This window comes from Liolophura sinensis, chromosome 6 (assembly GCF_032854445.1).
Source record: "Liolophura sinensis isolate JHLJ2023 chromosome 6, CUHK_Ljap_v2, whole genome shotgun sequence".
Lineage (NCBI taxonomy): Eukaryota > Metazoa > Mollusca > Polyplacophora > Chitonida > Chitonidae > Liolophura > Liolophura sinensis.
In genome coordinates, this window is record NC_088300.1 from 1,193,768 (window position 1) to 1,482,125 (window position 288,358).

The window sequence follows — 288,358 nt, forward strand, 5'->3', positions numbered from 1 at the left end:
AGTTAGGCTTTAACAAAGACAACCTAGTTCGCAGCGTTCGCTTCAGAAACAACTCTGGCGTAATACCAGTCGTAGTGTGAGGAGTATTTCTGTAACATGACAGAACATGGGCTATTCTACTTTGAATACTCTCAGACTTTTCACACTTTTTGAACATTCTCTTAAAGCTCTGAACATTTTTTTCAGCTAACCCATTACTTGCAGGATGGTAAGGGGGACACAAAGTATGATCAATATCATTACATTTCAAAAAATCAGAAAACAAATCAGCAATGAACTGGGGTCCATTGTCTGAAACAATTTGTTGCGGTAAACCATACCTTGCGAACAAAGACCGAAGAACAGTAATAGTAGCACTTGATGTGGTACTTGACATTGGAAAACGTTCTAACCACTTAGAATAACTGTCGACTACAATAAAAAATTGCTGACCATCGATTTCAGCAAAATCAACATGAATTCTCTGCCATGGCTCTGTAGCCCAAGGCCACAATAACAAAGGTACAGACTTAGGCACTTTTTGTGATTCTACACAACTCGGACATGTTCTGACTAAGTCTTCTATATCTTGATCTAATCCAGGCCACCAGACGAAAGATCTAGCCAAAGCTTTCATCCTACACATGCCGGGATGACCATCATGTAATTCATTTAACAACATTTCTTGAAGTTTAGTTGGTACAGCTACTCTCCTACCCCATAATATACAACCATCATCAATTGACAATTCATCTCGTTTTGACCAATAGGGTTGCAAAGTCATATCAGTACAATAATTTGGCCAACCTGAAGATGTAAAATCTAACACTTTACATAATGTAGCATCTTTACATGAAAAATCAGCTATCTGTTTAGCTGTCACAGGTAGATTGCTTAATACTGTACTACAAATATACATTTCATCAGGATCTGCAGTGTGAGAATCATCCACTGGTAATCTACTTAACATATCTGCATTTGCGTTATTTTCTGAAGATCTGTAGACAATATCATACGAATATCCACTAAGCAACAATGCCCAGCGCTGCATTCTAGCTGCTGCTAATGCAGGAATACCAGATTTGGAACCAAAAATTCTTGTTAGGGGTTGATGATCAGTTACAAGAGTAAATTTCCTACCAAACAAGTACAAATGAAATTTCTTAATTCCATACACAATTGCCAATGCTTCTTTCTCTATTTGTGCATAGTTCTTCTCTGCACAACTTAATGTACGTGATACATAAGCTACAGGTCTTTCTGAACCATCATTCAACTTATGGCTTAACACAGCTCCTAATCCATAAGGACTTGCATCTACACTTAATACTAAACGCATCTCAGGATTATAGTGCATAAGCACGCTATCACCTGTTAAAACAGTCTTAGCATATTGAAAAGAAGTTTCACACTCTTTAGTCCATTTCCACATTACTGACTTGTTAAGTAACGAATACAAAGCATGTAAATTTGATGACAGATTTGGTACAAATTTACCGTAGTAATTCAACATTCCAAGAAATGACTTAAGTTCTGACACATTCTGTGGTCTAGGTGCATTTCTAATTGCATCTGTCTTGCTTTGCAATGGTTTTATACCCTCAGCACACAGCTTATGACCCAAAAATGTCACACTTTCCTTGAAAAATTCACATTTTTCTCCATTTAACTTGACATTGTGTTTTCTCAATCTAGAAAATACTTTCTCTAACACAACAAAATGCTCTTTCTCAGTTTCAGTTGCTACAAATATATCATCCATGTAACATAGCACGTGATCAATATTTGACAATATTTTATCCATAGTAGCCTGAAAAATGGAAGGCGCTGTTTTGACACCAAAACATAACCATTTAGTTGCTAACAATCCTTTGTGAGTATTTAACACAAGCAACTTAGCAGATTCATCATCTAAATAAAGCTGATTAAATGCACTAGTCAAATCTAGTTTTGAAAACACTTTTGGCTGTGAACCATACTGGGATATCTTAGCAAACAGATCTTGAGTATTTGGTAATTTATATCCATCATCTTTAATCAATTCATTAACTGCTTTATAATCACCACACACTCTAATAGACTTATTAGGTTTCACAACATGGACTGTCGGTGAAGCCCATTCACAACTGTCAACTGGATACAAAATCTCTGATTCAATCAATCGGTCATATTCTTTTTCAACATCTCCAAACAAAGAATATGGTACAGGTCTAGCCTTCTGATATACTGGTTTAACATTATCTTTCAATGCCAATGATGCTTTAAAACCTTTAATACCATTACCTTCATACGTAAACAGTACACTGTTCTGTCGTAACAGCTCATTGAAACAATCAGAAAAATCATCAGACCGCGGTACATGTTTAGGTAACTTCTTTGTTAGACCAACTTCATTTACAGTGAAAATACTTTGCCAATCCAATTTGATATGTTTTAACCAATCTCTACCCAATAAACATGGTTTCTGACCTTTTACAACAATCAAGTCAAGTTCTACAAGTGGGTTTTCCTCGTACTTTACAGGCACTCTAATTTCTCCCAAAATAGGTACAGGTTCATTTGTATAACTACGCAATGTGATGTTTACATTTCTGAGCGGGAACATTGTTAAACAATTTTTATACAATGTTTCAGATACAGTCGAGCGTAAGGCTCCTGTATCAAGCACCATTTGTATGTTAGAATTTACTACAGTAATATCTACTTTAATAGGTTTCATGCTTTGAGTTTGATTTACATTATAATTACCGTAGAGTCCAAATTCATCATGATCAAATTCAGAATTACTGTCTCTTGACTCTTCAGCATCATTTGAAATGTCCACGTATTTCGCTGGATTTCTTGATTTGAACTTACTTTGCGAATGTCCACGACCGCCTCTTGTACCTCTGCTGCCGGTATTTCCACCACTGTTAGAATCACTTTTCGGACACATGGCCTTGATATGTCCTCGCTGTCTACACCCATAACACTCAGCGTCTCTCAGTCAACATTCTCCAGTACTATGGTTTCTCCCACCACAGCATTTGCAGCCATCGCCGGATGTACTACGGTGTGCTTGGTCACGACCGCGTCCTCTGCCTCGACGTCCGCCTCTCCTCCCGGGGAACAGTCGGTTCATCTCCGCTGTGCCGTCGTTCATGCTCTCTCGATTAGCGGCATTCGCTAATTCGTCCGCTAGGCATTTCCTTCTTGCTTCGTCAAATGTAAGATTTCGCACAGATAGTAGATGTGTCTGAGTACGTGACATCTTCTGATTCAGTCCCGAAACTAGCTTGTCTCGTAAGGCATCGCCTAGAAAATTGCCGTAATCACAAGTAGAAGCCAATTTCTTCAGACGGACAATAAAATCTGCCACTGATTCCTTGTCACCTTGTTTCGACACTCTGTCAAACCGAAATCTTTCTGCCATTACATTTGGAGTGGGCGCATAATGTTCTTTCAAGAGGTCCTTCAGTTCCTGATACGTTTTCGTTCTAGGGGCGTCTGGACTACACAAGTTTTTGAGAAGTTTGTATGCTTCTGGACCGATGAGCGATAGGAATAAATTTGCCTTCCTCTCGTTTTCGATGGCGTTCGCTGCCATAAAAGCGTCGCATCTGTCCGTGTAATCTTCAAAAAGTTCAACACTCTCATCAAAAACTCCTAGATTCCCGAAAACTGCCATTTTCCCTTATACGTAGGTACGTTTCGTCTCGTCGCCAGTTTTGTATATTGATCTACCGTACTAGAAAGACTTCACGCCATTCTATAGTCTAGCACAGTAATACACCAGAGAAAGATAAGACAACACGTCTTCATCGTTGAAGGCCCCAAGCCGCACTGCTTTATTCAGAGAAGACCGCGTGGCATGTACATCAGTATGCAAAGTGATACGTCACTGATACGTCACAAGACGTGATATATTACAATTATGTGTAGGTTTACCTTTCACGCCGGTATAGGCTACATGGACTGCTATCCAGAAACACATTGCCAAGATGATAAGCTGAATATAATGAAACGAAGGCCCAAATGTACGTGATATTAACTTGGCACTTGGAATAAATTATGCTTTCAGTACACATTCTTGGTTGGCATGGCGGCAATGATTTTTAATTGGCACCGTACCAGTATTTAATACTTTTATCACTAATTAATACGTTATCATAATATTGTTCAAGATATTCGAACACTTTTAAAGCGTCAGCGTCTTTTTAAACAATGATGCAGTGAAATCAGCCAGTCAGAGGCCTAAATAAGATGACAAGGGACAAGGCTGGTCAATGTTTCATGGATATTATATGCGTTTCTGATTGGTATCAACACTACCTGGCAAAAATATTTTGCTGCAACAGGGATAGAAACGAATCCTATGGCCTGAAAAGGCAGTGTTACAATAAGTTAACTTACCTACATAATGGATAGACAACAGCAGATTTATTGCCGTTTCTCGTAGGCTGAGTCGTACCTCTCTCAGCACAGAATTCACCAGTAGAATAGACGAGCTGAGGTTGTTCATAAGGGAGTAACTTAATCTCCCAATATCCTGTAGAAGTCCGCTGTCGACTTCAGGGCTCGATCCTCTCACCAAGTCATAAATATAACACACCGCGGTCTCCAAATAGCCATTATCTGGAGGTCTGTGGATTAAAATCATTGCATGTGAAAATATCCACATTAAAAGTGTATAAGCTGAGAACTATTATTTTCATCTCATTCAGGGGAGAGTTTAGTGCAGGGGTATATATGTGTCATGAAAACTGCCATACTGTTTCCAGGTTCAACAGATTAGTGTATTGTCATTAATTTGAAAGGGAAACCTGTATCTCTTCATTTGAAAGTGTAACATAGGTTATAAATGTTCATTTATTGCAGGTGTGAGGTAATTGATTTATTCATTTAAAAAAAAAACAACCAAAAACAAGAAAAAAAAAACAACAACAATAACAACAGAAATAACCATAAAAAAACATTATTTCTCGACGCTGACAGCAGTGACTTTATTTTCAAAATATGCCATGTAAAACATGCAGGCTTAATTCTAAGTGAATGATCCAACAACCACATCAGCCTTAGTTTATACCAAAACCGCCGTTTGCTTTACATCTGTGATATTATTCATTCGTCAAGCAATTAATTTACCTTGGACTTGTAAAGATATAATCCCATAGAGTCCTTCTTCTTGGGTTGCACACGTTTTCATCGAAGCCAATAAGCTGTAAAACGAAATCCCAGTCGGGTCTTTGTGGCTGTGTGAAAAACCACGTAAAAATGCTGGCTATGATGGTGACATCCGCCCTGAAAAGAACGCCATTCTGTGTTAAGGGGGCGGGGGTATGTGAAGTAAACTACACATCCACGGCAAATTTCACAAACCCCAGTGGTAACGTTTACGTTGGTTTATACTGGGCTGTAGTTTATTTTGGTGCGGAAATCAGCCACCTATACAGTTTCTTTGTATGAAGGTATTTTTACGAAAGTCTCCATAAGCTTGGGATAACTCTATACAGGTCTACATGTAAGGCACTTGTTTGTAGATTGGTTGTTGGGAAAGACAACTCCTAAGAACAACCACTTTTCTACACGTGACAGTTTACTGCCACTAAAACTGTTCATTATATATGAAGAGTTTGCTTACCCCACCTCTAGCAGCCCCAGGACAGTGGCCACTATCCCCAGGGCAAGCTTTGCAACGCTCGATCTTCTCATAGTCATATTGTTACGCTATGCTCACAGAAAGAGTCGATTGACAATGTTTCCACCAGGTGGAGACGTCACCATGGAGATGACGCAACAGTCACGTAAAGAAACGCGTGAAAGGTTACTCGCGCATGAGCTGGAACAAGGCACTGCTTTAATATTGTCGGTATTCACAAAACGTCAAAAGGCTGATTAGGCGTTTCTTAGCAAATAGAAGTACACGATATAGACCTTTCCGAACTGTCAATCAAGAACACGCATTTGATCAATCATAATCAAAACTGTTGCAAGCAGGTCATCCGGATGTCCCACAGATTGCTTACAAATGTTCTGTGACGTCATGACGTCACAATGTATTTCACTGGGATTGAAATGAAAATTAAACGTTGTCACATGAAGGGGTGGTCATTTTGGGACCAAACGTTCGTTTCAAGCTTATTACAATGACGTCACAGTAAAGACAGCACGACGTTACAATCATTGCAGACGTTGGACTACAAGCAAAAGCTGACGTCACAATGACTCCAGGTCCTATCTCACACTAGCGCCATGTCACGGATAACATCCACCTCCCTATTGTCATTCAGAGAGAGCGTCACAGAGGCCACGGATGTGATTAACGTTCCAAACGTTAGCCAGCGCGACTTTTAGAAGGTCATCTCCATGGTGACGTGTCCACCTGTTGGAAACATTGTCAGATCGACTCTTTCTGTGAGCATGGCATAACATGACTATGAGAAGATCGAGCGCTGCAAGACTTGCACTGGGTATAGCGGCCACTATCCTGGGGCTGCTGGAAGTGGGGTAAGTAACACTTCTTACCTTATCTAGAGAAATTATCTAGAGGAAAGAAGGCATAAAATGAAGAGAAGTGTAAAGATCACCAAAACCATATCTAGAATACCTTTACTCACTAACATTTTTTTAGATTCTATCTTACTGAATTAAACGTTATGTTCTGAATAAAGAAAACAAATAAAGGTGCTTTGAGAAACAGCTTCAAACGTCTGACCACGCTTACCTCATTTTTATGACTTGCTTTCCTTTAAATATACACCAGCTAAGCATAAACAATGCAGTGCTAACGACCAAAGGCTTGGCACTGTTGGTGACGATGAAACGTTATCACTGGAGACAATTATTTAGTTTGTCAAATCCACCATGGACGTATGACTTTCTCCCACATGACCATGTAGTCAGCGCCCAATCCTTTTTTTTTTCAGGACGGATGTCCCCATTATGACCAGTGTTTTTACATGGCTTGTCACACAGCCACAAAGATCCGACTGGGATTTCGTTTTCCAGCTCATGGGATTCGGCGAAAACGTGTGCAACCCAAGAAGAAGGACTATATGGGATTATATCTTTAGAAATCCAAGGTAAACCAACCAGTCAAAGAATGAGTGAATGATACTACAGAACCAAACTATACATCGTTTATGTAAAATATTCGTGCATTCTTGGCTTTAAACAACAATCGATTAATAAATATATACATCAATCTAATGTTTCGTTACGAACTACCGTGTGCCTTTGTTGGGCCTTTCGTTCAGAAATATGCTTTGTCTATACGGTTTCGTTTCATACAGAATATTTGGAAAGCACATTTAACCTGCTGTTGTTGTTGGCAACTTAGCGCAGATGGTGTATACTTTGTGATGAAATAAAATTATATATAAATTCAATGTTTTTAATCCACAGACCTCCAGATAATGGCTATTTGGAGACCGCGGTGTGTTATATTTATGACTTGGTGAGAGGATCGAGCCCTGAAGTCGACAGCGGACTTCTACAGGATATTGGGAGTTTGAGTTACTCCCTTATGAACAACCTCAGCTCGTCTATTCTACTGGTGAATTCTGTGCTGAGAGAGGTACGACTCAGCCTGCGAGAAACGGCAATAAATCTGCTGTTGTCTATCCACTATGTAGGTAAGTTAACTTATGGTGATTTTGTTGGTTGATTTTGTGTTTCTTTTTGGTAGTCACATTAAAATGATGTTTTACCGGTGCATGATGACGAATCTTTTACATACATGGTTTTCAGTAACCTAGTAGTAGTTACAAAGTGTAAAGAAGTATTACTGATTAACATTTACCAAGTGTCCCTTATACCTGTACACAGTTATGTGAATGTATAAAATATAAATGATTTCTGTGTTGCTTCAAACGTATGCCTACATTTAACTTTTAAAACGATTTGCGTTTACAAGGCAAACCTGGTATCATAACTAATGCATTACACACTTTAGGTCAATGATTTGCTTGTGAGGAGCACGCACGAATGCAACACTTCCTGTGTTTTGCTTGTAGATATCATAGAAGCCCTCAGCATCGGTCTTTGCTTGTGGATATTGACCCGATGGGTCATCTTCTGTCACACAAAAGGTATGTGCTATATATAGTTCCCTTTAGACAAATTGTGCTCGCCAATCTATCTTGTGTTCATTTTCGTTCAAACACTCACCCACAGGAAACATTTATTCGACACATGTTGTATTTCAGGAATTGTGAAAACGATCCCCAAAGCTTCAAGGTCTTTTCTGACCACGGTGGCTTCAGACTACTTGCCACTGAAGATGATTCATACAAACACCAACTTGTACTACTTCCGCGCAAAGTTCAAGAAGACCGACAGAGACGTCTTCGTCAAGTGCCTTCGTAAAGGCTGCAGCAAGTCTACCAAGAAAAAACTGGACAAGGAATACCTCGTGGTCAGTGGCATTAGCCACCCAGGTATTATAAATGTGGTAGATTGGATTCAAACAGACAATACCTATGGCCTGGGGCTAGAGTTTGCTCCCTTTGGTAATTTGAGAGAGGCCATGTTTACCCAGTTCTCCCAAATTCGTGGAATGTCCAAGTTCATCATGTTCAGGCAAATAGTCTCAGCTGTTGAGTTCCTGCACAACGCCGGCATGGCCCATCTCAACATTCGGCCTGGAAGTGTTATGGTCTTCAAGAAATGGTGTCTTGTCAAACTGTCCGGCTTTGATCACGTGGTGAAGGTGAATCCCAAACGGCTTTGCCGCTTATTTGACCTCCATGCAATCTCCACTCCACCTGAAGTATTCAAGAAGAAGCCATACCATCCCCAGAAAGCGGACATCTGGGCGCTTGGGTCCCTGTTTTTCTACATCCTGACCGGTGATTACCTGCAGAAAGATACCGGCTTTTCACTGGACCGTCTGGTCTTCCCCTGCCTTAAAGGTTGTGACTGGGACGACAAACGGGGCGCTCTGGAAATTCTCAACTGCGCATTATTTCCTGTAGCACATCGCCGCCCTGAAGCCTCCCAGCTTATGAGGCGATTTAAATTCTTCGGATTGTAAGATTTAAAACGTATTTAAAAAAATAATAACAACCAAAAAAAAAAAACAAAAAAAAAAAAAAAACAAAAAAACAAAAGGAAAATAAAAAAAAATACCTCAAAAATTATTATAAACAAAATGACAACAAAAAATACATAGAAATAAAATGCAAAAAATAAAAATAATAGTTTTCATTTCAGAGGTAGATATATGTTTTTTCGAATTATTATTTGCAGATGTTAGGGAGTGACAGCGTCGAGGTCCTCAGTGAGGCCATCTACTGTAATATTTATTTTACCATACATTCTCTTCACCTTCAAAACTTTCACACGAATATTTTTTAAAAGCAAATTGACGTGTAACGCCAGAATTTTCTTTCTTCACATATGTAAAATACAACAAATGACTGGAGTGAAGGTGTTCAGGACCTCAACAAGACTATAACCACGAGCAGTTATTCTCAGCTATAGAAACATTTCATCACATGGAATACCGTTTGCCCTTGAAATAAAATGTAATGCAAAGAGAAATGCTTTTTGTTTGTTTCTTTTTTTTCTTCGTGTGAGTACGTTATAACGTAACTAACTAAACTGATGATCTGACTGTATTTCTAAGGTTTTCCTAAGCAGGTAGCAGATTCAAATCTAGCTGGTAAAATCGCAAGGTATTCAGATACTTTGTGAAGGGTACAGGTCTTTGGTTTCTTCCAAGTATAAACCTAATATCTGCTGTCTAAGTGAAAATGGAACGGCCTTTGACCGGGTGATTAAAGTACTTATCTGTTAATCACTAGGTTGGTTCTATATCAGCCTCTGCCAGAAAATATTCGCTATTCGCTCGCCTCACTGTTCTCCGGACCTTGGTGACAAAACAGGGCTTTAATGACAAAACAGGGCTTTGGTGACAAAACAGGGCTTTGGTGACAAAACAAGTCCTTTTTGACAAAACAGGGCCTGGGTGACAAAACAGGGCCTTGGTGACAAAAAGGGGCCTTAGTGACAAAACAGGGCCTTGGCGACAAAACGGGGCCTTGGTGACAAAACAGGGCTTTGGTGACAAAAAAGGCTTTGGTGACAAAAAGGGGCCTTGGTGACAAAACAGGGCCTTGGTGACAAAACAGGGCTTTGGTGACAAAACAAGGCCCTGGTGACAAAAAAGGGGCTTTGGTGACAAAAGAGGGCCTTGGTGACAAAACAGGGCCTTGGTGACAAAAGAGGGCCTTGGTGACAAAAAGAGCTTTGGTGACAAAACGGGGCCTTGGTGACAAAAAGAGCTTTGGTGACAAAACGGGGCCTTGGTGACAAAACGGGGCCTTGGTGACAAAACAGGGCTTTGGTGACAAAACAAGTCCTTTGTGACAAAACAGGGCCTTAGTGACAAAAAGGGGCTTTGGTGACAAAACGGGGCCTTGGTGACAAAACAGAGCTGCCTCTAATACGTTGTGTTACATGACATTTGTTGGAGATGGCGGGTTTTCCACCATGAGCTTTTTCAGGTGTGAATACGTGTACATCACATGTGGGAAAGTTCCTTTGTTACTTGTTAAAGAAGGCTGGTTTACTCCGGGCACCCAAGCCATAAAACTGACAGACGTCGTAAAAGTGAAAGCTTATATATTTAGTCTATATCATGTTTTTCGAAAATCGTCAGTGGTGAAAAAATAGGTTTTGAATCATAAAATATATCCGCAGAGAGACAGGTGGCTGGCAAAAGTGGAACAACATGATATACATTCCTCTCAACATTTGTCAAAAGCTAACCAGAGGATCCGTATGTGCTCTATGCTTTATTATATTTTAAATAGGGCACAGTCCACATGACAGGTATTTTATGTAGTATGCAACTTTCCTTGTCCACCTGACAGGTATTTTATGTAGTATACAACTTTCCTTGTCCTCATGACAGGTATTTTATGTAGTATACAACGTTCCTTGTCCACCTGACTGGTATTTTATGTAGTATACAACTTTCCTTGTCCACCTGACAGGTATTTTATGTAGTATACAACTTTCCTTGTCCTCGTGACAAGTATTTTATGTAGTATACAACTTTCCTTGTCCACCTGACTGGTATTTTATGTAGTATACAACTTTCCTTGTCCTCGTGACAGGTATTTTATGTAGTATACAACTTTCCTTGTCCACCTGACAGGTATTTTATGTAGTATCCAACTTTCCTTGTCCACATGACTGGTATTTTATGTAGTATACAACTTTCCTTGTCCTCGTTACAGGTATTTTATGTAGTATACAACGTTCCTTGTCCACCTGACTGGTATTTTATGTAGTATACAACTTTCCTTGTCCTCGTGACAGGTATTTTATGTAGTATACAACTTTCCTTGTCCACCTGACTGGTATTTTATGTAGTATACAACTTTCCTTGTCCACCTGACTGGTATTTTATGTAGTATACAACGTTCCTTGTCCACGTGACAGGTATTTTATGTAGTATACAACTTTCTTGTCCACCTGACAGGTATTTTATGTAGTATACAACTTTCCTTGTCCTCGTGACAGGTATTTTATGTAGTAAACAACTTTCCTTGTCCATGTGACAGGTATTTTATGTAATATCCAACTTTCCTTGTCCACGTGACAGGTATTTTATGTAATATCCAACTTTCCTTGTCCACCTGACAGGTATTTTATGTAGTATACAACTTTCCTTGTCCACCTGACTGGTATTTTATGTAGTATACAACGTTCCTTGTCCACCTGACTGGTATTTTATGTAGTATACAACTTTCCTTGTCCACCTGACAGGTATTTTATGTAGTATACAACTTTCCTTGTCCTCGTGACAGGTATTTTATGTAGTATACAACTTTCCTTGTCCACCTGACTGGTATTTTATGTAGCATACAACTTTCCTTGTCCTCGTGACAGGTATTTTATGTAGTATACAACGTTCCTTGTCCACCTGACTGGTATTTTATGTAGTATCCAATTTTCCTTGTCCATCTGACTGGTATTTTATGTAGTATACAACTTTCCTTGTCCTCGTGACAGGTATTTTATGTAGTATACAACGTTCCTTGTCCACCTGACTGGTATTTTATGTAGTATACAACTTTCCTTGTCCTCGTGACAGGTATTTTATGTAGTATACAACTTTCCTTGTCCACCTGACTGGTATTTTATGTAGTATACAACTTTCCTCGTCCTCGTGACAGGTATTTTATGTAGTATACAACTTTCCTTGTCCACCTGACTGGTATTTTATGTAGTATACAACTTTCCTTGTCCACCTGACTGGTATTTTATGTAGTATACAACGTTCCTTGTCCACGTGACTGGTATTTTATGTAGTATACAACTTTCCTTGTCCACGTGACAGGTATTTTATGTAATATCCAACTTTCCTTGTCCACCTGACTGGTATTTTATGTAGTATACAACTTTCCTTGTCCTCGTGACAGGTATTTTATGTAGTATCCAACTTTCCTTGTCCACCTGACAAGTATTTTATGTAGTATACAACGTTCCTTGTCCACCTGACAAGTATTTTATGTAGTATACAACTTTCTTGTCCTTCTGACAGGTATTTTATGTAGTGTACAACTTTCCTTGTCCTCGTGACAGGTATTTTATGTAGTATACAACGTTCCTTGTCCACCTGACTGGTATTTTATGTAGTATACAACTTTCCTTGTCCTCGTGACAGGTATTTTATGTAGTATACAACTTTTCTTGTCCACCTGACTGGTATTTTATGTAGTATCCAACTTTCCTTGTCCACCTGACAGGTATTTTATGTAGTATACAACTTTCCTTGTCCACCTGACAGGTGTTTTATGTAGTATACAACTTTCCTTGTCCACCTGACAGGTATTTTATGTAGTATACAACTTTCCTTGTCCATGTGACAGGTATTTTATGTAATATCCAACTTTCCTTGTCCACGTGACAGGTATTTTATGTAATATCCAACTTTCCTTGTCCACCTGACAGGTATTTTATGTAGTATAAAACTTTCCTTCGTCCACCTGACTGGTAGTTTATGTAGTATACAACGTTCCTTGTCCACCTGACTGGTATTTTATGTGGTATACAACTTTCCTTGTCCACTTGACAGGTATTTTATGTAGTATACAACTTTCCTTGTCCATCTGACTGGTATTTTATGTAGTATACAACTTTCTTGTCCACGCGACAGGTATTTTATATAGTATACAACTTTCCTTGTACACGTGACAGGTGTTTTATGCAGTATACTAACGTTTAAAGACGGACGTGAATTCAAAATCCCCACAATGGACCAAGGTGAGACAGTACTGCTGGGGGAAAATTCCCACAATGCCTCAGGGTAAGAGAGCACGGCTGTGGTACAATCCACACACTGGACCAAGGTAAGAGAGCACAGCCGGGGTAAAACCCCACACTGCGTCAAGGTAAGGAAGCATAGTTGGGGTAAAATCCCCACACTGCCTTCAAGGTAAGAGGCCACAGCTGGGGTAAAATCCCCACACTGCGTCAAGGTAAGAGGGCACAGCTGGAATAAAATCCCCACAATGCGTCAAGGTAAGAGACCACAGCTCGGGTAAAATCCCCACACTACGTCAAGGTAGAGACCACAGCTGGGGTAAAATCTCCACAATGCGTCAAGGTAAGAGACCAGAGCTGGGGTGAAATCCTCAAACTGCGTCAAGGTAAGAGACCACAGCTGGGGTAAAATCCCCACACTGCGTCAAGGTAAGAGAACATAGCTGGGGTAAAATCCCCACATTGCGTCAAGGTAAGAGAGCACAGATGGGGCAAAATCCCCACATTACGTAAGAGAACAGAGTTGTAAAGGAAAATCCCCACAATGGGCCAAGGTATGAGAGCACAGTTGTAATGGAAAATGCCCAAATTGGGCCAAGGTATGAGAGCATAGTCGTAACGGAAAATCACCAAATTGGGCCAAGGTGAGACAGCAGACTTGTAAAGGAAAGTTCCTACATTGGGTCAAGGTAAGAAAACATAGCTGTACAAGAAAATCCCCACACTGAGTCAAGGTAAAAGAACATAGGTGTACAGGAAATTCCCTTCACTGCGTCAAGGTAAGAGAGTATAGTTGTATAGGAAAATCCCCACATTGCGTCAAGGTAAGAACGTATGTCCACGTGACTGGTATTTTATGTAATATCCAACTTTCCTTGTCCACATGACTGGTATTTTATGTAGTATACAACTTTCCTTGTCCTCGTGACAGGTATTTTATGTAGTATACAACGTTCCTTATCCATCTGACTGGTATTTTATGTAGTATACAACTTTCCTTGTCCTCGTGACAGGTATTTTATGTAGTATACAACTTTCCTTGTCCACGTGACTGGTATTTTATGTAGTATACAACTTTCCTTGTCCACGTGACTGGTATTTTATGTAGTATACAACTTTCCTTGTCAACGTGACTGGTATTTCATGTAGTATTTAAGTTCCCTTGCACACGTGACAGGTGTTTTATGCAGTATATTAACGTTTAAAGACGGACGTGAATTCAAAATCCCCACAATGGACAAAGGTGAGACAGTACTGCTGGGGTAAAATTCCCACAATGCCTCAGGGTAAGAGAGCACAGCTGGGGTAAAATCCCCACACTGAGTCAAGGTAAGAGACCACAACTGGGGTAAAATCCGCACATTGCTTCAAGGTAAGAGACCTCAGCTCGGGTAAAATCCCCACACTGCCTTCAAGGTAAGAGGCCACAGCTGGGGTAAAATCCCCACACTGCGTCAAGGTAAGAGGGCACAGCTGAAATAAAATCCCCACAATGCGTCAAGGTAAGAGACCACAGCTGGGGTAAAATCCCCACACTGCGTTAAGGTAAGGGACCACAGCTGGGGTAAAATCCCCACATTGCGTCAAGGTAAGAGACCACAGCTGGGGTAAAATCCCCACACTGCGTCAAGGTAAGAGAGCACAGATTGGGTAAAATCCCCACATTACGTAAGAGAACATAGTTGTAAAGGGAAATCCCCACATTCAGCCAAAGTAAGAGAGCATAGTTGTAATGGAAAATCCCCACATTGCGTCAAGGTAAGAAAACATAGCTGTATATGAAAATGCCCAAATTGGGCCAAGGTATGAGAGCATAGTCGTAACGGAAAATCACCAAATTGGGCCAAGGTGAGACAGCAGAGTTGTAAAGGAAAGTTCCTACATTGGGTCAAGGTAAGAAAAACATAGCTGTACAAGAAAGTCCCCACACTGAGTCAAGGTAAAAGAACATAGGTGTAAAGGAAATTCCCTTCACTTCGTCAAGGTAAGAGAGTATAGTTGTATAGGAAAATCCCCACATTGCGTCAAGGTAAGAACGTATAGTTGTACAGGAAAGTCCCCACATTACGTCAAGGTAAAAGAACATAGTTGTACAAGAAAATCTCCACATTGCGTCAAGGTAAGTGAGTAAAGTTAGACTGCGGTTCGCAGTTAGCAGTTAGGTATTCAACGGGGACAAATCCTTATTTCTATAAATTGTATATTCGGCTAGATCTCAATATATCTTGTATATTCGGCTATATAAATACTGGATCTACGGACATCATACTTGGTACATTTATAATACCCATGATTCCCGATTCTGACACCTGGGGGTGCTTCTGTGAATAGCAGTCTAAATAGCAGTTTGGCCCATATCTCCATAAATACTGCACATACAGACATAACATGTGGTACAATATTGACACTAAATGCAGGCTACCACGTGATGCCAATGATTCCCATTTCTGACACAAGGGGCACGCTTCTATGAGTAGCACTCTGGCCCATATCTCCATAAATACTGCACCTACAGACACCATGCTCTCTTACCTTGGCCCAATGTGGGGATTTTCATGTACAACTATGCTCTCTTACGTTGACGCAATTTGGGGATTTTCCTTTACAACAGTGCTCTCTTACCTTGACGCAATGTGGGGACTTTCCTGTACAACTATGCTCTCTTACCTTGACGCAATGTGGGGAATTTCTTTTACAACTATGCTCTCTTACCTTGACGCAATGTGGAGATTTCCCTGTACAAGTATGTTCTCTTACCTTGACGCAATGTGGGGATTTTCCTGTACAACTATGCTCTGTTACCTTGGCCCAATGTGGGGATTTCCCTGTACAACTATATTTTCTTAACTTGACTCAATGTGGAGACTTCCCTGTACAACTATGTTCTCTTACCTTGGCCCAATGTGGGGATTTTCCTGTACAACTATGCTCTGTTACCTTAGCCCGATGTGGGGATTTCCCTGTACAACTATATTTTCTTAACTTGACGCAATGTGGGGACTTCCCTGTACAACTGTGTTTTGTTACCTTGGCCCGATGTGGCGATTTTTCTGTACAACTATGTTCTCTTACCTTGACGCAATATGGGGACTTTCCTGTACAACTATAAGAAAACATAGCTGTGCAGGAAAATCCCACATTCTGCCAAGGTAAGAGAGCATAATTGTACACGAAAATCCCCACATTCTGCCAAGGTAAGAGAGCATAGTTGTACAGGGAATCGCCTCACTGGGCATAGTTGTACAACAATCCTCACACTGGGTCAAGATAAGAGAGCATGGTTGCATAGGAAAATCACCACATCGCGCAAGCTAGAGGTAATTCATCACCTTGTGTCAAGGTAAAGAGAACATAATTGTACAGGAAATTCACCACATCGCGTCAGCTGGACGTAAATCACCACATCGCGTCAGCTGGACGTAAATCACCACATCGCGTCAGCTGGACGTAAATCACCACATCACGTCAGCTGGATGTAAATCACCACATCGCGTCAGCTGGACGTAAATCACCACATCGCGCCACCTAAGGTGAATCATCAAATTGCGCCAAGTATCTGTGTTAACATGCGTAAATCCTACTCTGCGGCCAAATCAACAATGACTGAAGAATCTAAATATGTTTTAAAGATAAGCTGCCACTGTAGTTTAGGGAAATTTCTGAGAAGCAGCTTCCTGAAAGTGGAATATGGGAAATGTCTTAGAAAAACTCCATTAAGCAAATATGCGCTGGTTAGGAGTACACGACATGGCTCTGTTTGCTGAGACATCCACAAAATTTGTTTATACTTGGAATGCTAGAGAAATATTCCTGAGTACGGAAAGGTAGTCTCGAAAACACCAATCAAACAAATCAATAAATAGTTTCTATGCTTAGTCACCAACGCAAACTGCAGGAGACCACTCATTTATGACATGATGAAGAGAAAGGCCAGTCTACATCATATATCTTCACCACGTTTTTCATGTTTTAGATGTTTTTGTCACTGGAGTAAATGCAATGAAATGCATGAATGGTGTGTTTTTATTTTTAAGCACAATGATGTCACATCCACTTTATAGTCTTACATATTCACCTTGGCTAGAACTGTGTAAGCAGGCATTAAAAAATCTATTCCGGGTTTTAATTTTTTTACCTTTAAAGTAAAAGAAGTCTAAAATACAAGGTAAGGTTCATCATAAAGACAACTGAAAACTATGCTTTAAAACGCTTTCATTTATTTTTGTCAGATATTTTCAGTGTGTTGAAAGGCATTAACATATTTGAAAACCATGGTGGGTTTATGAACCATACTGGCGGTAGCGAGGAGGTCTGACAGGAAGGAATTTTTGAGAACATTCTTTCAGTAATCTTTTACTCATGGGTAAATGAGTTATTCCAACATTCTGTGTCGTGATTAGAGTTGGATAAACTTCCTGTGACCTCAGAGTTCCTAACCTCTGATAGTATAGTCCATAAAACCCTTAAGAGAAGTCAAAAGTTTGAGCGCTTTTAACTCTCTTCCAAAAATCTAATAAAAATAATGAAAGTATATTTATGCATAGCTTTAAGTGTTCTACTTAGTGACGCCTACTTTGATTTTTAGGGCCTTTTCCTTTAATACTGACGGCTAGTATTCAATTTACATGTTTACAGCATTTCAGATGTGACTATTACACGCTGAGTATAGGCCTTTGTTGGACAATTCCAGCAAATACACACATGTAGGCCTATAGTCAGTTCAGGAAAATGTTCCAGGTGCAATTAGTTAGAAAAAAGCTTTAATCGTTCTGAGAGTTTACATTACATTTGGTATGTGAGCGATACTGCGCCAAAATCAGATCAAAACAGAAAGTGAAAGAACGATACCACTATCAGACTATTATACACCCTTTCGTGTTGTTCTCATAAAGCGTGAGTATGTCAAACCCTGGACAGATAATGTAACAGGTATATGCCGTATGGACACTGTTAGGAGATCTTTACTTATACCTTTGTGTCAACAATCCGTCATTTAGAATTCAAATTCAAATTCAAATTTGCAAATCAAACAACGCTGATCAGGCAAATCTGCATTTCATGGAGAGTAAACGGTTACGGTTATCAGGACTGTATCTGTGGAATGCGTTACCTGAAGAAGGACACCATGCCTTTGTAGCTATCAGCAGAGAATATGCTTGTTTAACTGGTTCCACTTTTGCCCGAATTACAGCTTAAATTGAAATGATGGCGTCTGAAACATGATAAAACGGTTATTTTTTGGCTTCGCCTCCATTCGCAATTATATAACCCACCCATTCATACTGCACGACGGGGGTGGGGGGGGGGAGGGGCAAAGAAATACCTGCCACACTGGTTGATGTATAGCACTGTAATTTTAGGCTATAAATGTAGGACCCGATGTGGACGAAATGGCATTTCGATCAGAATTCAAGAAACTGGTGCATGAAGAGCGTCCTCAAAACATCTTATTTTTCCAACTTCCATTTTTTCATTTGTTCAAATGTTGCTATGGTTGAAGTTACATGCAGACGGACTGAAAACCAAAGTTCTCAGTTCTTCATTCCTATAGACTTGCGCATTCGGCTCTTTGCTATATTCCTGGTTCTCCAAGATTCATGGTTTCATCTCATGTTGACACATCTAGTATACTCGCGGGATCATTGCTTTATCTTACCACACTACGCCTGGCCATCCAAGATTCATGGTTTCATCTCATGTTGACAGATCTGGTATTATCGCGGGATCATTGCTTTATCTTACCACACTACGCCTGGCCATCCAAGATTCATGGCTTCATCTCATGTTGACACATCTAGTATACTCGCGGGATCATTGCTTTATCTTACCACACTACGCCTGGCCATCCAAGATTCGTGGTTTCATCTCATGTTGACACATCTAGTATACTCGCGGGATCATTGCTTTATCTTACCACACTACGCCTGGCCATCCAAGATTCGTGGCTTCATCTCATGTTGACAGATCTGGTATTATCGCGGGATCATTGCTTTATCTTACCACACTACGCCTGGCCATCCAAGATTCATGGTTTCATCTCATGTTGACACATCTAGTATACTCGCGGGATCATTGCTTTAGCTTACCACACTACGCCTGGCCATCCAAGATTCATGGTTTCATCTCATGTTGACACATCTAGTATACTCGCGGGATCATTGCTTTATCTTACCACACTACGCCTGGCCATCCAAGATTCGTGGCTTCATCTCATGTTGACAGATCTGGTATTATCGCGGGATCATTGCTTTATCTTACCACACTATGCCTGGCCATACAAGATTCGTGGCTTCATCTCATGTTGACAGATCTGGTATTATCGCGGGATCATTGCTTTATCTTACCACACTATGCCTGGCCGTCCAAGAATCGTGGCTTCATCTCAACTTAAAGTGAACATAGTTTGCCACTATATATACATAGAAAAAATAATATAGGACACAGTTATCACAGGAAAATATGTAAAAAATTGTATAAATTTTTGAAAGCCGAGAAGATGAAATTCAGAATTGGGGATATAGCACTGACGGACAATTCACTCGGAGTCGCCATGTTGTAGAAGGCCTTATGAACTTGGCCAATCACCAGAGTTGAAAGCGCCACGTGATAATTGGCTGTCATCTCAAAAAACATATTACCTCTCGATTGCCAGTGTGGTTTCTTATAGTGGATAGACAGATATCGATGCAATAAATTGGATTTTGCGCTTTGTTTAAGTGTTAAGCTGATGCATTTTGAACCACACATTTATGAACAAAGCTGAGAGCGGCTGTCTGTGTCACAATGCCTACAGGATACTGCAGTAATTTGTCAGGGTGAGCTGGCAAAAAAAAAACGCCTCGGTAGAGTCATTGCTTGAAGAAAAACACTACGACTTCGCATTAGTTTTTCCTTAGCAAAGTCAGATTTATAACGAAAATATTCTCCCAAAACCTAAATGAAAGAGTTTGTTATCAATCAGAAAGTCCTCCTATGTTCGGTAAATTCCCTGAAGTCGGCACAGCTAGCTGGGCCAAATGCTTACACCCATGCAGGACGAGGACGAGCAGGACGGCTAAAACATGACGCTTGTGTCCACGAATATCGCCATGACCGAGCGTCAAACTAAAAGAAACACGGAACAGAGCCTGATAATCTTTGGCTGGGTATCGGGCGTTTTTGTCTGTATTTTCTCATTGTCACATTCCTTAATACCGAGGGTACGGAAGAACCCCTAGGTTTTGTAACGTCACTCTAGATAGATGGCAAAATGGCGTCACCAAATGAGTGGTTAGGTTCTGACGATTGTTTGCTATTTATTTCGTTCATAAGCGGTGTAGGATTTTTCAAATATTTAACATTTCTGGAATACTACTTTATTAATTAATTCAGCTTGAGCGGCTGGCTTTATGTTCACTTTAATAAATCTGGTATACTCGCAGGATCGTTTGCTGTATCTTTTCACACTATGTCTGGCCATCTAAGATTCGTTGTTTTCGTCTCATGATGAAAAGCCCATTACTCACGAGATCGTGGCTTCATCTTATGGCGGTAAGCATGACCACCCAGTCTGGTGACTGCACCTCGGTTTCTCGTGGGTCTTTTCATTTCAATTTATCCTCCATCCTGACATGACTATTATCGGGGCTGAGAAATTCGTCACACACCACCTCAAGTCGTCATCCGCTACAGACATACATCTGAGGTGGGTAGTCGTGGCTCCACCGTATAGAATCCGTGGGAAGGAAGACTTGGGGGTACTCGCTGAGCTGGTGCAGGTCACGCTCCACCCCCTGGATGAACAGCCGGACATTAGGACAGTGGCCGATGTTGAGGGCCAACAGGTCTGGGCAGTCCAGGTCCAGGCTATGTACGTCTTTACAGCCAAACATATTCAGGTATTTCAGGGGTGGGGCCTGGATACTAACGTTACTCAGATCTCGGCACTTCTCGAGGTTCAGGTGCGAGATATTCGGACATCCGGTTAGCGCCATCTGGAGGACGTAATCCGACATCTGACAGCGATAAAGCACCACGGTCCGTGCCAGAGGAGTGCTCACAGACAGGAGGTTAACTTTACAATCGAAAAGCCGAAGGAAGCCTATAGAGCCCATTGCGTGGATGACCACACGATTCCAGTATCAACTGGTCATCACTGCAGAGGTTAAGCTCGATGGAGTCGACACTGACGCACTGTATAGTCATTGTCTTAAGAGCAGGGACGCCGACCAACGCCACTTTGCATAGATGATTAGCTGTGATGTATACATGATTTAGAGTGATTATGTCATTCTCTGCCTCTGTGTGTAATAACCTTAGGCTAGGGCTTCGTATATGCAGTGTTTCACACGAGAAGTCCCCCAGCAAACATAGCTCCTGAAGAGATGGCACGATGTACTCGTCCAACGTCAGACTGTCTTGGGATATACAACCTAATCGTAGACATGCTATAGAAGGGTTCAGTTTTAGTGTCTGACGGAAGGAACGCATCTCTATTTCATCACAGTTACATAGCTCTAACACGGCGAGCTTACTGCTTTGATAGTCAGTGTCCGTAACACACTGCTTGCCATCCACACTGACTCTCCGCAACCTGGGCGCATCCAGTTCCAGGTGCTCCATGGACTCGAGGCCTTGGTCAATGGTTATCATGCGGAGGTTCGTGGCTGTTATACTCACAAACAGGACGCCCCACAGATTGAACAGGTAAATTTTCTGAATGGACTCTGACACCAGCCGTATACCATGGAGATGCTGTAACAGATAAAATATACGCATTAAGAATAAACTGAGGAAAACACATCCGTGTATATTTTTGAAAAAATAATATCAAATGTTAACAAAACAACCTGGTTAAAATCACTTGCATTGTTTATGATCATAAAAATATATCTTTCTTCGTTTTGGCTTTACAATTCCATTAGAACAGCCAGAATGTTCCATTTGCTCAGTAGGTTTTCATATGTGTAGTTTAATGGTTTTCTGTCTTTCCTTAAGGTACTTGGGCACCAACGTCTTAACATGTAGCTTAGACAGGTCTCTCTAGTATTACCTACAGTGATTTGATCAATGGTCAAAGAACAGCACAGTTATTCCAATAACAGCCGAATGGTACACAAACATCACACACCACCAAAGCGTTAATATAATCACTAACGGCTAGGCTGAAGCATACCACGAAAGACGATGTCCATATATGGCAATAAGCTATCGAACACTTGTTTCCAGTAAAAGATCTCTTAAATAAATCCCATTTCCATGACAACATTGATTGACCCATAAGAAACAGATGTCGCAAACCTTGGTGAATACAATATGTGACCCTATTCTCACGTTACAACCCATATATTTGCACATACAGGTTCATTCACAAAATCCTAGAACCCACCCACGAGAAACCCGGTTGCCCAATGACCATTGAGTTTAAGCGCGGACTATATACCCTATGTACTCTATGTGAACCTACTATGGATGATTCCACAAAGCAATTTTCGACTCCAGTCAAAATTTTAACTCAATATAATGCCCAAAACGCTCAATTGATGTAAGTTTGTTTTAACATAACATTAGTGAAAAATTCAGAATTTTAACAAGAATCTCAATATAGGCTTTTAAATCAAATTTTAAAACTGTCTTAGAAGATTTGGCCCCAGTTCCGGGTTGAAATCCCCTTCAGCAGGTTTGGTGCTGCTGTCGCAGGTTTAGGAGTTAATAGTTTGTCTAATCAAATTCATCTTGCAGGTGTTCAAAAGAGAATCAACATGTTTAACACGTAAGCCATTATAAACATTCAGTTTCATGATGAAGGCTAATTAGTTCACTCGTGTGTACAATTAAGATGTTATCATCGGCGTGTTTCCATCATCAGCTGCTGTCACGATGACCACCCATAGGCTAACTTAACCAGCTCAAGTGTTTCAGTTAATGATTGACACTGTCAGGCTTCTCAACGACAGGGTAAAACACATCGTTCTATGCATAGCGTTGATACGCTTGTTTATTAAGTAACTGTTGTAACAGCTCTCATACACCCGAAAAATGTGACATACATGAACTGCAGGAAAGAAGAGAAGAGGCTGTGTTTTAGCAACCCAGTGATCGATATCCCTGATTGTTTTACGGGGGTAATCACAATCCATTGTACGCGGAGTTAACTAGCAGTCCATGAAAATACGTATAACCAAAAACTAATCTTATACACAGTTCGATTTTTCCTGGAGGTACGAAAACGTGCCACAAACTACAATCTGTGTTATTTGTGGTCTGTGACAACAATGTTAATGCATTATTAGTAAGTTGGTATTTTTCAAAACCACATGTTACAGAAGTTGAGTGATATTGTTTGGTAGGCAACGTGGTAAAACAACATGAAAGAATACAAACGAAATCTAATCATACACAAACACACTATACAGTGGATTTTTGTTTTTACAACAGTAAATAAACTGCCATGTATAAACAAACGCAACAGGTGTTGAACTATTTCTCAGTCACTTGAGTTACGGAGACAAAGAAGGGCTGATGAAATCATCGATTCACGCTTCCACGCTTCCGCCAATAGTTTACCTCGTCACACCGCTCAGATAAGCTATCACGCTACAAACACGATCATATGCCAGTCCACAGTCTCGAGGAATGTTGGTGACGTCAATGTGACGTGTGTACATTCGATCTGTCAATTTACCTTCTAACTGAATTTTTAAAATATAGGTATAAGGCAGATAAACGATAACTGCTTGAACATCTGGAACTGCGCGCTGAGATGACGTCACGTCCTTGAACATTAGTAGGCATATGTATCTTTTTTGCAGTAATTAAATCCACAAATTGAACAAAGTATATTAAGTATTATTTAAAGTTATAAATAGTTGAATTCTCCATCAAAGGTAAATTACCATCTCTGCTTTTGTTAAAAGCACAAGATTTTGTGATACTATTAAAACATGTCGTATATATCCTTGACACAGCTGCTCCACCTCTGTCAAAGTTATCTATGGCATATGTACACAACTCGCTGGCCGGTCTGTGGTTAATGGATGTGGCTCCAGATCTCTGTACTATCGTATTGTCCGAGACGCTCAATTGATGTAAGTTTGTTTTAACATAACATTAGTGAAGTATTCAGAATTTTAACAAGAATCTCAATATAAGCCTTTAAATCAAATTTTAAAACTGGCTTAGAAGATCTGGCCCCAGTTCCGGTTTGAAATCCCCTTCAGAAGGTTTGGTCTTGCTGTCGCACGTTTAGGAGTTAATAGTTTGTTTGGATGTGGCTCCAGGAGCCTGACCTCCACAACAGGTGACAAAGATCTCTGTACGATAGGCTATATGGATGTGGCTCCAGGAGATTGTGTAATGTATACCTGAACAACACCTGTTTGTGTACTGTATACCTGAACAACACCTGCTGCTGAGTAAGGAATGTCCAACATACCCTTTGTACTAGCATAGAATTTCACTGTAAAAATAGGAACGGCTCAACAAGACTACCGTACAAGAATTGATTATAAAGGTGTAATAAAGAACATGTTATCTATATGACAGTGGTGACATTCATGGGAGGAGGAAAGCGGAATGGCCAGAGTAAACCACCCACCTTTGGTAAATAACTAACGGACCTACGCACATGTGATTCTCTTTGAGCGAGATTATTGGAAATGCCACATCGCTGGAACGGACCTTTCAGCGGTTATTGACGCCAAGGCCCGGAAGACACTCAGATCATGGAATATCGAAAATACTCTGCCTGATTGACAGACAAGCATACAATAACCGCGGGGCCATGACCCTATCTCACTCTAGTTCTACAATGAATCCACCTTCCCTCCGTTGATTGTATACGGCTACATCCACATATTGGAGCTAATTGGAGTCACTGTAGGACTAACACATCCCATCGGCTCATCCAGAATCTCAAGCTTCAGGTACGTGAAAAGAAATGCAGGAATACGATGTGCAAGTTGAATGAACGTGGAAAGGGAAATCAAAAAAAAAAAAATAATGTGATAATCCCCAAAAGTTCCAAAATCATTCTCCTCTACAGGATACATGCCTAATCACGATTGCTATGAACAAGGGTATACCATAATGAATGTAGAAGTCTTCTTGATTGGTGTAGGATATACGCTGGTCAAGACAAAGCAGAGCTATCATCCGTCATCAAAGAGAGGGCAGGTATTTAAAAAAAAACCCAGAAAATAAAAGAAATTAATTAATCAGCAATTCGGTTAAGACTGTGAGCTTAAAGGTAAATGCAAATGGTAAGGGAAACACCCCACAAAATGGCAAGAAAGAAAGTAACAGAAATGGAACCAATGGCAAGTATAACATAGGCGTGTGCGACTGACGGCTGGTGAATGTAGCCTGTCACTACCACCAGCTGTCCTATACCCTCATCCACATATCGTATGCCTACCTCACAATTGCTGATACTAAGTTTACGAAGCCTGGGCAGGTTGTTAATGATGTCCCACAGCTCGTCCATTTCGATCGGGACGAAGTGTAAACAGAGTACAGTAACAAGTTTGGCGAAGCGGGACTCGGCCATCCCTTGGATCACCCGAAACCCTTCCAGCATGGATCGCTCACTACGTACATCATTCAGTGGAAGGCCCGAGTTTATCTTCAGTTTCACGGACTCCAATTCTTGTAAGGAGGTGAACAGTTTAGACACGCCGACAGAGGTGACGAACCAACAGGCGTTCAAAGAGATCTCTCTCAGTCTAGGGAAATGTTTAGCTATAAGTTCCATGTCGTCGTCGGATAGCGCATATCCGCCGTTTATCTGGACCTCTTCTAGCTGGCGTAGCGGGGCCAGGCTCTCCACCACGGCACGTGTCCATAGTACGGGCAACCGTAAACACTTCAGGCCACACAGCCTCGGAATCTGAGAAAACACGCTCTCGTACACCGGTGAGTTCTCTCGCCAGGTGAGTTTCTGTATATGACAGCCGTACACACGGAATATCGTACAGAGCATACTGAAGTGCCAGTGTTTGAACGTTGTGGGGTCCACATGGACGGAGCGCCAGAGTGAGCTGGTGCACTGGAGAACGGACTGCCACTTACGACAAACCATCGAAATAGTGGGCAACTCATCCTCAATCGGATGAAAGTATCCAAATATACGCGCCAACAACTCGTTCGGAAGGTCATTCACATTGGTCACTGGTCTCCAGGCCGTGTCATCGCTCCACGGTGCCGACAAGTCCACCCAACCGGCGGATTTCGGACGAGCCATTTGGGATGCGGAATGCCCGATCAATGCCAACCTCACTGAATTCACCCAGACCAGCGTACAACCCCTCGCCGTGTGACAACTTTACACTTTCATTCATAAAGTTTACGCCCACACAATTGCCTGATTATATGCTCGTCCTGTGAAGAGAGCCATATGCATACTGAAGGCGGATAGCCTGATGTACCATGTGATCAATGACGTGGCTCACGCGCCTCGTGGTCGCCATGAATGAAAGCGGATCGATATTCACATGGCCTGTTGCAGATACACGCCAAGTCAGGATGACTGTATTCCGCTATGTCACAGCACGTTCAATATTTGACTTGCTTGCATACATTCCGACTTTAACACACACACACCAAACAGCTGTTGGCGTCGATATCAGTATTGGGACTGATCCGAGTCGTGGTGGCCTCGTCTCGACTGTCCTATCACATAATTACCACATACCATACACGTACGCCAGCACCAGGAATGCCACTCGCACAGGCTGCTTGTTGACATTTTCGTTCTTCTGATACATATGTATTATAAACAACTCATAAACAGACATGAGACTGGCTAATTATTGCCTAAATGGTCCACACTTGAGCAAAGCACAACTAGGTCAATCATGACGAGTAATGGACGTATCTGACGTCATCGTGCAATACGGGAGCATCTACGGGTGGACATGTTCTCGAGGATTCTCTGAACTACATGCATTTGACAATCTGGGCGCTGAGTACACTGTATAACAATTTGCATGTAATTCACTTTTGATTCCCTCGTTTCTCGTCATTAGTTATGCTAACTGGATGGATGTGAAAGACTGTGTCCATCTGCCACAACATCATCAAGGCAATCTGTAAACCATACAATCTAGTTGATCAAAAGTACCGAGTCTAAAACGTGGAATTGTGACAGAATCCCTATATAAAGTTAACCATAATGGTAACAGTAATATAATAATACCTGGGAAGACATACATGCACTATAAGAGCTCTTTAAGACCATTCGAATCTATTGGCGCCCAAGCAGACAGTTTGTTGCAAAAGCCATAGTTGACGTTTCGGGTCACTAATAGCGTGACCAATTTCTCAAACACCGTTCAAAACAAACATATAAAATAAGAAATTAAGACGGACTCCTACAAAGAGAATGAGCACGGAAAGATGCAACGAATAGTGCAGGTGAATGTGGCAAACCAGTATTCAACTAGTGTACCATGATCGTTCATATGAAATTGCTTATAATGAAAATTAGTCTCTCAGTCGAGCTTTGATTGCATGACGGCGATCTTATTCAACACGATGAAGATACAGCCGCTAAGCGTGGGTTAAGCGGAAGTACTTGCAGACACACTTGCCAGAGATTCCGGACAATACATTCATATTTACTTAGAACTAAGCTCATTGTAAAATTTAAGACAACGAACCTCGGGTATATTGTTATCCTAGTAATCCAAATGTTATTTATTTATTTATTTGATTTGTGTTTTACGCCGTACTCAAGAATATTTCACTTATACGACGGCGGCCAGCATTATGGTGGGTGGAAACCTGGCAGAGCCCGGGGGAAACCCGCGACCATCCGCAGGTTGGTGGCAGACCTTCCCACATACGGCCGGATAGGAAGCCAGCATGAGCTGGACTTGAACTCACAGCGACTGCATTGGTGAGAGACTCCTGGGTCATTACGCCACGGAGGCCCCCGGTAATCCAAATGACCGTTATATAACGCTATACTCAATATGCCCCCAATATTCATCTAGATGATACATGCTATTTGCTACGTATTCCTTTTAGCACTAGGTGTTGCAATTTTTCGACTTGTCCCTTCATGGTCCAAGACGGGAGTGGTACATTCACTGTAAGAGCTCTTTAAGACACTACTGCCACTATCGGGATTGACAGTCATGTCTCCTACCCTCAGCTTCTATAACTTTTCAGTGTGGTTAATGAATGGTCCAAAATGTTACCGTCATATAACATTGCATTCCTACCTAGAAAAGTTCAGAAAAATGCTAAATACGCCGTATATAGTATTTATTTATTTATTTGATTGGTGTTTAACGCTGTAGTCAAGCATATTATACGACGGTGGCCAGCATTATGGTGGGAGGAAACCGAGCAGAACCCGGGTAAAACCTACGACCATCCACAAGTTGATGGTAGACGGAGGCGAACCAAATGTTAATTACGACGTAGTAGTCAAAGGCTAGTGAACTACAACAATATATCTAAAACAAAAAGACAATGGAGCTTTGTGGAACAGTGAACTGCTGAGACTTTTAACTTGCCGAAATGTGGACAGCGACTAGAACCACCGTCAAGAATGGATAGATTATTGAGAATGTGAATGCGTTGCCAGGGTCACCATGGGAAGGTGTTCAACAGAGATAGGGAACCCACAAAAACAGATGTACAAGGGCAATCCCTCTAGTACAAACACTTGTTATCAAGAAGCAGATTGTCTTAAACTGTTTGTCTGTGATTCATCAAAAAAAAAAAAAGCTGATTAAAGCGTAGCCTACTCTGAAGATAGCGTGGGTTGAAACTACCGTTCCACAGTCCATCAACAGCCAATTCATATCCCTTCCATAAATTCTAGAAATGGAATTTTCCTATGCCACGCTATAAGTCTACATATACTGTTGAACATGTCAGTGTGCAAAATGTGAATCAGCCGTCTTGACTCTCATGTGCTACCAGACATGGTAAAGACTTAAAAATTGAAAATTCCATGTAAACTACGCACAATCCTAGGACATCGAGTCACAGTTATATATGGTGCTTGTGGTGACGGATGGTGCTTGTGGTGACGGGTGATGCTTGTGGTGACGGGTGATGCTTGTGGTGACAGACGATGATGGTTGTGGTGATGGATGATGATGCTTGTGGTGACAAGTGATGATGCTTGTGACAGATGGTGCTTGTGGTGACAGATGATGATGCTTGTGATGACAGATGATGGTGCTTGTGGTGACAGATGATGATGCTTGTGGTGACAGATGGTGGTGCTTGTGGTGACAGATGATGATGCTTGTGGTGACGGATGATGATGCTTGTGGTGACAGATGATGATGCTTGTTGTGACGGATGATGCTTGTGGTGACAAATGATGATGCTTGTAGTGACAGATGATGATGCTTGTGGTGACGGATGGTGCTTGTGGTGACAGATGATGATCCTTGTGGTGACGGATGATGCTTGTGGTGAAGGATGGTGCTTGTGGTGACGGATGGTGCTTGTGGTGACGGATGGTGCTTGTGGTGACGAAATTATCATTTCTCTTATTAGGCATACTAATGTTTGGTCTTTTTTTGCGAACAGGTTTTTGCGAACGACTAATAATACGTGATGGAAGCCAAGAGATGGATGACACATGAAGTAATATGCGTCCAAGACATAATCTAGGTACAAAAATTCATACGCATTCAAAGAAGCGCCACGAAATAGCACAAACTACCATAAAAATATCTACGATGCCTTTTTTCTAAGAGATCTTCACTTACATAGGCTAATGCAATGATTTTCTTATCTTTCTTCAATGTGTCTTGTGTCGTAATATCCTGGCATAGAGCCCTCACATGCTCACTCGTCAATAGCCCTGTCCTGTTGCAAAGAACAGGTCGTTGACCATCAAGGTCGGGTGTGTCAAGGTTGAGTGTGTCAAGGTTGGGTGTGTCAAAGTCGAGTGTGTCAATGTCGGGTGTGTCAAGGTCGGGTGCTCCTACGCCAGGAGGTTTTTCAACAACACAGCAATCTAACTTTTGTGTCCGTCTCACTGCGGCCTACCGGTCCTGAGCCATATGTTTGGTTTCCTCTACACAATACTTTCTCTACTCAAAGCTCGGTTATCTCCATCAATATCTTGAACCACAATATACGTTCGTTATCCATTACTTATCTCACATATCTCATCTCATAACATAGTTACCTTCATCCAAATCTTTGATTCCATCCCCAAAATAGCTTCGTTACTTCCACCAATACAGCTTGGTTGATTCCACACATAACTTGATTTCCCCCACCAATACAGCTTGCTTGATTCCATCCATGGCTTGATTTCCGTCACCAATACAGCTTGATTTTCTCCACCTATACAGCTTGATTTCCTCCACCAATACAGCTTGGCTGATTCCATTCATAGCTTGATTTCCCCCACCAATACAGCTTGATTTCCTCCACCAATACAGCTTGGCTGATTTCATTCATAGCTTGATTTCCCCCACTAATACAGCTTGGTTAATTCCACCCATAGCTTGATTTCCCTCACCAATACAGCTTGATTTCCTCCACCAATAGAGCTTGCTTGATTCTATCCATGGCTTGATTTCTTCCACCAATACAGCTTTGCTGATTCCATCCATGACTTGATTTCTTCCACAAATACAGCTTGGTTGATGCCATCCATAGCTTGATTTCCCTCACCAATACAGCCTGATTTTCTCCACCAATACAGCTTGGCTGATTCCATCCATAGCTTGATTTTCCCAACCATTACTGCTTGGTTGATTCCATCCGTGGCTTGATTTCCCAACCATTGCAGCTTGCTTAATTCCATCAATAGCTTGATTCCCCTCACCAATACAGCCTGATTTTCTCCACCAATACAGCTTGGCTGATTCCATCCATATCTTGAATATCCCAACCATTACAGCGTTGGTTGATTCCATCCATAGCTTGATTTTCCCAACCATTACTGCTTGGTTGATTCCATCCGTGGCTTGATTTCCCAACCATTACAGCTTGGTTAATTCCATCCATAGGTTGTTTTCTCTCACCAATACAGCCTGATTTTCTCCACCAATACAGCTTGGCTGATTCCATCCATAGCTTGAATTTCCCAACTATTACAGCATTGGTTGATTCCATCCATAGCTTGATTTCCCAACCATTACTGCTTGGTTGATTCCATCCGTGGCTTGATTTCCCAACCATTACAGCTTAGCTAATTCCATCCATAGCTTGATTTCCCTCAGCAATACAGCTTGGTAACCTCTACCCATAGTTTGGGTCCCCCCGCCCCCCACCACCACCACCACCACCTTTTCTTTCTCTCCCATATGGTCTTTTTCAGCTACCCATAGCTTGGCTTCCTTCACCCATAGTTTGGTTTCTTCCACTAACAGGATAAGTTTAATCCACTCCATCCCCCCCCCCCCCCCCCCCCACACACACACAAAAAACCAGTAACAATATAAGGTCTCACATAACGATATAAAGTAACAAAATCATTCCCGAGTATTGATTAAAGCCCGAGTTAAATATTCCCACAAAGAGGTATGTCATTACTGATGGCATACAAATATTGTTCCCAGAGATACTAAAGTGTCAATGCTGATGTAAAAGACACCATGCCTCCAGAGGTAAAGAAGGGGCTCTGTTGATGATGCTGACATACTGCTGATGAATTGATCCCACAGAAGTATCTTTGCAGATGATACAGAAACACTGCCCGAGGTACAGAAGTAGTAGAGGTACAAACACTGGAACATTGTCCGAGAGATATAGAAGTCGCTCTGCTGACAATACAAAAGCATTGCCCTCTGCAACACAAAAGTAGCTCTGCTGATGTCATCGGCATGTTGGCCCATGCAATACAAAGGTATCTTTGTTGATGATACAGGGCATTGCTCCAGAGATACAGAAGCTGCTCTACTGATGATTCAGAAACATTGTTCCCTGTTATGCAGAAGCAGATCTGATGATGATGCAGAAACATTGCTCTCTGCTATGCAGAAGAAGATCTGATGATGATGCAGAAACATTGCTCCCTGCTATGCAGAAGCAGATCTGCTGGTGATACAGAAACATTGTTACCTGTTATGCAGAAGCAGATCTGATGATGATACAGAAACACTGTTCCCTGCTATGCAGAAGCAGATCTGCTGATGATACAGAAACATTGCTCTTTGCTATGCAGAAGAGGCTCTGCCGATGATACAGAAACATTGCTCTCCGCTATGCAGAAGATCTGCCGATGATACAGAAACATTGCTCCCTGCTATGCAGAAATCGATCTGCTAATGATACAGAAACATCGCTCTCTGCTATGCAGAAGAAGACCTGATGATGATGCAGAAACATTGCTCCCTGCTATGCAGAAGCAGATCTGCTGATGATACAGAAACATTTCTACCTGCTATGCAGAAGCACATCTGCTGATGATACAGAAATATTGCTACCCATTATGCAGAAACAGATCTGCTAATGATACAGGCACACTGCTACCTGTTATGCAGAAGCAGATCTGCTGATGATACAGAAACAATGCTCTCTGCTATGCCAAAGCAGATCTGATGATGATACAGAAACATTGCTACCTGTTATAAAGAAACCGATCTGCTGATGATACAGAAACATTGCTCCCTGTTATGTAGAAGCAGATCTGCTAATGATACAGAAACATTGCTACCTGTTATGCAGAAGCACATCTGCTGATGATACAGAAACATTGCTCTCTGCTATGCAGAAGAAGATCTGCTGATGATGCAGAAACATTGCTCTCTGCTATGCAGAGGCAGATCTGCTGATGATACAAAAACATTGCTCTCTGCTATGCAGAAGAAGATCTGCTGATGATGCAGAAACATTGCTCTCTGCTATGCAGAAGAAGATCTGATGATGATGCAGAAACATTGCTCTCTGCTATGCAGAAGAAGATCTGCTGATGATACAGAAGCATTGCTCCCTGCTATGCAGAAGCAGATCTGCTGATGATACAGAAACATTGCTACCTGCTATGCAGAAGAAGATCTGCTGATGATACAGAAACATTGCTCTCTGCTATGCAGAAGAAGATCTGCTGATGATACAGAAACATTGCTACCTGCTATCCAGAAGCAGATCTGCTGATGATACAGAAACATTGCTCTCTGCTATGCAGAAGAAGATCAGCTGATGATACAAAAGCATTGCTCCCTGCTATGCAGAAGAAGATCTGATGATGATGCAGAAACATTGCTCTCTGCTATGCAGAAGAAGATCTGATGATGATGCAGAAATATTGCTCTCTGCTATGCAGAAGAAGATCTGATGATGATACAGAAACATTGCTCTCTGCTATGCAGAAGAAGATCTGCCGATGATACAGAAACATTGCTCTCTGCTACGCAGAAGCAGATCTGCCGATGATACAGAAACATTGCTCTCTGCTATGCAGAAGAAGACCTGCTGATGATACAGAAACATTGCTACCTGCTATGCAGAAGCAGATCTGCTGATGATACAGAAACATTGCTACCTGTTATGGAAAAGCACATCTGCCGATGATACAGAAACATTGCTACCTGTTATGCAGAAGCTGGTCTGCTGATGATACAGAAACATTGCTACCTGTTATGGAAAAGCACATCTGCCGATGATACAGAAACATTGCTTCCTGTTATGCAGAAGCAGATCTGCTTATGATACAGAAACATTCCTACCTGTTATGCAGAAGCAGATCTGCCGATGATACAGAAACATTGCTCCCTGTTATGCAGAAGCAGATCTGCTGATGATACAGAAACATTGCTCTCTGCTATGCAGAAGCAGATCTGCTGATGATACAGAAACATTGCTCTCCGTTATGCAGAGGCAGATCTGCTGATGATACAAAAACATTGCTCTCTGCTATGCAGAAGAAGATCTGCTAATGATACAGAAACATTGCTACCTGCTATCCAGAAGCAGATCTGCTGATGATACAGAAACATTGCTCTCTGCTATGCAGAAGAAGATCTGCTGATGATACAGAAGCATTGCTCCCTGCTATGCAGAAGCAGATCTGCTGATGATACAGAAACATTGCTACCTGCTATGCAGAAGAAGATCTGCTGATGATACAGAAACATTGCTCTCTGCTATGCAGAAGAAGATCTGCTGATGATACAAAAACATTGCTACCTGCTATCCAGAAGCAGATCTGCTGATGATACAGAAACATTGCTCTCTGCTATGCAGAAGATCAGCTGATGATACAAAAGCATTGCTCCCTGCTATGCAGAAGCAGATCTGCTGATGATACAGAAACATTGCTACCTGCTATGCAGAAGAAGATCAGATGATGATGCAGAAACTTTGCTCTCTGCTATGCAGAAGCAGATCTGCTGATGATGCAGAAACAATGCTCTCTGCTATGCCAAAGCAGATCTGATGATGATACAGAAACATTGCTACCTGCTATGCAGAAACCGATCTGCTGATGATACAGAAACATTGCTCCCTGATATGCAGAAGCGGATCTGCCGATGATACAGAAACATTGCTCCCTGCTATGCAGAAGCAGATCTCCTGATGATACAGAAACATTGCTCTCTACTATGCAGAAGAAGATCTGCTGATGATACAGAAACATTGCTCTCTGCTATGCAGAAGAAGATCTGATGATGATGCAGAAACATTGCTCCCTGCTATGCAGAAGCAGATCTGCTGATGATACAGAAACATTGCTCTCTACTATGCAGAAGCAGATCTGCTGATGATACAGAAGCATTGTTACCTGTTATGCAGAGGCAGATCTGCTGATGATACAGAAACATTGCTCTCTGCTATGCAGAAGAAGATCTGATGATGATGCAGAAACATTGCTCTCTGCTATGCAGAAGAAGATCTGATGATGATACAGAAACACTGCTCTCTGCTATGCAGAAGAAGATCTGCCGATGATACAGAAACATTGCTCTCTGCTACGCAGAAGCAGATCTGCCGATGATACAGAAACATTGCTCTCTGCTATGCAGAAGAAGACCTGCTGATGATACAGAAACATTGCTACCTGCTATGCAGAAGCAGATCTGCTGATGATACAGAAACATTGCTACCTGCTATGCAGAAGCACATCTGCTGATGATACAGAAACATTGCTACCTGTTATGCAGAAGCAGATCTGCTGATGATACAGAAACAATGCTCTCTGCTATGCCAAAGCAGATCTGATGATGATACAGAAACATTGCTACCTGTTATGCAGAAGCTGATCTGCTGATGATACAGAAACATTGCTCCCTGTTATGTAGAAGCAGATCTGCTAATGGTACAGAAACATTGCTCTCTGCTATGCAGAAGAAGATCTGCTGATGATACAGAAACATTGCTCCCTGTTATGGAAAAGCACATCTGCTGATGATACAGAAACATTGCTTCCTGTTATGCAGAAGCAGATCTGCTGATGATACAGAAACATTGCTCCCTGTTATGCAGAAGAAGATCTGCTGATGATACAGAAACATTGCTACCTGTGATGGAAAAGCACATCTGCCGATGATACAGAAACATTGCTTCCTTTTATGCAGAAGCAGATCTGATGATGATACAGAAGCATTGCTCCCTGTTATGCAGAAGAAGATCTGCTGATGATACAGAAACATTGCTCCCTGTTATGGAAAAGCACATCTGCCAATGATACAGAAACATTGCTACCTGTTATGGAAAAGCACATCTGCCGATAATACAGAAACATTGCTACCTGTTATGGAAAAGCACATCTGCCGATGATACAGAAACATTGCTACCTGTTATGCAGAAGCAGATCTGCTGATGATACAGAAACATTGCTACCTGTTATGGAAAAGCACATCTGCCGATGATACAGAAACATTGCTTCCTGTTATGCAGAAGCAGATCTGCTTATGATACAGAAACATTCCTACCTGTTATGCAGAAGCAGATCTGCCGATGATACAGAAACATTGCTCCCTGTTATGCAGAAGCAGATCTGCTGATGATACAGAAACATTGCTCTCTGCTATGCAGAAGCAGATCTGCTGATGATACAGAAACATTGCTCTCTGTTATGCAGAGGCAGATCTGCTGATGATACAAAAACATTGCTCTCTGCTATGCAGAAGAAGATCTGATGATGATGCAGAAACATTGCTACCTGCTATCCAGAAGCAGATCTGCTGATGATACAGAAACATTGCTACCTGTTATGCAGAGGCAGATCTGCTGGTGATACAGAAACATTGCTCTCTGCTATGCAGAAGAAGATCTGATGATGATACAGAAGCATTGCTCCCTGCTATGCAGAAGAAGATCTGCTGATGATACAGAAACATCGCTCTCTGCTATGCAGAAGAAGATCTGATGATGATACAGAAACACTGTTCCCTGCTATGCAGAAGCAGATCTGCTGATGATACAGAAATAATGCTCTCTGCTATGCCAAAGCAGATCTGATGATGATACAGAAACATTGCTACCTGCTATGCAGAAACCGATCTGCTGATGATACAGAAACATTGCTCCCTGTTATGCAGAAGCAGATCTGCTAATGATACAAAAACATTGCTACCTGTTATGCAGAAGAAGATCTGCTGATGATACAGAAACATTGCTCCCTGTTATGGAAAAGCACATCTGCTGATGATACAGAAACATTGCTCCCTGTTATGCAGAAGCAGATCTGCTAATGATACAAAAACATTGCTACCTGTTATGCAGAAGAAGATCTGCTGATGATACAGAAACATTGCTCCCTGTTATGGAAAAGCACATCTGCTGATGATACAGAAACATTGCTACCTGTTATGCAGAAGCACATCTGCCGATGATACAGAAACATTGCTTCCTTTTATGCAGAAGCAGATCTGCTAATGATACAGAAACATTGCTCCCTGTTATGCAGAAGCAGATCTGCCGATGATACAGAAACATTGCTACCTGTTATGGAAAAGCACATCTGCCGATGATACAGAAACATTGCTCCCTGTTATGCAGAAGCCGATCTGCTGATGATACAGAAACATTGCTCCCTGTTATGGAAAAGCACACCTGCCAATGATACAGAAACATTGCTACCTGTTAGGGAAAAGCACATCTGCCGATAATACAGAAACATTGCTACCTGTTATGGAAAAGCACATCTGCCGATGATACAGAAACATTGCTCTCTGCTATGCAGAAGCAGATCTGCTGATGATACAGAAACATTGGTACCTGTTATGCAGAAGCAGATACGCTGATGATGCAGAAACATTGCTCCCTGCTATCCAGAAGCAGATCTGCTGATGATACAGAAACATTGTTACCTGTTATGCAGAGGCTGATCTGCTGATACAGAAACATTGCTCTCTGCTATGCAGAAGAAGATCTGATGATGATGCAGAAACATTGCTCCCTGCTATCCAGAAGCAGATCTGCTGATGATACAGAAACATTGCTCTCTGCTATGCGGAAGAAGATCTGATGATGATGCAGAAACATTGCTCCCTGCTATCCAGAAGCAGATCTGCTCATGATACAGAAACATTGCTCTCTGCTATGCAGAAGAAGATCTGCTGATGATACAGAAACATTGCTCTCTGCTATGCAAAAGAAGATCTGATGATGATGCAGAAACATTGCTCCCTGCTATCCAGAAGCAGATCTGCTGATGATACAGAAACATTGTTACCTGTTATGCAGAAGAAGATCTGCTGATGATACAGAAACATTGCTCTCTGCTATGCAGAAGCAGATCTGCTGATGATACAGAAACATTGCTCCCTGTTATGCAGAAGCAGATCTGCTAATGATACAAAAACATTGCTACCTGTTATGCAGAAGCAGATCTGCTGATGATACAGAAACATTGCTCCCTGTTATGGAAAAGCACATCTGCCAATGATACAGAAACATTGCTACCTGTTATGGAAAAGCACATCTGCCGATAATACAGAAACATTGCTACCTGTTATGGAAAAGCAAATCTGCCGATGATACAGAAACATTGCTCCCTGCTATGCAGAAGCAGATCTGCTGATGATACAGAAACATTGCTCTCTGCTATGCAGAAGAAGATCTGGTGATGATACAGAAACATTGCTCTCTGCTATGCACAAGCAGATTTGATGATGATACAGAAACATTGCTCCCTGCTATGCAGAAACCAATCTGCCGATGATACAGAAGCCATAGGGACAATGCCTTCCTCACATATACCGACTGGTTGAAATGAAAATTAGCTAAAATACTATTAAATTTACTGTGACAGCATACAAATCTGACTAGTGTGCAATGGTGCATATGGATATATTTACTTTTGACATTGTTACACTGTCCCACACAATTTCCACAAGAATATGGTTGTTGGCTCAATTCAGCATTGCATGTATTCATAGATGTGCCTCAATGGAATGATGATCTGTTGACACCATACACAATCACTGCACACAGGACACCAAGCATGATGTCCCACCTGCTCAGACTGAGTTTATGGAAACTGGGTTACACTGTTAAAGACTTCTTCAGAGCTTCATCTGTCCCCTTCTGTCCCAAAACAGACAATAATTACAATGTACATGTATAATTTGTGTGGAAATGAACCCAGCTCTCCGGTTTGTCCCAATACCTCTGTCTGTTGTCAAAACACCTGATGTACTCATACTACCAAAGAGACAGCCTAAACTGCATGTTCTATGCATTCAAGGCTGACACATACTGCCTGGCAGTTGCAGAAGTCTGCCAAAATACATCACAGAACACTAATTATAATGGTGAAATGTATTTGCAACGTGTTATATACACATATTTGTGCAGAAACTTTGTACATATATACACACATAGAAGGATTTCATTCAAACAACTCTTATGTACATGTATGTTTTATTCTAAAATTTTATTTTACAGCTGATAATATACGCTTCTGTAATTTTATAAAGTGTTCCACACGGACTGAGTTTTCTGTTCATAAAAAATAAATGTTTTTGTGTATTCAGAAATGAAAATCACCTTAAATCGCTAAAACCAAACAAAACAAATATCTTCGTCTCAAGTTGACCTCATGAGGATTTTAGCTCTGCTTGAATCTGTGAATATTTCTCCACTTGTTCTTCTAAAGATTGACAAACATTGCTGAGATCTTCTCCTAGGTCAGTTTGCTGCTGCTCCTGCTGGAGTAAACAGAAAAGACATTAGTCAACTTCTACAGCTAAAAAAATTATATGTCTACATTTCCTTAGCACAGCAAAAGTAAGAATTCATTAAACCTCCAATAGCAAGATGTAGGCCTGTTACTGTGAGTGCCAAGCAAAATGCTTAATAAACATACAGCCCCGTTACTGTGAGTGCCAAGCAAATGCTTAATACACATGTAGGCCTGTTACTGTGAGTGCCAAGCAAAATGCTAAATACACATTTACGCCTGTTACTGTTAGTGCCAAGCAAAATGCTTAATACACATGTAGGTCTTTTACTGTGTGTGTCATGCAAGACGCTTAATACAGATGGAGGCCTGTTACTGAGAGTGCCAAGCAAGATGCTTAATACAGATCAAGGACTGTTACTGTGAGTGGCAAGCAAGATGCTTAAAACAGATCGAGTCCTGTTACTGAGAGTGCCCAGCAAGATGCTTAATACAGATCGAGGCCTGTTACTGAGAGTGCCCAGCAAGATGCTTAATACAGATCGAAGCCTGTTACTGAGAGTACCAAGCAAGATGCTTACAACAGGTCGAGGCCTGTTACTGAGAGTGCCAAGCAAGACGCTTACAACAGATCGAGGCCTGTTACTGAGAGTGCCCAGCAAGACGCTTACTACAGATCGAGGACTGTTACTGAGAGTGCCAAGCAAGATGCTTACTACAGATCGAGGGACTGTTACTGAGAGTGCCAAGTAAGAGGCTTACTACAGATCGAGGAGTGTTACTGAGAGTGCCAAGCAAAATGCTTACTACAGATCGAGGCCTGTTACTGAGAGTGCCCAGCAAGACGCTTACTACAGATCGAGGACTGTTACTGAGAGTGCCAAGCAAGATGCTTACTACAGATCGAGGACTGTTACTGAGAGTGCCAAGTAAGAGGCTTACTACAGATCGAGGGACTGTTACTGAGAGTGCCAAGCAAGATGCTTACTACAGATCGAGGACTGTTACTGAGAGTGCCAAGCAAGATGCTTACTACAGATCGAGGAGTGTTACTGAGAGTACCAAGCAAGATGCTTAATACAGATCGAGGCCTGTTACTGCGAGTGCCAAGTAAGAGGCTTACTACAGATCGAGGACTGTTACTGAGAGTGCCCAGCAAGATGCTTAATACAGATCGAGGAGTGTTACTGAGAGTGCCAAGCAAGATGCTTACTACAGATCAAGGAGTGTTACTGAGAGTGCCAAGCAGATGCTTAATACAGATCGAGGAGTGTTACTGAGAGTGCCCAGCAAGATGCTTAATACAGATCGAGGAGTGTTACTGTGAGTGGCAAGCAAGACGCTTACTACAGATCGAGGACTGTTACTGAGAGTGCCAAGTAAGATGCTTACCACAGATCGAGGGCCTGTTACTGTGAGTGCCTAACAAGATGCTTACTACAGATCAAGGCCTGTTACTGTGAGTGCCTAGCAAGATGCTTACTACGGATAAAGGAGTGTTAATGAGAGTGCCAAGCAAGATGGTTAATGCAGTCAACAACCTTTCTAGATCAGATCTGACAGCTGTTTAAAGGAGTCCTGTGGTAGATGGTAGCAATATGATTGCCTTACACTCACCTTTATCTTTGTGGCACAACTTTTCAGCAAAAGTTTACAGGAAGAAGCCAGAGGTAACGCTTGAGCCGGGGAAGATGACTGGATACACTTGGAATAGGCTGCGCAAACAAAGACCTAAGATTAACGATGCCCCACTGTTTTTCTCAGATAAGGCCACACCAATCTGAGTTGTTGTTTAACGGGTGGAGTGAATGTTTTTTAATGTTGATGGAGGACATAAAAATAAACTAGAAAATCATCATGGTGGAAAATGTGGACTCTTTCAGTAATTTTTTCTGTTGAAGATATACTACATATTGAGGAAACCTTGAAAAACAAGAAAATCACAAAACTACAAAAGGTGGCTCATATTTTTAACTTTTGGCTCATCTGTAAAACACAAACCAAAAGTTTAACCTAAACAAAATTGTTGTGGTTTTTACCATTGCTGAAAACTGAGACCCTTAATAACAACATAACCAGTAATGATGTATCATAATGATCTAACTATAGAAGTCCACATCAGGTTCTGAAATAGGCACCGAGACGTGTAAGAATGGCTGACGACAGGGCGCCATTCTGTCCTACAAGTTGTGGTTTTTACCACTGCTGAAAACTGAGACCCTTAATAACAACATAACCAGTAATGATGTAGCACAATGATCTAACTATAGAAGTCCACATCAGGTTCTGAAATAGGCACCGAGACGTGTAAGAATGGCTGACGACAGGGCGCCATTCTGTCCTACAAGTTGTGGTTTTTACCACTGCTGAAAACTGAGACCCTTAATAACAACATAACCAGTAATGATGTAGCACAATGATCTAACTATAGAAGTCCACATCAGGTTCTGAAATAGGCACCGAGACGTGTGAGAATGGCTGACGACAGGGCGCCATTCTGTCCTACAAGTTGTTCCCAGAAATTTTACCAAATTTCACTGACAATACAGCATGACAAGGCATTCAGAGAACACCAGTAGCTCATCTGATTGAGCAGTTCACAAACTTGCATACGACTGCAGAGAAGTGACTTCATGACTTATGACTATGGCTTATGGGTCATAGAGCTGTAAATCGTTGCAGTGGTAAAAGGTGTCATTGTAGGCAATGTTCTTTGATATGCAAATTGTGAACTGCATTTGCCAATCTGTATACTGGGGTGGCGATTGCAACCCTGTGACTGGCTGACCAAATGTTGGGCTATGGTAGTAAAAACTTCCCTGTGGGGGAGCCTGAGCACCAACTCACTGGAGTGGTCTTTGATATGCAAATTGCTACCCATGGCTTGCTATCAGTGCACTACATATGTGTATGACCAATGCAATCCTCTGATTGGCTGAGCGAATCACTGTCAAAGTGGATGGTTTAATCATTCCAAAGAAGTCTAGAAAAGACACATGCATTGACCAGTGCCATAGGCTCCTAGTACTAATACAGATGTGGATTACCTGAAGTTTCTTCAGATAATGGGCATACTACAGAAAATGAAGTCCAAAAGGTATGTAAACTTTGACACTCCATACATCTAATAAAATAGCCAGAGGGACAATAAGCTTCTCTAAATATGTGTTTGTAAAAGAAACTATATTTCTTCATGAAATACTAGTAGAAATCTATGTTTAAAGGAGGACAGTGAAAGTTTGCAAAACAGAAAAATGACAAATCTGGTAAAATCACCAGGAGACCCTGATTATCCTACATGTAGGTGGTCTTGTGCACCAGGAGGACCTGGTCATCCTACATGTAGGCGGTCTTGTGCACCAGGGGGACCTGGTCATCTTCCATGAAGGCGGACTTGTGCACCAGGGGGACCTGGTCATCCTACAAGTAGGCGGACTTGTGCACCAGGGGGACCTGGTCATTCTACATGTAGGCGGTCTTGTGCACCAGGGGGACCTGGTCATCCTACATGTAGGTGGTCTTGTGCACCAGGGGGACCTGGTTATCCTACAAGTAGGCGGTCTTGTGCACCAGGGGGACCTGGTTATCCTACATGTAGGCGGTCTTGTGCACCAGGGGGACCTGGTCATCCTACAAGTAGGCGGTCTTGTGCACCAGGGGGACCTGGTCATCCTACAGGTAGGCGGTCTTGTGCACCAGGGGGACCTGGTCATCCTACAAGTAGGCGGTCTTGTGCACCAGGGGGACATGGTTATCCTACATGTAGGCAGTCTTGTGCACCAGGGGGACCTGGTTATCCTACAAGTAGGCGGTCTTGTGCACCAGGGGGACCTGGTCATCCTACATGAAGGCGGACTTGTGCACCAGGGGGACCTGGTCATCCTACATGAAGGCGGACTTGTGCACCAGGAGGACCTGGTCATCCTACATGAAGGCGGTCTTGTGCACCAGGGGGACCTGGTCATCCTACATGAAGGCGGACTTGTGCACCAGGGGGACCTGGTCATCCTCCATGAAGGCGGACTTGTGCACCAGGGGGACCTGGTCATCCTACATGTAGGTGGTCTTGTGCACCAGGGGAACCTGGTCATCCTACATGTAGGCGGTCTTGTGCACCAGGGGGACCTGGTTATCCTACATGTAGGCCGTTTCGTGCAGCAGGGGGACCTGGTCATCATACATGTAGGCGGTCTTGTGCACCAGGGGGACATGGTTATCCTACATGAAGGCGGTCTTGTGCACCAGGGGGACCTGGTCATCCTACATGAAGGCGGACTTGTGCACCAGGGGGACATGGTTATCCTACATGTAGGCAGTCTTGTGCACCAGGGGGACCTGGTTATCCTTCATGTAGGCGGTCTTGTGTACCAGGGGGACCTGGTTATCCTTCATGTAGGCGGACTTGTGCACCAGGAGGCCCTGATTATCCTACATGTAGGCGGTCTTGTGCACCAGGGGGACCTGGTCATCCTACATGTAGGCGGTCTTGTGCACCAGGGGGACCTGGTCATCTTACATGTAGGCGGTCTTGTGCACCAGGGGGACCTGGTTATCCTACATGTAGGCGGTCTTGTGCACCAGGGGGACCTGGTCATCCTCCATGAAGGCGGACTTGTGCACCAGGGGGACCTGGTCATCCTACATGTAGGCGGTCTTGTGCACCAGGGGGACCTGGTTATCCTACATGTAGGCGGTCTTGTGCACCAGGGGGACCTGGTCATCCTACATGTAGGTGGACTTGTGCACCAGGGGGGCCTGGTTATCCTACATGTAGGTGGTCTTGTGCACCAGGAGGACATGGTTATCCTACATGTAGGTGGTCTTGTGCACCAGGGGAACCTGGTTATCCTACATGAAGGCAGACTTGTGCACCAGGGGACCTGGTTATCCTACATGTAGGCGGTCTTGTGCACAAGGGGGACCTGGTTATCCTACATGTAGGCGGTCTTGTGCACAAGGGGGACCTGGTTATCCTACATGTAGGCGGTCTTGTGCACCAGGGGGACCTGGTCATCCTACATGTAGGCGGTCTTGTGCACCAGGGGGACATGGTTATCCTACATGTAGGCGGACTTGTGCACCAGGGGGACCTGGCCATCCTACATGTAGGTGGTCTTGTGCACCAGGGGGACCTGGTTATCCTACATGTAGGCGGTCTTGTGCACCAGGGGGACCTGGTTATCCTACATGTTAGCAGTCTTGTGCACCAGGGGGACATGGTTATCCTACATGTAGGCGGTCTTGTGCACCAGGGGGACCTGGTTATCCTACATGTAGGCGGTCTTGAGCACCAGGGGGACCTGGTTATCCTACATGTAGGTGGTCTTGTGCACCAGGGGGACCTGGTTATCCTACATGTAGGCGGTCTTGTGCACCAGGGGGACCTGGCCATCCTACATGTAGGCGGTCTTGTGCACAAGGGGGACCTGGTCATCCTACATATAGGCAGTCTATGTATCCATGTATGACAGCCCATTATACAGGAGCTGAGAAAAACAAAGCTTAACTGGACACCAACACCGCCAATGACACTTTCCCCCCTCTCACAATACCTCGCCTTACTTTGTACAAGAGAGCTAAAACACCTGAGTAACATGAACAGACTACGGTTACTGAAGCAAATACACTCATATATGGTCAAATTTTTAGATGAATTTCTTTGAACTACAAAAATGTACAAAATTTACCTTCTGCTAGTTTCAAAGATAGCTTCCCAACTTTCATACATTTCTTCGCATCTTTTTCCCAGTTATTCTCTTGAACTGCATACTGATGAGCCTTCTTCAAATACTGAAGACACTGCAACGAAACACATACACAACATAATCAACAAAACAGGCAAGCAATACTTCAGAGTACATTGTTAAATGTCCAAATATTCAGCCAAACCATGACAATACATGTACATGTTGTACAGACCGCCACAAAATAGCTTCATTAAGCATAATCAACAATAGTATAACTGAGTGTCATAAATACTTTAATACAATTCAGGCATACATTGTACATGTACCTATAAATTGTGGAATTAACTGCCATTTGTTGACATCATTTTCTGACCTTCGTCGCCGGGCTCAAGAGTCAGCCGCGCGTGAATGTTGACTGAAAGTACAGTCTATAGTTTTACCTTGTCCTGGAATCCTTCCTCATCAGTGTCACAGAGTAAAGCATACGCTTCCCATGCGTCTGCACTGGTTATACCCTGAAAGGCAGAAACCCCAAGTAAGGATCAGCACATATCCAAGTACATCTAAACCCACCCCTGCACAGAACTGGACAGGACAATTAAGGCTGTACGAACCCAACTAATTTTACAGGTGTGATCCTCCCACCATAATGCCCGCTGCCGTCCTACAAGTACATCTAAACCCACCCCTGCACAGAACTGGACAGGACAATTAAGGCTGTACGAACCCAACTAATTTTACAGGTGTGATCCTCCCACCATAATGCCCGCTGCCGTCCTACAAGTACATCTAAACCCACCCCTGCACAGAACTGGACAGTACAATTAAGGCTGTACGAACCCAACTAATTTTACAGGTGTGATCCTCCCACCATAATGCCCGCTGCCGTCCTACAAGTAAAATATTTTTGAGTGCGGCATAAAAACACCAATCAAATAAATAAATCTCATCTTTGAGAAATCATCACTAACCACAATACTTACTCATCTCTCGATACATCTCAATTTTTATTTCGTTGTTGTTTTTTTACTATCCTGGCTAAATCATGAATGATAATTAGCTAACCTCCTGTGTTGCAGTATACTACTGTTTACCTTTGATGCAATTCTCCCAAAGAGCTCCAAGGCTTTTGGTCTTAGTTGACCACAAGGCTGACCTTTTGCATCAGGAATGTTTCCAGCTATGGCCATGCAGAGTATCTTCAACACCTACAGAGATCACAAGTAAAACAAGCTGAGAAAATTCACAAAACCATGCATGATACACTGACCACCAATATGTACTTGTGCTTTCATTAGCTAAACATTCTTGTCACAAAATGTTAGTCATACTTTTTGAAACAGCACTGACCTCCACATCCATGTATTTGTCCTTGAGATCTAATAACCGGTGATAAGCCTGGATGACCTCTGTGAACTCTCTGCAGTCTGTGCCTATCTGAAACACAAATGAAAAAATGATTACTAAGTACAAGGTATTTTCCAGTAAATCACGCAGCACATTACATGGATAAGTCAAATTTCTGTGTATTACTTTCAGCCTCTGAGTGTTACCACAACGTAATTTACTACAACCAGTCTACATTCATTGCAAAATGTGTGTGATAAAATAAGCATTCTGAGAAAACAACAACAATTATTCATAAAAATTAGACTCTAAAGACATTACCACCAAAGCATTCTCCCAAAGTCTCCAACTGGTGTAGCAACATTTGATAGCATCCTGGAGTATGGAAAAAGCTCTTGGTCTAAAATATAAAACAATACCAAACTCTAAAGCATTCGAAACATTTCATAATAGCAATAAAAAGTTACATTCCAATCCATTGTTTGGATCTTAAGATATCCTGAGTTGATTGAGATCTGAAAAGATCATTAATGTTACGCTGTAAAGTAATTGTGCTGATTTAGGTCAATGTGTATACCCTATTTGTAGAAGGCAGGTGATTTCCAACAAATTTGGCCGTGGGTTTCTCTCTGGCTCTGTTCGGTTTTTTTCCACCGTAATGCAAACCACCATTGTATAACACTAATATTCTTATACTAGTATGGCATAAAACACCAATCAAATACAAATAAGTAACCTTAATCCTGCACTGGTTTAACATGACACATCAGCTTGTTCTTGCAGATACTTACTTCTGATTTAATCTCACGTACGCTGTAGAAAGATTTGCCCAAGCTTCAAAATTCTGAAAAGATAAATAAATGTACTCTCACCAGACAAAAATGTGTAAAATAACCATAATTAATCTCAGTCTTTAACCATAATTTCCAGGCTTCACATGGCCGCCAAAATTTTCATGTGAACTTTTCTGAAGTTTTTAGAGACTTTGTACAAAGCCTTTGTAAAGGACATGGTCTACAACTCACATCATAATCCAGTGTGACACAACGGTGGAAGGCCTGGGCTGCTGTCTCATAGCGCTTGGCCCCTAATGCAGCGCAGCCATAGGTAAACCATACAGGGATCTGCCAAATGGGAAATGAGTACTCCATACAGACATTACATATAAGTACAGTTAGGTAGGTACACGTCCAAGATTCAGGGAGATCAGATGTAACAGAGGAATCTCAGTTCTCACAGAAATAGGACATTAGGTAGGTACACGTCCAAGATTCAGGGAGATCAGATGTAACAGAGGAATCTCAGTTCTCACAGAAACAGGACATTAGGTAGGTACATGTCCAAGATTCAGGGAGATCAGATGTAACAGAGGAATCTCAGTTCTTACAGAAATAGGACATTAGGTAGGTACATGTCCAAGATTCAGGGAGACCAGATGTAACAGAGGAATCTCAGTTCTCACAGAAATAGGACATTAGGTAGGTACACGTCCAAGATTCAGGGAGATCAGATGTAACAGAGGAATCTCAGTTCTCACAGAAACAGGACATTAGGTAGGTACACGTCCAAGATTCAGGGAGACCAGATGTAACAGAAGAATCTCAGTTCTCACAGAAACAGGACATTAGGTAGGTACATGTCCAAGATTCAGGGAGATCAGATGTAACAGAGGAATCTCAGTTCTTACAGAAATAGGACATTAGGTAGGTACACGTCCAAGATTCAGGGAGACCAGATGTAACAGAGGAATCTCAGTTCTCACAGAAACAGGACATTAGGTAGGTACATGTCCAAGATTCAGGGAGACCAGATGTAACAGAGGAATCTCAGTTCTCACAGAAATAGGACATTAGGTAGGTACACGTCCAAGATTCAGGGAGATCAGATGTAACAGAGGAATCTCAGTTCTCACAGAAATAGGACATTAGGTAGGTACACGTCCAAGATTCAGGGAGACCAGATGTAACAGAGGAATCTCAGTTCTCACAGAAATAGGACATTAGGTAGGTACACGTCCAAGATTCAGGGAGACCAGATGTAACAGAGGAATCTCAGTTCTCACAGAAACAGGACATTAGGTAGGTACACGTCCAAGATTCAGGGAGACCAGATGTAACAGAGGAATCTCAGTTCTCACAGAAACAGGACATTAGGTAGGTACATGTCCAAGATTCAGGGAGATCAGATGTAACAGAGGAATCTCAGTTCTTAGAGAAATGAGGAAAAAATGAAACAACAAACAGAAAACTGGTTTCTTTGGTGCCAGAAAATGTGATACAACAGGCACTGATAACAGCTTTACTGTAATTCTTCAACCTTTCTGGAAGTTCGCAAGACTTCTATTTTCTATTCAGGCATATTTTGAGGGCATTCTGTGTAAATTATACTTTCCCTGAGGCCCTGAAAACCCAACCAATGTAGTTTTGTCTCCAAAATCAAATTAAAAACATGTGCAAATCACACAGAAAGTTACTCTCCCAGGGGAAAAGGTTGAGGAATTAGGGTAGTTCAGGCAGTTCAAGAATTATCAGGCAAGTGAGTTTTAATTCAATCTCGTTTCTAATCAGTTTATAGCTCATCCTGATCAAAATACCTCATACTGCATAAAAACCCAGTGTCTGGTATATGTGTATCATTAGTGCTTCAAGGTTTTCTACACTGTACATGAACCCAGTGTCAGGTTTTATACATAGTACATGTATGTTTTCAGAATACAGTTTATTTGTTATTAGCCACTAATCTGAGATAATCCACGTACAGACGCTGGTATTGCACTCATGTTACTTTATAACACGTTTATAAAAAATTTTCTTGTACCACATAATACTAACCTGTAGGGAGTTGATTTTAAGAGATTTCTCAAAGCATTCCAAACTCTTCTCAAACTGCAACACAGTTTTGTACAAAAGTACTTAGTATTTACTCACCATTTACCAATTTTTACAGATCTTTTATAGTTCAGTAGTAACAACCACAATTATGGTTTAGCCCAAATTCTGAACAAAGTATGAAAAGTGAAACAAATGCAAGGATATAAACAGGTCATGAGTGTTGTACACTGAATACATGTGAGATGAGTGGAGGAACCAGGAAACCACTGAATATCCCACCTGGGACACCAGCAGGTATAAACCTACAGCTGTTTGGACAAAGCAGCCTCACAGGTCAACCTGCACATATAAAACTATAGCTGATTGGACAAAGTCGCCTCACAGGTCCACATGCACACACAAACCTACAGATGATTGGACAAAGCAGCATCATAGGTAAACCTGCTGACAGAACCTACAGATGATTGGACAAAATGGTCTCACGGGTGAACTTGCAGATATAAACCTACAGCTGATTGGACAAAGTAGCCTCACAGGTCCACATGCACACACAAACCTACAGATGATTGGACAAAGCAGCATCATAGGTAAACCTGCTGACAGAACCTACAGATGATTGGACAAAATGGTCTCACGGGTGAACTTGCAGATATCAGCCTACAGCTGATTGGATAAAGCAGCCTCACAGATATAAACCTACAGCTGATTGGATAAAGCAGCCTCACGGATATAAACCTACAGCTGATTGGATAAAGCAGCCTCACGGATATAAACCTACAGCTGATTGGATAAAGCAGCCTCACGGATATAAACCTACAGCTGATTGGATAAAGCAGCCTCACAAGTCAACCTGCAGATATAAACCTACATGTATTTGGACACATCAGCGAAGATCAACCTACAGATAAAAAACTACTGCTAATTAACAAAGCAGCTTCACAAGTCAACCTGCAGATGTAACCTACAGCTGATTGGACAAAGCAGCCTCACAGGTCAAAGTAGCCTCACAGGTCAACCTGCACATATAAAACTACAGCTGATTGGACAAAGCAGCCTCACAGGTCCACCTGTAGATACAAACCTACAGCTGATTGGACAAAGTAGCCTCACAGGTCCACCTGCATATATATACCTACAGCCGATTGGACAAAGTAGCTTCATTGGTGAACCTGCAGATACAAACCTACAGCTGACTGGACAAAGCAGATTTATGGGTGAACCTGCGGATATAAACCTACAGCCTATTGGACAAAGTAGCCTCACAGGTCTACCTGTAAATACAAATTTACAGCCAGTTGGACATAGTAGCCTCACAGGTCAACCTGCAGATACAAAACTACAGCTGACTGGACAAAGCAGCCTTACACGTCAACCTGTAGATACAAATCTACAGCTGTTTGGACAAAACAGCTTCACAGGTCAATCTACAGATGTAAAGCTACATCTGATTGGACAAAGCAGCACCACAGGTCAACCTGTTCATATAAACCTACAGCCCATTGGTCAAAGCAGCCTCACAGGTCCACCCGCAGACATAAACCTCCAGCTCACTGGATATATCAGCCTCACAGGTCAAAATATTCCATGCCCTAATTTTCAAGGGGTTCTTGCTATTTAATTCCTTTAAGACCATCATGAGATTTATGTAATAAAATTAAAACTTTGGATTAGAGAACAATCACAGATAAATATTTATTCGCAAACAAGTTTTTTATTTGGTTGTTATCTAATTCTTTATGGAAATAAAAACCCTGACTAAATATGAATCTTTGATTTCTTGACTGGTGTTAACTTCATACTTTATTTATTTATTTGATTGGTGTTTAACGCCATACTCAAGAATATTTCACTTATCAACTGATAAGTGCTAACCAACTGAGCCACGGAGGCCCCTTCACTCATAAAACAGTGTTCATGTACAGGTGGAAGAAACCAGAATGTCTGGGGTAAACTATTGCCCGTCACCTTGTACATGTACCTCCTGACCTACATCTTCTGACCCAAAGCTAAACTAGAGATAGCTGGGTTTGAACATCCACTCTTAACAGTCAAAGGACTGAGAGTGGCAGAGAGCCAGAGAGGGTCTGACAAATCACACCATTCAGGTATTGTATAAAGTCTGATATTACATGAGATGACATAACTTCTCGCTCACCATTTGCTTGCCCATGTACAAATATGCTATACCCCTCTGAGCTCTGGCACTCCGATGATTGGACAGTTCCCACGCCTTCTCATAATATTCTATATCCCTCGTCACATCACCAAGGAAACAGTATAAATTAGGTGTTTCTTTGATGGAAAGCTGTTCTCTGATTAGAGTTTCTGCCTGAAAAACATCCAGATTACCAGCATAATCAACTCAACATACCTGTACATATGTGGTTGTATTTTGTGTTGACATTGACATTTAGTTTTTTTTTGGACATATATATTGTTTCCTCTGCTTTTAATATTTTGTATCACTTCATAAACTGCAGCATTTACTTATTTATCTTACTGGTGATTCACACCAGATAAACTCCAGTAAAAGTATGGATGCAGTTAAGCTTGGAAGAGCAGATATACAATGGCCCATATAAATACAAATTTATAGAATTATTTGATGAACTTGAAAGCTTTTTTCCTACTTTTTCAGTCTTTCCAATTTTGTGGTAGCAGGATATGACATCTTCCCACTTGTGTAACCTTTCAAACACCTCACAGGCAGACCCAAACGCTCCCAAACTCATCAATATGTCCGCTAGTTCAGTCTGCATTGTGGTCAGGGATGGTGTCTTTACGGTGTGGAAATATGGCAAACGCTGCGAGGCTTCTGGGTGAAGCTTGTCAGCCAGCCTTACAAGCTCCTGGTAAGGAGAATTATTCACATGTATCCAACTGTTGTTTAACACAAGACTCAAGAATTTTGGTAAGCATATAGTGACAAACAGAAATAATAGCTCACAAAGCAACAGACTAGTGTCAATAATTTGAGTGCTTACACTGGCACATGTGCAGTACAAATTAAAGTTCCATCTGAGGCAGACTGTTAGGTATTTGATGGATTTAATAGTTTATGTACTGTGCTTTTAGACAAGGTCATTTCACAGTTCTGTCTAGTTTTCTTTCATGTAAATCAAAATAACAAAAAACATGACATAATCTGCAAAGAAACAACCATCACAGTTACAGGCTCAACTGATTTATCCTTTCTCACCTCTATTTGCCTCATGGAGCGGTCCACGCGCCGACTACTGGACTTCTGAAGTTTGGAGCGCAAGTAAAGCACCGCCAGTTGCACAGACCACACGCGGGGCTGGGAGGTTACTGCCTGTGAACATGTACGGCATAATGACAACAATTTGTGAGGCAGTTGGGGAATCACGGCCTTGTAAACAGACATGTCACTACAAGCTTAATATGCTGATAATCAACTTCTCTAAACCAGCCAAAATAATTTCCCAAGACTTCATAGCAGATCAGTTTTTCACAACCTTTCTCAAATATGTTGGCATTAAAATTTGCACAAAATCTCCTTGAAATGAAGTATCAAGAATATCTATTTCCAAAGTTTTAGGAAAGTGGTCCTGCAAAAAGCCAGCATGTAAAAGTTCACTTATTGGGATTTATTTGAAAATTTAACCAGACTTACGCTGATCCAGGCCTCCAATTCCTCGTTTAAGGTGTCATGTGATGCTGCCGTCCTTCGATGGTCTTCTCTGTGATAACACAAATAGAAAACAACTAGGATCCGGTACAACAAACCACAGGAATACAGTGTGGGGTAAGTGTTCATTCATAGACCACTTTGGTGGCTGGTTAGAGCGACTGCCTCAATGTCAGAAACCCAGGTCAGATCATATACAAAGACTGTCAAAATGGTGCTTGTTGCTGCCTCGCTTGGCAATCAGCACTGAGAGGTTAGAGCAAGGAAACGGGACTTCTTGGCTTGTTGTCAGTATAATGTCACTGATGGGTGGGCTATCATATCTGGTGTCTTCGGCACAACACTTTGTTGGCATAGACTCACCATACACTGGTTACTCAGCGATAGGATATGGAAATATATAGGTTAATCTTCATACTGAGCTTGGCATCAATACGAGGACTACTGACATCATATACATGTATTTCCATATTCTATCACGGATTTATTTATTTATTTGACTGGTGTTTTATGCCATACTCAATACTATGAGCAGCTTTCCAGTCCTAGCAGTAGGTAGTGGGAATTTCCCTTTAGTTCAGTTGGTAGAGCGCTGGACTTTGGCTGCTGAGACCAGAGTTTGAATCCTGGTGTGACCCACGCAGTGAAATCCTTCACACACACACACGCAACACGCAGGGACATGCACATGCGCACACGCAACACGCAGGGACATGCACATGCGCACACACACACACACGCAACACGCACGGATACACACATGCGTACACACGCACACGACCCACTCACAGTAATCCTATCATTAGTACTGCCTCCAGGTCAGAGAAAGTTACAGTGGACACTTCTGAGGGGTTAGTAAAGTTGATCTGCTCCAACACGGTCTCATCATTCAAAGCCAGGTCCTTTGAAAAGAAAAAAAATGATGTATATCTGTTAAATCTAGTGTGTACAGACTGCTATAAGTGTGGACATACTGCTATAAGTGTGGACAGATTGTTATAAGTGTGGACAGACTGCTATAAGTTTATACAGAATGCTATAAGTGTGTACAGACTGCTATAAGTGTGGACAGACTGCTATAAGTGTGTACAGAATGCTATAAGTGTGTACAGAATGCTATAAGTGTGTACAGACTGCTATAAGTGTGTACAGAATGCTATAAGTGGTCTTCAATGGAATAATTATCACTGCTGCTGATAACTATGGTTCGACTGGGATGTGACAAACAAAAAACATAAACACATAAAGTAGAACTCACACGTACTGCAAAAAAACAAAACTTGTGTTGTTTCATCTGCAGCTTTAGGTCAGTGCTTTACCCCGAGCTCTGAAGTAAAGCAGTTTGTCAGATGGTTTAGGCCAGAGCTTTACCCCGGGCACTTAAGTAAGGCAGTTTGTCAGACAGTTTAGGCCAGTGCTTTACTCCGGGCACTTATGTAAAGCAGTTTGTCAGACAGTTTAGGCCAGTGCTTTACTTCGGGCACTTAAGTAAGGCAGTTTGTCAGACAGTTTAGGCCAGTGCTTTACTCCAGGCACTTATGTAAGGCAGTTTGTCAGACAGTTTAGGCCAGTGCTTTACTCCAGGCACTTATGTAAAGCAGTTTGTCAGACAGTTTAGGCCAGAGCTTTACCCCGGGCACTTATGTAAGGCAGTTTGTCAGACAGTTTAGGCCAGTGCTTTACTCCAGGCACTTATGTCAAGCAGTTTGTCAGACAGTTTATGCCAGAGCTTTACCCCGGGCACTTAAGTAAGGCAGTTTGTCAGACAGTTTAGGCCAGAGCTTTACCCCGGGCACTTATGTAAAGCAGTTTGTCAGACAGTTTAGGCCAGTGCTTTACTCCGGGCACTTAAGTAAAGAGGTTTGTCAGACAGTTTAGGCCAGAGCTTTACTCCGGGCACTTAAGCCTTCTCCACCCACAAACCTTTCCGCCAATATACTTGAAACCATGCTCATCTGAGCACTTCGCCTGCACAAGGCAGTAACAAGCAGAAAATTAGGAGAAAGATAACATGGGGAGGTATAGGGAAATTGAACCATATTCTGAGAACTACATCTGATAATAACCAGAAATTTTTAATTGTTAAATCAGTACGTCACACTTAAATTATGAATGTTAAGAAAGCCTGTGGACCTGTGAGGCTGTGACATAAAGTTTTGTATTAACTCCCATATTATTGACAATGTTTTCACCACCATGTCTGCGCAATGTTTTCACCACCATGTCTGCACTATGTTTTCACCACCATGTCTGCGCTATGTTTTCACAACGATGATGACGCAATGTTTTCACCATGCTGTTGGCCCCATGTTTTTACCCCACTGTCGGCCCGATGATTTCACAACGATGTTGACGCAATGTTTTCACCATGCTGTTGGCCCAATGTTTTCACCACGATGTCAGTATGATGTTTTCTCCATGATGTCAGCCTGATGTTTTCACCACAATGTCAGCGCGATGTTTTCACCATGATGTCGGCGCAATGTTTTCACCACCATGTCTGCGCAATGTTTTCACCACCGTGTCTGTGCAATGATGTTGGCACGATGTTTTCACCACGTTGTCGGCATGATGTTTCACCACAATGTTTTCTCCATGATGTCAGCGTGATGTTTACACCACGGTGTAGGCACGATGTTTTCACCACAATGTGGGTGTGATGTTTTCACCACAATGTTGGCGCAATGTTTTCACAGTGATGTCAGCGTGATGTTTTCACCACGATGTTGGCGGAAGTAAAGCGTGTTTGCTCAAGCACATGTAAAATGGCAAATGTCTGCAAATCTTCAATAAGTGAAATTCCAAATCAGATATAAATAAAACTTGAAATAAAACAGTCTAAAATTTGCCACAGTTTCAATTAAAAAAAAGGAAAATAAATACAATAAGTATGAAAGACCAAACACATAAGGCTTTATACTGGATATTACCTTACCTTTGGTAACTGCAAAGATTCATCACAGTTGGTCACTGTTTTGATGGTATTCGTCTCAGTTGTCTCCCCTGTTTGTCTGCTCACCACAACAGCTAGTTGTGCTTTGTGCTCCACTTGGAACTTTGTCCTTTTGCCCAATGCACCTGATGAAAAATAAATTAACAGTCACAAACTCAGCAATAGGTGCAAAGTGAATTTCCCATTTACACCTGGCATTCCAATCCCTCACCTTTGCTACCATAAAGAATGTGCCAATGTTTAGTGTGTCAAGAATAAGCAATCCCCTGAATGTGTTGATGTTTAGTGTGTCAAGAATAAGCAATCCCCTGAATGTGTTGATGTTGACAAAGATAAAAGCCAGCTTATTTATTTATTATTTGTTTATTTTATTTATTTGATTGGTGTTTTACGCCGTACTCAAGAATATTTTACTCATACGACGGCAGCCAGCATTATGGTGGGTGGAAACCGTGCAGAGCCCTGGGGAAACCCACGACCATCCGCAGGTTGCTGACAGATCTTCCCAAGTACGCCCGGAGAGGAAGCCAGCATGAACTGGGCTTGAACTCCCAACCACATTGGTGAGAGTAAAGGTGAATTGAGGAAGATGTTGATGGCACCACATGCTGATGGGGAGGCGACATATGTTTTATTCCAGCAAGATGGCGCTAGTGGGAAGAAGGACCTTGAGCCACTGTTGCGACAAAAATAGACTGTAGCGTAACATGTACAATATGATAATAGACTGTAGCGTAACATGTAAAATATGATAATAGACTGTAGCGTAACATGTACAATATGATAATAGACTGTAGCGTAACATGTACAATATGATAATAGACTGTAGCGTAACATGTACAATATGATAATAGACTGTAGCGTAACATGTACAATATGATAATAGACTGTAGCGTAACATGTACAATATGATAATGTATCAGTTTTTAATGTTACTTCATCATGAAGATCTGGGAAAAGAACATTTGACATTAATAAAATGAGGTCAAGGTCCTTCTGCAGGGTGTTTGACATGTTCTCATTGTTCCTGACCCTGGTGTCAGTGTGAAGTCTGGTTATCAACTTTCTGAACCTTTTCCTTCAAGCTGATAATTCCCTATCACAAAAACATGTTATTTTAACAGCAGATCCAAATCTGTGGTTACCCACAGGCACTGACACTGTGTTTTCTTCAGCAGAGTTTTATAAACAACACTACAGCACATTAAGTGATTAAGACAACACATCACGAAAATGAACTGTGCCCATGGATGAATGATTGGTTGGTGTTTATTGCAGTGTTCAAGAATTTTCTCTTCAATGACGGCAGTCAAGTTTATGGGTACATGATGACAGCTGGATTTGAACTCACAACCTTAATGGTCAAGGGCTTACCTTTATTCCTCAACCCTTTTGCATATGAAAGAGCGACTTTTAGTGCAATTTATGCACATTTTTCATTTTCATTTTAGAGACAAAAGTACATTGGTTGGGTAGACCAGTTTCAGGGCTTCACAAAATGTATAATTTTATCAGTCTACACAGAATAAAGCCCTCAGAATATGCTTAACTAAACACACAAAGAAATATGCGAAAAGTAATGGTAGTGGTGAGCCAGCACTTAACCATCTAAGCCAGATTATAGTAATGGTAGCGCTGAGCCAGCACTTAACCATCTAAGCCAGATTATAGTATTGGTAGCAGTGAGCCAGCACTTAACCATCTAAGCCAGACTATAGTAATTGTAGTGGTGAGCTAGCACTTAACTATCTAAGCCAGCCAGCCTTCATCTGTGTTCATGACAATCAACAGTACAAGACACTTAAGAGAGATTTTCTGATTACCTGTAAATTCCACTTTAACTCCAGACACCGTCTCTGCTGTCTCAAAGTGTATCTTGGCTTGTCTGTACTCATAGTACATGTGACATAGATGACCACACTCAAGGTGAAACTGGACAATCAGGTGTCTGAAAAACGTCAGCACATCAACACTGCTATAACAACTTCTATGACTTAATGGGAAGCAGCATCCCAAGTATGAAAGTTACTGCACAAGATAGATCCCAAGTATGAAAGTTACTGCACAAGATAGATCCCAAGTATGAAAGTTACTGCACAAGATAGATCCCAAGTATGAAAGTTACTGCACAAGATAGATCCCAAGTATGAAAGTTATTTCACAAGATAGATCCAATATATGAAAGTTACTGCACAAGATAGATCCCATGTATGAAAGTTACTGCACAAGATAGATCCCATGTATGAAAGTTACTGCACAAGATAGATCCCTTGTACGTAAGTTACTGCATAAGATAGATCCCATGTATGAAAGTTACTGCACAACAGATAGATCCCATGTTCGTAAGTTACTGCACAACTACGATTGAGTGAGTGAGTGAAAGTTTTAACGTCGCTTTCAACAATATTTCAGTTTTATCGTGACAATAAAACGTCAAGTAGTCGATCTACTACGGATAATTCATTTACCATTCAGTCAAAAAAGGACATCAGAAGTCACATAACAAACACAGACGGTAGTTTAAAATCACAGCTTTCCTGCCATACCAATGGTAGAGAGAAAATCAAAAATGGTATCACTTTCTACAGAATTCAGAATTTCTAAGAGAGCTCACTGATAAAAGGAATCTCGTGCAGGAGCAAAGTCGGCACAGTCAAGCAATATGTGCTTGACTGTGAACTGTTGATCACAAGCACAGCAATGAGGGGCATTTTCTCCTTTCAACAAATACCCATGCGTAGCACGTGTGTGACCGATACGACACCTCCTCAAAATGCAAGAGCGGAGACGATGCCGTGAAAGGGAAGGTGCTGGACAACCAACAAACTGACGAATATCATGCAGTTTGTTGGTTGTCTGGTCATCCCATTGAGCCTGAAACAAGCGCTTGCTATAGGAGCAAATAAGTGACCGCAAGTCCGAATATGAAACGTCAGTTTGAGTAGTAATGGAATGCAGAGCCGCCTTATCGGCTTCATCTGCAGCAGTATTCCCTGGGATACCCATATGCCTGGGCACCCAACAAAAGACAATGATAAAATCTTCATTAAGTCGTTTAAACATCTCCCTGACAGAATGTCTAGATGTACAGGCGAACCAGCCCGAATTGCCTGGAGGCAGGAAAGGGAGTCAGAGCAGATGAGAAATCTGCTACCTCCGAGCTCCAGGATGGACCAAAGTGCGCACAAAATTGCCTTGGCTTCCGCAGTAAATACAGAACAGGAATTTGGAAACCGAGTTGAAATGGTTCTGGGTCCAAGGACAGCGGCAGAAGCCACGCCTTGAAGCCACGTGGAGGAACAATGAATGGCTTCTGAGCATATAAGTCTTCAAATTCCAGATGGAAGACACAATCAAAGGCTGGGTTGGATGGATTGGCTCTAAGCTTGGTGATATACTGTAAGGATAGTTTAGTTCTTCGAAGCTCCAGGGGAGGCTCGTTTGCCTCAACATACAGACTCTCCACAGGAGAGGTACGGAAAGCACCTAAGCACGACCGTAGGGCCTGGTGATGTACAGTATTGAGTTTCTTCAACTGGAAGCGTGACGCACCTCCATAAACACTGCAGGCATAGTCTAGCTTAGAACGAATCAGTGCTCGATAGAGCTGAAGTAGGGTTTCATGATCCCCTCCCCATCGAGCACTAGAGACAACCTTCAAAATATCAAGCGCCTTTAGGCATCTGGCTCTAAGATAATTAATGTGAGAATTAAATGTAAGGGTCACGATTAACGATACCGTTCTTAATAAAGGATTCTAGACGAACAAGGTGATCAACAGTACTGCGATTCTTTCGAAATCCACATTGAATGTCGCATATCAACTCATTAGTCTCCAAAAACCAAACCAAGCGATTGTTAATCATCCTCTCCATAATCTTGCATACACAACTGGTTAAGGAAATAGGACGATAGTTATTTGGATCGGTAGAATCCTTTCCGGGCTTTGGGATGGGGACAATAATAGCGTTTTGCCATGAGGCAGGAAAATTCCCGGAAATCCAAATGGTATTAAAAATTCCTAGGAGCACCCTCAAGGAAGATTCTGGAAGGTGTCGTAAAAGCCGATAGTGGATATCATCTGGCCCTGGAGTTGAGTCATGGGCCTTGCTCAGGGATGCGGATAGTTCATGTAGAGAAAATGTAGCATTGTAGGATTCTTCATTTGAGGATGTAAAATCAAGAGGACTTGCCTCGGTCCGTTCCTTGTTACGCTGGAACTGAGGCAAGTAATTATCTGAAGACGAATGGTGCGCAAAAGAAGCGCCCAGCCTATTGGCTATGTCAAGTTTTTCTGTCAAAGAATTATTCCCGTCTTTAAGACGACTGACAGTGACATTGGATCCCTTGCCTTTGATGCGTTGGATCATATTCCAGACTTTTGACATAGGAGTACGATGATTAATCTTAGAAACATAACGTTTCCAAGAGTCACGTTTGGACTGTTTGATAGTCCTACGGGCTTTAGCTTGAGTACGCCTAACATCGTCTAAATTACCGGGAGAAGGTCTACATCGGTACACGCGCTCAGCACGTTTCCTGAAATGCCTAGCTCGTTTACAGTCCTCCGTGAACCACAGTTTCTTAATACGGGGAACCGCACAAGATTTCGGGATACATCTGGAGGCTACATCGATTAGCTGATCCGAGAATAACTGGATAGGATCAACTGCATCAAGAAAAAGGTCACTAGTAAGTGTTTCACCACACAGAACAGCAAAGCGGGGCCAGTCTGCTTTATCATAATTAAAGTGTGGAAGGGAGGAAGATACCAGCTCCTCAAGGGTAAGTATGGTGGGGAAGTGGTCGCTTCCGCACAGATCATCATGGACGCTCCAGCTGAATTCCGATCTTAGCCCTGCATCAGCCAGAGCTAAATCAAGGATCGAATAAGTGCCCTTTGCCATATGAAGGTAAGTATGTGTGCCATCATTTAAGATGCATAGAGAGTTATTAGATATAAAATCCTCCAATACAGAGCCCTTCTGGTTACGTTTAGAGTCACCCCAGAGAACACTGTGGGCATTAAAGTCACCCAAAAGAAGACACGGTTTAGGTAATTGATCATAAAAATTTTGCAGCTCTTGTTGGTGAAGAGTAGAAGAAGGTGGTATATAAATAGAACAGATTGTTAATACTATACCCAGTGTGATATGCACCGCCACCGCTTGCAAATCGGTGTTCAGTGCCATTCTATTGTGTATTACACCCTGCCTAATCAAAACAGAAGAACCACCTGATGCCTTTCCATTCGACATTGATAACTAGGATCAGTCATTAGAGTTTCCTGCAAGCTAAAAGCTATGGGATTGAGGTCTTGAGCTAACATCTGGAGCTCTGCGAGGTTACACCTCAATCCTCTACAGTTCCACTGTAAGATCTTTGTAGTAGCCATTATTAACATTTATTTGTTCTTTTTCTTTTTTCTGGACTTTTTATACATCGCTGCCCTACGCTCAGCAAAATCCTCCTGTGACATCGTTATCAACTTCCTCTGCTTTTTAACCTTGTCAACTTTTAGAGTCGCGTCGCAATGTGCGATAATATGACCCCAGGGATGTTGAGACAGGTACCAAGACCTCACCCTTGCCATTGATATAGGCAGGCAAGTCTTCGGGTACATCCATTTCCGAAAGAGATTCCTCCATATTTGATTCTCCACCAGTCCCAGCCATATCAGATTGCTGAGAGCTTCTCTGAGGATCAAGACAATCTGCTATATCTCTAGTGTCTAACTGTGACATTGTAGACAGGTCAGGGCTGAACGTGCTACCTCATGAGGACGGGCTCTTACCAAGTGCACCTTTGGAGGGCGTCACGCCACTGGACTGCATCTCCTTAATGCAGGATGGCGAAGTATTCGAAATTTCTGACAATCTAGGGGATGAGGAGGTATTCGAGATTTGACTCATACTGACAACCCACTCCGAGCTATTTGACGTCTGAGATGCCTCGCAAAGGCTCTGGGGCCCACCTACTACTGGCGATTCGCTTATCTTCCTGACCTTATTTGTAGCATCAAAAAGCTGGAGGTAGCTGGAGGACATGGAGTTGGTGACAACTTGCCACTCTCCAGCTTCCTCGTTGTCAGCAGCAGAGTCATCCAAAGTCCCCTTATTTTGTTGACTGGAAGGAACAGACTCGCCAGAAACCCCAATTTCCATATCATCCCCATGTCCCTCACTATAATTACCATCATCATCTCCTCGACCTTCATTCTCATCTTTATTGTCACCTTCAACTTCATAAACATTACTATCTTTATCATCATCATCATTATCATTGCAATCGTTATCGTCATTATCACCATTGTCATTTTCATCGCTCAACGGGCAGTCCTTTTGAAAGTCTGTTTACACTTGAGGCATTTATCCTTTAAAGGACAGTCGGCCTTGAAATGTTCTGTGCTATCACAGATGTGACAGGCACGGACCTGACCTCTGTACCACAAAGGAATTCTAAAATTCCCAACCGAAATTGATTGTGGAATGATCTCGGTCACACCACTCATGTAAATACGGCGCATACCATTCTCAAGTGACCTATCAAAAAGGTAATGTTCCCGGCTGACGTGATGGACCATGCCATACCGGGACATCAAACCTCGAATAGTGTCATCGGGCACCTCGATCGGACATTGAGATCTAACCAGGAGCCTTTGCTCCTCCACATCATACATTGAACAATCTACCCGCTAAGAGCGACAGAACGTAATGTCACACCACCCTCAGACTGGGTGACCACTAAACAAAAGCTGAGAGCACAAAGGCTAGTTCCACAGCCAGCCAGGGACTTACTCTATTTACAACCCCCCTCACCCACTAGCGAAGAGAACAACTAAATTTCGTGCAAGGATCCACGAACCTACAACCAGCAGCTTAAATGCTGTTCTTTGTCTGCGCCGCTAGCCCGGGATTGAATAAACCTCGACCGGGCAGGCTGACATCGTTCACTGTCCTATGCCTTAACCCGTATAGTCGCTGTAACACAGGACACACGACAACTGGTGTCTAAGCCAAGCCACGCAGGCCGGCCAAACAGCCACACGAATCTAAGACAAAAATGTCTATAAACTAGTCAAAAATAAGAAATTCTTCAATGAAAAGTATACGAGACTAATCCTCGCAACTCGGTGCAACTGTTGATTGCAAAAGCAATGATAAATTCGCTAAATTTCAGCTGAACTTTAACTGAGACAGACTGAGCGACCAAACAACACGTCCGACCTCTCTCCAAAAAATACAGAGTACTTCCACAACTACGATGTCTTGACAGGCGTGTGTATGATGTTCTACAAAACAGCCACGCTTTCAGTCAAATTTTTTAAGGAACAAAGAATACAACTCACCTGTTATTTGGTGAATCAGTCAACAAGAGCTCTTTCTTTGATACTGATGAGAGAAAAGGCGAAAGAACAAATGATATGCAACATGGTTAGTTTACTACTACTGAAATAGATTCCGGTGACACTGTTTTTCAGTTTTGTCTTATTTCATGAATATTATATATCAAAGGACCATTAGTAAACAATAACTAACAACAACAAACTGGGAGTAGATCGAGACTGACAAAATGCATCAGTAAGTAAGTAAGACACATTGTGCATGTCTGGTCTCTCTCATATAACAAATTAACCTAAACTGTTTCAAGGACCCTACACTTATCTACGCATTCCATGACAACGGATTTCAATGATGGTGACTTGTCGTCCAGGAACTCCTGTTGTAAACGTATACATCTCATTAGCCACCAGTCTGCTGTCTGCAACACACACAAGATATACTTCACACTTCAATACAGGCACATTCTTCAAGTGAATACATCTAATGTGAACACAATACATTTCCCTGTGCTGGTTAAGAAATGATCACATGGAAATACAATACACTGATGTCATGTCCAGGTTTTACAGTCTGAAGTAGATATCATTTCCAACACTGATAAATTGAGACCAACAAAAATACTGACAAATAGCCCTGCCAACTGAGCTACTTGCCAATAGTTTTCGTTGTCCTTGATATATCTGTGATGGAAATGATGTTGATGTATTCCCCGAGGACGACTACAAATGCCTTTCAAAAAGTCCTCTCAACAGATCTGAAAATGTTGTTTGTTACCACTGTATTTTATTGGAATAGTGGTTTACTCCACATATGCAGTGGCAGGAAACCAGGCAGAGCCTGTGGAAACCCCAAACTATTCACAGCATGAGCTGGACCTGAACTCACAGCCACCATGTTAGTGAGATCTTTATTTCTAATGTCACTGTGTCTGTATGCATGTAACCTTAGTGATTAAGTCACAAGTAGTACTAAATTTACTGCCAAAAGTTTCTGTATCTATATACTTGTACCTGTAACTGCTGAAGTTGTTTACATTCACACAGCAAAGTCTTTGCAACAAATAGATATTCAGGGGAGACAACCAACTCATATAAACCTTCTCCGTCACTGCTGAGGGAAGCCATAACACACTGCTTGAGGTCAACTTTCTGAGGAAAGAAAACGAAACATGCAAAATAACATCAAAACATTGAGTGATTCATAAGCACTGAAAGAAATGTTTAATCATGGAGAGACAAAAAATAAAATGAAGTGACTGATTTGTGACAACAAGCTCTAACATATGCCAAAAATTTCAAAAATGCACACCACTATCAAGAACACAGTATTGATCATGCAAAGAAAATATGTTCCCCCATTAGACACCTTAATACTTAAATAACAGTTACTGTACAATACCTTCTCCTCTATGTGGAAACATTCCAGTAAGAAGGATGATGGGCAGACGGTAGTTTTAGGCCCTGTCCAGTTGTTTTGAACAAACAGCTGCAAACATGAAACAGCCACACCCAATACACACAGACACCTGCAAATACAAAACAGGAATTCTTAGTTGTTTTAGATAGGCATATGTAATACACATTCAATCACAACTAATTCCATGTGCTGTGAACTACATGTATTTCCTCCATCTAAACCTTCAACATTCAAAGCTGCAAAATAAATTGAGCCAATACATTCAAAATCATTCATATACATGTATTATATCCTTCCATGTATATATCCCTCCATGTATATATCCCTCCATGTATATATCCCTCCATGTATATATCCCCTAAAGTGCTGGATTTATGTAAATAATTTATAACATTCCACTATAACTAAATTTCACCTTTGCCAAGACAGAGATTGCTACACTTTCACATCCATACTGTACATGTATCTAACACAAAAATACCAACATTCTATTTGATACAGATTTGATATAATGTTAGCACAGGAAAAGTCAATATTATCTAAATATTATGCCTTTTTATAAAGCTGTTCATAACAATGATGCCAAAATACTGTGATATGGATTAGAGTGGCAGTTGTTTTTACTATAACAAACTAAGTTATATCAAATCTTACTTTAACTTTGGGTCTCCACCTTCTGACGCAAGGAATTTCTGTACATTATCTGTGAAGAAACCTTTAAGTTCTTCTGGAGTCATCTCCTTATTTGGATTATCTCCCTTCAGGATTACCCTGGCCACCTGGTGATCAAGTACAGACTCATACTTTCCATTCAGAAGCAGTGTTAGGTTTTCGGTGATCTCTCTGCTGCCTATGATAAAAGAAATCATGGACACATGAACTAATGAGTTAAAATACCAGGCGAAATACAACACATAACCACATACAAGGAAGGGGCTGCAAATTAAAATTCAGTATACCTATCCTTAAGCAGCCTATCTGTGTGAACTCTACATCTAAATGAGGGTTTATTATGATAATCCAGTAAGCTTGGTGTCACCAGGTCTGATCCACAAATCATAAAGGATGGAAAACTCTGTATGGTTAGGCAGATTAGGTTGAGGGCAGCAGTGTTTCCACTTTACACTAAACACCCCCAAACACTGTACAGCAGCAGTTGCAGACGCTTCAGGAATGAAAAGTTGTACAAGACTCCACGCCCTTTTTGGGTCAAACTCGAATAACAAGCGTCCTGATGGGCTCTTCCATTCTGAATTTAAATCATCATTATCAGAATACTGTACCACAAATTGAAAGACACTCGGCCCGCTCACAGCTGAAATTTTCATTCTCAGTCGTAAGTAAAATTTCATAATCAAGATTAGGTTGGCAGAAATAACATCTCCTGCATGTTATCTTTAAAACTATCACAACCATATGATTTCTTTTTCCCCAGAATTTTTAATATTTCAAATTATTCATTATTATGAATAACAGTGTGCAGATAGTGGCTGGGTGGTTTAGTCTAAGTGAAAAAAAAAAAGACAAGCATGCAAACCACCCATGGACTGAGTCGACACATGATTGGTTGGTTTAATAGGAGGTGTATATGGCCGCATGTACACAGCCTCTAGGCATATCTTCCAGGGTCTTTCACATCCGAGGCCATTATACCTGTACGCCTGTATGCTGACGCCTGTGAGCAGGTGACTATGTCTGACGCCTGTTTGCTGATGCCTGTTTTCAGGCGGCTCAGCCTGACACCTGTATGCTGACACCTGTATTCAGGTGACTATGTCTGACGCCTGTTTGCTGATGCCTGTGTGCAGGCGGCTATACCTGATGCCTGTATGCTGACGCCTGTGTGCAGGCGACTATGTCTGACGCCTGTTTGCTGACGCCTGTTTTCAGGCGGCTAAGCCTGACACCTGTTTGCTGACGCCTGTATTCAGGCGGCTATGCCTGACAGATGTATGGTGAAACCTGTATTCAGGCGGCTATGCCTGACAGATGTATGCTGACACCTGTATTCAGGCGGCTATGCCTGACAGATGTATGTATACACCTGTATTCAGGCGGCTATGCCTGACAGATGTATGTATACACCTGTATTTAGGCGGCTATGCCTGACGCCTGTATGGTGACACCTGTATTCAGGCGGCTATGCCTGACAGATGTATGCTGAGGCCTGTATTCAGGCTGCTATGCCTGACGCCTGTATGCTGACACCTGTATTCAGGCGGCTATGTCTGACGACTGTATGGTGACACCTGTATTCAGGCGGCTATGCCTGACAGATGTATGCTGACACCTGTATTCAGGCGGCTATGCCTGACAGATGTATGTATAGGCCTACACCTGTAGTCAGGCGGCTATGTCTGACAGATGTATGTATACACCTGTATTTAGGCGGCTATGCCTGATGCCTGTATGGTGACACCTCTATTCAGGCGGCTATGCCTGACAGATGTATGCTGACGCCTGTATTCAGGCGGCTATGCCTGACGCCTGTATGCTGACACCTGTATTTAGGCGGCTATGCCTGACGCCTGTATGGTGACACCTGTATTCAGGCGGCTATGCCTGACAGATGTATGGTGACACCTGTATTCAGGCGGCTATGCCTGACGCCTGTATGGTGACACCTGTATTCAGGCGGCTATGCCTGACGCCTGTATGCTGACACCTGTATTCAGGCGGCTATGCCTGACAGATGTATGTATACAGACAAGGTTCAGTATGAGCTGTTGCCTTCTACCAACATAATATAGCTCATATGAAGTATATAAATAATAGCAGTATATGGAAGCTGTATTTTGCTAGTTTCACTTCGCAGCACTCCGTCTATCAGCATATATAAAATAGGAAAGTTACAGTAATGCAGTACATAAGCTGTTTCCGTCCACCATACACATATTTATCTCATTTATATTTCTTGCTTCCACCTTCTCCTTGGCTTACCATACCCTGTACCCTATGTGTCATTGGAATAACACATTTCCATGTACTTTTATTTTCATGATATTAATATAATGATGACTGACGTCAGTAATGACATGACAATGCAAATTTGTTGTTGAAATACACCGCATCTAGCTAGTGGTCAGATTTGCTCTCATCAGAATCATCTATTCAGGGCAATTTATACGGTTAATTTGAAGAAATCCTACCTGAAATAGCACACATGGGACGGATTCCTTGGAGGAGTATTTCTTCTATTTTTTCAGGGGTATTCATTTTTTCACATTCACTTGTGTAAATCGTGAGATATGCTGGAGAAAACTACCAGACTTCTCCTGTCAACCGTCCACACGTGTTTCCGTCTGTGATGTTGTCCTCTTCACTTTTTCACCTCAGAAACAAAAGAGCTCCAGACATGAAACGTGTAAAACAGATTATTATTATGGATGATTCACATTACTATATCAACGTTAAATCTGTGAAACATTCCTCTCGGTACGCCAACCAACTGATATATCGCAATTAAAATATATATGACGATAATTAATTATTTTATGGACTTACAGCCCCTAATTGGTCAGGTTATCTCCCTTTTTAAAACGTATTTCCGGCTTGACATGGTGACTTGTCGGCGCCACAGCAGATCAGACGGCGTGCACTGAAGTCGTCTCAGGGATAAGCTTCAGTGTTGTGGAAGGCAATGACAATCATTGTAACAATGGCCTGTGATTCAGGGAACAAAGCTCCTCTCCCGACAGGTCCTGCAAACTTGTGCTTTGACAAGGACGAGTTTATGAAGGTAAAGTGGGAATACGTTTTGACAAAATCCTCTCGAAACTTGACACTTCAGTAGTGCACATATGATATTCCAGCTCGGTTAAGGCTGTTCGCTATGTTGTTACGCTGCTGTCTCCGTTACAGAAGATTCACTCACAGATTACCTTGGTTCTGTAACATAACGATAGTTGTAAAGAATCGGGTTCTTCCTGTGTTTGTCGTTGACCAGCTCCTCAATGTCAGATATAATCATTGTCATGATTGTGAAAAGCTGTTCACTTATTCATTCAACAATCTGCAGCGGTGGCGTAATGAAAAGAGCGTCTGCCTAATAAACCGTAGATCAGGGTCTGGTTTCACGAAGCACTCTTAATGTTAACCATCACGGCAACCAGTACTGTAGGCATTATGTCGTCATGGTAGTCGAGAACCCGTAACATTAAGAGAGTTTCATGAAACTGCATGAGCCCTGGGGCTTATAATAAAATCATAACAACCATGTTAACATTGGTAATCTTTGTACTATGTCACTTGCCATAAGGCATAACAACCATGTTAACATTGGTAATCTTTGTACTATGTCACTTGCCATAAGGCATAACAACCATGTTAACATTGGTAATCTTTGTACTATGTCACTTGCCATAAGGCATAACAACCATGTTAACATTGGTAATCTTTGTACTATCTCACTTGGCATAAGTCATAACAACCATGTTAACATTGGTAATCTTTGTACTATATCACTTGCCATAAGGCATAACAACCATGTTAACATTGGTAATCTTTGTACTATCTCACTTGCCATAAGGCATAACAAACACGTTAACATTGGTAATCTTGGTACTATCTCACTTGGCATAAGTCATAACAAACACGTTAACATTGGTAATCTTGGTACTACCTCACTTGGCATAAGGCATAACAAACACGTTAACATTGGTAATCTTGATACTACCTCACTTGGCATAAGCTAAAACAAACACGTTAACATTGGTAATCTAGGTACCGGTACTACCTTACTTGGCATAAGTCATAGCAAGCATGTTAAAATTGATAATCTTGGTACTATTTCACTTGGCATAAGCCAAAACAAACATGTTAAAATAGGTAATCTTGGTACTATCTCACTTGGCATAAGTCATAACAAGCATGTTAACATTGGTAATCTTGGTACTATCTCACTTAGCATAAGCCAAAACAAACACGTTAACATTGGTAATCTTGGTACTATCTCACTTGGCATAAGCCAAACAACCATGTTAACATTGGTAATCTTGGTACTATCTCACTTGGCATAAGTCATAACAAACATGTTAACATTGGTAATCTTGGTACTATCTCACTTAGCATAAGCCAAAACAAACATGTTAACATTGGTAATCTTGGTACTATGTCACTTGGCATAAGTCAAAACAAACATGTTAAAATTGATAATCTTGGTACTACCTCACTTGGCATAAGTAATAACAAACACATTAACATTGGTAATCTTGGTACTATCTCACTTGGCATAAGCTAAAACAAACATGTTAACATTGGTAATCTTGGTACTACCTTACTTGGCATAAGTCATAACAAACATGTTAACATTGGTAATCTTGGTACTATCTCACTTAGCATAAGCCAAAACAAACATGTTAACATTGGTAATCTTGGTACTATGTCACTTGGCATAAGTCAAAACAAACATGTTAAAATTGATAATCTTGGTACTACCTCACTTGGCATAAGTAATAACAAACACATTAACATTGGTAATCTTGGTACTATCTCACTTGGCATAAGCTAAAACAAACATGTTAACATTGGTAATCTTGGTACTATCTCACTTAGCATAAGCCAAAACAAACATGTTAACATTGGTAATCTTGGTACTATCTCACTTGGCATAAGTCAAAACAAACATGTTAAAATTGATAATCTTGGTACTATCTCACTTGGCATAAGTCATAACAAACATGTTAACATTGGTAATCTTGGTACTATCTCACTTGGCATAAGTCATAACAAGCATGTTAACATTGGTAATCTTGGTACTATCTCACTTAGCATAAGCCAAAACAAACATGTTAACATTGGTAATCTTGGTACTATCTCACTTGGCATAAGCCAAACAACCATGTTAACATTGGTAATCTTGGTACTATCTCACTTGGCATAAGTCATAACAAACATGTTAACATTGGTAATCTTGGTACTATCTCACTTAGCATAAGCCAAAACAAACATGTTAACATTGGTAATCTTGGTACTATGTCACTTGGCATAAGTCAAAACAAACATGTTAAAATTGATAATCTTGGTACTACCTCACTTGGCATAAGTAATAACAAACACATTAACATTGGTAATCTTGGTACTATCTCACTTGGCATAAGCTAAAACAAACATGTTAACATTGGTAATCTTGGTACTACCTTACTTGGCATAAGTCATAACAAACACGTTAACATTGGTAATCTTGGTACTATCTCACTTGGCATAAGTCAAAACAAACATGTTAACATTGGTAATCTTGGTACTATCTCACTTGTCATAAGCTAAAACAAACATGTTAACATTGGTAATTTTGGTACAATCTCGCTTGGCATAAGCTAAAACAAACATGTTAACATTGGTAATCTTGGTACTATCTCACTTGGCATAAGCTATAACAAACATGTTAACATTGGTAATCTTGGTACTACCTTACTTGGCATAAGTCATAACAAGCATGTTAAAAATGGTAATCTTGGTACTATCTCACTTGGCATAAGCCAAAACAAACATGTTAACATTGGTAATTTTGGTACTCTCTCACTTGGAATAAGCTAAAACAAACATGTTAACATTGGTAATCTTGGTACTACCTCACTTGGCATAAGTCATAACAAACACGTTAACATTGGTAATCTTGGTACTATTTCACTTGGCATAAGCCAAACAACCATGTTAACATTGGTAATCTTGGTACTACCTCTCTTGTCATACAGCATGAGAGGAATAGACCAAATGCTAGTTGGCCTGGTGTCAGTGTATTAATTTGACTTGGTCTTGGGCATGTTTAGTGAGACAGCACTACCAGTATGTGTATTGGGTCTAGTCGGCTTCAAGGAGACACAGTGATATGACCAAAATAATGTTGATAATATGTTGAGCCGCATAAGAAACACAAATCTCCGAGTGATCACTTGACAACATCGGTTTTTCTGCATTTACTATCCTTTCTTTTTCAAGAGTACATACCACACTGGGCGACCATGCTAAGAGTAAGGTTTGGAAGGGGCCAGCAGTCTATCTGTCTGTCTGCCTGAAAACTTAAACATTTCTGGCTTTACGTACATGCCAAGCCAAACAGTTTGAGATAACATAATAGAATAACATTTTCACAAAGTTTAAGACTGTACATGTTTAAAGTTTAAAGTTGTAATGCTTTGTCTCATATTTCAGGATAGTTTCAATGTTGACCAGTTTGTGATTGACTGTAGGAAGAGAGTTCCCCTGGAGAAGCTGAGAGATGACTTAAATGTTTATCTCAAGATTCTGAGGACAGCCATGATTGAACTCATTAACAAGGACTATGCTGACTTTGTCAACTTGTCCACCAATCTGGTAGGTTCAAATGAATGATGGAAGTTGACATCACTTTGTCAATATTGCAGCCATATTGTGGCAAGAGTCTGTTAAAATAATTCTCTGTGTTTCCATTCTTTAAATAAAATTGAGCAACACACAGCAGAATACCGCTTCGGTGGCCTAATGGTTAGAGCGTCCAGCTCGAAGTTGGGAGACTTGGAAAATGGGATTGTTTGGTACAGTGTCAGTATAATGTGATTGGATGGGTCATGTCTGGTGTCTTCGGCATGAGACTTGAGTGCCTACAGCACACTGACAGCATGGACTTGCCCTGCCACAAGAAGACACAGTACACACACACCTAATGGTATACAGTGTGTGTACAGACACTGTGTATGGAGATTACTCTTCATCATATTGTGGATGAAAACTGGCTAATTACGCTGTACAACCCCAAGCATGCATGCCTACATAGCAGGATACTGATAAGTGTTCTGGATGCACATAATCATAATGAATAAAACAGTATTGTAATGTGCAGCTAACCTAAGTAAGTACATGTATGTATGAAGTTTCTTACATCTGTAGTAAATATTATTGTAAGAGTTATAAGATTCTGGAATATTTATATATATATATATATATATATATATATATATATAAAGTCTAGAGGTGTGACTGCTCTATAAAGAAAGCCTGATCCAGTCATAGTTTAGCTGTGTGAAGGTACATGTACCGTCTGCTGGTGTAACATACCTGTTCATCAGTGGCTCAGTTACATGTTGGGTAAGTGACATCTTCTGGTGAATTACAGGTGGGGATGGACAAAGCTATCAACAGCTTAAGTGTACCACTCGGGCAGCTAAAGGAAGAAGTACTGGTAATATGTAGATAAAAATATATTTTTACATCAGTTCTTTGAATGCTAATGAGATTGTAACATCACCTTCAGCAGAAAGGAATGAGTGGAAGTCAAACATTTTTTTCTCCTGTGACTCATTTTCTATTTCTTTATGTGCAGTTCATTTGAGAGGAGTTAGATTCATTTGCATATCTGTTTCAATTCAGAAATGTTAGTAATCCAGTGAACAATAAATATTAAAGTATGTAAATTCTTGATACAATATAAGCTAGCTGTTAACACTTGTTCGTGTAGCACCCAGGCCAAGCTGGCTCTTCCCAGGTCATGATTTAGCTCTGTGTCACGAAGTCTATCAGGCAGCTGGGGCTTGCTGGTTGATTCATGTGTAGACTTATTCTAAAGACACTGTAAAAGACCAGTGTGATAAATATGTCATTTTATGATAATGTTTCTCTGTAATCTTCTCCCATTTTGAAATAAATGAATTCACATTTGGAGATATTAGAACAGGTATACTAGTCTCGCTGTTTTTGATTGATGTGTTGTTGATTGATGTGTTGTTGATTGATGTGTTGTTGATTGATGTGTTGTTGATTGATGTGTTGTTGATTGATGTGTTGCAGACGGTGAGATCAGCCATGGACTCTGCCATATCAGCTGTGGAGGAGAAAATCAAATACCGACAACATATCAAAGAGAAGAAAGTGAGTTACCAGAGGTCTGGTCTCTCCTGTGATGCACTTACATGTGCAGTTTGACATTTCCTTCCAACATGAAGACTGAGAAAAGTTTACTACCTCTTAATCAGTGGCATGATAGGTTTGAAACCAGCCCCTGCTATTTTGACTGTGAGGTCAGGAAGTTTGCTTGTTGCCAGCTGAGGGTCAGTGATTTATCCTGGACTTTGTGCAGTTTCCTCCACCCATAAACTTAATGAGGTCATTTTAGAGACAGAGCCCATTTAAGTGCTGTCATTTTAGCGAGAGCCCATTAAACTGCTGTCATATTAGTGTGAGAGCACATTAAAGTGCTGTCATTTTAGCAAGAGAGCCCATTAAAGTGATGTCATATTAGTGTGAGAGCACATTAAAGTGCTGTCATTTTAGCAAGAGAGCCCATTAAAGTGATGTCATATTAGTGAGAGAGCACATTAAAGTGCTGTCATATTAGTGAGAGAGCACATTGAAGAAAAAAGGTATGATGGGAAAGGACTAGTTCAATCTATCTAGTGCAATTGTAAATGACGTAAAATTTCGCCAGTGACTGAATTGTACATGTTGCCTGATTCTGACAGTTCTGTTGATATAAAAAAGGTGTCTTCTGGCTTCTTTTGAAGGCACGATGATATCCTGCTGAAAAAATGTAGGGGTCCGCACTGAAAGTAATATGTTATAAAATTTTTTGTCGTATAAAAATACAATTTTTCGGTTCAAAATTTTTGGTCATTTACTGTATGTGCTGCAGTATTATATTGATGGTGTTTTTATACTAGTACCTGTATGCAGACCAGAGGCACAGTGTTTATGTGGGGCACAGTGTTCATGTGAGGCACGGTGTTCATGTGAGGCACAGTGTTCATGTGAGGCACAACGTTCATGTGAGGCACAGCGTTCATGTGAGGCACAGCGTTCATGTAAAATGAGATTATGTGAGAATAATGCTCTGTCCTCAACAGTCATGTTTGCAGAGACTTGTGAATATCACCCAGTCTGTGGAGAAGATTGAGCGGCTCCTGAAGATCCAGCATACAGAAGATGGAGAAGACAGTCCGGGAAGGAGGTCAGGCTTGATTTATAAACAAAGGAAATCTCCTTAATTTCCATGTTATTAATGAAACAAAGTGGAATCTGTAACTGAGGCCAAGGGAATCTCATATAAAGAAAGAGAGGCAATTGGCATCAAATGCGTTAGTTTTCATTTTTTGAAAATGTCGTTTCAAAATGTTACAGTTTCTTATTTCTAGAGTTCGTGCCTGCACTTGATTGGCTCCTCTGTGGATGGGCTTTATTATAGTAGGTACACATACAGGAATGAGTCTGTGGATGGGCTTTATTATAGTAGATACACATACAGGAATGAGGCTGTGGATGGGCTTTATTATAGTAGGTACACATACAGGAATGAGTCTGTGGATGGGCTTTATTATAGTAGGTACACCTACAGGAATGAGTCTGTGGATGGGCTTTATTATAGTAGGTACACATACAGGAATGAGTCTGTGGATGGGCTTTATTATAGTAGGTACACATACAGGAATGAGTGTGGATTGGCTTTATTATAGTAGGTACACATACAGGAATGAGTCTGTGGATGGGCTTTATTATAGTAGGTACACATACAGGAATGAATCTGTGAATGGGCTTTATTATAGTAGATACACATACAAGAATGAGTCTTTGGATGGGCTTTATTATAGTAGGTACACACACAGGAATGAGTCTGTGGATGGGTTTTATTATAATAGGTACACATACAGAGATGAGTGTGGATGGGCTTTATTGTAGGAGGTACACATACAAGAATGAGTCTGTGGATGGGCTGTATTATAGTAGGTACACATACAGGAATGAGTGTGGATTGGCTTTATTGTAGTAGGTACACATACAGGAATGAGTCTGTGGATGGGTTTTATTATAATAGGTACACATACAGAGATGAGTCTGTGGATGGGCTTTATTGTAGGAGGTACACATACAAGAATGAGTCTTTGGATGGGCTTTATTATAGTAGGTACACATACAAGAATGAGTCTGGATTGGCTTTATTATAGTAGGTACACATACGACAATGAGTCTGGACTGGCTTTATTATAGTAGGTACACATACAAGAATGAGTCTGGATGGGCTTTATTATAGTAGGTACACATACAACAATGAGTCTGGATTGGCTTTATTATAGTAGATATACATACAAGAATGAGTCTGGATGGGCTTTATTATGATAGGTACACATACAGGAATGAGTCTGGATTGGCTTTATTGTGATAGGTACACATACAACAATGAGTCTGGATTGGCTTTATTATAGTAGATACACATACAGGAATGAGTCTTTAGATGGGCTTTATTATAGTAGGTACACATACAACAATGAGTGTGGATGGGCTTTATTATAGTAGGTACACATACGACAATGAGTCTGGACTGGCTTTATTATAGTAGGTACACATACAAGAATGAGTCTGGATGGGCTTTATTATAGTAGGTACACATACAACAATGAGTCTGGATTGGCTTTATTATAGTAGGTACACATACAACAATGAGTCTGGATTGGCTTTATTATAGTAGGTACACATACAACAATGAGTCTGGATTGGCTTTATTATAGTAGGTACACATACAGGAATGAGTCTGGATTGGCTTTATTATAGTAGGTACACATACAAGAATGAGTCTGTGGATGGGCTTTATTATAGTAGGTACACATACAGGAATGAGTCTGTGGATGGGCTTTATTATAGTAGGTACACATACAGGAATGAGTCTGGATTGGCTTTATTTTAGTCCCATGGTATCATGCTGAGTCTTTTGACAGCACTCGTGTGTAAAGTGGCCCTCTTGACACAGCTAAGAGGCCTGTGACCCATTAAGCTGTGGCAGAATTCACTTCCTGCTAGCAAGTAAATCTATGGGTTTGATTTGATTTGATTTGATTTGATTGGTGTTTTTACGCCGTACTCAAGAATATTTCACTTACACGGTACACGGCATTATGGTGGGAGGAAACCGGGCAAAGCCAGGAAGAAACCCATGACCATCCACAGGTAGCTGACCTAAGTCTATTGGTCCTGCTGCTCTAAAGTCACCAAAAAGATACTTTGTGGTGATTACTCTATGTGTCTTACTTTTCAGTCACTTGAGTGGTCAACTGATTGAACGTGTTGCCACAGAATTCAATAAACTGCAGTTTTATGTCACAAAGAGTAGAGGACTCCCACTGGTGGAAAAAATTAAACCTGTGAGTGAACTTCAATTGTCTCAGGTGTTAAGTTATAAATTTGATTAGTTTAGTAATTTTTGTACAACTCAGTTAACTTAAGAAACAGCATGAAAACAGTTTTTTACATATGGATAATGTAAACTTTGAAGGACAAAATACAGGTGTCTTGGTGAAGGTATGCTTTATGAAGTACAGACATGCAGACAGTTAAAGCAGTGGTATTTTTGTAACTTGAACATGTGTGATGGACAGAGTCATTAAATATAAACAGGCATTTCATTGTCACCTTACCTGTACAATTCTGTAATAATCCATGTAGGTAATGGGTCCTATATCAGCTGATATTGTATAATTGTTCTCAGAGAATTGCCAACATAACGACCACATTACAGTACAGTTTGGAGGATTCATTCCTGGATGGGCTTGAGACCGGGAATGTGGAGATACTGAGACAATGCCTGAGGACATATGCACTGATTGACAAGATTAAAGATGCAGAGAATCTGTTCAGGCACAATGTTGTCAAACCATACATGGAGGAGGTGGGTAAACATTAAAGAGTTACATGTACTTCAGTGTCATAACCACTCTGTCTTAAAAGCAAAGTCAAACGATACAAATTGAGATAGTATGAAGTGCTGTCCTAAATGACAAAAATGACATTGTTTTAAAGTCATAATTGTAAGCCCCAGAAAATATTATGATAACAGAAGGTGTCTGTCATTTGCATGTTTGCGTGGCGTAATGTGTGCAGGGCCTGAGTTGGGTGTACAGGAGGGTGCTGGAGTTGTTGTAGTTAGTCATCATTGTTGTTACCTGTTGTTTGTTATCAGGTGATCACAGAGCAGTTTCTGCGTGTCAATGACCAGGGCCTCAAAGGTGTATACGGGAAGGTGCTGGAGTTTGTCCCTAAACATTGCAGTTTGCTGAGAGAGGTGACATCTGGCAGTTCACACGGGTGGGTTTTGATATACGTTAGTATCATCAAATGTGCAGACCCCTTGCAGGGTGCTTATGGAATGGTCTCTCGTGTGTATCATGAAAAAATGGGAAAATATGGTGACATCACATTACTTCGTTATTGCACAATTTTAAGTCTTTGCAGCTCAGTTTGTATAGATGATGAGGTAAGACATGATACTATTTCAAGTTTGAAATATGATTTCAGATGATTTTGTTTGTTTTTGAAAATTGCCTTTTGTGTTATTGTGTGAATGATAGAGGCTGGAAAATAACACTTTTGCAGTAAAGCTTTTAATCAGATTTTTATGATTCATCAAATTTGTAAACAGTATAATTCACAAAAACATCTTAATATCTTAATGAAGATAAATGAATTGTCTAGTGGTGTTATGTACAGGGAGGTGGTGAGAGGCTATGATTTCCTGGTCAGTGCTGTGTGGCCAGAAGTGGTCAGCGGGCTGGAGGCCAGAACTGCCTCTATATTTGCTCCGGGGAACCCTAACACCTTTCATGAGGTAAGCAGTAGCATAACTGACAGAAATAAGTGAAAAGATCAGCTGCTCTAATTTCTCAACCTTTTCACATGAAAGGGCAACTTTCATGGCAATATACGCAGAAGCATGATTTGATTTTGGAGACAAAACTAAACTGTTGGATTGGCCAGCTCAAGAGCTTCACAGAAAATACACTTTAATCAATCTACTTGGAATAATGCCTTCAGAATATGCTTGAATAAACACCTTGCAAACATGTGAAAAGGTTGAAGAATTACAGTGTGTAATAACAGTGATGAGGCACGGGATAACATTTAAGAGGAGTAAGTGAGTGCTTGGGGTTTAACATTGTACTTAACAATTTTTCAGTCATATGAAGATGAAGGAGAGACGACTGAGATGACGTACCGAAGGCAGTAAGCCGCCCTGCCCAAGCCATTATACTGATACGGGTCAACCAGTCGTTGCACTATCCGCTTAATGCTGAATGCCAAGCGAGGAAGTTAGAACTTCCTCTTTTTTTAAGGCCTTAGATGTGACCCGACATAACCCTTTACCCTGGGTCTACCACTCCCAACATTTAAAAGGAAGACAAAACTTTACTGTACTGGGCAGTCCATTATCTTAATTATTTCACTTCAGCAATGCTAAGCGTGTAGTTGATGCTTTGGACCAGTATGATTTCCACTGATAAACAAAAAATATTCCAAGGCTGCATGTGTAGATTTTCTTCTTCATTAACAGTGTCTTTGAGTTATGGTGATTTTGATTTACTGTACCATTACTGTGGTACAACATGTACACGTAAATATAAAGATTGATAAGGTATGTTTTGGTATATTTTGGCGGTACGGGTCGGTGGACATTTCATTGCTAGTCACACGCTTAGCATTGCTAAAGTGAAATAATTAAGATAATGGACTACCCAGTACAGTAAAGTTTTGTCTTCCTTTTAAATGTTGGGAGTGGTAGACCCAGGGTAAAGGGTTATGTCGGGTCACATCTAAGGCCTTAAAAAAAGGGGAAGTTCTAACTTCCTCGCTTGGCATTCAGCATTAAGCGGATAGTGCAACGACTGGTTGACCCGTGGTGATTATGGCATTTTCTAAACTTAACTGTCTTGTCTGTTGATTCTTGGTGTTGTTTTCTCACAGAAATATACAATAAGCATGTGGTTTGTGGATCAGTTTGAAAACCTTTGTGGATCTCAGGCCAGTGTGAAGCGGCTGAGGGAACACCCAAGTTACAGCACCTACATGTCCAAGTGGAGCCTGCCAGTCTACTTCCAGATCAGGTCAGTCTACAGTTCCTCAGTGTTTTGTTGAAGCAGCAGTTTTTTGATATTCAGATTCATCTTAGGAAGAAGTTTGCATTGTGCCTTTTGAAGTCTCAAAGCCATATCTTATTTCATTGACACCACCTCCGTGGTTTGATGTTTTCTATAAAACATAATATCCCCATACACTGAATCATTTTGTGCTTTGATGAAATATCTGGGTATTTTTTATGTTTTACCGCTGTGTCTTTTATTTGCAGGTTTCAGGAAATTGCTGGTAGCTTTGAATCTGCCCTGTTTACAGCTTTTAACAACTCCAGTAAGGCAGGTATGGTGGACACTGTTCTGAGGCAGATGTGTTGGTTCAGGAGAGCCTGCAACACTATCACCTTTGTATATATTTATTTGATTTGTTTGTTTTACACTGTACTCAAGAATATATTTCACTTATACGTTGGCAGCCAGCATTAGGGAGGGAGGAAACTGGGCACAGCCCAGGGGAAAACGACAACCATTCGCAGGTTTCTTACACACCTTCCAACATATGGCCGAAGAGGAGGCCAACATGACCTTTGTATATCAACAATTGTTTTAAAATGTACATGGGTCCAGTAAAGATGGAAAGAGGTACATGTTATTGTATGGAAGCTAACTACCACTACATTGATCTCCCATTACCTTACATTTAGTACTTTGTGTTCAACAGACAGTCATAAGACAGAACTGTTCAAAATATTAGGCCTGTAATACCACAGCAACATGCTGTGCTTCAGTGGAGTGGCATCTAGAAATTCTGATGGCTCACTCTGCCCAGATGATTTCCTGACTAGTCCACAGGGTCATAGGTCAAAAGCAAGAAGCCAGTCAGAAACCTCTGACATTTTGCCCTTTCACCACTAGGTTCTCTGCTAGACGCCATGTAGTGTGAATTGTTAGGAGCTTGGCAGGTCTATCGCCAAGCAACATTTGAATCCCAGTTATGCTGTATAGGTATGGATTTATGGTAACATCACCTCTGCCAAGGAGAATGATTATTTCATCATGCCAATTGGTTTTAATGAAACTTTGTGCATAGAGCAAGTAAGAACTGAATAGATTGGGTCAGGTGTAGATGTAGAAATGTATGCTGTTTCCTGTGGTTGCAACCTTCACTTAAAGTTTCAGCTGATGTTTAGTTGACATCTGTTTCAGGTAGCAGTGAGTTTTTGCTGAATGCCAGCGAGGCACTGTGGGTATGTTTGGGGAAGTGTTGGCAGGAGCACATATATCTGCAACCGTTGTGTCATCGCTTCTGGAAGCTTACACTACAGCTCCTGTCTCGCTACACTATCTGGTTGGACGATGCTTATAAGGCTGAGGTAATGGTCAGATTGTGTGGTATGTCTGTGTTTGTGCGTGTATGTCCTGATAAACCAGCTGTGCAGCTTTTGTTCTTACAAGAATGAAATTCTGATTCTGTTGCTGTTAGTAAGGACTACCAACAACAATATATCAATATGTTCTCTTATTCACTCACTAAAATGACATTTTATGGATTAGGCAGCTGTAAATTTAGTACTTGCATGTAATATCCTTGATGAAGTTTTATTAATTGTGCAGCTATTGCTTTTGATTTTATGGCTTTTAACACTATTGCATACATAATTTAGCCCGAATTTATCCTGAGGCCTAGCAGGCCATCTAGTGTTTCTGTATCTTAGCATGGATACCCTGACAGCCCTTTGAAATGAAACCCAAGGTGGGCGTGGCACTAATGGATAGCTAATTAACGCACAACAATGATAGAGTAAATATGTTGGAAATAATGCACATTTTGTTTATTTTGAATGTGTCAGCTTAGAAAGCTGCCCAAAATAAGGTAAAATTAAGTAAAATATTACTATTTTCAATGTTTAGGTTTCAAAGTCAGCAGAGAAGTCTGCTCAACCTGCTGTTGAGAAATCAACAACAAATGCGAATGAAAAGCCAAATGGAAATAATTCTGTGACCAGTGCAAACTCATCAGGAGCCGTGCAGGCTTCACCTCCGGTCACCATGGGCCAGATCGTTTCTCTGATAGCTGATGCTGAAAAAATAGCTTCAAAGGTGCGTGGTGTTACAACTGTGAACTGTGTTCTAACTTCTAATTTATTGCTTTCCTGTGAGTATTCTGACTTCTTAAGTCGTATATAGCATATATTGTGTTTAATTTGCCTTTTGGAATAAATTATGGTATGATATTTTTCTACATTATACACAGTTTTTCTTTAGATTTTATGTATTTTATGTATTTCAGATTATGCCGTTGCTGAACACACTGATCAAGCCGAGGATACAGGCGTTAGGCTACACACAGACACAAGCTTTGGAAGGTAAACTCTTATCAAGTTGTCTTTGTGATTTTTTTCTCATGGCATGAAAGGAAGTTGTATCAATATGCAGCTGTGTAATTTTAATGCGATGTACTTATGTTTCTGTTGTTTAAAAAATCTTTTGTTCATGTATGGTATAAAAGGCCTGGCATGTTTAATAATGAAATACATTCATAAACTTCAAACTATTAGTGACTGATGAACTTTTTGGCTCCAGTGTGTTTCAACGAGAATCGCGAGGCTGTTGTTCAGAGGTTACCTCAGTACCGTACATTTATTGTGGAGGATGTGAGCAGTCAGTGCAGTGTGCACCTCAGACAGGTGAACGATATCCCCCGCCTCTACCGCAGAACGAACAGAGAGGTAATCACATGTGTGTCAGCTGAGAATTGAACTGTGTGACATAAGGAAGGTTGACAGATGGATCAGATAAGCAAGGCTTTCTCTAGTGCACCAGCCATTTCTAATTGAGATTAATTTTACTGCTGTGTATTGGTACTTATATGAATAAGCTATATGATTTATTTATTTACTTGATTGGTGTTTTACTCCTGGGCGGAGGATTCCAGGCAGAGCCCATGGGAAACCACAATAACATAAGTTATGTGAGGCACAGGACATGTTTGTATTGGTTTATCTGTGTTCAGCGAAGTTCAGGTGGAGTTTAGCCACCAAGCAAAAGCTTACAGACTTGTACTAGTTGCGATGTTCACATCCAGGATGATTATCTGTGAATATCTCAATTCAGCGTTGCTTTTAGGCCTGTACAGGTATATCTTTATGAATAAAAGATTTTCATTGCTACAAGCAAAGATTAACAAATATGAGCTAGGGCCTGGTTCCAAAAACTGTGCGTAATGTCAAGCTTTTAAATTGCATGGCAGGCAGTATTGTATGTGTTACATTATTATAGAAGTGGGGCCTCTGTGGCTCAGTTGGTTAGCTCGCAAATGAATCCCCATATCCAATAAGCTGCTGTGGAGTTCATTGTTACTGTTACGACAACACATGATTGAGACTCGCATGTATATTGCTCGTGTAAATTTATAGTTATAATCAGTTGAGCCTACAACAGGTGTGTGGAACTGAGTTCTGTACTGGTGTATTCCCATGTGAGTTACCCACTGCGCACTGTACTGGTGTATTCCCATGTGAGTTACCCACTGAGCACTGTACTGGTGTATTCCCATGTGAGTTACCCACTGCGCACTGTACTGGTGTATTCCCATGTGAGTTACCCACTGAGCACTGTACTGGTGTATTCCCATGTGAGTTACCCACTGAGTGCTGTACTGGTGTATTCCCATGTGAGTTACCCACTGAGTGCTGTACTGGTGTATTCCCATGTGAGTTACCCACTGAGTACTTTACTGGTGTATTCCCATGCGAGTTATCCACTGAGCACTGTACTGGTGTATTCCCATGCGAGTTATCCACTGAGTACTTTACTGGTGTATTCCCATGCGAGTTATCCACTGAGCACTGTACTGGTGTATTCCCATGTGAGTTATCCACTGAGTACTGTACTGGTGTATTCCCATGTGAGTTACCCACTGAGTGCTGTACTGGTGTATTCCCATGTGAGTTACCCACTGAGCACTGTACTGGTGTATTCCCATGTGAGTTACCCACTGAGCACTGTACTGGTGTATTCCCATGTGAGTTATCCACTGAGCACTGTACTGGTGTATTCCCATGCGAGTTATCCACTGAGTACTGTACTGGTGTATCCCCATGCGAGTTATCCACTGAGTACTGCACTGGTGTATTCCCATGTGAGTTACCCACTGAGTACTGTACTGGTGTATTCCCATGTGAGTTACCCACTGAGCACTGTACTGGTGTATTCCCATGTGAGTTACCCACTGAGTACTGTACTGGTGTATTCCCATGTGAGTTACCCACTGAGCACTTTACTGGTGTATTCCCATGTGAGTTATCCACTGAGCACTGTACTGGTGTATTCCCATGCGAGTTATCCACTGAGCACTGTACTGGTGTATTCCCATGCGAGTTATCCACTGAGTACTGTACTGGTGTATTCCCATGCGAGTTATCCACTGAGTACTGTACTGGTGTATTCCCATGTGAGTTACCCACTGAGTACTGTACTGGTGTATTCCCATGTGAGTTACCCACTGAGTACTGTACTGGTGTATTCCCATGTGAGTTATCCACTGAGCACTGTACTGGTGTATTCCCATGTGAGTTACCCACTGAGTACTTTACTGGTGTATTCCAATGCAAGGTACCCACTGAGTGCTGTACTGGTGTATTCCCATGTGAGTTACCCACTGAGCACTGTACTGGTGTATTCCCATGTGAGTTACCCACTGAGTACTGTACTGGTGTATTCCCATGTGAGTTACCCACTGAGCACTGTACTGGTGTATTCCCATGTGAGTTATCCACTGAGCACTGTACTGGTGTATTCCCATGCGAGTTATCCACTGAGCACTGTACTGGTGTATTCCCATGCGAGTTATCCACTGAGTACTGTACTGGTGTATTCCCATGCGAGTTATCCACTGAGTACTGTACTGGTGTATTCCCATGTGAGTTACCCACTGAGTACTGTACTGGTGTATTCCCATGTGAGTTACCCACTGAGTACTGTACTGGTGTATTCCCATGTGAGTTATCCACTGAGCACTGTACTGGTGTATTCCCATGTGAGTTACCCACTGAGTACTTTACTGGTGTATTCCAATGCAAGGTACCCACTGAGTACTGTACTGGTGTATTCCCATGTGAGTTACCCACTGATCACTGAGCACTGTACTGGTGTATTCACATGTGAGTTGCCCACTGAGCACTGTAAACGTGTATTCCCATGTGAGTTACCCACCTGTTATTCTCCAGGTGCCCAGTAAACCGTCAGCCTATGTCAGTGGGCTGGCCAAGCCTCTTAGGCGATTCCTGGATGAGCACAGCCCATTGCTGACATCTGACAACCAGAACCAGCTGGCCGCTCAGGTCTTCTCCAGCATCACTCTGCAGTGAGTAACCAGTTAAAACTTGAATTGAGATTTTGGGATTGTATTCCAAAAGATATCCACAAGGTATCAAAAGATATACACAAGGTACCAAAAGATATCCACAAGGTACCAAAAGATATCCACAGCTGATCATGTGGATCTTATTTTATCTCCATGTACATCAAACATGTCAAGTGTGTGGAGTAATGTGTACTAGCGTATGCAAGGTGGGGTGGGGTTTGGGGCTCCAGTAAAATTGTTTTGCGCAGGATGGTCAAATCCTTGTTTGGAAATATTCCTAGAAATGGAAGAAGCACTACATGTGAGTACGTAACACAAATACATGATTGTAAATTTTTGTCTCATGCTTCAACAGGTATTGTTCTGTTACGTCAGATGTTTTAACATCTGTGAAAAAAATGGAGGACAGTTTGAAATGTTTGAGTAATGTGTACTTGCGTATGCAAGGTGGGGTGGGGTTTGGGGGCTCCAGTAAAATTACTTTGCACAGGATGATCAAATCCTTGTTTGGAAATATTCCTAGAAATGGAAGAAGCACTACATGTGAGTACGTAACACAAATACATGATTGTAAATTTTTGTTTCATGCTTCAACAGGTATTGTTCTGTTACGTCAGATGTTTTAACATCTGTGAAAAAAATGGAGGACAGTTTGAAACGTTTGAAGAAAGCCCGTGGTACGGGCCCAACGGCGGGGTCACAAGGGATGTCAGATGACGACAAAATACGACAACAGCTTATCCTGGACATTGACTGTTACGGACAACAGGTTGGTCTCTATATTCTTACAGTACTTCACACACGAAAAGTAACTTATCAGTCTTTTACCTGAGCACTTTGTACAATCAATGGTTTCCTTGGGCACTCTGTATAACCAACAGTTTCCCCAGGCACTCTTTATGACCTCTTTGTATGACCAGCAGTTTTTCCAGACACCCTGCGTGACCAGTCATTTACCCGGGTACTCTGTATGATCAGTCGTTTACCCGGGTACTGTGTATGATCAGTCGTTTACCCGGGTACTCTGCATGACGAGTCGTTTACCCGGGTACTCTGTATGATCAGTCGTTTACCCGGGTACTCTGCATGACCAGTCGTTTACCCGGGTACTCTGTATGACCAGTCGTTTACCCGGGTACTCTGTATGATCAGTCGTTTACCCGGGTACTCTGTATGATCAGTCGTTTACCCGGGTACTCTGTATGACCAGTCGTTTACCTGGGTACTCTGCATGATCAGTCATTTACCCGGGTACTCTGTATGATCAGTCGTTTACCCGGGTACTCTGTATGATCAGTCGTTTACCCGGGTACTCTGTATGACCAGTGGTTTACCCGGGTACTCTGTATGATCAGTCGTTTACCCGGGTACTCTGTATGATCAGTTGTTTACCCGGGTACTCTGTATGATCAGTCGTTTACCTGGGTACTCTGCATGATCAGTCGTTTACCCGGGTACTCTGCATGACCAGTCGTTTACCCGGGTACTCTGCATGACAAGTCGTTTACCCGGGTACTCTGTATGATCAGTCGTTTACCCGGGTACTCTGTATGACCAGTGGTTTACTCGGGTACTCTGTATGATCAGTCGTTTACCCGGGTACTCTGTATGACCAGTCGTTTACCCGGGTACTCTGCATGATGAGTCGTTTACCCGGGTACTCTGTATGATCAGTCGTTTACCCGGGTACTCTGTATGACCAGTCGTTTACCTGGGTACTCTGTATGATCAGTCGTTTACCCGGGTACTCTGTATGATCAGTCGTTTACCCAGGTACTCTGCATGATCAGTCGTTTACCAGGGTACTCTGTAACACCAGTCGTTTACCCGGGTACTCTGCATGACCAGTCGTTTACCCGGGTACTCTGCATGACCAGTCGTTTACCCGGGTACACTGTATGACCAGTCGTTTACCCGGGTACTCTGTATGATAGGTCGTTTACCCGGGTACTCTGCATGACCAGTCGTTTACCCGGGTACTGTGTATGATCAGTGGTTTACCCAGGTATGATCGAATCCAGGACAAAAGCCCCGCAGAGAAAAACCCTGTTGTTGTAATTAACCGACAAAACATATCCGACAGTCTAACAAACATGATGTTAAATATTTGTTGAAGGGAATTCATATAGTGTGACTTTGTTTTTCATCTAAAAATTTGTCTTCAAAGCGTATTCCAGTCTTTTCACTTGGGTTTAACAGCTTTCCTCTGAGAGGTGTTATACATGTGCTTTTCAAAACAATATCGCGAAAAATAATATGTGACTGATGTGTCTAATATTATTATCAAATTTCCATGTAAAGTGTTTTTAATGACAAGAACAAATGTTTAATCTGTGAAATAATAATTTTGAATTATATTTGGCTGAATATGTAGTGCTAATCAGGTTGTGCTGAACTTGACAAGGCTGTACAGGAGGTGTGTCAGTTGTTTAATTCATATTTTGTGGTATGTAAAGCTAAATGAGTCTAATAGAATCAATTTTGTTTTTTCTCAGATGTCCCAGTTTGGTGTACAGAGTGAAAATGTACAAGCTTTCCATCAGTTACTGGAGTTAGCAGAGACAGCCAAGTCATCCATGAACAGCCAGAGTTGATTAAGTCAACTTAACTACATCCTAATACATCCTCAGCATTCCTAAAAGAGTGTGCTGTGATTATCCATCTAAATTAACAGACATTAGTATAAAACAGAAGGTGGCCGGCATGTGATCATTTGGACAAAGCATCCTTATCAGACCAATGAGGTCTGAACAGACCCGAATACATCTACAGTACATGGTGTTCACTGCGTTCTGGCACAGGGTGTCTCATATTTATATCAAAGTAAATGTTAACCCAATTAACTTGTACATTATCATTACTGTAAAAGAAATCTACATCTATAAGTGTGTATTATGAACTCTGAGATATTTTTTCATGCGCTATGTCACATCCAATATAGACTACAAGCAGGGGAAAGAGCACTTAGATTTGTCATCTGATTGTATGATTTAGTCATGATCTGTGAAAATGGAGGCACCAATTCAGTTCATTAACATATTGCCTGAATTTTCAATGAAAAGAGCTTATTATTTTGGGAGTTTTTTTCACAATGCTTATTTTTTTTAGTTTCAGTGGCATTGAGGATGAGCTTTGCTAGTTGATTTGGTGCATTGGAAAGGAGGAAAGATCTGAAAACAACACTCATGAAATTTAACTTTTTTAAAACTGAGACTTTGGTATAGTGGGAGAATGAGAATTTCATAGATAAAATATACCATGTAGAAAGTAATCATGTCAGTTGCAATTCAGGATGACTTATCCCTGCAGCCTTTGCTTATTTAGAATGTGGTTTGAGTTGAAAGTGGGTTATTAATATTACTGAACTCTCATATGTTCTGTGTCATAGTGTTGTTATTAAACATTATATTAGACATATCCATTATGTTTTTATTCATTTGGTTATGGATAAATGTCACAAATTCTATCTCTTCTAGTTCTTGAGAGGTGGGTAAATGTATATGTAGTATACAGAAAAAATTTTGCTGTGTAGATCTCAATATTTTTTTCCTAATTTCAGTTTTGAGGCCTGACAAATTTATGAAAAGGCAGTTTCAGCAGCATGGATAAAGACAAAATAATAACTATTATGTGAAATTATGAAAGGGCATGATTTATATAAGTTTTTATTTTTTTTTTCTCTTTTTTTTGTGTAACATTAGTAATTCGATAATTCCTTTCCTCACTTTCAAATTCAAAAGAAACCATTTGTTACTATTCTTCTTTGCTCACTTGGAAGACAGGATATATAACATAATGATGTCGCATATATTACATTTCACTCCTTTCAGTTTTAATAAAATATTGTTAAAAAAAGAAGAAATATTGTTTAAACAAAAAAAAACAACACAATTACCTATGTCAGAGAGTGTATGTACAATAGGGGGGAAAACCTTTCATGGTGAATTAAAAATGTGTAAGAAAAAAAATGTGATATTATTTCTTTTCTGTTCTTGTGAAAGTTCATCTCCTATGTGTGCAGCACGTGTATGTACAAATACAGAGTGTGTGTATATACAAATCTGATTTGTCTTATTCCCAGGGATGAGACAGACACTGGGATGAAAAACAGGAAACTGTACATCATTCTCAAAATTTTGACATTTTTAGCATTTCTGAATTAAATTCTGAACGTTTTTCTGTATATAATGTTAAAACAAGTGTAAGGCAAGTCCTGTGATCACCATGACCACGTATAACAAACACCTTATGGCTGTTACAGCTGCTTACATCGCTTTAATAAACAATTACGAGTAAAACAACATGTTTCAATTCTGCTACCCTTGTGCATGAATAAGTAGACACTTGATAACTTTTGCCAACACTTACTGGTACCTTTTAACACTTCAACAGGAAACAATGTGGAAGTGTAACTGAATGCATAATACTGTATTTCACCAAAAGTTAAAATGATATTTTTCATGCCAATCCTTACTTTTTTCCTCATAAGAAATAATCAAACTTCACAAAAATATCTTGTGTTGCCCTATAAGGTGGATCAACCAATCAGGATCAAGCAAAATGTGTCACTTGGAAAATTCTAAAAATTATAACAGAGTAATTTAAAGACAAAGATAAAAGCTGCTGGTAAGAAAAAATATCACAGAGAAATTCTTTGTGTAAAAAGTGGATAGAAACCCGTTTCACTGATTTACATTCAATTCTGAGACACCCAAACCATTTGACCAGTGTGGTGAATTGGATAATAAATAAAATAAAACGAAACATATATAGTGTACCAATAACACTATTCTGTGCCCTATCACCTCACAGAGGCAGCTCCATACCGCAGTTCCTTTTCAAACTGCTCTGCAGTAAATGTTCCCTCCAGGCGCTCAAAGTTTGGATTAAACACAGAATATGCACTAAGCTGGGAACGGTCTCTTGACCCAGAATTCATTGTTCTATATATAATGATCAATGATGACACAATGAAAAAAACTGCACCAAATCCGATCTCCACAAACAAGGCCCACAAAATGACCCAAAGAAGGATTTTCAGTATCAGTGATATGGTGTGAAAGAGTTTTTCTCCTTGAGTAAGTGGCATCTGTATCTCTTCTTTCCTATGATGGGTGTGAGCCACACTGATTCTGTCATCTTTCCTTCTGCTATTGTCAATGTTCTGAACTGGGGTCTGGCTATCTTCTGAAGAAGGGTCACCATCTTTCCTCTGAAACAGATCAACAACAAACTTCATCCTGCATGCACATTTAAGTATTAGTTCGAAATGGCAATAATATAACAGGTGATCATTTTAGCCAAAATTAAGAGACCATTAACACAACAGTCAAATATGACTCCTCAATCATTATCCATTTAGAAAACATCTGTTTCAATCAGCACTTACCTGTGTGTACCTATATTTGCATTCTACTGCGTTCGTTTCGTTAGATACGTTTTTGTTCAATTGTGTCAAAGTTTCAGAATTACTGGTAGGACAAACCTAGCCAACACCAGGAAACTTGGAAAATTTACTGCAGGCTGTAAGTGTCGGCGTTAATGAAAAGATATGTTATCAATGCTAAATCATCCTACTGACCCCTGCTGCAAATTCGGAATAGAGAGAAGGGGCCAAATGGTACCGTACAACGAAGTACTCTTTGACCTCTGGCTGAGTTACATTGTAGTAAACAGTGGCGTTGATCCGACCATGAAACTGCTATTGCTGATACACCCGGAACACGTTCATGTATAGTACATGGTACTACCGTTATTAGCCCTAGATATGCGAGCGCCAACCAAATATAAAAAAGCGAAGTGATGATCATCCAAAGGTAACCCCGGAGATCGAACATTCAATGACCGTGTGCCTCTAAAACGTCAGCAGTCTCAGTTGGAGACTTATACTAAATTTACCTGTACACAGTTAGTGGGTCTGTTCCGGAAGCCAATGTTCTCTAAAAAGCGAGTCCTCCAATTTGTATCTTCTGTGTATTTCTGGTGTTCTTTTGACTTTCTCGCTCTGTACTCAGCAAGTTTCTGTTCCATTTCTGTTTACGTGTCCATACCTTTCCTCGCCTCCATTTCTGAAGAGGTTAATGTGTTTGATACTGATCATTATCTCCCTTAGTTCAGCCCAATTGTTCCGAATGTTAAACGACTTTAAAGACTGCTCAAGTATTAAAATAGGCGAACAGCTGTCGACGACAGTTTGGTGACGGTTACATTTCAAAAATAACGAATTAAAATTGGATATTACTAGGTCTACATGCTCAACAGATAACAGTGCGGTAAATTAAACTGTATACTAGTATTCTAGCCTCCAACAAACTGTGTGTGTGTTGGGGTTTAACGGCGTACTTCACAATTGTAATCTTTGAAAGAGGTGAGTAACCTAACTGTATCTCGTGTCCTCTTGTCAAGCGTCTGCAGGTACGTTTTCTAAGCTTTATATGCGTCTGTCGTCTTTGAACAGCATGCATGGGTTATATTAATTATGCCTATTCTATCCAAGTCCCATCTTTCAATATACTGTCATTGCATGTTTATAAAACCATTAGGACCTACAAATTAACCCCCCCCACCACCACCACCCCCACCACACACACACTACCTTCAAAAAGTATTAGAAGCGCACGATTCAGTCCTAAATACCGCCGCCCCAGCAGAGCGTCACATTCAGATACCTCTGAAGTACTAATGTGTAAATGTATAGCCTACACATGCAATGCATGATGTCTGTGCAATATTTACTGTTATACAATACAAAAGAAAACAGCACAAAGAGTAAATCCAGAGCAACGACGACAGTGAGATATTTCGCCAGTGGTTACATTGTAAACTGTGAAACCCATCTTCTGTAACTGCCCATTTAAATCAGTTATATTTCAACTGTTCGTGTCAATGCTTAAAAAAGTATCAACTTCCATGTAATAATAATACAGTGATGATAAGTGCAATTTATTAGACGTCACTGGCCTAATATTACTCAAAGTGCTGTGTTGTCATCGCATTTGATGAAAATTTACATGTAAACAAAGGCATTTCATTCGTCGTTTTGCCAACAGCACTCTTTTCATGTTTCATGTACTTGTCATATTCAGATATACTGATTTTCAAATCATAATAAAGTCAAGACCCTAACTGTTCTGCCTGTATTGACTCAAATTCAATGCAAAATTATTGAAATGAATTAACAGTTATTAAAATTTAATTTTAAGCCTCTGATCTGTGGCTCTGGTATAGTGTTTGGCTGAATTGTTCGGATATTTTTCTGGGCATATTTAACCATATTTTGTGCTGGTGTGTTCACGTTTTGTTTGAATGAGTTTTGATTTTGACATTTTCATGACGTGTTGAATTCAAGCGTACATGATGTACAGGTATTTACTAGTATTGGGACAATGACATGATTGCGAAGATTATGCATTCCTCGAAAGTATTCATATTCTTTTGACATATCATAAGACAAACGCTCAGACATAGAACTAGACCTGTTCAAAAACCAATTAAAGAGATGGATCCATGTATGGACGTATATAGTAAATGGACACAGCCTACTGTGTTCGTGATAAGGTGTGAACAGCGCACTGAAACAGGGCACAAAAGTACAGCCGACTTGCCCTGCACGCAGTGTTGTATGGTGCTGCACATCGTGTATACATAAGGTATATACATGTACATATGACTGTGTCTTACAAATACACAAAACACGAGGTCAGGCCATATTTTGTCGGCCGTTTGATTGACATGTACGTACTTGTTGGAAAGTGTACACCATTCACTAGTCGAGGGGCACATGTAGAGATTGAAGCTTTAAGCTAGACGTTTCTGACCATGGGAGAATGCAGCATGCATGCATATCAAAGCCTGATTACCCATTTTATAACAAGAAAATTAAAAATTATAAAATGTGTAATATTCAGGCATAGTGTACATAGAAACGTAATTCACTAACTGCATACAAATATACCAACGATTGGTGTGTATTTTTAATTTATTTATTTGATTGGTGTTTTACGCTGTATATTTATTGACCAATTAACATTTAAATACAGGTTAGCTGATGACATGCTTTGCGTTATCCTATAATAGAATATTAGCACACTGATTCGGTTATCCCAGTTTCTTTTTGGTGGAGGCATGGTAAGTTTTTTCAAGTACCGATATGACTTGAGACAAAATTCCCCACTTTGCACAGCCGCTTGTGAAAACGGGTTTCTCGGAAATGAACGTGGAACATTATCAAACGTCTTTAAAATGGAAACGGACATACTCTATGCAGATGAGTAATCAGAAAACAATGGTAAAGTAGTGCTTGTGTAGTTTCTCATCGTTTTTTAAAAGAAATAAAAGAATACTCATAATAAAAAAATGCAGATTGGACATCAGGTCAACTGTGGAGGAATGCAGAACACCCTCAAAAAACTAATCTGTTCATTTTGACAACTTCTGTTGTCTGAGTCATGCTAGAATGTATTCTGTTATTGCAGCATATTATTCTGTTAAATATGACACACATATTCTATTAATTCAACAGAAAGACTGTATTAGACTGACAGGACATTAGGTTAAATATTACAGAATATTTTGTTATTATAACAGTATACATCCTAGCATCACTCAGACAACAAAATTTCTCTTTAAATTAAAAAAAAAATAATTTTTTGAGTGCAGTCATTATATATCAGGAGATACTCATGTTTTATGGACATAAATTCTTCTATCTTTCTTATGCCTTACAAATGTACCTCTTCTGGAAATGTATTTTTATCTGGATCTCTACAACGGTTTGACTCTAACTCAGGTTAAAGTTGTATTTAGCTTCCTTGTATGTCTGATGCATCTAAAGAACACATATTGGTGTAAATATATTTTAGTACCACGAGTTACATGTGTGCTTACACAAACCTCTCCAGCTTTGGGAAATACTTCCCACGAGTCACGTATATTTTATGTTAAGCTGACGCACAGGACGTGATTTCAGAGACAGCGATAGGATCTGATTGACCTATAGTTGTGATCCAGAGATAAATTTACCTTCACTGCTTACAGGTATCATGGTCAGAAATTATTAATATCCAAACAGCATGTATTGAGCTGGACTTCTTCTTTTGTTGATCACTTCCATATATCCATGCTCCCATACCCTGAATAAGTGATACTCAGCTATATTGCAACAAATACGTCCGGTCACATATAGCATGGCATTTCCTTTGAACCAGCCAAACTGCACATTTTGAATGTCTTAATTTATTAAGCTTTCTTCCTCGTCTTATTACCTTATTAAATAATGGCTTATACTAATGCTACAACACTGCCTGTACTGACTATATAAAGGTATTGTCCTATACCGATATGGTGAGTTCAAATCATTTCATGCTTGCTTCCTCTCCGGCCGTACGTGGGAAGGTCTTCCAGCAACCTACGGCTGCTCTTTGGTTTCCTACGGGCTCTGCCCGGTTTCCTCGTATCATCATGCTGGTCGCCGTAGTGTAATCGAAATATTCTTGAGTACCGCGTAAAACACCAAGGGAATAAATAAATAAACAAATATACCGGTGTGCATACCCGCCATACAGGTGCTAATCACCAACTGTACGTGACTAAGTCAACCTATATTTGTACATTGCAGGATGGACTTTCTGGTCGCAGAGTTCTGACATCCTAGGATCGAACCTCTGCAAAATGGAGAGTATATAAGACATACCGGTACGTTAATTACTTTAGGACGACTTAACCAGTTTTAAACACATTATCTATCGAGGCCCACCGTAACTCATATATATCGCATCACATTAAACACAAACACTGTGCAGGTTTCCAAAATTCATTTCGGCTAATATCCTACATCACTCGGATTAGACAATTAATATAGGCCTGCGCTGACTGATTACCCATGAAAAATTTATAATGCAAGCATGCAATTGTAGTGTCATGACGAGGGATTTTCCTTTGTTAATCATCATTTTGGTAGGCCTATCATCTCTGAATAAAAATGAAAGGTCTTTCTGACAATTTACAACCGTGAAACACAGCGTGGTCGGCGTCCTAGAAAAACTAGGTTATGTGTGGTACCTACGATACTGGCTAATAAATAAAAGCTGTAGGCCTGCATGTACGGTACTAATTTTGTGCATTTGTGTTAAATACTTGTCTCTAGGAGCGGGCTGATATATTTACAGTTGCATGTAGTTACATGCAGTGAACCGGAAGCTCTCGGTATGTATATCGCTGATGCGCAATTTAGGCAAGTTCTGCTGAAACAAAATTGTGATAAATTCGGGATAAACTATGCGTTTTCCTTTTAATAAGAATTTTTATTCAAACCGGTTAGCCGATGTCATTTGGTCAATGAAAAAAAAAAACAAAACCCCAAAACCCCATTATTTCAGGGTTGGAGGTGGGGGGTCTTAGCTCCCTCACTTTAATTTCATTCATGATTAAATATTATAGATTTCGAGGGGCGTTAATGTCACTGGCATGGATAGGACAACCGGTATATCAGCCACTATAGGCGTGTCTACCACTGTGGAAGTACATGTACAGGATATACTACTTGAAGACGACTGAGACTTGCGTGCCATCTCAGCTCATCTCGTGGAGGGAAGCGATTGCCCGCCCATCTACGACCCTCAGAGGTCAGAACTGGCAGTGTGCCAATCAGCGACCGCGTTTCTAACTTGACACAGTCGGTGGTAACCATAGACATCAACACGCTAAGCGCACACGCAACCACACGGTGAGTGGATTTCGCTGTAAGCTCGTTTTCTACCGGTCTGTGGATTTACCTGTCATGTAATGGATTATGTCTGGAATGTGGCTTCTGTTACCTGGACAGGTGCGTGAAGAGAAACGCGGTAAGCCGCAGGTTTGACAAGAATGGGATAGGATTAAACGAGATCAAAGCTCTCATTAATTAAGCTGATGTCGTTGTTGTGAATGCCTATAGAGTCAGTCGTAAACTGTGGTATACTATCACAGCCCTATCTTGTCTCATAAGTTTACCTTGAACACCACTGTACTTCCCTTGCTGGCTTCAGTATACTACTGCTGGGCACCAAATAATTTGTCTGTCCGTAGTCACAGTGTTCTCAGTGGTCAGTTCCAGGTAGGTGTTCCGATGTGGCATCACGAGTAAATTCACGCCAGCATGAAACTATACTGGATTTTGGATAAATTTCACTCCAACCTCCGTGTTTGGTATTTAGCCACATGGTAGACAGCTCGATCTATGACAGGAGTTTATAACAACATTAAAACAGCCAGTATTTGCACAATGTAGTAAACTGCAGTCTAGGATATATAAAAATGGTCACAGAGTTTGTATATGGATAACAACTTATAATTTATTGGTTTTAAACGTTTCAGCATATTTGAAGATACATGTAAGTTGGTTCCTTCTGAACACTTATGGTTTTACCTGAGTATTTAGGATGTGCTTTACCCAAACTTTGATACTATCAATCTTGCTCTGGGCCATATAATGTTTTACAGAGACCTTATACACTGCTGCGTAATTGCCAGTTATGGGTGGTTGAAGAATTACTTAGGCTAAAAATGTTGTACAGTATCGGTAACTTTGTTCTGAGGCCATGTTGTGCCACATTTGGCTAAGCATAAAACATAGTCATCCAGTGACTGCATGACTGTTTTATGGCAGTTCCATTACTTACAGTCCGTTATATGTGATAAAACTTCTTAATTTACACTTTTTCAAAAGTATTTCCAAAATTTTTTTTTGATGCATCTGATACCATCTGTTCTTTAACAGCTAGTATTTATTACTGTGCATCTTTTCTGTCTCATTGTAGGAATGTTTCTTCACTGACTTAGGATTTGGGTGTGTGACTCTGAACCTTTAACGTGTATAGATGACTTCACCTAAAACTGCAACGATGCCAAAAACAGGTTTCCCAACAGCCAGCAAAGTACTGCTGAAGTATGAAAAACAGAGGGCCTACAGACAACATCGACAAAAGGTATGGTACATGAGGGACATCGTATTTATATTGTGACACTGTGGGCAATCCTTCCTCAGAAGTCAGTTTTAACCTGTAAAGTTTTGGAGAAAAGCTGTTAGTCCTAGGTCACAGGTAAAGTTTAGACAGGTGATGTGGCCCCTAGAGAGGCCTGGTCATAAAATTTAGACATGAACAAGGAGGTAGAACCCCTAAGAGGTCTGGTCACATGAACCAGACGGTAGAACCCCGAGAGAGGTCTGGTCGCAAATTTAGACATGAACCAGAAAGTAGAACTCCTAGAGAGGTCTGGTCATATGAACCAGGAGGCAGAGCCCTTAGAGAGGTCTGGTCACAAATTTACACATGAACCAGGAGATAGAACCCCTAGAGAGTTCTGGTCCCATAAACCAGGAGGTAGAACCCCTAGGGAGGTCTGGTCACATGAATCAGGAGGTAGAACCCCTAGAGAGTTCTGGTCCCATAAACCAGGAGGAAGAACCCCTAGAGATGTTTGGTCACAAATTTAGACATAAACCAGGAGGAAGAACCCCTAGAGATGTTTGGTCACAAATTTAGACATAAACCAGGAGGTAGAACCCCTAGAGAGGTCTGGTCACATGAACCAGGAGGTAGAACCCCTTGAGAGTTCTAGGGAACATCTGTCTGTTTCACTGATTTTTTTCCTTGTTCCGTATTTCTGTTAGTTGTACCATTGTTATATGTGTGTAATATGTGACAAATTTCCAAAGACGTATCTTGTCTGGACATGTTCTCAGCTTCATGATGTTACACACTGTATTATGTTGAGTGAATCATTACAAATGCATTACAGTTTAGTCTGGCCTCTTTATGTGTGGTAAGAAAGTAGATCAAGAGTTCAACATGATAAACCAACCAGTGTTAATGTGACTAGACATATTCCTGATGCTTTATACATGTACATACATTAATGTTTATGACAGTAGAAATGGCCACAGTTGAGTGGTTTAAACTCACAGGTGTTACATGTATCTAGAATCTGACGGGTATCTAAGTAATCATCGCTATAAACACTTGATTTTAATCCTAAGTTCACAGTTTTCATGATACCTGAGCCAAACCTGAGCAATGCATATACCTGTAAGGAACCTAATCAGTGGCTACTGAATGGCCAGTGGTCCACTACCCTCAGGCCTCAACCGTGACTTTCTGCAAATCAATGAGAAATCAATAAATGTGAGAGAAGCGGAGGAAGTTTGAATTCCTGAAGGGCATGCTGTCGATTTGAACGAAGTGCCGATCAATCAAGAGCTATTGAGAAGATGTCTGGCAAATGGAAGTGTTGAGGAGAAATGATTGTGACCTACTGCTGAACTCACACATAGGTGTGAGTGCTTTCAAAAAAGACATACTCCCAGCAATATGCTCTCTTTAGAATTTTATTTGACTGCATGAGGACATGAGAGGTTGTTAAACTAAATGTTCACATGCTCATGCATTTATTTGGTTTGATTTTATACTGAGTTTGAAGGTCAGAATTTCTTTCTTCGGAATACAAACATTGCTGAACACAACCCATTGTGCTCCGACTTAACAATATTAGGTTCAGTATTACAAGTTTGAAAATGCATTTCACCCACTATGTTTCAGCACATTCATCTTCGCACCATGAATGTAGGTCCCAAAAATGTAACAATGGCATTATTTAAAACCTCATGTTTTGCAGTGGATAGTGACAGATCCATTGAAACTACTGTTTAGTACAATAAGTCACTGCGGCTCAGCAGGCCAACTGCTCGATACGTCAGTGGACCCACATTCGTGGAGCTAATAGCAAATCAGAGAATTGCATCTTTGTCTACATGTACATCCAAACAGAATAGTGTTAATTCATAGCCTCTAAATCGGCCTGAAGCTTACAAACAATATGGGAGATCTGCAAATTAGACCTCAGTTGCTCCGTATTCAGCTGCATTGTTGGAAAAGGAAAAAGAACTTTATATGATTGTTGAATGTTTGTGTTTCCATGGATATGGGCCTCAGAAAAGACAGACTCAGCAACATGCAATTTAAATTATTTACTCACTGTGTATCTGGTTTACACATTGTTGAATCCATGTAGTACATGTATATGAAAAGAGTGGCTTGGAAAAACATATTGTTTTTAATATATATCTGCATAAGCTGGTTGTTTGTACATGTGGCTATACAAAGATATGACTATATAGGGCATATATTTATTTAACCATTTTTGTATCAGTTTAAGATAAAAGGAATCTGAATGGAATAATGTATAGATGTACAGAGCTACAGTATTGTTATGCGTCGGTTTCTACAGGTAATCGTTAATTATTCAGCTAGCTAATTAACTGCGCTAAGTGAGGGAATCCATCATGTGATGTTTCTGTGGCATTATTTTGGGCTGGATTCTTTCTTTACGTCTTGGTCAATATGCCAGTCATTGTTCTTGAGTGGCTTGTACCATATTGATATGTGAGGTGTTGTACATTTCGTTCCCAACAGCACAACTGTTTGTAGCAACATGCTAATACGTATGTTATAGGAAATCCTAGGTAAATAGTGTATTCATTTGCCTCACATCAAGTTCATGAAGCTTTGGGCTGAAAAACCAACATTTCTCTTGGTAATTTAGATGTGTATAAGTAAGAGATCTAGCTATTGAAACCATCTCAGTTTCTTCAGGGTGATGTCTGGATGATCATGGTTTATATGCAGGTTAGATGATACATGTCATTTTCTTTAGGGTGATGTCTGGGTGATCATGGTTTATCTGAAGGCTAGATGATACATGTCAGTTTCTTCAGGGTGATGTCTGGGTGACCATGGTTTATATGCAGGTTAGATGATACATGTCAGTTTCTTCAGGGTGATGTCTTGGTGATCATGGTTTATATGTAGGTTAGATGATACATGTCATTGTCTTCAGGGTAATGTCTGGGTGATCATGGTTTATGTGCAGGTTAGATGATACATGTCAGTTTCTTCAGGGTGATGTCTGGATGATCATGGTTTATATGCAGGTTAGATGATACATGTCATTTTCTTCAGGGTGATGTCTGGATGATCATGGTTTATATGCAGGTTAGATGATACATGTCATTTTCTTCAGGGTGAAGTCTGGGTGATCATGGTTTATATGCAGGTTAGATGATACATGTCATTTTCTTCAGGGTGATGTCTGGATGATCATGGTTTATATGCAGGTTAGATGATACGGGTCATTTTCTTCAGGGTGATACCTGGATGATCATGGTTTATGTGGAGGTTAGATGATACATGTCAGTTTCTTCAGGGTGATGTCTGGGTGATCATGGTTTATATGCAGGTTAGATGATACATGTCAGTTTCTTCAGGGTGATGTCTGGGTGATCATGGTTTATGTGGAGGTTAGATGATACATGTCATTTTCTTTAGGGTGATGTCTGGGTGATCATGGTTTATCTGAAGGCTAGATGATACATGTCAGTTTCTTCAGGGTGATGTCTGGGTGACCATGGTTTATATGCAGGTTAGATGATACATGTCAGTTTCTTCAGGGTGATGTCTGGGTGATCATGGTTTATGTGCAGGTTAGATGATACATGTCAGTTTCTTCAGGGTGATGTCTGGATGATCATGGTTTATATGCAGGTTAGATAATACAGGTCATTTTGTTCAGGGTAATGTCTGGGTGATCATGGTTTATATGCAGGTTAGATGATACATGTCATTTTCTTTAGGGTGATGCTGGGTGATCATGGTTTATCTGAAGGCTAGATGACACATGTCAGTTTCTTCAGGGTGATGTCTGGGTGACCATGGTTTATATGCAGGTTAGATGATACATGTCAGTTTCTTCAGGGTGATGTCTGGGTGATCATGGTTTATGTGCAGGTTAGATGATACATGTCAGTTTCTTCAAGGTGATGTCTGGGTGATCATGGTTTATGTGCAGGTTAAATGATACATGTCAGTTTCTTCAGGGTGATGTCTGGATGATCATGGTTTTGCAGGTTAGATGATACATCTCATTTTCTTCAGGGTGAAGTCTTGGTGATCATGGTTTATATGTAGGTTAGATGATACATGTCATTGTCTTCAGGGTAATGTCTGGATGAACATGGTTTATGTGGAGGTTAGATGATACATGTCATTTTCTTCAGGGTGATGTCTGGATGATCATGGTTTATATGCAGGTTAGATGATACATGTCAGTTTCTTCAGGTTGATATCTGGATGATCATGGTTTATGTGCAGGTTAGATGATACATGTCAGTTTCTTCAGGGTGATGTCTGGGTGATCATGGTTTATGTGCAGGTTAGATGATACATGTCATTTTCTTCAGGGTGATGTCTGGATGATCATGGTTTATGTGCAGGTTAGATGATACATGTCAGTTTCTTCAGGGTAATGTCTGGGTGATCATGGTTTATATGCAGGTTAGATGATACATGTCAGTTTCTTCAGGGTGATGTCTGGATGATCATGGTTTATATGCAGGTTAGATGATACATGTCATTTTCTTCAGGGTGATGTCTGGATGATCATGGTTTATATGCAGGTTAGATGATACATGTCATTTTCTTCAGGGTGAAGTCTGGGTGATCATGGCTTATGTGCAGGTTAGATGATACATGTCATTTTCTTCAAGGTGATGTCTGGATGATCATGGTTTATATGCAGGTTAGATGATACATGTCATTTTCTTCAGGGTGATGTCTGGGTGATCATGGTTTATGTGCAGGTTAGATGATACAGGTCATTTTCTTCAGGGTAATGTCTGGGTGATCATGGTTTATATGCAGGTTAGATGATACATGTCATTTTCTTCAGGGTGATGTCTGGATGATCATGGTTTATGTGCAGGTTAGATGATACATGTCATTTTCTTCAGGGTAATGTCTGGGTGATCATGGTTTATATGCAGGTTAGATGATACATGTCATTTTCTTCAGGGTGATGTCTGGATGATCATGGTTTATATGTAGGTTAGATGATACATGTCATTTTGTTCAGGGTGATGTCTGGATAATCATGGTTTATATGCAGGTTAGATGATACATGTCATTTTCTTCAGGGTGATGTCTGGGTGATCATGGTTTATCTGAAGGTTAGATGATACAGGTCATTTTCTTCAGGGTGATGTCTGGATGATCATGGTTTATATGCAGGTTAGATGATACATGTCATTTTCTTCAGGGTAATGTCTGGGTGATCATGGTTTATGTGCAGGTTAGATGATACATGTCATTTTCTTCAAGGTGATGTCTGGAAGATCATGGTTTATATGCAGGTTAGATGATACATGTCATTTTCTTCAGGGTGATGTCTGGATGATCATGGTTTATATGCAGGTTAGATGATACATGTCATTTTCTTCAGGGTGATGTCTGGATGATCATGGTTTATGTGCAGGTTAGATGATACATGTCAGTTTCTTCAGGGTGATGTCTGGATGATCATGGTTTATGTGCAGGTTAGATGATACATGTCATTTTCTTCAGGGTAATGTCTGGATGATCATGGTTTATATGCAGGTTAGATAATACAGGTCATTTTCTTCAGGGTAATGTCTGGGTGATCATGGTTTATGTGCAGGTTAGATGATACATGTCATTTTCTTCAGGGAGATATCTGGGTGATCATGGTTTATCTGAAGGTGAGATGATACATGTCATTTTGTTCAGGGAGATATCTGGATGATCATGGTTTTTATGCAGGTTAGATGATACATGTCAGTTTCTTCAGGGTGATGTCTGAGTGATCATGGTTTATATGCAGGTTAGATGATACATGTCGTTTTCTTCAGGGTGATGTCTGGATGATCATGGTTTATGTGCAGGTTAGATGATACATGTCAGTTTCTTCAGGGTGATGTCTGGATGATCATGGTTTATATGCAGGTTAGATGATACATGTCGTTTTCTTCAGGGTGATGTCTGGATGATCATGGTTTATATGCAGGTTAGATAATACAGGTCATTTTCTTCAGGGTAATGTCTGGGTGATCATGGTTTATGTGCAGGTTAGATGATACATGTCATTTTCTTCAGGGTGATGTCTGGATGATCATGGTTTATATGCAGGTTAGATGATACATGTCATTTTCTTCAGGGTGATGTCTGGATGATCATGGTTTATATGCAGGTTAGATGATACAGGTCAGTTTCCTCAAGGTGATGTCTGGATGATCATGGTTTATATGTAGGTTAGATGATACATGTCATTTTCTTCAGGGTGATGTCTGGATGATCATGGTTTATATGCAGGTTAGATGATACAGGTCAGTTTCTTCAAGGTGATGTCTGGATGATCATGGTTTATATGTAGGTTAAATGATACATGTCATTTTGTTCAGGGAGATATCTGGATGATCATGGTTTATATGCAGGTTAGATGATACATGTCGTTTTCTTCAGGGTGAAGTCTGGATGATCATGGTTTATATGCAGGTTAGATGATACATGTCATTTTCTTCAGGGTGATGTCTGGATGATCATGGTTTATGTGCAGGTTAGATGATACATGTCATTTTCTTCAGGGTGATGTCTGGGTGATCATGGTTTATCTGAAGGTTAGATGATACATGTCATTTTCTTCAGGGTGATGTCTGGATGATCATGGTTTTGCAGGTTAGATGATACATGTCATTTTCTTTAGGGTGATGTCTGGGTGATCATGGTTTATCTGAAGGCTAGATGATACATGTCAGTTTCTTCAGGGTGATGTCTGGGTGACCATGGTTTATATGCAGGTTAGATGATACATGTCAGTTTCTTCAGGGTGATGTCTGGGTGATCATGGTTTATATGTAGGTTAGAAGATACATGTCATTGTCTTTAGGGTAATGTCTGGATGATCATGGTTTATATGCAGGTTAGATGATACATGTCAGTTTCTTCAGGGTGATGTCTGGATGATCATGGTTTATATGTAGGTTAGATGATACATGTCATTTTCTTCAGGGTGATGTCTGGATGATCATGGTTTATATGCAGGTTAGATGATACATGTCAGTTTCTTCAGGGTGATGTCTGGATGATCATGGTTTATATGCAGGTTAGATGATACATGTCAGTTTCTTCAAGGTGATGTCTGGGTGATCATGGTTTATGTGCAGGTTAGATGATACATGTCATTTTCCTCAGGGTGATGTCTGGATGATCATGGTTTATATGCAGGTTAAATGATACATGTCAGTTTCTTCAGGGTGATGTCTGGATGATCATGGTTTATATGCAGGTTAGATGATACATGTCAGTTTCTTCAGGGTGATGTCTGGATGATCATGGTTTATATGCAGGTTAGATGATACATGTCAGTTTCTTCAGGGTGATGTCTGGATGATCATGGTTTATATGCAGGTTAGATGATACATGTCAGTTTCTTCAGGGTGATGTCTGGGTGATCATGGTTTATGTGCAGGTTAGATGATACATGTCATTTTCCTCAGGGTGATGTCTGGATGATCATGGTTTATATGCAGGTTAAATGATACATGTCAGTTTCTTCAGGGTGATGTCTGGATGATCATGGTTTATATGCAGGTTAGATGATACATGTCAGTTTCTTCAGGGTGATGTCTGGGTGATCATGGTTTATGTGCAGGTTAGATGATACATGTCATTTTCCTCAGGGTGATGTCTGGATGATCATGGTTTATATGCAGGTTAAATGATACATGTCAGTTTCTTCAGGGTGATGTCTGGGTGATCATGGTTTATGTGCAGGTTAGATGATACATGTCATTTTCTTCAGGGTGATGTCTGGATGATCATGGTTTATATGCAGGTTAGATGATACATGTCAGTTTCTTCAGGGTGATGTCTGGGTGATCATGGTTTATGTGCAGGTTAGATGATACATGTCATTTTCCTCAGGGTGATGTCTGGATGATCATGGTTTATATGCAGGTTAGATGATACATGTCAGTTTCTTCAGGGTGATGTCTGGATGATCATGGTTTATATGCAGGTTAGATGATACATGTCATTTTCATCAGGGTGATGTCTGGGTGATCATGGTTTATGTGCAGGTTAATTGATAGATGTCAGTTTCTTCAGGGTGATACCTGGGTGATCATGGTTTATATGCAGGTTAGATGATACATGTCATTTTCTTCAGGGTGATGTCTGGGTGATCATGGTTTATCTGAAGGTGAGATGATACATGTCATTTTCTTCAGGGAGATACCTGGGTGATCATGGTTTATATGCAGGTTAATTGATAGATGTCAGTTTCTTCATGGTGATGTCTGGATGATCATGGTTTATATGCAGGTTAGATGATACATGTCAGTTTCTTCAGGGTGATGTCTGGATGATCATGGTTTATATGCAGGTTAGATGATACATGTCAGTTTCTTCAGGGTAATGTCTGGGTGATCATGGTTTATCTGAAGGTGAGATGATACATGTCATTTTCTTCAGGGAGATACCTGGGTGATCATGGTTTATATGCAGGTTAATTGATAGATGTCAGTTTCTTCATGGTGATGTCTGGATGATCATGGTTTATATGCAGGTTAGATGATACATGTCATTTTCTTCAGGGTGATGTCTGGGTGATCATGGTTTATGTGCAGGTTAGATGATACATGTCAGTTTCTTCAGGGTGATACCTGGGTGATCATGGTTTATCTGAAGGTGAGATGATACATGTCATTTTGTTCAGGGAGATACCTGGGTGATCATGGTTTATGTGCAGGTTAGATGATACAGGTCAGTTTCTCGTCATAATCTACCAGTCTCCGATCAGAAGTAAATATAGAACCAACACTGAACTATGTGACTAATAATACAAAGAAACTATGAGCGATTTTGGTTTGTTTGGTTCAACTTTACCACCTATCTCGGTGATGTTTAACTGTGCTCTTTAAAGTATGGCAAGCTATTGTGATAATTTGGGGGAGGGGGGGGGGTGGCAGGGGGGGGGGGAGTGGGTGTATATGGTTTGACTTGCTTGTACATGTTTAGGCTTGGCTGGGTGTAAACAGTGTACATGTTTAGGCTTGGCTGAGTGTATACAGTGTACATTTTTAGGCTTTACATGTTTAGGCTTGACAGGGTGTAAACAGTGTACATGTATGCATGTACATGTTTAGGCTTGGCTGAGTGTATGTTTAGGCTTGGCTGCGTGTATACAGTGTACCTTTATACTTGTACATGTTTAGGCTTGGCTGGGTGTATACAGTGTACATGTGTGCTTGTACATGTTTAGGCTTGGCTGGGTGTATACAGTGTACATGTATGCTTGTACATGTTTAGGCTTGGCTGGGTGTATACAGTGTACATGTTTAGGCTTGTACATGTTGTGTTGTACATCATTGGTAGCTATTGCAATAAGCAGCTTATCTGGCTACCTGGCTTTTGGAATGCCTGTCCATCTGTTTACTATGAGGATGTTTTGCCCACAGAACTATTCCTCCATTCTGTATCATACATACATGTGCAGGTGCACTTTGGTTGAACGATTTCAGTTCAGTGATTTACGTGTAGCTTCCATGCTACCACTGTGCAAAGATGGATTTGGAGCGTCAAAAAATGAGAGCGTTAAATGGATACGGTTTCACAAAACTTCATAAGTTCATTATTAAAATTGCTTAACTTGAAGTGTTTCTTGAAGTAGCTTAACTCAAGTACCACAAAAGCTTATTATTGTGTCGCTTAACCAAAGTACATTAGCTTTTAAGCTAAAAATAAATTTGGAGGCTTCGTGAAAGTTGATAGATGTGATGATACATTGTGTGAAGATGTGCCTGTGATTTTGGGGTAACATTCCCTGGGTAGTTTTCCAAGTTATTGCTGTTGTGAATGAAAGCTGGAGAGCTTGCTCACACAGTTCCTTATACAGTTTTCAGTAAATTTCTTAAAAAGTTTGTGTTATGATGACATATGAAAATGTGTACAATGATGTATGTGCGTCTTAGGTTAAAGAGGTATCAGAGGGTCATGACTCCATTTCATTAGTGTTAAGCAGCAGGTTGGTGGGTGATGTGGGGTGCAGTGATAGGTATATGTCTTTTAAAACATGCTGATATTGTATGTAAAAAATTTATAAATCAAATATAACTTTCTCATAAGCTTAGTTCTGTCAGATTTCGGTCATGTGAAGATGATAATCCCTATGCATACATTCTTCTCATTTTTAGGACACTTAGTGTGTCCTTTTGAGCCAGTATGCTTATAATTGTAGCAGAAACATTTAGTTTCTTTTTTTCACACGGTTAGTCCATTTAATAAACAACATATTCATGTCTTTTGTTTTCCTTCAAGAGAAATGTAATTTCAGTGCTACTAATACCTGTCAGAAAAATGAGAAGAAGTAGGGTACCCAGGGTTTGTGTTGATTTAACATGTACATTTTTAAACATGTCTTCTGACCTAAAGGGGGATGTTTTATTTCTCTCCTTTCATCTCCTCTAACCTGATAATATGAGTTTTTGTGTTTCTGACGTTTGTCTTCAAATAATAACCTGGGTGAAGTGCTCAGTAAAATATAACATGTGACTGATCTATTATTTTCAAAGATCTGGAGCTCAGTCAAACATGTATGTACTCTTGTAGGATTGAAAACTGTCTATTCATCTGTTTCAGATGCAAGACATGCGGCATGGCATAGACAACTCCAATCCTCAACAATACCCTCACCTGGTGGTGAGAATGAAGAGATTACAGGTAAGTTATCACACACCTGTTATGTTAGGTGTCAGGATATGTGTGATGAACAACTCTAGTCCTCAGCAATAGCATCAGATGGTGGTTAGAATGAAGAGATTACAGGTAAGTTATCACACACCTGTTATGTCAGTTGTCAGGGTGTATGTGATGAACAGCTCTAGTCCTCAGTAATAGTGTCACCTGGTGGTGAGAATGAAGAGGTTACAGGTAAGCTATCACACACGTGTTAGGTTTAGGTGTCAGAGTGTATGTGATGCACAGCTCTAGTCCTCAGCAATAGTGTCACCTGGTGGTTACACATGTCATCACACACCTGTTAGGTTTAGGTGTCAGAGTGTATGTGATGAAAAGCTCTACTACTCAGCAGCAGTCTCACCTGGTGGTTAGAATAAAGAAGTTACAGGTAAGTCATCACACACCTGTTTTGTTATGTGTCATGATATGTGTGATGAACAACTCTTGTCCTCAGCAATAGTGTCACCTGGTGGTGAGAATGAAGCGATTACAGGTAAGTCATCACACACCTGTTTTGTTAGGTGTCATGATATGTGTGATGAACAACTCTTTTCCTCAGCAATAGTGTCACCTGGTGGTGAGAATGAAGCGATTACAGGTAAGTCATCACACACCTGTTTTGTTAGGTGTCATGATATGTGTGATGAACAACTCTTGTCCTCAGCAATAGTGTCACCTGGTGGTCACACATAAGTCATCACACACCTGATATGTTAGGTGTCAGGATATGTGTGGTGAACAACTCTCGTTTTCATTTCATGTTTTAGAAATGTACATGTACAGGAATCTATGCAAGAATGTTGATGCATGAATCTGAGATAATAATTACTGTTTAGAAGAATGCGTTACACACATATATACATGTACATGTACCTTCGTTGATACAAGTTGTCATGGAAAGCAGCTGTACTGAATTTATGATGCCAATCTGAGTAATTAACCTGTGTTCTTCACAGCAAACATTCCAGGCAGGTTGTTATGTTTTGTGTTCATCCGTTGGCATGGTAACCTGTTACTATGGCAACTAACAAACATTCGTGTAATAGTTAGCCTGTAGACCTGTGTTACTGGTGGCTGGCAGTTGCTTAGCTGTGTGTGTTCCCTCATTGGAAATTTAGGTGTAAAGTTAGTTTACACGGTAGGCTGAGTCAGAACTAACTCATCGGTTTGTAGAGATTGATGTGGCAGGGGTAATGGCCCAATCTCACCCTGCCAGAGGAAATTGAGCAAACCGGTCTATTGTGTATGTTATTGTGCTAGTGATAAATGTTACCAGTCTGTAATTAGACATTCAATAAAATGACATAGTGTTTTCAGTATGCTGAAAGAACCAGGGTAGGATACATACCAGGACATGTGGCAGAGGAAAATGACAGATAATGTTTACTTAGTAAGCAAGGAAAACCCACAACTGTCTGCAGGTTGCAGGCAGACCTTCCCACGTACGGCCGTACAGGAACTTGACATGAACTCACAGTGACGCACTGGCAAAAGGCTCCTAGGCCATTGCACCTTGATGGCATGCCAACCATTACCAGTTTACTGACAACTAGAATGGTCTATCATAAGTAGGGACAGGCTGCTTTGAACTGGAAAATGAAATGACATGGCACTTTTGTTTTGACATGTACGTTAATCTTTAGGTGGTCTTTAACATAGCGTAAAAGAGACATATTGCTGACAGCGAAAAAATTTAGCTGTTATTTTAGCCCTCCTGTACAAATAATTCAGAGTTGAGACAGGAAGTTTGCTAACATGTGTATGTATCTGACTTTGAGTTGACAACTGATCGGTCAGTTTTATCCCAGTTTTCCTATTTCGAAACAGTAACCAAAGACTGGCTTTTTTTGACTCGGCTACTTCCCCCTTGTTGTTTAGACAGCGGGAGATGTTTAACGATATGTGAAATGTCTGACTAATGTAGTTCAGTTTTGCAGTACTGGTCTTTGGGAATTATGAAAACTGTATAACATATTATTGATAGAAAGGAAGGTTGTATTTGGTTTACTAGACGTATAATTTACTTTGAACCTGTCATGTTTTTTACATGTGCAATCCATGAATGAACTTTGCATTGTGGGAATCTTTGCATTGCCTTATTAGCATGTTGTTTTGTTGGTCAAACAGTTTAGACCATTGACAGATTTCCCCTTATAATTCTCTCAGTTGACATTTTTTCAAAAAATATAGGCCCAGAAGGTTAAGAGTCAGGCGCAACGCATTTTCGTTTGGCTGAAGCAAAATTTTGAATTTCTTTCAGCCCTGTGTCCCTTTAAGGTTAATCCTTAACTAATACTGTTAATACAGGGGAGTAAGATATATGGCTCTGTGGTAAGACACCTGACTCGAACAGAGGTGCACTAGGTACAGGTTCGATCCAAGTCTTAAAAACGGGTTTTGGTGACTAGTGAATAGTGGGAAAGTAAGCCAAGGTCGGTGGTTTATCCTTGTCTATCATTGTCTATCATAGAACTGGCCACCATTTTGTAGAAGTAACTATAAACAAATAAATCAATAAACAAAAACAAAAAAAATTAGTAAATTAACAAGCGAAGTAAATTGCATTCGTAATGAATGAGGACTGAATTCCAGTGAATAAAACTGACGAATTACAGGAGAATATCTGAGGAAATGTGCTATTCTAAGGCAGCTATGGCTCCAGTGTGCAAACCACACTTAGTACTATTGCCATTATTAGTCAGTTTACAGTTCATGATAAAGTGATCGAATAAATGTAAGTGTATGCTGTACAAATTATGCACAGGTACATGCAGCTGGTGAGTTAGCATGAGACTTTTAAACTATCTACTTTATTTTGTATTTAAAATGGAAATTGTGAATATTTTTGGTAAACCTGTTCTGCTTAAACTTTGACTTCGTGACAACTCTGTCAAGATGCCAGAGAAGTGTGTTCATCTTTATCCCATGCTTCATTGAACTGGTGAAAAGCAAGCATATGTTTTGAATTTTGTAATTCTCTTTGGTTCTTGGTTTTGTGCAATAACTGCTTCAAATATTATCCATTAATTTTGGAATAAAGTTTGTGTGTGGGTTCATTTTGTGTTGGAGATAAATCATATTTTGTAATCAGTTATTAGTTATGATGGCTTTTAGAATCAGCACATAGAATGCTATTCTGTGAACGACTGAGTGGTCAGAAAATGACTATGGCCATTGTTTTTGTTGAGCTGACTGTGATATTGATTAATTGCGTTGTTAGTGGTCAGTTGTGTCCACTGATTAAGCCTTTGTTACATGTCCCAGGTGTGCACCGGTCACTTCTACAGGACCATTGATAGCTGGTTCAGACTTCCAGTGGTTATTGCAGTACAGAGCACAAAAGGCCATCAGAAGTATTGACTGCAAGGTATTAGCTGTCATGGTTGTGAATAATGTAACAATCATGCACGGTTCTGAATGGAATGAACACCGGCCAAGCTCTCTGATGTTTTATAACACCTGCATGCTAGTCTGCCTCCATCTTTATACAGGTTATACTTTCCTATCAACCTATTGTTTTTATTTATTCGCATGAAGCTCAGCTCTTTGGTTTTATTTTCTAATAATAGTTACTGTAATTAAACTCAAGAGAATAACTTCAGGGGTTTTGTTGTAAACAAAATTCAGGGATGTTTCGCTGATTGATTATTGTGTTAAAAGTACATCCTGATTGCTATTTTTTGAGTGTCAATGCAATATGATTATAAAATAAAAATGATACAAGTTACATTCATTCTCATATAGGGTTTATACCCCAATTCTTCTTATTTTTCTGACAGATGTTAGTGCTAATACCAAATTTTCCATTTCTTTCACAGCTTTTTGGAAAAGTAAAGATATGAATAAGTTGTTCAGCACATGGTCTGACCATGTGAGAAAAACCAGTTAAATACTCTGGCTACAATTACATATATACCGACCTGAAATGAGCAGACCAGGTGTCCCAATAATTAGAAGTAATGGGCTTACGATAACTGTCTGGCTTAGAGGGTTAAAGTGCGGGCTTACAGTGACTGTGTGGCTTAGAGGGTTAAAGCACTGGCGTACGATAACTGTCTGGCATAGAGGGTTATAGCGCCGACTTACAATAACTGTCAGACTTAGAGGTTTAAAGCGCGGGCTTACACTGACTGTGTGGCTTAGAGGGTTAAAGCACCGGCTTACGATAACTGTCTGGCATAGAGGGTTATAGCGCCGACTTACAATAACTGTCAGACTTAGAGGGTTAAAGCGCGGGCTTACAGTGACTGTGTGGCTTAGAGGGTTAAAGCACCGGCTTACGATAACTGTGTGGCATAGAGGGTTATAGCGCCGACTTACAATAACTGTTAGACTTAGAGGGTTAAAGCGCGGGCTTACAGTGACTGTGTGGCTTAGAGGGTTAAAGTAGCGGCTTACGATAACTGTGTGGCATAGAGGGTTATAGCGCCGACTTACAATAACTGTCAGACTTAGAGGGTTAAAGCGCGGGCTTACAGTGACTGTGTGGTTTAGAGGGTTAAAGCAGCAGCTTACGATAACTGTCTGGCGTAGAAGGTTATAGCGCCGACTTACAATAACTGTCAGACTTAGAGGGTTAAAGCGCCGGCTTACGATAACTGTGTGGCTTAGAGGGTGAAAGCGCTGGATTACAATAACTGTCTGGCTTAGAGAGTTAAAGTGCTGGTTTACGATAACTGTCAGGTCCTTGACCATAAGGTCATGTGTTTGAATTCAACTGTTGCTGTTTTGGCTGCATATGGCTGCACATGGCTTCATGAAGGTTTGTCAGTTACCTAACAAAGGTAGATTGTGTACTTCACCAGTAATCCTGGCCACCATCGTACAAGCTAAACATTCTTGTGCAAGGCATTAAGCACCAAGTAATTAAATACAATTAATGTATAGTTTTTGAGATGTTTTCTTTGGGGATATTTATTTTCTTTGAAATGTGACCCTGAGGAGACTAATATGCAGGTGTGAATAATTAATTGCTAGTAGACATGCAGACATGATCAAGCAAATTAACACGAATGTTTACTGAAGTGAACTGCACTCAGTGCTAATATAAACATACATAAATAATAATTACTCTATGTCTATGTCTGACGCTGGCTCTTCCTGAGGCTGGCTCTCTCTGATGGAAATGTGTTTGTCTTGCCTCAAGAAGATTGAACAAGCTCTTTTATCATTCATAACTAGTAGTGAGATCAGTTTTCTACTGTATGTAATGTTAATGTGGTACCACATGTATTGCTATGTGCAGTATTCTCAGCGGTACATGTATATGTGGCATATCTATAGTTTCCTTCAAGAAGCTAGATTAACAGTGTGATTTGGCATCGGTTTTACTTATTCACTTTTTGATTAGTATGATTCCGGCTAGAGAAGCATTGATTAGTTGTGGACCCAGTGCCCAACTGTGTTTCATGATATCAGTGATTGCCTGTACAGGGAGGGATGTGTGTACAAACCCAACTGTGATGTCATGATATCAGTGATTCTCTGTACAGACAGGGATGTGTGTACAAACCTGACTGTGATATCATGATATCAGTGATTTTCTGTACAGACAGGGATGTGTGTACAAACCCGACTGTGATATCATGATATCAATGATTCTCTGTACAGACAGGGATGTGTGTACAAACCTGGCTGTGATATCACGATATCAGTGATTTTCTGTACAGACAGGGATGTGTGTACAAACCCAACTGTGATATCATGATATCAGTGATTCTCTGTACAGACAGGGATGTGTGTACAAACCCAACTGTGATATCATGATATCAGTGATTTTCTGTACAGACAGGGATGTGTGTACAAACCCGACTGTGATATCATGATATCAGTGATTGTCTGTACAGGCAGGGATGTGTGTACAAACCCAACTGTGATATCATGATATCAGTGATTGTCTGTACAGACAGGGATGTGTGTACAAACCCAACTGTGATATCTTGATATCAGTGATTTTCTGTACAGACAGGGATGTGTGTACAAACCTGACTGTGATATCATGATATCAGTGATTGTCTGTACAGGGAGGGATGTGTGTACCAATGTCTGTAGGTTTGACAAAGAGATATGATGGTTAGAGATCTGCAGGACAATAGATCCTGGCATCTAGGAAATGTAATCATTGTATGAATACACAGCATTCGCTGCAAGGGCTGTCCAAATTGGCCTTGTATGATGTTTTTAATCCACACACCACATGGAGGCAGCCAAAAAGTATCTATACATCTATGAACTAGGTGTTTACTTATGTATATAAGCCTGCAACGATCGTCTATCTTATCCATGTCCATGTTGGTGGAAAAGTTGTTTGTTCCTGTGAAGGTGTTTGCATGTATGTTTATCCCCATTAGGATTGGGTGCTTCCAGGCCTGCAGTGTATGGATAGTAACTGGTAAGATAGGTACTTGATCTCTGGCTGGTAAATACAGGAAAGGCATTGGTATCTTGACAGGTAAAATAGATGCTTTATCTACATGAAATACATGAAAATCAATGGTCTTGAGGAGTAACATAGTTGCTTGACCTCTGACTGGTGAAGACATGTATGTACTTGGCCTTTGAATGGTAAAATGGGTGCTTGATCTCTGACTGGTGAAGACATGTATGTTCTTGGCCTTTGACTGGTAACACGGTTGTGTGATCTCTGGCTGGTGAAGACATGTATGTACTTGGTCTTTGACTGGTAACATTGTTGTGTGATCTCTGACTGGTGAAGACATGTATGTACTTGGTCTTTGACTGGTAACATGGTTGTGTGATCTCTGACTGGTGAAGACATGTATGTTCTTGGTCTTTGACTGGTAACATGGTTGCATGATCTCTGACTGGTGAAGACATGTATGTACTTGGTCTTTGACTGGTAACACGGTTGTGTGATCTCTGACTGGTGAAGATATGTATGTACTTGGCCTTTGACTGGTAACATGGTTGCTTGATCTCTGGCTGGTGAAGACATGTATGTACTTGGCCTTTGACTGGTAACATGGTTGCTTGATCTCTGGCTGGTGAAGACATTTATGTTCTTGGCCTTTGACTGGTAACATGATTGTGTGATCTCTGGCTGGAGAAGACATGTATGTACTTGGCCTTTGACTGGTAAAATGGGTGTTTAATCTCTGACTGGTGAAGACATGTATGTACTTGGTGAGTGACTGGTAACATGGTTGCTTGATCTCTGGCTGGTGAAGACATTTATGTACTTGGCCTTTGACTGGTAACATGATTGCATGATCTCTGGCTGATGAAGACACAGATGTACTTGGCCTTTGACTGGTGACATGGGTGTTTGACCTCTGGCTGGTGAAGACATGTATGTACTTGGCCTTTGACTGGTGACATGGGTGTTTGATCTCTGACTGGTGAAGACATTTATGTACTTGGCCTTTGACCGGTAACATGGTTGTGTGATCTCTGACTGGTGAAGATATGTATGTACTTGGTCTTTGACTGGTAACATGGTTGCTTGATCTCTGGCTGGTGAAGACATGTATGCACTTGGCCTTTGACTGGTAACATGGTTGTGTGATCTCTGACTGGTGAAGACATTTATATTCTTGGTCTTTGACAGGTAAACATGGTTGCATGATCTCTGACTGGTGAAGACATGTATGCACTTGGTCTTTGACTGGTGACATGGTTGTGTGACCTCTGACTGGTGAAGGCATGTATGTACTTGGCCTTTGACTGGTTACATGGTTGCATGATCTCTGACTGGTGAAGACATGTATGTTCTTTGTCTTTGACAGGTAACATGGTTGCATGACCTCTGGCTGGTGAAGACATGTATGCACTTGGCCTTTGACTGGTTACATGGTTGTGTGATCTCTGACTGGTGAAGACATTTATGTACTTGGTCTTTGACAGGTAAACATGGTTGCATGATCTCTGACTGGTGAAGACATGTATGCACTTGGTCTTTGACTGGTGACATGGTTGTGTGACCTCTGACTGGTGAAGGCATGTATGTACTTGGCCTTTGACTGGTTACATGGTTGCATGATCTCTGACTGGTGAAGACATGTATGTTCTTTGTCTTTGACAGGTAACATGGTTGCATGACCTCTGGCTGGTGAAGACATGTATGCACTTGGCCTTTGACTGGTTACATGGTTGCATGATCTCTGACTGGTGAAGACATGTATGTACTTGGTCTTTGACTGGTAACATGGTTGCTTGATCTCTGGCTGGTGAAGACATTTATGTACTTGGTCTTTGACAGGTAAACATGGTTGCATGATCTCTGACTGGTGAAGAGATGTATGTACTTGGTCTTTGACTGGTGACATGATTGTGTGATCTCTGACTGGTGAAGACATGTATGTACTTGGCCTTTGACTGGTAACATGGTTGCATGATTTCTGGCTGGTGAAGACATGTATGTACTTGGTCTTTCACTGGTAAAATGGGTGTTTAATCTCTGACTGGTGAAGACATGTATGTACTTGGCCTTTGACTGGTAAAATGGGTGTTTAATCTCTGACTGGTGAAGACATGTATGCACTTGGCCTTTGACTGGTGACATGGTTGTGTGATCTCTGACTGGTGAAGGGATGTATGTACTTGGCCTTTGACTGGTAACATGGTTGCATGATTTCTGGCTGGTGAAGACATGTATGTACTTGGTCTTTCACTGGTAAAATGGGTGTTTAATCTCTGACTGGTGAAGACATGTATGTACTTGGTGAGTGACTGGTGACATGGTTGTGTGACCTCTGACTGGTGAAGACATGTATGTACTTGGCCTTTCACTGGTAACATGGTTGCATGATTTCTGGCTGGTGAAGACATGTATGTACTTGGTCTTTCACTGGTAAAATGGGTGTTTAATCTCTGACTGGTGAAGACATGTATGTACTTGGTGAGTGACTGGTAACATGGTTGTGTGACCTCTGACTGGTGAAGGCATGTATGTACTTGGCCTTTGACTGGTAACATGGTTGCATGACCTCTGGCTGGTGAAGACATTTATGTACTTGGTCTTTGACAGGTAAACATGGTTGCATGATCTCTGACTGGTGAAGACATGTATGTTCTTGGTCTTTCACTGGTAACATGGGTGTGTGATCTCTGACTGGTGAAGACATGTATGTACTTGGCCTTTGACTGGTGAAGACATGTATGTACTTGGTCTTTGACCGGTAACATGGTTGCTTGACCTCTGGCTGATTATACTCGCTTTATATACATTTGCACATGTACCAATGACGGGTAAAATGTAGGCTTGACCTCTGAAAGGTAAAGTATGCATGTACTTGCTTGACCTTATATAAACCTGTGACATGTAAAATACATGCTTGACCTTATGTAAACCTGTGACAGGTAAAATACATGCTTGACCTTATATAAATCTGTGACATGTAAACTACATGCTTGACTTTATATAAACCTGGGACAGGTAAAATACATGCTTGACCTTATATAAACCTGGGACAGGTGAAATACATGCTTGACCTTATATAAACCTGGGACAGGTAAAATACATGCTTGACCTTATATAAACCTGGGACATGTAAACTACATGCTTGACCTTATATAAACCTGGGACAGGTAAAATACACGCTTGACCTTATATAACCCTGGGACAGGTAAAATACACGGTTTACCTTAGATAAATCTGTGACATGTAAAATACATGCTTGACCTTATATAAACCTGGGACAGGTAAAATACATGCTTGACCTTATATAAATCTGTGACATGTAAACTACCTGCTTGACTTTATATAAACCTGGGACAGGTAAAATACATGCTTGACCTTATATAAACCTGGGACAGGTAAAATACATGCTTGACCTTATATAAACCTGGGACAGGTAAAATACATGCTTGACCTTATATAAACCTGGGACATGTAAACTACATGCTTGACTTTATATAAACCTGGGACAGGTAAAATACATGCTTGACCTTATATAAACCTGGGACAGGTAAAATACATGCTTGACCTTCTATAAATTTCTGACATGTAAAATTCAGGTTTTAGTTCAGGTCAAGTAGAAACATATCAGAATGTTTTACTGAGGCAAAAAACTGACACAGTCTGTCCATACCTTGGAGACAGGTTGCAGGTGGGATGAGTAATGACACAGACATGAGCCTTGTGTTACTTTTATAGTGATGAAATCAGGGAGAACGTGTAGTTCATCTGATGCTTGTAGGTATATTGATCAGGTATACAAACAGTGGGATGGTAGTGTTGCTGTATATTTCCCTAAGGGTCACAATAAATTCCTACATCCTGCTTACTGAACTAATTACTTCTGGCTGTTGAAATATGGAAGGTCTCAGATATTACTGATATAGCTTCTAGCGAGTGGAGTTTAAACTCACTTCCTCCTCCCATTGTTTCTCATTTCATGCAAATAATTAAATATGTGGAAGTTAATTGGCTGTAAATAATTTTGTGTCGAACCTTTGGGTGTTATTGGTAATGCTCTATTTGTTATGAATAAAAATCAACTGATAATTGAACTGGGCACAAAGATTTCTCTCTGCTGGATATTAAGAAAATCATTTCAGCTTCATTTTATTTAAACAGTTGTGAAGACTATAGCTGTTTATCCCAGGGTTTATGTATACATGTAAACAGGGTTGAAATCTTTTAACATTTGGGGCCCAGTAGCCGAGGTGGTTTGCATGCCAGTGCGACGCATTGACCCCTCTCACATATGCAGTCGCTGTGAGTTCAAGTCCAGCTCGTGCTGGCTTCCTCTCCGCTTTTACATGAGAAGGTCTGTCAGCAAACTGCAGGTTGTCGTGGGTTTGCCCTGGACTCTACCCAGTTTCGTTCCATCATACGGAGGCCGCTGTTTTATACTGCACTACTGTTTATACTGTTTGAAATACTCTCGAGTACAGTGTAAAGCACCAATCAAATAAATAAATAAATCTTAACATTTGTAGAGACACAGTGTAAACTGTGCGGTGTCATCTGTCCATTTGATACTGCCAGTGTTCTGTATCCAGAACAATCTTTTGTCCGAAAAAAAAGAGTGAGAATAAGATATCAGATGACTTGGGTAATTGAACAGGTCGCTTGCAGTGTTAAATGAGAATGGTTGGCATTTGGCGAGATTTGAACATGTGGTTTTGGAATTATACATGAGAGTGAAGAATTTTTAGATATCCCTCACCAACAGCTTTGTCACCGCAGAGGAGCCTGTCCCTGAGCTGATAAGGTCATGATGGATGGAGGTTATGATGACAGTGTAAAATCAATATCTTCTGATAGGTATGATGACTTTCTGCCACAATGCCCAGCAGTGACTGGAGGGTAGTATTAGACCCAGCCCAGGGAGGAGCAGAACTAGACTGTAGATGTACTTGTGTGTCAAAGGGGATAATAACATGATGGATTATCCCCTGCTGGCACTTAACACCTCACTTAGCACCTCATCAGTGACACAGTGCTCCCATGTAATATGTCACATGAGGACCCCGCATAACTACAGTGCCTGCAGAATTTGTTGTCTTGTTGTATTACCATCATGTTATTTTATAATTATAATATCTGTATTTATCGAAGGCAGCTCGGTCAGTTTACAGTGAAACTATTGTGTAGTTTGAAGAATGAAGCTACATACATTCATACATACAAAAAGCAACAGGACAATCAGTAGACAGTCCAATCCGTGAAGCCGTCCCAACCAGCAGGAGAAGTAGGGTAGTGGGAGACAGCCCATTACTTCACCCCTTTCTGCTCCCCTGTTGGCTGGAGCCCACTACTCACATATACATAGAAAAAACCAGGTGAGTGGGAGATGGCCCCTTTCCCATCCCCTCTTAGGTTTGAACAATGCACATGTGTGCAAGAGTGTTACATCTTAAGAAAAGGCTTTCTATAAAAATCATCTATGTATAAATAAGAAAATAAAAATAAAAAAATACCCTTCCTAAAAAAACAAAACAAAAAACAAATCAAAATAAAAACAAATCAAAATATAAATAAAAAAGGATATTTTAGGTTTGAACATATCACATTTAGATTCTGATGAAGTAAAGTTGAGAGAGATGGGATATTGGCACAGTGAAAGCATACATGCGTGCATGTACATTCAGTTGTCTGAATATAACTGTCATTATAAGTTGTGTGACTGAAAGCTTGATAGACGTGGAGGTTGTGGGTTTCCCCCGGGTGCTGCCCGGTTTCCTCCCACCATAATGTTGGCAGCCGTCGTATAAGGGAAATATTCTTGAATACGGCGTAAAACACCAATCAAATAAATAAATAAATAAATAGATCTTTTCCATGGATTGGGAGGCAGTTCCATATTTTGATGCCTATATGTGTCAGCACCATGATCAAAGTGTTGTCATGATTGAGTACATGTATCAGCACCATGATCATGTCATCACGATTAGGTACCTCTGTCAGCACCATGATCACAATGTTGTCATGATTAGGTTCATTTGACAGCACCATGATTGCAATGTTGTCATGATTAGGTTCATTTGACAGCACCATGATTGCAATGTTGTCATGATTAGGTTCATTTGACAGCACCATGATTGCAATGTTGTCATGATTAGGTTCATTTGACAGCACCATGATTGCAATGTTGTCATGATTAGGTTCATTTGACAGCACCATGATCACAATGTTGTCATGATTAGGTTCATTTGACAGCACCATGATCACAATGTTGTCATGATTAGGTTCATTTGACAGCACCATGATTGCAATGTTGTCATGATTAGGTTCATTTGACAGCACCATGATCACAATGTTGTCATGATTAGGTTCATTTGACAGCACCATGATCACAATGTTATCATGATTAGGTTCATTTGACAGCACCATGATCACAATGTTATCATGATTAGGTTCATTTGACAGCACCATGATCACAATGTTATCATGATTAGGTTCATGTGTTAGCATTATGATCACGATGTCATGCTGACCATGCAGCAGCTCTTGATTGATAACAAATCTTACAAGGGAACATCCCTGAAGTTGGAATATATGTGATAGCTTACCTTTCTATGGAATCTTGTGTATGTTCCCTTGTCTCTGTATAGACATTGTCTTCATGTCTGTTCACCAGTTTTGTCCTACTCATTACCATGTTCATAAATGATTCAGCCTGACATGTTCAGGCAGGATTATCCAGTGTCAGACTAAAGTATACCTATAGTACTGTGGTGTCACAGTTATTGCTGAAAGATAGTCAGAGTGGCAATAAATCATACCTGTGTCTAGCTATACACCTATGTATATGTAAATGGATCAATATTGACATCAAACTGTAATTTGTTATTTAAGCTTTAGTTGAAGTATTATGAGCCTCTGTGTTTTTTCCTTTGTATGTGTACCTGATCTCATCACAATAAGGGATGCTGTTGGAGCTGATGAGATTTTGTGTATCACATCCATGTATTGTTCTAGGCTGAGATACATGGTAAGTGGTGTAATATGTTGTGGTGATATGTTCACAGAAGGAAGAAGAGCGTCAGATGATCATTGATCACGAAAACGAGCTCCTGGTGAACAAGATGCGGAAGATCATGACACGCAAAGGTCGCCTTGATAACTGGAATGATTATGAGCAAAAAAGGTAGTATTAGAGGTGTATTAGATTCTGACAGAATTGGTCTGATGGCTATACAGGTACATGTAGGTACCAGGTTTATCCTTTAAGATCCTATTATGACCCTTTCACATAACAGTAATGTTGTAGTACTGCAGACTTCCATGAGTGTGTAACTGACCATATTGATGGCTGTGAACTGTTTTATGATCACTATCTGCTGCCCATAAGAAAGGCAGGGTGTGTGTCTGCTTTAGAGCATACTTCAACCTACAGCTTTGTACTAGATCTCCATGGAAACATGGTTGTTCTCCAGAATTTTTTCTTTTCTTTTTTCAAGCTAATCTCTGCCATCTGTATTGTTGAAATTTTCCAAATCTGTTTACCTGTACTAGGCATTGAAAAATAATTGTAAGGTGCAGAGAAGTAACCATTTGCTGTCATTTGTCTACCATATCAGCAGGTATTTGTTTTGTTTTTCAATATGTGATGATTTTGCATTATTTTGTATAAACTGGGTTTCAGTTTACATACGCCTTATCGGGAGCGACGATTGGAACAGATTGCTGTTGATAACCTTGGTATTGCCAAACGATTGGAGAGGGTTGGCCCTGTCTACCATGTAAAAAACTGGGTATGTACCATGTCCAACTTTCATAATCAACTAACATCGGATGTTAAGTAAAAAAGTGAAAAGTACATCTGAAATACAGAAAAGTCAACAAATGTACATGTACCAAAAAATATATATATATATCTGATGTACAGAACAGTTAAAATCACAGGAGAAAAAAGGCCATTTAAAGTAGAGAAATTATAAGTTAACAGTCATGAAAAAGAGTTCATCAGATACATGTGTACAACAAATCAACATCAATCGTGGGAAAAATTCACCTGTATCCAGACATCATCAGGTACATGTGTACAACAAATCAAGATCAGTCCTGGGAAAAATTCACCTGTATCCAGACATCATCAGATACATGTGTACAACAAATCAAGATCAGTCCTGGGAAAAATTCACCTCTATCCAGACATCATTGCATACTACCGCAGTCAAAGTTTAGAATCTTTGTGTCATGTATATGGAATTATTGTCTGACAGTGTACAGCAAAAAATTGCCTATATATGGAGTTACATGTAGGTGTGGATACCTTTTATAACAAAATGGTATTTATATGTATATGGATGTAATCTGTACACAGAAACCAGTTTCCAGATGCTGAACTTTAATAGGTGGTAATCTTTTCAGTAAGTTTCTCTTTTGTTGCAGGAAGATGATTTTCATCGTCATGAGGAAATCCTAGAGAGAAGAGCCGAGGAAACTAAAGATTATGATGATGTTTTGACTCCACGTCGACAGAAGCGACTGTCAAAGACAAGACAGGTTTGCAGCACATATTTGCTGATATTGCTAATGACGATTCACATGAGATATGTTAAGAATGAAAATATAGATATGTAATTATCTAAATATTGCTGTTCTTACTGATGAGCTTGTGTATATGTATGCATCAGTTTGATGAGCAGTATGCAGCGGGGATGCATGGATCCCCGGTATATATCAGCTCAGGTGGTAGAGCATCCACTTCGGGGGTCAATCCTGGGTCGAGTCACACCTAAGACATTAAAAGAGGATGTTGTAACTTCCTCGCTTGGCATTCAGGATTAAGGGGACATGCAACGGCTGGTTGACGTATCAATATAATGGCCCAGGCAGGGCGGCTGTGGGAACATAGCCAAAAATCGTGAATGTTTCAAATGCAAAGTTTCAAGATCGCGAACAATTGATTCTCGAGGGCAACATCAACTTTCACACCATTTCCAAGTAAATTTAACGATTGTAATTTTGACAAGTTCGCGATTGGTCTTGATTAGATGAAATCACATTTCAAACGAGACTTGAGCACTGTCCTGTCGCAGAGTGATATAATGACCTCTCTGAAAACAGCACAACTCTGATATCAGTAGGCCTACATGCATGCATGGACCTATAATCCCAAACTCTGATCACGTCACAGTAACTTTTTGATCGGTGCATGGACTACTCTACCTCCACAATCACAATAAACATAATAAAAATCACATACCTTTCTTGACAGAGATCAAGTGACATAGCCAAAGCTCTGTGACCCGAAGAAGCCCAGGACGAATAAAATATCCCAGCTTTGATATGCCGGTTTGTGCACCATCAATGAAAATTAACGGACTGCTCTGGGAATAAATTGTACAGCTGTAACAGTAAATGTGCTGAACTAACTAAAATTACTGAAAATGTTCCCAGATTGAAGACCTACTGGTAGTTTAATGTAATGGTAGTGTAATGGCATGTATACTAATGTGAAAGCATGTGTCAGTCAGCCATGGTTGAAATCATGAGAAAAGAGGGGCGACCAGTCAAAATGATGATATTCTGAACCACTCATTGTCTGCTCAGCTCCGAGTCACACTTCGTGAGCAGTTTTCTGGTGTTACGTATTCACGTTTCAGAGAATTGCTTCATCACCTTTATTAATCTCCTTGTACCAGCAATGAGAAAAGGTGTGGCAGCCTCCACTGGGCTACAGTGCAGCACCACGCTGGGTCAGTTGCATCGGCAGTAACAAACAGTCACATTTCATATCTACATCTCCCATTTTATTGTAATGCGTATGCTCTATTCTGTTTGGCACGGTCTGTTTTAAAGCATAGATTCCAATCTTAAAATTCTTGACATATAGAAGGCTGAGAAGTACACGGCCAAAAATTGTCCTACCGCCTATTGTTTTGTGTTCAATAAGACAATAACAATACATGTGATCTTTATGTATGCTTTGCTGTATATTCCGAGATCATACAGTCGGCCAGGAATATGGTGGCTGATGATGAAATGGCAAATTCCCAGTCGTAATTGTTTGTGTGCTGTTTGTCTCCAGTCATGCAGATTTGTGAATCAGTAATGAGGCAAATTGTTTTGGTTTAACTGAAGTTCTGAGGGACTTTATGCTATATTCTTTATAATAAAATAAATTAAATCTGGATCGTGTATTTACCATATAGCTAACTCCCATTACCTAACTGGCCATATCTGTAATAATTTATCTTGTTTTTACAACATTTACTTGTATATATTAGTACTTGCAGCAGTGATTAAATTATAAATTAAGAGTATTTAAAAAATTTTGTGAAAAAGTGTAGTTTTCTGTTGAATACGAAAGCATATAAATAATCTATAAGACTTTGGTGATAACCAACTTAATTCAGGTAAAGGACACACTCGTGCATATGTTAATATTAGCTGGGGATTTTCAAAAAAATGCCAAGTACATGTATGTGGGCTAAAAGGTGTATGCCAGGCAGATTATGTGTAACAGCAATAAAGAAAAATATGTTTTGTTTTGTGATAGTGGAAACTGGGATTGCCATGTGGTATGTTCCCTGTAATAAAATGAAGAAATTCTCCTCGGCCTTATCTGACTAAGTTTGGTGGAATTCTCCTTGATGAAATCACGCTGTTCTTGCCACGTTTTACAGAAGGAAATTCATCTTCATGAAGAGGAAACATTCAGTATTCAGGGTCAGAGTTGTAGTTATCTTCTTGGAAAGTATACTGACATGGAGTACAATATATACAGTATCAGTGACAAGTGCTCCTAGAGGGGATTAACACCTGGAAATTAAATTCTGTCATGCCTGTGATCCTTTTATCAGCAGGTGTGATAAGTTACTGAACTCACTCACACACCAGGTGAAGCACACCTGAAAGAGGAGTTTGCTATAAAGAGCAAATAAATTGAACATTATGTATAATACTTTATATTACATTAATTTTTACAAACTCTAAGCCGTATCATTCGAGGTTCAAAGTGACTTTCTGAACTCTGAATGGATTACCTAACCATTCCTATCGACTGACTGCAACTGTAATGTACAAAGCGAAATAAAATAATGATGAAACTCTCGGAACATTACATAATGAAAAACAAAGCTATCAAGCAAAATTGTCTCTGTTATCTGTGCCTATAACCTCCCTTTGTTGATTGCTCTACCACATTAGCGGCACCATATGTTGTACAACTGATAGAGAACTCCTGAAAAGTGAAAGATTTATACACTGTCTGAAAACACAGGTTTAGGTTTTTATGCAAAGATTATTATATGTAACTGTCCTTCCAATGTATACTGGCAGTGGCACTCTGGTATGTAACTTGACACGGAATTTATAGTATCCTACATGTTCATCTCTATTTGGTCTGCCGGTACCCGCACTTTTTCTGTTCAACCCGAAAAATAAAAGAAAAATGTGTTGTATGATTTGCACAAATAGCTTAACCAAAACAACAGTCAGTGGGGCACGATCATTGATATCGGTATCCCGCCATTACTTTTCAGATTCCCTTTCGTCATCTCTCGGGGTGGGGGGTGGGGGTGGGGTGGGTGTCAAGTGGAACTACTTTCGTCTTTCTTTGCTCCTGACGACAGTGATCTCGTGTTTGCCCGGAGATCTTAAAGTCTCAGTCGGAATCCCATTCACACCAATCGTGAACAGATCGCGAGGTGAGGAAGGCCTCTTGATCTGTTTTTAAACTGATCAGACGCGAAATTTTCAGGTTGCAAATGATTGGTTCATTAACGATATTTGGCTGCGCTCCCTTACTTGCCTTCAGTTAGTCGTCTCAGTGATGGAGCACTAGATAAAATAGTGGTGGAAATCCTTCCTACAACAAGGAGGCACATACACACTCTCTAAGGACTCCGTTATCATATGAAAAATTGTTAAGTACGACATTAAACCCCAAGCTCACTCACTCACTGCCCAGTAAATATTGTATGCTTAAATTCAGTGTGCATGGAGTATGAGCAGGAATTTCTTTTGTTGATGAAACCATGGAAGTTAGCCTGTTCAATATGTAGAACAGTGAGTGGGTATATATATAGAACAGATTCTGCATTGATGATAATTACAGCAAAGAAAAGCCAGGAAAGGAGCTGTGTCTGGTGATGAGGACAAATATGAGGATGACTTTGAGAGTGACAATGACAGTGTTGATGCTAAAGGCAATGAGAATGAAGAGAAGGACAGCACAACGAAGAGAGACAGGAGGGACAGCTCTCAGGAGAGGAAAGAGGAAGAAGATCAAGGAAAACTTCCCAGAATTGTGAGATCAAAATCCAGTGAACAATTCTTAATGTATTTGCCCTCAAAAGTGCATTTTGAGAGAAAAATAAAGGCGATAACATTGCATTTTTGATGCTGAAACTTCAAAAGACCTCAAAGCACCTTTCTCAGATCAATGTAAGTGTAAGAATCTGGCAGAATGAGTAACGTACTTGTGATGGACAAACTTTTATTTCAAATACAGGAATAGGTTTTTATGGTATACACTATTTATTTATTTAATTGATGTTTTTGGTTTACACTAAGTAGCCCATGGTATTTTCCTGTTTCTATTCAGTGATCACTTTTCCATCATAAGCCAGTGTATTGAAATGAAGAATTAAATAGCTTGGCTCTGCTCAGTGACAAGTGGTTTTTAGACAGAAGAAGTAAGAAAACCCCTAAATTTGATCTATTTTGATATGTTAAGTATAGACAGAACATTTCTCATGTTATGGATAAATCTCCCGGCAAAGATTTGTGCAACAATGTTATAAATGTTCTTTGTCATCAGGAATGCAGGAAGAAGGATAAAAATAGTACAAAGGACAAAGGAACGACCAAGGTGTCCAAACTGCCGGCTGTCAGTCAGACCAAAAAGGTGAGGTGATCACTGACCTGACACATGTGCTGTCATAGGATGTAGAGCAGCTACTGTATGCGTTTGCCTATAAGTGTGATCTAGTTGTCTTCTCATGTGGAGCAGATGGTTAAAGGGCTGCAGATACACTGTCAGCACACAATCTCAATAAAGACAGCTGGCAAGCACACTGTCTGCATCTGGTGAACATACTGAATGCATCTAGTAAGCATACTGAATGCATCTAGTGAGCACACTGAATGCATCTGGTGAGCATACTGAATGCATCTAGTGAGCACACTGAATGCATCTGGTGAGCACACTAAATGCACTTGGTGAGTATGTTGTATGCAGCTGATGAACACACTGTGTGTTGGTGGTAAGCTCTGTAAAGGTAACTGGCGAGCACAATGAATGCATCTGATGAGCACACTAAATGCATCTGGTGAGCATACTGAATGCATCTAGTGAGCATACTGAATGCATCTGGTGAGATGTTGTATGCAGGTGATGAACACACTGTCTGTTGGTGGTAAGCTTCGTAAAGGCAACTGGGGAGCACTCTGTATGCATCTGGGGAGTACACTTTATGTAGGTGGTAAGCTCACTGAAGGCTGCTGGTGAGCACACTGCACGCATGATAAGCTCATCTAATGCAACTGGTAAATATATTCTATGCAGCTGGCGAGCAAACTGGATGCATCTGGTGAGCACACTAAATGCAGCTAGAAAGCATGTACACTGCATGTTGCTGTCATAAGATCAATTGTAAAAACAAATCTTTACTAAGTGTGTAGGATGAGTGTTAGTACAAATCTTTACTAGGTGTATAGGATGAATGTTAGTACAAATCTTTACCAAGTGTGTAGGATGAGTGCCAGTACAAATCTTTATTAAGTGTATAGGATGAATGTTAGTACAAATCTTTATTAAGTGCATAGGATGAATGTTAGTACAAATCTTTTCAAAGTGTATAGGATGAGTGCGAGTACAAATCTTTATTAAGTGTATAGGATGAATGTTAGTACAAATCTTTACTAAGTGTGTAGGATGAGTGCTAGTACAAATCTTTACTAAGTGTATAGGATGAATGTTAGTACAAATCTTTACTAAGTGTATAGGATGAGTGCTAGTACAAATCTTTACTAAGTGTATAGGATGAATGTTAGTACAAATCTTTACTAAGTGTGTAGGATGAGGGCTAGTACAAATCTGTACTAAATGGATAGGGTGAATGTTAGTACAAATCTTTACTAAGTGTGTAGGATGAGTGCTAATGCAAATTTTTATTAAGTGTATACGGTGAATGTTAGTACAAATCTTTACTAAGTGTGTAGGATGAGTGCTAGTACAAATCTTTACTAAGTGTATAGGATGAGTGTTAGTACAAATCTTTACTAAGTGTGTAGGATGAATGTTAGTACAAATCTTTACTAAGTGTGTAGGATGAGTGCTAGTACAAATCTTTACCAAGTGTGTAGGATGAGTGCTAATACAAATCTTTACTAAGTGTGTAGGATGAGTGCCAGTACAAATCTTTATTAAGTGTATAGGATGAATGTTAGTACAAATCTTTACTAAGTGCATAGGATGAATGTTAGTACAAATCTTTTCAAAGTGTATAGGATGAGTGCGAGTACAAATCTTTATTAAGTGTATAGGATGAATGTTAGTACAAATCTTTACTAAGTGTGTAGGATGAGTGCTAGTACAAATCTTTACTAAGTGTATAGGATGAATGTTAGTACAAATCTTTACTAAGTGTATGAATGTTAGTACAAATCTTTACTAAGTGTGTAGGATGAGTGTTAGTACAAATCTTTACTAAGTGTGTAGGATGAGTGCTAGTACAAATCTTCACTAAGTGTGTAGGATGAAAGTTAGTACAAATCTTTACTAAGTGTGTAGGATGAGTGCGAGTACAAATCTTTATAAAGTGTATAGGATGAGTGCTAGTACAAATCTTTACTAAGTGTATAGGATAAACGTTAGTACAAATCTTTACTAAGTGTGCACGATGAGTGCTAGTACAAATCCTCACTAAGTGTATAGGATGAGTGTTAGTACAAATCTTCACTAAGAGTGTAGGATGAATGTTAGTACAAATCTTTACTAAGTATATAGGGTGAATATTAGTACAAATCTTTACTGAGTGTGTAGGATGAGTGTTAGTACAAATCTTTACTAAGTGTATAGGATGAATGTTAGTACAAATCTTTACTAAGTGTATAGGATGAATTTTAGTACAAATCTTCACTAAGTGTATAATAATGAGTGTTAGTACAAATCTTCACTAAGAGTGTAGGATGAATGTTAGTACAAATCTTTACTAAGTGTATAGGATGAATGCTAGTACAAATCTTTATTAAGTGTATAGGATGAATGTTAGTACAAATCTTCACTAAGTGTGTAGGATGAATGTTAGTACAAATCTTTACTAAGTGTGTAGGATGAATGTTAGTACAAATCTTTACTAAGTGTGTAGGATGAATGTTAGTACAAATCTTTACTAAGTGTGTAGGATGAATGTTAGTACAAATCTTTACTAAGTGTGTAGGATGAATGTTAGTACAAATCTTTACTAAGTGTGTAGGATGAATGTTAGTACAAATCTTTACTAAGTGTGTAGGATGAATGTTAGTACAAATCTTTATTAAGGGTGTAGGATGAATGTTAGTACAAGTCTTTACTAAGTGTGTAGGATGAGTGTTAGTACAAATCTTTACTAAGTGTGTAGGATGAATTTTAGTACAAATCTTTACTAAGTGTGTAGGATGAATGTTAGTACAAATCTTTATTAAGGGTGTAGGGTGAATGTTAGTACAAATCTTTACTAAGTGTGAAGGATGAATGTTAGTATGCATGTTATATACATGTGGTTATCCCGAGGAAAAAGCTAACTTAAATATAGCAACTTTAATATATAAGAATGCTGACATGCCATTTTTTGTGTATGCATGTGTGCGCGCTGGAAGTGGATAACCTGTCTTTTTTAATATGGTCATGCATATAGGAGCTCTTTCTATTTAGTTACAAGCATAACCCACATGTATGTTAACATGTTTTACACAATTCAAAGGACTCACTGGAGGACAAGTTTGCAGTTTACAGAGACAGAAAGGTATCCATTGGAGTCTGTTATCAATATTGCATGTTCACAGACTTGTGACTCTCTTGCTGTATGTATCCATTGTGGAGTGTTGTATATACATGTATGTGAGAAGTATCTCCTGAACAGTCATCACACTTCATTTTAATATCAAACTCTGTCAAGTCTGCGTGCGATTTCCTGCGATTTTGTGACACATCATTCGTGAATTACACTTGGAAAATAATGAACCAGTAAAGCCTTTATGGTTTAGTGTTGTGGAAGATCTCAGATGATTGCATCTCCTTGGAATGACCAGTTGTACCAATGGGATGTTGACAGTTTTTGTCCTATCATAACTGTAATCGTGTATGCCTGAGTGGCCTGCTTACAATAGTTAACATGTGTTCAGTTGCGCTAGTTATTGTAATGTAGACCTGTCTCTGTTTCACATCAGCAGTATACATGTACAGTATACTGATGTATGTGACCCCACAGCACTATACATTTACTGTTTGGATGTATGAGACCCCACAGCACTATACATGTACTGTTTGGATGTATGTGACTCCACAGCAACATACATGTAGTGGTTAGATGTATTGACTCCACAGCACTATGCATTTACTGTTTGGATGTATGTGACCCCACAACACTATACATGTGCTGTTTAGATGTATGTGACCCATAGCAGTATACGTGTACTGTTTAGATATATGTCCCCCTCCCCCCTCGGGGCAGTATACATGTACTGCTTGGATGTATGTGACCCCACAGCAACATACATGTACTGGCTAGATGTATTTGACTCCACAGCACTATGCATTTACTGCTTGGATGTATGTGACCCCACAACACTATACATGTGCTGTTTAGATGTATGTGAACCCACAGCACTATATGTGTACTTTTCTGGATGTATGTGACCGATAGCAGTATACATGTACTGTTGAGATATATGTCCCCCCCCACCCTCGGGGCAGTATGCATTTACTGTTTGGATGTATGTGACCCCACAACACTATACATGTACCGGTTAGATGTATTTGACTCCACAGCACTATGCATTTACTGTTTGGATGTATGTGACCCCACAGCAGTATACATGTGCTGTTGAGATATATGTACACCCCCCCCTCGGGGCAGTATACATTTACTGTTTGGATGTATGTGACCCCACAACACTATACATGTGCTGTTTAGATGTATGTGAACCCACAGCACTATATGTGTACTTTTCTGGATGTATGTGACCGATAGCAGTATACATGTACTGTTGAGATATATGTCCCCCCCCACCCTCGGGGCAGTATGCATTTACTGTTTGGATGTATGTGACCCCACAACACTATACATGTACCGGTTAGATGTATTTGACTCCACAGCACTATGCATTTACTGTTTGGATGTATGTGACCCCACAGCAGTATACATGTGCTGTTGAGATATATGTCCCCCCCCCCCCCCCTCGGGGCAGTATGCATTTACTGTTTGGATGTATGTGACCCCACAACACTATACATGTGCTGTTGAGATATATGTGAACCCACAGCACTATGTGTGTACCTTTATGGATGTATGTGACCGATAGCAGTATACATGTACTGTTGAGATATATGTCCCCCCACCTTGGGGCAGTATACATGTACTGCTTGGATGTATGTGACCCCACAGCAACATAAATGTACTGGTTAGATGTATTGACTCCACAGCACTATGCATTTACTGTTTGGATGTATGTGACCCCACAGCAGTATACATGTCCTGTTTAGATGTATGTGACCCCACAGCAGTATACGTGTGCTCTTTAGATGTATGTGACCGATAGCAGTATACATGTACTGTTGAGATATATGTCTCCCCAGCCCCCTCCCCCCCCCCCCATCGCCGGGACAGTATACATGTGTGTACATGTACTGTTCAGATGTATGTGATCCCACAGCAACATACATGTACTATTTAGATGTATATGACCCCACAGCAGCATGTACACATGTATGTACTGTTTAGATGAATGTGAACCCACAGCGACATACATGTACTGTTTAGATGTATGTGACCCCATAGCAGCATATATGTACTGTTTAGATGTAGGTGACACCACAGCATATGTGTACTGTTTAGATATAGGTGATCCCACCCCACATGTACTGTTTAGATATGTGTGACCTCCACAGCAGTATACATACACAGTTTCGATGTATGTGACCCCCACAGCAGTATACATACACTGTTTAGATGTATGTGACCCCACTGATCTTTCTTGTGTGCATGGTCTGTCCTGTCATATTCTAAGAATTATTGTTGTCTATCTTCACCAGAATGTATTTTCTTCCATCTGCACGAGATGTAGATTTGATGTATTGCTTTTACAGCTCGTGCATGGTATTGCTGTAGAACTTACCTTTAATAGTATAATTATCTTAGCATTTCAGTTCAAATATTGTTGCTTTTCCACGTCTCTTCTCAATCCTGAAACCAGAGTAACATAAGTAATGAGAAAAGTTTTATCTTACAGTGAATGCAGTGAAATTTGTATACATGTGTATACTAGTGAGGAAATAAAGTTAACATGATAAATGAAACCAAAAGTTTATTTTTAGAGACAAATAAATTTCAGAAAATATTACTTTTGGTACTGAAACTGATTTTTTTTACCAGTAGGATATTACCATACTTTGCAAACTAGCTTCAAAACAACTTTCTAGGATCAGTAGAACATTCAGAATGAGGCAACATAGCCATGGGCAAAATTTTAGGTGGTTTTAATACCTTCAATTTAGCTAATGTGCCATCCTGGTGCAATAACCCAGGTGCCTCTCACCAATACAGTTGCTGTAAGTTAAGTCCAGCTCATGCTTGCTTCCTCAGCAATTATAAATTGGAAGGTTTCTTCCTGGTTTCTAGCTCCATCATGCTGGCTGCCGGTGTATAAGTGAAATATTCTTGAGTACGATGTAAAACACCAGTCAAATGAATAAATAATTACCTTATAAGCATGTTTTATTCTATTCAGACAGTATTTTTGTTTAACTAAAAACTATTTCAGCTTCTGCATCAAGATGGCATTCTCTATTTTTCCCTTATACATCTGTTCAAACTATTACCTTAATTTCATATTGGGCTGTATAAATTCATTCTATTTCAGTATGAAGCTAAGCAAAAACTGATAAAAGCCCAGCAGAAAAAAGCCAATGAGAGCCGTAAGTCTTTATCTTCACTCAAATCCAAAGAGAATTTGTCAGAGGATACAGAGAGTAGGTCAGGCTCTGTAAGGAGGGATTCATGGACAAGTGAGAATGCCATTGTCAGGGGAGATAACCAACCAGCAAGTAAGAATCAAGTGGAGGATCCAGAAACGGGGGAATATGGACAAGCAAAACCTGAAGCAACTGTATCTGAGTCAACAAGCTTAGCATCAAATTCTGTTGATAATGGTGATGATCAAGATGAGAATATTGCATCTGAGCCAAATGCATCAGGTGAAAAGAAGTTTTCATCCAAAGAAGACCAACCAACACCAGGTGAGCAAACCAAAGGGCAACAGACACCAGTTGAGCAAGGTAAAGGCCAACAGACACCAGTTGAGCAAAGTGAAGATCAACCCACACCTGGTGAGCAAAGCGAAGGCCACCCCACACCTGGTGAGCAAAGCGAAGGCCAACCCACACCTGGTGAGCAAAGTGAAGGCCAGCTCACAGACCTGATGTCTTCTAAACATGCCGAGTCAACTGCTAATAGTCGTTCTAGTGGTGGTGATGAACGGGTAAATTCTGTGGGAAATGCCTCAACTACAAGTAGCCAATCAATGGAGAGAAGATCTGTGAAAGAGTCGCAGCGTTCTGTTCAGTCCATCAGAACTAACAGAGCAGAAGATGCTGTCAGCGTGTTCAGCCAGGCAATTGTTTACCTTTTACATGTGCTTGTTATGTCATGTGCTGCAGACACGTACATGTATGTCAGTCACTGGTTTTTTTCTGTTCATGTTTTCATGATTCTTTATGCTTTATTTAATTATAGCCTACTTTTGTTTATGGGTTATTCGTATAATGAATTATTGTGAAATTAAATTGCATTGCTGTTTTTAGTTGTGTATGTGTATCCCACACTTTCTTAGCATAAAAAATATGATGATATTTATAGTTGTTGTTGTTGTAATTGTTTCCGTGGTTATCATTTTTATTGATTTATTGCTGTTTGTGTTTTTGACTTATTGTGTGTGTTGATGAATAGTCTGTTTTTACATTGTTTTTGTTTATCTGTGCTCATTTTCTTTAACCATTGCAGGTTTTTAACTCAGCTAAATTTGTTTACTGTTAAACATTAAAACGAATACAGAATCCCTAAGTGTTTGCCGTACACCTTTAATTATATTCTCATGCTTGCATGTGTAATACAGGTTTTGCAAAGTGTGTAATAATTAGAAGCATAAACACCAATGAGACAATGTTTAAATTCAATGTAAAAGAATGCTAAAATTAAAATTGAACACTGTGCATGTGTGTAGCACGTTTGCTTGTTCCGCCACAGAGTGAAGGGGGGACTACTCTTGCAGAATCAGATGCCAAACAGCTGTTCAGAATATGCAAGGAACTGGGTAGGTGCATGTAATAATGTTTTTGTTGTGGGTCTTGTGTAACATGGTAAAAATTGAATGGCATCAAATTTGGTAATAACAATCTTTTGAATCAAAGTTGTTGGATATAAATTATTTTTTGTGGTGCTACTTGTACATACACTGAGCAGTGGAAGTTTTATCTCTATGTTCCTTGACAATTACTTTTATTAGATAAACCAGAGGACGTGTTTATCAGAACTTTGGTGAGACGAAGCTACCAGCAGAGAATGCAGACAAAGTCCAAATTCCGAGATCTGTATGACTTGGTAAGTCCACAAGAAATCACCTAAACAACAACATGTAGCATTCAGCAGTGACATCGTAGAAACTATTCAGAAGTGATGTATATGAGGTCTTTACTGTATTACCTCTCGGGTCACATCACAGCAGCAAGGTCATAATGTGAAGTTTTTGATGCATGGGGCCTCGTCTTTTGATTCATGCAGTCTGTAGGTTATGTGCAGATGTTCCACCATAACACAGCTAGCTCGAAGCACACCTGGGAGAGTGAACACAAGGGGGGTAACTCAGTGGAGCGTAGCTGTCTTCCTGCTATGCTGTGGGTCTGAAAAATCAATATACAGGGTAGCTCTGGTTAGTGCAAATATGTATTAAACAGGAGAAAGCCCACTGCAATTACAACCCATTTAGTCATGTGCTGTAATCTAACGATCACTATGTATTCATTTCTTTTGTATTTTCAGGACTTGATGTTGGAATTACGACAAGGGTTGAGAGAGCCATGGGTTCCTCTGATCAACGCATTGTTAACAGAGAAAGAGGCCTCAGATGTGTCAACTGTTCACAGTGCTTTAGAGGTAACACAAGGGTTGATGATGCTAGTACAGTGTATACATCCGACGGTCACGTTCATAAACATTGTTATACGAGGGTTGTAGGTCTTTCCAATTAGTAGAGAAAGTCATTCACTAACAGGAGGAAGTGTGAGACAGATACTTGTTGCACCAGCATTCATTATTACAGGTACATAGCAAGGTGCTGTGGCGTCCTGCCTAATGGTTGAGGCACAGATTCTATGCCAAGGTGCAGATATGGTATTCTGCCTAATGTTTGATTCACACATTCTGTGCCAAGGTGCAGATATGGTGTCCTGCCTAATGGTTGAGGCACACATTCTGTGCCTAGGTGCAGATATGGTGTCCTGCCTAATGGTTGAGGCACACATTCTGTGCCTAGGTGCGGATATGGTGTCCTGCCTAATGGTTGAGAAACACATTCTGTGCCAAGGTGGAGATATGGTGTCCTAAGTAATGGTTGAGGCAGACATTCTGTGCCAAGGTGTCCTGCCTAATGGCCCAATCACACGTCATTCTTTGGCCAGATGCGGATATGGTGCCCTGCATAATGGTTGAGGTACACATTCTGTGCCAAGGTGCAGATATGGTGTCCTGCCTAATGGTTGAGACGCACATTCTGTGCCAAGGTGCAGATATGGTGTCCTGCCTAATGGTTGAGACGCACATTCTGTGCCAAGGTGGAGATATGGTGTCCTGCTTAATGGCTCAAGTGCTTAATGGCTCAATGGCTTAATGGCTAAATTTTTTTCATTATTGTTTTTATTTATGCTTTATGTTCAGTTTTGTTTTCTTTACAGAACAAAGACATTTCATCAGTAGTAGAAATACTATGCACCAGGAATACAAACTCTTTGAACAACTTAAAGGAAGCTTATAGGAAAGGTAAAATTGATTTTTTTTAAAATGATAAATGGGCTATTAGTTATGGTCTGCAGACATTGTTAAACAGGAAATGTAAATAAATGTCATGCATTTAATGAATTTTTTGTCAGTCTCAGTGGAATGAACCGTGTGCCAGTTTTTCAGTTCATCTATCAATTGCACCCTACTGTAACTGAGTGAACGCTAATTTGCATTGTGGTTATTGCACTGCAGAATACGCCATCAGCTTGGAGAGTGACATTTCAGAGAAGACAAAGAATCCTGTGCAATTGCTCTTACTGACACTGCTCAAGGTGATCTCTCTTTTGTGTAGTAAAGTATACTTTGACTTGCTAGTCTTTGGTGGCTCAGTTAGCTAACCTGAGGAAGTCAGTCATCTTCTGAGGAGGTTTGTGGTGTGCCTGGAGTATGGGCATGGATTTAACAGGGAAGGATCTTCTTCCTTATAAATCTCACCACAACTTACATATTGTATATCATCTGTGACACAAGACTTCATTTTAAGAATAAATTTATTCATGTTAAATCATTTGCCTACTGTGTATCGATCACCCTTCCAAGAAATTAGTATGGACTCAGTGTTTTAACATTTGCTTTTCACAAAATGTAGCTTTTGTTTTAACCATTGTGTTTATATGTATCCCATTAATTAAGCCTGTGGAGCTTTCCTTTAGTAATACATATACATGTGTGTTTTTCTGGGTGCAGGGTGGTAGAATGGAGTCCAATGATTTCAATGAAGATGAGGCAGAGAAAGATGCCAGGGAGTTGTTTGAGGTGAGATAGACTTTTTTAGAAGTAAAGTGAGTGGAGTGGACATGTGAGGATTTGCTAGAGTTATTAAGCTTTGATTTGTGCAGACCCGTGTTTCAGTTGTTCTCCAGTTGTGCTCCATTCTGATATACATTAAAATGAGACTTGAAATACACCATGTGTAATGTACAAGTATATGCACTTTACATGTGGTAATGTTTCCCCCTATCCTGTGTCTTCACTTCTCATAGATGCTGTAAGTAAAAAAATCATTGGTATTCTGTATGTGGATGTGTTGAGACTAGAAGGCAATGTGACATACATGAAATAAATTTGTGAATTCAGGTGTCCATTATTAGCTCCCAAAATGTTTACCGCGTATGAAAATTTAATGTCAGCAGTTATTTTCCACCATTAAACATTGATTGTTTTGTATTTACATGTGTATATTGACAGTCAGGAGAAGGGCGATGGACCAGTGATACTGGAAAGTTCATTAAACTTGTCGAACAGAGAAATTCTGCTCAATTTAAAGTCATCCTTAATATGTTCAAACAGGTAAGAACTCTTTATTCAAGGTGACCTCACATGTAGTTGTTGTATGAGGATATCTGTACAGGAGCATCTAATTAGAGATGGTAACTCTTCTGTGGTTTTATTATAAACATAGATGGTTTTGTAGTTCTTGTAGTGGAAACCAAACTTTCTGAAATACTCATGTAAAAATGAAAAGGGGTGTTTGAGAAATTTTGTAATTATACCAAAAATTACGAAAAGTTGATCTTGATTTATAATCATAACTTTTATGTTTGATTTGTCAGATATCTGGTGGTAAGGACATTTTGGTGTCTGTACGCCATGATTGTCACGATGCGGAGGATTATGTAGAAGCAGTGTCAACACTGGGTAAGTCTCCTGTCTCAAGGTTTAATTCCCCCATTGTACTTGGATTCATAAATCTTAATTTTGCAGATAAGAAGAGGTGATATTACTTTTCTCTGAGGGTTTGAGGGGCAGAGGAAGGCGCTTTGTTTTTAACCTACTAGAGCAGCACAGTGATCAAGAGCCTCTCACTAATGCGGCCGCTGTGAATCCATGCCCGATTCATGCTGGCTTCCTCTCCGATTGTACATGGAGGATCTGTCAGCAACATGCTGCTGGGGGCCTCCGTGGCTCAGGTGGTTAGTGTACTAGCACAGCGTAAAAACCCAGGAGCCCTCACTAATGCGGCCGCTGTGAATCCATGCCCGATTCATGCTGGCTTCTTCTCTGATTGTACATGGAGGGTCTGTCAGCAACATGCTGCTGGGGGCCTCTGTGGCTCAGGTGGTTAGTGTACTAGCACAGCGTAATGACCAAGGAGCCCCTCACTAATGCGGCCGCTATGAATCCATGCCCAGTTCTTGCTGGCTTCTTCTCTGATTGTACATGGAGGGTCTGTCAGCAACATGCTGCTGGGGGCCTCCGTGGCTCAGGTGGTTAGTGTGCTAGCACAGTGTAATAACCCAGGAGCCCCTCACTAATGCGGCCGCTGTGAATCCATGCCCGATTCATGCTGGCTTCTTCTCTGATTGTACATGGAGGGTCTGTCAGCAACATGCTGCTGGGGGCCTCCGTGGCTCAGGTGGTTAGTGTGCTAGCACAATGTAATAACCCAGAAGCCCCTCACTAATGCGGCTGCTGTGAATCCATGCCCGGTTCATGCTGGCTTCCTCTCTGATTGTACATGGAGGGTCTGTCAGCAACATGCTGCAGGGGGCCTCCGTGGCTCAGGTGGTTAGTGTGCTAGCACAGTGTAATAACCCAGGAGCCCCTCACTAATGCGGCTGCTGTGAATCCATGCCCGATTCATGCTGGCTTCTTCTCTGATTGTACATGGAGGATCTGTCAGCAACATGCTGCTGGGGGCCTCCTTGGCTCAGGTGGTTAGTGTGCTAGCACAGTGTAATAACCCAGAAGCCCCTCACTAATGCGGCTGCTGTGAATCCATGCCCGATTCATGCTGGCTTCTTCTCTGATTGTACATGGAGGGTCTGTCAGCAACATGCTGCTGGGGGCCTCCGTGGCTCAGGTGGTTAGTGTGCTAGCACAGTGTAATAACCCAGGAGCCCCTCACTAATGCGGCCGCTGTGAATCCATGCCCGGTTCATGCTGGCTTCCTCTCTGATTGTACATGGAGGGTCTGTCATCAGCATGCTGCAGATTTCCTCCTTCCATAATGCTGGTCACCTACAGTGAAATATTCTCAAGCACGGCATAAACCAGCATCAAGTAAATAAATTAACTTTACTGGTTATGACCCTAAACAAAGTGTGAACTTTACCTAGGTGAATCTGGCTATGACCCTAAATGAAGTGTAAAATTTTAGGTTTCAGCAGTATTAATATCTGTCCTTAAAATAAGAAGAATTACAGTACTTGATGTGAAAGATTTGTAAATGTTTTTTAAATACCCAGTGTTGTTGACTGTGGCATTGAACAGTGATCACCTAATTGGAATATGTAAACACCAAATGTTAACTGGGCGTGAACGGAGCAGATCTGGAGAGAAATCAGACAAGCTCTTGTTTTTACAGTTAACTGCTCTAAAGGCCCTCAGATGTACTTCTGTGAGAAACTCCATGCCTGTAAGAAGTTGGATGATCCATCCTTTGTGAATATCCTGGTCTCCAGAGCAGAGGTAAGATTTACCTGTTGATGTTGTTTTCTTCTCTTCTCGTTAAGTTAATGCAGAAAACAACTAGTAATCATCATAAGATTCAAACCTCACAGCTACATAGAAAGGGACAGTGCTCAGCATTTGTGCAGTCTCTCACATTGATGAAGAATCACTTAGTGAATGGCTGGTCCCCATCCATATCAATATCACCAACAAATTTTTGAGGATTGGTGCTTGGCCAAAGCCAGGTAATGCACACAAGTTGTCCAAATCCATCCATAACCATTAAATGTATAGAATTGCCACAGGCTGTCAATTAGCACAAAATCTTAGCAGAGGTAACTACTCTCTTGGGAGGATAACATAAATTCATTTGTACTGTCTAAATCTGTTGACATAACTATTGTAGACGGACATGCCAGCCACGAGAAAGGTATATAAGAAGAGGTACGGTAAGGAGTTATCAGAGGACATCAGCTCCAGGGGCCCTCATGTGACCCTGCAGGTGCTGCGAGAGTTAGCAAACAGACCTGCCCCCAGCCAGAATAGCAAAGCTAAGGTCGGTCACATTCAGCATTACTGAAATAGACATTTGTGGGGTTTTTTTAGGTTCTTTTGAAAGACATTAAATGTCAGACAGATGTTGGCATGGAAAATTGAAAAGCTGCTTATTATTTTTGCAAAAACATTGAGAAATGTTTGTATTGCTTGTTGTAAATTGCAGAAATTGTCACAGATAATGTGTGATGTCGGCACCACTGACAGTGCCATTTTGTTGATGTCTGTTCAGAGAATATTCTCTGGTGGATGTGTTTATTTGACATGGTATTCCCACAGACACAGGGGACGAGAAAGCCTGTAGGTAACCAGCAAACAACTCAAGTGAAGAAACCAGAGGTGAGAAAACCAGAGGCGAGGAAACTGGAGAAGAGAGATGAGGCTGCAGCTGTCAAATCTAACCCACTCAACCAGCCTGGCAAGAGAGTCATGGCCGAGGCTAAACATAAACGAGAACAAGAGGAAAGGGCTAAAACAAAACAGTCTGTGCAGAAACGAGAAAAAACCAAGGCGGGGAAGTCGTCAGACTCTGACTCCAACTCAGCGGGAACTGTTCATCCAGCTAAAGACTTCAGCGCTGAGAAAGACGCTGACAAATTGTTCAAGGCTATGGACGGACTGGGAACAAATGAGAATGACATTGTCCAGATTTTACCTCGCCACAGCAATAGTCAGAGACAAGAGATTAAAGCGGCTTACAGCAAAAAATATAACAGAGTAAGTACAGATTGTTTGCTTTGTTAACTGGGGCTGGAATGTTTAAATTGGATGTCAATGGAAAATCAAATGAAAGGTAAAAAAAGTTCAAATGGTAGGTTCATGCAAGTACATTTGTATTGTACATGTTGTTATAAAGTAGTTTCATTCGTGCTTGAGTAGTGTACATGTACATGTAGCTGCATGGATTCAAATGTGTGATGTTATGGTACAGATATGCATACTTCATCTCAGCTTATGCTTGTACAGTTACATGGAGCAGTAATCTGTCCATGTATTCTATTTTAAATCATTTGTGTAGAAGTACAAATCATTTTCTGTATATGTGTAGAAAATAAACCGCATTGAAGGCAGTTATTGTTCAGGCAAACATCCCTAATATTTGCTTTATTTTTCTCTGTTTAAATTTGAAGGTTGTAGATGGCAGTTTGTCCCTCCACTCTGACATATCAGAGGAGCTAGTCCCTGCTTCAAGCTTTAGTTATTATACCAGTGTCATTACCTCTAGAATGGTCTAACATCATTTAATTAACACTGGTAGGTGGCACATACATGTTGTGTGATGCACAATAAAACTAACCATATCAACAGTCTTATTACATTTATCTCGAAAAACACAAATCAGTTGGCTGATAATTTGGTATATTCATTGAGGTAAATTTCATTCAATTAAAAATTTAGGAGCTCAGCCCTTTTGTTTTTGATACGACACATACATATAGTGGTTTCTTTGGTCCATAAAATATTTTTGTTTTTCTCTGTTTGGTGATGTTTATTCACTACCAACACTGCACTCACTCTAATAACACCTTTTACCTAATAGCAAGTCAACAAGAATTTGAGGGAAAAATTGGAATTATTAACACTAATAAAATTAAACTTATTTGAGAAGTTATGTTCCATATTTGTTTTTTGAAGAATAAAAAATGTAGAATTGTTTGTTATTTTGTACAAGATACATGTACAGTGTACTGTCATGATAACATATGATAATAACAATGTACTTACAGTGTAATATCGCAATGACACATGACAATTATGATGTAGACACATTGTAATATCATAACAACACATGACAATGAAGATGTACTTACAGTGTAATATTGTAATGACACATGACAATTATGATGTAGACACATTGTAATATCATAACAACACATGACAATGAAGATTTACTTACAGTGTAATATTGTAATCACACATGACAATTATGATGTAGACACATTGTAATATCATAACAACACATGACAGTAACAATGTAGTTACAGTGTAATATTGTAATGACACATGACAATTATGATGTAGACACATTGTAATATCATAACAACACATGACAGTAACGATGTAGTTACAGTGTAATATTGTGAAAACACATGATAATAATGATGTATTTTCAGTAACATAATTCTGTCTTCTCTGTTCAACCTGAGTTTAATGATGTATTATATATGCTGTCTTTGCCTTTGTGCTGTCTTTCAGTTAGTATGATTTATGTGTTGTGAATTGGTGCTCATACCTGTGCTTGTATTTTATCACTGAAATACACTTTGTCACTATTAAATCCTCCTGCTGATACAGAAAAGTAAGCAGTTATTTCTAACAAGTTACAATTTACAGTGTTATCATCTGCACCAGAATGAGTGTTGGTGATGTGGTTTACTTAAGCTTGTCATAACAGAATAGCTGTAGTGCATGGTGTGGTGTGGGTGTTTGGCTGGGTGTTGGGTTGGGTGGTGTAGGGTGAGCTGTGGTGTGGGTGGAGGTGTTTGGCTGGGTGTTGGGTTGGGTGGTGTAGGGTGAGCTGTGGTGTGGGTGGAGGTGTTTGACTGGGTGTTGGGTTGGGTGGTGTGGGTGGAGGTGTTTGACTGGGTGTTGGGTTGGGTGGTGTAGGGTGAGCTGTGGTGTGGATGGAGGTGTTTGGCTGGGTGTTGGGTTGGGTGGTGTAGGGTGAGCTGTGGTGTGGGTGGAGGTGTTTGGCTGGGTGTTGGGTTGGGTGATGTAGGGTGGGCTTTGGTGTGGGTGGAGGTGTTTGGCTGGGTGTTGGGTTGGGTGGTGTAGGGTGAGCTGTGGTGTGGTGTGGGTGTTTTGCTGGGTGTTGAGTTGGGTGGTGTAGGGTGAGCTGTGGTGTGGGTGGAGGTGTTTGGCTGGGTGTTGAGTTGGGTGATGTAATGTGAGCTGTGGTGTGGGTGGAGGTGTTTGGCTGGGTGTTGGGTTGGGTGGTGTAGGGTGAGCTGTGTAGGGTGATCTGTGGTGTGGGTGGATGTGTTTGGCTGGGTGTTGAGTTGGGTGGTGTAGGGTGATCTGTGGTGTGGGTGGAGGTGTTTGGCTGGGTGTTGAGTTGGGTGGTGTAGGGTGAGCTGTGGTGTGGGTGGAGGTGTTTGGCTGGGTGTTGAGTTGGGTGGTGTAGGGTGAGCTGTGGTGTGGGTGGAGGTGTTTGACTGGGTGTTGAGTTGGGTGGTGTAGGGTGAGCTGTGGTGTGGGTGGAGGTGTTTGGCTGGGTGTTGGGTTGGGTGGTGTAGGGTGAGCTGTGGTGTGGGTGGAGGTGTTTGGCTGGGTGTTGAGTTGGGTGGTGTAGGGTGAGCTGTGGTGTGGGTGGAGGTGTTTGGCTGGGTGTTGGGTTGGGTGGTGTAGGGTGAGCTGTGGTGTGGGTGGAGGTGTTTGGCTGGGTGTTGGGTTGGGTGGTGTAGGGTGAGCTGTGGTGTGGGTGGAGGTGTTTGGCTGGGTGTTGGGTTGGGTGGTGTAGGGTGTTCATGTGGGTAATCAGGAGCTGGAACAACAGACATGTAGGTGAGTTTGGCTTGGGTTGAAGTTATACGTAATAAAAACAGGTTGCGACAGGTGCTTGAATTGTTACAACAAAACCGCTTTTAGATGGTAAAAGCTACATGTACTCTTGTAATACTTCAAATTTTTATGTATAGTTGTAAGCTGTAAACAGAATTTAAACAGGTCACATTAAAGTAATTGGGAAAATTTGTGAATTGAGCAATGTTTTAAGCACATGTAAAAGACATGCATGTGTATCTACTTTTTAATGAGATATCATATGAGTGCACTTAATCGTTGTCTACATGCATTTCTGATGCATGACCTCATTAAGTACTTAATCACTGTCTTCATGCCTGTCTGATAAAGGATCTGGTTAAGTGTACTTAATCACTGTCTACATACATGTCTGATGCAGGACTTGCTTGAGCATACTTAATCACTGTCTGCATGCATGTCTGATAAAGGGTCTGGTAAGTATACTTAATCACTGTCTACATACATGTCTGATGCAGAACTTGCATGTAGTTGAGTGTACTTAATCACTGGCGACACGCATGCCTGATGCAGGACTTGCTTGAGCGTACTTAATCACTGTCTGCATGCATGTCTGATAAAGGGTCTGGTAAGTGTACTTAATCACTGTCTACATGCATGCCTGATGCAGGACCTGGTTAAGTGTACTTAATCACTGTCTACATGCATTTGTGATGCAGGACCTGGTAAATTGTACTTGTAATAACCACTGTATACATACATATACATTAATCAGGACATGTTTAAGTGTACTTAATCACCGTCTATATGCATGTCTGCTACAGGATCTGGTTGAGGACCTGAAGTCTGAGTTAAGTGGTGATTTTGAGGAGCTGATTCTGGCCCTGATGATGACCCCCCAGGAGTATGAAGCTTACTGTCTTAACGATGCTGTCCGGGGACTGGGCACAGACGAGGCCACACTGCTTGGAATGTTACTCACCAGAACCCTCAAGGTACCTCCATCAGCACCAGTGGGTGTGATTATACCTGTAACATTAGGCAGTAGTTCGACTCCAGAATCTGAAACTAGAACACCCAATGTACCTCCATCAGCACCAGTGGGTATGATCATGGCTAGGCAGTGGTTAGACTCCAGAATCTGGAACTAGAACACCCAATGTACCTCCATCAGCACCAGTGGGTGTGATTATGGCTGTAACATTAGGCAGTAGTTCGACTCCAGAATCTGGAACTAGAACACCCAATGTACCTCCATCACCACCAGTGGGTGTGATCATGGCTGTAACATTAGGCAGTAGTTAGACTCCAGAATCTGGAACTAGAACACCCAGTGTACCTCCATCAGCACCAGTGGGTGTGATCATCGCTGTAACATTAGGCAGTAGTTCGACTCCAGAATCTGGAACTAGAACACCCAATGTACCTCCATCAGCACCAGTGGGTGTAATCATGGCTGTAACATTAGGCAGTGGTTAGACTCCAGAATCTGGGACTAGAACACCCAAAGTACCTCCATCAGCACCAGTGGGTGTGATTATACCTGTAACATTAGGCAGTAGTTAGACTCCAGAATCTGGAACTAGAACACCCAATGTACCTCCATCAGCACCTGTGGGTGTGATTATACCTGTAACATTAGGCAGTGGTTAGACTCCAGACTCTGGAATGAGAACACCCAAAGTACGTCCATCAGCACCAGTGGGTGTGATTATGGCTGTAACATTAGGTAGTGGTTAGACTCCAGACTCTGGAATGAGAACACTTAAAGTACCTCCATCAGCACCAGTGGGTGTGATCATGGCTGTAACAGTAGGCACTGGTTAGACTCTAGACTCTGGAACTAGAAGACCCAAAGTACCTCCATCAGCACCAGTGGGTGTGATCATGGCTGTAACATTAGGCAGTAGTTAGACTCCAGAATCTGGAATGAGAACACCCAATGTACCTCCATCAGCACCTGTGGGTGTGATTATACCTGTAACATTAGGCAGTGGTTAGACTCCAGACTCTGGAATGAGAACACCCAAAGTACCTCCATCAGCACCAGTGGGTGTGATTATACCTGTAACATTAGGCAGTGGTTAGACTCCAGAGTCTGGAATGAGAACACCCAATGTACCTCCATCAGCACCAGTGGGTGTGGTTATACCTGTAACATTAGGCAGTGGTTAGACTCCAGGCTCTGGAATGAGAACACCCAATGTACCTCCATCAGCACCAGTGGGTGTGATTATACCTGTAACATTAGGCAGTGGTTAGACTCCAGAATCTGGAATGAGAACATTCAGAGTACCACGATCAGCACCAGTGGGTGTGATTATACCTGTAACATTAGGCAGTGGTTAGACTCCAGAGTCTGGAATGAGAACACCCAATGTACCTCCATCAGCACCAGTGGGTGTGGTTATACCTGTAACATTAGGCAGTGGTTAGACTCCAGGCTCTGGAACTGGAACACCCAATGTACCTCCATCAGCACCAGTGGGTGTGATTATACCTGTAACATTAGGCAGTGGTTAGACTCCAGAATCTGGAATGAGAACACCCAAAGTACCTCCATCAGCACCAGTGGGTGTGATTATACCTGTAACATTAGGTAGTGGTTAGACTCCAGACTCTGGAACTAGAAGACCCAAAGTACCTCCATCAGCACCAGTGGGTGGGATCATGGCTGTAACATTAGGCAGTGGTTAGACTCCAGACTCTTGAATGAGAACACCCAAAGTACCTCGCACAGCACCAGTGGATGTGATTATACCTGTAACATTAGGCAGTGGTTAGACTCCAGAATCTGGAACTAGAACACCCAAAGTACCTCCATCAGCACCAGTGGGTGTGATTATACCTGTAACATTAGGCAGTGGTTAGACTCCAGAATCTGGAACTAGAACACCCAATGTACCTCCATCAGCACCAGTGGGTGTGATTATACCTGTAACATTAGGCAGTGGTTAGACTCCAGACTCTGGAACTAGAACACCCAAAGTACGTCAGCCAGCACCAGTGGGTGTGATTATGGCTGTAACATTAGACAGTGTTTAGACTCCAGAATTTGGAATTGAAAGGTCAAGTTTGTCTGATTAATTAAAGTATTCAAACAGTTTTGAATATTTTTCAAATCAGTAATAATTTTGAGATTTCCTATGACCAAGATGCAGTAAATACTTCAGTAAAAATGAAGCTGCCAAATAGTTATTTTTAATGTCTTATTGAATTAAAGGAAATACAGGGTATGCTTTTATTTTAAGAAACAAGAAAGGCTGCAGAATATTAATTTGGAATCTTAATGTTTTACTTTTAGGAAATCAAAGCAGTCAAGGATCAGTATCAGCGAGGTAAGCCATTGCTCCTGCTGCTGTTGCTGTTGTGAGAACACTGTCAACTGCTTACTACATGTGTTACTACGAATCAGGTGAATCTACAAGTAAAAAGTTCTCTGTCCAGTGCTGGCCAATACCTCTAATACTGTGTTGTTACGCCAGTGTCTACCTGTTTCCTGGAAGGGCAATGCCTTCACAAAAGTCTTATTGTACTGACACTGCACACCTGTACTATTGCACCTGTGTTTACTTGTTAGCTTACAAGAAGAACTTTGATGAGAACCTGACTGTGGACACTAACAATGCCTTTAAAAAAGTCTTATTATTTTACCACATGTATGTTGCACCTGTGTTTACCTTTGTTATGTTCTACAAGAAGAACCTGAAATAGCTGTGGATACTGGCAATGCCTTCACGAAAATCTTTTCATTTTACCACCTGTATGTTGCACCTGTGTTAACCTGTGTTTTTCTGTAATAGCTTATGAGCAGAACCTGGAGGACGACTTGGCTGTGGATACTGGCAATGCCTTCACAAGAATCTTTTCATTTTACCACCTGTTTGTTGCACCTGTGTTTACCTGTGTTTTTCTGTAATAGCTTATGAGCAGAACCTGGAGGACGACTTGGCTGTGGATACTGGCAATGCCCTCACAAGAATCTTTTTATTTTACTACCTGTATGTTGCACCTGTGTTTACCTGTGTTTTTCTGTTAGCTTACAAGAAAAACCTGGAGGACGACCTGGCTGTGGATACTGGCAATGTCTTCAAACAGATGCTCTTACAGCTTGTTAAGGCTGAGATTGATGAGGGTACAGCAGTAGATCAGACAAAAGCAGAAGAAGATGCCAGAAAACTGTTCAAGGTAAAATTGTATAAAATGGATGTGTGTTTATGCTTTTACTCATCACATTTTCATGATGTAGGTTTTTCTCAGTTAATTTAATTTGGTTATATTGTCATTTTGTGAAGATTTGAAAACCACATCTCACCCATTCATTCATTTATTACATGTACATGTATAATATAGAATGTTTGACTCCATTTTCTTCAGCACTCGTTATTGCCAGAAAGTTTGTCAGGTACATGGTAAGTAACAGTCTTCTCCTCTTCCATCAACAGATGTCCGACCCTGCATAGTAGATGAAATAAGCATGAGGTTTGTTTTTGACTTGGAGGACGACCTGGTGTCCTGTTAGCTATATTACTGATGGTTTGTTTTTGTATGGCTGTTTCAAGAAGAGACCAAGTCACTATGTGTTACTGATGGGACTCTGCATAGTAGATGAAATAAGCGTGAGGTTTGTTTTTGTATGGCTGTTTCAGGAAGAGACCAAGTCACTACGTGTTACTGATGGGACTCTGCATAGTAGATGAAATAAGCGTGAGGTTTGTTTTTGTATGGCTGTTTCAGGAAAAGACCAAGTCACTGTGTGTTACTGATGGGACTCTGCATAGTAGATGAAATAAGCGTGAGGTTTGTTTTTGTATGGCTGTTTCAGGAAGAGACCAAGTCACTGTGTGTTACTGATGGGACCCTGCATAGTAGATGAAATAAGCGTGAGGTTTGTTTTTGTATGGCTGTTTCAGGAAGACACCAAGTCACTGTGTGTTACTGATGGGACCCTGCATAGTAGATGAAATAAGCGTGAGGTTTGTTTTTGTATGGCTGTTTCAGGAAGAGACCAAGTCACTGTGTGTTACTGATGGGACTCTGCATAGTAGATGAAATAAGCGTGAGGTTTGTTTTTGTATGGCTGTTTCAGGAAGAGACCAAGTCACTGTGTGTTACTGATGGGACTCTGCATAGTAGATGAAATAAGCGTGAGGTTTGTTTTTGTATGGCTGTTTCAGGAAGAGACCAAGTCACTGTGTGTTACTGATGGGACTTTGCATAGTAGATGAAATAAGCATGAGGTTTGTTTTTGTATGGCTGTTTCAGGAAGAGACCAAGTCACTGTGTGTTACTGATGGGACTCTGGTGGATCTTATTACTCAGCAAAACAAGGCTCAGATCAAGGCAACGTTTGACAAGTACACTGAGGTGAGTTCTCCTGGAGCTGTCACCTCTATGTATGATACTAGTTCACAGGAACATGTGGACTTCCTACCAGAGATAAACATCCACAGTTGTCTGTAGTAACAGTGTAACCAGCTCCTACCAGAGATAAACACCCACGGTTGTCTGTAGTAACAGTGTAACCAGTTCCTACCAGAGATAAACATCCACAGTTGTCTGTGGTAACAGTGTAACCAGCTCCTACCAGAGATAAACATCCACGCTTGTCTGTGGTAACAGTGTAACCAGCTCCTACCAGAGATAAACATCCACGGTTGTCTGTGGTAACAGTGTAACCAGCTCCTACCAGAGATAAACATCCATGGTTGTCTGTGGTAACAGTGTAACCAGCTCCTACCAGAGATAAACATCCACGGTTGTCTGTAGTAACAGTGTAACCAGCTCCTACCAGAGATAAACATCCACGGTTGTCTGTAGTAACAGTATAACCAGCTCCTACCAGAGATAAACATCCACGGTTGTCTGTAGTAACAGTGTAACCAGCTCCTATCAGAGATAAACATCCATGGTTGTCTGCAGTAACACTAATTTTATGACTCAATAAAACTGTACCTTTATGGCTGCCCATTTGAGGACCCTAATCCTGAGTGGTATTGGTTTACTTTTGCTCTCAGATTGCTGGTCATGATGTGTATGAAGGCATCAAGTTAGCCATGTTGAGGGAGGATGAGGAGGGATATATTGGTCTCGGTGAGTGTACATGTACGGCTAGTGTTTTGAATATGACTATCAGTTACATGTAACTCCCTTGGCTCGGCTTCTGGTGTGCAAGTTCACTGCCAAGACAAGTACTTGTATAAATTGTGGATTGCTGAAGAGATGAAAGTACACCTGGCCAGGTCAGCCTGGCATGCTGTGGCCAATTTCCAATGGTCAAACTTTGAAAATTCATTTTCTTTAAATTTACCTAATTTGAAACACAATATCAGGATACAGCCTACAGATTTACAAAAGGAAGTACAAAAACTTATTGGTGTTCCCATTTTGATGGATTTGTCACATTTTGGTTCTGGCATCATTGTTAAAATCTTTATTGATTATCATCCCAGAATAAAGAGCTGAATCAGCTTTGGTTTTGTAGTGATTTTGATATCTGGCTTCTTTTTTCCTCCTTTAGTGCGAGCCTGTGATGATGTGGTTGGTTTCTACGCATCTCGTTTGAACCAGTGTATGATGAAAGACGTTGGGGCAGATGACAAGATGATCATCCGGATCATCGTGACGCGATCAGAGGTAGGCTCAGTTCTACAGTCAGTGCATTAGTACTAGTGATCTTCAAAACTCATGTGTCCTGAACTCTGATTTGGTCATTTGTGTGGGAATTGGCATAAACATAATTTGGATGTACAAATTAACCAAATATTGTCATGTAAGCAATCTGTGTTTGTGTTTCAGCTTCTTAAAAGCATACATGTATCTTACATCCAGTGTATCTTGTTAAACCCTTTTGATTCCTTTCTTTTTTTTTGAACAATCTTTATACATTGTATTAATACAATTAAATCTTCAGGTCTTTAACTTAGATTTAAGCGTGAATATGTAGTGCAATTCCTTTTCTGTTTACAGATTGATCTAGCAGAAATAAAAGGAAGATTCCAGGAGCTTTATAGCGAAAACCTCGCCAAGGCAGTTGAAAAGGAATGCGAGGGAGACTTCAAGAAGGCCCTGTTAGTTGTACTAGGGGAAAAGTAAGAGAGCTGTGGCTGTATATGGCATGCTGTTCCTGTCCCCAAGTGTTGACTGTGCCTGATGTGTTAATTCTGGTGTGGGCTGCCCATCTTCTAGCTTTCTTATTATGCATGCTGACTTTACCAGAAGATGGGGCTGCAGTTCATTAATCTGTACATTGATTCTACAGCATTTGCTCTAACTCTTCTGATGTGTCAAACATTAACGGTCACTTTAAGGCATCTGTAGTTCTAAACTTTGTGTAATCTCGAAGAGAAAAAATTGTATTACATTATGCAGACAAAACAAGAATTATGAAATGGTGAAGAGAACCTGGGCTTATATTCATGAACATTCCTATAAACTTTATATCTCATGGAATGTGCAAATCCAGAAAGTTCTGTATCCAGTCCCAGTACTTTGAAATTCGTTTTTTTTTTCCTTATTAGTATTTCTTGGGGACAAAGAAAAACTTAAACATTAGTTTGATTCAGCTTGTTCTAAGGCGTTTATTAATAGATGAAAGTGAAAGCTTACTCAGATAGGAGTTTTGTGAATACAGGCCCTGCTTGATGATGAGGAAAAGCTGGAGAAAACTACTAGTTGTGTCTCGAATCTGTGATAACAGAAGACTTTGAGGACATGGCAGAGCAACAGAGAGTTGCAGTATTTCTGTATACAGTCTGTGATAATACTAGACTTTCAGGACATGACAAAGTATTGGAGAATTGCAGTATTTATCCAGTCTGTGATATTTGTCTATTTTTATCTCTGCCTTGTCATAGTTTTTTATGCACATTAGTATTATTTATTTATATTTATTTATTTATTTATTTATTTTTAATTTGTTATTTTTTTAGTTAATCCTGTTTAGTAGCAGCTAGATAGAGGTGCGTGCAGATTAAACCAAAGTGTCAGTAGCTTTTCAACTTCTTCAGTTTTTGATCATCAGGTTTTCTGTTTGTTGTTCAACAAATAAAATCACTTCATATAGCATCACTCACAGTTGTTTCTTAGAAAACTACAAAACAAAGTTTGTTCATAGTTTTAAATATTGACATGTTTGTGATAATAGAGTTGACCTCAGATGATTTACACGCAAATTTGCTATTTTTGTTATTTTTTGAAAATGAATTGAAATCAAATTTTAAAAACCACTTGTTATTTTCATTGCACATTTATACTTCAAATAGTTTTCTCTTTGTCAGTGTTGTGCATCTGTGGGTTTGTCAAGTATGCTTGTCAACCAGGTAAATACTTCTTAAATTTATGTTACCTGTGGTGTCAAAATATAATCTGTTGTGATCTCTAGTATTCAGCAGGAACAATCAAAAACTTTGCATGTGGTTTGGTGTGAATGGACATTTATATATGTCTCCAATAATCTTAGGAGACAGGTGTTAAACTGTTAATACATATTCATCACATATGACTTGTATGTCATGAAGGCTGGCAAGACATTCCCTATGAATAACATGAGGTCATACAGTGGATATTTTATGTTGGCATATGAGATCAGATATGGCATACATGGGGATCAGATATGGCATACATGGGGATCAGATATGACATACAATGAGATCAGATATGCCATACATGGAGATCAGATATGGCATACATGGGGATCAGATATGGCATACATGGGGATCAGATATGGCATACATGGAGATCAGATATGACATACAATGAGATCAGATATGACATACAATGAGATCAGATATGGCATACATGGGGATCAGATATGACATACATGGAGATCAGATATGACATACAATGAGATCAGAAATGGCATACATGGAGATCAGATATGGCATACAATTAGATCAGATATGACATACAATGAGATCAGATATGCCATACATGGAGATCAGATATGACATACAATGAGATCAGATATGCCATACATGGAGATCAGATATGACATACAATGAGATCAGATATGCCATACATGGAGATCAGATATACCATACATCGAGCATTTTTTGGAGATGCCAAGAGATCAAAGAGGAGATAATGTACCTTACTCATTTCCAGTGAGATCATATGTGATATTTCCAGTGAATGGCATGAGATGATATGAAACATGTCCAGTGAATTACATGAGATCCTATGGGACATTTCCAGTGAATTGCATGAGATCCTATGGGACATTTCCAGTGAATTGCATGAGATCCTATGGGACATTTCCAATGAATGCCATGAGTTTAAATATTGGATGGAATATATGCGTGCAATGAGAGTAGATAGGGCATAAAATGACCCGAGATCAAACTGTATATTCTGTGAATTGCATGATGAGATCAAACTGCCATTTGTATGGATGACATGAGACCAGACAGGATATACATGTACATGCATCGCACGAATGACATGAGGTCAGACAGGACTTACATGTATTGTGTCCCACGAAGGACATGAGGTCAGATAGGACTTACATGTATTGTGTCGCACGAATGACATGAGGTCAGACAGGACTTACACGTATACATAAGATCAGACAGGACTTACACTTATTTTGTCACACGAATGACGAGGTCAGACAGGACTTACATGTACATGTACTGTGTCGAACAAATGACATGAGGTCAGACAGAACTTACATGTATGGCATGGCACGAATGACATGAGACAAGACTTACATGTATTGTGTCGCAGGAATGACATGGGATCAGACAAGACTTACATGTATTGTGTCGCACGAAAGACATGAGGTCAGACAGGACTTACATGTACATGTACTGTGTCGCACAAATGACATGAGATCAGACAAGACTTAGATGTATTGTATCGCACGAATTACATGAGGTCAGACAAGACTTACATGTATTGTGTCGCACAAATGACATGAGGTCAGACAGGACTTACATGTATTGTGTCACACTGATGACATGAGGTCAGACAGGACTTACATGTATTGTGTCGCACAAATGACATGAGGTCAGACAGGACTTACATGTATTGTGTCGCACAAATGACATGAGGTCAGACAAGGCTTAGATGTATTGTGTCGCACGAATGACATGGGATCGACCAGTGCATATCTTACATCTGACCTAAGTACAGATAGTGCACATGTTAGGAATGGAGTGACATCTAGCGTGACATGGTAGGGCATATCATATGACTTAGCATGGTATCTAATAGGACAGTGGATGCAGTGAGAATAGATAGCGTATGAACAAGATGAGATGCGTGATTTTGTGTGACTCCATCAGATCACATAAGATTTATGCTATGACTGCCGTTAGATCAGACAGCATGTGTCCATTGAATGTATGAAGATCCGATGTCCTTGCGGTTAAAGCCATAGGGTTTAGAGAAGATATTTCCCGTGAACCAAGGGATCACATGATACAGTTAACTTAATATTTACTGGCTGTTTGTAATAATATTTATATTAGTGGTATTAAATAGTCTAGAAAAGGTGTATTTGGACAGGCTTGTATTAATTTATCGTTAAATGTTTTAGGAGTAATAGGAGTAAATCCTGCTCTAGTGTAGTGACTGTAGTGGGCTTAGCACTATTTGATCGGTACAGGCAAAGAAAGGCGGAGGCCACCCGATTAATCTCGGTGACACTTTAAGCATAACTAAGGTGTGAGTCAGTTGTATTATATATGTACCAAAGGTTATTTCGTGATTTTTTTGTTGCGGGAAGTAAAACTCGATACCATAGTATTATCTACATGTATATTTGTTTGAAAATATTAGAATTTGTCAAATCGTTAGTTTATTTTCAGTTTTACCAGAGAAAAATACTAAATGTCTTTGAATGACACCATGAAGCTTTGCTGAAAAAAATATTTATGAAATCAAAACTTCTGTGTTAGCTTTGTTAAAAAACAGGTGTCGATAACTCAACTAATTTTTTTTTATTGTTGTATCGACAGATTTTTTACACTGTACACCTTGTTTTACTTGAAACACTTCCCTCACCCATTTTTATAAAGACACTTGTTGAGTTTGTTTAGGTATGAAGGTATTAATTACTAAACAAAGCAATACAAAAAAGCACTTGTATTAAGAATTTTAGTATTGCGCACAGAATTTATTCATTTCTTTATCGAGTCTCGGAGAATAAATCTTTGTGAAGTCAACAGCCTCCCCGGTTGGTATGAAAGAAAAAATTGTTTCCTAAAACAGAATATTTTGTACACATATACCTACCATGGCTTTGATGACATCCTATTTTTCTTCCTACAGTTAATGTTGACAGTTAGACCGTTAAACTGGCTGATGTCACCTGCTCAGTCTACCTTGTTATAAGATGTTCAGGGTTAGTAAGGCGCTGAAGTCGATACAGTGGAATCAATGTGGAGATGATGAATTCCGCATAGGATTTGCTCTCTTTTATTTGCTGTGTCTTCATTGTCACGTTATTGTGTTAGTTACAAGTTGTTAGTATTGTTTCAGTGCATGGTAGGTGATAGAAGTTGTAAAAGTTACAGTCCAAATGTAGTCTCTTTAACATGGCAGTGTTTGTGCTGTGTCTGTTCACTTGTCCATGTTATTAAAGGAACCTTGTTAACATATAACAGAGTATCGTGTTATAAGTGTAATAAATAGCCATCTCAAAAGAGATATTTGTGTTTTGTGGTTTTACTTGGTTCACAATATCCATTCCTCTAGTTCTACAGTGACCCTATCTCTTTATACGTGAAATATTGCCGATGTCGCGTTAAGCAATATTCATTCATTCATTCATTCTTTATACGTGCTATAGAGCTTCTCCGAAGATATGGCAATAATGAACCAGAAACTGTGATATTGCCTTTTCCTGGGGAATGTGGTACTTTGTTTTCGCAGATATGTGATGTAGTAGGTTTTAAAACGAGGAAAATCTTAAAAACACAGTATTACAATTGATGCTTTCTTTTTAAATAGTAAACCAGACGATGCTTTGGACAAGAACATACAGTGTTTTAATAAGTGTTCAGATTTTTAGAATAAGTATAATATTTCGAGAAGCACCTTGTGGCAACCATAAAGCTTTTAACCAGTCACGTCAGTTAGTTGCAAGTGTAATGGTTAACATCACCTAATGGCCATTGCAACGGTTAATTCTTGCCGTTTGGTGCCCATGGTGAAGGTCAGTTGTTGACGTTTAAGGGTTGCGGAAGGCATCAATTCTTTTCTCCTAACCATGGGAGAGATCAACTCTTGACATTGGTACCCATGGAAGACCTTAACTCTTGACGTCGGTAACCATGGAAGGTGTTAACTCTTGACATCTGCCAACCATGGGAGACACCAAAATGAAATCAGACAAGACTTACATGTATGTCCTTAAATACAACGAATTGTCATGATTTTCATACATTAAAATTACTAATCTTGACAGGCAAATCTCTTCTAGAAGTGGAAGGAAACCTCAAATCGGACAAGGCCGTGCGTCGGACAAAACTTCCTCTGAGGCTGGAGTCACAGTTCAGTCACTGGAAGATACATCTGCAAGTTCGAAGAACAAAACGGATACAGGCAACACGGCATACCAAAAAGCGTCGGAAAATTCTGATTCCATTGTTGAAAAGGCAGACAATAGACAAGAAAAAATAGAAGAAGGCGACACACTGGGGCCGGTAGACACACATAACACACAGGACAAAGTGAAAAGCAGGCAAGCCCAAAAAGACATTACAGAGAACAAAGTGATCAGTCCACAGGACAAAGTGGATAACACACAGGACAAAGTGGATAACACACAGGACAAAGTGGATAACCCACAGGACAAAGTGGATAACACACAGGACAAAGTGGATAACACACAGGACAAAGTGGATAACACACAGGAAAGAGAGATGAAAAACAGGACAACAGTAAACATAGACAGCGAAAATAACGGACAAGACACAGCAAAACAGGAATTTAACAGTTCAGATTCGGCGAACCAGGCGGAAAACAGGGACGTGTTTGAAGAGCGGAAACAGCAAACTCCTCCAGAAAGTGAGATAGGCCTAGAAAAGCAGAGAAAGATGGGCTTGCCAGATAAACATGACAAAACCACTGAGGCATCTAAGACAAATTTCAAGGTATGTTTTATGAATTTTGGTGAAGTTGTCTTTACACTACCTGTATCACTGCACTTCAGTTCGGTATCAAGTTGGGTTCCATGGTGATTCTGTTATATCGATAACTGGGGTCCAACGAATACGTTGAGGGGTATACTGACATATAACGAAAACAGAGTTCAGTCATGCTTATTGCATCATTATGTGGTCGGCTTCTGATTTTAAATTTTGTTTTTTAATAACATATATTTCATTTTTGTTGGAATATACCAACAGGACATAAAGGTATAGATATACGATGAGATGTTAGCATTTAATTGTATAAAACCTATAATAATACTATTTAATGTTTAAACTGAAATATTTTATAACAGCGTTAACGTTTGACGTAAATAGAGTTTGGAATAAACCTTAAAATATCTTTGCCCTGTTTATTTCTGAACAAGGATGTGTGTTTGTATGTTTTCAAGGAATCAGCTGTTTCAAAACCTGAGGACTCTCGTGGCACATTTGATCAAGGAAGCGACTGTGAATACCTGTTTTCTCTACTCAATGACAAAGGTAGATTATTTTGCCACAAATCTGTTTTGAAAGTAATTCATTGATGAACTATAATCTCTTTGATATCAACGCCCTAGTTTCCGTGGATGACATGCCAAGGTTTTTTGATATCAACGCCCTAGTTTCTGTGGATGACATGCCAAGGTTTTTTGATATCAACGCCCTAGTTTCCGTGGATGACATGGCAAGATTTTTTGATAAATATAATAATTAATAAGATATTTTGAATAAAAAAATGAAACATTCGTTTTCTGACACTTTCATAACATATCTTTCACCCTGCATGAATTTTTTTTTTATGTCACGCGTGCTCCTTCCCTCGATACTGACAGCCACGCGTGCTCCTTCCCTCCATAATGACAGCTACGCGTGCTCTTTCTCTCCATACTGACAGCCACGTGTGCTCCTTCTTTCCATACTGACAGCCACGCGTGCTCCTTCTCTCCATAATGACAGCTATGCATACTCCTTCCCTTCATACTGACAGCCATGCGTGCTCCTTCCCTCCATATTGACAGCCACGTGTGCTCCTTCTCCCATACTGACAGCCAGGCGTGCTCCTTCCCTCCATACTGACAGCTACGCGTGCTCCTTCCCTTGATACTGACAGCCACGCGTGCTCCTTCTCTCCATACTGACAGCAATGCGTGCTCCTTCTCTCCATACTGACAGCCTCACGTGCTCCTTCCCTCCATACTGACAGCCTCACGTGCTCCTTCCCTCCATACTGACTGCTATGCGTGCTCCTTCCCTCCATACTGACAGCCACACGTGCTCCTTCCCTCCATACTGACAAGCACGCGTGCTCCTTCCATCCATACTAACAGCCATGCGTGCTCCTTCCCTTGATACTGACAGCAACGCGTGCTCCTTCCCTCCATACTGACAGCCACGCGTGCTCCTTCTCTCCATACTGACAGCAACACGTGCTCTTTCCCTCCATAATGACAGCTACGCGTGCTCTTTCTCTCCATACTGACAGCCACGTGTGCTCCTTCTTTCCATACTGACAGCAACGTGTGCTCCTTCCCTACATACTGACAGCTACGCCTGCTCCTTCCCTTCATACTGACAGTCACGCGTGCTCCTTCTCTCCATACTGACAGCAACGCATGCTCCTTCCCTCCATACTGACAGCTACGCGTGCTCCTTCCCTTCATACTGACAGCCACACGTGCTCCTTCCCTCCATACTGAAAGCCATTCGTGCTCCTTCTCTCCTTACTGACAGCAACGCATGCTCCTTGCCTCCATACTGACAGCTATGCGTGCTCCTTCTCCCATACTGACAGCCACGCATGCTCCTTCCCTCCATACTGACAGCCAAGCGTGCTCCTTCCCTCCATACTGACAGCTATGCTTGCTCCTTCCCTTCATACTGAGAGCCACGTGTGCTCCTTCCCTCCATACTGACAGCAACGCGTGCTCCTTCCCTCCACTACTGACAGCTACGCGTGCTTCTTCCAATGATACTGACAGCCACGTGTGCTCCTTCTCTCCATACTGACAGGAATGCGTGCTCCTTCCCTCCATACTGACAGCTACGCGTGCTCCTTCCCTTGATACTGACAGCCACACATGCTCCTTCTCTCCATACTGACAGCCTCACGTGCTCCTTCCCTCCATACTGACAGCTATGCGTGCTCCTTCCCTCCATACTGACAGCCACGCGTGCTCCTTCCCTTCATATTGACAGCCACACGTGCTCCTTCCCTCCATACTGACAGCAACGCGTGCTCCTTCTCTCCATACTGACAGCAACGCATGCTCCTTCTCTCCATACTGACAGCTACGTGTGCTCCTTCTCCCATACTGACAGCCACGCATGCTCCTTCCCTCCATATTGACAGCCAAGCATGCTCCTTCCCTCCATACTGACAGCTATGCGTGCTCCTTCCCTTCATACTGACAAGTACGCGCCTGCTCCTTCCCTTCATACTGACAGCCTCACGTGCTCCTTCCCTACATATTGACATCCACGCGTGCTTCTTCCCTTCATACTGACAGTCACTCGTGCTCCTTCGCTCCATAGTGACAGCCACTCGTGCTCCTTCCCTCCATACTGACAAGCACGCGTGCTCCTTCCATCCATACTAACAGCCATGCGTGCTCCTTCCCTTGATACTGTCAGCCACGTGTGCTCCTTCCCTCCATACTGACAGCCACGCGTGCTCCTTCTCTCCATACTGACAGCAACGCGTGCTCCTTCCCTCCATACTGACAGCTACGCGTGCTCCTTCTTTCCATACTGACAGCCACGCGTGCTCCTTCTCTCCATACTGACAGCAACGCGTGCTCCTTCCCTACATACTGACAGCCATGCGTGCTCCTTCCCTTCATACTGAAAGCCACGCGTGCTCCTTCTCTCCATACTGACAGCAACGCGTGCTCCTTCCCTCCATACTGACAGCTACGCGTGCTCCTTCCCTTCATACTGACAGCCACGCGTGCTCCTTCCCTCCATACTGCAAGCCATTCGTGCTCCTTCTCTCCATACTGACAGCAACGCATGCTCTTTCCCTCCATACTGACAGCTACGTGTGCTCCTTCTCCCATACTGACAGCCACACATGCTTCCTTCTCTCCATTCTGACAGCCAAGTGTGCTCCTTCCCTCCATACTGACAGCTATGCGTGCTCCTTCCCTTCATACTGACAGCCACGTGTGCTCCTTCCCTCCATACTGACAGCAACGCGTGCTCCTTCCCTCCACTACTGACAGCTACGCATGCTCCTTCCCTTCATACTGACAGCCATGCGTGCTCCTTCTCTCCATACTGACAGCAACGCGTGCTCCTTCCCTCCATACTGACAGCCACGCGTGCTCCTTCCCTCCATACTGAAAGCCATTCGTGCTCCTTCCCTCCATACTGACAGCCACGCGTGCTCCTTCCCTCCATATTGACAGCCACGTGTCCTCCTTACCTTGATACTGACAGCCAAGCGTGCTCCTTTCCTCCGCACTGACAGCCACGCGTGCTCCTTACCTCCATACTGACAATCATGCGTGCTTCTTCCCTCCATACTGACAAGCACGTGCCTGCTGCTTCCCTCCATACTGACAGCCACGCGTGCTCCTTCCCTTGATACTGACAGCCACGCGTGCTCCTTCCATCCATACAGACAGCCACGTGTGCTCGTTCTCCCATACTGACAGCCACTGGTGCTCCTTCCCTCCATACTGACAGCCACGCGTGTTCCTTCCCTTGATACTGCCAGCTTGATGGAGTTGCCTCTGTTGCCAATCGAAGCTGGCGTCAGATGTACTGCCAGAGGTCCTTGTGAAATAAACCTTCACCTGAGTTGCATTTACTATTATTTCAGAGATTGACCAAAGCAAGATATTTGATTTGTTAATCAGCCGAAGCCACCGTCAGCGACTACAGTTGAGGTTGAAATATCAACAACTATATCGACAGGTACTACTTGCCGGTCAGATTTGTGTGTTTTTATGTGTTAGAATGTCAGATTTCCAACAAGTTTCCGTTGGCATTCATAGCCTTAATTGCATTTCCCAAGAAACCAATACCCTAATGTGTACATCGGCTTTTCTCGACTGCTCAGTAATGTCCCCCAGTCAAACAACTGTTTAAATTAAATCGAGTCTGCTCAGTCTATCATTTTTAAAAATAGAGAATCAGTGTACAGTGGAAATCATTGACGGATTAGTTCTGTTTTCATATGTATGACATTTGTTTTTCTCCATGAACACACGTGTGGACATTCAAACAATTACTCCTTCACTTCAAGACAATAATTTAGTCAATCAGTTCATCAATAAAACCAGTAAATCAGCCAGACACATTAACCAATCAATCACTCAATGGATCTCTCGCTCAGTCAATCAATAATACAATTACATGTATACAAATTTTAACCATACAATTCATCGATCGACCTCTCAGTATGCTTGTTTTGTGTTTTTCCTCTGTTGACAGGACTTGGTGAGAGAGTTGCGGAATGCCCTGTCTCCGAGCCTGGAGATTGTTCTCGGGGCTTTAACACTGGACATGGTCGAGTACGATGCCTTGTGTATCCACCAGGCTGTCTCGGGCATCGCTATAGATGACAAAACTCTCGTCAACATCCTGATATCACGAGACCCAGTGGTAAATTCATTATTCCTGTCTGCATTAGTCTCACAAAGCATCGACCATTTACGCTAAGGTTAGACGTATAAGCAGATGAACGTCTACCTGAGCACGTATATAGATGCTGAAGCTGGAGAACCTTCTAAATGATCCCCAGGTTTGGAGAAACCTTCTAACTGATCCCCAGGTTTGGAGAAACCTTCTAACTGATCCCCAGCTTTGAAGAAACCTTCTAACTGATCCCCAGCTTTGAACAAACCTTCTGAATGATCCCCAGGTTTGGAGAAACCCTCTAACTGATCCCCAAGGTTAGAGAAACTTTCTAACTGATCCCCAAGGTTAGAGAAACCTTCTAACTGATCCCCAAGTTGGACTGACCTTTTATGATAACATGCAAAATTCACATGAAACCGGGCCCCAATGTTAACACATCGCGGATTCAACGTACAGTTAAGTGTCTATTTTGATTTTATCATTTGACTGAGCGAGTTTTGCCTTAAACGAAGCGTGTATGTCTTGTAACTTGTAAATCTTTTCTAATATTCCGGAATATCTGCTTTTATCGTAATATCTGCTTTTATCATCACTGGGGCATGTAGTGGTGGGGAAGAGGGTGACACGTGACACGTGATACCTCAGAGGTCACGGGAGCTAAAGTGTCCTGAAATGTCCATATAAAGCGATACAAAAACTTTACCTTAAAATGAACGCTACGTATGCCTGGTGGAGCTGCTGAGGTCAGATCCGACCTGCGAGCTGATTTGTTTCTCATCTTGTGTTTCAGTAGCAATACCACAAAATAGTGGAATACCACTTCTAGTCGGCACCTATCTTTTATGATTTAAGATTTCATCTCGCAGCAAAATACAGTAAACGGATGTAGGCCCCTATGTCAGTTAATCGTGAATCATTGCCCAGGCGTCTGGCGTTATTGTAGAAATGATTGATCAAAGTTTATACAAGCATTAAGACAGTGACGTATTTAAGCAGATCCATTTTGGTTTTTTTTTTCTCTTAGCATCTGAAAGCGGTGAAAATCAAGTTTTGGCAAGGTAAGTACTTTGATCTTGGAGCTGAAATGATTGAACACTCACTTGATATTGTGAAAATAGGCGTTTCTAATACTGTTTCACGTAGAATCAATAGTTGCTAGCCAAGTTTGATCGGCAACATTTATAGGCCCTTCACAGAGAGTAATGTATTTATTTGATAGGTGTTCTCACAGACCCTCATGACTATAAGTGACCTTGTACATATACATGTATATACATGTCTTACATTGCGCAAAGAATTAAACAAACTATAGAAGCATTAGACATTAGATGAAGGAGTTTGTGTTTACGTTTGTAGTTTACGGCAAGGACCTGATAGACTACCTTCGGCGCGTCACAAACACGGAGTTAGGAGAACTTCTGTTGGTATTCTCCTGTCTGCGGGAGGGAAAGTCGCCTAGGAGGGAGAGTGACGAACACGTGACAGAGGCGGCGCAACGACTGGCTAAAGTAAGACAGTCAGCATTGAAAGAAAGTGTAGAGTGTGTGAGGTTAAAACTGTGTGAATAACGACATTTTTATATATTAATACTTGGAGTGTAACGTCCTACTTAACAATACGACGAGGAGTCATAAGGTGTGTGTAAATATATTGTGTCTTCTTGTGGCAGGGCAAGTCCATGCCCTCAAACTCCTGCCTCCATTGAAGTATCATGCCGAAGACACCACAGCCAGTCACGTTATACTGACACCGGGCCAACCAGTCACGTATATTTACTCTAACCTCTCCATGTTGGGCGATAAGCGAGGCAGCAGCAAGTATCATTTTGTCTTTGGTATGACCCGACCCAGGTTTAATCCCCGGGTCTCCCGACTTGGAGGCTGACGCTCTAACCGTCAGGCCACCGAAGCGGTTGGGACATTTTCTACAGAAAACCACTCATTCCGCCTAGGCTATAGAATATAAACTCTCTAACGTGACCCATGAACCATGAGTTAATTGGTAACTGACAGTTACAATAAATCATGGGGATTGGGATCTTGAAGCTCTTACAAAAACAATATTGGTGTACGTTGTACAGATTTTGGACAAAAGAATGTGCAAAAATATGGATCAGAGCATGATGGGAAATTGCCTGATTTGATAACTCAGATCTTTAAAATTGTTTAAAGTCAAATACAACATGAACAACATTTTTCATTGCCTTGTCTTGATTATTATTTTGAGGACCAGCGCAGTCTGTGAAAACTGCACGTGTATGTTATTACGATTACCCTTTATTATGCTGATTTACTTTTCAGAAAATTTCCAGTGGAGAAAAGTCATATCTTGATGTCTTTCACAAGAAAAGTGGAGATGACATTCATAAAATATTCCGAAAATATACAGAGGTACGCTCTCCAATAAACTTCGAACTCCCTGCCTTACATGATTAGGGTTTTGGTGAAAATTTTATTTTTCAGTGTATCGGATTATCGGTATTTAAATCGACAAAGAAAAAAAACGGCGACCATGTGACAACCAATTTGCCGACCAGCCACTCATCTTCCGATTAAACACGATGCAGACCGTTCACGTAATTAACTGTGCTGGTGAACCAGTAGTGCTCAACTTACGTTGCCATAGTAACTATGTCCACGGAAATCGTGGTAGATTTGTGAAACAGGAGGCCAGCATGGCACGAGTGTGTCCAGAGGTCGTCTCCAAACATGACTTTATGTACGTCAGCTGTGTGCATGATTAAATATATAACCACAGAACCAACTTAAATAGCCAATCACGCATCATATTCTGTGTTATAGGTAACAGGCAAAGATGTGTCGGAGTCATTTCACAAGTACAAATCTGGAGAAGTGAGATTTGCGCTCATGGCATTCGGTAAGTATTTCACGCCTGTAATGATAATGGTACTATTAAGTACAAGTGTAACTGGTGAGCCTTTAGCTTTTAGAAGCATTTTTCTGTTGCTTTCAGTCATCCTGGTAATAATGGGTACCAGAATCGAAAGTGAACCTCTTTGGTTTGAATGATGGGTGACTTGATTTAAATTTAATTAAAACTTGATTCTTATCGGATGTCCCACGTGTTTGGTTTCAGCTGACTATCTTAGTGACCACACACTGTTTTACGTCCACCAGCTGAGGGCGGCTATGAAGGACCCGGGGGTGGATGGTATCATTCTCATCCATATCATCGTGTCCCGGGCAGAGGTAAGCAGCCTTAAGCTATACGCGTATTTCTTTGTCTTTGTTGTTAGTTTACTTTTGATTTAGCATCACGTTTAGTGCACATGGATGCCGTCACATTGATGTCTTCATGTACACTCACAGCCACACTACTGTCATACTTACAAACCTGCATTTAACCAAGCCTCATATCGATTACACAGGACATGACACCAGACCTGATAACAGACATGGCACTCAGTCTACGAGCCGAAAACTGACCATGTGGCGCCGTTCTCTAGTCATAAGTCACTCAAGCTTTATTAGCCGATTAGCCATTACCGGCTTTACCGCAGGTGTCAAATGTCAGTAATGAATCTTAATGGATAAATATACCAGAGTTCAGAGGTCAACCGTAGAGCAAGAATGCCTGGCTATACGACAGATATCAGAGGTCAACCGTAGAGCAGTAATGTCTGGCTGTAGGACAGACACCAGAGGTCAAGCGTAGAGCAATAATGTCTGGCTGTAGGACAGACATCACAGGTCAACCGTATAGCAATAATGCCTGGCTATACGACAGACACCAGAGGTCAACCGTAGAGCAATAATGTCTGGCTATACGACAGACACCAGAGGTCAACCGTAGAGCAATAATGCCTGGCCATACGACAGGCACCATGCAGAGGTCAACCGTAGAGCAATAATGCCTGGCCATACGACAGGCACCATGCAGAGGTCAACCGTAGCAATAATGCCTGGCTATTCTTAAAACGGTTGTTAACTGTTGAGCTTCACTGTTGACTGTACTGAAGAATTGAATTTTTTATTATTTGACTGCAATACCTGTGATTGGCCGATTGTTTTTAACAACTTTACGTGTGGATCTGTGCTGCTTTCAGATAGACCTGGGAGAAATCAAATCGCGTTATGTGACGGCGTACGGAGTGACTCTGGAAGACGACCTTAGGAAGCACAATATTGCGGACTACGCCCAGGTCCTGCTGGCTATACTGAGGACAGCCAAAGGGGGAGACGTGAAGGTTGTCGGTGGGAAACCGGGGCAAAAGCAAGGTAAACAGACTGTCGTTTTGGGGAAGTGCCTGGAAATATGTCCAGAGACGGAACAAATTTCACCTGACAAATTCTAATGTCCAATTACCATTATCTCCAGCGAGTGAATGGAGGCCATATTTTCATTTTTCCATGTAAAACTTAAAAACAATATCATCCACTGAAAAGAGTCTTTAAACACCGTGTAAGTGATGCTAAAATACGCAGTATGTGATAATTGAATGTCCTCTTTATCGTGGGACGAGTCCATTATTGCAGCAGGTATCTGGATTTACTTAACTTTTGTATAAAATTATTTGAGTGATTTATCATGTGGGTACAATATTGTATTAAACTGAGGATGTCTAAACTTTTAAGCAGATTCCGGGGGTGGAAACGAAAGCTTGGAAACCTCATCAACTTCTAAGAGAAGAACAGATGAGAAAATACGTGCACAGGGGAAAGGACATGGACATGAGCAAGGAGGTGCAGAGGGGCAAGGGGGTGCAGAGGGGCAAGGGGTTGCAGAGGGGCAAGGAGGTGCAGAAGGGCAAGGGGATGTAGAGGGGCAAGGAGGTGCAGAGGGGTAAGGAGGTGCAGAGGGGCAAGGCGATGCAGAGGGGCTACTTTAATAACTCGCACGTTTAGCCAACCTGGGATCGAATGCGTCATGGTCTTGGTTTGAAGTTCAACAAATTAGCATACCTTTACTGAAACGCTTATACACGGAAGCCCATTAGTTTCACGGTGGAAAAAAGTTGAGGGAGAGGGGGTGTCGACTCGTAATTACGAGAACGTTTCTTTTTGTGCATTGTTGCAATGTCGATGTAAAATGGAGCGGTGTAGAAGCTTCAGGAAGTCTTGTACTACTCTAGGACATGAATACACGAAGTCTGATACATGAAATAACATAGTCGGTGGTTGGCAGCTGGTTATTCAAAGGGGACCAGTCATTACTTGGAATAAAGATCAAGTCCGCATCAAATGTCACTATAATGTTCAATATGAAGTCTGCAGGTGCAGTATTAATGAAGTTGTATGTCAGATAGCTATTCAGACTGATATTCACAGAGCGGCACTCCGGTGTAGGAATTAAGAAGTTTGGGCATCGTGTAATAATGAGCATTAAGTTTCTGTAGGGGCACTATGAACGGAGTTGTGAGTCAGAGGGCTATTGCGACTGCTGGTCACAGAGGCGCCCCGTGCTGATGGAAACAAGAAGTATTATGTGTCATTAATGCATTAATGCACATTAAATCTGTTGGTGCAGTTTTAATGGAATTGTAGACCAGCCTATTCAGGCCCCGTTTGAATAGCCAGCTGCTAACTACCAACCGCCGACCAGATATTCCACGTAACACACTTCGTGTATCCATGTGCAAGAGTAGTGTAAGATTTCCTGTTACTTCCACAACAATTTGACACTTATATTGTTACAATGTACACACATTACTAGAAAAACCTCGCATTTTCGTATTTTTCCCTCGACTGTTTTTTCATGATGACAAGGTGCTAGTACTGAAATAATTTCCATTGGCTTCTCTCAACATATGAATGTGATAAATGAATCTTTGGTATTTCTGTACGGTTTATTGAAATATACTTTTCATGTCTTCCGGTCGTGTGACTTTTTCCACATTTTCAGTATAATATTAGGTTTTGAAATAGTTGTTTGTGCTAAAGACAGAAGACAGTTATTTATGGGTATCCTCAAATTGATATGCCGAATTTTTATTCATCAGAAGCTTGTATAATATTTATCTATATACACTAGACTATTTTTGACTTCCTTTATGTTTAGCGGTTAAGTATAGAGTATCTGTGTTTTATGCTAAGTCAAGTAACAAGTGTACTGCTAAGTGCTGGGCGAGCATCTTGCAGCTGACATAGTTAACATAAATGATTGGTCTTATTTCTCTATACGTATATATGGTATCATTTTACGGAGAGAAGGTGTTGAAATTACTGTCACAACATTCACTTACCGTGAACACGAGATGTTTCAAGATCTACTACAATAAAGCATGAATTGATAAGCATTTCTTTCAGCACCTGCAAGATTTCTGGCTGTATCGATCATACTAATAAAGATAAATATTTTATCCTAAGATATTGATTCGTTAGTAGACGTTTTATTTAAATGAACTATTCTAAAATGTTGGTAATAGTTTGAAATATTTAAGCATATAAGCCTAGATATTGAACTACACATCAGTACTGATTTTCGCTGTCACATCTGCTTATACCATTAGATGGAAGAATGTACTCATTGGCTCAAAGTAGCTGGTGCCACAACCTATCGACCCTTGACGAATATGGTCGCGTGCTTTTGGCAGTAACCACGGAAGTTAATTGGTGGGGTACTTGGCAAAAGGCGCATTTCTTTTTGCTGGAGTGTAGTCCTACCTGTTTTTCTACTTATAAACCCAGTAACTGTCGTGTATGAAGTGAAACAGTTCACTATGAGGCACTCTGAGAGCGTAAACCCCCTCCACAACTATACAAATGTATAAATTCCCCATTACAGTGCAAACGCCCTTGATCGACTCATATATATGATGAGTTCCAAGTTCCAACTAAGGGGCGAAATTCGGGGGCTATTACAACGTACAAGAAAAATATACGTTTGTGCCCTATCTGGAAATGGTGACGATTCATTTATAGTATTCCTGAACCCGGATTGTGCTGGAATGGTCAAGCTTTGTACAAAAATCTAAATCCGAGCACAAGGATTTCCATTAAGCTGCCGATAGATAAATTAAACGCCGGCAAACGTACAACTGCTTAGCGGTGGTAATAAACAAGCACATCGTACAGCAGTCGTGTCATTCTGTAGATTAATTCACACTCTTATACATTAATCCGTCGACTATTAAAGACGAATGGCTGCGCCTTGTCATTAAATATGATAAGTCTGGCATTTCATGTTATTTTCGCAGTGATATACATGTATATACGCGGGACTGGTTTACTATCCTCTCTCAGAGGAACCACTACCATGCTGAAGTTCAGTAGTTCATGTGACAAGTGCTGAAGGACTAGATACATCAAGGTATGAATGATTGTTGACCTTGTGAGGTAGTCTGGCCGGGGATAGCGTTGATGAGAGTTGACCTTAGTAGTTGAGAATGTACGTTTGGTTCCGTTTTGAGGTGGAGGTTTTTGATGTGGAGGTTGTTGATGCCCAGTTGCCCCGGCTGGGGCAGGTTGGGCAGGTTGGTGGTGACGTCACACCTGCCAGCCCGAAGGGCTGGGGAAGTTTGGTGGGTTTTTTCCACGCCGCGGGGCATATGTGATGTGTGTAGTAGACCAGAGTATAGTATAACAGTATAGGGGAAAAAACGAGAAAAAAAAGAGGCAAAACGTCGGCTTGTAAAGTGGAGTGGGACAGCTCGAAAAGAGCTCCCTGGCGCCAAAACGGACCAATGGGTGAGCCGGATTTGCCCCAAAACGCCCCAATGGAGGGCCCGCAAAACGAGTGGATTTCGAGGGTAATATGGAGAAGAAGAAGACGTTGAAGGAGAAGAAGATATTCACCTGCGGAGTGTGCGATCGAAGATTTACCCGACGCGATAACTGGCGACGGCATCAAAAAACACAACACGACGATAAGGAGAAGAAGACGGAGAAGACACTGAGCTGCTGGGTGTGTGCCAAGCACTTTATCAGGCGGGATAGCTGGCTCCGGCACCAGCGGACACATCACCAGCCCCAGACAAACAAAAAATTCACCTGCCCAACCTGTGACCGGGCGTTTTTTCGCCGAGAAAATTTGGTCCGCCATCAACAGCGGCATGACAACAAACAAGAACGTGTGTGGCATTGTGAAGACTGCGAGAAGTCTTTCTACCGGTTGTGGGATTGGCGGACCCATCAACGTGGGAAACACGGCCCGGTAAGTTCTTTTTTTATTTTTTTATTTTTTGTTTTAATTTATTTAAAAATTATCTTTGAAAAAAAGTTTAAAACACGGAGACCTGATCTTCCGCTGCCTGATATACGTAGGCCCATGTGGGGATGTAGTTCCTGTTCTTGAAGGAATTATGGCGGAGTAACATAGCATGCGCGATTTTAATCCTCAGCGAAAACTAGGTCAACGCTGATCAATTGTCTTAATGTCGGTGTGTCGAAAAAAAAAAGAGAAAAAGACGCGATACAGCAGGCGCCGCTTGATTATGGAGGTTGAAAAGCCACCGTACTGCATGGATGGCCGGTTAGCTCAGTCGGCTGAGCGTCGTGCTAAGAACGCGAATGTCACGGGTTCGATCCCCATATCGGCCAGTTGACTCTCTTTCATTTTCGTTGGTGGGCATTGAGTTTTTTTCATTTTCGTTTCTTTGCATACTATTTCGTTTTAAATAACCCTTTTCTATGTAAATTTGAATAAAACAATAATTATTGGACATCATAGTTCATGATCGTCGGCCTGGCTGAGCCGTGCGCGTGATGCTACATTGTTGTCAGCCGGGGTTGTGTTCAGCTCGCCTGCTATGTATATATGTCTAATACTGACAAGCCTGCCCCGCAACAGTAAGAGCTATCTCATGTTACATGTTTGTAACAGTGTATGAAAAAAGTATAAAAAAACTTCTTTACTGGATAATATACAATAAGACACGGTGCATTTCATTGCTGAAAGTTACTATTCACAGCTGAGCTGTTTACCGTTATGTAAGCACTTGTGACAAATGTGTTTTCTATCGCCTGTAGATGGTGTGTCGATAGGGTTTCCACTCCATGTAGGTGACATGTATAAAGGTGTACTCCCCAGCTCGCTGGCGCAGTGGCTGGCGCAGTGGCTGGTTGACTGACTGGCAACAATGTATACAATGTATACAAGGCGCAGCCGATCAAGACCAAAATCCACGTGTCCAAACAAAAACCACGTGTCAAAACAAAACACAGCTGACAGTGATATGTTTCCTGAACAATGGTGAACGGGAAAACCTATCTGGATGGTTCCTATGTTTTATGTATTAAAAAAAAAGGGACTGGGTCAGGGTGTCAGTGTGTCATGCTAGGGTTGATATCTATCGGAATGGCTCCTATGTATTATGTATTATAAAATTTTTTAGCGGCACATATGTACATATGTACATGGATGGTTCCTATGTTTTATGTATTAAAAAAGGGACTGGGTCAGTGTGTCATGCTAGGGTTGATATCTATCGGAATGGCTCCTATGTATTATGTATTATAAAATTTTTTAGCGGAACGTGTAGGTGACGTGTATAGTATGTATAGAGTATGTCTAGGGTTTACTTGGGCTATAACGTCTACACCCTTCTATGTTACAGAGACCTGTTTCATCTACCACCACCCCCACCACCACCACCACCACCGACGACAACAAACCCAGCACGAGTAGAGCTAAAGTGAGTTTAGAGGTGGATGCCTCGCTGAAAGAAGAAAAGAAAAAACAACGAAAAAACAAGTTCAACGAGCCAGTTCGAACCCGACCCGGTACAGCCTCACGAGGCTGTCTTGCCGAGCGGAGACAGTGACGTACGGGAGTTGTACCAGCGACATTGGCAATCAATCCGGACTCATTTCCATCGCCACAAACCAATTCAAGACTGTTATAATTACCGACTATGATCTCGGCGCTATCCCAGCCTATGTAGACGAGATTTATGAAGACCAGCCGACTACTTTCACTGTCAATTACAGTTTTGGATATATCCTCCGCCACAAAGAGACGGGACAGGTGCGGTATTATTACCCGAGCACCAACAACGCCCGAGTACTCGACGCACCGTACCGCGTGGCGAGTCGGGCTGACCTGCGAGGATTCCACACCCAGCATCTCCTCACCCAAGACCCGCTTACCTGGGCCCAAAAACAACGCCCCAATACGAAGTGGACCATCAACCTCATCACCAACGTGATGTTTTTCGTCCACAAACTTCCGCATCAGCCTATCGGTAAAGGTGGGGTAACGTTACCCTCATACCTGACGGGAAACAAGGTGTTACATACGTTGGTGGGTGGATAATGGTCCTTACAGGGACTATTTGTGTTTGTTTCGGTGTCTAGCCGTCCATCTAGACCAGGCCAACCCCAATAACTGCGAACACCAGGCTGGGGGGTATTACCGCAGGTATCTGGAGGAAATGGAGATGGAGCCGAGGTATTTCTGCGGGGTACCGCTCAGTGCGCTGGACACGGTGGAAGGCTTGTTTCAGGTGACAAGTCTACCAGCTCATCCCCATGGACAGGTCGTACTCAGCACAACTCATTCACCGCAGTGTCGAGCGCTATTCGGGTACGGGACAGATTCGTGACATATATGGACCAGCTCCCCGTCCTCGGCTTTAACTCGGGTAACTACGACCTGAACTTGATCAAACAGCAGCTTTACCCCCACCTGGTCCAGAGCGGTGATTTGGAGTATGTGATTAAGCGAACAATAATCACATGGCCCTCACCACACCGCAGATTAAGCCCCCAGGACTTATAGCGGGTGGTGGATGCGAACGACGCATACATTCGCTCCCAGGGCTATCCATTGGTAACGATATGGGAGTGCGAGTTCCACCACCAACAGACGACAAACCCAGCCTTACGGGACTTCCTACAACGGTACGGTTTACCCCCGACACAGCGACAGCCCAAGGCACAAGCTCAGCTCATGGAGGCTGTCATTCAAGGCCAGTTGTTTGGATTTGTAGAATGTGACATCCACGTGCCGGACCACCTCAAAGCGGACTTTGCTGAATGTCCACCCATCTTAAAAAACACCGAGGTGAGTCGGGCTGATATAGGCCCCACCATGGCAGAGTTCGCGGCTGTGAATGACATCATGCCCGTACCCAGGCGTATGCTGATCGGGAGCATGTTTAGTAAGCAAATTCTGCTAGCCACACCTCTGCTCCAGTGGTATCTCGGTCGAGGATTGGTCGTCACACACGTCTACCAAGCGATGGAATACACACCGGAGCGAGCGTTCGAATCCTTCGCAGACGCCGTCACCCAAGCCCGGCGGGAGGGAGATGTTGACCCGACCAAAGCCCTGATCGGGGAAACGATGAAGCTGTTGGGGAATTCAGGTTATGGAAAAACCGTCACCAACCAAGACCGACACTTGGATGTCAAAATCTGTGATCTGGCAAAAACACGGAAATTATTGGAGAGTGTTTTATCGTTCGCAGTGGTACATACGTTAAAAAGTTAAAACCACCTAGCGGGGGGCGGCAGGCCGGCAGCCGTCATAGCCTGACACACTGACCGACTTGCCGTGCCTGCTACATCGTCATACATTGTTGCCAAGCTGCGCCTTGCCGTCATACCGCAGACAGCCTGGTAACAATGTATGACGCAACGATGTAACAGGCGGTGACTGGGTCAGTGTGTCAGTGTGCAATAGCTGGCCTGCCTAACCTGGCTAGGTGGATGATTTTTTTGTTGTTTGTTTTTTCTTGTTCCTTCTTGTTCTGGGGTGCTGTTGTTTCATAATAAAAAAAAAAGTCAAACCACCACGGTATGTGAGTCACATAGTCTCTTTTTTTAATTTTATTCCATACTGTATGGCGTAACAGGTCGAACAGGGAAACAAGAACGTGGAATGCATAACACATCGAACTGGGAAGAAAGAATGTTATTTGATGTATGTTTTACAGTCCATGGGTGTTGAAAAAAAAACGAGGGATGAATCCCAAACTGGCGATCCACCCAATCGAACACCCGTAAGTCATTATCGTAGGTCGTACACGCTGTGTCCAACGTGTGTACAATAGCATCCATGGGACGACCTCGAGCTCGCTGGGCTAAGTAATACACACAATATTGACCGCACACGTGCGTGTCCAGACCTTGCAGCCGCCGATCATTCCACGTCCAGTGGTGTGTTCCCCGGTTAAGCCAAGCGGTGATATCGGGGTAGAGGGGTGGGAGTCCGTAGGAATCAAAGTATTCGCCCCGGAGATGGGGTGGGTTGGACCACTGGTCTATGAAGACGGCGACCCATTGTCGTCCCGGGCGAAGGCACGTGTCTGTGTTAATGATGCAGGCCCAGGGCGTCCAGGGCGTTCTAGGGGTGGGTCGTGAGGGGAGTGAGGGGAGATGGTCCCGAGGGTAGACACCGCCCCCCTCCCCCACCACATCCCGGGTAAACACGTCTGTTTGTAGCACACGTCGCAATTGTACCGTGTCCATGTTGTTGTTTGTTTTGGCTGTTCAACTGGCGAAGTCACAGAGCACGTTTCGGCTTTGGTCTATTTCTATGATATTGCTGAATTCAGCGTAGCACACCACGTTAATGGTTTCCGGCAGTGGTTTGGCAAACCGCATCTCCAGGCGCAAATCCCCTTTTTGTACCAGGTTCAGTTGGTGGTCGTTGTGGAGGCTAGGGGTCAAGTCGAAACAAAACAGCGTGTGGCCTTCGTCGAATGTAGTGCGCTTGATATTGTTTCCCTCGTCGTGAAACGCTTTCCACGTGTGGGTAAAGAGGTTCATGTACGTGCGGATGAAATTCTCGTTCTCAAAGTCGGGTGTCAGGGGCTTGGTTGGAATCTGACGACCGCCGACGTGTGTAGTAGTGTCGGAAACGAAACGGGTTTTTAGTGCAGTCCCCGTCAAAAGCCTTGTTGCTCACACACCCCACCACTAAACGTGTCGGTAAGCTGCCCAGAAATAGGTTTTGTTCATTGATGAGGGTGTGACCTCTGGGGACAGAGAAATACTTGGTCAGCACGCGTCGGATCGGGTACTTGGCAGGGGCTTTGGCCAACGCTTTCAAATGCCCCAGTTGTACACCGCTGGTGATTTTCACTTTACGCACAAAGATCAATATCTCCTCCAAGCGGGTCTTGTAGTCGGGAGCGGCCTCACCGGACATCAAAGCAAACGAATCCTTAGCCGGGGTGAGATGGATGCGGACAGTGACGTTGTTGAGCAGGTGTCGGTGTTGCAGGAACATGTCACAATGCAGGCGACCAAGCATGTCAACCGACCGACTTTTAGCCGCGCAGGTCATCCGATCGTCAAACCCGGCGTTGCTGTCATCCATCGTGTCAAACTTTCCTGGGGTGTCCGCATACCACAAGGCAGCAGACAGCTGGCTCTTTTTGGCCTCTTTACCGTAAGACAACAACGTCTCCAAGTAAGCCCGGTATGGGTACATGCCGGTGGACGGCGTGATGAGTTTATCGTTCAGGGAGACGTCGACCTGCCGCCACATGGATTGTATCCACAGGTTAGTCGGAGCCACCTTCTTGTCAGCCGCCACAGCCGTCCCGTCCCCGTTTAGGATTTTTGCCTTCACGTACAACATGGTGTTGGCCAGGTCCAAGTAAGTGTCCCCGTCGGCGTTCGTGATGACAAATTCCACAGGTCCCACATCACTCAGGCTGGCGATGGGGCTGTAAGCATCCCAGCGACCTTCTCGAACGCTGGTGTCGGTTGGGGGTAAGGTCCACAAATCAAACTCACTGCTGACGGACGGGCAGCACTCGGGGTGGGGAAGAGCCATGGCCTGTGTATGTGTGTATGTGTGTTTAGCTGAAAATATCCGATGGATTCAGTGCATTCGATGCGGCTCGAGCTTTGATGTGTCTTCTTCTGGGCTTGACGGCACGTCCTTTAAGTCCCACGTGTCGGTGACGAGTGGGCGTGACGCGTGGTGTCTTCCGTTTTATAGGCTCACCCAGTAACCGCTGTCGGGCGTAGCGACTAGCTTTGACCAGCAGCTGTTTTCCAGTCGCCAAACCGCGTCGTTTCAAAGCCTGTTGTGGTGACACGCCCCCACTCAGCACGTCCCCCACGACTTGCAGTCCGGTTCGTAACGCCGTTTTACCCAGTGCTTTCACAGCCGGCGAGGTTAACAAGGTTGTGGCAGCAGTTTGCTGAGACCGCCCAGCAAACCGTGACCGCGCTGGACAGCCACACCCCGAAACACAGGTAACCCACCTCCGCCGGCTTGTTTGGTGTAATAGTCGATGTAAGCCTGCTGTGATGCCATTATTGCAAGGGGGTAAAGCACGCCGCTGTCGAAAGTGAAGTGTCACCACCACTTTACCGCGTTCAAATGCGACGGATTGACCCGTGTCGTTCCTAATATCAATGTCCACCGTCGAGAAATGTTTGGACTGCACGGGGATGTATTCCACGTGTTGGAAAGTCTTGGAGACGTGCTCCCCATACTTCCCTTCCGTGGTGACCGTCCGCAACAGCGGGGCCAACGTGTCTCCCACCACACGCGGTTCGATAATGTCTGTGTACACGTACAGCGTGGGTGTGCTGATCTTTAAATCCTCGGCACCGACATACATGAGGTCCGCCGGTCCCATGATCCATCCGTACGGTAAATTCATGAGCTGCATTAGACGTGGGCTGAAACCAAGCCCCAGTGGTTTCTTAAACCGCACGCTGTATTTCCGCTGCATATCATCGAACTCAAACGTTAAGTCCCCGGCGTGCTCTTTGAGATCGCGGATCTCTGTACCGCTTAACAATTTGGTCAACCCCCAGGCCAGGTCTTCGGGTGTCGGGTAGTAGCCGGCTGGTAATATGAGCTTATGCGTAGCGTGGTGCGAGTCCTTTGGGGAGTCTATGGTATACCACACTTCACCTGCCCGCACGTTAAACCAGGTCCGGGGATACTGTATTTCGACAAGCCCACATTCCCAGTCACCAGTCAGATGGATGGGGCGGGGTAATTGGGTGGTGAAACGCGTCAAGGTATTGCTGGGGAAGTAGTCGAGCGAGCTGTTACTGGGTAGCGTCACGTAAAACATGGTGTGGCTGAGATGATCTCCCTCGGGTGGACTGATCGTTTTGTCATCTGGCGCCTGTATTTAATTAATACGGACTCCACCTTAGCGGGCGTATGATAGATGAAGCGGGCCGGAGTTCGGGTCGCTGGCCTCGTCGCGTCTTCTTGGGTCGGTTTGGTGTGGTGTGTGTGGTGTGTGTGGTACTAGAGGTGGTAGTGGTGGAGGGCCTGGTTTTTTTCTGTTGGCTGGTTGGGGTTCTGGCGATCGGGGGATTCCCCAGCTCGGCGGGTGATCTCATTTTTTCCCGCACCCAAGCCCGGTAGTGATCCCGGGGTGATGAGCGCTCGTGTGAGGGGACAGGGGTGGTAGGGATGGTGGGTTGGGTGGGCTGGAGGGTCTGGGTCGGGGTGTCTAGCATCGCCTTGTCCACCTCGCTCAAAAAACGACTGGCCGTGGGATTGGGACGAGGTGGAATCGAACTCGGCTGCTGCCCGATTTGGTATTGATCTTGAAACGTTCGGTACCGTTGAAGGGTGTGGTGATATCGCTGTATTTTCTCCTCGTCCGAGAGAGTCCTGTCGTGGAGGATCGAGGTCATCTCTTGATCGAGCGTGTTGAGGGCTTTCACCGTACTGGGCACGGGTATGGGGAGATGGGGTAGGTTGGGGGGTGGGCTGGAGGTGAAGGTCGTGTGAGCGTCTCTAAGAGCCGTGGCTCGACCAAGGCCATTTTCTTGGCGTGCTGCATTACCTCCCACCAGCTATAGCCTTACTACTGACACCCTTAACGACACCGCCGACAACACCCCCGACAACGGCTGGTACAATGGCTTTGGCGTGGAGGGGGCGAGTAGCAGAGGAAGGAATCCACCACATTGAACAATCCGTCCTTTCTTATGCAGGGGAACACTTTTCTTCACCAAAGTGCGAAGACCCGTCTTGTGTCGCTGTAACTTCACCTTCTGAGCCGGCGAGAGTGGAACGTTTCCATTTAACACATTTTTAGCACATTCACACAAGCACCGAAGTAATCCTGGATCGTTACCCCGCAGCACAGCCTGACCAATAGAGGGGGTGGCTAGCGCGAGCAGGGTTAATAAGGGACCGTAACGTTGGAGACGGCGTGACCTCATCACGGGTAGTCGTCGTGAGAGCAACTGAGGCGACAGATTGTGTGTTCAAAGTTTTATGATGACACACTGACACACTGACCTAGTCACCACTCGCCACAATAATACACTGTTTACCAGTCCGTCAGTTGACACGTCAGCCAGCCCACCCACCAGCCAGCCCACCAGCCAGCCAACCAGCCAGCCAAAACAAACTGATGTGATAGATTGTAGGTTCAAAGTTGGTATTATGACTTAGGGAGATAGACGTGTTGTGTTTATGATGACACACTGACACACTGACCTAGTCACCGCTCGCCAAAATAATACACTGTTTACCAGTCCGTCAGCTGACACGTCAGCCAGCCCACCCACCAGCCAGCCCACCAGCCAGCCAGCCAGCCAAAACAAACTGATGTGACAGATTGTAGGTTCAAAGTTGGTATTATGACTTGGGAAGATAGGCGTGTTGAATCTCCCCGGGGGAAATGTGGGTGCGAAGTTGCAGGCGATCGGGTGTGGTTTGCTTGAAATATACCAGCAAATACCCGTGAGGTTCAGCCGTGGCATCTTCAAAGGCCTCGCGCACGTACTGTGTCCGCCCTGGAGCCATTTGTTTAGCGAGCGTGGTAATTTGGGATACATCTCGCGGGTTTTTGAACAACACCAAGTAGTGTGCGTTCAGACTGATGGTCCGATGGTCTTTGGTTTTGTTAAACAAATTCTGCACGATGTACACCACGCTGATATTGCGGTGGTGACTGCCTTTGGTGAAGAGTTTTGTCACGCGATCGTCGGCTTCAGCCATCAAATCATCCACGACGACTAACGTCCGCTCCCCCGGGTCGAAAGCGGACGGGCTGGGCACACCTTCTTCAAACTGAACGTGAGGTAACGTGGTGTACAACGGCTGCCACTCCCCGTAACACCAGACGATGCGTTGTAGGGGTGGGTGAATGAGAGCTGGAGCGTGTTCCACTAACCGTTTCACAAACACAGACTTCCCAGATCCCGTCGGGCCGCTGACAATGCAGGTAAAGGGATGCTCGAATCGCGTGTCCATGGGTAGAACTAGGTCCGTCGGCGGTTTGGATCGTCGTACGGATGGGGGTGGTGGATAGTGGGGGAATGACGGCGGGTGATGGTGCCTGTGTTGCCTGTGTTGTGTTAGGGGGTGGATAGACAGGTGTGGAAACGATGCTAGGTATTGGTGTGGTGGGGTGAGTAGGGGTGAGGAGTTTGAGGAGTTTGAGGAGGGTGGGTGCCGTCGGTGTAGTATGGTTGTGGTGGGTGTGGTGGGTTGTGACGTGGGAGTTCGATCCCAGCTCGGGGTAATGGCGCTAGTGATAGTGGCGGCATTCTCGGTATTGTCAAACCGACGGGTAATTGACGGTGGTTGGGGTGGCGATAAAGGTGTCCCAATCCAGCGGAAACGCGTCTTGTTCAATTGTCCTCGTAGATATTGCAGGGTTGACTGGTCTTGGAGCGGTTGTAGGCTGAGTTCCGCAGCCAATCCACCCACTAAAGCACCGATGTACAAGAGAACGCCCAGTACGGCTGCTATGGTCCCTTTATTCTCGCGCAAGCCTTGTATACACCGATCCATCCCTTGAGGCAGGTCAGTCGGAAGTGGTAGCGACCCCGTTAGTCTCGGGGTTAAATACGTTTCACGTCCGTGGCCGGCACCCAAGAATTAAAGCTGGGTGGATAACCGACCCACTTCACCCAATAGTACAGTTTCCCTCGCCGCCGCTCCCTTTTTAAGATCTTCTCCACCTGATAAAACTTATCCATCGCGGCTGTCACCGGTTGGAGTTCGGTTTCGTAAAACGTCCCTAGCAATTGGTCCCCATTCAAATCCTCCAGTGTGTACACAGCAGGCTGTTGAGGGTGGGACTGGACGATGCGGAACATTTCCGTGCTCCAATTCGGCAGGTATGACTTTTCAAATTTCGCTTTCACTTTACTGATACGCACGAGATCGCCGGCCCGATAACGGTGGACCGAACGTTTGGCTGTGGGTGGACCGTACAAGGCTTGCCGGACTTCCTTCTGGTTCTGGGGGGTGACGTCGATAGGGGCTCGTCGTATGCTTCGGTGGTAGGCTTGATTGTAACCGCGAACCAGCGCCGGTAAGGCGTCCAGGTATCGCCGAGTGTTGTGAGCGGTGAAATATTTGTACATGCGACCTTTCAAAGTGCGGTTGAACCGTTCTACCACGGAGGCTATGGTTTCGTTAAACGTGTGAAAGAAAAATACCCCTTTGTCCTTTAAAAAGGCTTGAAACGGCCTGTTCAGAAACTCTTTCCCCTCGTCCGTTTGCAGGTACAACGGTCGGCGACCCGTCTTGAAAATCTGTTGAAACGCCTCGATCAAACGAGCCCCGGTTTTAGCCCGGAGTGGCATCACCCAGGCATACTTGGAGAGGACATCGATGCAGGTCAGTAGGTAACGGTTGTTGTCATTCTCTTTGGCGAACGCTGTCATGTCGACCAGGTCCGCCTGCCACTGACTGTCAATACCCCCAACCACCACTCGGTTACGCGGGTAATGGCGGCGTGCAGGTCGGTGGAGTGTGTACGTGTCCTGCTGAGCCAGCCAAGCCGACACGTGGGTTCGACTCACTTTGAGTCCCCGTTGTCGAGCTGCCTTGAGCAAGGGTTGAACCTCGCTGTAAGCCGCTGGGCTGTGCGGGTTATAATACAAAGCATGGAGAGCGGTATCGATCGGGTTTGAACCATTGCCCGGCGTGACTGATTTTTTTCCGCCGTCGGTTGATGCGAGTGACGCGAGTGGGGTGAGTGGTGCAAGGCATAGTCCGAAACGTCGTCCCTGCTGCTTGGTGTCTGTTGTGAGTAATGAGTGAACCTACCTCAGACCGCCTATATATAGAGTAGAGTAGAGTAGAGTAGAGTAGAGTAGAGTAGAGTAGAGTAGCGTAGCGTATCGTATCGTATCGTATAGTTAGTATAGTATGGCATGGCATGGCATGGCATGGCATGGCATGGCATGGCATGGCATGGCATAACATAGCATAGCATAGCATAGCATATCATAGCATAGCACAGCACAGCACAGCATAGCATAGCATAGCATAGCATAGCACAGCATAGCATAGCATAGCATGACGTCACCACCAACCTGCCCAGCCTGCCCCAGCCCCGGGGCAACTGGGCATCAACAACCTCCACCTCAAAAACCTCCACCTCAAAACGGAACCAAACGTACATTCTCAACTACTGAGGTACTCTGGCAGGGGATAGTGTTGATGAGAGTTGACCTTGTGAGGTACTCTGGCCGGGGATAGCGTTGATGAGAGTTGACCTTGTGAGGTACTCTGGCCGAGTATATCGTTGATGAGAGTTGACCTTGTGAGGTACTCTGGCCGGGGATAGCCGTGATGAGAGTTGACCTTGTGAGGTATTCTGGCCGAGTATATCGTTGATGAGAGTTGACCTTGTGAGGCACTCTGGCCACGTATATCAAAACGGATCTTGTGAGGTTTTCTGGCGGGGAATAGTGCCAATGAATATTGACCTTGTGAGGTACTCTGGCAGGGGATAGCGTTCACTAGATCTATATACACGGACGTGTGTAACATGAAGTGCTGAAGTATAAAAGAATGTGAATTCTTTTCCAAAAAATGTGAGGTCATGGCAATGCCTTCCAAGTCCGCCTTTGTCACAATAATAACGACATTCACGGACTTCTCGGGCCTTCGTAACAAACAGTATAGTACATTTAGTTTGCGGTGTGTACGGAAGCTGACCTTGCTCATGGTTTCACCCAGACACAGACGTGTCTGAGGCTGACCTCTTATAAATATTGAATACTGATGGTAGTACAGATGGGTTTCCGTATAAATGTTGAATTCTAATGGTAGGACGGATGGTCCCCGTTTAAATGTTGAATACTTACCTTAAATGGTGAATACTGCTGGTAGTACGGATGGTTCCCGTATAAATGTTGAATACAGATGGTAGTACGAATGGTCCCCGTATAAATGTTGAACATTAACAGCAGTGCCAATGGTCCCCGTACAAATGTTGAATACAGATGGTAGTACGGATGGTCCCCGTATAAATGTTGAATACAGATGGTAGTACGAATGGTCCTCGTACAAATGTTGACATTAACAGTAGTGCGCATGGTCCCCGTACAAATGTTGAATACAGATGGTAGTATGGATGGTCCCCGTACAAATGTTGAATACAGATGGTAGTTCGGACGGTCCCTTACAAATGTTGTCATTAACAGTGGTGCACATGGTCCCCGTACAAATGTTGAACATTAACAGTAGTGCAGATGATCCCCGTACAAGAGTTGAATACAGATGGTAGTATGGATGGTCCCCGTATAAATGTTGAATACAGATGGTAGTTCGGATGGTCACTGTACAAATGTTGACATTAACAGTAGTGCGCATGGTCCCCGTACAAATGTTGAATACAGATGGTAGTATGGATGGGCCCCATATAAATGTTGAATACAGATGGTAGTTCGGACGGTCCCTTACAAATGTTGACATTAACAGCAGTGCGCATGGTCCTCGAACAAATGTTGAACATTAACAGCAGTGCGCATGGTCCTCGTACAAATGTTGAATACAGATGGTAGTATGGATGGTCCCCGTACAAATGTTGAATACAGATGGTAGTGCGCATGGTCCCCGTACCAATGTTGAATACAGATGGTAGTATGGATGGTCCCTTACAAATGTTGAACGTTAACAGTAGTGCGCATGGTCCTCGTACAAATGTTGAACATTAACAGTAGTGCGGATGGTCCCCGTACAAATGTTGAATACAGAAGGTAGTATGTACGGTCCCGTATGAATGTTGAATTCTGGTGGTAGTATGTATGGTCCCGTATGAATGTTGAATACTGGTGGTAGTATGTATGGCCTCGTATGAATGTTGAATATTGATGGTAGTATTTATGGTTCCGTATGAATGTTGAATATTGATGGTAGTATGTACGGTCCCGTATGAATGTTGAATTCTGGTGGTAGTATGTATGGTCCCGTACAAATGTTGAATACTGGTGGTAGTATGTATAGCCCCGTATGAATGTTGAATTTTGGTGGTAGTAGGGATGGTTCCTGTACAAATGTTGATTACTGGTGGTAGTATGTATAGCCCCTTATGAATGTTGAATTTTGGTGATAGTAGGGATGGTTTCTGTACAAATGTTGAATACTGGTGGTAGTATGTATAGCCCCGTATGAATGTTGAATTTTGGTGATAGTAGGGATGGTTCCTGTACAAATGTTGAATACAGATGGTAGTATGTACGGTCCCGTATGAATGTTGAATTCTGGTGGTAGTATGTATGGTCCCGTACAAATATTGATTACTGGTGGTAGTATGTATGGTCCCGTACAAATATTGATTACTGGTGGTAGTATGTACGGTCCCGTATGAATGTTGAATTCTGGTGGTAGTAGGGATGGTTCCTGTACAAATGTTGAATACTGGTGGTAGTATGTATGGTCCCGTACAAATGTTGAACACTGGTGGTAGTATGTATAGTCCCGTATGAATGTTGAATATTGATGGTAGTATGTATGGTTCCGTATGAATGTTGAATACTGGTGGTAGTTATGTATGGTCCCGTACAAATGTTGAATACTGGAAGTAGTGTGTATGGTCCCGTATGAATGTTGAATTCTGGTGGTAGTATGTATGATCCCGTACAAATGTTGAATACTGGAGGTAGTATGTATAATCCCGTATGAATGTTGAATTCTGGTGGTAGTATGTATGGTCCCGTACAAATGTTGAATACTGGAGGTAGTATGTATGGTCCCGTATGAATGTTGAATTCTGGTGGTAGTATGTATGATCCCGTACAAATGTTGAATACTGGAGGTAGTATGTATAATCCCGTATGAATGTTGAATTCTGGTGGTAGTATGTATGGTCCCGTACATACAAATGTTGAATACTGGAGGTAGTATGTATGGTCCCGTATGAATGTTGAACACTGGTGGTAGTATGTATGGTCCCGTATGAATGTTGAATATTGATGGTAGTATGTATGGTTCCGTATGAATGTTGAATACTGGTGGTAGTATGTATGGTCCCGTATGAATGTTGAATATTGATGGTAGTATGTATGGTCCCGTATGAATGTTGAATTCAGGTGGTAGTAGGGATGGTTCCTGTACAAATGTTGAATACTGGTGGTAGTATGTACGGTCCCGTATGAATGTTGAATATTGATGGTAGTATGTATGGTTCCGTATGAATGTTGAATTCTGGTGGTAGTAGGGATGGTTCCTGTACAAATGTTGAATACTGGTGGTAGTATGTACGGTCCCGTATGAATGTTGAATACTGGACCCCGGATAAATGTTTAATAAGAAAGATGAACCTTGTAAATGTTGTTACCGTATTGAGTACTATCATGTCTAATCTGATCTTGTTTTTTCCATTATATTATTTATAAGTAATTTCTGTACAAATGTACACCATAGGGTCCTATATATGCGTCAGTTAAGATGCGAATTTAAGGTGTTTTGCTACACTTACACAGTGATGATATGTGTTGTCTTAGCCACAAGGATATAGCGTCAATGACGCTTAGATATCACAAATATTTATTTCTGCTGCACAATCTATGCATGTAAACAGAGGACATATGTATATTTTCACTCGTCTGCACCAGCGCCACCATACGGACTCCAACCACCACAGTTGTTTTGACAGTTAACACCTCTGACGTCACCACTGATATATATCACCCAGAGCAAGGATGAGAAATCGGTTTTTTTTTTACCTTTAAATGTAGGAACAGATCATCAACATCGTATCAGGAAGTATGGCATCTCTCTATGGCATCTCACCGGATCTCACGGCTTGGTTAATCTCTCGGATTAATCTCAGATAAACACATTCAGAAAAATTTTCTGTGTTCAATAAGTTAGGTTCGTTTTATTGTGATCTCAAGTTGGAGTCACTGAAAAGGGAAATTCGAGCTTAATAAGTGTTAACTCACGGATCCGGTCGAACAACCTGAAAACAGATGATAAATCGGTGCCATTTCAAACACAGTTCCGCCCAGATGACCATATATAGCTTCAGTCTGACTAACCTTCTATGTACATTCACACAAATAGGTTAAAATTGAAGGCAACGGTACAGTTCATAACGCGTTCCGTGATCAGGAAGGGAGGAGCCCGTATAGACAGCACATAGCCGTCAACCAAGGTATGTCAAACGACTACTTGTATCTTAAAATATTGTTATAATGTTATCTGTTTTTCTTGAAAAACAATTATACAGAGTAATAGGTGGTGTGTGTGTAGGGCCGGGTGGGGGGGGGGGGGGGGGGGTGCAGTGGATGTGGGTGAATATACGTCGTAGGTGGTGTGTGTGTGGTGGTGGTGGGGGGGGGGGCAGTGGATGTGGGTGAATATACGTCGTAGGTGGTGTGTGTGTGGTGGGGATGGGGGGCAGTGGATGTGGGTGAATATACGTCGTAGGTGGTGTGTGTGTGGTGGGGATGGGGGGCAGTGGATGTGGGTCAATATACGTCGTAGGTGGTGTGTGTGTGGTGGGGAGGGGGGCAGTGGATGTGGGTGAATATACGTCGTAGGTGGTGTGTGTGTGGTGGGGAGGGGGGCAGTGGATGTGGGTGAATATACGTCGTAGGTGGTGTGTGTGTGGTGGGGGGGGGGGGGCAGTGGATGTGGGTGAATATACTTCGTAGGTGGTGTGTGTGTGGTGGGGGGGCAGTGGATGTGGGTGAATATACGTCGTAGGTGGTGTGTGTGGGGGGGGGCAGGATGTGGATGTGGCGGTTGGCAGAGGATGTGGGTGGGTGGGGGCAGAGGATGTGGATGTGGGGGCGGGCAGAAAATGTGAGTGTGGGAGGGGGGCAGAGGATGTGGGTGAATATACTCCTGCCCCTCAAGTTTCTCTCAGAAAAACTCCCAACTTATAACGTTAATGCATTGGTAGGATCTGTCTGAAATCCTGTCTGAGTGAAATCGGTAGTCATCCCGCCCCATCTTAACCATCCAGGTCTAAATATCTTACAGCTTCATTAATCTGGATTTGGGAGGTTACTGTTCGAGGTTTGAATTCTAAATCAATAAATTGAACATGAACTTAAGCTTAATGGGTGAATCGATTTAAAGCAGATTAGTGTCATTTGTTATAGCGCAGCTTGAGAAGTCAGTCATTGGCGTTTCTGTATAATGGGGTACTGTTGGGACATAAAAGTAAATCAAACACAATTCAAAAAACACAATTTACAATACACAGTTTACAAAAATACAAAAACATGGTGTACAAGAGATTTGAAAGCTATATACAGGGGAGTATAAAGTAAAAACTGAAGGTTCCTTCCACCATATAAATGGCCTGTGAGAATAGCTTTTTTGGCGTTTCTCTCAAAGTCCATGTGATGTAATGATGATCTAACGGACAGATAACGGGGAACAATACGTGTACTTGGCTCCCAACACAGCTTCAGAGATTTTACTCTCTGGAATATTACGTTAACGAACTGTGCTTTATTAAGAAGAGGCATATGCTAAACCTTTGCAAAGCTTGTCTTCCATTTTCAATGGATTTGCTTTGATTTCTGTAGAATTTAGAACTCGTTTAACTTCGTTTTTCTTGTATACTTTTATTTGTATCTGTAATCCACTTAAACTTTATAGTGTATGTCTTAATGTTTTAATGGAAAATGTTTAAATTAAAACCACGGGGCAAATAGGTGAACAGATTCGTCACAAATTTGAACGTTGGTATTATACTTATACTGCATTAAATATGTTGGAATACATTATCGATTTCAAATTATTTGAATGACAATAATGGACAATCCAGGTTGAACTTCTGACACGTATGCGTCAGGGGGAGTATCCCCTTGTTCCGCAAGTGTATTTATGGAGGGAGCTATATTGTATTGACCGGAGTTGCTCATGCATGGCGCTGATATAAAGACTACGGTCACACTTAAATGAACCAAGTCAAATCCTCAATATTGATATGTTTTGATAAAAAGAACAAATGACCCTGTACATGTCTTGTGAACATACCCTGTATGGTAGAGCTGATGGTGCTCTACTCACTTCCAATGTTGAACCTTCACTCAACATAGGCATTTGCATACGCACACAAAGGCTTCACCAGGGCTATTTTAGTAACTACTATTTAGGTTTCTTAATAGATATTGAGTTTCAAAATGAATTCCAGGTCTATGACCCATAATGACATGAATTTAGTTCGAAAAATTAGCAGACTGCAATGAATTTTAGCTTAGCTGAGAAAATAGAAAACAACGGAACAGTTGACAACATGGTTATGATAAAGACAAGCTTGAAGATTAAATGAACAATGAGCAATTCAGATTTCTGATACATCTCTGGCTGTATTCATGGAGCTTGTATTTTTGGTTAAAAATAGACGTGTACTGTGGTAGCTTAAAAGAAAAAAATAATTCAAGCTTAGTAATTTAGACAGAGGAGTGAAACCAGAACTGGATGGACAGCCATTTTTTTCTGAAGTGCTTGGTTACTCCATAAATCAATTTTTAATCTAAAAATCTTACGAGGTCATGGGAGAAACCGGAAACACGATGTGGCGTCACTCGTACCCCACGCTGGATCGGTCATATAGTAGAGACAAAACAGGGATCACGCGACGTCCCCAGCGGAAACAAGTGCAAGATCGGGTCATTAAAAAAAACCCAAAAGAGTCATGCCTGATTGACTAAAATTGATGATTTGACGGTGCTTTGATTCTCTGGATATACGTGGTTTTGCTTACTTTGAACTGAGATATCTTTGTTATACATCACAAAAATGCAAAATACAGCACACTTTCTAAACTTGGGCGGGACACTGTTTTGATATTAGTATATTCGTCTAGTTTGGTGGGATAACTGATAAACAAACGTTACCCAATAGTCAGCCTCTGTTATTTATGCGTTCAGTTCTGTACAATGCGGTATTACGAGTTTCACTGGAGACAAATGACAAGAGTCTTTTATGCCCTTGAAACAGCAGTTAAAAACTGCGTACTATGGCTTTTATTTGTGCTGTTCTTGTGTAGCACGTCATATGTTTCATTGTTATGCGCTCTCACTTAATGCTCGTACGTTTCAGAGTTCAAAACATATCCAAAAGATAAACATATTCAAAAGAACGTTTAGCCAGAAATTAAATGGTGGAAAAAACGCATTTTCGCATTTGGCGAACAGAGTGAACAGAAGAAAGTGAGTGATGGACATACAAGAACCCATTGCAATCGTTGGGCTGGGCTGTCGATTTCCTGGAGGAGACAACTTGGATGAATTCTGGAGAGTGTTATCAAAGGGAGAGAACCATGTGATAGACGTGCCGCCGGACAGATGGAATGTGGATGCCTGGTATCATCCGGAAGCTCCAGGAAAGATGTACTCACGAAAACTGGGCGCTGTCAAAGGGTGCGTAATTAAAAAGGTTTTGAAAGCTAAAACTAAATAGTTAAAAGGAGTATACACTGTGTAAAGCCAGAAGTCTTTGACGTATTCTGATTGTTGGTTTCTCAGTTACTTTTGCGTACAGCGCCTGTCGAACAGAATCTTGAGGCATTTTGATGTCTGGTTTATCCGTTTTAATTTGGAGAAAGAAGTTACTTTACAAATGAATTCTCAGCCATCAGTGTTTGGCGTGAGTAACCATACCACCTGACATATGGCGTGGATGACGTATTGTAGGACTATATGGTACTGCTTATATGAGTTACGTAGGACACTAAAGCAGGCCAGGCTACATTTCAAACACAGTGTATTTGACAGCTGTAGGGATACAGCCAAACACTGGCAACCAGTGCCAATCAGTGATAGTCAAAAACCAAGCAAGGCACATAAATACGGACCAAGGTTCGGAAGAATGAAGAATTGAGGCTGGCTTCCTGTCGCCAATAGTTAGCCTGACCTTAGCTGAAAATGATAAAGTTGCTGATGTGATGTGTTTCAGACACGATGAGTTTGACAATCGCCTGTACGGAATCAGCGAATCAGAGTCGCTAAAGATGGACCCCCAGCAAAGATTTGTGCTGGATTCCGTCCATATGGCGCTGGAGGATGGTGGGTTTACCAGGGAACATCTTCGGGGCAGTAAAACTGGTGTATATATAGGTAACTAATTGTTCTATACGAAACAGAGCGGCTTATATACCGCGGAGCGGCTTAGGGGCAGCATTTATTTATTTGATGGGAGTTTTACACCGTACCAAGTACAGTTAAAATGACGTCTATATATGTAACTAAATGTTTTACACAAAACGCAGGGGCTTGTTTACCGGTAAGAGACTTAGGGGTAGCAAAATTGGCGTCTACATAGGTAATTATACGTCTGTATGATAACCCCAGGGATGTGTTTACCAGAAAACAGCTTGGGGCAAGTAAAACAGGTGTCTACATAGGTAACTATACGTCTGTATGATAACCCCGGGGATGTATTTACCAGAGAACAGCTTCGGGGAAGTAAAACTGGCGTCTACACAGATAACTATACGCCTGTGTGATAACCCCAGGGATGTGTTTACCAGAGAACAACTTGGGGCAAGTAAAACAGATGTCTAAATAGGTAACTATACGTCTGTATGATAACCCCAGGGATGTGTTTACCAGAAAACAGCTTGGGGGAAGTAAAACAGGTGTCTACATAGGTAACTATACGTCTGTATGATAACCCTGAGGATGTGTTTACCAGAGAACAACTTGGGGCAAGTAAAACAGATGTCTAAATAGGTAACTATACGTCTGTATGATAACCCCAGGGATGTGTTTACCAGAAAACAGCTTGGGGGAAGTAAAACAGGTGTCTACATAGGTAACTATACGTCTGTATGATAACCCTGAGGATGTGTTTACCAGAAAACAGCTTGGGGGAAGTAAAACAGGTGTCTAAATAGGTAACTATATGTCTGTATGATAACCCCGGGGATGTGTTTACCAGAGAACAGCTTGGGGCAAGTAAAACTGGCGTCTACACAGATAACTATACGTCTGTGTGATAACCCCGGGGATGTGTTTACCAGAGAACAGCTTGGGGCAAGTAAAACAGGTGTCTACATAGGTAACTATACGTCTGTATGATAACCCTGAGGATGTGTTTACCAGAAAACAGCTTGGGGCAAGTAAAACAGGTGTCTACATAGGTAACTATACGTCTGTATGATAACCCCGGGGATGTGTTTACCAGAGAACAGCTTGGGGGAAGTAAAACTGGCGTCTACACAAATAACTATACGTCTGTGTGATAACCCCGGGGATGTGTTTACCAGAGAACAGCTTGGGGGAAGTAAAACAGGTGTCTACATAGGTAACTATACGTCTGTATGATAACCCCAGGGATGTGTTTACCAGAAAACAGCTTGGGGGAAGTAAAACAGGTGTCTACATAGGTAACTATACGTCTGTATGATAACCCTGAGGATGTGTTTACCAGAAAACAGCTTGGGGCAAGTAAAACAGGTGTCTAAATAGGTAACTATATGTCTGTATGATAACCCCGGGGATGTGTTTACCAGAAAACAGCTTGGGGGAAGTAAAACAGGTGTCTACATAGGTAACTATACGTCTGTATGATAACCCTGAGGATGTGTTTACCAGAAAACAGCTTGGGGCAAGTAAAACAGGTGTCTACATAGGTAACTATATGTCTGTATGATAACCCCGGGGATGTATTTACCAGAGAACAGCTTGGGGCAAGTAAAACAGGTGTCTAAATAGGTAACTATATGTCTGTATGATAACCCCGGGGATGTGTTTACCAGAGAACAGCTTGGGGCAAGTAAAACTGGCGTCTACACAGATGACTATACGTCTGTGTGATAACCCCGGGGATGTGTTTACCAGAGAACAACTTGGGGGGAGTAAAACAGATGTCTACATAGGTAACTATACGTCTGTATGATAACCCTAAGGATGTGTTTACCAGAGAACAACTTGGGGGAAGTAAAACAGGTGTCTACATAGGTAACTATACGTCTGTATGATAACCCTAAGGATGTGTTTACCAGAGAACAGCTTGGGGCAAGTAAAATAGGTGTCTACATAGGTAACTATACGTCTGTATGATAACCCTAAGGATGTGTTTACCAGAGAATAACTTGGGGGAAGTAAAACAGGTGTCTACATAGGTAACTATATGTCTGTATGATAACCCCGGGGATGTGTTTACCAGAGAACAGCTTCGGGGAAGTAAAACAGGTGTCTAAATAGGTAACTATATGTCTGTATGATAACCCCGAGGATGTGTTTACCAGAGAACAGCTTGGGGGGAGTAAAACAGGTGTCTATATGGTAACCTTTTCCTTTAGTTTTAGAAGTTTCTCTTATTGTCCGATTCACACCGTGCTCAAGATCATCGATACTACAAGAGCCTGTTCTGTATATAAAGGCAAATTTCACCAAACATTTCACTAATCACCGCTCTTTCACATGTGACAGGATCAATGAATACAGACTACTCAAACATCCTTTCAAAACACGTAGAAGTGGCTGATAATTACCACTTGACTGGATCTGCTAACAGTATAGTGGCCGCCCGGGTATCTTATGTGTACGATCTCCGCGGCCCGGCTGTTACCTTGGATACGGCCTGTTCCTCTGCCCTCATGGCCATCCATTTGGCCTCCCAGGGCCTTTCCACAGGTGGGTGCTCCTCTAATTCATTGCAGGATACTATGTCAGACTGGAAGATATACTGATGCAATGGTCTCATGTCACCTTCGTCGAGCAAAGTCACTAGAAGAGAATAAGAGACGGTATTTTGGTTATTCATAATGAACATAAAAGACAATAGCACGGAGGTAAAACCAGACCAGTGACGAAAGTGTGTTAGCTGGAAAATAGTGGACGTCACTGATCTAGAATTACTCAAAATGTTGTGCTCAGATGTGCTCTGTTAGCAGAAGAATTTCAAGATAATTATCCCTTTGTGTCTTATGTCGTGATAGTACGTTTGCTTAAGACCACGCTTACTTTCTAATCCTTGAAAAACTTAACTATTTGCCAGGAGACTGCGACCTTGCTTTGGCCGGAGGTGTCAATCTGGTCATGATACACATCTCGGGGGTGTACCTCAGTCAGGCAGGGATGGCCTCCCGTGTCGGTCAGTGCCAAGCCTTCTCAGCAGATGCTGACGGATACGTAAGAGGAGAAGGCTGTGGGGTTGTTGTACTGAAAAGATTGTCTGATGTAAGTTTTAAACCTCACGAACTTTGATAAGAATATATAAGGATGGTGAGCCTTTCATTAATATATAAATAATAAAACCAACTTGCCTTTTTTTTTTATAAAGAGATGAATATGAAAGGCAGGAAATTAGGCATATCAACGCACATTCATAAGTATTTTATTGGATTTATTTATTTGATTTGATTGGTGTTTTACGCCGTACTCAAGAATATTCCACTTATACGACCATGGCCAGCATTATGGTGGGTTGAAACCGGGCAGAGCTCGGGAGAAACCCACGACCATCCGCAGGTTTCCGCAAGACCTTCCCATGTACGGCCGTAGAGGAAGCCAGCATTATGTTATTTGAGATATTGCGAGCAACGCTGTTTCTTGGAATAATACTTGAATAAATGCATTTAGAAATGTGATGATTAGTCGCATAAGAAGTCTTGTGAGACAACTTTAATCATGTCTTTATCAGGCTTTGAAAAACAAAGACAAAATCTGGGGCACGATCACCACTGGAACAAACCAAGATGGCCACATGGCACAACCGATCACAGCGCCCTCTGGTCTTCAACAGGAACAACTTCTAGAAGATATGTACAGCCGTCACAATATCGACAAATCTACAGTGCAGTACATCGAAGCACATGGTTAGAATTATTTCTGACACGTGAGAATTAAGTTTGAAATTGATTGTTTTAAGACATATGTAACTGTAGAGGTTGACACGGAATATGTATCAACACAGAAGAGGTCTTAGTTCGAATCTTTATAAGGCTATTCCGGCTGCCCCTTTATTTATTTTTTTGGGCCTCCGTGGCCGAGGTGGTTATCACGCCAGCGCGGCGCAATGAGCATCCCACCAATGTGATCGCTGTGAGTTCAAATCCAGCTCATGCTGGATTCCTCTCCGGCCGTATGTGGGAAGGTCTGTCTGCAACCTGCTGATGACCTCGAATTTTCCCCGGGCCCTATTAGATTTCCTCCCACTATAATGCTGGCCGCCGTCGTATAAGTGAAAAATTCTCTAGTACCGCGAAAAACATCAATCAAATAAAAAAATAAATAACGATTTCTCGGCTCAACATATCAGGAACTTGGGTGGAAAAGTCCTAATCAAGTTAATCCTCTCACCCTCACCCGAAAAGCACTCCAAAACATTTCACATCCACTGTACGAGGGTTATGGTTATAGACAGAAGGACTTCAATATCGGGTGAAACCCACTGCCCTTCACCAGTTATCTAACACTCATTCTGACGTAAATCCACATCTGAACCACCGCCCTTTGCCAGTTATCTAACACTCATTCTGACGTAAACCCACATCTGAACCACCGCCCTTCGCCGGTTATCTAACACTCATTCTAACGTAAATCGACCTTTTAACCACCGCCCTTCGCCGATTATATAACACTCATTCTGACGTAAACCCACATCTGAACCACCGCCCTTTTCCAGTTATCTAACACTCACTCTGACGTAAACCTACATCTGAAACACTGCCCTTTGCCAGGTATCTAACACTCATTCTGACGTAAACCCACATCTGAACCACCGCCCTTCGCCAGTTATCTAGCCCTCATTCTGACGTAAACCCACATCTGAACCACCGCCCTTCGCCAGTTATATAACGCTGGCGAGACAGCTGACAAGGTGTGGTGGTCAGAACGGACTAATGAATGCCTCTTAATGCAGTCTCGCATAACCAGGCGAATCACATATATGGCAGTGTTAATCATTTTTCTTATTCATGACATGATCGCAGCTGTGAAATAAATAAATGTGTTTCTTCTTTACCATAGGCACAGGTACCCCTGTAGGAGACCCCATAGAAGCAAACTGTCTCGGCCGATTTTTCGGACAAGATGGCAAGATCCGACATATTGGTTCAGTGAAAACAAACATTGGACATCTGGAGTCAGCGGCAGGAGCAGCGGGGCTCATTAAAGTTCTGCTCATGATGAAGCACGAGACCATAGTGCCATCACTGTTCAGCTCAAAGCTCAACTCAAAGATTGAGTTTGAAAAGTACCATCTCAAAGTGCCTACTGATTGCGTCCCGTGGGAAGAGCTGCCCTCCGGAGGTAGGGCGGCTGGTGTTAACTCTTTTGGGTTTGGGGGATCCAACTGCCACGCTTACGTCAAGCAGTATGTGAAAATTGATCCACCATTGCCGCCTAAACCACGTAAACATGGGTACAGAATGATCGCCGTGTCATCTAAGAGTTCGTCTGGTTTGACGGCCAACGTCCTCCACCTGAAAGAAGCGGCTGAAAGAAATCGCCTAGACGTGGATGCTCTGTCCTTCACGTCAACATGTCGACGAGATCATCACGAATACCGTTTGGCTTTTTATGCCAGAGACCAGGAGGAGTTGATAGCTGAATTAGGTAAACACCATGTCTTTGAAGTGTCTCAACCAGCCAAAAAACTGCGTGTCGTTTATGTGTTCTGTGGAATGGGGACTGCTTGGAAGGGAATGTGCATTGATCTCTTGGATAAAGAGCAGGTTTTCAGGGACCAGTTAGAAGAAATTGACGAATTATTGAAAGAATTCAACTCTGTTTCTGTGATAAATAAACTCAGAAACCAAAGCAATATACACGACCCTGCTGTTGAGCCCCTGGTGCTTTTCGCTTGCCAGGTGGGACTGACGGCCGTGTGGCGCCACTGGGGGGGTGGAGGCTGATGCTGTGATTGGTCAGTCTGTAGGGGAAGTGGCTGCCGCCCACGCCGCCGGGATTCTGTCCCTCAGGTCGGCAGTAGATGTGATCTACCACAGGACTCAGCTCCTCTTACAATCAGTTGGAGGCAAAATGCTGGTAATTGGGAAATGTCCTGTTGAAAAAGTGGAAGAACTTTGCCATGAGCAAGGCGGTGGCGTTAACGTCGCCGTGTACAACAGTCCTACAAGCTGCACCGTTTCCGGTGACGACGAAGCGGTGACCGCTGTTCGGAAATGTCTCAAATTTTTGGATCAACCTGACATGATAATCACAGAGCTTTCTGTGAAAACAGCTTATCACTGCCACAAACAAAAACCCCTGGCAAATTCTCTCATCAAGGCCTTAAATGGACTGAAGGGACAGGATGCACAGCTTGACATCGTTTCTACAGTTACTGGTCACTTGGCATCTTCAACAGATTTTAAAACAGCAGAATACTGGGTGAAAAATCTCACAGACCCTGTTAAATTTTATCAGGGTTTATTGAGTGCAACAGATGGTGACAAATTCAACGTATTTCTCGAAATAGGACCGCGCCCGGTACTTCGAGCTCATTTCAACGACGTTTTCAGTACCGGATACAGCAATGGAGTGGTTGTACCCTCGATGGAGAAGATGTCAAACACTAACACCATGGTAAGCAGCCTCGGGAAGCTTTTTAGCCATGGTGTGAATCCCAGGTGGGCTTCTGTTATAGGGCAGGGTGTTACACAGCTAACTGTGGAACCCAAATACCAGTTTCAGAGAACGAAAGGTTTATTTGAACCTGAAACATCTCTCTTAGAACGCCAGGGGCTGCCAAGTATGAATGGGAGACATCCGTATGTGAATCGAGTTTCCGGGAATCTTCTCACAATGGAAATCCGGATAAATGAAAATGACACGGCATTTGTTTACTCACATGTTGTCGGCGGAGCGGCATTTGTCCCGGGATCTTTGTTCGCTGATGTCGCCTTTGAATACGCAAAAGAAATATTTGAAAATGTAGTGCAAGATGTACGAGTGTCTGTGCGCTTGTTGAAGCCTGTTGGTGTCATGAAGGGCCGTAGCCAGACATTAACTTTGATGACTGAAGCACAATCTTCACACAGCGCCAGCTTCAGGATTTTACACAAAAACTCTGCGTGTGTGTTTGGTGAAGTAGTCAAATCCGGAGACTCATTCGAGCCCAAGCCCTGTGACATAGCCGCTGTCCGCATGCGGTGTACATCTTCGATGGACAAAGATGAGATATATGACAGGTTGAGGCAGTTCGGATTTGCGTACGGCGAGCAACTTCAACTGATCACGAAGTGTGAAGCCAATTCCGTGGAGTGCTTAGCATGGCTAAGCGTCAGCGATCTCGTGAAAACACAGATGTGTAAAACTCATCTACATCCCTCCATTCTGGATGCAATCATGCAGTCTACCTGTGCAATTTACTCCAGTACTGAGTCTGTCTGGGAAGACCGTATACCGTCCATTCTTGGCGAGATTAGCATCCACAGGAAGGTCACTGGGGACATGATGTGTTATAGCAAACAGATGAGTCAGTCCAATGGGCAATTTCATTTTAGGGTTCTTCTACTAACACATGCTGGCCAGGTGATTGCAGAATTAAAAGACTTCGTTATACAGATTTTGAGCACCACAAAGACAACCGCAGAGGACCTAGAATACGAGCTCCAGTGGGTGCCAACTGAAATCTCTACAACGCCTCCTGATAAAAGAGCAATTTTGTTCATTCACCGGAAGCGCAAACCGGACAAAATTCTGCATAAACTGTCTGACTCTGTGAAGGTTATTTCCGAGGAGTCCACCTCAGGGTTGGTGATCCCAATAGACAAAATATCGGGGGTCGTATTCTATGCAGACTCGAGTGAAGAGACTGAAGACTATCTGATGAGATCATTGACAGAAATGTACGACAATCTCAGGGAAGTCATCTGCTTTCTGATCAACAGCGGGAGCGACATCCCAGTTTCCGTTGTGACGGTGAATACGCAAATATCAAAGGACGGTTCCAGTGTTTCTCAGGTGAACCTAGATGGATCACATTTATGGGGCATGGTGAGGTGTTATGTGAAAGAGGACAACCGAAAGTTACAGCTGATTGACCTCCAAGATTTCACACAAGCATCCATAGACACTTTAACGAATTGCTTGAATCTACAGAGCTTTCATGAATTTCGTTTTAGAGAACTGATGATATGTGAAGGAAAATTATTTAGGTATTCGGTGAAGACGTCACTGCGTGTGATGCCAATCAGAGAAAAGCTTAGTAGTCACACCGAAGTCAATCAGCCTTTGAATCTCGTCAGTGGTCGTAAAACACCAAGTTGTCCATACGAATATCGGTTGGAATATTCCACACAGGCAGCAGATACTTCGTCAAAAGGAGAAATAATCCCGGTAAAGGTGCAGTATGTTGTAATAACAAAATCAAGCGCATCTTCCACTGATAAATTGCAAACACATTTGGATGAAGGGCAGAGATTGGTCTGTGTGGAAGCAGTCGGTACAGCCAAACACGGACAAGAAAACAAGGACGTTATTGTTTTTATTCCAACATTTGCTAAAACTGTTTTAACAGTTTCAAAAACCAATACAATTCCAAAGTCACTCATTAGAGACTACAAGGCTGGTTTGCTGACATGTTTGGCGATTATAGAAAACATGGCACAACAAATACCCCTAGATTCTCAGGTGGCAGTGATAACTGAGCCGCGGTCCAGATGTTTTGGTCAATTATTGAAAGCTGTTTTGAACTATAAGGGAAGCACCCAGGTGCAGATTCATGAAAAACTGACACAAGAAAGTATCCCAAAAGGCACATCGCACGTTATTTTGTTTTCAAATTGTTCAAAGGAATTCTTCATTACAGAAGAAACTGGGCAGACAATAATTTCCATCGAAGGTTTTGGACTAGAAAGTAAAGACATTTTACTTTTGACAAGCCTAAACTTTACCCTTCGGGTAATTAAGCCATGGGAGATGTTTTCCAGTGGGAAGATTTCAGAATGTTTAAAACAAATATCGACCATGTTGTCAATGGAATGGAGAAGATTAAACGAAATCTTGAGCACATTTGAAGAAAAACATCTTGAAATCTTCGTGTCGCACGTCATTCATGTTGCAGATCAGTCACTGCCTTTGTGTGTTACTGAACGGACGCTTTTCCGAGGGAATGCGTCTTACGTTATAGTGGGAGGCCTGACGGGTCTAGGCTGGTTGATTGTTCAGTTCATCGCAGAAATGGGCGGTGGTCTGATCGCTATTACGTCACGGAGGACACCAGACGCGGACGCCCAGGAAAAGATGCGGAAACTAAGCCTGGAGACCGGAGCCAAAATTGAATTTCTACAGGCAGATGTGTGTGACTTGAGCTCTCTTGAAAACGCCTTCGTGATCCTACAGACAAAGTACCCTGACCACGCAGTCAAGGGAATATTTCAAGGTGCTGGTGTGCTGAAGGATTCTCTGTTGCTCTATTCCACAGCCGAAGACTTTGAGAAAGTTGCCTCGCCTAAAATCCAAGGTTCTTTAAATCTACATAAGCTGTGTATGCAACTTGGTCTAAAGTTGGACTACTTTATTTTACAGTCTTCAGTCGCATCTGTTTTCGGAAATCCAGGCCAGACAAGCTATGGTGCAGCTAACAGTTTTCTCGACACACTCGCCAGCTACCGTCGTCAAAAGGGTTTGAAAGCGCAGTCTCTAAACTGGGGACCATTATGTGTAGGAATGGCTGTGAAGGACGAGTCCGTAGTTAACAGCTGGAAAAGCGCAGGGTTTGAAGCCATTTCTGAAGAGGGAGTTCGACAGTGCTTGAGGCATGCTTTGTTGTCGGACAAGGCACATGTATGCTTTGCTGATATTTACATCAAGGTGGAAACTCCATCAGCTGACATACGAACGGTTTTAGATAGCGCAGTCAATAGTCCTGCCGAGAGACATCTCAAAGGCGTGGATATTGACCTATCGGCAATTCGGAGTATGAATGAAGAGGACAGGAAACAGGCTTTCTGGAAGTATATCAAGGCACTTGTAAACAGAGAATTTACTGTGTCGTCAGAGCTGCTTCAGCTTTCAACTCCTCTGTACAATTTAGGACTGAATTCAATGGTAGCCGTTTCCCTTAGTAACTGCGTGAGGAACGATACGGGAATCCATTTACCTGCTACTCGACTACTCTCAGAAGACCTGACGATGATAGATTTGGTGACAGAAATCGAAAATGCTGTTATGGCAAACGAGAATGTCACGATTGCCATATCGCCACTTGACATAGAGAGGATGTATTCCAAACTCTCGCCCTTGATATCACCGATTCAAGCCTTTATGTACCAAAAGTGTCATCGAAACAACTTCAGAAATGACATTCTAATTGGGACAGAATTTAACACCACATTCTCCATTCCAAAGGAGAACATCAAAGCTGCTGTGTACAAAGTCCTTGAGAGAAATAAACCAATAAGAACGGTATACAGACAGAACGGAAATCGTGTAGAGCCTGTCCTGCTGGAGGCGTTTAAAGTTCCGAAAATTATTGACATTTCATGTGATGACCCTAAGGACCTCACAGAACAAGTAAGACAGGTGTTTCACCGACCGTTTGACCTGAGTAAGGAATTGCCCCTCAGGATCATTTACAATCACACCAATGGCCCCAACTCTGAGATTAGATTTCTCTTCCATCACGTTTCCTTTGACCAAAAAGCAGTGTATATGTTTTTCAATGAGTTGAAAAGTTTTTTGCTCTCTGAAAACTTACCTGCTGTAAAGGAGGTTAACATTCCTTCGGAAGTGTTTAAATGTTTGTCGCCTCAATTCAGACAACAAGAGACATTTTGGGAGAAACGAATAAATCAGTCTATTCACTTGCCACTGCTTTCATTGTCCACTTCCCCCAATGCCCACATACCGCCAGTATTGGAGAAAACGGTTCTTCTTGATATTCCAACAGATATTGTCGCCGACATTATCAAAATGTCCCAAATACTTAAAATCACAATGTTTCAGTTTTTGGTGAGCTCCCTTCAGCTTCTGTGGCATATGTTAACTGGAGAGGAGAAATTAAGTCTGATAATAAACATTGACACACGCCAGCATGTCCCAGCCCTGATGAACGTCATGACTCACTGCGTGAACTACCTACCTGTTATTGGCTCCTTTGACCAAGACATTACAATTGGGGGTTTCCTACAGAGCAATTCAGCTGAGGTGAGGCAGTGTGTGGAGCATGGCCTCTATCCCGGGTTTTTGGTGCTGGAGAACACGTCAGAGGTGACGGCAGCCAACATCTGTAGACATAACGTGGTTATGGAGGATTTCACAGAGCAAGTGAAGTTGACGGATTATAGCGGAGTTCACCTTGGAAAGTCTGGACCCATGGGTCTTGACCGAGAGACAAGGCTTCTGCTGTGGACGAGTGGGAAATATAAAATTTTACAGCTGCAGCTAGATTACCACCCTGACTTACTCACCCAGGAAGCAGCTCAAACGTTTCTGTCTGACTTTAAGGCAATTATAACGTTCAGCCTGGGGAATCTGAGCACTGTCATAAACGACATACCTACATCAATACTGTCATCCTCTGTGACTTCTTCGAAGAATGTTACATCGTCTTCTCCAGCCTCATTGATGAACTCAGAGCCACCGATTTCTTTGCGAACAACGGTGGAGTCTAAGCAGCCAATTTCGTATGAGAAACTGGTCACTGGAGAAAAAAAGGCAGAAATTGGTACCGCGAACCAACTACAGATATCATACTCGGACATAACGCTTTCAACCGTTATAAAAGGTAAGACTCTTTCCATTAACCCGAACGTTAAATTTTTGGTGACAAAGATATTGTTTCTCTTATGTATTATTTCACAAAGCTAAGCACTGAAGAACACCCAAAGCATTAAACTCTGAAGAACACCCAAAGCATTAAACTCTGAATAACACCCAAAGCATTAAACGCTGAAGAACACCCATAGCATTAAACTCTGAAGAACAACCCACGCATTAAACAGTGAAGAACACCCCGAGCAGTGAATACTGAACCACATCCCGAGCAGTAAACACTGAACGACACCCGAGGAGTAAACATTGAAGAACATCCCAAGCAGTAGACACTGAAGAACACCCAAGCAGTAAACACTGAAGAACACCCAAGTAGTAAACACTGAACAACACCCCAAGCAGAAAACACTGAAGAACACCCCGAGGAGTAAACATTGAAGAACATCCCAAGCAGTAGACACTGAAGAAAACCCAAGCAGTAGACACTGAACAACACTCCACGCAGTAAACACTGAAGAACACCCCAAGCAGTAAACACTGAACAATACCCGAGCAGTGAATACTGAACCACATCCCGAGCAGTAAACACTGAACGACACCCCGAGCAGTAAACACTGAAGAACACTCCAAACAGTAGACACTGAAGAACACCCAAGCAGTAAACACTGAAGAACACCCAAGTAGTAAACACTGAAGAACACCCCAAGCAGAAAACACTGAACAACACCCCAAGCAGTAAAGACTGAACAGCATCCAAGCAGTAAACACCGAACAGCACCCCAAGGAGTGCACACTGAACAACACCCCAAGCAGTAAACACTGAAGAACACCCCGGGCAATAAATACTGAAGAACAAACGAAGTATTAAACACTGAGGAACACCACAAGCAGTAACACTTAAAACAACCCGAGCAGTAAACACTGAACAACACCCCAATCAGTAGACACTAAACAACACCCCAAGAAGTAGACACTGAAAACACTCCAAGCAGTAAACACTGAACAACACCCCAAGCAGTAAACACTGAACAACACCTCAATCGGTAGACACTGAAAACACTCGAAGCAGTAGACACTGAACAACAGCCCAAGCAGTAAACACTAAAAACGTTCCAAGCCACAGACACTGAACAACACCCCGGCCAGTAAACACTAAACAACACCTTGAACAATAGACACTGAACAACACCCCGAGCAGTAAACACTGAAGAACAGCCCAAGCAGTAGACACTGAAGAACACCCCAGAAGTAGACACTGATTAACACTCCAAGCAGTCAACACTGAGCAACACCCCAAGCAGAAAATACTGAACAATACACCAAGCAGTAGACACTGACGAACACCCAAAGCAGTAGGCACTGAACAACACCCCGAGCAGTAGACAATGAACAACACCCCGAACAGTAAACATTAAACAACACCCCAAGCAGTAAACACTGAAGAACACCCCAAGCAGTAAAAACTGAAGAACACCCCAAGCAGTAGACACTGAACAACACCACGAGCAGTAGACACTGAACAACAACCCAAGCAGTAAACACTGAACAGCACCTCGAGCAGTAAACACTGAACAACAACCCAAGCAGTAAACACTGAACAGCACCTCGAGCAGTAAACACTGAACAACAACCCAAGCAGTAAACACTGAACAGCACCTCGAGCAGTAAACACTGAACAACACCTCAAGTATTGAACCCACCCATCCAATGATAGATGCATTTTAGACGTGAAAATCAACGTCTGAGGTCAGATTCAGTTATGTTCTTGGTACTTGACCAGCCATGAAACAGACCAACTTCGTGTAAATGAAACGTTCTTGCGTAAGGTGTTAAACAAACAATCAACAAATCTTGATGTTTCTCTTGATCTGGCTCACAAAGTAGACATAAACACGATTACACCTTGCTCACTAATAATTAACCTGGCCCCCATGCTTTGGATATCACAGTGGTACCTGCTTGAATCACATATCCTTTGCTGAGAGGGAGAGTCCCTTTGTTCATGTTTTCTGGACTCTGGAGTGTAAGTCATGTTAACGGAGTGAAGAGAATAGGCATTCTCCATGGTTTACGGATATTCTACATGATTACGGATATTTTCCATGATTACGAACATTCTGCAGGCTTACGGACAATCTCTATGGATACGCACATTCTCCATGTTTACGGACAATCTCCTTGATTACGGACATTTCCAATGCTTACGCACATTCTCCATGATTACGGATATCTCCGTGGTTACAGACATCCTCAATGGTTACGGACATTCCCAATGGCTACCGTCATTCTCAATGGTTTACTAACAAACATTCCTTCCTTTGACGAGTGTATTTTGTGAAACTACGTTTTCCGTTGTTGCTAGATCTACACGATAGAAAAAATGGCACTTCACCAACAGATGCTCAGATTAGAATATACGACATGGAGACCAGCTTGTGGCCACATCAACAGATGTTCAGAATACAAAATATGACATGTAGACCATCTTGTGGCCACATCAACAGATGCTCAGAATACAAAATATGACATGTAGACCAGCCTGTGGCTACACAAACAGATGCTCGGAATAGAAAATATGACATGTAGACCAACCTGTGGCTACACAAACAGATGCTCAGAATAGAAAATATGACATGTAGAACATCATGTGGCTACACAAACAGATGCTCAGGATAGAAAATATGACATGTAGAACATCATGTGGCTACACAAACAGATGCTCAGGATAGAAAATATGACATGTAGACCAACCTGTGGCTACACAAACAGATGCTCAGAATAGAAAATATGACATGTAGAACATCATGTGGCTACACAAACAGATGCTCAGGATAGAAAATATGACATGTAGAACATCATGTGGCTACACAAACAGATGCTCGGAATAGAAAACATGACATGTAGACCAGCTTGTGGCTACACCAACAGATGCTCAAAATACAAAATATGACATGTAGACCAGCTTGTGGCTACACCAACAGATGCTCGGAATAGAAAATATGACATGTAGACCAGCCTGTGGCTACAACAACAGATGTTCAGAATAGAAAATATGACATGTAGACCAGCTTGTGGCCACAACAACAGATGCTCGGAATAGAAAACATGACATGTAGACCAGCTTCTGGCCACAACAACAGATGTTCAGAACAGAAAATATGACATGTAGACCAGCGTGTGGCTACACCAACAGATGCTCAAAATACAAAATATGACATGTAGACCAGCTTATGGCTACACCAACAGATGCTCAGAAGACAAAAACATGACATGTAGACCAGCTGCTCAAAATAGAATATACACAAACAGACGCTCAGAATACAAAATATGACATGTAGACCAGCTTGTGGCTACATCAAGAGATGCTCGGAATAGAAAACATGACATGTAGACAATCTTGTGGCCACACCAACAGACGATCAGAATAGAAAATATGACATGTAGACCAGCTGCTCAAAATAGAATATACACAAACAGACGCTCAGAATACAAAATATGACATGTAGACCAGCTTGTGGCTCCACCAACAGATGGTCAGAATAGAAAATATGACATGTAGACCATCTTATGGCCACGCGAACAGATGTTAAAAATAGAAAATATGACATGTAGACCATCTCGTGGCCACACGAACAGATGCTCAAAATACAAAATATGACATGTAGACCATCTTGTGGATACACCAACAGATGCTCAGAATAGAAAATATGACATGTAGACCATCTTGTGGCCACAACAACAGATGTTCAGAATAGAAAACATGATATGTAGACCAGCTTCTGGCCACAACAACAGATGTTCAGAACAGAAAATATGACATGTAGACCAGCGTGTGGCTACACCAACAGATGCTCAAAATACAAAATATGACATGTAGACCATCTTATGGCCACGCGAACAGATGTTCAAAATAGAAAATATGACATGTAGACCATCTTGTGGCCACACCAGCAGATGTTCAGAATAGAAAATATGACATGTAGATCAGCTTGTGGATACACCAGCTGATACTCAAAATAGAATATATGACATGTAGGCCAGCCTGTGGCCACACGAACAGATGCTTAGAATAGAAAATATGACATGTAGACCAGCTTGTGGCCACACCAACAGATGCTCAGAATAGAAAATATGACATGTAGACCAGCTTGTGGCTACACCAACAGATGCTCAAAATGCAAAATATGACATGTAGACCATCTTGTGGCCATACCAACAGATGCTCAGAATAGAAAATATGACATGAAGGCCAGCTTGTCGCTACACCAGTTGATGCTCAGAATACAATATATGACATGTAGACCAGCTGGTCGCTACACTAACAGATGCTTACGATACAAAACAAGATATATAGACAGGCTTGTTGCTGCACGTGGAAAAGCTTATCGCTACACCAACAGATGCTTACGATACAAAACATGACAGATAAACTAGCTTGTTGCTACACGTGGTCCAGCTTGTCGCTACACCAACAAGTGCTTACGATACAAAACAAGATATTTAGACAGGCTTGTAGCAACACGTGGAAAAGCTTATCGCTACACCAACACATGCTTACGATACAAAACATGACATATAAATACGAGCTTGTCACTAGACTGAAAGATTCGCTTAGGCTTGCTGCCTGTCCGATCGTAGAAAACTTGAAATCTATACCAGCTTTACTAACAGATGAAAGCGTCACATTTGATTTTTGTAATCCGCTCGTTATCTGAAAAAGGGCATGGATTACCGTTACTGCTAAGTCCCATTCACTGACACTCGTTGGGAAAAGGGCATGGAGAATGGTTACTGGCCCATTCACTGATGCCAGTAGTTACACCTGCAGACATGAAAACCCCACACAAGTATCAAATAACGCTAGTATTGTGCGCAATATAAATTTTACGGTGTAATTATTTGATAGGTGTTTTACGCCGTACTTTCCCTTATACGACGGCACCAGCCCCCAGTAACACAGTTGGTAGAGCATCCACTTCGGGAGCGGTAGCTCAAGTGTCAATCTTGCGTCGAGTTACACGTAAGACCTTAAAAGAGGAAGTTTTAACTTCCTCACTTGACGTTCAGTATGAAGGGGATAGTGCAACGACTGGTTGACCCGTATCAGTATAATGGCTCGGGCGGGGCGCCTTACTTACCTTAAGGCGTCTCAGTGAAGCAGCACTAGGTTAAAGAGCGCTGGAAATCCGCTCTGCAACAAGGAGGCACATTACATGCACTCTATGGATTCCTTCGTCGTCATGTCACTGAGAAATTGTTAACTACGCCGTTAAACCCCAAGTACTCACTCACCACGGCGGCCTGCATTATGGTGGGAGCAGTGTAATTATCCAGACATATCTCTGATGATATGTCAGAACGCAAAGGCTAGTTTGTATTCAAATCAGTGAGGAAAAGCGCTATACAGATAACGGTCTTCTGGTCTCGGTAAACCGCGGGCTCGCCCGCCGTTCAAAGCACAGCCTACTAGGAGAGGTGAAACTACTTGCTAACATAATCTCTGCCGTACAGGTCAATATTAGTGGGGAAAAGTCACACTTGTGACACTCCAAAACAAGTAAGTTATATCAGTAAGGCTTATACATATTTTGTTTTCTTTCTCAGGTTTTTGGTGTGAGATGAAGGTTGGTGATGGCTGCTGTACATCGTCATGGGAAGATGTGTTTCTTCGCCTGTCACTGACTAACGGAAAGCCAGGCTGCCTTGAGTGGGGTCTGGACGAGCATGGACGTTCGGGAAGATGGCTGTCCCCCAAATTAGGAGAGTCAGTCGTTGTTCTAAAGGAAGTGAGTTAGCAAGAAGCCTGGCTCATTTCTACTTATTAAAACATGCTTTATTTGATTACAGCATGCTTGGAATGCCAGAATGAAGGGTTATGACTTTATTCTAAGTCGATAAACGTGCAGACATATCGTGGCAATCAGGATGATTCATTGGTGATTGAACAATTTAAAGCTGATTTAGTGCCTGTACTGGTTAATGAATTAATTTGCCTTTCTATATCTACAGTTCTGTTTTCGGTGGATTGTTTTTTTTTAACCTGGGTAGCATGCATAGATCTGAACATTGAAATATAATAAAGAACAAATACCTCTCTTAGTTACTAGTTCTACTGACCTCACATTTGGTTGGTATTTTGCAGAATTCTTCAAGTTGATTATTCAGTCCGGAAATAAAACAGTTAAGTTCAGGACAATGGACGAGTCGGTGGCGGACACGTGGATCAGAGCGCTGACCGAACTCAAGAGATCCAAAGAACATCCACAGTCGTACGTGAATCGTGGGGCCGTGTTTGAGACAAATATTGTTACTACGCATCTGTAACGTTAACCTTACCTGGTTGCTTTAAGCGTAGTTGTCCAGGCTAATCCGGTTTCAAAAACCTGTATACCAGCATTAAGGAGAGCCCTGAGAAGTTAAGGGAAGGGAGATAACTCTATTTTACATGGCCTGTTTGTTCGTCAACAGTTAACTTGGGTGCAGGAGTGTGTTTTACTCCTGTTTTTGCATTTCATCTTGGACTGGGCTTGTATGACGTGTGTGCAACGACTTTTAAAATATAGTGGAGGTAAATACAACTAAATAACTTCCCGTAGCTGTACGGCTTTGCACAAGGGCACCTACTCAGCTGTACACATGTGTACGTTGTTTAGTTTTGCAGCTGTGTGAAAAATTGTACTTGAGAGCATATGCACGAGCATTTTCATGTACATGCGTAGAGTTGTGTGAATGAATATGCGTGTATCTGTGCAGCAGTACACCTGTTCAACACTTGCATAGCTGTGCAGCTATGCTGCTGTCTGCCTGTGGCTGTGCAGCCATGCAGTTGTCTGCCTGTGGCTGTGCAGCTATGCAGTTGTCTGCCTGTGGCTGTGCAGCTATGCCATTGTCTGCCTGTGTTTGTGCAGCTATGCTGTTGTCTGCCTGTGGCTGTACAGCTGATCAGTTGTCTGCCTGTGGCTGTGCAGCCATGCAGTTGTCTGCCTGTGGTTGTGCAGCTATGCAGTTGTCTGCATGTGGCTGTACAGCCATGCAGTTGTCTGCATGTGGCTGTACAGCTATGCTGTTGTCTGCCTGTGGTTGTGCAGCTATGCTGTTGTCTGCATGTGGCTGTACAGCCATGCAGTTGTCTGCCTGTGGCTGTGCAGCTCTGGCATTGTCTGCCTGTGGTTATGCAGCTATGCCGCTGTCTGCCTGTGGCTGTGCAGCCATGCAGTTGTCTGCATGTGGCTGTTCAGCTATACATTTGTCTGCATGTGGCTGTGCAGCTATACAGTTGTCTGCCTGTGGTTGTGTAGCCATGCATTTGTCCGCCTGTGGCTTTGCTGCTCCATAGATTTGCACAAGAGTACCTTCGTGAATAGCTCTGGTCTGTTTTCCTGTGCTGTCGTGCAGCTTTGCAGTTGTGGATCGCTCAGCCTTCTGTCCCTGTTTAGGGGTACATTTGTACTATAACATGTGTTGTAATGGACCAGCGTAGCTGTGTACTACCTCAAAACCAAAGCAGTGCAGCTGTACATATATATAAGAATACGACTCAGAATTACGTTGCATACTAAAATTATTATATTTTTCTTATTTCTTAATTATTTTATATATGTATTTACAAATATTATTTTAATAAAGTATTAAAGAAGTACTTTGGTATTTATGTTTGCCCTGTTTTTCATGTTAGCCGTTGCCATGACGTTTTGAGGACAAAGTACAATGTAGTAACATAGACCTATCACTAATTCATTGAAAGTGAACACTAACCAGGAAGACACAACGTACAATGCTGGTACTTCCCTGTACGTTTATTTCCTGTTTAGTACTGTGTGGTTGTGTTAATGGCCGTTACTGTTTATGTTTCCGGGGCCATCCTGCAGATAGCTGACATAACACTGCTCTCCACTAAAACATGGTTCTTTGGAGCGCCTGCTGGCTCATTCCGTAAAGCGTTACTCTCTTGGTAGGACTTCCACCTATGACCATTGAGATCCTCTGCACGGATCCCGCTATTGTCAAGTTGATTCAAACTTTTCTTGACCATAACAGAGTATAGGTAAAAAATTCAAACACAGGTGAGTTCTTGTCGTCTGATGCCATGGACTCACAGAAATATATGAGAAGCAAAGTTAAAAATTGTGGCGTATTTATTTTTCTTTAATATTTGAACGTAAATATTTTAAGGCAACAACCATATTTAAATACAAAAATATTCAACTAAAATAAGTAGATTGCGAAACAAATAGAAGATCTCCAATGAGTGACCGTGAAGTATCAAATTTATTAAACGACAGTTTAAAAATTTCGTGTTTCGAGCCTCTGACGAGAAACAAACGAAATTTTTTCTTTTTAAGTATTCTAAATTTTTAAGCATTCCAAACCAAAGCTTAGCAAAATGACGTCATAATACCAGTTCTGCCAACTTCAACATTTCTTACGCCACGTAACAAGACAAGATGTCCGAAATACTGTTAGCCCAACATCTTTACGAGATCGCGTGATATCACTGTAGATAGACTTATAAAATCATTTATCCCATCAATGTAACCCAGAACATGGAATAAAGGAGGTGGGATAAATATCGCATCACTTTTTTCGTTAACAATGTTCAGACAGCTACATGTACTTGATTGGCTCATAGACGTTCATTCATAAAAACCAGACAATCAAAAGCTACACACGGACCGGAGTACTTCTTTTTCTACGTGATTTCGTCGTTTGCATTTCTGAGACAAAATCATGGCGCAACGATTGAAAGTCGGAGATTTTGTGTGCATAGACAAAGGCGGCGAAGGGAGTATACTAAGGTGAAATATATGTAGCCGGTAGGAGTATCCGGTACTGATTATCTTGCTGAACTTTCACGGCGCCGATTATGTAAAATCGCACCACCAAACAACATCAGCGTAACCACATGCGTCCACTGCAGGTACAATACTCGAAAACATCCTACGGGAAATTGTCCACTATACTGATGTGCATAATACTGATATTTTCGGCAATTGTGTACCTAATTGCCGAAAGTCAGCACTGCGAAATATCCAACATTCTCAGCTCTTTTGTCAGTTCCTCCCCCTTGTGCATTCACTTCAGCCACAGTATTAACCACAGTTAACACTGGGCAAAATTTTACCTGTACTAGTTCAACTTCTTGCATCTAACACAGTACGTTGAAGACGGAAATCAGGTCAAGTGAACCAATCTCCACGGGCCGATCTCTTGTGGAGTCCTCAACATCCATATCCACAACCACAACAAAAACGACGAATATCCATCCGCTAAGTACGGTCTTATCTGGGTAATCCAGTCCTCGCAATGGTCTGAAGAAATGTAGACTGTAGTCGTACATGCCATGGATATGTCAGCACCTGTAGGCACATAAAATTTCAACTGCACGCTCACACAAATGCACGTGCTACACTCCTGACTGCTTTTCCCACGACTTCTCGGAGTCCCTGACGGAGATGTTCGTAAACTGTATAATAACAATTGTTTGCTGTGTTTTAATGTGTATAGATGATTATTTAGAAATCCTATCCAAGGTTGTGTGAGTAAAGGGCGTTCTGCGCCGAACTCTTTTTTGAGATGTATATTTGATTTTTGTGTATAAATGTTGTGCTTTGGTCTGAGGACGAATGACTGACGTCACATACTTAAATTCCTCCGCATTGCTACACGCGTTTGTGCAAACAGAGAAAGAAGACAAAATATTCTCGCTGAACTGAAACATAATGTTGTACCTTTTTCAATTTTCCATTTATGGGATAAACAAAATCTCCTCGTGAACTCGTGAACCTATAGTCAAAACAAAATGTTTCTTTGTGACGTAATGGCGTCGGGTGTAATATTCTACTCCGCTGTTAGTTGCGGGCGGTGTGCAAATATACATATTAAGTAGAGATGACCTTTCAAACAACGTATAGTGTGTCGGCACGTTTACCTCCCGGAGTATTACATTTCATGCTGTTTATGTCGACAAAGAAAAGAATTTGAGTTTTATGTTTTACACTCAGACACCTTGATATTCAAAAGGGAAACAATCTTCCAATCTGAGCTCAGCGGTATGACGTCATAATACATGTACAGTAAACGTTTACATTTGTAGGTATGTCAAGCAACAAAACACATATGCAGTTTTTGAAACATTTTCTTCAAATCTGGGGTAGATTAGATTTTACCGCCTTCGTTCCTATGTGTTTTTGTGTAAGTGGGCGATGGAGAAAACGGAAGACTTCAACGTTTGTAAAAGTAAAGTATATTATTTTCACCAACAACGAAAGGGAGACTACACCGGTCTATTGGCGGACGGAGAATAAAGTTTTACCGATGGAAATAAAGTTATTATTACATGGACAATATGTAAGAATACTTTTTATCTACATATATACAGTAACGTTTCCCATCACCAGGGCGTTGTGCATGGTATCGGTTAGGTATGCACAAATACGACCGTACCCAAGATCTGAAGAGTTCTGGAGCACCGCTTGAATAATAGGCCTACTTCAACACATATTCTATAGGGTGGAAGACACCATCAGTTCTTGTAATGCTTTACGTAAGCAGATCAGCTGTGTTCAAGTTTTTTTTTATGCTTTTAATAGAACGTTTTGCCCATGATTGCAATTGTATTATTTATATGAAGGTGAAGTGTCAGCATTTCCTTCACTCATAAAAGTGATATCTCACTGGCTAGAGGTAGATGTCATTTTTGTTGTTACACATGCCAACGCCATGCATGGATGTTGTCTGCGTACGTTGTGAAGTGCAAAAACGGCTACGCAGATGTTGCTGACGGCTAAACTTCACCAAGGTTCCGTGGATAGTGAAAGAGGTTGGATTTCAAATTACCTGTCTAAGACCTCGTACGTCGTGGCGAGGGCTTGTTCCATTATGAGAAAGGAGCAAGCTGAACGTCGTGACGTGACATTAAAAGGCGAATGTTTGGGGATACATTCATGTATTTGTTGCCTTGATCATTATTAAATCAACGTATTAAAAATAGCAAGGGAAATGATTGACCTCGAGTCACCAAGAAAAACAGTTTTTACGATCGATGAGCTACTCTATGAGCGGCATAAATTAACACGGCAACTAAATCATAATTAAAACGTAAATTGTTCAGACGATTTGCACAGAGCACCATGTAAAAATATCAATACTAAGTGCCGAAGAAAACAGAATCTTTCACCCCCTGACCTAAAACCGTCAATACCAAGTGCCAAAGATGCCTGATCTGAAGCCATAGCCAATGCCATATCCCTGAGAGAACATGATCTTTAACCACCTGACATAAAGCCGAAGTCAATGACAAGTCCCTGGGAGAACATGATCTTTGACCCCTTGGCGTAAAGCCGCAAATCAATGACATATCCCTGAGAGAACATGATCTGTATCCTGCTGGCGTAAAGAGGCAGTCAGTGTCAAGTCCGTGGGAGAACATGACTTTTAATCCCTAGGCGTAAAGCCTCAGTGAATGCCATATCCCTGGGATAACAAGATCTGTATCCTGCTGACGTAAAGAGGCAGTCAGTGTCAAATCCCTGAGAGAACACGATCTTTAACCCCTTGGCGTAAAGCCGCAGTGAATGCCATATCCCTAGGAGAACAAGATCTGTATCCTGCTGACGTAAACAGGGAGCGTCAAGTTCCTGGGAGAACATGATCTTTAACCCCTTGGCGTCAAGCCACAGTCAATGCAATATTCCTGGGATAACAAGATCTGTATCCCCCTGACGTAAAGAGGCAGTCAGTGTCAAGTCCCTGGGGGAACATGATCTTTAACCCCCATGGCGTAAAGCCGCAGTTAATGCCATATTCCTGGGATAACAAGATCTGTATCCTGCTGACGTAAAGAGGCAGTCAGTGTCAAGTCCTTGGGAGAACACGATCTTTAACCCCCATGGCGTAAAGCCGCAGTCAATGCCATATCCCTGGGATAACAAGATCTGTATCCTGCTGACGTAAAGAGGCAGTCAGTGTCAAGTCCCTGGGAGAACATGATCTTTAACCCCTTGGCGTAAAACCGCAGTCAATGCCATATCCCTGGGATAACAAGATCTGTATCCTGCTGACGTAAAGAGGCTGTCAGTGTCAAGTCCTTGGGAGAACACGATCTTTAACCCCTTGTCGTAAAGCCGCAGTGAATGACATATTCCTGGGAGAACAAGATCGGTATCCTCTTGACGTAAAGAGGCAGTCAGTGTCAAGTCCGTGGGAGAACATGATTTTCAACCGCTTGGCGTAAACCGCAGTCAATGCCATATTCCTGGGATAACAAGATCTGTATCCTCCTGACGTAAAGAGGCAGTCAGTGTCAAGTCCTTGGGAGAACATGATCTTTAACCCCTTGGCGTAAAGCCGCAGTCAATGCCATATCCCTGGGATAACAAGATCTGTATCCTGCTGGAGTAAAGAGGCAGTCAGTGTCAAGTCCCTGGGAGAATATGATCTTTAACCCCTTGGCGTAAAGCCGCAGTCAATGCCATATTCCTGGGATAACAAGATCTGTATCCTGGTGACGTAAAGAGGCAGTCAGTGTCAAGTCCCTGGGAGAACATGATCTTTAACCCCCTTGGCGTAAAGCCGCAGTCAATGCCATATCCCCGGGAGAACATGATCTGTATCCTGCTGGAGTAAACAGGCAGTCAGTGTCAAGTCCTTGGGAGAACATGATCTTTAACCCCTTGGCGTAAAGCCGCAGTGAATGCCATATCCCTGGGATAACAAGATCTGTATCCTCCTGACGAAAAGAGGCAGTCAGTGTCAAGTCCCTGGGAGAACATGATCTTTAACCCCTTGGCGTAAAGCCGCAGTCAATTCCATATCCCTGGGAGAACAAGTTCTCTGTATCCTGCTGGCATAAAGAGGCAGTCAGTGTCAAGTCCCTGGGAGAACACGATCTTTAACCCCTTGTCGTAAAGCGGCAGTCAATGCCATATCTCTGGGAGAACAAGATCTGTATCCTGCTGACGTAAAGAGGCAGTCAGTGTCAAGCCCCTGAGAGAACATGATCTTTAACCCCTTGGCGTAAAACCGCAGTCAATGCCATATCCCTGGGATAACAAGATCTGTATCCTGCTGACGTAAAGAGGCAGTCAGTGTCAAGTCCTTGGGAGAACACGATCTTTAACCCCTTGTCGTAAAGCCGCAGTGAATGCCATATTCCTGGGAGAACAAGATCTGTATCCTCTTGACGTAAAGAGGCTGTCAGTGTCAAGTCCGTGGGAGAACATGATTTTCAACCGCTTGGCGTAAACCGCAGTCAATGCCATATCCCTGGGATAACAAGATCTGTATCCTGCTGACGTAAAGAGGCAGTCAGTGTCAAGTCCTTGGGAGAACATGATCTTTAACCCCTTGGCGTAAAGCCGCAGTCAATGCCATATCCCTGGGATAACAAGATCTGTATCCTGCTGGAGTAAAGAGGCAGTCAGTGTCAAGTCCCTGGGAGAATATGATCTTTAACCCCTTGGCGTAAAGCCGCAGTGAATGCCATATTCCTGGGATAACAAGATCTGTATCCTCCTGACGTAAAGAGGCAGTCAGTGTCAAGTCCCTGGGAGAACATGATCTTTAACCCCCATGGCGTAAAGCCGCAGTCAATGCCATATTCCTGGGATAACAAGATCTGTATCCTGGTGACGTAAAGAGGCCGTCAGTGTCAAGTCCCTGGGAGAACATGATCTTTAACCCCTTGGCGTAAAGCCGCAGTCAATGCCATATCCCCGGGAGAACATGATCTGTATCCTGCTGGAGTAAACAGGCAGTCAGTGTCAAGTCCTTGGGAGAACATGATCTTTAACCCCTTGGCGTAAAGCCGCAGTGAATGCCATATCCCTGGGATAACAAGATCTGTATCCTCCTGACGAAAAGAGGCTGTCGGTGTCAAGTCCCTGGGAGAACATGATCTTTAACCCCTTGGCGTAAAGCCGCAGTCAATTCCATATCCCTGGGAGAACAAGTTCTCTGTATCCTGCTGGCATAAAGAGGCAGTCAGTGTCAAGTCCTTGGGAGAACACGATCTTTAACCCCTTGTCGTAAAGCGGCAGTCAATGCCATATCCCTGGGAGAACAAGATCTGTATCCTGCTGGCGTAAAGAGGCAGTCAGTGTCAAGCCCCTGAGAGAACATGATCTTTAACCCCTTGGCGTAAAACCGCAGTCAATGCCATATCCCTGGGATAACAAGATCTGTATCCTGCTGACGTAAAGAGGCAGTCAGTGTCAAGTCCTTGGCAGAATACGATCTTTAACCCCTTGTCGTAAAGCCGCAGTGAATGCCATATTCCTGGGAGAACAAGATCGGTATCCTGCTGACGTAAAGAGCCTGTCAGTGTCAAGTCCGTGGGAGAACATGATTTTCAACCGCTTGGCGTAAACCGCAGTCAATGCCATATCCCTGGGAGAACAAGATCTGTATCCTGCTGACGTAAAGAGGCAGTCAGTGTCAAGTCCTTGGGAGAACATGATCTTTAACCCCTTGGCGTAAAGCCGCAGTCAATGCCATATCCCTTGGATAACAAGATCTGTATCCTGCTGACGTAAAGAGGCTGTCAGTGTCAAATCCCTGAGAGAACACGATCTTTAACCCCTTGGCGTAAAGCCGCAGTCAATGCCATATTCCTGGGATAACAAGATCTGTACCCTGCTGACGTAAAGAGGCTGTCAGTGTCAAGTCCCTGAGAGAACATGATCTTTAACCCCTTGGCGTAAAACCGCAGTCAATGCCATATCCCTGGGATAACAAGATCTGTATCCTGGTGACGAAAAGAGGCAGTCAGTGTCAAGTCCGTGGGAGAACAAGATCTTTACCCCTATGGCGTAAAACCACAGTCAATGCCATATCCCTGGGAGAACAAGATCTGTATCCTGGTGACGTAAAGAGGCTGTCAGTGTCAAGTCCCTTGGACAACATGATTTTGAAGCCCTTGGCGTAAAGCCGCAGTGAATGCCATATTCCTAGGAGAACAAGATCTGTATCCTGCTGACGTAAAGAGGCAGTCAGTGTCAAGTCCTTGGGAGAACATGATCTTTAATCCCTAGGCGTAAAGCCGCAGTCAATGCCATATCCCTGGGAGAACAAGATCTGTATCCTCCTGACGTAAAGAGGCAGTCAGTGTCAAGTCCCTGGGAGAGCATGATCTTTAACTCCCTGGGGTAAAGCCCATAGTCATTGTCAATTCCCTGGGAAAACAAGATCTTTCACCCCCCCCCCCCCCCCCCGGCGCAAAGCCGTAATCGGGGTCTCCGTGGCTCAGTTGGTTAGCACGCTAGCGCAGCGTAATGACCCAGAGGCCGCTCAACAAAGAGTTCAAGTCCAGCTCATGTTGGCTTCCTCTCCGGCCGTAAGTAGGAAGGTTTGCCAGCAAGCTGCGGATGGTTGTGGGTTTCCCAAGGGCTCTGCTCGGTTTCTTCCCATCATAATGTTGGCCGCCGTTGTAGAAGTGAAATATTCTTAAGTACGGCGTAAAAACATCAATCAAATAAATAAATAAATAAAGCCGAAGTCAATGTCAGGTACCTGAGAAAACAGGACCGTTAGCCCCCTGGCGTAAAGCCGCAGTCGGTGCTAAGCCCCTGGGAGAACGGGACCTTTAACCCCCTGGCGTAAAGCCGCAATCAGTGGAGGAACACGGTTTTTAACCTCCTGGCGTAAAGTCGTAGTCAATGTCAAGTCACTGGCAGAACAAGATGTTTAACCCACTAGAGTAAAGCCATAGCCAGGGTCAAGTCCTTGGGGGAGAAGAATCTTTAATCTCTTGGCGCAAAGCCGCACTCAACGTCAAGTCACTGGAAATGCAGGATCTTTAACTCCGTGATCTAAAGTCGAAGTCCATGCCAAGGTCATGGAACAAGAGCATCATGGTGGGCGCCGTCGTATAAGCGAAATATTCTTGTGTACGGCGTACAGTACCAATCAAATAAACAAATAAATAAATCCATGGGGGAACGCCATGTGTAACTTCCTGACCTAAAGACGCAGTCAGTGTCAAATCCCCTGGAAAATAAGATCTTTAAATACGCCACAAAAAATGGGACATTATTTTTGACTTCATTTTAATTTTGCTACAGCAATCTTACATACCATGTAAAACAACAAATATAAGATATATAAGCTGTAATGTAAGACAAAATCCTTTATATGCCTACAGCTTCAATATGCCGTCTGTTCAGACGACGTGAATTATTAAATCAATAATACTAAAATAAGCGTTACTATTAAAATACATGTTTACATATTACATGGATTTCGAATGTCACTACGTCTCGGTAGTACCGTTTTAAGGACTATAGCTAGTGCACAGCTTATGTTACATAATGTCACAGGCACATTATATTAACACCGAGACAACACATAAGGTCACCATATGTAACGTATAATATTACATCAATGTTCAAGGTATAATATATATAATGTGTGCGAAAAGAAATTACAACCAACGCAATCTTGACATTTCACGATCACCATACAGAAACATATTTCAGTAAAAACAATGACAAGTACATGCTATTGATATGATGATATATTCTTGCTGTTTTTACTCATCATAAGTCGATCTCATGCGTTAAGCTGGATATGGTCTTACGTTACTGATATACTATGTACTGGTAGAATCAGTCTCAAATGATGACATAAACAATAACTAAACCGTTAATAAAATAAACAATCCTACATGAAATTAAATAAACATTTGAAAACTACACATTTATATATGAATGGTAGTCAATCAGGTGTAAATATATATATCATAGAGTCATAATGCACGAAAACAGACTCTTAAAAAGCAACTTTGAACAAATTATGTTAAACGACGGCCTGTTATAAGCACCATACACAAGTAAAATCGTTACTCCGATGATTACGACCTCACCAATGGTTGCAGTTTTAATACTGTGCAAAGGTCTTAGGAAAACATTTAGTTAGTCTTTTTACTACGTCCATGTAGTTAAGGATTTTTGGACGATTCCCTGGGGAAACATAATATGACAGTTACAACACATGTATATTGCTGACTGCTACCAGATTAGCAGAACCGACCGGGTTAACCTTGGCGCATCTGTTTACTGTTTCTTGCATTACAAAATACCCCCATTGCTTTAGAAATGATATTTACACATTGGCGTTGGAATTTCCATAGTACGATGTTGTTATAAGATGTCATCCTTTGCCGTTCCAAACACTGAGTAAAAAAGCCGTTATCTGCATTGCTCGGTGTGGTAGGAAGAAAGTCATTAATACCTGTGTAGCTTCTTTTGCTTGGTGGGAGAAGGTCCTGTTAGTTGATTTGCATCTTTGAGCGAGAGGGTAGGTCCTGATGAACGGTAATCACTTAGAAAAACTTCCTGGTTTTGTACAATGGATTTCATGACTCCGATGAAATCTGACAAAAAGGACTTAGCCGTGGCCTCAGTGACAAGACCAGGGTGATAGTCAAGCTGTACTTCAAGAGTGTTGTTCTTCTCGCAGGCCCATAGTAGAAGCCGTGTCTCGTGGTGGGTACCCATAGGTCCGGCTTTTCCGATGACTATATCATCATTTCCTCCCAGGCCTAACTGGTCAGTGATGTCTTCCATGACGATGTTATGTCTACAGAGGTTGGCTGCCGTCACCTCTGACGTGTTCTCCAGCACCAAAAACCCGGGATAGAGGCCATGCTCCACACACCGTCTCACCTCAGCTGAGTTGCTCTGTAGGAAACTCCTAATTGTAATGTCTTTGTCAAAGGAGCCAATAACAGGTAGGTAGTTAACGCAGTGAGTAATAACATTCATCAGGGCCGGGACATGCTGGCGTGTGTCAACATCTATCAGAAGTCCTATTTTATCTTCTCCTGTCAACAAATGCCACAGTAGCTGTGATACGCTCACCAGAAATTCAAACATGGAAATACCCATATTCAATGTTGTGGTGATAACGTTTTTCACGATATCACGATCAACTTTTATTCGAACGGATTCCTCCACGGCAGACAGGTCATGGTATATCTGTGGAGTCGAAGAGAGAGAGATCAGCGGCAGATAACTGGTTTCGTTGAGCGAACTCTTCCAGAAAAGTTCAAGTTTGTCAAACTGCGAAGTTAAAACATTGAACGTAAGCTGTGCAATGTTCACACTAACCGGATGCGGTAATTCCTTTCCCAGCAGTGCATCTTTTAGTTCCTTAAAAAAAATGTTTACTGCTTTTTGATCAAACGTGATCGGGTGAAAGAAAAACCAGAAGCGATGCTGGGACTCGTTAGAGTGGAAAATTCTCAGTGGTAACTCTTCACTCAGGTTGAAGGGTAGTTTGAAAACACTTTTGATTTCTTTCCACTCTTCATCAGTGTCTTCGGCTTTCAAAGGAATGACCTTTGGTACATCAAATGTTGTCAACACCTCAGACTTTAAACCATTTTCGTGTGTATAAACTGTTCTCAACGACTGGTGCCTCTGCACGACGTTAACCAGAGCAGATTCAAGGGCAGGTAAAGGAACTGGCAATGTCAATTCCGTCACGAGTAAGACATCATTGTTGTTGTAATTTTTTTCATGATTTCTGTAAACAAATAACTGTAACGGAGAAATATTCTTGGGCAGCTTGGCGAATACTCTCTCTGCACTAGTGTCCATAGATTGTTTCACCATTCCCTTAGTCATCAAATTGTTCTCTATTTCAGATGCTAGTTGTTCCAAAGTTATGTCTTCTGAAATCAAACGAGTAGCAGGAATATGTATTCCTGTGTCTGCTTTCATCACATTAGCTATAGCTGTCGCCGTCATGGAATTCAATCCCTGGCTAGAAAGATTTGATGAAGATTTTAATATTTCAGTTGAAAATGCTAGATGTTTCTGAACAGTGTGTTTTACGTATGTCAACACTACATCTTTCCTGTCTTTTGAATCCAAATTTTGAATGAAAGATAAATCCACCTCGTCCGTAGCTGTGTTGATATTCGCGTTATATTTTTCAGATTCCTCGAGCGCTTTTCGTACATCGTCGGCCCCAAAAAGACTGGCTTTATTTCTTTCTTTCTGGAATTCAGTAAAACACACTTGGGTAGTTTTAGAAAGCAAAGCGGTAGTGAAACACTGGCGAATTGTTTCTTTTTCCATTAATTCAAATCCAGCGTCTTTCAAGTTTTTGACAACAGCTTCATCCTGCACCGCCATACCCACACAAAGAGGACCCCAATTCAGAGACTGTCCTGGCAAACCTTTCTGACGGCGGTAGTGTGCGAGTGTGTCCAGAACACTGTTGGCTGCACCATAGCTCGTCTGACCGTAGCTTCCGAACACAGATGAGACAGACGACTGCAACACGAAATACTCCAACGTCATGCATAGTTTAATACTCAAATTATGAAGGTTCAGAGAGCCCATGACTTTAGGAGACGACACTTCTTCAAAATCTTCAGCTGTGACATTGATTAATAGGGAATCCTTCAGTACACCAGCACCTTGAAATATTCCCTTGACAGGGTAATCAGGGTACTTCGTCTTTAGGATCATGAAAGCGTTTTCAAGGGAATTCAAGTTACACACGTCTGCTTGTAGAAATTCAATATTTGCTCCAGTCTGCCGGCTTAGTTCTCGAATCTTTTCCTTATCCTCGGTGTCAGGTGATTGTCGCCGTGACATAATGGCGACCAGACCACCACCCATTTCTGCGATAAACTGGACAATCAGCCAGCCCAATCCAGACAAGCCACCCACCACAACATAAGCTGAATTCTTTCTAAACAGCGTCTCTCCAGTGATGCGTACACAGAGAGTTTCATCTTCCGCTATGTTAATCACGTTCGAAAAGAACAGCTGCAGATTTCTTTCGGTAAAGGTACAGAGGACTTGTTTAATGTTTGGATTAGACAGCATCTCTGATAAGTGCCTTAAGGACGTGTGCAGTTGACATAGAGTGTGGTGTTTTGGCAAAACACCTTTGGCCCAACGCCTATACAGCATGGTCGTCTCCACTCCAAAGCCTTCAATGACATCAACATTATGTTCAAGAGAAAATGACAATTCATCTGGGCAGTCTGAAAATAAGACAACATGTGTTGTGTCCTGTGGAATGTTCATCTGTACATTTTGTTCATACACTTCTACGTGCTTACAGCCGTTATACTTCAGGATAGCATCCACCAACTGAGCAAAGCAGTTAAAGTGCACTTGGGTGACCACAGCTACATGCGAATCAGGTAGAAGTGGCTGTGTGAGGCTATTCATCAGCGCAAAACATGTGAGCAAACCAGGCTTATATTCTTCCATGTGTTGACTGGGAATAATGCACTCTTCTGGCACAGATATAACTGTAGCTGCGGTGGTTGGATAGAAAACCAAGACCTCTTTGTCATCTGCCAGAGAGCCTGTCGCTTCTACACATCTAAGTGAGTGCTGTGCTTGGCTGCCATCTATAAAAAACTTCCTCCCTTCTTGATTCAACACAGGAATATCTCTTAACGTGACCACATTTCTGACCTGCACAAGGACATGACCTTTCTCTGACTTTGGTTGAAAATCCTGAGGTGTGTGCTCCAGCCAGACGTCGGACGGTCTTTGTGCGATCGTTCTGTGTGCCATGACACGTAAAGGCTCCTGAATGTTCTCGGGACTGGCGCTTTTGTAGCGGATAGGCATTACACGCCTAGAGGATCTCACCGCCAGTTTATACACCTTACCCTCATTGATGAGGATTTCCCTGAAGTGGGTGTTGACTGCTTTTTCTACGTTGAAGAGACTAATGCAGTTACGTAGAATGTCATTTGTTACTTGACTCTGATCAGACAGATCTATCAACTGTACTCTCCTTTCGTCCTCGCGGGCAAAACTTCTCATCATTCCCCAAAGATGAGAACCCTCAAGTTGAGTCGCCTGAGAAGGTATAGGTGGTGCTTGTGTGTTCAAGGTGACCACAGTGACTGCTAGGTGGATATGGTCTTGTACAAGCTGACATAAAAGCTCCTTTAGATAAATAAAAGATTCGGTGAAGTCTGTTAGTGTGAGCTCTTCAACCGTGGTAGAAGAGGGTGTTAAAACAAAAACAATGCCTGATAAATCCTTAATACTAAGTCTTTGTCCTGACCGAGGTAGTAAGTTATACAAGCCCAGATCTTTCCGCATCTGTATCGGTATCATGGTATTTACTGTGCCAATGCATTTGATCATTTCTACAGGCTCAGCACCGACATACAATAAAAGTATGTTCTGATTGTTGGTTTCACTTACCACAGTGGTTGGCAATGGCAACCACTGCAAACAGTACTCCACGTCTTCTGCACTGACCTGATCCACACCCAGAGTCTTAATAGCAAAGTCATTCATTTCTGCCACGACCTGTCCAGATGCTGTGAGCAAAAGGACTCTGAAATGAGATACACCAGAGGATTGGCTGGTCAGGCAGCAGTAGCACATTGATGCCTCTGTCTGGTTCCTGTACATTTTCACTTCACCCAAAATGGATGGCATACGGTCTCCCATTTCAAGCTTGGTACTGGAGTAAAGTGCACAAGTTGACTGCATGATGGCATCTAGAACTGAAGGGTGTATATGCGTCTTTCCCATCTGACTTTTAACAAGATCGCTGATTTCCAACCAGGCCAGACATTCCTCTGAATTAGCCTCACACTTAGTAAGGAGTTGTAGGGGCTCATCATACTGAAATCCGAACTTCTTTAACGTACCATATATATCATTTTTCTCCATCGAAAAGTCACACCGCAAACGGACAGCAGCTATGTCACAGGGTTCTGTGTCAGATGAGATTTGCGTTTTCTCCACTTCAGCAAACGCGTACACAGAGGCCTTGTAAAAAACCCTGAAACTTGCGCTTTGTGACGAGTGAGCATCGGTGACCAAGGTCAGTTTTCGAGCTTGATCCTCCGAGACGACAACAGGCTTGAGCAAGCGAACTGACACACGCATTTCTTGTGTATTGGTTTCAAATATTTCCCTTGCGCAGGCAAAGGCAGTTTCAACAAAGAAAGAGCCTGGAAGAAGTGGTGCGCCAGCAACTGTATGGCCATAAACAAAAGGAGTGTCTTTTTCATTTATCTGGATTTCAAACGTTGGTAGATTTCCCGACACACGCGTAACAAAGGGATGTTTTCCATTTGTTATTTCTATTCCCTGTCTTATTATCCTGGATGACTCTGGTTCAAAAAGCCCTTTAATTCTCTGAAACTGATAAGTTGGTTCCACGGTGAGCTGGGTAACAGTCTGATGTACAACTTTTGACCACTGTATGTTAATGCCAAGCGAGTATAATTTACCTAAACCTTCCAGTAAGGTGGTGATACCTGTTTTACCATCTGTTATGGACACGACATTTCGTCGAATGGTGCTGAATATATTATCAAAGTGAACACTGAGGACGGGGCGAGGTCCAACTTCAAGAAATATGTTGATTTTATCCTCGTGAACTGTGCTTCGTATCCCTTGGTAAAACATGACAGGGTCTGTAACGTTTCTTGCCCAGTATTTTCTTGTTCTAAAATCGTCCCTAGAAGCCAGAGCACCAGTAACGGTGGAAAAAATGTCTGTTTTTGGTTGTTTGGTCTTTAAGCCATCTAATTTCTCCACCAACGTTTGGACAATGGGTTTTTGTATGTGCGAATGGTATGCTTTTTTGACACTGACATCTCTGAACTCTATGTTGGGGACACCTAATGCGCTTATTTGTTCCTTGACCCTATCAACGGCTTCATCGTCACCAGAAATGGTACAACTCGTAGGACTGTTGTAAACTGCGACCCTAACACGACCGCCTTGTTCGTTGCAAATTTCTTCGACTTTTTCCTCAGGGTAGTTTATTATTACCAGCATTTTGCCTCCAACTGATTGTAAGAGGAGCTGAGTCCTGTGGTAGATCACATCTACTGCCGACCTGAGGGACAGAATCCCGGCGGCGTGGGCAGCAGCCACTTCCCCTACAGACTGACCAATCACAGCATCAGCCTCCACCCCCCAGTGGCGCCACACGGCCGTCAGTCCCACCTGGCAAGCGAAAAGCACCAGGGGCTCAACAGCAGGGTCGTGTATATTGCTTTGGTTTCTGAGTTCATTTATCACAGAAACAGAGTTGAATTTTTCCAGTAATTCGTCAATTTTTTCTAACTGGTCCCTGAAAACCTGTTCTTTATCCAAGAGATCAATGCACATTCCCTTCCAAGCAGTCCCCATTCCACAGAACACATAAATGACACGCAGTTTTTTGGCTGGTTGAGACACTTCAAAGAGACGCTTTTTTTCTAGATTAGCTATCAACTCCTGCTGGTCTCTGGCATGAAAAGCCAAACGGTATTCGTGATGATCTCGTCGACATGTTGACGTGAAGGACAGAGCATCCATGTCTAGGGGATTTTTTTCAGCCGCGTCTTTCAGGTGGAGGATATTGGCCTTCAAACCAGACGAACTTCTAGATGACACAGCAATCATTCTGTACCCATTTTTCTGTGGTTTAGGCGGTACTGGTGGATCAGTTTTCACATACTGCTTGACGTAAGCGTGGCAGTTGGACCCCCCAAACCCAAAAGAGTTAACACCAGCTGCCCTACCTCCAGAGGGCAGCTCTTCCCACGGGACGCAATCGGTGGGCACTTTGAGGTGGTACTTTTCAAAGTCAATCTCTGGGTTGAGCTTTGAGCTGAACAGTGATGGCACTATGGTCTCGTGCTTCATCATGAGCAGTACTTTAATGAGCCCCGCCGCTCCTGCCGCTGACTCCAGATGTCCAATGTTTGTTTTCACTGAACCAATATGTCGGGACTTGCCATCTTGTCCGAAAAATCCACCGAGGCAGTTCGCCTCTATGGGATCTCCTACAGGGGTACCTGTGCCTGAAAGTAGGGGAGAACAATTTAAAATGAATGTAAGGAAGTAGAAATTGTTTGTAAAATTCCCAACTCACGGTGTATACATTTATGAAAATAACCTATAAGAAACGAAAGTAAAGACAGCGTTGTCTATAAAATTAGAAATTTGAAATTTGGGGGTCGAAATGTACATAAAAGCTTGACCTCTTTAGTTTGTCGCCTTATTTAAAAGCCATTGTGACATCAAGGAAAAGAGAATTGCAGTAAATACAACGGATACTACTGTTATAATTCTTTTAAATGTATTAGATGTTTAACTGTACCAAGCATAATCAACGTGGAAACAACTTCCGTTAAGCTTCTGTTTAATTCTAAGCACATTAGACAACCTTGCTGAGACCACACGTCACATATAGTCTTCGGGGATTCCAAGTCTTTACTGCTACATCTAGGAAAACAAACTCTTTCTCGTTGATTTAGCTTTTATTTGAAAAAGGAAGCACTACCCTCGTAGTTGTCAAATTTTGTGCAAAAAATTCCACACATGTTTGTTGTTGTGACCAAGACGTTTGCTCCAATGTCTATAGGGGTATTATGTCACCACAAAAAAGTGTTGTGCATGGATATGTTATAGGATTAAAATGCTAACCGTGCGCTTCTATGTATTGTACAGTGCATTTGTTAATAAGATGTAGACTGTACATGTCCTCTAGTAGTTGCCCTTGTTGATCACCAGATGGCGCTGTGATGGGCTGTGCCATGTGGCCGTCTTGATTCGTTCCAGTGACGATCGTGGCATATATTTTATCCTTGCTCTTCTCAGCCTGTTTAGACGAAAACATCACATATCATATAACTGATATAAAATATGCCTTCTATGCCCTTGTCTGTACAGCGAAGACAAAATATGCAGTAAAAATGTAATGAGATAAACAGCCATTGATTAAAAGTAAGAATCTCAGTTTATTTCAGCCAACGCCCATTATTATGTCGGATGTAAGAATTGCTGCTGAAATTTGGCTGACATGTGGGATGGACTAGATCGAGCAGAATGGAGCACTCCTTCGACAGTGGTTAAGTTTATGGCTGTACGAAACCAGACAAAGCTCTGAGCTAACTGGAAATACCCACGAATACATGTATATCCTAAGCTTTAATCAAACTTTTCTTCAGTGTCAATATGGGAAAATGGGCTGACTTACATCAGTTAATTTCTTCAGTATCACAATCCCACAGCCTTCCCCACGTGCATAGCCGTCGGCATCTTCTGAGAATGTTTGGCATTGTCCGGAACGTGAAATCATCCCTGCTTTGCTGAGGGAGATCATTGTGTTGTGCACCATAATGGCATTGACTCCACCGGCTATGGCAAGATCGCATTCACCTACAAGGGACAACTGACCTCACAGATACCAAACTAGCAAGTTCTAATCCAGTGATGATTAATCACAGCACAAGTGTTACTATAGTCTATTTTGTCTAAGCCAGTCGCCTGTATTCAGCCTTCCATAAAATCAGCCATACTCGCTACCAATATTCACTTTTGTTAGTGACGCGTAACAGTACAAGCTGTGTACATTGATATGTTCGTACGTCTGTATTATAACAAGGAAAATGCGATTAGAATACTTTTTGCTCATTCATCATGTTAAACTCCACAAGCCTGGTTTCAACACCAATAATGCATTGCCTCGGGTCATAATTATTCACGGGCAAGTGGCATGCTGGACAAAAGGCGTGGAGAGTAATATTGTTTTACAATAGCTACACCAACATGTGGTTAGAACATTACTGTTTCAGTGAATAGACTGTCTCAGCGAATAGGCTACATTAATGTTTTATACCAACATTTTCTAACACCCAGCTCTAAAACTTTAATGCCGCGAGATCATATACTACAAGAAATAAAATAAAATAAAATTCATTGATGAATATTATGCTAAAACGTGCGAACAATGTCAAATATGACCATGTCAGAGATAGGGTTCAGGTTAGAGTTGATGGCAGTTTAGGCAACTGGTGTCGATCTCCCTGAAAACATACTAAACTCCGCCGGATATCCAACATGCCACTGTTTTTGTAATTAATTATGACCCAAGGATAACCGTACTTATGCAGATTTACTCCACTAAATATACTCACAAGTGTTTTAAGTTCATTTTCTGTGCAAGAATATGAACTTCCAACATATCCATGTGTAGAGCAAATGTTGTTACGTTTCACTGGCTAAAGGCAGTTTCGGTAGCTAGCATGACACCTGAATATAGGCGACTGGCTTAAAGAAATAGACTAATTTGTAATAATTTTAAGACTTTATGCCTTGTATTACAAATTTCAGACAAATCACATGATTGAAATAACCTGATCGGATAGCTTGGGATGCAAAGTGGATGGCCATTAGAGCTGAGGAACATGCAGAGTCGACGACAGCTGCCGGTCCGCGGAGATCGTAGACGTAAGATACCCGCGAGGCTAGTATACTTTTGGAGGCTCCGGTCAGTGTGTAGTTATCCGTCTGCTCGTTGTCGTCGCCGGACACATTGGAATAATCCGAATTCATCGCCCCTGAATTAAGGACAACGAAAACTGGTTGAGTTATATAGGACATAATGTGCTGTGATTTTCTGACTTAATTCTAAACATAGACTTATAGAGGGAAATTACTTATAAGGGAGCTCCACCCAGTTTTGTTTCTAAATAAACGCTATGTATGTCCATATCCAATGAGCGAGAGCACCAAATAATACAAGGGGACGGTACACGTGCATGTATGACCTGTAACACCTTTCGTTTCGAAACTCTAGTCAGGTTACCGTTATTGGAGTGTTGCACGGTTTATAGATCAACTCGAAGTTTTTATAGATGACATCTAAGTAGAATTCCGCGGCACGATGCATCAACAGCATAAATGTATCCCAGCTTGCACTAACTGCACTCACCAATTAGCGGACATTTATCTATTCACATATGAACACGACGATATATGTCGAAAAAAAAATGTTCCTCATTTTCACAAAACTTCATAAAATCTACCCCATTATACTCATCAAACATTACACAAACGGCCTTCAATCTGAACATAATTCCTACATCAATGAAGCAGTGAAGGATATATATCCACGTTCACTAGAATTAAACATTCCCCAGATGTCACATCTTATCTAGATTTGTATATTTATAATAGAATAAATTGCTATTAAAGTTAAGCATGGACAGGCAAGATATATGTTAAGATTCATCAAAATCGGCATAGTAGTTTGCGAGGAAACGTATGGACAAAACTGTGTATAAGTAAAATATTCTTGAGCACAGCGTAAAACAACAATCAAACAATAAATCAAACATAAAGTGTTGGGTAGTATGTTCTGAAGTTGACTTCTCAGATTTGACACACGCATGTCTTTCTGACCTCATTCATCAGACTACTTCTGCTTCCAGGGAACTATCCCCCGTGAACCAGTACATCATGCGGAAGTTAGTCATTTCCTGAACTCTTAAGCAGTATGAAATATTCGACACATCATGTACGCTATATAGACCACAGATACAAGAACATCGCTGTACACATCCCGCGAATACTGTTGTTCTTGTACCGGTAGTACACTTGCTGCTAGCTTTCGATCCAGGGAGAAGTTCAATGTATTGACAGCTCCCCTGTTGTCCTAATCTGACATAATTCTATGCTCCATCCCACTATGGAACTAAAGTGGTCACGCTCAAAGAACGAAGAGAGGGAAGTATTTTAGAGTCTTCCGGCAAACTTGTGTCACAAGACGTATAACTGGATAATTCAGATAGCACAAGGCCACAAGGAACTACATTTCAAGTCCCTATGTTTGCATAGAACATTTAATTACCGATAAACACAGCAGTTTTACTGCCCCGAAGCTGTTCCCTGGTAAACCCACCATCCTCCAGCGCCATATGGACGGAATCCAGCACAAACCTTTGCTGAGGGTCCATCTTTAGGGACTCTGATTCGCTGATTCCGTACAGGCGATTGTCAAACTCATCGTGTCTGAAACAAATAATGTGGGTTACCGCTATTTAATTGTTACCACCGTTTCTCAAGTTCTCATCTTACGATTTTTTTTATCCGTTTTTCTTAATTTTCAGCATTTGTCAGACATCTGTCATTGATTATGTTTTGGATTAAACACTTCACTTTATTACATGACATTTTACTTAGTAAAACAAATGGTATCTGTCTGTAATAAGTACTTTGTACACACATGTCTTTCTGATAGATCCATTTTATTCAGTAAAAGAACAGATGAAGACTTGAAGTCTTCAATTAGCACAGTAAACATGCAGATCTTATTATTCAAGTAATGTCACCAGTCCTTGTTAATTTATGCTTGTTATGATTCTATCTAACCCATGCACAATGCCGACTTTCCGAGCGTATGTTTTCCCCGGGTCATCTGGATGATACCAGGCATCCACATTCCATCTGTCCGGCGGCACGTCTATCACATGGTTCTCTCCCTTTGATAACACTCTCCAAAATTCGTCCAAGTTATCTGCTCCTGGAAATCGGCAACCCAACCCAACGACTGCCACATCAGCGGGGGAATCCATCGTATGTATCCAGCCACAATGTATCCGGCCAACCTTAAACCAGAAATAATTTGATTCTCCGAGAAAACGTGGTGATAAACAGTTCGGTCTCACCAGAGAGGTGAACTATGTGGTGATATATGGGGCCTCACCAGGGAGATGAACTATGTCTTGATATGCACGGTCTCACCAGAGAGGTGAACTATGTCTTGATATATGCGGTCTCACCAGAGAGGTGAACTATGTCTTGATATGCGCGGTCTCACCAGAGAGGTGAACTATGTGGTGATATATGGGGCCTCACCAGGGAGATGGACTATGTGCTGATATATAGGGTCTCACCAGGGAGGTGAGGTATATCTTGATATATGTGCAGTTTCACCAGATAGGTCAACTATGTTTTGATATATGCTGTCTTACCCGAGAGGTGAACTATGTATTGATATATACGGTCTCACCAGAGAGGTGAACTATGTCTTGATATGCGCGGTCTCACCAGAGAGGTGAACTATGTCTTGATATGCGCGGTCTCACCAGAGAGGTGAACTATGTCTTGATATGCGCGGTCTCATAAGAGAGGTGAACTATGTCTTGATATGCGCGGTCTCACCGAAGAGGATATGTTCGGTCTCATCAGACAGGTGAATTTTGTTTCGATATGTGTAGACTCACCCAAGAGGTGAGGTATATTTTAATATATGCGGTCTCACCTGAGAGGTGAACAATGTTTTGATATATGTGGTCTTACCCGAGAGGTGAACTTTGTCCTAATATTTGCGGTCTCACCAGAGAGGTGAAACTATGTCCTATTTGCGGTCTCACCAGAGAGGTGAAATATGTCCTAATATATGCCGTTTCACCCGAGAGGTGAATTATGTCTTGATACATGCGGTCTCATCAGAGAGGTGAACTATGTCTTAATATTTGCGGTTTCACGAGAAAGGTGAACTAATTCTTAATATATGCCATTTCACCCAAAAGGTGAACTATCAGATAATGTCCACTAACATAGTGTAATTATTTGAGTACCTTGTCACAACGCCCTGTTATGGCTAATTCATGATTTGCATGACAAAAGCTCAGTCGTTCATAATGTGATAAACGTTGTTTTTATGGTCAAACATTCGAGATCATGTGCCTTTCTACTTGATACTACAGTACCGAGACAAGGTTCATGTATAGATGGGCGCCATCAGCGCAGTGATTTTCCCAAAAATTTGGGTGTAATTGTTGAAAGAGGAGTATCAGATATTTAATAAGTATTTTCAGATTCCTAGAGTCTAAATCTGTACCACTGGTACAAACATCAGAAACCTACATGTATCTGAATTAATCACAATCAAAAATAAAAATGGAACTATTTACTCACGTGATAGCTAGTGAACATTAATTATTTAACATGGAAGCACATAGATGAGCAGATACTATTAAAATTTGTGAGGAATTAGGCAAATAATGATACAAGTATGATATTTGGTATGCTTGTTCTCCAGTGGTTTCCGTTCACATCTACATGATTGACCACTGAAAAATCCAAGATGGCGGCCGTTTTCAACATGGCCGCCAAATTCATCACCTAAAATTCATATTTTCACAGACAACATAGATTTACATGATAGAAGCATGACATTTGAGGTGTTTGTTTCCCAGAGGACTCAGAGCACATTTGGATAATTACAAAATTCAAGAAAGCAAATATGTTTTCAAGATGGCCGTCAAAAAGGTCTTCAGAAATTGATTTTAATTATAAGAAAAGCGTGTAATTATTTAATTTCAATGACGTTGATGTCGACTTATTTGTCAATCCTGGTGGAGTGGCTTTCAATGATTTTACAACCCTCTGACATACACTTGTTTCTCCTTTTCTTAAGCTTAAGAGATCAACCCTTGACCCTGAATGTAAAGACTAGAATAATGAACACCGACTGGACCAAATGTTGCCTATGTCAGCCAGATAAGACAGAGGATTCAAGGTCCCCTCAGGTGATTCCTGCCAAAAGAGGAAATGACGGGTATGTGAACTTGGCAAGGAATTTTCAGCTGTTGCAGTCTATCCATGCAATGTCAATTAAGCTTAATCCTGCAAGACTTGGCGAAGGTGGTGGGGTAGTGAAATGCTTGAAAAAAACTAAACATGCTACCATGAGAGTTGTACTCTCCTGTTTAATAACACAAAGTTACACAGAGCTGAAGAAAGGTCAACGGCAGTGTATACTAGAAATGAGGGCAAAGGAGCAAGATGCCACGAGAGATTAAAGAGATCAAAACACAGCAGTGTTTTCTGTTTGACACTAAAAGAGGCAAATTAAGAGTCTTTTTAGAGAAGCAATGACTATGAAAGAGAATCAGCGGATAAATGAATGTGCCAAAATACTTAGTGATGAACAACTACTTGCCAAATTCGTGGAGATGTCGTAGCACAAAAACTGAAATATCACCCTGCCTGTTGGTGGCTTTATATAATGGTGAACGAAACCACCTGAAAGTCCTTCAGCAAGAGAAAGCACAAGAACACTGGAAGGAAGCATACCCAATTGCCTTTCCGAACTGGTCATTTATATCAGTGAGAACCAAGCAATCAGTGATTGTACAGATGGACCCCCCCCCCTCTCCCCCCCCTCCCCCCACACACACACATGTTCAGGCTTGCTGATCTGACCAGGCTTTACAAATAGAGGCTGGAGCAGCTGGGTATAGAATAGTGTTCATGCAACAAAGACCAGCCACTTTTCCGGATCCCTCACCAACAAGGACGTGATACCATGCTGGCTTCTGAGGACGACGTGGGTCCAATCCTTGCTCAAGCCTCCAATTAGGGTGAACCAATAAATGTGGACAAAGCTGCAGGGATGATCAGAATAGATATGCTTGATCACAAGTCAGATTTCAACAGCACAGTTCACAACACAGACCCAGAGCAAGCTGTACCACCACCACTTCTCCAATATATAGGCATGATGGGGCAGACATGAAGTTCCAACTTCAACATGGGGTATAGAAATGTAAACCTGCTATGTCATATCACCTGCAGTTCATCTACTTTGTCAAATAAAACGAAGGAACAGAAGTCCAGAAAGATTCTAAGGACCGGGCGACCCCTTTTGCTGTGTATGTTGGTGTGTTTGTGTTTTCCAAAATCAGAAAGAGACAACTCATTGAAATGCTCCATGAGAATGGCGAAGGTCGTAAACTAAGGCTGAATTCAGGAATGGAGGCGGAGAAAGTGTGAGAGCTTCCCGAAACATTGATCAATGTGCACCCGGCTTACATTGCGAAGAATCCCAATCCTCCTCCAGCTGCATCCATTTCTTTGCCAGGATATGAGTCAATCTTCTTACATTTGTAGAAAGAATCTTCCTGATTGGAAAGTGTGTTCCTCACTGAGGACGTGGATGATGTGACCATCACATGGTCTGCACTCCACGCAACACGAAAGTCAGTCATTTGAAGTGAGCATTTCGACACTAATGCCCCTCATGCGAGATCAGGCACACTCTGTTGCCACTATAAAGTATGCACTGGAGAAGATTCGCGATACAGTAGCTTTCTTGAACACTCGGCAGACACCTGCTGTTGCTAAGTTGGTCTTGGATATGGAGCTCACCATTTTCACGCTGGCCAGCTCATTCAGAGAAGGAAACTTTATGCTGTATCTTGAAGCATCAGTTATACGATCGATCCCATTTCATCTCCGAGATATGCTCTCCATTGCGGAATACCATCCATAAGTAGCCAGAGAGTTTCACAAGGGCAACTTCGTTCACAAGTGTAGAAAAGAGTTGTCTGGCATGGCAGTTGAACAAGCACATGAGCAAAATAATTCAGTGATAAAAGATGACGGAGGAGCCATAGGATTGACAGAAGCCCCAGGAGCACTTCGTAGGTAGATGATAGCTAGACCCGAACTGAGACGTCTTGTAGCTAGATATCAGGCTCTGTCAGGTATGGAAGGATGGTACTAATAACAGTAGACACCACGAGCTGATACTGAGTGCCCAGATGTTTCTTTGAAAGGTGAAAGTACACTCTCTAGCGTTGCAAGTGATTGTGAATCCATTCCAAGAAGAATCAGCCTAGTAGTGCTAGATACGAAGAACACTCCAGACCAAGCTTAAGCTGAAATTGTAGCACAGACCACAGCTGGCAAAGAGCAGTTTCAATCATTCATGAAAAGACTACAGAATAAAGATGAATGAGCATTTTACTGTCCAATCAAGAACAACACAATGTCCTTAAGTCTTAGGGCAAACAGGACCCAGTTCTAAGGAGAAGGTACTGAATCAGCCGTCACCCGCATCTCTGAGTGATAGTGGACAACCTTCATACATGTCACAGATGGCTGAATTTATTCAAGCAAAAGTGAACGAGAGAGAGAACCAGTGGGAGATGCACTCATTACAGATGGATCAGCATTCCATCTGCCCTATCCCCCCCCCCTCCCACCACCACCACCATACGTCAAAGACATTTGATGACCATGCTATAGAGGATGGCATACAGAAAGCAGAAGACTACGGCGGCAAATAGGTGCTTTAACTCAGGGCTCCATTGCACAGCACTGTGCAGCTGGACATGCGAGAAGTAGCAGATTCAATGACACGGACATATTACATAGATAGAAGTTTTGTGTGCAGTTAAGCCGAAAAAGCACATAATCAGACCAGGTTATTTTGATGTTCACTTCTATTACGTTTCTAATCAAGTTAATACTGACTCGCAAGTTTTGTCTGTTTTTGTATTTTCTTGATACCTAAGCCATACTAGACTCTCAAATTATTATAACTGCATTCTAGAATTCTTAGGAATCGACGACAGGATCTTTGAAATCGGCCAACTAAACACATTTCTTAACACAAAATCGACTCGGAAGGCCATATTGAAAAATGGCCGCCAATGTAAATTTTCTCGTGGCCAAGGGCACAGACTTCATCAATAAACCCTAAGGAGCAAGTGAGCCAAATTCCATGCTTGCGTCATGATGTGCACGAGTTTTCTGGTATCAGCTCTACTATTGGCGTTTCTGTAGAGTTGAAGGCAAAGCAGGGTATCTGGGAAAAAAGATGCCATTGCCGTCTTACCGACTGGGTATGGTAAAAGTCTCTTATATCAGCTTATGCACTCGGTAGTCCAGCGTCGATAACACAGTGAAAAATCCACGATAGTTACTGTTGTATCCCGTCTGAATTCTGTTATGCAGGGTCAAGTGGCAAGTGTGCCCCCCCCCCCCCCACAAACACACCCCACACACACACTCCCACCCCCACCCCCACCCCAATCAAGTGCTCCCCGCCGAAATATAAATACAATCAAATTGCTGTTACTCAGCTTGAAGACGAAGGTCTACAACCACAAGCGAGGGAAGTCTGAGTGGATAATATGCGAATGCTTACTTTCAAAAGTGCGACAACGCATCGATATCGATTTTCCCATGGCCTTCGACAATGCAGTGTTCCGAATAATTCCAGATCAGTAGTGTTTGAAAAACTGCAATTAACACCACTGCACCTTTTTTTTTACGTAATTCTGCTCTTGAAGCATTTACATGAACAACTTATATGAAAGGCAAACGGACATAAACTGACCGGAAACAAGCATGTTAAGGGTAAATTACAAACCTTAGATAAAAATAAAATAAAAGCATGATTAAAGAGAATGTTTCCCACTGGTTTTAAGAAAGTGTTGTTTACATGATTTTTACCTTGTCCAAAACACCACAACAGAGAAAAATGTAGTATTTATTTATTTTTATTTATTTTACGCCTTACTCAAGAATATTTCAGATATTTCGACCGGAGAGGAAGACTGCATGACCAGAACTTGATCTCACGGGTTGCTGCATTGGTGAGAGGTTGGTGAGTTATTGCGTCACTATAAATGTAGTGACAGTCAACCGGCCAATGCACACAATGGCAAGATTGCAAGTGTCAGCTGGCCAAATGCATTCGCTATTGTCTGGTAGCAAACGAGACTCTTCAGCAATTAAGCACAGCATAAGCTGGCAATGACCAGATCGTTTAGTTTTATTACCACATCGATTTGTGGCTTACGTTTTCCATCCAAGATTCGAACGTTTTTGGTTCAGAGCTTTCGAACGATTTTTATTTCTCATTTCTATGGAAGCCGAGTGAGAACATTTCGCCCTGCGGCTCGAGGGTCGCGACCCGCGGCACGAGAACGGAGCAAATCCGGGCGAACGGTACTATTCTACCGCTGCTCGCAGCGACCTGTAGACCGTGGGCGAGATGTCTCTATCCGGCTTTTATACCTTTCTACTCTGTAGCGCAATTTGAACTTACTGATCGATGGTATATATTACCTTGGTTGATTCATTCATGTTTAAACAGGACCATCTTATCAGTAGGCCTATAAATGATTGTTGTAAATCTCGCTTTTCCCGATTCACCAAGCATGAGAAAAACTGTAATAAAATTTGTGGACACAGAGTGCCATGCAGTAGGAGTTGTAGTTAGCTCCCGGAAGTGTCTATGCAAAGTGGCCACAGTGGTCAGGCGAACCAGCTGGCAGGTAGGTATACTTTTATCCAGGGGGTGTACACTTCACCAATTACGCGCGACCATTTGCTAACTATCACACTCTCTTGGCTGCAGTCTTTCATATTCGCCTCTATTCGGCAAGCTAGTTTTTACGCTTGGTCGTTGATTGTAATATACAGCCAGTTCCAAGCGAAGAAGAGCCTTTATCTGTAGTCAGTACAGACCTAGTCCAGATCTATGTCTGGGGTCGATATGATTGACTTGCCTGTGTATGTTTATGGTCAGTTTCAGGGAGTGCCTGTCTGGGGTCAGTGTTAGTGTTAGATGCTTGATTCTCGATCTGGTCTATATGTCTGTGTCTGAGACCGGTATTTATATGGTGTTATGTGTTTGACTGTGGTTCTGTTCTATTGCCAGTACAACAGAGTATTTGTCTGGAGTCAGTGTTACTGTTATAGGCTTGGCACTGGGTCTGTTCTGTGTCCAGTACCAATGGCAGTCTTTTGTCATTGTTAGTGATATATATCGTTGAATCTGGGCCTTTTTTATATTCAGTTTCACGGGGAGTCTTTTTGGGGTCAGTTTTAATATTTGTAGCTATTATTACCACATTATTATTATTATCACCACATTATTATTATTATTACCACATTATTATTATTATCACCACATTAGTATTACCACATAAATCTATTCAGCTTTATGAATGTTCATGGAGTATAACAATAGTGTTTATAAGATATCTGCAGTAGTTTTCGTTCATGTCAACCGGAGACATATTTTTGATATATACCTAAGTTCATAACACCTTTGTACCTTTTGATTGGCTTGCAGAGTTCAAAACCTTAAGCGCGTTCTCGCACGTGAGCTTTCATGTTTCACTTTTTTAACTCGAGAGATAGAGAACTACAGTTAGAAATGTATCGAGAGTGAATACCGTGAAATATTACACTCTGCGCATTTATGCAAGTGACTGTTACGTTAGTCTGCCACTTGACCAGCCCCTCTAACGAAGACATAAACAATCATGCCGTTACAGTTCTGAAAATCAGCCAACGACTGCTTGTTTTTGTTTTTTAGCACAGGGTGTTTTCTGTCCCCCTTCTCTAGCAGAGAACCCTTTCACTTAATTAGCAGCAAACACAATGCCCTTATCTTGTTATAGGCGGTCATGCAGTTGCGTATTAAATATAAGTGCCTATCGCCTGAACACTCAATGACAGCATTTTTTTCGGGTAATACAATGCAAATTTCGGGTGACAAAACGACCAATCCAATAATAACATACATTTAATCCAATACATTTATAAAATCACCTCGGATTATACGATAAAACGATATTCCTTAGGTCAATTAAAATTTTATGAATGAACTTTAGTTTTTAAATTTTACTGTTGCGGAGCAATGTTAAGTTGTAGTTGTCTCTGTTGCAGTCTTGATCCGTCTCATGCACGTGCAGTATGTTGTGTGATGAATTCTCTGTTGTAGTTGTGATCCGTCCCATGTACGTGCAGTATGTTGTGTGATGAATTCTCTGTTGTAGTTGTGATCCGTCCCATGTACATGCAGTATGTTGTGTGATGAATTCTCTGTTGTAGTTGTGATCCGTCCCATGTACGTGCAGTATGTTGTGTGATGAATTCTCTGTTGTAGTTGTGATCCGTCCCATGTACATGCAGTATGTTGTGTGATGAATTCTCTGTTGTAGTTGTGATCCGTCCCATGTACGTGCAGTATGTTGTGTGATGAATTCTCTGTTGTAGTTGTGATCCGTCCCATGTACGTGCAGTATATTGTGTGATGAATTCTCTGTTGTAGTTGTGATCCGTCCCATGTACGTGCAGTATGTTGTGTGGTGAATTCTCTGTTGTAGTTGTGATCCGTCCCATGTACGTGCAGTATGTTGTGCGATGAATTCTCTGTCGTAGTTGTGATCCGTCCCATGTACGTACAGTATATTGTGTGGTTGAGTTCTCTGTTGCAGTCTTGATCCGTCCCATGTACGTGCAGTATGTTGTGTGATGAATTCTCTGTTGTAGTTGTGATCCGTCCCATGTACGTGCAGTATGTTGTGTGACTGAGTGCTCTGTTGTAGTTGTGATCCGTCCCATGTACGTGCAGTATATTGTGTGATGAATTCTCTGTTGTAGTTGTGATCCGTCCCATGTACGTGCAGTATGTTGTGTGGTGAATTCTCTGTTGTAGTTGTGATCCGTCCCATGTACATGCAGTATATTGTGTGATGGATTCTCTGTCGTAGTTGTAATCCGTCCCATGTACGTGCAGTATGTTGTGTGATGAATTCTCTATTGTAGTTGTGATCCGTCCCATGTACGTGCAGTATGTTGTGCGATGAATTCTCTGTCGTAGTTGTGATCCGTCCCATGTACGTGCAGTATATTGTGTGGTTGAGTTCTCTGTTGCAGTCTTGATCCGTCCCATGTACGTGCAGTATGTTGTGTGATGAATTCTCTGTTGTAGTTGTGATCCGTCCCATGTACGCGCAGTATATTGTGTGATGAATTCTCTGTTTTAGTTGTGATCCGTCCCATGTACGTGCAGTATGTTGTGTGATGAATTCTCTGTTGTAGTTGTGATCCGTCCCATGTACGTGCAGTATGTTGTGTGGTTGAGTTCTCTGTTGTAGTTGTGATCCGTCCCATGTACGTGCAGTATGTTGTGTGATGAATTCTCTGTTGTAGTTGTGATCCGTCCCATGTACGTGCAGTATGTTGTGTGATGAATTCTCTGTTGTAGTTGTGATCCGTCCCATGTACGCGCAGTATGTTGTGTGATGAATTCTCTGTTGCAGTTGTGATCCGTCCCACGTACGTGCAGTATGTTGTGTGATTGAGTTCTCTGTTTTAGTTGTGATCCGTCCCACGTACGTGCAGTATGTTGTGTGATGAATTCGTCACTACCACCCCAAGCTTGTGTATTTGATCCCGAGGTAGATTCGCTATCTTCAGTATATTATGCAGGAAGGATTGTGTTGTACTGAAGGGACTGTGGCAATATGGGTTAAAGATTTACTTCTCTTACATTAAAATATACCTAAGGATTACGTTTAGGTAGAAATTCCACCACATTTAAATTGCTACAAACTGTTCACCGTCTATAGCCGTGCTAATAAGGCGCCCAGAGTTATTCCCCCTGAAACTCTCTCTCACAAATGGTATTGCCGATTCTGAAGGAATATTTGATGATTTGACTGTATATATGTGAATAAATAGATTTCACTCTTTAGTGTTCGAACTGAAAAACAAATCTTCGGATCTTTTATTATGATGTTCTTGCCGATTTACTGAAATAAGTGGTAAGACTTGAGTTTTCCTCCTAGAGTTGTCCCGGAACAATACAGGCTGGGAATGCATTTTGGGTATTAAATATGGTAACAGCAACTGTGAATTATCTTGGATTTACTGGTCGTAAAAGTTACAGAATGTGTAAAAAAGATGGCAGAGGAACAAGAATGTCTTGATGAACATAATGTATTGTTACTCCGGTTTTTACCCGGTTAATGCCTATATTGATTCATTTTTACGGGTTGTTGTTGTTTTTCAATACCACTATTTTAACCTGACAGACTCCTTGGTTGTGATCTACGCCTAGCCCCACATTAAAATATTACTGCCGAGATCATTGGTTATACAACCCAGGAGATAATTTAAGCTTCCAGATTCATCATAACAAGGCAGGGTATGGTTAGTTTTGGTAAGTTCTACACAGCTGTTATAGCTTTCTCATTCATTAATTCTCTCTGATTTACAAGAAATGACTCCAAACCACGTGATTAGAGGGCTTGTACTATATGCGGACTTTGGCCACCGGGGCGGCTTTATGCTTGTGTGAGCTCACTCCATTCAGCAGCCATCATGTGATTTCTTTAAGATATCCCATTACGCATGGCGTGACATGAAAACTCAACCTGTCGTCTAATGAAACATGTTTTTGAATTGTAGCCCCACCTAATAGTCAGACTTTTAAATATACTGTTTTGTGCATTGGGGAAGATGTTGTCAGACACGGGCATGGTTCAGTTCAGTGAGTCATCGATACCTCAAAACTCCTGGTACGGAAAGTAGCATCGGGGAAAACAAGCGTGCCAAATAACAGTGTCGCCCCAGTCACTGCCTACATATAATGTACAGGCTGGTTTATCAGTATGGCGGCTGCAACCAACTGGTGTCATTTTCTATATATAAAAGCAAAAGTGAAACCTGTCATCTTAAACAAGCTACCAGAATGTTGCGTCGTTTCTTGTATAAATATAGATGTACACGTGAAAATGGATATCTACAGTTAAATCCTGGATAAATATTTGGTACGAGTATACAAGAAATGTAAATATTGGTTAGATAAATTGTCTCTCGGTCAGCAGGTGGAGTTTCACAGTTTACAGTCGGCAGTTCACAATTCAAAAGGGACCATTCATTACCTAAAAGAAACCATCACGAAATATCGAAAACGTTTACAAAGGGTGCATTTTAAAAGAGTTGGAAAAATATGCCTGGATTTAGGATAATGGGTAAGATTTACACGACGTATACTCAGTGTTATGATCCTGAGACGATACGACATTGGGTGGATTAAACATGCTGGGCTATTTAACAAACACTAACAAACTCTGTCCATCCATAAATATCCATATTTTGAAGTAGTTATGTAGAATATGATTGATTGATTGATTGATGTTTTACGCCGTACTCAACAATATTTCACTCATACGACGGCGGCCAGCATTATGGTGGGCGGAAACCGGGCAGAGCCCGGGGGAAACCCACGACCATCCGCAGGTTGCTGACAGACCTTCCCACATACGGCCGGAGAGGAAGCCAGCATGAGCTGGACTTGAACTCACATCGACCGCATTGGTGAGAGACTCCTGGGTCATTACGCTGCGCTAGCGCGCTAACCAACTGAGCCACGGAGGCCCCATGTAGAATATGGATTGGTCACATATGTATATGAGCACAGGGTATTGTCAGCCTGTGACTAGCCTATGGTTATAGGTAATACCTTACTGAGACATCCGGTTTGTACGGTATTTATCTAACACATTTATCTAACTTTAAAAATCGATATCTTAGCACGACAACCAAAAAACTCTGTACCGTTTATCACATATAAACAACCCGAAAAGTGACATAGTCTCTGGATTGTATTCTCCTCTGTGTCTGGGGTGTTTATTTCACAATATGATTGTAGCATTGACGATGTGTCATAAAGTCATTATTAGTAATTTATTCTTGATTTAGGAATGACCTAAAAATGAGTCATTTTCTGCGTATGCAAGCAAGAGTGAAAGTAGACATTTCATTAGTGCTACAACAATGAAAATGAAAACGAAACGTTACGCTGGAATTAAGGCAGATACTAATATTTGGTATACAAGGAATGTCGTGGGTTACCCCAGGGATGTGCCCAGTTTCCTCCCACCATAACCCTGACCGCCGTCGTATCAGTGAAATATTCTTAAGTACGGCGTAAAGCACCAATCAAATGAATAAATAAATAAGTATGGGTTGGAAAATTGTCTCCCGTCTGCCAAACTATTAAACCTCTACATTTTTGAGGATATGCTACATACATGTCCAATATATCCGTATATTACGCTCCCTTGAATCTGGTGACTGTTGGTTAACGCCTTAGCTTGTAAAATTTAACACCAGCATTTCGACGAGGAGGACTATTTACATGTCGTACCCTCCTCCACTCTGGCGCTTTAAAATGGAACTGAGGCATGCAGAACTTACTATACAGAACAAGGGGATGGCGTTGGCCTAATGCAGTAGAAAGTCAGCAGTCAGCAGAGGTTATACTTACCAGCTATAAAAGCCGATCTTCGACCTGCCCACACGTTCTGTTTCCTAGCTGCTGTTGTTTCTATTCCCTATAGTTCACCGAAAGCAGTATCCCTATGGTTGTACACATTTGTATCTTCAGTCTGTACTGCAGTGTTTGTCGGTTTTTGCCGGAGAGAACACATCTTATACAGGCCTATACACATCCTTTTTCGTCACTGGGAATTCATGGAAACGGAACTTTCAGTTTCGATACGCCTTACGTTGTCGTTCTCATACATTTATTTATCTTGAACGTCCCGCAGGACTTTGCTTTAACCTCACTGTATAAACACAGATAAAACCTCTAGTTCGGTGTCTGTGAAAAGTAGTAGCATACTACGAGGTTACGAAAGCTTGTCACAGACTACTTACCTACCTCTGGTAGATAATCTGGATAGATAATGTCAAAATAGAAAGGGCCTGGGCACGGATTAGTGAGGAAGTGACCCACCTGTGTAGCATGTTATCAAAGTAAAGTTGTACTTTTCCTTTCCTGTACATTTTGCTAAATAATTAAAGCCCTTTATGTCATAATAGTAAATACATCAAAACTAGAACAGCAACGACAGTGTGATAAGTTACCAAAGTTTCAATTCATTATTTAATATATCTCATCGTACTTTTTCAGTCATATAACGACGGCCCAGAGTTTGAACATCAACACTCCAGTGTTGTAAGCTTGTCAGTATGCCCCGAATTTGAACATCAAACTCCAGTGTTGTGTACCTGTCAGTGTGCCTTAAGGTTGAACATCAAACTCCAGTGTTGTGTACCTGTCAGTGTGCTCTAAGTTTGAACATCAAACTCCAGTGTTGTGTACCTGTCAGTGTGCCCTAAGTTTGAACATCAAACTCCAGTGTTGTGTACATGTCAGAGTGCCCTAAGTTTGAACATCAAACTCCAGTGTTGTGTACCTGTCAGTGTGCCTTACGTTTGAACATCAATCTCCAGTGTTTTGTACCTGTAAGTGTGCCCTAAGTTTGAACATCAAACTCCAGTGTTGTGTACCTGTCAGTGTGCCTTAAGTTTGAACATCAAACTCCAGTTTTGTGTACATGTCAGTGTGCCCTAAGTGTGAACATCAAACTCCAGTGTTGTGTACCTGTCAGGGTGCCCTAAGTTTGAACATCAAACTCCAGTTTTGTGTACCTGTCAGTGTGTTCTAAGTGTGAACATCAAACGCCAGTGTTGTGTACATGTCAGTGTGCTCTAAGTTTGAACATCAAACTCCAGTATTGTGTACCTGTCAGTGTGCCTTAAGTTTGAACATCAAACTCCAGTGTTGTACGCTTGTCGGTATTCACCGAGTTTGAACATCAAAACTCCAGCGTTGTGTACCTGTCAGTGTGCCCTAAGTTTGAACATCAACCTCCAGTGTTGTACGCTTGTCGGTATTCACCGAGTTTGAACATCAAAACTCCAGTGTTGTGTACCTGTCAGTGTGCCCTAAGTTTGAACATCAAACTCCAGTGTTGTGTACCTGTTAGTGTGCCCTAAGCTTGAACATCAAACTCCAGTGTTGTGTACCTGTTAGTGTGCCCTAAGTTTGAACATCAATCTCCAGCGTTGTGTACCTGTTAGTGTGCCCTAAGTTTGAACATCAAAACTTGAGTGTTGTTCGCTTGTCAGTATGCCTAGTTATAAATATGACTGCAGCCTAGTTTCGTTTAGAGAGTCGCCTATATTCAGTTGTCTGTAAAATCAGTCATTCTAGCTACTAAAAATTGCCTTTAGTCAGTGATATGTAACAACACAAGCTCTAGATAAGGATATACTGGAAGTCTTCATTCTTGCAAAGAAAATGAAATTAAGACTCTTTTTCTAATCTATAGCTTTGAACTGTAAAAGCTCAGTTTCGACACCAAGAACTCATGGCCTCGGGTGACGTCTTCATTATTACAAAATCAGCAACATGCTGGGGAGTGGGCGTGGAGAGTAATTTGTTTTACAGTAGTTGCACCAACGTGCGGTTAGAACAAACTCCACAGTCTACGCTACACGCTCAGCGAATAGACTACATTGTGTTTTATAACAAAATTTCATAACATCCAGCCATGAGATCATATACTACAAGAGATAAATTAAAATTCATTTATTAAGGTTATATTATACTAAACGTGTTAACAATTTCAAATGTGACAGTGTTAGAAACAGGGTTTACAGTATCACCGATAGCATTTCAGGTAACTGGTGTCGAACTTCCTCAAAACATGTTGAACATGAGTTAGAAAAAGTGTTCTAACTTCATTTTCCTTGAAATGATATGAGCGTTCAACATATCAATGCGTAGAGCTTATGTTGTTACGTGTCACTGACTAAAGGCAATTTTGGTAGTATGACTGAGAAATGAGATACAGTCCGTAGTACGAAACAGTGACCGAGTTAAAAGTAATTCTACAAAAAATATAGAACACATATAGTACACATATGTATACAAGCTTCACGCACTAAGTCGTTCGCATATAATAAACGTTAACTGATGAGACTTCTCCTCACAGCTAATATTCCTGCCGAATGAATGACTCATTATGACAACTGGCGCTTCACAAGACTTACACGGCTAATAGCCCGCGACCTGGGTCAGTTGGTGGCCACCCTCAAGCCGAGAGCTATGTGGACCACATTCCGGTATAATGCTCAGAAAGAGCTACCCCCTCGTTCAGTTCCGATGCATGCACATTTCATTGGTTCTCAATACACATAAAGCACGGCAATTCTGAAAACCAAAATATCTAAGCACATTTTGGAACAATCGCTTCTTGACTTTACATAATCATTCTCCTGTAAATCTTAGCCGAAATGGAAAATAGGCTCTTATATAGAGGCTCTTATACACATGTACAATTCAGCCAGTTGAATGCAAACTTTGCCTCCGAGCTGAAAAGTAAAGGAGGAGTATACTGTCCTACAGATATTTAAGCTGTTGATGAACCGTGCATTTCTGCACTGCAAGTCTGCACCTACATGTAGTTAAAATTTATCAGAATTTTGTCTGAAAGCCTTTTTGCCTGTAAGCCGCCCGTAAGCTTCAGTCAACTGCAAATTCGGGCCTCCGCAGTCAACCACGCATGCGCGGGGAGCAACATCCCGTTTTATGAGGTCACGATGTCGACATGGGACTTGAGCGTAGGCCACAATTGCGAATTATCTTGGATTTACTGGTTGTAAAAGTTACAGAATGTGTAAAAAAGATGGCAGAGGAACAAAGAATGTCTTGATGAACATAATGTATTGTTATTCCGGTTTTTACCCGGTTAATGCCTATATTGATTCATTTTTACGGGTTGTTGTTTTTCAATACCACTATTTTAATCTGAGAGACTCCTTGGTTGTGATCTACGCCTAGCCCCACATTAAAATATTACTGCCGAGATCATTGGGTATACAACCCAGGAGATAATTTAAGCTTCCAGATTCATCATAACAAGGCAGGGTATGGTTAGTTTTGATAAGTTCTACACAGCTGTTATAGCTTTCTCATTCATTAATTCTCTCTGATTTACAAGAAATGACTCCAAACCACGTGATTAGAGGGCTTGCGCTATATGTGGACTTTGGCCACCGGGGCGGCTTTATGCTTGTGTGAGCTCACTCCATTCAGCAGCCATCATGTGATTTCTTTAAGATATCCCATTACGCATGGCGTGACATGAAAACTCAACCTGTCGGCTAATGAAACATGTTTTTGAATTGTAGCCCCACCTAGTAGTCAGACTTTTAAATCTACTGTTTTGTGCATTGGGGAAAATGTTGTCAGACACGGGCATGGTTCAGTTCAGTGAGTCATTGATACCTCAAAACTCCTGGTACGGAAAGTAGCATCGGGGAAAACAAGCGTGCCAAATAACAGTGTCGCCCCAGTCACTGCCTACATATAATGTACAGGCTGGTTTATCAGTATGGCGGCTGCAACCAACTGGTGTCATTTTCTATATATAAAAGCAAAAGTGAAACCTGTCATCTTAAACAAGCTACCAGAATGTTGCGTCGTTTCTTGTATAAATATAGATGTACACGTGAAAATGGATATCTACAGTTAAATCCTGGATAAATATTTGGTACGAGTATACAAGAAATGTAAATATTGGTTAGATAAATTGTCTCTCGGTCAGCAGGTGGAGTTTCACAGTTTACAGTCGGCAGTTCACAATTCAAAAGGGACCTATCATTACCTAAAAGGAACCATCACGAAATATCGAAAACGTTTACAAATGGTGCATTTTAAAAGAGTTGGAAAAATATGCCTGGATTTAGGATAATGGGTAAGATTTACACGACGTATACTCAGTGTTATGACCCTGAGACGATACGACATTGGGTGGATTAAACATGCTGGGCTATTTAACAAACACTAACAAACTCTGTCCATCCATAAATATCCATATTTTGAAGTAGTTATGTAGAATATGGATTGGTCACATATGTATATGAGCACAGGGTATTGTCAGCCTGTGACTAGCCTATGGTTATAGGTAATACCTTACTGAGATGTGCACAGGGTATTGTCAGCCTGTGACTAGCCTATGGTTATAGGTAATACCTTACTGAGATGTGCACAGGGTATTGTCAGCCTGTGACTAGCCTATGGTTATAGGCAATACCTTACTGAGACATTATTAGTAATTTATTCTTGATTTAGGAATGACCTAAAAATGAGTCATTTTCTGTGTATACAAGCAAGAGTGAAAGTAGACATTTCATTAGTGCTACAACAAGGCTGTTTTTATCACATACATCTGTGGTACCAGTGAAAATGAAAACGAAACGTTACGCTGGAATTAAGACAGATACTAATATTTGGTATACAAGGAATGTGCCCAGTTTCCTCCCACCATAACCCTGACCGCCGTCGTATCAGTGAAATATTCTTAAGTACGGCATAAAGCACCAATCAAATGAATAAATAAATAAGTATGGGTTGGAAAATTGTCTCCCGTCTGCCAAACTATAAAACCTCTACATTTTTGAGGATATGCTACATACATGTCCAATATATCCGTATATGACGCTCCCTTGAATCTGGTGACTGTTGGTTAACGCCTCAGCTTGTAAAATTTAACACCAGCATTTCGACGAGGAGGACTATTTACATGTCGTACCCTCCTCCACTCTGGCGCTTTAAAATGGAACTGAGGCATGCAGAACTTACTATACAGAACAAGGGGATGGCGTTGGCCTAATGCAGTAGAAAGTCAGCAGTCAGCAGAGGTTATACTTACCAGCTATAAAAGCCGATCTTCGACCTGCCCACACGTTCTGTTTCCTAGCTGCTGTTGTTTCTATTCCCTATAGTTCACCGAAAGCAGTATCCCTATGGTTGTACACATTTGTATCTTCAGTCTGTACTGCAGTGTTTGTCGGTTTTTGCCGGAGAGAACACATCTTATACAGGCCTATACACATCTTTTTTGTCACTGGGAATTCATGGAAATAGCAGTGCGGAATTCCCGCTGATCATGGAAACGGAACTTTCAGTTTCGATACGCCTTACGTTGTCGTTCTCATACATATATTGATCTTGAACGTCCCGCAGGACTTTGCTTTAACCTCACTGTATAAACACAGATAAAACCTCTAGTTCGGTGTCTGTGAAAAGTAGTAGCATACTATGAGGTTACGAAAGCTTGTCACAGACTACTTACCTAACTCTGGTAGATGATCTGGATAGATAATGTCAAAGTAGAAAGGGCCTGGGCACGGATTAGTGAGGAAGTGACCCACCTGTGTAGCATGTTATCAAAGTAAAGTTGTACTTTTCCTTTCCTGTACATTTTGCTAAATAATTAAAGCCCTTTATGTCATAATAGTAAATACATCAAAACTAGAACAGCAACGACAGTGTGATAAGTTACCAAAGTTTCAATTCATTATTTAATATAAGTTAATATATCTCATCGAAGAAGAAAATTTGGCCATTTGGTGATTTTGTTGTCTCAAGTGACATATTTAACGTTATCTAATCACATAAAGATAAACCAATAACAAAACGAGCAACAGTTGAAATGTTTTGTCATGTAGCCTAGGCTTACAGCTCTATAACGTGCCACCAGAGAGGTTTGATTCCACTATCTTTAGCCTCCAAAATATAACTTTACGAATTAATTTTTTTAGTTACTATTAAAACTAGTTATTCATATTGAGGAAGATCACAAAGCCTGCTTTCCATATCTTTAATTAGCGTCATGAGAGAGTGTGCTTTTTACAGGTGCGCCGTATAATTTTTTTCTGTTTTCATAGTCTATCTACCCTAAATAGTTACGAATAATTTATTTATTTATTTATTTATTTGATTGGCGTACTCAAGAATATTTCCCTTATACAACAGCGGCCAGCATTATGGTGGGAGTGTAAACCCCCAGGTCAGATCTGCCCAAATCTCCAGGCCAGATCTGCTCTGGGTGTTCACCAGTAAGCTAGTTACATCAGTGACCAAGCCTTATGCTTGTGGGGGAGTGCCCATGGCCTGAGAGGGGGTGGGAGGTCACATGACCTCCACACCCCAGCCTTGCCATGCGGCCCTTTGTTTTAGCCCCATTCCCTCCAAGACAGCCGAGCAGTCAAGACGTGTTTTGCCAAGATCACAGCCAGTCTTCATTCATACATTTCACCCAGGTAAGAATTTAACCCTTGTCGTCTCAGAACACTTCCATAAACTGATATATGTAATTGTTGTTACATATGCAATTATCTGACTGTGCCATATAGGATATATTATGCTCATCTTTTTGAGTAATTTAGGTTATTACTTCGGGTAGTCATTCACGAGTCAGTGTGATCTCTGCAAAGAGATACACACATTCTAAAAGGATTGGCTGAATAGGTTTCAGGAATTTACACTAAGAAACAGGTGGGATAACTGCTTCTCCCACCAACCTGTTTACAGTGAAAATATTTGGTTAGCTGTGTTAGTTTGGGATAAACCTCCACATTGGAACTATTAACCCACTTAAGTTCACTAGTTTTAAAAGTGACCACTGTTTACTTAAATTAATCTGGAATTTAAGGATTATATGTATCAACTACTAGCTTTTGCCTAAAATTAACTTGTTCTCCTAATTTCCAAAGCAGATAGTGCCTCTTACACTGGTTAACACATGGTCAAGCCTAATTCCTTTGTTTGAGCTGACCATGCCAGCCTCCAGTAGCTACAGACATGTGTATTACCCCAGTGTATGTAAGCAAGGTGGCAGCACATCTGGAAGGGATTAATTTCTTCTTGGCATCTATTGCCCCTGATGACCCCTGCTGGTTATTAATGCATACATGAGTCTACACTATTGATTTGTAACCTGTATGTTAAATGATCAAAAGAGTAACTTACGAATGTTATGTTTTGGTTGGAGGTGAAGGTCAGCTGGCATAGACCAGTATGTCTTGTTATATATGAGATATGACCTGGCATCATAAAATGCATTTGTACCCATCATGTGGATACACTGAGCCATCTAAATTTCTAATGCGAGCCTGGCCCCTTATTAGCCTGGCAACGTACTCGAAATGATGTCACTTGGTTTCTAGATGCCATGCTTAAACGTTACATGCATTATGGTCTGACTGTCAGGCTGACCTCTCAACTTCAACCTACCTTGACCTACATGTATGTGTACAGGTCACTGTGTATACATGTGGACACACATGTAACATGTCTATTATATAATTGGGTTAATAATCACGTCCAACACCTTAACTTGTTTAACCTACCTGTTATGACCATATGGCACTTCTATAAAGTCTTTAAAAGCTAAGTTCTAAATTATTTACTCATTAATACTTGAAAGCTCTAGTAGCTCTCCCCATTCCCTCCAAGACAGCCGAGCAGTCAAGACGTGTTTTGCCAAGATCACAGCCAGTCTTCATTCATACCCAGGTGCTGTACCGTCTTGACTGCCAGACATTACCCTCTAGGCTGCTTCTCCTTGTGAGCCCCTCAGCGGGAACACTATCCAAACTCAGAAGGAAGGAAGGGAAAGGAACATATTTACAGATACTCCTACTTTTATACTGATTACCTCTGTCTAACATAATAAATTCTCAGGCTGTGGCACTTGTGATAACCCACCAGAGCATTTGCGTTCTTTGTCCAGCATATATTTAACACTTGTTTCCCCAAAAGCCAGTCACGTGTCCACCCGACAACGTAAGATAGTCTCGCAGGTGATTCAACCGCAGACAAACAGGTCTTACAGGAGGAAACCTAACAGAGCTCAGTGGAAACCCACGACCATCCTCAGGTTGCTGGAAGACCTTCCCACCTATAGTCTTTTTCTCATAACCAGTCTCTGTTTGTAAAATCAGTCATAGTCGCTAATTAAAATAACCGGCTCGGCGCTCCACGCCTCGCCCATTATTTTTCAAGAATCGTCATATGCTCGGCGTATCTCTATTATAGAATATCCTAACACCCAACTCTAAAACCATACCGCCGTGAGATCATATACTACAAGAGATAAAATAGATTCAATTATGAGGAATATATTATACTAAAATGTGCGATAAATGTCAAATTTGGCGGCGTCAGAAACAGGGTTTAGATTAAAGTCGGTTGCAATTTAGGAAACTGCTGTCGACACCAAACATATTGAGCTCCGCCCAGTATTCAGGATGCCACTGTTATTATTACGTCAACGGCAATGCGTTCTTGTCGTCAAAACTTAGCTGATGCAGTTTAACATTATGAATTAGAAAAAGTGCTCTGATTTCGTGTTCTGTGTGTCATATGCCTTGGTATTGTGTTTACGGTCGGCCTGGCCTAGTCCATGTATGGGCATGCCTTGACTTGGCTAGCTCGGTTCTTGGTACTGAGGCTGTCAAAAAATAGCACTGGCAATCACAACGGGTAGTAGCTTGTATAGGATTTAAGTATGGGGATTTCAGAACGGACCATTTTGTCCATCATACGAGTCTGCATTTTTGATAGTGATTCTGTGGTTGATCTACATACAGAGATTGTGTGTTTTGGTGTGTCTTTAGATTCAGTCTTTAGAATGTGAACTTCCAGCATATCCACATGTAGAGCTTGTGACGTTACTTGTCACTAACTAAAGGCAATTTTGGTAGCGAGTATGGCTGATTTTATAAACCGCCGAAACAGCTTAAAGAAATAGGCTATAGTACTAATTTGTAATAATAATTAGATTACATCTACTATAATTATGAAATATGAAATAATTGGAAAACAGATGTTGGAATAACCTGTTCGGATAGCTTGGGATGCAAGATGGAGATGCAATTTCCGTGGTATGACTGATTTTATAGACAGCTGAACACAGCCAACTGGCTTAAAGCAATAGATTGCAAATATATAAACGTGCAGGGAGCATCCGTGGTTAACGGGGTTAGCACGTCGCAATGACCCAGGAGCCTCCTACCAATGCGGTCGCTGTGAGTTTAAGTCCAGCTCATGCTGGCTTCCTCTCCTGCCGTACCCGGGAAGGTCTGTCAGCAACATGCGGATGGTCGTGGGTTTCTCCCGAGATCCCACCATAATGCTGGCCGCTGTCGTATAGGCGAAATAGTCTTCAGTACGGCGTAAAACAACTAAAATATAAACGTACAGCATATCCACGAGCAGAGCTTGTGACGTTACGTGTCACTGGCTGAAGCCAATTCTGGTAGCGAATATGACAGCTGAATGTAGACGACTGGCTAAAAGAAATAGGCTATAGTACTGTTTATTTATTTCACAGCTGCGGTAGTCATCTAAATGCACCTTAGCCAACTAACCGACCTGTTAGACAGGAGCTTTGTGAGGTCTTTTATACGTGAAATTGCTAATTACTTCAATTTTTTACACGACGTTATACCCCAAGCGCTCACTCACTCACTCACTCAAGTTTTCACACGACGTTAAACCCCAAGCGCTCACTCACCCACTGACCCATTCACTCACTCAATCTTTCACACCTTGTGCTGATAGTGAAAGTGTGTGAATGACGCCTAGGTTACAAATTCAGTTATGTGGAATGGAAAACATCTGATGTCGCCCAGGCCTACGGACATTAACCTTCTCTTACGACTTTTATGTTGGTCATTTGGAATTAGGAGAGGTTAACGGGTTTTCCGCACGAACGGTGACACACTTGACGACAATATACATTCTTATCAATTTGGTGCTTATTCATCTATGCGATGCGCGTCCTTTTTAAGAGGATGTTTACAAATCTGCAAGCAGTACTATGTCACATTTTCTATACTGGCCTACTTTGAAATTGCAACAAAAAAGGAAAATGAAAGTTTCAGAAGTTTAACACGGATTGTGCTTATTATGAGTACCTCAAAACAAGTGATGTACTATAGACGTTCGGACACCGGCATTAAGGACAATTTGACTGTGTAAGACTGTTGTCATGGGTGGCAGAGAGCTCCTGAAATTCCCGGAGTTAATCACTGACACTAGCAACCCTGAGACGCACTAATGCTCACCCTTAATGCGACTTCAAAGTATTTATTTATTTATTTTATTGGTTTCACGCCGTACTCAAGGATATTTCACTTATACCACGACGGCCAACATTACATGGTGAGACGAAAACTTGCATTGCCTGGAGAAAAACCGCGATCAACAGCAGTTTGTTGCCAGACCCTCCCATGTTCAACCGGAGACAGTGGAAGGTGGAGGACATGTGATCCCCATCAAACTTCATGTTAGACCAACTAAAGCACCATGTGAATGCTGTCGGACATTTACAACAAGCAAGGCCCCAACACAAGGTGATTGGCCACTGCCCATCTCTATGTTTTTCCCTTCTATGTTTATTAGAGAGATAAGTACTACGTCTTGGAAAGGGCCCTGACTAAAGAACAAAGACATGGAAATAAACTGTCACTGATCCATTCTGAACACTCCTGTAATGTTTTAGGTACCCTCCTCTAGACCCTCGGTGGTAGTGGTGACCTATTACCCTCTTCACAGTGATAGAAATATTGAACACGTATAAATTTATCTCATGCGAGCTCAACTCAAGTCTCAAGCGATATGCGTTGAAACTTAATGTTATGTGAACAACTGCCGTAGACTTCTAAATATAGCTTGCCACTGTTTACATATGCTGAGTTCAGGGCCTGCTGTCTGCCTCTGCCTTAGAATGTTCCAGAATACGCTCAGTTCGGGGCATGTTTGTTTACAACAAGTGTTCAAGAATTTTCTTATTCTAGAAAATTCCACCAGTCTATGTAAGAGCTATGAAAGCAGGTCAAAAGGGGAGAAAGGAGAATTAATGAGAGTTTTGGATACTTTCGCTGTGTGTTACTTTAGTAGGCCTTTTGTGCTGAATTTTGGTGTCTTTATAGCCTCTGGCTTTGTTATATCCTATCTCCACCGAGCACTTGTTCAGTCTGAACTTGTATCTTTGATTTGTGCTCTTGTGTACACAGTGCTTATTAGTACATGGACCCTGTCTGTGGAATTTTGTGTATATTTCGTCCTACACTTAGTTATACTGTGGATTTTCCCTCTTATGAATATTGCCTCTGTGCATTTATGCCTGTATGGTTTTCAGCATTGTGGAATGTATGCGTCCTTTTGGTCCTGACACCGTTGTACATGTAAGAACTTTAGTATTTGTATAGATATTGCTATCCTTTCTTGTTAAACTTAAGTACTTTAGTATTTGTATAAGTCTTGCTATCTGTTCTTGTTAAACCTAGTAAATTGTTGTAAAATAAAATCTGCTGGTTTTGGTTGCTTTTTTCTGCGGCTAAACTGTCGTGTATTTCGAACAAGTCATCTCTTTATAATACAGACAGTTTGGGTCGTCACACTTAAGGACACATACTTTCCTTAGCTCAGTAAATACTTTTACCTCATTTTCCAGCATTCCGATTTAAAACAGGGCCACATTACTGTAACGTGAGGCAGATTACCCAGTGTATATTATAGATATAGACGTACATGAGACATTTGATTACCAATATGTATATTCGAATATTTCCACTGAAATATGCCTATTTTATTACAAATTAAAGAACTAACGTTGTAGTCTGCTGGTCGAGATCGTGCTTGAGTTCAAATAAAGCACCGTATTTTCTATACAGGTTTGTTTGGACATAAACAAGTGTCTCAGAAGGGGTGCCCATTTCTACCAAAAGAGCAAGTTCCGTGATTTCACAAAATCCTAACTGAACGCCACATTATATTCTATAGCCGTCTGTTTGTGATTATTTCCATAAGGATTTTTTTTATCACCGCGTAACTCTCCTAGGGATGAAGAAATATTTATATATAAATATTGATTGTGCCTCAGCTGGATGCACCTTTTCGGATAACAGGGAAGATATATGTATCTTGAAATAGTTCACCGCCATGGTCGTAGATAAACGTTCTCCTCTTTCTCAGGAGGTAATACAGCGCTCAGCCCGCCGCTGGTCACCATTCAAAGACTTTACAAAATGTTACTTTTGGTTTCATGTTTTGTGACTTAGAATTAGAATGGTTATGGGCTGTAGGAGATTTGGTGTTGGTACATTCTGATTGGGTGGGATGCCATGCAGATGATGTCTTCGACATACTGTTTCATGCAGGCATCTTTATATGCACGCCGGCATTCCGACTGGCCTGTACCTGGATATGTTGTCGTGATATGTCCGAAATATTGTGTTCAAAGTGAGCTTAAATGTTAACACTGAACAATCAGTTAGGTGGCAACATATTACGTATATGTAGATAGTATAACACTCATAAGTGTAAAATATCAACGCCATTCACCACGTCTGTATAACATAACCATCATATGCATCAACACATCTTTGTGGCATTCACAGTTTATGATAAACATTTCACGAAAATGATGTCATTTTCTGCTTGCCCATGAAGTGACTTTACCGTGGTCCGCCACATATTCCATACCAACTTTACCGCACTTAAAACATGTGGCCAAAACATGCCTCACTAAAGTGAGGCGGTGAAATTTGTTGCCCGAGAGGCCACACTGGTTGTACACATTCCGAATAAAGCGCCTTTCTCTCAGATTTCTAACACCATTCTGTACTTTGAGAGGAAACATAGACTCACTGCCTCATATTCTTTGCGTAAACAAACAACTTAGGAAAATATGGAGACGTTTTTATCCGCGACGATCGATTGAAATACAAAATGAGGTAAAGAAATGATTTAGTTGCCGAAGCTCGTATGCCTTATGTTTCATGTGTGTTTACATTCACGCCGAATTATGTAAAACTGTGACTCGTCGGAACGAAACGACCATATTTCTCGCAACTATCTATGCACAAAATCATCTGCACTCATTTCTACATGTCCGCGTTTTACCTGAACCATATCACGTTAGCTACTCTAACGTTGCCTAAACCACCTTCACCTAGGTGATGCGAATGCCATTTGCGACTTCCTTGAGAAAATATATTAACTGTTCTATTTCAAAATAACGTTTTTTTTTTCACCCTGTGTCAGTATAATGTGACCGGTAGGATGTCATGTCTGGTGTCTTCGGCAGGATAGGTCAGTGGCGGCAACACTTTGTCGTTGAACAGTTGTCGTTATATGACTGAAAATTTGTTAAGTATTACGTTAAACACCGAGCACATACACATAAACAACTATAACCGTCCTGCTGAAGTCTACAGTAGGGCAAAACCCTGCTCAACCCTCAGAGCCCATCTAAACAAATATGTAGGAGAAAATATAGGATGTTTCTAATAAAAATATAGGATAATAAAGGAATTCTTTCCTGAAATATGGGACAATAAAGTAAACCATAAACATCATGACGTACAGATATGCACACCAGTACTGGTAAACCACAGCACTGTTGTAAGTTTGTGCATTGTGTGACGTACAGATATGCACACCAGTACTGGTAAACCACAGCACTGTTGTAAGTTTGTGCATTGTGTGACGTACAGATATGCACACCAGTACTGGTAAACCACAGCACTGTTGTAAGTTTGTGCATTGTGTGGCGTACAGATATGCACACCAGTACTGGTAAACCACAGCACTGTTTACCAGTTCTGGTAAACCACAGCACTGTTGTAAGTTTGTGCATTGTGTGACGTACAGATATGCACACCAGTACTGATAAACCACAGCACTGTTGTAAGTTTGTGCATTGTGTGACGTACAGATAGGCACACCAGTACTGATAAACCACAGCACTGTGGTGAGTATCACATATAAGGGCCCAGCCTCACACATGTGGATAAAAACACATCAGCAGATTAATTTACTTTGCTAGAGTAGTAGAGAGGGCCAGCGTGTATTTAATTTACAAACCAAGTCAGGTTCCTGCGATGTGTGCTACCACACACTTGGTAAATTTGCATCAAATCAACCTGCTTTCACAAAACATCAAAAACAGGCATCTCTACTGCAACACAGGCTGCTGTCTTGGGCATATGCTTGAAGTTGACAAGGTTAATTTTCCTCTGTAAACTTAAAAATAAACCACTTTAGGCATGTAGTTGTCATTGCATGTGTGTATTCATTTCTCTGATAAGATACATGTGCACTGACACATTATGTACAGAAGTGACAGCAATGGAACAAAAATTATTAATTTCAAGTATCTACCATACATGTAAGTGTGATCTGTTGAAATATTGCCCCTTGTGAGATGAGACTCTGCCCCACCAGGTGTCTTTTTCTCCACCAGAACACAGTACGCTGTTCCTGCGACACCACAAGCAGTTTTTGCTGTAGTATCTGGCCCAGTGTGGCACCCAACCTCCTGGGCAGCTGGAATACTTTTAATGTTTCCAATGTCCTCACAGCCAAGTTGAGAAAATATACAGCTACACATGGCTATCACATCCTAGTTCAATACCATTTAAGCTTTCTTCTTGGTTTCTGTCTTTCGACGTAGCGTCTCAAACATGGTTTCAATGGACTTTGCCTGGTTTATGCATATATTGAACTGGGATCTAACTAGGGGGTCTGCTAGCCGTTCAACTTCCTCAAAAGGCCACTCCCTTAGCCAACCTAAAAATCCCCGTCAGTGGTCCGGTACTACATTCTTAAGCTCCCCCCCCCCCCACCCCATAGGGAAACTTTCTCATATATGTACCAGCGGTTTTGATGTCCATTCCTCATGCCAACCCAGAAACACTCCGTGTGGAACCTGATTGCTAATGTAATTTCTCACTGATTATTTGAGGATTTCTGTGTTGGACGGGTTGAAAATTTTATTTTTTTTCCCCCTCTTTTTTGAGTCCCTTCAACATGTCCTGGGAAGGTTGCATTGCTGACTGTCTGAATGACCAGTGTGCATGTGGATGTTCTTGTAAAAGGTTTTATCATGTGAATCAGTATGTAAATGGGATACTGGTCTTTTCTTAAGCCCTATCCATGGAAACTGTGGCTACAAGCATTTCTATATCAACCTGGATACATGTGTTTACTTTGATGTTGATCAAAGTGGACTTTTGTGGAATTTTGAAAATCCGTTTTGATACCCCAATGTATAACTGTAAGTCAATTTGTTCACAAAGTTGCCAAAAGGCATGTCCTATTTTTTGTAAGTTAATTGTCAAATAAATTACCTGTCTTGTAACTTTTTTCTTAGCACTGCTGTAAACAAGAAAATCTTCATGAAAATCCATAATTTTCTAAATGTTTGTTATTGGAAAATGTAAAATACTTAATTATTAGTATTTTCCATTTTTCTTGCAGATAAACATCCCAGCTTTCCAAAACCTTTGACCTGGTTGCGATATTTTGAAAGGTATGCGCACCACAAAGTTTTGAACTGCATGCTTGAGAGTTATCAGAAGCAGACAGACAGATACATTTCCAAGATAGGGGCCGTACGTGCGAAGATCTTCCAGCAACCTGCGGATGGTCGTGGGTTTTCCCCGGGCTCTGCCCGGTTTCCTCCCATCATAATGCTGGCCGCCGTCGTATAAGTGAAATGTTCTTGAGTACGGCATAAAACACCAATCAAATAAATAAATAAATCGAAGATAGGGGTACCCCAAGTTAAATTTCTCCTATCAAGCCCTAATTTTGTGTGTGAGGTTGAGGTATTAGGAATTATGTGGTGCAAAACTTATTGATTTTGACAAAAGTTGGCTGGGGTGATAGGATACAGAATACTCAATTACAACTTCTAACCAATGTAATTCTGTGTATTTTAGTGTGTAGTCTTTTTTCTATCACACAAAACAGCAAATTCTTACACTACTACCAACATTATCTTGCTGGCTTTGCGGTGGACAAGTAAAGTTTAGCGATCCATGACAATATCTGATGACTGCGTGGTAGACCCGCTTATTGAATGGTCATCGTGAAAATGAGATTTTTCGATGGACTGACGTCCCATCCTGTACTTCAATACAACAGATAAATGTAATGCACAGCCACTGGTCAAGAACAGTAACTGTGCGTGGCTAAGGTATTACACCTTGTCCAGTAGCTGAACCGATGTTACTTCCCTTGTTCTGACAACATGACACAGACCCACAGTACAACTTCCGTTTTGTAATGTAATTCTGTGTATTTTAGGGTATAAAGTGTTTGTTTTTTTTTGCTCCCAGGAGTCCATTTTTGGTGTACATGTGCATGCTTGGTATTAAAATGCTGGAAACTGTCTAAACTTTGAGGAGGTATGAGCTTTATTGATGAAAGTTTGAAATTCTGGACGAGAGGACACAAGGTGTGAGGTAGTGATGAGGCTGCGAGTGACGTCCCCTTGGCGTTGCTATCCACGCCTCCCAGCTGCCATCATGGAAAGGTCCAGATTTTGACGGTCTGGACCTGTCAAGATTTATATGGTTTGTTTCTCACAGGCTGGGCCAGGTATGCACCAAAGCTTATTGGCCACTGAATGTTTGGGACTGAGCTACAGCACTAGACGTTAACATTGTCGCTTATGGAAAATTAATGGGGGTCTGAGGCCTGTACTGACGAAGTCACCAAAATATGTAAAGTGTCAAAAGCTCAGATTTCGCAACAGCTTGATAATTTTTGGTGGGTATGTCTGGGATGTGTTTTGCATGGATTGAGCCATTTTATGGCTTTTTGGGGCTATTTATTTTCTGAAAATATCCATTTTGATGAAAAATTGGTAAAATGCTGTTCAGTATAGGGTATTGTGTGTATAGGAATTCTGAAATGAACAACATGCAATGTTCTAGTATTCCTACACTTGAAAATAGAGACATTCAGAGCAGAAATTGCTGCAAAAATTGAAAATTTCAGTGTTTATAGTGAAAACGGAGCCAGTCGACTGTAGACTGGACTATTGACGAGGGATGGCCGATATGGCCTCGCCTCCTACAAAAACCCCGTCACACATTGATGGAAGAAAAAACACATTAGTAGACTTGTTTACACGGCCATGCAGGGAGTGTTACATTTAGATCCCAAGCTTAATTGCTCACACGTGTGCCACAACACACGCTGTGCAAATGTGGATCACATAAGCTTGGAACTGCATGTTATTAACGATAACAGGCAGCGCTGCTGCAACGTAGGGCGCTGTCTCGGCCATGGGCAGTATGCAAGGTGCATGCTGCATTTAAGACTGAGCAGGTTGGTTTCCCCTCATTAACAATAATAAATAAACAGATGTGTCAGGTTTTGCTCATTTTCTGTATTTATTTATTAATTTCTTTCATAAGCGACAACAGCACAGACAAATTATATACAAAACTGGAGGTTACAAATATATAGCGTATGTGTGATCTGCTGGGGTGTTCTCCAGTTGTCCCATGGCATAGTCTATTTTGGATTTGAAAGCCTGTACTGAATGTGGACACAGACCCCCATTACAACTTCCGTTTTTCGGTAGAGACGATTGTAGTTCTGTGAATTTTAGGGTATAAAGTCTTTTTTTGCTCCCAGGCGTCCATTTTTGGTGCACAGGTGCATGCTTGGTATTAAAATGTTGGAAACTGTCCAAACTTTGAGGAGGTATGAGCTTTATTGATGAAAGTTTGAAATTCTGGGTGAGAGGACACAAGGTGTGAGGTAGTGATGAGGCTGCGAGTGACGTCCCCTTGGCGTTGCTAGGCACGCCTCCCAGCTGCCATCATGGAAAGGTCCAGATTTTGAGGGTCAACCTATGTCAAGATTTTTATGGCTTCTTTCTCACAGTCTGGGCCAGGTATGCACCAAAGCTTATTGGCCACGGAATGTTTGGGACTGAGCTACAGCGCTAGACGTTAACATTGTCGCTTATGGAAAATTAATGGGGGTCTGAGGCCATGTGCTATTGAAGTTTTCTGGCTGTATTGCTGAGTGATCTCCCCTTAACTGTCTGTCCCTTCTTATAAACCTTGTGGTACTGGATCACCCTTTCAATCTGTTTTACTGTTTTCTCTTGGTGAAATACTGGTGCGGACAGCTCAGAGTTGGGCAGGAGACACTGAGTGACCTGTTGACAGCTTCGCTCTTTTGAGTGCTGGTGTTCATCCGGAGACTGGCGATGGCTGTCTCGCTCAACTTCATGTGCAATACTTCGGTTAATAGTTTCCTGTTGTTGTCATCCATGTTGAAAGGGCAGAGTTTACTGGTGGATAAAAAAGGGACCTCTACCACCATCTGCTGGTTTCTCCTCCGGAGCAAACCACACTGTTCCCGCGGCACTTGAAACAGTCCCCACCGAAACACGTGACCATTGCATCCACAAACCTGGGTAGGTAATGTGATATTGTCATAGTTTGCCACGTGCATTTGTTTACATCATAGCACATGTGTATGTTTACATCACATGATCAGCTCCCCTATATTAATATTCATGACGTTGCAGCATAGCGATTGGCTAATAATACGTAAGTAACATACTGCGGGACTGCTCAAGGGACCGAGTAGGATAGAGTGACTGTCTGAAAGGAGACGTTGTTTCGAATCCTTTATTTACTTATACTTTCTTACGTCAAAAGACGGTAACATAAAAGTATTACAGATAAGTTTTTATTTTCCTCATGTCACCACTGTGATCGGACATAAGTTGAGAAATTATCAAGCTACACGTGGCCTTAACATCCTGACTCAACACCTTCTGTGCTTTCTTCCTGGCTTCCCTCGTTCGGTCATTTCTTGAACTCGGATCTACCTAGGTGAGTCTGGGTCTGCTAACCGTTCGAGCTCCCACAGTGGCTCGACCAGTCGGATGCCGTCTTCTACTCCCTTGGCTGACCTGGAGTCGCCGTCCGTGGTTACGTGCTTGGCTAAATTATCTCGCCAATCCCTTGCCAGTCTCGTTCCCCATATTATACTCGGACCAGGGGGCATGTAAGTTTGTGTTCGCCGCGCACCCCTCATGTCCTACATGACTTGGAAGCCTATCCCCAACAGCCAGGACCCAGTCCAACACAATTTATTCTTCAGTGCAGCAGAGACAATGTATTGCTTGTCTGTTGATATCTCCACAGCCAGGGAAATGGCCTTTGAAGCATTCTGGCCTGGTTTCTTGGGGCTGGTTATGGTTACGCTGTTGTAGCGAGCATCTGTGGCCAGACCTATTGTGGTGTCATCCTCTAATCTTTACCTTTTGTATGCCTTTACCTCTTGCACCTTATTTGCCATATTCCTCTGTTCAGCTTTGCGATTGCACATGCGACATGGTTTGCAGTGCACGGTGTAAGGGTTCAAACGTGGCGTTTTACAGGGGCCATGGTTAATGGTTAGGACTCTGGATTTTCACACGGGGGAGTACACGGGGTGAGGGTTCAACCGTGGCCTTTTACAGGGTCATGGTTAATGGTTAGGACGCTGCATTTTCACACAGGGGGAGTACACGTGGCGAATGTTCAACCGTGGCCTTTCACAGGGGCCATGGTTAATGGTTAGGACGTTGGACTTTAACACGGGGATAATACACGGGGTGAGGGTTCAAACGTGGCTTCTTACAGGGATCATGGTTAATGGTTAGGGCGCTGGATTTTTACACAGGGGGAGTTCACGGGGTAAGGGTTCAACCGTGGCCTTTCACAGGGGCCATGGTTAATGGTTAGGACGCTGGACTTTCACACGTGGGGAGTACACGGGGTGAGGGTTCCACCGTGGCTTTTCACAGGGGTTATGGTTAATGGTTAGGACACTGGACTTTCACACGGAGGGAGTACACGGGATGAGGGTTCAACCGTGGTTTTTTACAGGGGTCACGGTGAATGGTTAGGACGCTGGACTTTCACACGGGGATAGTACACGGTGTGAGGGTTCAATCCGGGCCTTTTACAGGGGTCATGGTCATTGGTTAGAACGCTGGACTTTCACACGGAGGGAGTACACGGGGTGAGGGTTCAACCGTGGCCTTTCACAGGGGTCATGGTTAATGGTTAGGACACTGGACTTTCACACAGGGGGAGTACACGTGGTGAATGTTCAACCGTGGCCTTTCACAGGGGCCATGGTTAATGGATAGGACGCTGGACTTTCACACGTGGTGAGTACACGGGATGAGGGTTCAACCGTGGCTTTTTACAGGGGTAATGGATAATAGTTAGAACACTGGACTTTAACACGGAGGGAGTACACGGGATGAGGGTTCAACAGTGGCTTTTTACAGGGGTCATGGATAATAGTTAGAACACTGGACTTTAACACGGGGGGAGTACACGGGGCGAGAGTTCAACCATGGCCTTTAAGAGAGGCCATGGTTAATGGTTACGACGCTGGACTTTCACACGGGGGGAGTACACGGGGCGAGGGTTCAACCATGGCCTTTTACAGAGGCCATGGTTAATGGTTAGGACGCTGGACTTTCACACAGGGGGGAGCGCACGGGTTAAGGGTTTAACCGTGGCTTTTCACAGGGGCCTTGGTTAATGGTAAGGATACTAAACTTTCACACGGAGGGAGTACACTGGGTGAGGGTTGAACCGTGGCGTTTTACAGGGGCCATGCTTAATGGTTAGGACGCTGGACCTTCACACGGGGGGAGTACACGGTGTGAGGGTTCAACCGTGGCTATTTACAGGGGTCATGGTTAATGGTAAGGACACTGGACTTTCACACAGGGGGAGTACACGGGGTTCGAGCTCTCACAGTGGCTCGACCAGTCGGATGCCGTCTTCTACTCCCTTGGCTGACCTGGAGTCGCCGTCCGTGGTTACGTGCTTGGCTAAATTATCTCGCCAATCCCTTGCCAGTCTCGTTCCCCATATTATACTCGGACCAGGGGGCATGTGGATTTGTGTTCGCCGTGCACCCCTCATGTCCTACATGACTTGAAAGCCTATCCCCAACAGCCAGGACCCAGTCCAACACAATTTATTCTTCAGTGCAGCAGAAACAATGTATTGCTTGTCCGTCTGTTACACGGGGCGAGGGTTCAACCATGGCCTTTAACAGAGGCCATGGTTAATGGTTAGGACGCTGGACGTTCACACAGGGGGAGCGCACGGGGTAAGGGTTCAACCGTGGCTTTTCACAGGGGCCTTTGTTAATGGTAAGGATACTAAACTTTCACACGGGGGGAGTACACTGGGTGAGGGTTCAACCGTAACGTTTCACAGGGGCCATGGTTAATGGTTAGGACGATGGACTTTCACACGGCGGGAGTACACGGTGTGAGGGTTCAACCGTGGCTTTTTACAGGGGTCATGGTTAATGGTTAGGACACAGGACTTTCACACGGGGGTAGTACACGGGGTGAGGGTTCAACCTGGGCCTTTCACAGGGGTCATGGTTAATGGTTTAGACGCTGGACTTTTACACGGAGGGAGTACACGGGGTGAGGATTCAACCGTGGCCTTTTACAGGGATCATGATTAATGGTTAGGGCACTGGACTTTCACACAGGGGGAGTACACGAGGTAAGGGTTCAACCGTGGCCTTTCACAGGGGCCATGGTTAATGGTTAGGACGCTGGACTTTCACACGCGGGCAGTACATGGGGTGAGGGTTTAATCCGGGCCTTTTACAGGGGTCATGGTTAATGGTTAGGACGCTAAACTTTAACACGGAGGGAGTACACGGGGTGACTGTTCAACCGTGGCCTTTTACAGAGGCCATGGTTAATGGTTAGGATGCTGCATTTTCACACAGGGGGAGTACACGTGGCGAATGTTCAACCGTGGCCTTTCACAGGGGCCATGGTTAATGGTTAGGACGCTGGACTTCCACACGGACTGAGTACACGGGGTGAGGGTTCAACCATGGCTTTTTACAGGTGTCATGGTAAATGGTTAGGACGCTGGACTTTCACACGTGGATAGTACATGGGGTGAGGGTTCAACCGTGGGCTTTTTACAGGGGCCATGGTTAATGGTTAGGACGATGGACTTTCACACGGGGCTCATACACGGGGTGAGGGTTTAAACGTGGCTTCTTACAGGGGTCATGGTTACTGGTTAGGGCGCTGGCCTTTCACACGTGGGGAGTACACGGTGTAAGGGTTCAACCGTGTCCTCTCACAGGGGCTATGGTTAATGGTTAGGACGCTTGACTTTCACACGGGGAGAGTACACGGGGTGAGGGTTCAATCCGGGCCTTTTACAGGGGTCATGGTTAATGGTTAAGACGCTGGACTTTTACACGGACGGGGTACACGGGGTGAGGGTTCAACCGTGGCGTTTTACAGGGCCCATGGTAATTGGTTAGGATGCTTGACTTTCACACAGGAGGAGTACACAGGGTGAATGTTCAACCGTGGCCTTTTACAGGGGCCATGGTTAATGGTTAGGACGCTGGACTTCCTCACGGGGTTAGTACACGGGGTGCGGGTTCAACCGTCGCTTTTTACAGTCGTCATGGTTAATGGTTAGGACGCTGGACTTTCAAACGGGGATAGTACACGGGGTGAGGGTTCAACCGTGGCCTTTCACAAGGGCCATGGTTAATGGTTAGGATGTTGGACTTCTCCACGTGGATAATACACGGGGTGAAGGTTCAACCGTGGCTTTTTGCAGGGGTCATGGTTAATGGTTAGGGCGCTGGACTTTCACACAGGGGGAGTACATGTGGTAAGGGTTCAACCGTGGCCTTTCACAGGGGCCATGGTTAATGGCTAGGACACTGGACTTTAACACAAGGGGAGTACATGGGGCGAGGGTTCAGTCATGGCCTTTAAAAGAGGCCATGGTGATGGTTACGATGCTGGACTTTCACACGGGCTGAGTACACGGGGCGAGGGTTCAACCAAGGTCTTTTACAGAGGCCATGGTCAATGATTAGGACGCTGGACTTGCACATTGGGGGAGTGCACGGGGTAAGGGTTTAACCGTGGCTTTTCACAGGGGCCTTGGTTAATGGTTAGGATGCTAAACTTTTACACGGGGGGAGTACACGGTGTGAGGGTTCAACCGTGTCGTTTCACAGGGGCCTTGGTTAATGGTTACGACGCTGGATTTTCACAGAGGGGGAGTACACGGGGTGAGGGATCAACCGTGGACTTTTACAGGGGTCATGGCTAATGGTTAGGACGCTGGACTTTTACACGAGCATAGTATACAGGGTAAGGGTTCAACCGTGGCTTTTCACAGGGGCCTTTGTTAATGGTAAGGATACTAAACTTTCACACGGGAGGAGTACACTGGGTGAGAGTTCAACCGTAACGTTTCACAGGGGCCATGGTTAATGGTTAGGACGATGGACTTTCACACGGGGGGAGTACACGGTGTGAGGGTTCAACCGTGGCTTTTTACAGGGGTCATGGTTAATTGTTAGGACACTGGACTTTTCCACGTGGATAATACACGGGGTGAAGGTTCAACCGTGGCTTTTTGCAGGGGCCATGGTTAATGGTTAGGACGCTGGACTTTCACACGGGGGGAGTACATGGGGTGAGGGTTCAATCCGGGCCTTTTACAGGAGTCATTGTTAATGGTTAGGACGCTGGACTTTCACACGGAGGGAGTACACAGGGTGAGGGTTCAACCGTGGCCTTTTACAGAGGCCATGGTTAATGGTTAGGATGCTGCATTTTCACACAGGGGGAGTACACGTGGCGAATGTTCAACCGTGGCATTTCACAGGGGCCATGGTTAATGGTTAGGACGCTGGACTTCCACACGGGCTGAGTACACGGGGTGAGGGTTCAACCATGGCTTTTTACAGGTGTCATGGTTAATGGTTAGGACGCTGGACTTTCACACGTGGATAGTACATGGGGTGAGGGTTCAACCGTGGGCTTTTTACAGGGGCCATGGTTAATGGTTAGGACGATGGACTTTTACAAGGGGCTCATACACAAGGTGAGGGTTTAAACGTGGCTTCTTACAGGGGTGATGGTTACTGGTTAGGGCGCTGGACTTTCACACGTGGGGAGTACACCGTGTAAGGGTTCAACCGTGTCCTCTCACAGGGGCCATGATTAATGGTTAGGACGCTTGACTTTCACACGTGGAGAGTACACGGGATGAGGGTTCAACCGTGGATTTTTACAGGGGTCATGGTTAGAACACTGGACTTTAACAAGGGGGGGAGTACACTGGGTGAGGGTTCAACCATGGCCTTTAACAGAAGCCATGGTTAATGGTTACGACGCTGGACTTTTACTCGGGGGGAGTACACGGGGTGAGGGTTCAATCCGGGCATTTTACAGATGTCATGGTTAATGGTTAAGACGCTGGACTTTTACACGGACGGGATACACGGGGTGAGGGTTCAACCGTGGCGTTTTACAGGGCCCATGGTAATTGGTTAGGATGCTTGACTTTCACACGGGAGGAGTACACAGGGTGAATGTTCAACCGTGGCCTTTTACAGGGGCCACGGTTAATGGTTAGGACGCTGGACTTCCTCACGGGGTTAGTACACGGGGTGCGGGTTCAACCGTCGCTTTCTACACTCGTCATGGTTAATGGTTAGGACGGTGGACTTTCACATGGGGATAGTACACGTGGTGAGGGTTCAACCGTGGCCTTTCACAGGGGCCATGGTTAATGGTTAGGACGCTTGATTTTCACATGGGTGGAGTACACAGGGTATGAGTTTATTCCGGGCCTTTTACAAGGGCCATGGTTAATGGTTAAGACGCTGGCCTTTTACACGGGGGGAGTTCACGGGGTGAGGGTTCAACCGTGGCCTTTTACAGGGGTCATGCTTAATAGTTAGGATGCTGGACTTTTACACGGGAGGAGTACACGGGTTGAGGGGTCAACCGTGGCCTTTCACTTTGGTCATGGTTAATGGTATGGACGCTGGATTTTCACACGGGTGGAGTACACGGGGTGAGGGTTCAACCGGGGCCTTTTACAGGGGTCATGGTTTATGGTTAGGACGCTGGACTTTCACACGGGCTGAGTACACGGGGTGAGGGTCAACCGTGGCCTTTTACAGGGGTCATGGTTAATGGCTAAGACGCTGGTCTTTTACACGGGAGGAGTACACGGGATGAGGGTTCAACCGTGGCCTTTTACAGGGGTCATGGTTTATGGTTAGGACGCTGGACTTTCACACAGGGGGAGTACACGGTGTGAGGGTTCAACCGTGGACTTTTACAGGGGTCATGGTTAATGGTTAGGACGCTTGATTTTCACACGGGTGGAGTACACAGGGTATGAGTTTATTCCGGGCCTTTTACAAGGGCCATGGTTAATGGTTAGAACGCTGGCCTTTTACACGGAGGAAGTTCACGGGGTGATGGTTCAACCGTGGCCTTTTACAGGGGTCATGCTTAATAGTTAGGATGCTGGACTTTTACACGGGAGGAGTACACGGGGTGAGGGGTCAACCGTGGCCTTTCACTTTGGTCATGGTTAATGGTATGGACGCTGGATTTTCACACGGGTGGAGTACACGGGGTGAGGGTTCAACCATGGCCTTTCACAGGGGTCAAGGTTTATGGTTAGGACGCTGGACTTTCACACGGGCTGAGTACACGGGGTGAGGGTCAACCGTGGCCTTTCACTTTGGTCATGGTTAATGGTATGGACGCTGGATTTTCACACGGGTGGAGTACACGGGGTGAGGGTTCAACCGGGGCCTTTTACAGGGGTCATGGTTTATGGTTAGGACGCTGGACTTTCAAACGGGCTGAGTACACGGGGTGAGGGTCAACCGTGGCCTTTTACAGGGGTCATGGTTAATGGCTAAGACGCTGGTCTTTTACACGGGAGGAGTACACGGGATGAGGGTTCAACCGTGGCCTTTTACAGGGGTCATGGTTTATGGTTAGGACGCTGGACTTTCACACAGGGGGAGTACACGGTGTGAGGGTTCAACCGTGGACTTTTACAGGGGTCATGGTTAATGGTTAGGACGCTTGATTTTCACACGGGTGGAGTACACAGGGTATGAGTTTATTCCGGGCCTTTTACAAGGGCCATGGTTAATGGTTAGGACGCTGGCCTTTTACACGGGGGAAGTTCACGGGGTGATGGTTCAACCGTGGCCTTTTACAGGGGTCATGCTTAATAGTTAGGATGCTGGACTTTTACACGGGAGGAGTACACGGGGTGAGGGGTCAACCGTGGCCTTTCACTTTGGTCATGGTTAATGGTATGGACGCTGGATTTTCACACGGGTGGAGTACACGGGGTGAGGGTTCAACCATGGCCTTTTACAGGGGTCAAGGTTTATGGTTAGGACGCTGGACTTTCACACGGGCTGAGTACACGGGGTGAGGGTCAACCGTGGCCTTTTACAGCACAGGGGCCATGGTTGATGGTTAGGACACTGGACTTCCACACGGGGTTAGTACACTGTAAGAGGGTTCAACCTTGGCTTTTTACAGGGGTCATGGTTAATGGTTAGGACGCTGGACTTTCACACGGATGGAGTACACGGGGTGAGGGATCAACCGTGGCCTTCTACAGGGGTCATGGTTAATGGTTAGGACGCTTGATTTTCACACGGGTGGAGTACACAGGGTATGAGTTTATTCCGGGCCTTTTACAAGACCCATGGTTAATGGTTAGGACGCTGGCGGGGGGAGTTCACGGGGTGAGGGTCAACCGTGGCCTTTTACAGGGGTCACGGTTAATGGTTAAGACACTGGTCTTTCACACGGGAGGAGTACACGGGATGAGGGTTCAACCGTGGCCTTTTACAGGGTTCATGGTTTAAAGTTAGGACGCTGGACTTTTACACAGGGGGAGTACACGGTGTGAGGGTTCAACCGTGGACTTTTACAGGGGTCATGGTTAATGGTTAGGACGCTGGACTTCCTCACGGGGTTAGTACACGGGGTGCGGGTTCAACCGTCGCTTTTTACAGTCGTCATGGTTAATGGTTAGGACGCTGGACTTTCACATGGGGATAGTACACGTGGTGAGGGTTCAACCGTGGCTTTTCACAAGTTGCATGTTTAATGGTAAGGCTGTTGGACTTTTCCACGTGGATAATACACGGGGTGAAGGTTCAACCGTGGCTTTTTGCAAGGGCCATGGTTAATGGTTAGGGCGCTGGACTTTCACACAGGGGGAGTACATGTGGTAAGGGTTCAACCGTGGCCTTTCACAGGGGCCATGGTTAATGGTTAGGACACTGGACTTCCACACGGGGTTAATACACTGTAAGAGGGTTTAACCGTGGCTTTTTACAGGGGTCATGGTTAATGGTTAGTACGCTAGACTTTCACACGGATGGAGTACACGGGGTGAGGGATCAACCGTGGCCTTCTACAGGGATCATGGTTAATGGTTAGGGCGCTTGATTTTCACACGGGTGGAGTACACAGGGTGTGAGTTTATTCCGGGCCTTTTACAAGGGCCATGGTTAATGGTTAGGACGCTGGCCTTTCACATGGGGGGAGTACATGTGGTAAGGGTTTAACCGTGGCCTTTCACAGGGGCCATGGTTAATGGTTAGGACACTGGACTTCCACACGGGGTTAGTACACTCTAAGAGGGGTTCAACCGTGGCTTTTTACAGGGGTCATGGTTAATGGTTAGGACGCTGGGCTTTCACACGGAAGGAGTACACTGTGTGAGGGATCAACCGTGGCCTTCTACAGGGGTCATGGTTAATGGTTAGGACGCTTGATTTTCACACGGGTGGAGTACACAGGGTATGAGTTTATTCCGGGCCTTTTACAAGGGCCATGGTTAATGGTTAGGACGCTGGCCTTTTACACGGGGGGAGTTCACGGGGTGAGGGGTCAACCGTGGCCTTTTACAGGGGTCATGCTTAATAGTTAGGATGCTGGACTTTTACACGGGAGGAGTACACGGGTTGAGGGGTCAACCGTGGCCTTTCACTTTGGTCATGGTTAATGGTATGGACGCTGGACTTTCACACGGGCTGAGTACACGGGGTGAGGGTCAACCGTGGCCTTTTACAGGGGTCATGGTTAATGGTTAAGACGCTCGTCTTTCACACGGGAGGAGTACACGGGATGAGGGTTCAACCGTGGCCTTTTACAGGGGTCATGGTTTATGGTTAGGACGCTGGACTTTCACACACGGGGAGTACACGGTGTGAGGGTTCAACCGTGGACTTTTACAGGGGTCATGGTTAATGGTTAGGACGCTTGATTTTCACACGGGTGGAGTACACAGGGTATGAGTTTATTCCGGGCCTTCTACAAGGGCCATGGTTAATGGTTAGGACGCTGGCTTTTTACACGGGGGGAGTTCACGGGGTGAGGGTTCAACCGTGGCCTTTTACAGGGGTCATGCTTAATAGTTAGGATGCTGGACTTTTACACGGGAGGAGTACACGGGGTGAGGGATCAACCGTGGCCTTTCACTTTGGTCATGGTTAATGGTATGGACGCTGGATTTTCACACGGGTGGAGTATACGGGGTGAGGGTTCAACCGTGGCCTTTTACAGGGGCCATGGTTAATGGTTAGGATGCTGCATTATCACACAATGGGAGTACACGTGGCGAATGTTCAACCGTGGCCTTGCACAGGGGTCATGGTTTATGGTTAGGACGCTGGTCTTTCACACGGGGGGAGTTCACGGGGTGAGGGTCAACCGTGGCCTTTTACAGGGGTTATGGTTAATGGTTAAGACGCTGGTCTTTCACACGGGAGGAGTACACGGGATGAGGGTTCAACCGTGGCCTTTTACAGGGGTCATGGTTTATGGTTAGGACGCTGGACTTTCACACAGGGGGAGTACACGGTGTGAGGGTTCAACCGTGGACTTTTACAGGGGTCATGGTTAATGGTTAGGGCGCTGTATTTTTACACGGGTGGAGTACACGTGGTGAGTGTTCAACCGTGGCCTTTTACAGGGTGAAAGGTAATGGTTAGGACGCTGGACTTCCACACGGGCTGAGTACACGGGGTAAAAGTTCAACCATGGGTTTTTATAGGTGTCATGGTTAATGGTTAGGACGCTGGACATTCACACGGGGATAGTACATGGGGTGAGGGTACAACCGTGGCGTTTTACAGGGCCCATGGTAATTGGTTAGGATGCTTGACTTTCACACGGGAGGAGTACACAGGGTGAATGTTCAACCGTGGCCTTTTACAGGGGCCATGGTTAATGGTTAGGACGCTGGACTTCCTCACGGGGTTAGTACACGTGGTGCGGGTTGAACCGTTGCTTTTTACAGTCGTCATGGTTAATGGTTAGGACGCTGGACTTTCACATGGGGATAGTACACGGGGTGAGGGTTCAACCGTGGCCTTTCACAAGGACCATGTTTAATGGTAAGGCTGTTGGACTTTTCCACGTGGATAATACACGGGGTGAAGGTTCAACCGTGGCTTTTTGCAGGGGCCATGGTTAATGGTTAGGGCGCTGGACTTTCACACGGGGGCAGTACATGGGGTGAGGGTTCAATCCGGGCCTTTTACAGGAGTCATGGTTAATGGTTAGGACGCTGGACTTTTACACGGAGGTAGTACACGGGGTGAGGGTTCAACCGTGGCCTTTTACAGAGGTCATGGTTAATGGTTAGGATGCTGCATTATCACACAATGGGAGTACACGTGGCGAATGTTCAACCGTGGCCTTTCACAGGGGCCATGGCTAATGGTTAGGACGCTGGACTTCCACACGGGCTGAGTACACGGGGTGAGGGTTCAACCATGGCTTTTTACAGGTGCCATGGTTAATGGTTAGGACGCTGGACTTTCACACGTGGATAGTACATGGGGTGAGGGTTCAACCTTGGGCTTTTTACAGGGGCCATGGTTAATGGTTAGGACGATGGACTTCACACGGGGCTCATACACAAGGTGAGGGTTTAAACGTGGCTTCTTACAGGGGTCATGGTTACTGTTTAGGGCGCTGGACTTTCACACGTGGGGCGTACACGGTGTAAGGGTTCAACCGTGTCCTCTCCCAGGGGCCATGGTTAATGGTTAGGATGCTTGACTTTCACACGTGGAGAGTACACGGGATGAGGGTTCAACCGTGACTTTTTACAGGGGTCATGGTTAGAACACTGGACTTTAACACGGGGGGGAGTACACGGGGTGAGGGTTCAACCATGGCCTTTAACAGAAGCCATGGTCAATGGTTACGACGCTGTACTTTCACACGGGGGGAGTACACGGGCTGAGGGTTCAAACCGGGCCTTTTACAGGGGTCATGGTTAATGGTTAAGACCCTGGACTTTTACACGGAAGGGATACACGGGGTGAGGGTTCAACCGTGGCGTTTTACAGGGCGTATGGTAACTGGTTAGGATGCTTGACTTTCACACGTTGTTAGTACACTGTAAGAGGGTTCAACCGTGGCCTTTTACAGGGGTCATGGTTAATGGTTAGGACTCTGGACTTTCACACGGATGGACTACACGGGGTGAGGGATCAACCGTGGCGTTCTACAGGGGTCATGGTTAATGGTTAATACGCTTGATTTTCACACGGGTGGAGTACACAGGGTGTGAGTTTATTCCGGGCCTTTTACTAGGGCCATGGTTAATGGTTAGGACGCTAGCCTTTCACATGGGGGGAGTACATGTGGTAAGGGTTCAACCGTGGCCTTTCACAGGGGCCATGGTTGATGGTTAGGACACTGGACTTCCACACGGGGTTAGTACACTGTAAGAGGGTTCAACCGTGGCTTTTTACAGGGGTCATGGTTAATGGTTAGGACGCTGGACTTCCACACGGATGGAGTACACGGGGTGAGGGATCAACCGTGGCCTTCTGCAGGGGTCATAGTTAATGGTTAGGACGCTTGATTTTCACACGGGTGGAGTACACAGCGTATGAGTTTATTCCGGGCCTTTTACAAGTGCCATGGTTAATGGTTAGGACGCTGGCCTTTTACACGGGGGGAGTTCACGGGGTGAGGGTCAACCGTGGCCTTTTACAGAAGCCATGGTTAATGGTTAAGACACTGGTCTTTCACACGGGAGGAGTACACGGGGTAAAAGTTCAACCATGGGTTTTTATAGGTGTCATGGTTAATGGTTAGGACGCTGGACTTTCACACGGGGATAGTACATGGGGTGAAGGTTCAACCGTGGCGTTTTACAGGGCATATGGTAATTGGTTAGGATGCTTGACTTTCACAAGGGAGGAGTACACAGGGTGAATGTTCAACCGTGGCCTTTTACAGGGGCCATGGTTAATGGTTAGGACGTTGGACTTCCTCACGGGGTTAGTACACGGGGTGCGGGTTGAACCGTTGCTTTTTACAGTCGTCATGGTTAATGGTTAGGACGCTGGACTTTCACATGGGGATAGTACACGGGGTGAGGGTTCAACCGTGGCCTTTCACAAGGACCATGTTTAATGGTAAGGCTGTTGGACTTTTCCACGTGGATAATACACGGGGTGAAGGTTCAACCGTGGCTTTTTGCAGGGGCCATGGTTAATGGTTAGGACGCTGGACTTTCACACGGGGGTAGTACATGGGGTGAGGGTTCAATCCGGGCCTTTTACAGGAGTCATGGTTAATGGTTAGGACGCTGGACTTTCACACGGAGGGAGTACACAGGGTGAGGGTTCAACCGTGGCCTTTTACAGAGGCCATGGTTAATGGTTAGGATGCTGCATTATCACACAATAGGAGTACACGTGGCGAATGTTCAACCGTGGCCTTTCACAGGGGCTATGGTTAATGGTTAGGACGCTGGACTTCCACACGGGCTGGGTACACGGGGTGAGGGTTCAACCATGGCTTTTTACATGTGTCATGGTTAATGGTTAGGACGCTGGACTTTCACACGTGGATAGTACTAGGGGTGAGGGTTCAACCGTGGGCTTTTTACAGGGGCCATGGTTAATGGTTAGAACGATGGACTTTCACACGGGGCTCATACACAAGGTGAGGGTTTAAACGTGGCTTCTTACAGGGGTCATGGTTACTGGTTAGGGCGCTGGACTTTCACACATGGGGAGTACACGGTGTAAGGGTTCAACCGTGTCCTCTCACAGGGGCCATTGTTAATGGTTGGGACGCTTGACTTTCACACGTGGAGAGTACACGGGATGAGGGTTCAACCGTGGCTTTTTACAGGGGTCATGGCTAGAACACTGGACTTTAACACGGGGGGGAGTACACGGGGTAAGGGTTCAACCATGGCCTTTAACAGAAGCCATGGTTAATGGTTACGACGCTGTACTTTCACACGAAGGAAGTACTCGGGGTGAGGGTTCAAACCGGGCCTTTTACAGGGGTCATGGTTAATGGTTAAGACCCTGGACTTTTACACGGAAGGGATACACAGGGTGAGGGTTCAACCGTGGCGTTTTACAGGGCCCATGGTAATTGGTTAGGATGCTTGACTTTCACACGTTGTTAGTACACTGTAAGAGGGTTCAACCGTGGCTTTTTACAGGGGTCGTGGTTAATGGTTAGGACTCTGGACTTTCACACGGATGGAGTACACGGGGTGAGGGATCAACCGTGGCCTTCTACAGGGGTCATGGTTAATGGTTAGGACGCTTGATTTTCACACGGGTGGAGTACACAGGGTGTGAGTTTATTCCGGGCCTTTTACAAGGGCCATGGTTAATGGTTAGGACGCTGGCCTTTTACACGGGGGGAGTTCACTGGGTGAGGGTTTAACCGTGGCCTTTTACAGGAGTTATGCTTAATAGTTAGGATGCTGGACTTTTACACGGGAGGAGTACACGGGGTGAGGGGTCAACCGTGGCCTTTCACTTTGGTCATGGTTAATGGTATGGACGCTGGATTTTCACACGGGTGGACTACACGGGGTGAGGGTTCAACCGTGCCCTTTTACAGGGGTCATGGTTTATGGTTAGGACGTTGGACTTTCACACGGGAGGAGTACACGGGGTGAGGGTCAACCGTGTCCTTTTACAGGGGTCATGGTTAATGGTTAAGACGCTGGTCTTTCACACGGGAGGAGTACACGGGATGAGGGTTCAACCGTGGCCTTTTACAGGGGTCATGGTTTATGGTTAGGACGCTGGACTTTCACACAGGAAGAGTACACGGTGTGAGTGTTCAACCGTGGCCTTTTACAGGGGTCATGGTTAATGGTTAGGGCGCTGTATTTTCACACGGGTGGAGTACAAGTGGTAAGTGTTCAACCGTGGCCTGTTACAGGGTGAAAGGTAATGGTTAGGACGCTGGACTTCCACACTGGCTGAGTACACGGGGTAAAAGTTCAACCATGGGTTTTTATAGGTGTCATGGTTAATGGTTAGGACGCTGGACTTTCACACAGGAAGAGTACACGGTGTGAGGGTTCAACCGTGGCCTTTTACAGGGGTCATGGTTAATGGTTAGGGCACTGTATTTTCACACGGGTGGAGTACAAGTGGTGAGTGTTCAACCGTGGCCTGTTACAGGGTGAAAGGTAATGGTTAGGACGCTGGACTTCCACACTGGCTGAGTACACGGGGTAAAAGTTCAACCATGGGTTTTTATAGGTGTCATGGTTAATGGTTAGGACGCTGGACTTTCACACGGGGATAGTACATGGGGTGAGGGTTGAACCGTGGCCTTTTACAGGGCCCATGGTAATTGGTTAGGATGCTTGACTTTCACACGGGAGGAGTACACAGGGTGAATGTTCAACCGTGGCCTTTTACAGGGGCCATGGTTCATGGTTAGGACGCTGGACTTCCTCACTGGGTTAGTATACGGGGTGCGGGTTGAACCGTTGCTTTTTACAGTCGTCATGGTTAATGGTTAGGACGCTGGACTTTCACATGGGGATAGTACACGGGGTGAGGGTTCAACCGTGGCCTTTCACAATAACGATGTTTAATGGTAAGGCTGTTGGACTTTTCCACGTGGATAATACACGGGGTGAAGGTTCAACCGTGGCTTTTTGCAGGGGCCATAGTTAATGGTTAGGGCGCTGGACTTTCACACGGGGGTAGTACATGGGGTGAGGGTTCAATCCGGGCCTTTAACAGAAGCCATGGTTAATGGTTACAACGCTGTACTTTCACACGGGGGGAGTACACGGGGTGAGGGTTCAAACCAGGTCTTTTACGGGGGTCATGGTTAATGGTTAAGACGCTGGACTTTTACACGGAAGGGATACACGGGGTGAGGGTTCAACCGTGGCGTTTTACAGGGCCCATGGTAATTGGTTAGGATGCTTGAATTTCACACGTTGTTAGTACACTGTAAGAGGGTTCAACCGTGGCTTTTTACAGGGGTCATGGTTAATGGTTAGGACTCTGGACTTTCACACGGATGGAGTAGACGGGGTGAGGGATCAACCGTGGCGTTCTACAGGGGTCATGGTTAATGGTTAGGACGCTTGATTTTCACACGGGTGGAGTACACAGGGTGTGAGTTTATTCCGGGCCTTTTACAAGGGCCATGGTTAATAGTTAGGACGCTGGCCTTTTACACGGGGGGAGTTCACTGGGTGAGGGTTCAACCGTGGCCTTTTACAGGGGTCATGCTTAATAGTTAGGATGCTGGACTTTTACACGGCAGGAGTACATGGGGTGAGGGTTCAACCGTGGCCTTTCACTTTGGTCATGGTTAATGGTATGGACGCTGGATTTTCACACGGGTGGACTACACGGGGTGAGGGTTCAACCGTGCCCTTTTACAGGGGTCATGGTTTATGGTTAGGACGCTGGACTTTCACACGGGAGGAGTACACGGGATGAGGGTTCAACCGTGGCCTTTTACAGGAGTCATGGTTTATGGTTAGGACGCTGGACTTTCACACAGGGGGAGTACACGGTGTGAGAGTTCAACCGTGGCCTTTTACAGGGGTCATGGTTAATGGTTAGGGCGCTGTATTTTCACACGGGTGGAGTACACGTGGTGAGTGTTCAACCGTGGCCTGTTACAAGGTGAAAGGTAATGGTTAGGACGTTGGACTTCCACACTGGCTGAGTACACGGCGTAAAAGTTCAACCATGGGTTTTTATAGGTGTCATGGTTAATGGTTAGGACGCTGGACTTTCACACGGGGATAGTACATGGGGTGAGGGTTCAACCGTGGCGTTTTACAGGGCCCATGGTAATTGGTTAGGATGCTTGACTTTCACACGGGAGGAGTACACAGGGTGAATGTTCAACCGTGGCCTTTTACAGGGGCCATGGTTAATGGTTAGGACGCTGGACTTCCTCACGGGGTTAGTACACGTGGTGCGGGTTGAACCGTTGCTTTTTACAGTCGTCATGGTTAATGGTTAGGACGCTGGACTTTCACATGAGGATAGTACACGGGGTTAGGGTTCAACCGTGGCCTTTAACAAGGGCCATGTTTAATGGTAAGGCTGTTGGACTTTTCCACGTGGATAATACACGGGGTGAAGGTTCAACCGTGGCTTTTTGCAGGGGCCATGGTTAATGGTTAGGGCGCTGGACTTTCACACGGGGGCAGTACATGGGGTGAGGGTTCAATCCGGGCCTTTTACAGGAGTCATGGTTAATGGTTAGGACGCTGGACTTTCACACGGAGGGAGTACACAGGGGGAGGGTTCAACTGTTGCCTTTTACAGAGGCCATGGTTAATGGTTAGGACGCTGCATTATCACACAATGGGAGTACACGTGGCGAATGTTCAACCGTGGCCTTTCACAGGGGCCATGGTTAATGGTTAGGACGCTGGACTTCCACACATGCTGAGTACACGGGGTGAGGGTTCAACCATGGCTTTTTACAGGTGTCATGGTTAATGGTTAGGACGCTGGACTTTCACACGTGGATAGTACATGGGGTGAGGGTTCAACCGTGGGCTTTTTACAGGGGCCATGGTTAATGGTTAGAACGATGGACTTTCACACGGGGCTCATACACAAGGTGAGGGTTTAAACGTGGCTTCTTACAGGGGTCATGGTTACTGGTTAGGGCGCTGGACTTTCACACATGGGGAGTACACGGTGTAAGGGTTCAACCGTGTCCTCTCACAGGGGCCATTGTTAATGGTTGGGACGCTTGACTTTCACACGTGGAGAGTACACGGGATGAGGGTTCAACCGTGGCTTTTTACAGGGGTCATGGCTAGAACACTGGACTTTAACACGGGGGGGAGTACACGGGGTGAGGGTTCAACCATAGCCTTTAACAAAAGCCATGGTTAATGGTTACGACGCTGTACTTTCACACGGGGGAGTACACGGGGTGAGGGTTCAAACCGGGCCTTTTACAGGGGTTATGGTTAATGGTTAGGACGCTGGACTTTTACACGGAAGGGATACACGGGGTGAAGGTTCAACCGTGGCGTTTTACAGGGCCCATGGTAATTGGTTAGGATGCTTGACTTTCACACGGGGTTAGTACACTGTAAGAGGGTTCAACCGTGGCTTTTTACAGGGGTCATGGTTAATGGTTAGGACTCTGGACTTTCACACGGATGGAGTACACGGGGTGAGGGATCAACCGTGGCGTTCTACAGGGGTCATGGTTAATGGTTAGGACGCTTGATTTTCAGACGGGTGGAGTACACAGGGTGTGAGTTTATTCCGGGGCTTTTACAAGGGCCATGGTTAATTGTTAGGACGCTGGCCTTTCACATGGGGGGAGTACATGTGGTAAGGGTTCAACCGTGGCCTTTCACAGGGGCCATGGTTGATGGTTAGGACACTGGACTTCCACACGGGGTTAGTACACTGTAAGAGGGTTCAACCGTGGCTTTTTACAGGGGTCATGGTTAATGGTTAGGACGCTGGACTTTTACACGGATTGAGTACACGGGGTGAGGGATCAACCGTGGCCTTCTACAGGGGTCATGGTTAATGGTTAGGACGCTTGATTTTCACACGGGTGGAGTACACAGCGTATGAGTTTATTCCGGGCCTTTTACAAGGGCCATGGTTAATGGTTAGGACGCTGGCCTTTTACACGGGGGGAGTTCACGGGGTGAGGGTTCAACCGTGGCCTTTTACAGGGGTCATGCTTAAAAGTTAGGATGCTGGACTTTTACACGGGAGGAGTACTCGGGGTGAGGGGTTAACCGTGGCCTTTCACTTTGGTCATGGTTTTTGGTTAGGACGCTGGACTTTCACACGGGCTGAGTACACGGGGTGAGGGTCAACCGTGGCCTTTTACAGGGGTCATGGTTATTGGTTAAGACGCTGGTCTTTCACACGGGAGGAGTACACGGGGTGACTGTTCAACCATGGCCTTTTACAGGGGTCATGGTTTATGGTTAGGACGCTGGACTTTCACACAGGGGGAGTACACGGTGTGAGGGTTCAACCGTGGAGTTTTACAGGGGTCATGGTTAATGGTTAGGGCGCTGTATTTTCACACGAGTGGAGTACACGTGGTGAGTGTTCAACCGTGGCCTGTTACAGGGTGAAATGTAATGGTTAGGACGCTGGACTTCCACACGGGCTGAGTACACGGGGTAAAAGTTCAACCATGGGTTTTTATAGGTGTCATGGTTAATGGTTAGCACGCTGGACTTTCACACGGGAATAGTACATGGGGTGAGGGTTCAACCGTGGCGTTTTACAGGGCTCATGGTAATTGGTTAGGATGCTTGACTTTCACACGTGGCTTATACACGTGGTGAGGGTTAAAATGTGACTTCTTACAGGGGTCATGGTTACTGGTTAGGGCGCTGGACTTTCACTCGTGGGGAGTACACGGGGTAAGGTTTCAACCGTGGCCTCTTATAGGGGCCACGGTTACACGGGGTGAGGGTTTAATCGTGGCGTTTTACAGGGGCCATGGTTAATGGTTACGACGTTGGATTTTCACACAGGGGGAGTACGCGGTGTGAGGGTTCAACCGTGGAATTTTACAGGGCTCATGGTTAATGGTTAAGACGCTGGACTTTTACACGGGTGGAGTACACGTGGTGAGTGTTCAACCGTGGCCTGTTACAGGGTGAAAGGTAATGGTTAGGACGTTGGACTTTTACACGGTGATAATACACGGGGTGAGGGTTTAACCGTGGCTTTTTACAGGGATCATGATTAATGGTTAGGGCACTGGAGTTTTATACAGGGGGAGTTCACGGGGTAAGGGTTCAACCGTTGCCTTTTACAGGGGCCATGGTTAATGGTTAGGACTCTGGACTTCAACACGGGGTTAGTACATGGTGTGAGGGTTTAACCGTGGCTTTTTACAGGGGTCATGGTTAATGGTTAGGACGCTGGACTTTTACACCGGATGGAGTACACGGGGTGAGGGATCAACCGTGGCCTTCTACAGGGGTCATGGTTAATGGTTAGGACGCTTGATTTTCACACGGGTGGAGTGCACAGGGTATGAGTTTATTCCGGGCCTTTTACAAGGGCCATGGTTAATGGTTAGGACGCTGGACTTTTACACAGGAAAAGTAGTACACGGGGTGAGATTTTAACCGTGGCCTTTCACAGGGGCCATGGTTAATGGTTAGGACGTTGGTCTTTCACACGGGGATAATACACGGGGTGAGGGTTCAACCGTGGCTTTTTACAGGGGTCATGGTTAATGGTTAGGGCGCTGGACTTTTACACAGGGGGAGTACACGGGGTGAGTGTTTAACCGTTGCCTTTAACAATGTCAAAGGTAATGGTTAGGACGCTGGTCTTTCACATAGGGTGGAGTACACGGGGTAAGGGTTCAATCCCGGCCTTTAACAGGGGTCATGGTTAATGGTTAGGACCCTGGACTTTTACACGTGGGTAGTACATGGGGTGAGGGTTCAATCCGGGCCTTTTACAGGAGTCATGGTTAATGGTTAGGATGCTGGACTTTTACACGGATGGAGTACACGGGGTGAGGGTTCAACCGTGGCCTTTTACAGGGGCCATGGTTACTGGTTGGGATGCTGCATTTTTACACGGGAGGAGTACACGTGGTGAATGTTTAACCGTGGCTTTTCACAGGGGCCATGGGTAATGGTTGGGACGCTGGACTTCCACACGGGCTGAGTACACGGGGTAAAAGTTCAACCATGGGTTTTTATAGGTGTCATGGTTAATGGTTAGGACGCTGGACTTTCACACGGGGATAGTACATGAGGTGAGGGTTCAACCGTGGCCTTTTACAGGGGCCATGGTTAATGGTTAGGACGTTGGACTTTCACACGTTGCTTATACACGTGGTGAGGGTTAAAACGTGATTTCTTACAGGGGTCATGGTTACTGGTTAGGGCGCTGGACTTTCACTCGTGGGGAGTACACGTGGTAAGGTTTTAACCGTGGCCTCTCACAGGGTCCACGGTTAATGGTTAGGACGCTTGATTTTCACACGTGGGGAGTACACGGGATGAGGGTTCAACCATGGTCTTTAACAGAAGCCATGGTTAATGGTTACGACGCTGGACTTTCACACACGGGGAGAGCACGGGGTAAGGGTTTAACAGTGTCTTTTCACAGGGGCCTTGGTTAATGGTTCGAATGCTAAACTTTCACATGGCGGGAGTACACGGGGTGAGGGTTCAATCGTGGCGTTTTACAGGGGCCATGGTTAATGGTTACGACGCTGGATTTTCACACAGGGGGAGTACACGGTGTGAGGGTTCAACCGTGGATTTTTACAGGGGTGATGGTTAATGGTTAAGACGCTGGACTTTTACACGGGTGGAGTACACGTGGTGAGTGTTCAACCGTGGCCTGTTACAGGGTGAAATGTAATGGTTAGGACGTTGGACTTTTACACGGTGATAATACACGGGGTGAGGGTTTAACCGTGGCTTTTTACAGGGATCATGATTAATGGTTAGGGCACTGGAGTTTTACACAGGGGGAGTTCACGGGGTAAGGGTTCAACCGTTGCCTTTTACAGGGGCCATGGTTAATGGTTAGGACTCTGGACTTCAACACGGGGTTAGTACACGGTGTGAGGGTTTAACCGTGGCTTTTTACAGGGGTCATGGTTAATGGTTAGGACGCTGGACTTTCACACGGATGGAGTACACGGGGTGAGGGTTCAACCGTGGCCTTTTACAGGGGCCATGGTTACTGGTTGGGATGCTGCATTTTTACACGGGAGGAGTGCACAGGGTATGAGTTTATTCCGGGCCTTTTACAAGGGCCATGGTTAATGGTTAGGACGCTGGACTTTCACACGGGGGGAGTTCACGGAGTGAGGGTTTAACCGTGGCCTTTTACAGGGGTCATGCCTAATAGTTAGGATGCTGGACTTTTACACGGGAGAAGTACACGGGTTGAGGGGTCAACCGTGGCCTTTCACTTTGGTCATGGTTAATGGTATGGACGCTGGATTTTCACACGGGTGAAGGACACGGGGTGAGGGTTCAACCGTGGCCTTTTACTGGGGTCATGGTTTATGGTTAGAACGCTGGACTTTCACACGGGGTGGAGTACATGGGGTGAGGGTCAACCGTGGCCTTTTACAGGGGTCATCGTTAATGGTTAAGGCGCTGGTCTTTCACACGGGAGGAGTACACGGGGTGAGGGTTCAACCGTGGCCTTTTACAAAGGTCATGGTTTATGGTTAGGACGCTGGACTTTCACATGGGGTTAGCACACAGGGTGAGGGATTAACCGTGGCGTCTACAGGGGTCATGGTTAATGGTTACGGCGCTGTATTTTCACACGGGTGGAGTACATGTGGTGAGTATTCAACCGTGGCCTGTTTCAGGGTGAAAGGTAATGGTTAGGACGCTGGACTTTCACTCGGAGGGAGTACACGGGGTAAGGGTTCAACCGTGGCTTTTTACAGGGTCATGGTTAATGGTTAGGACGCTGGACTTTTACACAGGAAAAGTAGTACACGGAGTGAGGGTTTAACCGTGGCCTTTCACAGGGGCCATGGTTAATGGTTAGGACGTTGGACTTTCACACGGGGATATAACACGGGGTGAGGGTTCAACCGTGGCTTTTTACAGGGGTCATGGTTAATAGTTAGGGCGCTGGACTTTTATACAGGGGGATTACACGGGGTGAGTGTTTAACCGTTGCCTTTAACAATGTCAAAGGTAATGGTTAGGACGCTGGTCTTTCACATGGGGTGGAGTACACGGGGTAAGGGTTTAATCCCGGCCTTTAACAGGGGTCATGGTTAATGGTTAGGACCCTGGACTTTTACAGGAAGGGGGAGTACACAGGGGAAGAGTTTAATCGTGGCCTTTTACAGGGGCCATGATTAATGGTTAGCACGCTGGACTTTATCCAAAGGGGTGAGTCCGCGGCGTGAGTGTTCAACCGTGGCCTTTTACAGGGGCCATGGTTAATGGTTAGGACACGGGGTAAGGGTTTAACCGTTTCTTTTTACAGTGGCCTTGGTTAATGGTTAGAATGCTGAACTTTCACACGGGAGAAGTACACGTTGTGAGGGTTCAACCGTGGCGTTTTACAGGGGCCATGGTTTATGCTTAGGACGTTGGATTTTCATACGGGGGGAGAACATGGGGTGAGGGTTCAACCGTGGGCTTTTACAGGGGTCATGGTTAATGGTTAGGACGCTGGACTTTTACACGGGGATAATACACAGGGTAAGGGTTCAACCGTGGCCTTTCACAGGGGCCATGGTTAACGGTTAGGACGTTTGACTTTTACACGGGGATAAAACACGGGGTGAGTGTTTAACCGTTGCCTTTAACAAAGTCAAAGGTAATGGTTAGGACGCTGGTCTTTCACATGGGGTGGAGTACACGGGGTAAGGGTTAAATCCCGGCCTTTAACCGGGGTCATGGTCAATGGTTAGGACCCTGGACTTTCACAGGAAGGGGGAGTACACAGGGGAAGAGTTTAATCGTGGCCTTTTACAGGGGCCATGGTTAATGGTTAGCACTCTGGACTTTATCAAGAGGGGTGAGTCCGCGGCGTGAGTGTTCAACCGTGGCCTTTTACAGGGGCCATGGTTAATGGTTAGGACACGGGGTAAGGGTTTAACCGTTTCTTTTTACAGTGGCCTTGGTTAATGGTTAGAATGCTGAACTTTCACACGGGGGAAGTACACGTTGTGAGGGTTCAACCGTGGCGTTTTACAGGGGTCATGGTTTATGCTTAGGACGCTGGATTTTCATACGGGGGGAGAACATGGGGTGAGGGTTCAACCGTGGGCTTTTACAGGGGTCATGGTTAATGGTTAGGACGCTGGACTTTTACACGGGGATAATACACGGGGTAAGGGTTCAACCGTGGCCTTTCACAGGGGCCATGGTTAACGGTTAGGACGTTTGACTTTTACACGGGGATAAAACACGGGGTGAGTGTTCAACCGTGGCTTCATACAGGGATCATGGTTAATGGTTAGTTCGCTGGACTTTCACACAGGGGGAGTTTACGGGGTGAGGGTTCAACCGTGGCCTTTCACAGGGGCCATGGTTAATGGTTAGGGCGCTGGACTTTCACATGTGGGGAGTACACGGGTGAGGGTTCAACCTTGGCTTTTTATAGGGGCCATGGTGAATGGTTAAGACGCTGGACTTTTACAAGGGGGGAGTACACGGGGTGAGGGTTCAATTCGGGACTTTTACAGGGGCCATGGTTAATGATTAGGACGCTGGACTTTTACACGGGGGCGGTACACGGGGTAAGGGTTCAATCCCGGCCTTTAACAGGGGTCATGGTTAATGGTTAGGACGCTGGACTTTCACACGGTGGGAGTACACGGGGTAAGGGTTCAACCAAAGAATTTTACAAGGGTCATGGTTAATGGTTAGGACGGTAGACTTTCAGACGAGGGGAGTACACGGGGTAAGGGTTCAAACCCGGCCTTTAACAGGGGTTATGGTTAATGGTTAGGACGCTGGACTTTCACAGGAGGTGGGAGTACACAGGGTAAGAGTTTAGTCGTGGCCTTTTACAGGGGCAATGGTTAATGGTTAGGACGCTGGACTTTATCAAGAGGGGGGAGTACGCTGCGTAAGGGTTCAACCGTTGCCTTTTACAGGGGTCAGGGTTAATGGTTAAGACACGGGGTAAGGGTTTAACCGTTTCTTTTTACAGAGGCCTTGGTTAATGGTTAGAATGCTGAACTTTTACACGGGGGGAGTACACGTTGTGAGGGTTCAACCGTGGCGTTTTACAGGGGCCAGGGTAATGGTTAGGACGCTGGACCTTTGAGGGTTCATTCTCGGCCTTTAACAGGGGTCATGGTTAATGGTTAGGACGCTGGACTTTCACACGGGGGGAGTACACTTGGTAAGGGTTCAATCCGGGCCTTTTACAGGGGCCATGGTTAATAATTAGGACTCTGGACTTTTACACGGGGGATTACACGGGGTGAGGGATTAACCGTGGCCTTTCACATTGGCCATGGTTAATGGTTAGGACGCTGGACTTTCACACGGGGGGAGTACATGGGGTGAGGGTTCAATACGGGCCTTTTACATTGGCCATGGTTAATGGTTAGGACGCTGGACTTTTAAACGGTGGGAGTACACGGGGTGAGGGATGAACTGTGGCCTTTTACAGGGTTTATGGTTAATGGTTAGGACGCTGGACTTTCACACGGGGGAGTTCACGGGATGAGGGTTCAATCTGGGCCTTTCACAGGGGCCATGGGTAATGATTTGGACGCTGGACTTTTACACGGGGGATTACACGGGGTGAGGGTTCAACCGTGGCCTTTTACAGGGGCCATGGTTAATGGTTAGGACGCTGGACCTTCACACATGGGGGTGGGGGGTGGGGGTAATACACGTGGTAAGGGTTTAATCCGGTCCTATTACATGTGCCATAGTTATTGGTTAGGACGCTGGACTTTTACACGGAGGGAGTTAAAGGTTCAATCTGGGCCTTTTTCAGGGGCCATGGTTATTGGTTAGGACGCTGGACTTTTACACGGAGGGAGTACACGTTGTAAAGGTTCAATCTGTCCTTTTTTTAGGGGCCATGGTTAATGGTTAGGACGCTGGACTTTTACACGGGGTGGAGTACACGGGGTGAGGGTTCAACTTTGGGCTTTTACACGGGGGGAGTACACGGGGTAAGGGTTTAACCGTGGCCAAGGTTATTGGTTAGTACGCTGAACTTTCACACGAAGGTAGTGTGTTCTGCCAGGTTTCCTCCCACCATGATGCTTGCAACCGTATTATAAATGAAATATTCTTGAGTACGGCGTAAAACACTAATAAAATAAATAAAATAAAATTTTACACGGGGTATAGTGAACACGGTGAGAGTTCAACCCCGGCCATTTACACGGGCTTTGGTGACGATATGTTGTTAACACAGTTGAGTGTTTCATGAAGATGTCTGTTTTGTGTGCATATCCGCACATCACACGTTGAAACAAGTTTGTTAGTAGCTTGCCAAATGTCGATGGTTTACCCCAGATCCTCCAGTTTCTTCCATCCGTAACACTGATTTAGATGAAATAACCGTCATTAAAAGTCTCCCGATGTGATATTTCTGCCAATTCTTCCTCAACTATACCTTGTTTATACTGAACATTACAGGACTTCAAACAACCCCTGTCACACAGAGAACACACGTAAGTTATACGGAGTTTAATTAAGATGTGCATAATAATTCGAAAGTGCTAAGGCAATAGCTTGGACTCAAATATTTAGTAGACCTCTTTCCATTCTCATGTATAGGCCTAAATTAGAAGGTACACCGGTCCTGACATATTCATATAGGGTACCATAGATGTGTGTTTTTTAAATTCCATAGTTCATATGACTGAATCTTTTGCTTAAACTCGTGTAATTGAAGATTTACGCAATTAAATTTGAATTATTATTATCATCACTACCAGAAATTTCCAAAACTACTGATAGGGTGCCTTGGAGGGATGAACAAGGCTTGCCTTCAACACTGTCTTGTCGCCACGATATGGCTGAGATATTTCCAATGCGGCGTTAAGCCTGAATCATTCATTCATTCATTCGTTCATTCATTCAACACTGTCTTAAAAGATATTTCCTAAGTATTGGAAAGGGTGCTAGTGTTGGAATAGAATTACAGTGAAGCAAAGATTTGAAGATTTCTGTTTAAAAAAGCCCTTCATCCTTAGCTTAATTACTGTATCCCATATGTAAATGTCAAATCGAAGGACTAATTCACAGATAGTATAAATGCAGTGATTCTGTGGGAAAAGCCAAGGGTTGTAATACAAGGCAAGAAAGAGGGTATCCATTAAAAGTTCAGCCTTTGAAAATGTCCACAAGTAATCAGAGCTTTACACAACCTAATGATTCAGAAGTTGTATAATAACGATACGTTCTGTTGATAGCACAAAACGCCTGGAATCCTTTATGCTATTCATTTATTTATTTATTTATTTATTTGAATGGTGTTTTACGCCGTGCAAAAGAGTATTTCACTTATACGACGGCGCCCAGCATTATGGTGAAACCGGGTACAGCCAAGGGGGCTGGGGGAAACCCACGACCAGGTTGCAGGTTGCTGCCATGGCCGCACCTAGGCTTTGCCTATAATGTGCAATATAATATGGTGTAATATAATGTAATATAACATAATATAATATAATATAATCTATTTATTTATTTCATTGGTGTTTTACGCCGTACTCAAGAATATTTCACTTCTACAACGGCGGCCAGCATTATGGTGGGAGGAAACCGGGCAGAGCCGAGATGACACCCACGACCATCCACAGGCTGTTGGCAGACCTTCCCACTCACGGCCGGAGAGGAAGCCAGCAAAACTGGACTTGAGCTCACGGCGACCGCATTGGTGAGAGGCTCCTGGGTCATTAGATGCGCTAGTGCGCTAACCAACTAAGCCACGGAGGCCCCATAAAATAATATAATATTGGTGTACAAAATTCTGGATATGTTTTATTAGCTGCTCTTAAAGGAAAAAACAACAGTACTAACTATACTTGTATGGAATGTGTTAGTAAGTAAAATAAGGATAATGTGTCTTGAGAAATCTTGAAAAACTTTGGGAACCACACAAATTATATAGTGTATAGGTGTTACGGATTATGGGCGATAATAATATAATTCCGTGGATAAATCATAAAGTTTTGGTCATGTACTCAAATAGCCACAAATTAGCTGTGGAACAAAATGTTGATGTATAGAGGGCACTTAGAGATGTTCTAATCCTTCGTTACAAAGGAAAAATACTCGACATATGTGTTTTGCCACAAGATAAACAAATAGACGAATGGGCGGACGCATGGACGGACGGATGGATTAACGGACGGATGGATAAACGGACGGTTAGACGAATAGACAAATAAATTCGGGTGAATACATAACCCGCTTTGGCGGGTGTAAAAATGGACAGTTTGACTGGTCTAAAACAAGAATCTACTGAGCAATGCTTTCTGCGAACGCATAACGAAAAACAGTTAATTTATTTATTTATTGGATTGGTGTTTTACGCCGTACTAAGAGAATATTTCACTTATACGACGACGGCCAGCATTATGGTGGGTGGAAACCGGGCACAGCCCGGGGGAAACCCACGACCATCCGCAGGTTGCTGACAGACCTTCCCAATTACGGCCGGAGAGGAAGCCAGCATGAGCTGGACTTGAACTCACAGCGACCGCATTGGTGAGCGGCTCCTGGGTCATTACGCTGCGCTAGTGCGCTAACCGACTGAGCCACGGAGGCCCCCCCAAAACAGTTAAGTAACGTTTCTGAATAAACACAGCCGAAATTACTTAACTCTTTTTTTTTCTGTTAACCAGTCATGCCCGTGATAATGAAAAAAGTTCAGTTTCATATGCGCTAGAGACATCCGTTAATCGTCGATTTTATTCAGGACACTATGCAGATGTCTTCATTCTTTATCCAGTTAATATCTTTAGGATGGATAATTCCTGAGAGCACAAACTGATTATATATAATATAATTAAAGACGTACAGACACCTTCAATTATTACTTCTCATTCATTGATTTGTGGCTTCTCTTTGTACGGAATCTTGAGAATGGGATGTAGTTTTCCCTGGTGGTCCGAAGAGGGAGAAGAACACCGGTAAGAACAGAATGGAATGGGCCATTCCGAATAGTACAACCAGTAACATTACCTTAAAAAATGAACTAAAAATGTAGGATTCTGAAGGCGCCAGAAACAAAATACCAATAAATGAAGAGAGTGCACCGTTCAGTATTGGCCCTCCTGTGGCAGCCAGCGCCTTGGACACCACATCTTGTCTGCTGGTGCCCAGTTTCCCATTCTGCATCACGGCATGACAGATATGAGCGGAGTAATCCACGGAGAAGCCCGTGGCGGTGACGAGATGAAGCATTGTGATAGAGCTGAGGGTGAGATCCCACCAGTACAGGAACCCTAGTATCCCCGTCAGTGTAGACACCATAGACACTGTAATAGACACAAACATGAGGGGGTGGGGAATAAAGATCACTGAGAGGACGAACATGGCCGCCACAGCCACTCCTACAGTCTGTAACGTGTTGGGCAAGATAGCAATATACTGCTCGAAGTAGAGGAATGGCGGTGAGTACACGAAAACCGAGATACCGGATGTAGAAGCAATGTCTCTCATCCTTATCATGAACTGTCCTTGCTGTGAAGAATCTGGGAGATCAACTGTCTGAAAATGAAACCGTGAGCCCGTGATCTCGGACGAATTGTCCCCAAATCTAATATCGTTCTCAAACAAGGGATAATGCAGAAGAAACTTTTTCAGTCCGCCTGAGAAATTCTCTTTGGTGGATGGGTCATAAAAAGTGGAGTTTTGGTAAGTGGTCATCCAGGAGATCTGGAAGTTGTCTTGTATGGCGCTGTCAGCCTTCACCCCCTCAAAAAGGTTTTCCAGTGTGTTTATATTTGTGTCGTCATTGTAAGCCAGCGACTGACTGACAAAAAAAGTAACCAAGAAACGTTGCTGATAGTGATCCGTGTTCCAGTTAGTAT

At 42.5% G+C, this 288,358-nt stretch overlaps 11 protein-coding genes, 1 non-coding gene and 1 pseudogene across 15 annotated transcripts in view; 6 read left to right on the plus strand and 7 right to left on the minus strand.

Annotated features, from left to right (window-relative positions):
- Nucleotides 1-20,062: 20,062 nt before the first annotated feature.
- LOC135467716 (uncharacterized) lies at nt 20,063-26,514 on the minus strand. The gene is given in 3 exon segments (XM_064745536.1): nt 20,063-21,341; nt 21,343-21,969; nt 25,631-26,514. Coding segments are annotated over 3 exon segments (1,899 nt in total). The 5' UTR covers nt 26,456-26,514; the 3' UTR covers nt 20,063-20,894.
- A 2,791-nt stretch (nt 26,515-29,305) lies between these two features.
- LOC135469356 (uncharacterized) lies at nt 29,306-36,652 on the plus strand (annotated as a pseudogene).
- A 2,399-nt stretch (nt 36,653-39,051) lies between these two features.
- Nucleotides 39,052-67,798, minus strand: LOC135468064 (tetratricopeptide repeat protein 27-like). Of its 2 annotated transcripts, none has more exons than XM_064746094.1 (23): nt 67,644-67,798; nt 65,149-65,344; nt 64,477-64,603; nt 64,089-64,226; nt 63,394-63,496; nt 63,084-63,126; nt 57,559-57,683; nt 55,718-55,860; nt 53,572-53,684; nt 52,768-52,834; nt 52,333-52,446; nt 51,764-51,982; nt 51,289-51,462; nt 49,134-49,187; nt 47,328-47,426; nt 47,094-47,146; nt 46,624-46,702; nt 46,306-46,392; nt 46,050-46,163; nt 45,396-45,470; nt 44,956-45,067; nt 40,886-40,983; nt 39,052-39,293 (listed from the first exon to the last, which is right to left on the minus strand). In XM_064746094.1, exons 1-23 carry the CDS (start codon nt 67,708-67,710, stop codon nt 39,186-39,188), a joined length of 2,508 nt encoding a protein of 835 aa, XP_064602164.1. In that variant the 5' UTR covers nt 67,711-67,798; the 3' UTR covers nt 39,052-39,185. The 2 variants fall into 2 exon arrangements, with proteins under 2 accessions (XP_064602164.1, XP_064602163.1); XM_064746093.1 differs by having other exon boundaries at nt 39,052-39,296.
- A 279-nt stretch (nt 67,799-68,077) lies between these two features.
- LOC135466201 (conserved oligomeric Golgi complex subunit 2-like) lies at nt 68,078-89,381 on the plus strand. Of its 2 annotated transcripts, XM_064743601.1 has the most exons (18): nt 68,078-68,233; nt 71,644-71,805; nt 72,584-72,649; nt 73,255-73,335; nt 74,307-74,410; nt 76,487-76,592; nt 76,937-77,116; nt 77,408-77,532; nt 77,935-78,052; nt 79,186-79,325; nt 79,568-79,635; nt 80,499-80,665; nt 81,204-81,392; nt 81,583-81,658; nt 81,876-82,021; nt 84,521-84,657; nt 85,255-85,426; nt 87,153-89,381. In XM_064743601.1, the coding sequence occupies exons 1-18, from the start codon at nt 68,135-68,137 to the stop codon at nt 87,249-87,251; spliced, it is 2,235 nt and encodes a 744-aa protein (XP_064599671.1). In that variant the 5' UTR covers nt 68,078-68,134; the 3' UTR covers nt 87,252-89,381. The 2 variants fall into 2 exon arrangements, with proteins under 2 accessions (XP_064599671.1, XP_064599672.1); XM_064743602.1 differs by lacking the exon at nt 87,153-89,381 and having other exon boundaries at nt 85,013-85,420.
- LOC135466203 (SAYSvFN domain-containing protein 1-like) lies at nt 88,466-90,735 on the minus strand. The gene is made up of 2 exons (XM_064743603.1): nt 90,556-90,735; nt 88,466-89,869 (listed from the first exon to the last, which is right to left on the minus strand). The coding sequence occupies exons 1-2, from the start codon at nt 90,685-90,687 to the stop codon at nt 89,459-89,461; spliced, it is 543 nt and encodes a 180-aa protein (XP_064599673.1). The 5' UTR covers nt 90,688-90,735; the 3' UTR covers nt 88,466-89,458.
- Nucleotides 90,736-95,376: 4,641 nt separating this feature from the next.
- On the plus strand, nt 95,377-151,092 carry LOC135466200 (annexin A6-like). 2 transcript variants are annotated; one of them, XM_064743599.1, is made up of 26 exons: nt 95,377-95,498; nt 96,453-96,620; nt 107,178-107,258; nt 120,714-120,832; nt 121,331-121,439; nt 122,080-122,193; nt 125,753-125,944; nt 126,458-126,544; nt 134,142-134,208; nt 134,401-134,495; nt 134,934-135,047; nt 135,845-135,929; nt 136,143-136,222; nt 136,638-136,706; nt 137,139-137,240; nt 137,504-137,588; nt 139,258-139,361; nt 139,750-139,899; nt 140,178-140,615; nt 144,203-144,373; nt 146,683-146,716; nt 147,418-147,566; nt 148,644-148,745; nt 149,396-149,471; nt 149,899-150,014; nt 150,348-151,092. In XM_064743599.1, the coding sequence occupies exons 2-26, from the start codon at nt 96,513-96,515 to the stop codon at nt 150,471-150,473; spliced, it is 2,973 nt and encodes a 990-aa protein (XP_064599669.1). In that variant the 5' UTR covers nt 95,377-95,498; nt 96,453-96,512; the 3' UTR covers nt 150,474-151,092. The 2 variants fall into 2 exon arrangements, with proteins under 2 accessions (XP_064599669.1, XP_064599670.1); XM_064743600.1 differs by lacking the exons at nt 148,644-148,745; nt 149,396-149,471; nt 149,899-150,014; nt 150,348-151,092 and adding an exon at nt 148,204-148,347.
- Nucleotides 151,093-160,239: 9,147 nt separating this feature from the next.
- On the plus strand, nt 160,240-165,908 carry LOC135469364 (annexin A4-like). Its single transcript, XM_064747993.1, has 9 exons — nt 160,240-160,272; nt 160,955-161,125; nt 162,126-162,159; nt 162,458-162,609; nt 163,402-163,491; nt 163,903-163,978; nt 164,198-164,310; nt 165,168-165,339; nt 165,700-165,908. Exons 1-9 carry the CDS (start codon nt 160,240-160,242, stop codon nt 165,906-165,908), a joined length of 1,050 nt encoding a protein of 349 aa, XP_064604063.1.
- A 3,618-nt stretch (nt 165,909-169,526) lies between these two features.
- Nucleotides 169,527-169,599, plus strand: Trnal-aag (transfer RNA leucine (anticodon AAG)). The gene has a single exon. It is a non-coding gene; the product is annotated as a tRNA-Leu (tRNA).
- A 4,198-nt stretch (nt 169,600-173,797) lies between these two features.
- On the minus strand, nt 173,798-174,787 carry LOC135469367 (uncharacterized protein F54H12.2-like). Its single transcript, XM_064747998.1, has one exon. The coding sequence runs from the start codon at nt 174,785-174,787 to the stop codon at nt 173,798-173,800; it is 990 nt and encodes a 329-aa protein (XP_064604068.1).
- A 4,007-nt stretch (nt 174,788-178,794) lies between these two features.
- Nucleotides 178,795-180,368, minus strand: LOC135469370 (uncharacterized). Its single transcript, XM_064748001.1, has 2 exons — nt 180,280-180,368; nt 178,795-179,824 (listed from the first exon to the last, which is right to left on the minus strand). Exons 1-2 carry the CDS (start codon nt 180,366-180,368, stop codon nt 178,795-178,797), a joined length of 1,119 nt encoding a protein of 372 aa, XP_064604071.1.
- A 7,007-nt stretch (nt 180,369-187,375) lies between these two features.
- Nucleotides 187,376-206,151, plus strand: LOC135469373 (mycocerosic acid synthase-like). Its single transcript, XM_064748003.1, is given in 9 exon segments — nt 187,376-187,578; nt 188,114-188,274; nt 190,594-190,797; nt 191,162-191,343; nt 191,807-191,981; nt 193,135-194,000; nt 194,002-199,840; nt 205,432-205,617; nt 205,970-206,151. Coding segments are annotated over 9 exon segments (7,998 nt in total).
- Nucleotides 206,152-215,869: 9,718 nt separating this feature from the next.
- Nucleotides 215,870-240,738, minus strand: LOC135466619 (uncharacterized). Its single transcript, XM_064744200.1, has 7 exons — nt 240,481-240,738; nt 227,979-228,214; nt 227,458-227,618; nt 225,962-226,165; nt 224,803-224,984; nt 224,250-224,424; nt 215,870-223,624 (listed from the first exon to the last, which is right to left on the minus strand). Exons 2-7 carry the CDS (start codon nt 228,179-228,181, stop codon nt 217,047-217,049), a joined length of 7,503 nt encoding a protein of 2,500 aa, XP_064600270.1. The 5' UTR covers nt 228,182-228,214; nt 240,481-240,738; the 3' UTR covers nt 215,870-217,046.
- Nucleotides 240,739-286,281: 45,543 nt separating this feature from the next.
- The window catches only part of LOC135468648 (patched domain-containing protein 3-like), an 8,738-nt gene continuing 6,661 nt past the window's right edge, over nt 286,282-288,358 (minus strand). Inside the window, exon 3 of the mRNA XM_064747014.1 lies at nt 286,282-288,358. This exon is cut by the window's right edge and continues 864 nt beyond it. Within this exon, the coding sequence (XP_064603084.1) occupies nt 287,370-288,358 (989 nt within the window). The 3' untranslated portion in view covers nt 286,282-287,369.

Bases quoted from the DNA above. Each gene is read 5' to 3' on its own strand.
- LOC135468064 (XM_064746093.1), bottom strand. From the start codon at position 67,710: ATGAATACCCCTGAAAAAATAGAAGAAATACTCCTCCAAGGAATCCGT. The intron at 65,345-67,643 runs GTAGGATTTCTT...CTTTTATCATAG, and splicing joins TCCCATGTGTGCTATTTCAG to GCAGCAGAGAGATCACCGAA. The intron at 63,497-64,088 runs GTACAAGTATAT...TGTGTGTTGCAG, and splicing joins AACAACTTCAGCAGTTACAG to ACAGCAGACTGGTGGCTAAT.
- LOC135466201 (XM_064743601.1), top strand. From the start codon at position 68,135: ATGACAATCATTGTAACAATGGCCTGTGATTCAGGGAACAAAGCTCCT. The intron at 74,411-76,486 runs GTCAGGCTTGAT...CTTACTTTTCAG, and splicing joins GAAGACAGTCCGGGAAGGAG to TCACTTGAGTGGTCAACTGA. The intron at 77,117-77,407 runs GTGGGTAAACAT...GTTTGTTATCAG, and splicing joins TCAAACCATACATGGAGGAG to GTGATCACAGAGCAGTTTCT.
- LOC135466203 (XM_064743603.1), bottom strand. From the start codon at position 90,687: ATGGAACAGAAACTTGCTGAGTACAGAGCGAGAAAGTCAAAAGAACAC. The intron at 89,870-90,555 runs GTAAATTTAGTA...GATCTGTTTCAG, and splicing joins GACCCACTAACTGTGTACAG to AGGAAAGATGGTGACCCTTC.
- LOC135466200 (XM_064743599.1), top strand. From the start codon at position 96,513: ATGACTTCACCTAAAACTGCAACGATGCCAAAAACAGGTTTCCCAACA. The intron at 121,440-122,079 runs GTATGTACCATG...CTTTTGTTGCAG, and splicing joins TCTACCATGTAAAAAACTGG to GAAGATGATTTTCATCGTCA. The intron at 147,567-148,643 runs GTAAAATTGTAT...TGGCTGTTTCAG, and splicing joins ATGCCAGAAAACTGTTCAAG to GAAGAGACCAAGTCACTGTG.
- LOC135469364 (XM_064747993.1), top strand. From the start codon at position 160,240: ATGGAGTTGCCTCTGTTGCCAATCGAAGCTGGC. The intron at 162,160-162,457 runs GTAAGTACTTTG...TTACGTTTGTAG, and splicing joins GAAAATCAAGTTTTGGCAAG to TTTACGGCAAGGACCTGATA. The intron at 164,311-165,167 runs GTAAGCAGCCTT...TGCTGCTTTCAG, and splicing joins TCATCGTGTCCCGGGCAGAG to ATAGACCTGGGAGAAATCAA.
- LOC135469367 (XM_064747998.1), bottom strand. From the start codon at position 174,787: ATGGCTCTTCCCCACCCCGAGTGCTGCCCGTCCGTCAGCAGTGAGTTT.
- LOC135469370 (XM_064748001.1), bottom strand. From the start codon at position 180,368: ATGTACGTTTGGTTCCGTTTTGAGGTGGAGGTTTTTGAGGTGGAGGTT. The intron at 179,825-180,279 runs GTTGGTGGTGAC...TAACCCGCACAG, and splicing joins GGCTGGGGCAGGCTGGGCAG to CCCAGCGGCTTACAGCGAGG.
- LOC135466619 (XM_064744200.1), bottom strand. From the start codon at position 228,181: ATGGATTCCCCCGCTGATGTGGCAGTCGTTGGGTTGGGTTGCCGATTT. The intron at 227,619-227,978 runs GTTAGATAGAAT...TATTTGTTTCAG, and splicing joins AAAGTCGGCATTGTGCATGG to ACACGATGAGTTTGACAATC. The intron at 223,625-224,249 runs GTTAGCATTTTA...CCCTACTTTCAG, and splicing joins ACAATACATAGAAGCGCACG to GCACAGGTACCCCTGTAGGA.